This window comes from Mesoplodon densirostris, chromosome 10 (assembly GCF_025265405.1).
Source record: "Mesoplodon densirostris isolate mMesDen1 chromosome 10, mMesDen1 primary haplotype, whole genome shotgun sequence".
In the NCBI taxonomy this organism is placed as follows: Eukaryota; Metazoa; Chordata; class Mammalia; order Artiodactyla; family Ziphiidae; genus Mesoplodon; species Mesoplodon densirostris.
The window spans coordinates 103,802,798-104,091,155 of record NC_082670.1 but is presented as its reverse complement, the minus strand read 5'-3'; the positions used below and the strand labels follow the sequence as shown (position 1 = coordinate 104,091,155).

The window sequence follows — 288,358 nt, the reverse complement described above, 5'->3', positions numbered from 1 at the left end:
TCTCCCTCTATCTCTTGACTATTTGCTTTTTTTTTTTTTTTTTTTTTTTACTTTTTGCGGTACACGGGCCTCTCACTGTTGTGGCCTCTCCCATTGCGGAGCACAGGCTCAGCGGCCATGGCTCACGGGCCTAGCCGCTCCGCAGCATGTGGGATCTTCCCGGACCGGGGCACGAACCCATGTCCCCTGCATCGGCAGGCGGACTCTCAACCACTGCGCCACCAGGGAAGCCCACTATTTGCTTTTTTATCAGTTTTATTAGCAGGCTGGGTCTCTCCACAGGGACGCAGAAATGGCGAGTTAAGCAATCGCAAGCCAAGAGATCATTTCCTTCCCCAAACCTCCAGCAAAAATCCGAGGGTTGACTCCCATTGGCCTGGCTTGGGTCACATGCCCAGCCCTGAAACCATCATGATTGCTCTGATTGGCCAAACCTGAGTCACATGCTTACAACTGGAGGGGGGGTCAGCCCCTCCCAAGTCACAGGACTAGAAGTGGGTAAGGGATGGTTTTGTAAAAGAAAATCAGGGTGCTATTAGCAAAACAACAGGGCATCGGTGCTGTACAGGCACAGATGTCTACTTCCTCACAGAGCCATTGTGTGTTAAATACTCTTATGTGTGCAAAGTGTTTGGCTCTGGTGGGTGCTCAGGAACTGAGTCCCTCCATTCTTCCCTCTCCTCTAAGAACCAGGATACACATCCCACCAAATCTAGGCCAACTGCTTCCTTGTTCACGTGGGGAAATGAAGAAAGTCCAGAGAAGAGAGGGCACTTGCCCAAGGTGACCCAGCAACCAGCCACAGAACCCATCTGATCAGTCCTAGAATCTGTGTCTTTTGACCTGAAACAAGTCTCAGTTAAAGTCTTAGCTGAGAACATTGAGATCCCCTACTAACCAAGGGAGTTATCTTCTCATTTGCACAGGGGAGACTGGAAAACTGCAAAGCACTTAAGACCCAGAGGAAATGATGCCACTCACATTGGGCTCCAACAGTGCACTGAGCTGTGGACTGGCAGATCTGGCAGAGTGCCAGTCCAGCTCCCCACCCATCACATTATGAGCCTGGCCACTTCCTCAGGGGACTGCACTCTGGAGGCTGAGAGACCCAAGTGGGCATTTTTCATACGCCTGCCTGAAGTAGGCAAGATGGCCCTTCCCTTGTTTACTTTCCTGGGTAGTTTGTGAGAGCAGCTGTGCCCCCTTCAGGGCTAAAGTGGACCAAGTAGCAACCATGTGATTTAGAGTTGTCAAAATTGATCGTTTCAACTTGACCCTTGACTCAGTTCTAGAGTTTCTGGCCTTGGGCAGGTAGTCTAACTTCTCCACTCTAAATTAGACTGGCAAGCTGTGAAGCTCTCTGTGTCAAGGAAGGTGAGCAAGAATGGCACACATCAAGCTGGAATGACAAGACTGCTCCCTCCATCCCCCCTCAACTAAAGCACAACGGTTTTGTGTACACACTGCTGCAGGGAGTGTACCTTGCTACAGGCTTCCTGGAGGGTAATTTGGAGCCAGATGTTGAGAGCTTTAAAAATGTTCAGACTATTATTCCATAGTCTAAGCATTTTTCCTGAGAAAATAATCATGGCTATCACCAAGATATGCATAAAGATGTTCATCGCAGGATTGCATATAATAGTAAAAGACTGAAAAGAATCCAGATGTCTAACCATAGGGGATTGGTCAAATAAATTATGGTACATCGATAGAGTGAGCTATTATACAGATAAGATCACATTAGAGAATACAGAATTATGTGAAAAATGATTATAATATGAATGTTAAAGGAGCAAGTTATAAGTGACTAGGTATGCATAAACTCATTTTGTGAAAAAATATACATATTTATGTATTAAAGAGCTTAAAGCGGCTGTATCAGGGATAGATGGGAAGGAGAGAAAAACTTGTGGGTGCTTTCGGTTTTCACTTATCTGTATGTTTTCTAGCATTTCATTAATAAATTTGTATTACTTTGTTAATTAGGAAAAATGCCCAGTAATTTATAAAAGGGTTTGTGTTGGTTTCCTTTTTAAAAAGCACTTTCACTTATTAAAAGATCACAATCAGAAGTGAGGTTAAATTGATATCTCTCTCCCTCTCTCTCTCTGTTTCTCTATCTCTGGGTAGGATGTGTGGAGAGGAATGGGGAGCTGAAGGCTGGAAGAGCAGCAACAGCTACAGAGCGATACAGTGCAAGAAGGGGTTGCACCAGGAGGCTGTACCCATTTGCTGTATGACCCTGGGCAAGTCACTCAACATCTCTGGGCCTCAGTTGTTACCTCCACAAAATGAAGTGTTTGGTTACATTATCTCTGGAGTTCTTTCCAATGCAGAAATTCTAGTATGGATAAGTTCTATGACCTCCAGTGAATGTTCATATATGCTCCAGGGGAACAGAAATGTGTTCAGCATAAATTATTTTTGTCTCTCCAGCCCTGTGAAGACTGTGGAAAACTCTGCTTGGCCTCTCTGTGTCTTAGCATCTTCTTTCTGCTCAGTCTCTCCATCCAGCTACATTGAAATTGGCAAATTCATGGAAAAGCACCTAGAATATCGGGCTCACCTCCATGTGTTTCTCTTACTCTGGGATCTTGATCCCTCAAGTCCTGGCTTCCTGGATAGCTGTTTGAAGCCTTCTAACAGATTTTATTTTTCTTTTCAACAATTTTATCTAGGTTTTCTAGTTGCTTATTGAGAGGATTGATCTCTACAAGCTAGTTTGTCATGGACGTAAGCACAAATCACTTCATATGTTAGTAAGTGAAACAGCTGTTTATAGAATGGTATGTACAGTGGGTTCTATTTATATGCAAAGTATATATATGTGTTTATACAGAAGAATCAGAGAAAGGACAAAAGCTATAAACAGTACCTAACTGGCAAGGTTTTCATTTTTTAACATAAATATTTCCAATTTTATATAACAAACACTGAGTATGTCCAAACTGGGATTGACTTTTGAGGTCATTTATACCCATTTTGAAAATGAGGAAATTGAGGACAAGAACATTTAAATTTATTTCAATTTAACAATTACTGGAGGCTTGTTGTGGGCAGAGAACCATACAAGGGGAATCAGGACTTCCAAAGAAATGTAATACCAAGTTATCTATTCCTCCATTAGAAGTGTCTCCAATGTGTGCTAGACTTTGGGATATGAGGATGCAGATGACAAGAATCTGCCCTCAAGAAATTCTAGCTGTGGAGATAGATATTCAAATAAACCATCCCAGATATGATGTGATAAATGCTGAACTGATGATATGGCAGAGACTGATTTTCTTCTCAATAGCCATCCTCTCAACTTCCAACTAAAAGATTGTATTTCCCAGCCTCCCTTGTAGTGAGTTGTGGTCATGTGACAAAATTTTGGTCCACGAGATGTAAGGGGAAATGTTGTGGGGGTTTCTGGGAAGTCTTTTCAAAGGGATCAGCCAATCTCCTTTTCTATTCTCTGCTACTTGGAATGTAGATGCAATGGCTGGAGCTTTAGTAACCCTTTTGACCTATACTGTCACCTTGTGAAGGGATCACAATACTAGGATGATGGTACAGATAAAATAGCCTTAGTCACCAACACAATGGAGCTGCTCTATCAGCCCTGGATTATATCTTTATACTTATTTTACATAAGAAAGAAACAAACTTCTTATTTTTTATGCCACTATTATTTAGGATTTTCTCTTACATGCAGATAAACAAAATCCTTACTTATACAAATCCTAATTAAAGTGTTATGGGAGCAAAGGAGTAAAGGAGGGAAGAATGAATATTTCCATTCTTGAGCATCAAGGAAGTCAGAGTAGGTGTGGAGGTTGTGCAGAGTTCACCAGTGAGATGGGCAGGGATTAAAGAGGAAGAGTGGACCATGCAGGGAGCATGGGCACAGGGCTGGGAATGGGCACAGGGGTGTTGGAATCATGCAGCCTGGATTCAAATCCCATCACAATCATGTCAGTGCTCTATGCCTCAGTTTCCCCATCTGTAAAATGGGGGTAATAATAGTGTCAGTCTCATCGGCTTGTAGTGAGGATTACATGAGTTAGTATCTGTAAAGTGCCGGGTGCCTGGTGAGTGCTCAGTAAATTCTGGCTGTTAATGCGCTTATCTGCAAAATAGGATAATCATAGTCTGACCTCTTATGGCAGCCAATGTGGATAACATAGCACAGGGCTTTACCCATTGTAGGTGCTCAGCCGTGTAGCCCTCTTTCTTTCCCTGCCCTCAGGGAGCTTACAATCAATATTTAACAAATTTTCACCAAGCCCCTACTCTGGGCCAGGAGGTCGCTGATTCCAGGATGAATCAGACCTTATCCCTGACCTCCGGTTACAGTCTCAAGGAGGGGAAAGGAATATAAAGAGACAAGCATAATACCATGTGGAAAGTGCAACAGTGGTCCAAGTTCAGTCCATGAGCTCAGGTGAGCAAGAAAGTTAACTGTATTTTGGTTAAACGAGCTCAGTCTCTGCTATGATCTCCCATATTGGGTGGGAAACCTTAATCTCAGTTAAGTTGAGATTTTCCTGTTTCTCTGGGGGTGGTGTCTCAGTTCTCGGGATCTTGTGGGGAGCATCTGGGGTGCATCATCACTTACCCATGCTGATATCTGTTGAGACATCTTTATTCCTATCTGAGGAGGGGTCACCCACCTATGCAGGCCACTGCTAAGTTGTCCCTTGTTCTGAAGTCTCATCTCCTCTCTCAGCTGCTTCCAGGGCCCTTCCAAGTGCACGGGAACCATTGCTCAGCTCCCATGGCCCCCAGGGCACAGGGAACTCTGTTAGACATATGAGATTCTTCTGCCCAGCCACACACAGCCATTTTTCTACTAGACAGTCTGCCTAGGAGAAGAGCACAGGTCCTTTCCACACTTAATTTCCTTGAACTTATCTGGGGATTCTGTGGTCTCTCCAAGTTTAGGGCTGTGCCCCTAGAAGAGGCAGGTTCTACTCTTACTTTCCTCAGGGGTTACACCATCCATATCCCCCTTTGCTGATGCTCCAGCCCCCTCCTCACTCTTCTCTAGAAACTTTTGTCTAGTTTCAGGGAGGCAGAACTTACTCTTAAACCCCCTGCATTTTCCCATATCAATCATGTCATCAATGCACAAAAGCCTTTTCCTGTTGCCCTGAGACCCTAGATTTTTGAAACTCAAAAACCAGGAAAAGATTCTGGTTTCTCTTTTTCTGCAGGGCCAGAAAGGGACAGTAGCCTTGAAACAATAGCCTACTATTTTTTTTGTTGTAATGGTGGCGGCAGGGGGTTACATGTAAGACTTCTGGGTAACAGAAATTAGCAAGAATGAAAAACAACCCAATGAGCTCCCTCCATTTCCCCCTACCCCCAAAATAGCTAGAATTAAGAAGACTGACAACTTCAAGTGTTGGCCAAGATGTGGAGCCACTGGAACTCTGGGAATGCGAAATTGTATAGGCACTTTGGAACACCACTTGGCAACTTTAATAAACATAGATCTACCTTATGATCCAGAAATTCCACTCCTAGGTATATCTCCAAGAGAAATGAAAACATATGTCTACAAAAGACAGTGCATAAATCATAACAACTTTATTCGTAATAGCCCAAACTGGAAACCACCCAAATATCCATCAACAGGAGTTTGAAAAACCAAATTTTGGTAAATTCGTACTATGGGATACCACACAACCGTCAAAGTAGATCAACTATTGCTGTCCACAAAACACGAAAGTCAAAATCATCATTCTGAATAAAAGAAACCAAACATGAAAGAGTAAATATTATATAATTCTGTCAATACTTATATGAAGTTCAGTAACTGGCAGAACTAGTCTATAGTTTTAGAAGTGGTTACCTCTTGGGGAGAAGGAGGGTGGCTGTTATTGACCAAGGAGGGGCACTGGAAGTGAGTGCTGGAAAAGTTCTAAACTTTGATCTTTGGGCTGATAACACAGGTATATAGATAGGTAAAATTTTTAATATTTGTGCATTTTACCATATGTAAATTATATCTCAGTTTTAAAAAATCAAATTTTCCTTAAAAACACAGAGGCTAATATTTCAAAAATAATATGCTACGCTGGTGCCACAAGGAGGTAAGCCCACAGCACTCTTTGAAAGCCCAGGAGAGGCAGTAACCACACAAAGACATGTGTGTGCCTGATGATATTGCTTGGGTTCCTAGATCCAGCCACGCCTGAAGACTAACCTGGACTTTTCATCTATGTGAGCCAATGGATTCTACTCCTAGAATAATTGTTTGAGTTGGCTTTTTGCCACTTGTAACTGAAAGAGTTCTAATGAATATAGCCTCCACTAAAAAGCTTTTCTATGGATACAGAGCATCTATTTGGGATGATTTAAATTTATGGAAATGGATAGTGGGGATATGAATTGTGAATGTACTTAATGCCAGTGAATTGTGCACTTAAAAATGGATAAATGATAAATTTAATGTTATGTATATTTTACCATAATAAAAAAATGTTAATAAAAACCTTTAAAAATATGCAAATAGAGAGACAGGCAATGTCATTATGAAAGATATGCATTTTGAGATGGAGCTTGAAAGATAACTGAACAAGACCTGGTTCAGAGAGGCAAAGTATTTCAGGTAAAGGAACAGGGTGAACAAACCCTTGGAGGGAGGAAAGTAAAGAGAGCATTCAGGGATGGTGAGAAGTGGAGATGTCCTGAGCAAGCTGGAAATCATGGGAGATGGGTCTGGAAGGTAGATTGGGGCCCAGATTGGGAGGGCCTTGAATGCCAGCGTGAGGGAGTTTATGTTAACCCAACCAGAGGTCAATTCCCATTGTCTAGAAAAGGCACTGGAAGTTCCAAGGCTGTTTGGGAAAACTTCATGGAGAATATAAGGAATGGCTTCTGGGGCCCAAGCTCCAGGTTGCCTTTCCTGGCAACTGGCTCCCCTGGAGCCAACTTCCATGTCCCACTGGCCCTGCAATACAGATGGCTGGTGAGCTCAGGGACTGGTGATACAGGGTGTCCCTGCCTTCCACGTCCCAGTCTGGGCTGTCTGGAGGTCTTGGCCAAAAAGAACCCAGACCCTTGCCCTCTGCAACCCACTCCCCACACAACAGGCAGAGGGCTCTTTTGATACACAGCAAGCCGCTCTTATTGAAAACCCTCTAAAGGATTCCCAACCCACTTAGAATTCAGCCCACATACCTCCTACACCCCTCTGTCCTCATCTCTCACCCTGTGCCTGGACTTACTCCCTCCAACCACCTTGGCATCCCTGTTGTAAGCAGACACAGCAAACTTTTGTCCTGACTTGGGGCCTTTGCCTTCTGTACCCTCTGCCTGGGATGCTCGTACTCCCGTCTCCCCAGAGACACCTCATCATCATTCAGTCTGTGCTCAGTTGCTGCTCTGTTTTTTGTTTTTTGTTTTTTGTTTTTTTTTGCTGTACGCCGGCCTCTCACTGTTGTGGCCTCTCCTGTTGCGGAGCACAGGCTCCGGACGCGCAGGCTCAGCGGCCATGGCTCATGGGCCCAGCTGCTCCGCGGCATGTGGGATCTTCCCGGACCGGGGCACGAACCCGTGTCCCCTGAATCGGCAGGCGGACTTTCAACCACTGTGCCACAAGGGAAGCCCTTTTTTTTTTTTTTACAAAATGTGTTAGTTTACTAACTCTACTTTTGTCATACATTGGCAACCTCTTTAATATCTAGAGACTAGATATTATAAAATTGGGACCCATTGGTCCAGTATATACAAAATATATTCAGTAAAGTTAAACAAAATGCATGTAACATATAGAGCAATGGGTAAGTTGAAATGTTCTAGTACCTGCTAGCAAAACATCTTTTGCAATCTTTCCCTCCCACCTCCCTAAACCCAATGAACAAGCACAGAGTATACTGTTCAGAGAAGAGGTTTAACAATTCCATTTCCAAAGACAGTATTTCCCATCAGTTTTTAAAAGCTATTTACAAGAAGCATTATTCTACTAAAACTACTTTTAAATACATCAAGCACTTCTAAACATCTAGAAAGAATAGATATTTCATATAACAACTTACTTGTCCACTATGTACACAGCACTGTTAAATAAAATTGCACACATGTAACAATGGTTATAATCTGAGGTATCTTCTAAATATGACCATTTTGGCCTGAACCACTTCCTCCCTCACTTCCTTCTCTCCACCGCCAATCCAGTGGACAAGTACATGCATGTGTAATGCTTAGAGGTGGTTGAACAAATTCATAGCCAAAAGTCATCTACAGAAGACAAGCATTCCTATGAATTTCAATAAAGTATACAAAATGTGCTAATTTTACTACTTTGTCATACACTGGCAACCCCTTTAACATCTAGAGACTAGATGTTGCAAAACTAGGACTCAATTTGTCCATTATATACACTATATACACAGCAAAACAAAATGAACATACAAAAAATGGTTTTGTCTGAAAATGTCCAGGTATGAACACACTAGCATATTACCTTTTGCAATTCTTTCCCTCCCTCCTCCAAACCACTGAACAAGTATAAACAATAGGATACTGCTCAGAGAGGTGGTTTAACATTTAACATTCCCAAAGACTACTTCCTGTGAATTTTAGCAAAAAGATATTTACAAAGTGATATTTTACTACCTCTACATTTAACATACGTTGGGCACTTCTAAACATCTAGATGAACTAGATGTTTCAAATAAGGACTTAATTTGTCCACTATATACAGAGCAGTACTGAATGAACTGCACACATGTAACAGTTATAATCTGAGAGTGTCTTCAAAATACCAGCATTCTAGCCATTCTAAGACCAACCCCCTTCTCTCTCTCCCCCCTCCACCAACCCAGAGGGCTATCATGCTCAAATTTTCAGAAGACAATCTTTCCCAGAAATTTTAACACAAAATGTACAAAATGTATTATTTACTAACTCTATTTTTGTCATACACTGGCAACCTCTTTAACATCTAGAAAGACTAGGTGTTGTAAATTAGGACTCATTTGTCCATTATATACACTATATACACAGCAAAGTGGAACAAAATGCAGGAACATAAAAAAGACAATGGTTAATCTTGCCTCACTATAAACACACTGGCACGGAGCTCTCTGCACTTCCTTCTCCTCCCCCCGACCTTGAACCAGTGCACAAACACAGTGCATACTGCGTACTGTTCAAAAAGGTGGTTTGGCCACCCCTGCCCCCCCAAAACAACATTTCATACGAATTTTAACAAAAAGATATTTACAAAATGTCCTTTTACTACCTCTACTTTGAACATATATCAGGCACTTTAGAACATCTAGAAAGACTAGATATTTCAAAAAAGTACTTATTGTCAACTACATATACAGTAGTAAGGAGTCAAATGCACACACAAAACAATGGTTCTAATATGAAAATGTCTTCTAACTGTGACCAGGCTGGCACAGAACCTTCTTTTCTTCCTCCTCAACGTCTTCCATTCCATGTCCTCTAACCCACTGAACAAACGTGGACCTCTGTGGCTCCTGATGTCGCCTCTAGAGGTGGTCAAACAACTCCATTTCGAAAAGTCATTTCCAGAAGACATTTCTTTTCTACCGTTTTTTTTAAAGAAACAAATGGGCATTTACAAGACATGTGACTTTAACTCTATCATACGTCGGCAACCTCTTCACATCTAGGCCTATATGTAGCGAAAAGTTTTCTTTCGAAAGGTTGGGGGGAAAGTTGAGAGCAGCTTTTTCATATTATATACACAGGCCTTCTATAAACGGCCAGTAAATCTTCCCAAAGGGTGGCGGGCACTTCCTGTTGGCCGCATGTGGTACGTTATTCTACCATTTCTATCTTCCGACATCGAGGTCTTGGTAGAACGACGACCAACCACCCGATGACCCGCGAACGTTCCACCCGTCGTCGACCGGGGCTCCGCTCACCTTCCGGGCCTGTTAAGGCCTTTGTCCGTCGTTGTCCGGACGAGGTGAGGTCTCGTCCAACTGGGGCAGAGAGGTCACCTCAGGTCCCGGATCCGCGCGGGCTCCAAGGCCTAAGGGTGGCTGAGCTGGTGTCCACGTAGACCCCCCCTTCCCGGGCCCTCGAGGCTCTAACGGCCCTCCGCGGCGTTCCAGTGGCCGCCATTCTTCTCGCCCTGCCACGCCCGACGCCCAAAGGCGCCACGTCCTCGGTGGCCTGCCGGGGGCTTCGCCTAACCCCTGCAGCGTGGGGTCAAGAGACCCGGCGGTGGGCGGGATCTGGGCTCCAAGGGGCCGCCGCCATTAGGTCGCGGAGGTGGGGGTGGGGGAGCAGTTCGTTGCTGCTTCCAGGCTTGGGCCCTGCCAGTGGGCGGCTGCGGCGAGGGCTCTGGGGCTCGGCAAGACGCAGCCTGAGCCTGTCCCGGGGGCCCCCCAGTTCACCTGCCGACCAGAGGCCGGAGGGCCTGGAGGGCCCCGGGCTAGAAGGCCGCGATCCGCTTCTTACCACGCTCTCTGCTGGAACTGACTTCCATTGCTGCTCTTTGGAGAAGGCTTCCCTGGATAAAGTCATGCTCCACCAATCGCTTCACCCTTCATAGTTCACAGGCTGCCTGTAGTGGTCTTTTTCCTGGTTAGTTTATTGTCTCTCAGTTTCCATTTGGATGTGAACAGCTGGAAGGTAGGGATTCTGCCATGTTCTAGCTCTGTCTCCAGCACTTAGCACAGTGCCGGGTCCATAGTAGGTACTCAATAAATGATAACTGAATGAATGAACTATTCACACAGTCAAGGTCCTTACAGGTAATTCTGCAAATGGGGAAGTTGAGCCCAGAGAGGAAGAGGGACTTATCAAAGGCATTCTGCAAATCAGTGTCAGAGACAGATCTTGACCCAGGATTTCTGGCTGCAAGTTCAGTTCATTTTCTGTAATTCCCCTCCACCTCCTTTTGCTAAAAGGGTTGCCAAGCTTCAGTGATTTCCCCCTGTGATGCAAGCATCCCAGAACAGAAAAGGTAGTGAACTAGAAGCCAGGATGCTTCGGAGCTGGATCTAGCTCTGCCACCCACACACCTTCCAGACTGTGAGTCTCCTTGAGGGCAAAGGCATCACCAGCATCTAGCACACTCATAGCACAGTAGGTGCTTAGACAAGGGTTGCTGGATGAATAAGTGATTGCTTACATGGAGATCATGGGTGTGAGCACAGGGTAATGGTTAAGATCTCGGAGTCTGAGCTAGACACACTTGAATTCAAATCCTGGATGTGCCACTTTCTAGTGGCTGGACACTTGGTCTCCCATGAAGAATATACTGTGGTAGCTAGTCCCAAGATGGGCCTCAATGACCCTCACCTGCTGGTATTTACGTTCATGTATAGCCCACATTAAATTAGGGCTGACCTGTGTGACCAGCAGAATACTGCAGAAGTGACAGTGTGCAATTTCTGAATCTAGATCATAAAAAGTATTGCAGTTTTCCCCTTGGACTCGGATCGTTCGCTGGGTAAGCCAGAAGCCATGTTGTAAGGACACTCAAACAGCTCTGTGGAGAAGCCCACCTGGAGAGGAACCAAGCCTCCAGCACTAATTTCAGGACATGTGAGTGAGCCACGTGGAAATGAATCCTTCCACCAAGTCAAACCTTCAGATTGGACTTCCCTGGTGGTGCAGTCGTTAAGAATCCACCTGCCAATGCTGGGGACCCGGGTTTGAACCCTGGTCTGGGAAGATCCCACATGCCGCGGAGCAACGAAGCCTGTGTACCGCAACTACTGAGCCTGCGCTCTAAAGCCCACGTACCACAACTACTGAGCCCGCCTGCCACAACTACTGAAGCCTGTGCACGTAGAGCCCATGCTGCGCATCAAGAGAAGCCACCACAATGAGAAGCCCACGCACCACAATGAAGAGTAGCCCCCACTCACTGCAACTAGAGAAAGCCCGTGCACAGCAACGAAGAACCAATGCAGCCAAAAAATAAATTAATTAATAAATTAATTAAAAAATAAAAAGTGGCTGTACCATTAAAAAAAAAAAGCCTTCAGATGACTAAAACCCAGCCTCATGAGAGAACTTGGGATAGAACTGCCTAGCCCAGGTGCTCCTGAATTCTTCACCCACGAAAACCATGAGAGAGAAAAAGTGATTACTGACGTTTTGAGTAACTACGTGTCAGAGTGATTTGTTATGTAGCAAGAGACAACTAATTCATCATCTATATCTTTTTCTTTTTTCATCTTTATCTTCATCACCAACATTTATTGCGAGCTTACCATATCGTTTTTCATTTAACCCCTCCCCCCAATAATGCTATGAGATAGGTACTCTTATTATCCCCATTTATAGACAAGAAAACTGAGGTTTAGAACAGTGAAATCTCTCCCTGCAGAACCCCTGACCTTAAGGACTTTATGCTCAGGCCTGAGAGTCAGAAACTCAAATACCTATGATCCAAGGCAAAACACGGCTCTAGGATCCTAGGAGAGAGAGAATTTTGGATTCTGTCTTCTGGTAGTCGAGCCTCATAAGTTGAGAGAACACTCCAAAAGCAGCAGACACATCCCCTGCCCTTGAGCACCAGACTAGTAGAGGTCAGATGCTTGCAAAGACTATTTGGTATTTCCCTGAAGGGAAACATGTGCATGTCTATACATTAATGATGAAAAATAATAAGCCTTCATAGGGGTCTGGCACTTTGCACTTACAAAGCTTTACATATCCATAATTACATGGAATCCCATCTGGCAGATAAGCATAGCGTTATGGACTGAATGTTTGTGCCTCCCCCCTCCCAATTTTATATGTCAAAGTCCTGACCCCCAATATGATGGTATATGGATGTGGGGCCTTTGGGAGGCAATTAGGGTTAGATGAGGTCATGAGGGTGGGGCCTCATCATGGGATTAGTGGCCTTATAAGAGACAGCAGAGAGCTTGTTTTCTCTCTCTCCATGCACATACACAGAGAGAAGGCCATGTGAGGCCACAGTGGGAAGACAGCTATCTGCCACAAGCCCGGAAGAGAGTTCTCACCAGAACCCAACCATGCTGGCACCCTGATCTCAGATTCCAGCCTCCAGAACTGAGAAAAGATAAGTATATGTTGTTTAAGCCACCCAGGCTATGGTATTTTATGGCAGCACGAGCAGACTAAGACACAGGGCAATGTGCATTTTATAGATGAGGACACTGAGACCCAGAGAAGTTATATGATTCTCACAAAGTCACACAGGCTTTAAGTGGCAGAGCCCAGGGTAAAACCCGGCAATTGGGTGTTTTTACAAGTGCAAATGGTTGATGGGAGGTCAGTGGGTTTCCTCTAAGAGAGGTTCCCGGAAGAGGTGAGCAGGCAGCAGGGTTTTAAAATGGGGAGGTGGTTTAGTGGAGAGGGTGGGGTCATGGGAGGGTCTGAAGGGGCAGAGTGAGTCCCCGGGAGGCTCCCAGGGTGTGTGACGTCAGAAAAGGAGTGTAGCTGGAGTGACAAGAATGAGCAAGTCCGGGTGTGTGGAAGAGGCTTGCTTAGGGAATTTGTGTTGGTGGAATTCCAGCTGGAGGACTGTGCAGAGAGATCTCGGAGCTGGCGCCAAAGTCAACCATGTACCTAAAGGGGAAGAAGGGCTTCTTTTGCTCCTTGGGTGGCTTTAGTACAGTCACAGTTTTGTGCAACCATCTCCACTATCCATTTCCAGAACATTTCCATCACCTCCCCCAAATAACTCCATATCTCCCAATTCCCCTTTTCCCCCATTCCTTCACAACCGCTAATCTACTTTCTGTCTCTATAGATTTCCCTATTCTGCACTTTCATATAAATGGAATCAACTCCACAGTGTTGTCTGATGTGATGGTCTTCTTTCATTTAGCATAACATTTTCGAGGTTTATCTATGTTGCAGCATATATAGGCACCTCATTCCTTTTTATGGCTATATAATATTCCATTGTGTGGATATTCCACAATTTGTGTATTCATTCATCATTGAGGGACACACAGGTTGTTACCTCTTTTTGGCTGTCATGCAAAATGCTGCTATGAACATTCTTGTATGCTTGTATGAGTTTTTATATGAACCTATGTTTTTATTCTCTTAGATATATACCTGGGAAGGGAATTGCTGGATATGGTGATTCTCGGCTTAATTTTTTGAGAAATCACCAAACTGCTCTCCAGGGCAGCTGCACGATTCTACATTTCCATCAGCAATGTTCAAGGGTTCCAAAGTCTCCACATCTTTGCCAACTTATCTGTTTTTTGTTTTGTTTTGTTTTTCCTTTTACATATCCATCCTAGTGGGTATGAAGTGATATCTCATTGGTTTTGATTTGCATTTACCTAATGACTAATGATGCTGATCAACTTTGCAAGTGCTTATTGGCCGTTTGCATATCTTCTTTGGAGAAATGTCTATTCAGATCTTTTGTCCATTTTTTTTTAAGTTGGGTTGTTTGCTTTTTAGCATTAATTTTAAGAATTTTTAACTTATTCTAGATACTAGACCCATATCAGACACTTGATTTGCAAATATTTTCTCGCATTCTCTGGGGGTCACCTTTTTCTAATTCATACCAGGGTTCCTTTGGGTCTGATGGGGACTTTAACCCTGGTGCCACAGCCCTGGTCACTCTCCTGCCATGAAAACAGAAACAGTCTCTCCAAGGTCTCACCAAGAGGACATGGAAGCAGTTCAGCACCTTTACAACAGGTCTGCCACGTGCTTGGCACTAGGGGCTTAAATCTGGAGATAACATGGTCCCTTTCCTCCACTTTCCCATCTCCTCAAACACTGTCTACAATCAATCGCCCAGGCTCTCAAAGCCAGATACTCCGGTGCCCTTGACCCCGCCCCCTCGCGTCACCAGCCAATCAGCTACCGCAGCTGTCACCTCTCCTTCCTCCTCCTCCCCACACCCACTGCGCCACGGTTACGTGAATGGTCTCAGGCTTCACAGTCGTGTGCAGACCTCAAGGCTGGCTTCCTCCAGTCCATCCCCCCTCTATTGACACAGGAGCAGAGTGACTTTTCTTAAGTAAAAATCCGTCCTGGGGCTCCCCTGGCCGACAACTTCGCCACACCTATTGTCAGGACAAAAGACCACAGGAAACGACCTTTGGCTGGACTGCTCTCCCCACCCACTTCTTGAAGTGACTCAGCCAGGTCGAGTCTTCTCCCAGTTTGCCAACTCACCCCACCTGCATGCTGTGCAGAAACCATCCCCTCTGAAATAGGGGATAGTAAAGAGATGGCAGTGGAGATTTCCAAAAGAAATCACAGGATGGGCAACAAGTGGTCAGGGAGGAGCCAGGGTTTGTGTGGGGAAGGGGAAGGGCGCCTGTGAGGGGAGGGAACCTCCCTCAGCGTGTGCAGTGACACCCTTAGACACCCGGCCCACCGGGGACTCAATCCAGTCACCTGAGACGCTCGTGGGGGTGTGAGGGCCTAAGTCCGCCCCAAGCATGAGGAGGCAGAGCCCTCTGGCCCACTTGGGTCCGCTTAGACTCCTCAAACCAAGGACTGGAGAAGCTGTCGGGCCACCTCTTCATCCCTTTGCCTCCGTAAACCTCCATCTAGACTCTTGCACTAACTTTGATATCAAATGGCGAAACCGAGGCTCAAAGAGAGGAAGAGGCAGTTTCCAACCTTGGCTGTGTCTTAGGATCACCAGGGGAATTTGAGGGAAATAAGCTCTCTTAGATCCTACTACCAGCTCGGGGTAGGGGCCCCGTCATCTGCATTTTTTAACAGGTGATTCTGCTGGGAACCGGGGAGCAGCTGAGTGCTTGGCGGACACACAGAAAAGTGTGGGATCTTGGGGGGCCCGTCTCCTGATGGCGTCTGGCTCTCTTCCCAGAACCCCGAGGTGTGCTTCTGGAGAGGGGTCACTAAGCCTGGGGTGTGTGTGGCTGGACCGAATCTGCTGGGAATGCTTCTTGCCTCTGTGCTCTGGACTTTTGTTACGGATGTTCTGTGGAGAGAAGTCTCCTGGGAGGAAGCCCGGCTCCTCTGAGGAGCTTTCTCCTCAGAAACCTGAGAAGGGGAGATTTGGGGGCCTGAGGGAGAAGTGAGAGAGGAGGAGAAGCTCCACCCCAGGGCAAGTAGAACTGAAACGAAATTAAAAAGAGGCCTGTGTGTCACCTGGGGGGGTGCGGACGTGAGTGGTGGTGGTGCGGGCAGGCGAGTCAGCTCCCAGCACCCTCCTTGCTCCCTGCCCGCCCTTCCCATCACAACGTGTTCCCTGCGCAGGAGCTGAAACACACCCACACTTCAGTGCAATTGCCTAATAACGCTGATCCAAAACATGACCATATTCCCCTCTTTCTTTTCTTCTCTCTCTTCCCTTCTCCCCTCACTCCCCCTCCACACACTGCTTTCTCATTTTGTTCCTGGTCTTGAGCTTTTAATCCGAGTTGCATTTCCTCAGGTCTTTATGTCTTCATTGATTATCTGTGTTTTCCACACTCACTTGGTAAAACCACAACTCTGGTCACGTGCACTCTCAGCCACCCCTGCCCCACCCCTGCACAGCTACCGCTGGGTGAGGCTGAAGAAGAGCTCACAACCACCCTGGCTGCGCTCGCCGTAAACTTGTGCCCTCGAGTGTTAAGAGAGCCCTTGGTGCCGTCTGGCAATTGGACTCTACCTCCCTATTCATTCACTCTGCAGCTCTGCCCCACGGCTGTTTTCTCTCCTCCGCTCCCTAAACCCTTAGTGCCTCCTCCCCCGTCCTCACTCTTGGCTTCCTGTCCACTGAGAAAATCAAAGCAATCAGAACGGAAGACATAAATAGACATTTCTCCAAAGAAGATATACAGATGGCCAACAAACACATGAAAAGATGCTCCACATCACTAATTATTAGAGAAATGCAAATCAAAACTACAATGAGGTATCACCTCACACCTGTCAGAATGGCCATCATCAAAAAATCTACACACAATAAATGCTGGAGAGGGTGTGGAGAAAAGGAAACCCTCCTGCGCTGTTGGTGGGAATGTAAATTGATACAGCCACTATGGAGAACAGTATGGAGGTTCCTTAAGAAACTAAAAATAGAGCTATCATATGTCCCAGCAATCCCACTCCTGGGCATATACCCAGAGAAAACCATAATTCAAAAAGATATATGCACCCCAATGTTCATTGCAGCACTATTTACAACAGCGAGGACATGGAAGCAACCTAAGTGTCCAACAACAGAGGAATGGATAAAGAAGATGCAGTACATATATACGATGGAATATTACTCAACCAGAAAAAGGAACGAAATTGTGTCATTTGCAGAGATGTGGATGGACTTAGAGACTGTCATACAGAGTGAAGTAAGAAAGAGAAAAACAAATATTGTATATTAACGCATATATGTAGAATCTAGAAAAATGGTATAGATGATCTTATTTGCAAAGCAGAAATAGTGACACAGACATAGAGAACAAACATGGATACCAAGGGGGAAGGGGGGGTGGGATGAATTGGGAGATTGGGATTGACATATATACACTACTGTGTATAAAATAGCTAACTAATGAGAACTTACTGTATAGCACAGGCAACTCTACTCACTGCTCTGTGGTGACCTAAATGGAAAGGAAATCCCAAAAAGAGGGGGATATGTGTATTTGTATAGCTGATTCCCTTTGCTGTACAGCAGAAACTAACACAACACTGTAAAGCAATTATACTCCAATAAAAATTAATTAAAAACAAACAAACAAAAGAACCCAAAAGAATCGGATCATCCACAGACCATACACCAACCCTCTCACCAGCATCTCCACCCACTACTCAGCCTTCCTACCTGTTGCCACAGGTGAGCTATCACTGTCTTATGCATCTGTTTTGTGCACTGGACCCCGTCCCCCTTCCTCTGCTCAAGGACATCTCTCCAGCAACTCTCTCTCTTCTTCCCCAGCATCATTTTTAACCTCCTGTGGATCACTGTCATCAGCATACAAACACACCATTATTTTTCCCATCTTTAAAACAACAACAACAACATACCAATCTTCTTTACTGCTCTTTCCCTTCTAGCTACCCCTTTATGTCTCCCTGTTTGGGTTAGTTATTGCTGTGTAATGATCCACCCCAAACTTAGTGGCTTTCAAACAATCACCATTTTATTATCTCTTCAGTGCCATGAAATCCTATTGGATCTAACTTCAGAATATATCCAGACTCCAACCACTTCCCATCTCTTTGGCTGCCAACACCCCGGTGTGAGCTCCCATCCCCGCTTAGCTGGATGACTTCTCATTGCTCTTTCTATTTCCACCCTAACCTCCTAAAGCCTGCTGATTTATAACAGAGTGGCCAGAGGGATCCTTTTAAAATCTAAGCCAGATCACAGCCCTCCCCTGCCCAACACCCTACTAGGACTCCCTTGTTACTCAGCAAAAATGCCAAAAGCCTCACCATCACTTACAAGACCCTTTGTGGCCACCCCGTGACTTCTGACCCCCTTCTACTCTCCCCTTCACTCCCTCTGCTCCAGCTGCTTAGCCTCTGATACTATCCTTCAAACTCAGCTGGCACACTGTCACCCAGAGCCTTTGCACAGGCCCTTCCCCCAGCTTGGAGGCTCTCCCCCTAGATCTCTGCAGGGCTCCCTCCTTCGCCTCCTTCAACTCTTTGCTCAGAGGTCACCTCCTCCATGAGGCCTTCCTTGATCTCCCCATTTAGAACTGCATCCCAAGCCTGCCTCTCTGGCTTTTCCAGTCTCCCTTTCCTTGTGCTCTTTTCTCACCAATAGCTCTTAGCCTTCTAACATACTCTATAATTTACTCATTTATTATCTTTATTGTTTATTGTCTGTCTCATGCTGCTTATATGTAAGGTTCACAAGGGGACACACCTTTGCCTCTTGTTCATGGATGTGTTCTAATGCCTAGAGCAAAGCCAAGTACAGAGAGGGTGCTAAAATTTTGTTTTTTAATTTTACCATAAGTATCTCAAGTCCCTTTAAGTATGTCAAATCCTTTGTGACACAAGGCAGGGTGTAGACACATTTATTCTTGCATTCACTCATCCATCCATCCAACCATTCAATCGACTGCCCATCCATTCATTTGTATCCATTTATCTGCTTATCATCATCCATTTATGTCTGTCTCTCTGCGTATCCACCTATTCATTCGTCCTGTCTGGTATATATCTAAACAATCCTTCAACAAACATTTCTGAAGCATCGAATTTTGGCCAGCCCTGTGCTGGGCTCTGCACTCAAATCCATGACAATAACATTCTGACCCCTGAGATGGCTGCTGTAAATAACTGCTCCAAGACGTCTGCATATGTTAAAAACAAAACAGAACAAAACAGGCCCTCCAGCCTTAATGTAAAGAATGGCACCATAAGTGACAGCTGTGAATTGCTTGGGTGAGGTGGACTGTGGGAGGGAAAGGAAGCTTGTCTCCTCCTCTGTCTCTGCTCCAGGCTGCCCTTGCCCAGTACCAGACACAGACCTGGGACATCTGGGTTCTACTTTCTCCAGGTCCGTAAGCCCCAGGTTCCTCATTTGCAAAATAAAATGGTATTGCTCATCTGACCAAATTAACCAAAGCATGTGTGAAACTTCTTGTATCAGTGGCTCTTGACCCTAGCTGCACATTCTAATCCCACAGGAAGCAGACGCCCAGGCCCCCTTTTCAAACAATGAAATCTAAAAATCTTGGAATGGGGCCTGGGCTTTAGTGTTTTCATTATTCAGCTGTGGGGCCTGGGCATTGCTGCTTTTAGGAAGTTTCCAGGGGATTCTAATGTGCAGCCAGGCTTTTGTACCACCAGAGCTAGAGCTGTTTAATCAATGCCCTTTATCTATATAAGTGATCTTGAATATTGCAGCTGGAGAAAAGCAGATTTAATTAGAGGAGGCGTGACATTTGTGAAGATGCTGATGACAATGTTTGGACGTTTTCAGGGGCTTCACAAGTTGTATGTTGCTTGTTATTTTACTCTTAGTTGTTTTAGATTTAGGTTACATCACGGGAAAAACTCATGTTCAAAAGGCTGATTTTTGGAGGGTGCAGTTAGAGAAAGAGTTGGAAACCATCAATGGTTGAGCCCACGGGGAAGAAGAGAAAGTGAGAGGAACAGAGACAGAGACACAGAGAGAGAGGAGAGAAGTTGAGGAAGAAATTTTCCTGAGCTAACTGGGCAAGAGTAAGTAGAGAAATGGCAAAGAAAAATCTGTGAAAGCACAGGACAACGGGCCCAAGGTCATGCTCTCCGGCTGCTGACCACGAGCGACGGGAGAGCAGGCTGGGCTGGGGCTCCCCTCCTTCCAAGGGGAGGGGTGTGTCTTGGTGGGGACACAACACTGGACCCTGGTTCCCACCTCACAGTCTAACTGCGATGGAACACCTGTTCGGGTCCTCCAAGAAGCAGACCTCAAGATAAGAGGCATGCAAGGGATTTACTGGGGAGTTCCTCGTAAGGAATGAAGCAGGAAGAGAGCACAAAGCAGACAGGAGAGCCTCAGGTTGCAGTGGTGGTTGGACACCTGTGAAAGGAGAGAGGGAAGAAGAGGCTTGGCCAGAAGGAGCCTCAGGCTGCCGTGTGGCCTTGAGAAAACGCTGGCTGGGCCAACGAGGGTGGGGGCCCCGCAGAAAAGATTGGCTGTTAGAGGAGCCCCTACTGGGAGGGGAAGGCCCAGCTCTGGTACCCACCCCCCCACCATGCGCAGTCATTGTCTGGGAGCAGCTGGGGCAGGAGCTGGAGGCTGTCGGCCAAATACACTCTTCCCAGGAGGGAATCTTCAAGGGGCACCTCTACTGCCACCATAGACACTTACAAACTAATGAAAATATTCATTACCTAACCAATATTTGTTGAGCTCGCATTAAACATAAAGCACTGTGCCAGGCATTGTGGATTTAACAGTGCACTTGACGGGCATGTCCCTGCCCTCGGGAGCTTTTACACCACAGCTGGGAGACAGACATTATATGATGTCTTAGTCACAATTAAGAGACGCTCAGAGAATCTGTAATAGGTGGGATGAACATATGGTTTACCTTTGAAACCTGGACCCCTTTGAGATGAAAGTGAGTGCTACTAATAACGATGCCTGGACACATGGCATAAACTGGGACTATCCTGGGCAAACTGGGATATATGGTGATTCTGAAATAGAGAAACATGATCTAGTCCAGGAAATCAGGGAAGACTTCCTTGAGACAGGGATGTTGGAGCTTGGATCTGAAGGGTGTGTAGGAGTTAACTAGGTGCTCAGGTCCCATTCTATGTTATCAGAACCTGTTGATCGCTCCTAGATGGCTGTCACCACAGGTGTTCATAGACCATTTGATGGTTAATTTCTCACTGTCTCAGGGACTCCCATATTGGGGATATCACTGTTGTCTGAAAAAGCCCTGCCTGGGATTCTTCTGATGGCACCAAAAAGGAAATGCAGGCGCTGAGAGTCTGTCCATTGCTTTCCCTCTGCCTTGGACGATGTCATTCTGGACAGAGAATATGGGAACCTGATAACATGGATTATTACCCACTTTTACCTTTTTAGAGACATGGGTGGACCTGCTTCTCCCTAATGTCTTTTATTGTTGTAAAACACATAACATAAAATTTACCACCTTAGTCATTTTTAAGTGTACAGTTAAATGACATCAAATGCATTCACACTGTTGTGCAACCATCACCACCATCCACCTCCAGAGCATTTTCATCTTCCCCAACCTGAAACTCGGTACCCATTAAAGACTGCGTCTCCATTATACCTCTCCCAGCCCCCAGCACCCACCACTCTACTCTCTGTCTCTATGAATTTAACCACTCTAGGGACCTCACATAAGTGGAATCATATGATGTTTGTCCTATTGTGCCTGGCTTATTTCACTTAGCATATTTACCACATTTTATTTATCCATTCACCTGCCTGTGGACATTTGGATCATTTCCACCCTTTGGTTACTGTGAATAATGCTGCTATGAGCATGGGTGTACGAATACCTCTTTTTTTTTTTTTTTTTTGCGGTACGCGGGCCTCTCACTGCTGTGGCCTCTCCCGTTGCGGAGCACAGGCTCCGGACGCGCAGGCTCAGCGGCCATGGCTCACAGGCCTAGCCGCTCCACGGCATGTGGGATACTCCTGGACCGCGGCACGAACCCGTGTCCCCTGCATTGGCAGGCGGACCCCCAACCACTGCGCCACCAGGGAAGCCTGCCTTACAGTTTTTAACAGTGTCTTCACCATTTCTCATTCCCATCAACAATTCAAAAGGATTCCGATTTCTCCACATCCTTACCAACACTTATTTTCTCCTCTAATCTTTTACAGGGATTTGAATTTTTTTTAATTTTGAGATAATTATTGATTCACATGCAATTGTAACAAGTACTGTGGGGAGGTCCCACACACTCTTCACCCATTTCCCCCCCAGTGGTGACATCTTTCATAACTTTAGCATAATATCCTGACTAGGATATCAACATGGACACAACCCACTGATGTTATTCAGATGTCAGCACTTTTACATGTACTCGTTTGTGTGTGTGTGTGTGTGTGTAGAATCAGTTTTTTGCAAATGTATCCCATGCATTGATTCATGTGACCACTGCCACAGTCAAGACACAGAACAGTTCCATCACAAGGATCCACAAAAAGGATTTTAAAAATCTTTTATTTTGGAAAAACTAAAGCTACACCGGAGAAAAGAGTGGAGTGTGACGAACACCCATGTACCATCGCCCAACTCCAGCAACTCTCAATTTATGGCAGATTTTGTTTCCTCCATAGCCTCACCCACTCCCATGTTACTACGCAGTAAATCTCAGCCTTCTTACCGTTTCATTGTAACCAAGCATTTCAGACTGCGACTCTAAGAGACTCATCACTTCTAAGCAGAACCGTAACACTCTCATTATGCTCTATCCCCTCCCCGCAGCCAACAGTAATCCCCAGAGGCTTCACAGAGAATGTGCAGATCTCCTAGGTTCTCCTTAGCCAAGTGACCTCCTAGAAAGGGCGCTCATGGGCTGTAAATAAGTTGCTGAAGGATAATAGACAAGAGTAACAAGTTCTTTTTCTCCCACCTCTCACAGCCAATCCATCAGAAAACTCCATTCCAGCACCTGCAAAACAGAATCAGACCCCAGTCCTGTGCCACCGCCTCCGCTCCCATCATCCCCATCCCCGCAACCACGTCTCTGACCTGGGCTGCTGCCCAGCCTCCTCCCTGCTCTCCCTGCCTCCACCGCTGCTCCACTCCACCCGGGCTCTGCACTGAGCCAGAGGGATGCTGCCACAACCTAAGCCGGAGCACGCTCTCCCCTGCTCTGCACCCTCCAGGGCTGCTCATCACACTCGAGAGCCTAGACAATCAGCCTCTTCCCAGCACCCCTGCCATCTTGGGATTTCAGGCCCTCCCCTCTCTCTCTTTGCTGCCGCGTAGACATGCCAACCACTCTCCCACCACAGGGTCCTTGCCCACGCCCTGTCCTCTGCCTGGAATACTCTTCTCCAGATATCCATCTGACCTTGCTTCCTTCAGGTCTCTGCTCAAATGTCACTGTGCGAGTACCTTCTATTTGCACACCTGGATCTACTCAACACCTATTTCTACCCTGCTCCGCCCCCCAGGTGCTGACTATAGGGACTAAACCCACAGACTCCTTTGTCCTCTGGCTCGCACTGGGTTTGGCCTGTGGGGGGGACCGTGAGAAGGTTGATGAGGAGAGAATAGAGTGAGGTCAGGTATTTATTCCCCAGGCTCCCTTCCCAGATGACTGTTGCAGGCCGTGTGCACACAGCCTTCCTCCTCTTTGTCCTCTGTCCTGTCTCCTCTTCTCCCACCCTCAGTGGGACGGTAGCCCCACGCCACTACCCCCGTGGTTTTCCTCCATCCTGCCCGTATTGTTGTAAATAGTCCCTCTGCTACCTCTCCTCCTGTGACCCCCTTGTTGTGCCAGCTGTTCCCTGCTGGGATGCTGATTGATGTAGTCATTTCCTCAGTGAGCCTGTCCCTGGCTATGCCAGCCTCCAGGACCACACCCTCCCTGTATTCTCTGCCTTGTGTTCCTCGGCATTTCTCACCATCTAACGTGGTACATACTTTACTCACCTGTGTTTATTGTCTGTCTCCCCAAACTGGGTCAGCTGTGTCCTGTTGCACAGGCTGTGCACTGCACAGTTCCTGAGGTCACCATTTACACAGACTACAGTGTGATAGGTCAACGTCACCTCCTGGAGATGCACAACTGGGTGGCCCTGCTACCCACTGGAATATAAGCTCTGCCTTTTTCTTTTTTCCACTACTGTTTCTCAAGTGCTTAGAACAGTGCTTAGCACATATAGTAGTTCCCACAACATTGTCTTTAATGACAGTTCATCCTTTTTTACTTCCCATGAGGAGTGTAAGTATCCTTATAGGGTGGTGTCAGGAGGTCTTAGTGAGTTTTGGGAGGGTCTCCCTTGATATTTACCCCACGACTGTAAGGCCCGCACTGTTCTCACCTACCGTACACCTGCTGTAATGTGCGCTCTTACTGCCCTTCTCGGTTCTCCTGAGGAGCCCCCTTGCCTTCCACACCTGGGATAGCCCATGGCCAATGACGGACACAGGCACAAAATCCTGCCCGCTTGCCTCAAGGTGAGACCGACTCGGTGGTGCTGCCCTACAGGGCCAGGCGTCCTCACTTAGTACCCACCCCATGGGCATAAGCATCCTGACCCGGGCTCCCCTTCCCGGGAACCTGCCCTAAGACTCCTGTGCACCCTCCATGGCTGGCATACCGTGCAGTGCACAGCAGGGCTGGTAAACATTTCTGAGTGAATGAATAAAGCAGTATGGCTTGGCTTTCCAGCTCTATAACCGTCCTGAGTCATTCTTGATCCTGAGCCTCAGTTTCCCAAAAGGCCTGGTGGAGATAATCCTATTCACCGACATGACCCCACAGAACTGTGAGGGACCAACGCTTGTTGGGAGCATTTAGACACACCCAGCAGAGTGCCAAGAAAGTCACAGCCCCGAATTTCTCTGACAGCTTTGGGAGGTGGGTGCAGCAGGCTCCGTCACCCCGGCCTGCTCCGCGCGTCCCTCCTCTCTGAATGTTAAATCTCATCTGGCCCACTTACTTGTTAGCTCCTGGTAGGGTGGCTTTCTGTCTCATGGTCCCTTCCCCCCAGGGGCTAGGGCTCAGAAGCTCTGTGTGGATGCTCTTTGCCTGATTGAAAGTGCTTTGGGAACCAGGGGGGACTCAGGGAAAGACAGCAATTAGAATGTCCCATTAGGTATTAACGCCACCTGCCATCAGTGTGCCAGCCAGACTGGCTTCCCTTGAGTCTGCCGGGCTGACGTTAATTAGTTTTTGGATTTCTTAGCTGTGGGGTGTCTCTTTAATCATCGGCCACCTGGCCCCAGCTCAGCCCCAGAGGGAGAGAGGCCTCTAGAAGCATGAGCTGATGGGAGGCTATTCTTGCGGAGAGAGAGCCCCTCAGAGTTGAAGCCACGCTTCGCGGCCAGACTGCCCACCTGCTCACCCCACTTGAGGAAATGGAGGCCTCCGGAGGTGGGAGTGACCCTCAGCACACAGCAGAGCCGGATGAGAGCTCAGGCTTCCTGTGTTATGGTCTTGGGTCTTGTGCACTTCTGAGTCCCTCCATCCCCTTCCCCAAATTCTTGCCCAGCATCTTCGCAGGCTGGGACGCTGGGATTTCATGGCTGACTAAGCCAGAGTAGCCCTCCGGTCCCAGGCTTACACAGTAGTGGAAGCCCCCGCCAATCAACAGGCAAGCAAGCTAATACACTGATAATGGCAACTGGCGAAAAGGCCATGGAGGAGACAAGAGCGCAGTGAAAGAATCTACCGTGGATCGCCTTACACGGGGACATCGGGGAAGACCTCTCTGAGGGGCTGACTATTCACTTAAGAATCTTCGTTATAGAATGGCAGTGAATACGTAGATGAAACATTAGAACAAGAAGATCATAAGTTTGCAGCCCCTATTAGTGGATCCAGGCTTTGGGCACCAGTGGTTGCAAACGTCCCTAAAAGGGAGGCCAGCAGACGCTCGGTGCCTCGTGACGGAAGGACAACACAGGGCCCTGAAAGTGCCATAAAATTGCACGGAAATCTGATCAAGTCCCTAGCCCAGCACTCTCCAGTGAGATACACACAGAGGCAAATCAACTTATCACATATGTAAGTTAAAATTTTCTAGGAAGCCCACTGAAAAAGTAAAAAGAAGCAAGTGGACTTAATTTTAATAGTATGCCTTATTTAACCCAATCTATCCAAAATATGATCATTTCAATATATAATCAATATGAAAAAGGATCAGTGAAATAGTTCCCATGCTTTTTTCATGGTTAATCTTTGAAATCTGGTGTGTATTTGACACAGCACGTCTCAGTTTGGATGGGCCACATTTCAAGTGCTCAGTAGCCACAAGTGGCTGGTGACAGCTGTCCCGGACAGCACAGCTCTAAGTCAGCTATCAGTTTCCAGGAAATTCAGAGGACAAAGGAATATGTGAAAAAACACCATGCTGATGCAATCAGCAAAATCCAGATACTCCGGATTTTTGAAAAACTACAGAAAAAGCAACCCAGCTTTTTTTTTTTTCTTTAAAGAAATGCATTGTAAGTGGGAAAAATAACGGAGAGATAATCCATAAATTAACAGTCTTCAGAGACATACATATCAACCAATCACAATGTGTAACCAATTCCAAACAATACATAAAACATTTTATAGTGTTTATGAAATAATTGGATATCTGAACACTGAATGTTTGATGCTATTGAAGGGTATTTATTTGTTGTAGGTGCGATAATGATATTGTGGTTATTTATTTTTTTGAGAGAGTCATTGTCTTTTAGAGAGACATACTGAAATATTTATGGAGGCATACTGAAAATAATATGAAGCCTGGAATTTGCTTCAGAATAATACAGGACGAGGGAGAAGAACGGAGGTGGGGGTAAAATGAAACAAGCTTGATAATGGGTGATGCTAGGTGATGGATACATGGATTTTATTATACTATCCTGTCTACTTTTGTATGTGTTTAAAATTTTCCAGAGTAAAAAAATTTTAAGGAAACTGGGATGATACTGGAAAGGAATAGGGATAGTGGAGGCCACAAAACAACAAATTCCATGAGGGCAGGGATGTCTGCCTTATCCATCAGTGTTTCATAGCAACTCACACAGACATGACCTATGGTAGATACTTAGCACATATTTTTTCTTTTTTGCAGTTATTTTTGTCCTTAGGGCTCTTTGGGTATATCCCACCAGGGATGTACAAATTACTCTGTTTTTAAGAAATAATTCTTCTCTATGCGGTTATATCACCAATTTTTGCAAAGGTTTATTTGTTACATTTTATTTTTTACTTAGTGATTTTTTTAACTTTAATTTTGTTTCATAATTGCGTAAAATATTTGAATGTTTCCCAAGTCAAATCTACGAAGGAAGGCACAAAGGAGCTCAACTTCAATCCTGACAATTTCCTTTCGAGGGTTTATCTCTACTTTTTGGCTACAGCTAATGGGAGTGAAGTCACGGACTCCTAGCTAAAGGGGGTTGACCCATGGCCCCTCAACTAGCCCACTGGTCACACCCTTTTGGAATTTGAGACTCTAACAGAGGGACAAAGAGATGAAATTGGTTGGATTTTACTCATCGGGGATGGCATACTGACCAGAATGCCCTTGCTCTGGTCTCACTCCCAAGGTCCCAGCATCCAGCCCTCTGACATTGTTTTGAATCCTGCATGGGTCCCAGGCAGGTCCTCCAGCCTTCACGAAGTTCTGAGCCTCTGATATGAATTCACCAAATTCCCTCTGCCTTACGTTAGCCTGAGTCTGTTTCTGTTGCTTGCACCTTAAGAAACCAAACTCATGCCATTAGCCATTAGCACACTCTTGTACTGGGGTCCACGAGAGTCACACCCATCCCTATGCGGAGCTGCCAGATTCTGTTCTTGGAATAGTGCTTCTGAGCACTCACTCCGCCCTGGGTGAGGGACTGCATCCCTTGGTCCACAAAGCTTACTGTCTGGTTACTCAGGTCTGAGGGCCCAAGGGCTATGGCTTCCTGTGCTTTCCCGCTTTGCCTGGCCTCTGAGTATCTCTGTGCCCCCAGCCCCAGCAGGGAAGCAGCCTACCTGGCCCCCACCAGTCTCAGCCCAAGGAATGGAAGTCACAGCGGCTGGGCCAGGATGGGGCAGGGAGGGGGTCTTCCCTTGGTCTGCCCCCATTTGCTTCCTGCTGGCTTCCTTTGAGGAGCTTCTTCCTCCCCTGCTTCGCTGCCCACTTGGCTGTGAGGACACAAGAAGGCTCATCAGTTGCTATAACAACACCCACCACCTTCCTCTGCACTTAGCCAGGCTGTTTATTCCCTCTCAGATAATGGATCTGCCTGCAGTGACCAGTCTCCCTTCGGCCTCAGAGTTGGGTTTGAGCAATTATTATTATTACTGTCAGTCGTGTTATTACTGTTATTGCTGGTTTGGAGCTGCCGTTTACTGAGAGCTCACTGTGATGACTCAGCATGAACTCACTGTGATGACTCAGCATGAACTCACTATGATGAGCTCAGGATGATAACTAAGCCTTTACAAGCACTATCTCATTTAATCTTCACAGTGACACTATGAGTCGGGGAATACTGCTCCCAATTTATGGCTAAGGAGAAAGTCGGTATGGTCTAGTTTATAACAGCAGGGGCCCTGTACCCGACTGCCCAGGTTCAAATCCTGGCTCTGCTAGATGCTAGCTGTGAGGGCAAATTACATATCTGCTCCCTGCCTCAGTTAACCCATCTGCAAAATAGAGATAATAATGGTGCCTGGAGTAGTGGCTGTCATATAGCAAGGGCTATATGACAGGTTATCCCAGAAGCACTTCCTGAGACAAGGATACCAGCAGAAGTATAGTCTGGGGGAGGTCTGAGACCGGGAGTAGGGAATGAGGCAGGGAAAGGACGGCAGCCCAGAAAGTGTGCTTTATTAATTAAGTGACCGCTGTGGACAACTGGAGATGAAGCCTGCTGGGAGCAAGCGAAGACACACGTGGAGTTACAGCATCTCAAGAGTGATGGACTTGGGGTATTTATCCACCAGCTCCCATCAGCTATAGCTTGAGGATTGCTCCTGGGTGGGTATGAATTCCCCAGCACTTCTGCCCTCCTCTATGGGCTCTGCAAAGTTACTCTGACAGCTGGAGAAAGCCTCCACCCAGGTGGTGCAGGTGGTGGCAGCAGGAAGCTGGGGTGGGCATGTATTGAAGGCACCAATGGTGTCTGCTACAAAGCTAATAAACACTTGTCCAATGAATGAACAAAGGAAAGGAAACTGCGGGTCAGTCAGTCGCCAGAATGCACCACCCCAGCCCCATCCAAAGATGTCAATGGTCTAATCCCATTACGAATATGTGAATATGTTATGTTACATGGCAAAGGGACTTTGCAGATGTAATTAAATTTACAGACCCTAAAACAGGGAGATTATCCTGGTGGACTCAATCTAATTACATGAACCATTAAAAGCAGACTTTCCCTGGTTGGAGTAGGAAAGGAATCACAGGAGAAGCTGGAGAGTTTCATCAAAGCATGAGAAAGACTTGACCTGCATGAGAAGGAATGTGGGTGGCCCCAGGAGCAGAGACTAGCTCCCAGGTGACCACTGGCAAGGAAACAGGGCCTCAGTCCTACAGTTACAGGATCCGGATTCTGCCTACAACCTGACTCTACTTGGAAGCGTGTTCTTTCCCAGAGCCTCCAGGTAAGGGCCTGGGCTGGCCGACACCTCTATTTCAGCCTGTGAGACTCTAAGCAGAATAGCCAGCTGAGCCCCCTGGACTTCTGAGCTACAGACTGCGAGATAACAAATTTATGTTGTTTTAAGCCACCGAGTTTGTGGGAATTCGTTACAGCAGCCCTAGGAAACTAGCACAGAAACTAAGGCTCAAAATGCACCAGTGACTTGCTCGACGCCACACAGCCAATAAATGACAGAGCTGGGATGTGGACACAGACTTGCTTATCTTCAGTTCCTAGGTTCCTGACCTTTACGTAATGCTGCCTCCTGCTCCTTGAGGGGAAGGAGGGGAGAAGGGAACCCCCTGAGAAAGGGGAAAGGGGGAGAGTGAGGAGAGCCCAGGTGAACAATGTAGCATCAGCTAAGAGCACAAATTCTGAGCCGGACAGGTTTGTGTTTCAAGTCTGCTCTGTAACTAATTAGCTGGGTCACTTTGGGCAAAATCACGTTGCTTCCCTAAGCCTTCTTTTCCTCATCCATAAAATGGGGATGATACTCCCTGATGGAGTACATTGTGACGGTTAAATGAGATTGTGCTTATACAGAGCTGTGTGCAATGCCTGGCACACAGGAAGCGCTCAGTAAACTTTACCTATTATTAGAGTCATGTGTTCGGCATCTATTTTGTGTCAGGTGCCCCAATGCACACGACCACTCTCTGAGGTAAGTACTGTTGTGCTCCCTTTACAGATGAGGCAACAAGGCTCATGGAGATGAAGGGACTTGTCAAAAGTCACAAAAATGGTGTCAGAGCTGGACTGAAACCCAGCTCTGCTTGGGTCCCAGACCCTGTGTCTTTCTCCTGCACTTCCCCGCAGTCCTGACCTCTCTGTTCGGGGCCTGAGCAGTGAGCCTGGGGAACCATCAGGGCCTTCCTCTCCCTGCCCTGAGCGCAGCCATGTCAAGTCCAGAGGTTCACAGAAAGCTTTCCCCTCCCAAGTTCCTTTTGGTCTGCTGTCTGATTCATGGTCCCTACCTGGTGCCAGAACAGGGCCTCCTGGCTTCACGAAGCAAACACTCAGAGGGTCCTTGGCTGTGTCACACCCTGTCCTAGGCACTGGGGGGCACTTAGCTCGGACAGCCCTGGGCACACCCAGCCCTTGAAGAGCACCCAGTCTCATGAAGGAGACAGACATGGGGATAACGACAGCACCACGTGCCCAGGTTATAAACCAGGTCTGATCAGCGGGTGGTGATGATGACGGTAACAGTAACACACTGTACTGGGATTGTCTTCACAGCTGGCTAGTGAGATAATAGAAATGCAAGAGGAATAATGCAATTCCAGGGCATCGTATGTTTGTGAGAGGTGATACGGATTTAAGAAAAAAAGGAAGGAAATAGGAATGATTTGGAAAGGGTGTTGAAATTTAGACTGTTTCTAGAGGAGGCCTACAGATCAGATCCATCTAAATGAAGTCCAGAGGAAGTGATGGAGTGAGCTAGGAAGATACCTAGGAAGAGTTCCCCAAGGAGAGGCAAGAGCCAGCTCAAAGCTCCAAGACAGATGTTAAATCAGCATGTGAAAAGATGCTCCACATCATTTGTTATTAGGTAAATATAAGTTATTCAAAGTGTGGTATTGAAGTCTCTGACATTGAGTTTTCTGTTTCTTCCTTCAATTCCGTCAGTTTTTGCTTCATGTATTTTAGGACTCTTGTTAGGTACATATATGTTTATAATCGTTACATCTTCTTGATGCATTGACCCTTTTATTATTATAAAATGTCCTTCTTTGTCTCTACTAACAGGTTTTTTCTTTTCTTTTTTTTTTTTTTTGCGGTACGCGGGCCTCTCACTGTTGTGGCCTCTCCCGTTGCGGAGCACAGGCTCCGGACGTGCAGGCTCAGCGGCCACGGCTCACGGGCCTAGCCGCTCCACGGCATGTGGGATCTTCCCGGACCGGGGCATGAACCCGTGTCCCCTGCATCGGCAGGCGGACTCTCAACCACTGCGCCACCAGGGAAGCCCCCAGGTTTTTTCTTAAAGTCTATTTTTTTCTCATATTAGTATAGCCACTCAAGCTCTGTCATGATAGAGCCTTGCTCATCTTTTTATTTTCAACATATTTTTTCTTTGAATCTCAAAAAACAGCACAAAGTTGGACCATAGTAGGCCTTAAAACAAGTCTTTATACACTTTTAAAAGATTGAAAATCATATAAAACATGTCCTCTGACCACAGTGGAATAAAATTAGAAATCATCATAGCTGTAAATACCTACAAAAAAGGAGAAAGATCTCAAATCAATAATCTAACTTTACACCTTAAGAAACTAGAAAAAGAAGAGCCAACTGAACCAAAAGCAAGCAGAAGGAAAGAGGAAGGAAGGAAAGAAGGAAGGAATTATTTGAGCTAATAATTAAATTCAGGAGGGTTGCAGGACACAAGATCTGTATCTGAAAATCGGCTGTATTGCTATGGACTAGCAATGAATGGTCCAGAAGTGAAATTAAGAAAACAATTCCATTTACAACCAAAAGATTAAAATACTTAGAAATAAATTTAACAAAAGAGGTGAAAGACCTCTTTTACATTGAAAACTACAAAGCACCTTTGAAAGTGACCAAAGTCGTAAATAAATGGAAAGACATTTGTGTTCATGGACTGGAAGACTTAATACTCTTATGATGGCAATACTGCCCAAATTTATCTATAGATTCATTGCATTCCCTATCAAAATTATAGTTGCCTTTTTTTTTTTTTTTGCAGAAAATAACAAGCTGATCCTAAAATTCATATGGAGGGCTTCCCTGGTGGCGCAGTGGTTGAGAGTCCGCCTGCCGATGCAGGGGACACGGGCTTGTGCCCCGGTCCGGGAAGATCCCACATGTCGCGGAGCGGCTGGGCCCGTGAGCCATGGCCGCTGAGCCTGCGCATCCGGAGCCTGTGCTCCGCAACGGGAGAAGCCACAACAGTGAGAGGCCCGTGTACTGCAAAAAAAAAAAAAAAAAAAAAAAAAAAAAAAAAAAAATTCATATGGAAATTCAAGAGACCCAGAATAGTCAAAACAATCTTGAGGAAGAATAACAAAGTTGGGAAGAATCAAACTTCATAACTTCAAAACTTAATTCAAACCTATCAAGTAATCAAGACTGTGGTGCTGGCATAGGGTAGACATACATTTGGAATAGAATTGACAGTCCAAAAATAAACCTCTGTCTTTATGATCAATTGATTTCTGACAGGGTACCAAGACAATTCAACAGGAAAAGAATCGTCTTTTCAACAAAAGGTACTAGGAGAACTGGATATCCACATGCAAAATGAATCATAGACCCACATGTAAGAGCTAAAACTGGAAAACTCTTAGAGAGAACATAGGTGTTAATTTTAGTGACCTTGGATTAGACAACAGTTTCTTAGATATGATACAAAAAGCACAAGCAAAAAAAGAAATAAATAAATTGGATTTTATCAAAATTAAACACTTTTGTGCTTCAAAGGACACCATCAAGGAAGTGAAAAGATAATGCACAGAAAGGGACAAAATATCTGCAAATCGTATATCTAATAAAGGGTCTAATGTTCAAAATACATAAAAACTCTTAGAGCTCAACAATAAAAGACAAATAATCCAATTTAAAAATGGACAAAGGACTGAGTAGACATTTCTCCAAAGAAAATATAAAAACGACCAATAAGCACATGAAACAATGCTCAACATTTGGGAAATGCAAATCATGAGATACCATTCCACATCAATTATGATGACTATAATAAAAGAGGAAAAACCAGCAACAGCAAGTGTTGGCAAGGATGTGGGGAACCTGAAACTCTTATACATTTCTAGTTGGAATGGAAATGGTGCAGCTGCTATAGAAAACAGAGTGGCAATTCCTCCTAAAGTTAAACACAGAATTACCACAAAACCCAAAGATTTCACTCTTAGGTATATGCCCAAGACCTGAAAACATATGTTCACAAGAAAACCTTTATACAAATGTTCATAACAGCATTATTCAAAAAAGCCAAAGAGTAGAAACAACCCAAATGTTCAGCAACTGATGAACTGATAAACAAAATGTGGTATATCCATACAAAAGAATATTATTCAGTCATAAAAAGGAATGAAGTACTTACACATGCTCAACATGGATGAACCTTGAAAATATTATGCCAAGTAAAAGAAGCCAGATAGAAAATGTCACTTATTGTATGATTTTATATATATATATATATATATATATATACACACACACACACACATACATACATATATATGCCAGAATACGCAAATTCAGATTCTGAAAGTAGATTAATAGTTGCCAGGAGCTGTGGGGAGAGGGGAGTTTGGAATGACTGCTAATGGGTACAGGTTTCCTTCTGGATGATGAAAATGTTCTGGAATTAAATATTGGGGATAGTTGCACAACCTTGTGAATATACTGAAAACATTGATTTTTAAATGTTATATAGTTTAATAAAAACAGTTAAAAGAACAGCATGCATACCCAGCACTTGTATTAGGACCCTTTTAGCTGCGGGTAACAGAAATACAACCTCCACTAATTTAATCAGAAAGTTTACTGGCTCGTGAAACTTGGAGTCCAGAGGCAGAAGGAGCCTGCAGGATTCATTGATCCAGTAACTGAATGTTGGTATCATGAATCCTGACTTTTTAAACCTCTCTGCTCGTAGCCCTCAGTGTCAGATTTTCTTCAGGCTGGTAGTAAGATATCTCAAGTTACTCCGGGCCTCACCTCACAAAGCACCATCCAAGGCAAAAAAGAGAGCTCATCTTCTTAAAAGTTTTCTCTTAAGAAAGAGGAAACTTCCCCCAAAGCCCCCAACAGACATGCCCTCAGAGCTCACAGTCAGAACTGGCTCATGTGCTCATCCTAAGGCAATCAATGCAAACAGGAATAGGATTACTCTCAGACCACTGAGGTCCAGTCTGGATCTTGGGGTGCAGCAGTTGGCTGGGTGGGGAAGGGGTGGATACCGAACATAGTAAGAATTAGGAAGGAAGGGGAAAATGGATGCTTGATAGGAAACCAAGAGCTTAATTAAGTTATCTCAACAGAATATGACTGATTCAATTTTTATAAATTTGATTAACCTACTATTAATATATCCAATCAATGAGCTAGAAAGAAGTGCATGGACCATGTGGAATCCAGTATGCTCTACAGAGATTTAAGATGTAATAGTACCAACCAAGGATGCATCATAACCTCCATCCTCACTACAAGAGAATCTCCTGAGAGGTTCCATCTCCCAATAGCTGGAAATCCCCTAGCAAGAGACCTTGGCTACAGAACAAGAGGAACCCTTTGGAACTACCTACGTGTGTCTCAACAGCACAAATGAGTTAATTTCTAATCATTCCTCTCTAAGAAAGGGTGATTTGCAGAATATTTCTCTCCTATTTATAAATGGAAAAATAGTTAACAAAAATAAAAATAAACACATTTTTAAAAAGTAGGCAAGGGACTTCCCTGGTGGTGCAGTGGTTAATAATCTGCCTGTCAATGCAGGGGACACGGGTTCAAGTCCTGGTCCAGGAAGATCCCACATGCCGCGGAGCAACTAAGCCCATGAGCCACAACTACTGAGCCCACGTGCCACAACTACTGAAGCCTGCATACCTAGAGCCCATGCTCCACAACAAGAGAAGCCACCACAATAAGAAGCCTGCGCACCACAACGAAGAGTCGCCCCCGCTCGCTGCAACCAGAGAAAGCCCGCGAGCATGCAACGAAGACCCAACAACCCAACACAGCCAAAAATAAATAAATAAATTTATTTATTTATTTTAAAAATAAATAAATAAATTTATTTATTTATTTTAAAAATAAATAAATAAATTTATTTATTTATTTTAAAAATAAATAAATAAAAATGGGCAAAAGACTTGAATAGATGCTTCACAGAATAATATATACCAATGGCCAAGGAGCATGTGCAGAAGTGCTTGACTTCATAAGTCAACAGGGAAACGCCATTTCTAAAATTAAAAGCACTGAAAAGCCAAATGTTTGTGAGGCTATAAAGCAGCTCAAAATGTCAAACATTGCTGGTGGGAGTGTAGAATGATATGTCCACTTTCGAGAACAGTTTGTTAGTTTCCTATAAAGTTAGCAATACCACTTCCATGACCAACCAATTCTTCTCCTAGTTATTAATCCATGGGAAACGAAAACATATGTCCACAGAGTTATTCAAGAATATTCATAGCAGTCTTATTCATAATAGCCAAAAAGTAGAAATAACCCAAATATCCCTCAACAGGACAATGGAGGAATAATTGCAGTGTATTCACACAATGAAATACCACTCAGTAAAAGACAGGAGTCACGACTGCTGCCTGCCCAGCATGGACGAATTTCACGGATAAGATGTTGAGTGAAAGATGCCAGACCCCCAAAAATACATACTGTGTGGTTCCATTTATAAGATAGATGTTCAAGAACAGGTACATTGAATTCATGGTGATAGAAATCAGAATAGTGATTGCCTACAGGGGTTAATCAGAAAGGAACACGAAAAACCTTCTGGAGTGACGGAAATGTTCTATATGCTGAGAAGTGTGTTCCTTACACAGGTATACATTTATCCAAATTCACTTATTGGCACACCCAAGACTGGTACATTTCAGTGTATGTAAATTTGATTTCAATTAAAAGAAATGAAAAAGTGGAGAGCCAGAAGTTGTGACTGGAGGGAGGGTGTCTGGAGCCAAATCGGAAGAAGCAGGGATTCAGGGCTCAAGAGTTTGCCTCTGATGTTCTGGGCCCTGGGGACATGCAGGGATGTGTGGCTCAGCCTTTGCTGCATGTTCTGGGGACACTGTCTCCCGTTACCCTGCTGTGCAGCTTTGGTGGCTGAGTCAACCGAGCTCCTGGTATCTGGGCTTTGCCATTTGCCCCATCCTTCCTGAAACACCTTGGAGAGTTTGTCTCTGAGGAGAGGCTCAGGTGGAGGCAGAGAAGCCTCTGGGTCTCCCTGCCTCTGGTCCTGAAGCAACCAGGTGTGGGGAGGAACACCCTGCACAGCCCCCGCTTTCCTGAGCAGAGCTGGACGGAGGCTTCTGAGAAATCTCATTGCAAGTGCCTGCTGCCCGCCCAGTCCTGCTCCATGATTTCTCACTGCTCTGCATGGGTGATGACTCAGTGCGGGGGAGGGAAACAGGAACCGTGCTCTGCCCAAGGAAGCCTGGGCTGCAGCTGGGGGAGGAGAAGCTGCCCATCCCTGCCAGGACTTGGGGTTTCCCTTCCTGATCTCTCTGCTGTCCATTCTGTCCAGGCAGGATGAAGGAACAGAAAGGGCTTGAACTTTGGGGACAGACTAAGCTGGGAGGGGGAATACATCCTACTTAAGTCTCAGTTTCCTGTTCTGTAAAATAGGGTGGGAGTATCTTAGGACATTGGCTGATTTATTGAGGAAGAGCACTTAGGAAAAACCTTTAAGGGGTGAGGGAAACAGGATAGGGAAGCGGGGAGCCAAGCGGGGAAGCGGCCACAGGTAAGGTCCAGCCTTAGCCTGATCCACTGTGGGCTGAGGGATTGATCAGGTCACAAAGTTGTTACCTACTCCAGATGCATCCCCACGTCAGCACTGACTGTGGGGTGCTATTGAAAGGACATAACCACCTGGTGGGGTTCCTGGCAACAGATGGCAATGCTCTGGAGAAGGGGGGCGCTGTGAGCCCTTGGCAGCCAGCGTGCTGGAGAGTGGGCATGCCGGCCTGGCGACGGAGACCTGCTGGTGCTGGGACGCCAACAGCAACTACTCTAGGGGTAAAATACCCGTCGCCCAGGGCTTTGGTGAGTTCACACAATAGGCAGTGAAGAAACAGTAACTATTTCTTAGCTGTGTGAGAAAGTGTACCTAGTACCATAAATGTGTATGCTCTGCCTACTGCAGATTCAACATTTTTTAGGGATCAGGTCAGAGTGAGAACCCAATATCTATGTATCTAAGCATGAGCAGTATAAAGAAACACTTAGCAGATGCAAACTATTGTATATAGAATGGATAAACAACAAGGTCATACTGTACAGCACAGGGAACTATATTCAATATCTTCTGATAAACCATAATGGAAAAGAATATGAAAAAGAATATGTATATATATATAAATTACTTTGCTGTACAGCAGAAATTAACACAACATTGTAAATCAACTATACTTCAATACAATAAATTAAAAAAAAAAAAAAAGAAACACAACAGCCGGAAGTTGGCAGAGCAGCTGTGTGCTGAAGACCCCCTTTTATTCCTGGATCACAGGAAAGTTTGGGGTTCCCAAGGAAGGTAGGTGGAGCAGTGTGGGGGACCTTTTAGGGACCTGGGGCAGTGGCTGCCTACCATCTGGTCTTACTGCCTTGCCACAGAATTCTGCCTTCTTTCCATGTACCTGGAAGATCTTCATGCACACCTACCTGAGCCTCTGGTCATCTATATCAACTCCTCCCCTTAACATTTCTCTACTTTGTGCTTCTAAGAACTTGAGAATTGACCACTAGGTACCATCACCTGGTCCATCCAACCCAAGACTCTGCTTTTGATGGGACTTTCCAGAAACAGTGAGTTGGAAATGTTCCTGGGATGTCCACATTTCCTCTAATAATGTACGTCATGGGAGGAAAGAACACTGACTTTAGAGTCAGACACACCTGGGTTTCAATCCAGCTCTGCCATTTGACGGCTGTGTGCTCTTGATCAAGTTGCTTTACCTCTCTGAGCCTCAGGTTCTCCCTCTGTAAAAATGTATAAATTAATGTGCTTGCTCAGAACGGTGATTAGGAAGATTAAGAGCGTCATCACGTGAGGTGCTCAGCACATAGTAGGCCCTTGATAAATATTGACTCTTTGCCCCTTGTCTCCTCTGGAATGATGTTATGTGTTCGGTCCTGTCACCCCTGGGGGAGCAGCTTTCCTAGGTTAGCCACCTGCACTAGGGGGTGTGTCTTGTTTAGCCTAATGAACTTCTTTACCCTCTGGGACAGGCCCTCATCCTGTCGGTTTCTGGCCCCAGTTCCAGGAACTGCCCCACAAAGCCTCTCAGCTGTTTCTTGCATCTCCCAGGAGACTATCTCTTTTACAAGCATCCTGTTTGTTCCCTCATCCGCCCTTTCCTTGTAAAGATGGTTTGGCCAAGGTGGTGCCTTTGCCAGTAAGCTGTGTCTTTTGTTTGGAATCCTGGTAAGATGGTATGGAGCCCTAGTGGAATTTGCCATCACAGAGGAGGACCTGAAAGGGACCAGTGGTCGGGTGCCTGAGCACCTGTTTCCTCCCTGTATTAGAGGTACTTCTGCAGGTGAGGAGGGACTTCTAGGTCTAAAATGTCTGGGCACAGACAGCAATATCCCAGACTGACCTTGGGGTAGCTAACAACTAAAATGTGTCTTTTGACACAGTCTGGGGGTTCAGAGAAAGTGGGAGAGAGACCCAAGCATGGAGGGGCCCTGCCCTGAGTTCTGGCACTATCACATGCAGGGGGAGGGGATCTGGGTTCAAGTTCTGGCAGGGCCACTTACCAGCTATGTGATGTAGGGCATTTTACTGAACCACTTTGTGCCTCAGTTTCTACTCCTATAAAATGGGTATGATAATGACAATGAGTATTTTTCCCCAACACTGGGTTTTTAACTCCTTTACACATGTGCATCGTCACTTCTATAATAGCACCTGCTTTCCCTGGGGAAAAGCCCCTGCACACCCAGGCCCTGTGTTTGGGAAAGATTGGCCTTAACCTCCAGGCTTCAAGTTGGGCATGTATTTCAGCCCTAGCCTATGAGTATATTCCACCCTCACACCCTCCTTGATAGTTCAGATATGGATGCTAGACCCCTGGGGGCTCAGTGAGACTCCAGGGCTTCTGTTGGAAGTTGAAAAACGGAAGGTCTCTTTCCCCAGGGATTTCAGAGAGATTAGGGTTTCTGCTCAGAGCTGTTCATGGTCATTTTGCCTCCACAAAAGGAGAACATGATTGAGAAAGAAGCCAACACAAAGCCAGAAGATGAAGAGACAATGGTGGTTTTTTTTTTAAAGCATTACAAATTTTTTATTTATTTATTTTTGGCTGTGTTGGGTCTTCATTGCTGCACACGGGCTTTCTCTTGCTGCGGTGAGTGGGGGATACTCTTCGTTGCGGTGCGCAGGCTTCTCATTGTGGTGCTTCCCTTGTTGCGGAGCAGGGGCTTTAGGCATGCGGGCTTCCGTAGTTGTGGCACACGGGCTCAGTAGTTGTGGCCTGCGGGCTCTAGAGCACAGGCTCAGTAGTTGTGGTGCACGGGCTCAGCTGCTCTGCGGCATATGAGATCTTCCCAGACCAGGGCTCGAACCCGTGTCCCTTGCATTGGCAGGTGGATTCTTAACCACCGCGCCATCAGGGAAGTCCCGAGACAAAGGTTCTTGATAACATCCACTGAACGCCTGGATCCAGCTGGGCCTGAAGATCAACCTCAGGGTTTTTAATCACTGTTTTTTGCTAAAGCCAGTTTATGCTGGGTTTTCTGTCCCTTGCAACTGCAGAGTCCTTCAGCTGTATTATATATACAATAGTATTGTACATCCCTCTCTGGTTCTTTGGAGAATTAAGGGAGACAAGCCACGTGAGGCTCTTAGCACAGGGCCTCGCATGCAGTAGGCACTTAATAAATGCCCCTTTCTCCCAGAGCTTCAGTTTTCTCATCTGTCAGATGGGTGCATTAAACTATATCCTATCACTTGTTAGTGGAGGTGGAGACCCTGAAGGAGAAATCTGGGCAGTTCTTTTAAAGTAACAATGAAGCACTGTGGTAGGAAGAGCAATGGTCCCAGACAATGTCCACATCCTAAACCCTGTACCTGAGAGTAAGTTATGTTATGTGGCAAAAGGGCTTTTGTAGGGGCTTCCCTGGTGGCGCAGTGGTTGAGAGTCCGCCTGCCGATGCAGGGGACGCGGGTTCGTGCCTCAGTTGGGGAGGATCCCACATGCCGCGCGGAGCGGCTGGGCCCGTGAGCCATGGCCGCTGAGCCTGCGCGTCCGGAGCCTGTGCTCCGCAACGGGAGAGGCCACAACAGTGAGAGGCCCGCGTACTACAAAAAAAAAAAAAAAAAAAAAAGGGCTTTTGTAGATGTGATTTAATTAAGGATTTTGAGATGAAGAGATTTTTCTAGATTATCTAAGTGGGCCCAACCTAATGACATGAGTTCTTAAAAGACCTAATCACATGAGTTCTTAAAAGAGCGTAAGAATTAGGTCAGAGAGATGCAACATTGCTGCCCTTGAAGACGGAGGAAAGGGGCCTTGAACCAAGGAATGTGGGCAGCCTCTAGAAGCTGGAAAAGATAAGGGGATGAACTCCCCCTATATCCTCCAGGAAAAAATGCAGCCCTGCCAACACACTGATTTTAGTCCAGGGAGAATGGCGTCAGACTCCTAACCTCCAGAACTGTCAGATAATCCATTTGTGTTGTTTTCAGCCACTGAGTTTACAGTAATTTGTGTTAAAAAAGAGATAACAGGCCCAAAATGGAGTCACTTATACTAAGCTCCATGTCACCAAACTGAGACTTACTACCTAATTTAATTATAATTTCATGCGCTCCCAGGAATAGTATCTTAAACCAGTCAGGAATGACCTGGTCAGCACTACTGAACCTGCCTGATAGAAGCCTGTGCCCCCACTAGAGGAAGGTGGCCTTGCATATCCAATGGCTTTGTGCTAGTATAACTTCCTTGTCCTGCTCCCTTCATAAAAGCCTTTCATTTTGTACAGCTCCTCAGAGCCCCTTTCCGTCTGCTGGATGGGATACCACAGGGTTCATGAATCACTGAATAAAGGCAATAAGATCTTTAAAGTTTACTCGCGCTTTTTTTTTTTTTTTTTTTTTTTTTTTTTTTACGGTACGTGGGCCTCTCACTGCTGTGGCCTCTCCTGTTGCGGAGCACAGGCTCCGGACGCGCAGGCCCAGCGGCCATGGCCCACAGGCCCAGCCACTCCGCAGCATGGGGGATCCTCCCGGACTGGGGCACGAACCCGCGTCCCCTGCATCGGCAGGTGGACTCTCAACCACTGCGCCGCCAGGGAAGCCCCCCCACACACAAATGCTTTTAGTTCTCTGCCTTCCTTGCCATTTCCAATGGTTCTCCTTGGTTCAGAGCTATGTTCTCTTTGCATTGAGCCACTGATGTAATTGGCTTTCTAGCCCAGGGCAGGGCAGCTTGAGTTAGCAGAGACAGTTCTACTAGAATCCAAGTCCCAAGCTCTTGGCCCAGTCCCTGGTTCCACTTTGGGAAATGCTGGTGGTTTAGTCCACAGTGCCCCATTTGACCGGAATCCCAGTCCACTGTCCCCATTTGTTGGGGATGTGCTGGTTCAGTCCTTTCCCCAGTTCTACACTGGAATTGCTGGTGGTGCACACAAGGCCTTCTCTTGGCCAGTCCTCAGTAACAGCTCTTTGGTTACTGCTGGTGTGTTAACATGCACAGGAGGGAAAGGCTATTTCTAATGGGAATCTCAGAAGCCAAAAGCTGCAACACTGGTGGACATGGATTGAGTACTTCAAAGCTGTTAGAGCACTCACCACCTAACTCCAAGACTCCTGTGTTAGAATACGTTGATTACAGAATGGGTTAGATTAACACTAGGTCACTCAACATCCTGAAGAAAATTTCCATGCAGCGAGGTACACTGTAAAACACCACACAATCCCCGACCCAGTGGCACATGCTTCTTAGGTATTTATTTGGCTCCAAGAGACCCAAGGCTTAGCTGAAGAAATGGGATCCTGAAATTCCCAAGAACCGAGCACACCTTCTGGCACACCCGCATGTTTATGTCTAAGAACTGTGGTCCCAGGAGCTGTGGATATCCACAAAAATGGGAGAATCCTACCAAGACAACCTAGAATTATAATGGCCTTTATGAGGAATGTTCCTAGACAAGATCAATTAAGAAATGCACTTTAAAACAAGGGCTCCCAAATCAAACAAGCAGAATAGGTTACCTAATTTAGTTGTCATGCAGAAGCCTCCAGAGGGCTTCAAAACTACAAAATAGTTTCATTAGAAGAGTCATTGCCAAAAGTTAATGAAAAATTAAAGATATAAGATGCACATAAAATAAAAGACTATGACATAACTCATGCCACTCCCCTCCATCCCTCTTTATCTGTCGTCTTCACCAAGCACCCTGGCCAAGGCTGGCTGGCTGGAAGTAGCCAGACGCTGCCCTCTCCTCAGCTTCCTTTCACTTCTGCTGACTGTGGGCCCTGCCCAGGGCTGGAATGACTTAGACAGAATATTGTTGTGGGATGTAAAAGCTCTTACCCTCCACTAGGACCTCTATACCACTTCTCGTGGGTTGGCTCCAATCCCACAGTGAAATGTATTGGAGGCATAGCTGGATGGGATGCTTATACCCCCAAATTCATACAGTGTCAGAACAAAGGGTGGGATGGTTATGATGTACAGTGGGAAGGTAAGACTGATTTAGATATCAAGTACAAATTTGGAAAAACTGCCAGGCCGTAAAAGCTATGAATCCTCTGAAGGTATATACTAAGAGGCTCCTATAGCTTGGAGTATAACTTAGATCACATGGAACTTGGCCTGAAGAAACTGAGAGAGTCTAGGGAAAACCATGGCTTTAACTCTTTCTCTGATTATTATAATGAGCTGTACTCCCCAGATTCATGTGGCATCAGTGGAGTGATTACCATCGTGGTGCTACTTGCTATTGACTTTGGAGTTTATATATCGTTCCTTAGTGATGGTCAAGATTCTCCTCCACCATATTCTCCTCCACCACACTCCCATCATTATCAGAGATTCACCAACTCAGCAGGAGCCCCTCCTGTGGGCTTTAAGGCTGAGTTCACAGGTCAACATGGCGCAACCTCTGGTTTTGGCAGTGCTTGCATGGACAGCAAGGAAATGAACATTCAGGACCAGGGTTCTGGACTGGCGTGGGAACTGGAGGACTATTAGAATATTTGGCAGCAATAGAGCAGCAACACCCTTCTCAGACTCATGGTACCACCCATCTCACCCTCCTTCATACTCCAGCACGTGGAAGAGCGCTGCTTACCACTTCTTGGAGGCACAGGTAGCTCTTTGGCATATTCAAGCTCAGAGACCAGACTCAGAACAGCAGCAGGATATGGTGGTACTAGAAGATGATAAAGTAAAAAGTTGAAGTCAAACACTGGTTGCAAAATTTCTGATTTTTCATCACTTTCTTTTTAAAGCAGTGCTACCTGCTAACAACTGGGAAAAGGGAATATACAAAAGTTCTGTGGTGCTTTGTTCTGTATAGATTTTTGTTATTTGAGGCTAAGAGGTGATATATGACAAAATGCTTATGTAGAGAATTATATGTTTGTGTAACATGCAGATGTATATTACAGTTTTTGAAAGTGATGATTACTGTGGAATGCTAAAAATGTATTGTTTAATTTATAAAACCTGTGATCCCGTAAGAAGCATTAAGAATGAAGTCTTTATACCAATAGACACTGAGTACAGAAAATTTCAGACTTAGGTGGTTTTAGTTTATGAGTCATTACCTCATAGAAACAATGATAATATACTTGGTATTTATTAGTGGGTGTTTACTGTTCTTCACATATTTAAACCAAGCTTTGGACTACTAATTATACTTATCTGTGTGTTTTGATCACTTTTGAGCTCAGGAGCTTTGAATTCTTCAGTGGTGGGTGAGGTTCTAGTAAATGAGAACTACCTTTTTTTGGAAAAGTAGAAAGGAAGTATCTAGAAGGTTGTTGTGAATGTTTTGTGTGCTGAGAAAAACACTTGAAACTTCCATTTCATTTTAAAAATTGAAATATTTCAATTTCTACAATATTGATTTACAATATTATATTACTTCCAGATATACAAGATAGTGATTCAATATTTTTATATATTATACTCCATTTCAAGTTATTATAAATTATTGGCTATGTTCCTAGTGCTGTACAATATATCCTTTTAGCTTAATTAATTAATTAATTAATGGATCCTAGAGCCTCTTCATATGTGCAGGATTTTTATATTTTCTATATAGGGAAAAGAAAGATAAACCAGTCTTTTGTCTGGCATGGTGGTTGCAATTTGCTTTTATTAACAGTTAGAATGTAAATTGGTGCAGCCACTATGGAAAATAGTAGGCAGGTTCCTCAAAAAACTAAAAATAGAGTTTCCATATGATCCAGAAATCCCACTCCTGGGCATATATCCAGACAAAACCAGAATGCAAAAAGACACATGCACCCCTATGTTCATAATAGCAGCACTACTCACAATAGCCAAGACATGGAAGCAACCTAAATGTCCACTGACAGAGGAATGGGTAAAGAAGATGTGGTACATACATACAATGGAATACTACTCAGCCATAAAAAGAATGAAATCATGCCATTTGCAGCAACATGGATGGACCTACAGATTATCATACTAAGTGAAGTAAGTCAGAAAGAGAAAGACAAATACCATATGATATCCCTTATATGTGGAATCTAAAATATGACAGAAATGAACATATCTAATAGACTCACAGACAGAGAGAACAGACTTGTGGTTGCCAAGGGGGAGGAGGGGTGGGGGAGGGATGGGGGAGGGATGAAGTGGGAGACTGGTGTTAGCAGATGTAAGTTTTTGTAAATAGAATGGATGAACAACAAGGTCCTACTGTATAACACAGGGAACTATATTCAATATCCAGTGATAAACCATAATGGAAAAGAATTTTTAAAAAGAATATATACATAGTATAACTGAATCACTTTGCTGTATAGCAGAAACTAACACAACACTGTAAATCAACTATACCTCAATTTAAAAATTTTTTATAAAGAATTAGGATGCATAAAATAGGACTTTGTTCAGGTATTTGCTGCTTAGCGTGGCTTTTCATTTGGGCCCTACAGACACAGGGATTCTGATCAGCTTTATTTTGTATGTTTCCTATCACATACTTGGATGTGTACTTGGAGTGATATATGTTGCAGATTTGGGCATATGCTGCATTATCAAACATATGCCCCCCAAATTTTTGACTAGGTGTCAATGAGAACTGAATCCAACTATAATACTACCTGTCTGATGATTAGAAGAACCTTTCACTTCCATTTCCAAGACTAACTTCTGGCTCTGTACCTTTCCAACCTTGCTTCCTTTACCCACGTATTCCTGGCATGTGAGGCACCAGAGCACATACTGAGATAGCTCAGCCCAACCTCAGGCCTCACTCCTCCATGTCCTGATGCAGTGGGAGTTGGCACCGAGCAGCAGAGCGATTCCTGGAGGCCACTGCTATGCCAGGATGGCTAATGATAAACTGTCTATAGGGTAGACAACGAACCCCACACATACACCACACGGTCCCATGTACCCTCAACTCAGCTTCCCCCAAATGCTGCTGTCATGGCGGAAGTATGGCCGAGGGGAAGGCAGAGCAGTCTTAACCAGCTGTGGGATGTGTTACTTTTCCCGAATGTTCATCAACTGATGAATGCATAAAGAAAACGTGGTCTATCCATACAACGGGATATTATTCAGTCATAAAAAGAATGAAGAACTGATACATGCTCAACATGGATGAACCTTGAAAACATTATGCTCAGTGAAAGGAGCGCAACACAAAAACCCACATATTGCATAATTCCATTGATACAAAATGTCCAGAAGAGGCAAACCCATCGAGTCAGAAAGTAGATTAGTGGTTGCCAGGGGCTGGAAGGAGAGGAATGGAGAGTGACAGCTAATAGGTATGGGGTTTCTTTTGGGGTGATAAAAAAGTTCTGGAGTAAGATAGTAGTGATGGTTGTACAACTCTGAATATGCTAAAAAAATACTGAATTGTACACTTTAGCTGAGTCTAATGGTATGTGAATTTAATCTCAAGCTGTTATTTAAAAAAGAAGATTACTTTTTCAAACTTTATGAAACCATATCATCAGGTGAACACATTGCTAGGGTGCGCTCCAAGCTCTCTTAAAAGGCCAATGCACATCACCATAAATTCTCCTTTGGTATATATACGTATCCATTATCTACTGGTACAGTAATGCTGTGTAACAAACAACCTCAAAACTTCAGTGGCACCTAACAATAAATAGTTATTTGGCTCATGAGTCATCTGTGCTCTGCTGGGTGGTTCTGGTTTTAGCTAGTGTCCCACTTGTGATGGCTAGCCACGGGCTGGCTGATCTAGGTTGGATTCAGCTGGGACCATTGGGGTTACCCGGTTCTGCACCATGTGTCTTGTCTTCTAACATTCTAGGCATGTTTCCACAGTGAAGGCCAAGAGCAAGAGCAAGAAGAACCACACAAGCACTTTTTCAAGGGTCTACTTGAATTGTGTCTGCTACCACTCCATTGGCTAAAGCAAGCCCCACGGCTGAGCCCAAATTCAATGGGTAGGGAAATAGATCCCCCTCTTAGAGGAGAGGAACTCAAAGCCCCACGTGAGAAGAAGTGGATACATGAAGGGATGGTAACTCAGGACCATTAAGGCAATCAATTCTATGTGTGCTTCTATGTATATACAGGTATATGCCTGCTTATGCGTTTGCAGGTGTATGTCCATGTGAACCTGCTTCTGTATGTTACATTTTCTTTGACTGTGTATACATGTGCTACATGCATGCATGTATGGACACATTCTGGAAGCTTTTCTGCTTGTTGGTCTGTGCAAGTGTGAACTTTCCTAGATAAGTGCCAGGTATAGTGGGCCATAGGTACTGTCAAGTCAATGCACGTGCCCCCCAACCCCAATCCCCATGGCGATTCTGGAGTCTCCGTGTCCTTGCCTGTCAGTTCCCCAAGATTAGAGGAACAAGAGCACAGGCTTTGAAATCAAATACCAATCCTGCCACTCACTGACTGGCTTAGCAAGTGACTCCAGCCCCAGTTTTCTGATCTGTAAAATGGGGACACCACTTCCTAGCTTCCTTGTGAGTACCCCGTGAGGTAATGCTTGTGAAAGGGCTTTGTAACAGTCACTGTGCTATGGCTTTGTTAGTTACAAGGATGCCGGGGGAGTGACTTCCCTCCCTCCTCCATGTCCCAAAGGCTTGACCCTTTCCAGATGCTGCAACTGGAGGTGTTTCTGCATCTCCAAATGTGCAGCCATGGCAACCACTGCCTCCTGCTCGTATGTCAACAGTGCAGGATGGGGTGTGTCGCCCCATCACTGCTGGGCCTGCGCGTGGCAGAGGAGCAGGCTCACGGGAAGTCCTCCCTTCCTTCCCTTCCGAAGTGGTCAGGGAAGGATTCAGGGAGACTCGTATCTATCTCTGTCTGCTCTGCCCACTCCAACAGCAGCTCAGTTTGGCACTGGAGCATTATCTTCAAACTTTAGCACACCCCAAAATCAACTGGGCAGCTTTCAAAAATGCAGACTCCTGCGCCTCACTCCAGAAAGTCTGATTCAACAGGTCTGACAGGGTACTGGGCACCTGCACTCTCACTCTGCTCCCCTGGAGCCATACCTGCAAAAACCCTGCACAGTGGGGCAGCCCCACTGGCTTATACTGCTAGTCTCCACAACAGGGTCAGTCACTTCATTATTCATTCACTCTTTCATCCACTTATTCACTCATCAGTTTATTTGCTTAATCATTCAATTATTCATTCATCCACTCACATGTAAATAATCATTCCCTCATTTGTTTTCTTACTTATTTAAGGACATTTATTAATGTCTTAAGCTCTGGGAGATGAGGAGAGAATTAAGGTTGCAATCTCTGCAACCCTGCAGGAGGTTCCAGGCAGTGTTTTTCAGACTGTAGCAAAATGAATTTAGTGGATTCACTAGCATATTTTAAAAAGTGAAACAGAATAGGCTATAATATAAAATATTAGTGTGCATAGCAGTTAGCAAGGGAAAATAGTGTTTGGGAAACTTTTGCATCCAGTGTACATGTGGGTGTGGGTATTGGATTTTAGTGTGAAACGTATTTTCCGCTGGGGGGCTGGTGTCATGGAAATAAATGTCAATGCGGCATGCTGGTTGCTATGGGGGGTGTGCTGGGGGGCAGCACAATCCCTCTGCCAGGGTGGCACTGGGAGGCTTCACACATAAGGTGACATTTGAGCTGGGTCTTGAACCATGAGAGGAGTTTTTCCACTGAAGAAGGAGGAAGGGGGTTGCAGGTGGAGGGAACAGCATGTGCAAAAGCACAGAGTCATGGAAAAGCAGAGAGAAGAGCCAGGTGACCAGTGGGCCTGCAGTGTGGAAGGTGTAGGTGGAAATGGAGCGAGTGGAGGCTGGAGATTAAGAGAAGACTGGATCCCAAAGGGTCCGAATGCCAGGGAAAGTGCTTGGGTTTTAGTATGATACCATCAGACCCCCTGGGGAGAGAGCCAGGAAGTGACGTGGTCAGAGCAGAGATCTGGAGAGACCACGCCAGCAAGGCTGGGGCAGGGAGGCCAGCGGACAAATGAGGCTGTTAGGTGGTGTGAGGTGGTGATAATCAGAGCCAGGCAGTGGTCTGTGCTTGGGGTTGGGAGGTAAGGATACACGTGAGAAGGATGTGATGACTGGCCAGATTGGGAGAGCATTCGGAAGAGTCTGCAGTGATGCCTGGGTTCCTGTTGTGGGAAGCTGGGTAGATGGAGAAACCGCTGATTCTCCTCCTCTTAAGGATCCCCAGGTGACCTCAGCACAGACACTCTCCCCGGGAAATGGAGGTAGTCACTCAGTCCTCCAATCGGGAGAGGAGGTTTTATAGCCTTATAATTAAAAACATTAAGTTGGCAATAGAGGCTCATTATAGGAATCATAAGAGCAGTGTGGTGTCCATTGCTAACCCTACTTCCCCTATTCTGAGTATCTGGAGGATTACACTTCCTCTCACCCCTGGGATGGCTAATTTTATATATTAACTGGACTGGGCCATGGGGTACCCAGATATCTGGCCAAACATTATTTCTGGGTATGTTTGTAAGGGTGTTTCCAGAAGAGATTCATATTTGTGTTGGTGGGCTTCACCCAACCTGTGAAGGGCTTGAATAGAACAAAAAGTAAGAGAAAGGGAGTATTTTCTCCCTCTGCCTGATTGCTGGAGCTGGGGCCTTGTTATTCTCCTGCCTTCAGACTGGGGCTCACACCATTGGCTCTCCTGGTTTTTAGGACTTTGGACTCAGACTAGAAATATACCATCAGCTTTCCTGGGGCTCCAGCTTGCAGACAAAAAATTGTGAAACTTCTCAGCTTCCATAATAGCACAAGCCAATTATTATAATAAACCTCTTTAGACAGATAAATAGATATAGATGCAGATAGATATCTATGTATCTCCTATTGGTTCTGTTTCTCTAGAGAACCCTGACCAATGCACCCTTAAAGTGGGGCATGGGCCTATGACTCATTCTGATCAATGAATTAGGCAGTGAGAGGCAGTGCTGTGTCATTTCTATCCAGAAGCATCTAGTTGCTACTGCTGCTGCTCAGCTTTGCACTACTCACTTCCCCTGGCTCAGTAACCCTGAAGTCCTATGTTGAAACATCAGTGTCATAAATGGTTGGCCCCTCAATCAGTTGGATCCCTAAGTGAAGGGCCCCCCCACCCACCTGGGCCAACCCTTTGCTTGACATGTAGTGTGAGCAAGAAATAAATTTTTGTTGCTTTAAGCTGCTGAGATGTGGGGTTATTTGTTACCCAGCATAACACAGGCTGTCCTGACTGGTATAAAAAGTCACCATTTATTGAGTATCTACTATGTTCCAGGCTCTTTCCTTATCAAATAGTTAGAAGGACCCTGTTGCTATTTAAGTGTCCTAGCACTCCATGTTGAACGCCTTCTTGGCCTCCCATCTCATTCAGAGGGAAAGCCTGATCCTTTCCACCAGGACCTAGAAAGCCCTTCATCGTCTGGTGCCTGCTCTGCCCTCCCCTCCTCCTAGCCCTGCCCCGGCACCGCCAAGCACGCTCCCACCTCAGGCCTTTGCCTTTGCTATTCCTTCCACCTGGAATGCTGTTCCTTTGCATATCCTCACAGTTTGCCATCTCACCTCCTTTGCCCACCTCCTTTGTCACTTTCTCAGCAAGGTGTTCCTGGGCTAAATGCTTAACCCCCTGACTACGCACTTTGCATCTGCTTTCTCTGCCTTACTGTTTTTCCTTATCACCTTCCCCTGATTTAATACATACCTTATTTCTCTTGTTTACTCTCTCTCTCCCCACTGGAATGGCGTCTCCCTGGGGCAGGGATTTTTGTTGGTTTTGATGCCTGCTGAATCCCCAAGGCATGGCACATAGGAGGTTCTCAAGAAATTCATTTGAATGAATGAGCTCCTCACATCTTCCCAACAATCTGTGAGGAAGGGATTTTTAGTTCCATCTTCAGAGGAGGAAGCAGAGACATGGCATCTGCCCAAGGTCACTCGGCTGTATGACTCACAGGGCTGATGTTCTAAAACCGGCCTGTCTCACACAAAGGGTGACAGCAATACTGTGTGAGGATTCTCATCTTTATCTGGAGTGTCTGGAGGGCTGTCACTTCAGACTGGTCCCACTGCCCAGGTCCCCCTTCCCAGCTTGGCAAAGACTGATCTGTGGGGTGGAGGGCTCTGGACTGTCGCTTCTGGGGCTTCTGAGTCAGGCAGCAGTGCCACCTGCTGGAGATATGAATCCCTCTGCATCTCTTGCTGCCTGGTGGCGGGGAGGGAAGGGGCCGGGCAAGCTCTGGGACTTAGCCCTGAGGCCCTCAAAGATTTGAAGTATGTGCCTACAGGGCATGAGCAGAGAGACCCCATCATTCTCACATTTATTCACAGCATGGTTAAGAGCTCCAGACCTGGGCTCTGACAGACCGGGGTTCAGTTCCTCGCTGGACCGTTTTCTAGCTGTGGAACCTGAGCTACCCCCGAGCCTCAGGTGCCTCATCTGTAAAACGAGTGTGATCCTAACACCTACCTCATGGGTGTGGTGAGGGTCAACCTGGTAATGCCCACATAACATACCTCAAAAAGGCCTTCCCAGACTATGCCCTCCTGAGAGCTCCCCCATCTCCCTCCAAGCCATTTTTATCCTTTTACTCTGCCTTGTTTTTTTCATTTTATATATATATATATATATATATATATAGCACGTACCACCATCTGACATTTTAATATTCCTTGTTCACTATCTTTCCCACAAAATGGCACGTCTGTCATGGTAAAGACTTCGTTCACTGCTGTATCCCAAGAGCCTCCTGCAGGGCTGGGTACATCATACAGCTCAACAAAAATATTTATGTGTTGAAACACACTTTGTATTTTAACACTAAGTACTCAGTAAACGTTACTGTGATTATGCATTCATTTATGCATTTATTCATTTGCTCATCTCTTAGTTGATTCACTCATATTTTTTTTAATCGTAGTAAAACATATATAACACAAAACTTACCATTTTAACCATTATTTTCTATTTTTTTATTGGAGTATAATTGCTTTACATTGTTGTGTTAGTTTCTGCTATACAATGAAGTGAATGAGCTATATGTATACATATCTCCCCTCCCTCTTGGACCTCCCTCCATGCCCCCATCCCACCCATCTAGGTCATCACAGAGCACAGAGCTCAGCTCCCTGTGCTATACAGCAAGTTCCCACTAGCTATCTATTTTACACATGGTAGTGTATTTATGTTAAACCTAATCTCCCAATTCGTCCCACCTTCCCCTTCCCGGTGCTGTGTCCACATGTCCATACTCTACGTCTGTGTCTCTATTCCTGCCTGCAAATAGGTTCATCTGTACCATTTTTCTATATTCCACATATATGCGTTAATATAAGATATTTGTCCTTCTCTTTCTGACTTACTTCAGTCTGTATGACAGACTCTAGGTCCATCCGCATCTCTACAAATGACCCAATTTCGTTCCTTTTTATGGCTGAGTAATATTCCATTAAATATATGTACCACATCTTCTTTATCCATTCATCTGTCGATGGACATTTAGGCTGTTTCCATGTCCTGGCTATTGTAAATAGAGCTGCAGTGAACATTGTGGTACATGACTCTTTTTGAATTATGGTTTTCTCAGGGTATACGCCCAGTAGTGGGATTGCTGGGTCATATGGTAGTTCTATTTTTAGTTTTTTAAGGAACCTCCATACTGTCCTCCACAGTGGATTTAACAATTTACATTCTCACCAACAGTACAAGAGGGTTCCCTTTTCTCCACACCCTCTCCAGCATTCATTGTTTGTAGGTTTTTTGGTGATGGCCATTCTGACCTGTGACGTGATACCCCACTGTAGTTGTGATTTGCATTTCTCTAATAATTAGTGACGTTGAACATCTTTTCATGTGTCTCTTGGCCATGTGTATGTCTTCTTTGAAGAAATATCTATTTAGATCTTCTGCCCATTTTTTTGATTGGATTTTTTGTTGTTTTGATATTGAACTGCATAAGTTGTTTGTATATTTTGGAGATTAATCCTTTGTCCGTTGCTTTATTTGCAAATATTGGGGTGGCCAAAAAGTGCCTTTGGTTTTTAAGTAAAAATAAAAGACACATTATTTATTTATTTATTTATTTATTTATTATTATTATTTTTTTGCAGTACATGGGCCTCTCACTGTTGTGACCTCTCCCGTTGTGGAGCACAGGCTCCAGACGCACAGGCTCAGCGGCCATGGCTCACGGGCCCAGCCGCTCCACAGCATGTGGGATCTTCCCGGACCAGGGCATGAACCCGTGTCCCCTGCATCGGCAGGCAGACTCTCAACCACTGCACCACGAGGGAAGCCCAAAAGACACATTTTTAATTTTCACCAAGGAGTTTATTGAATAACGTGTTCATCCTTTTGTTCCACTTACCTTCTGTCATCTTTCAGGCAAATTCATAATTCCATCTTCCCAAAATTTTTATCTTTTTTTTTTTTTTTTTTTGCGGTATGCGGGCCTCTCACTGTTGTGGCCTCCCCCGTTGCGGAGCACAGGCTCCGGACGCGCAGGCTCCGGACGCGCAGGCTCAGCGGCCATGGCTCACGGGCCCAGCTGCTCCGCGGCATATGGGATCCTCCCAGACCGGGGCACGAACCCGTATCCCCTGCATCGGCAGGCGGACTCTCAACCACTTGCGCCACCAGGGAGGCCCAAAATTTTTATCTTTTTGATCAAACAACTGTTCCAGGTACCTTTTATACTCTTCCAGTGAATTGAAATTTGTTCCATTAAGAGAATATGGTAAAGACCAAAATAAATGGAAATCCAAAGGTGCAATGTCTGGTAAGATGGATGAATCAGAACTTCCCAGCTAAACTGTAACAGATTTTGCCCGGTCATCAAAGAAACACACGGTCTTGCGTTATCCTGATGGAAGATTATGTGTTTTCTGCTGATTAATTCCAGACACTTTTCGTCGAGTGCTGCTTTCATTTGGTCTAATTGGGAGCAGTACTTGTTGGAATTAATTGTTTGGTTTTACCGGAAGGAGCTCATAATAGAGGACTCCCTTCCAATCCCACCACTTACACAACATCACCTTCTTTGGATGAAGACCAGCATTTGGTGTGGTTGGTAGTGGTTCATTTCACTTGCCCCATGATCTCTTTTGTTCCTCATTATTGTACAGTATCCACTTTTCATCACCCGTCACAATTTGTCTTAAAAATGAAATGTTTTCATTATGTTTAAATAAAGAATCGCACATAGAAATACGGCCAAGAGGTTTTTTTCGCTTAACCTAAACATCAAAGCGATGAACATAACCAAGCTGGTGCAAATGCTTTTCAACACTTGATCTGTACATTTTGAGTATGTCAGCTATCTCCCGCGTGGTATAACGTTGATTGTTCTCAATGTCTCAATTTGATCACTATCGACTTCAACTGGTCTACCCGACTGTGGAGCATCATCCAGCGAGAAATCTCCAGCATGAAACTTTGCAGACCACTTTTTTTTTTTTTTTTTTTTTTTTGCGGTATGCGGGCCTCTCACTGTTGTGGCCTCTCCCGTTGCGGAGCACAGGCTCCGGATGCGCAGGCCCAGCGGCCATGGCTCACGGGCCCAGCCGCTCCGCGGCATATGGGATCCTCCCAGACCGGGGCACGAACCCGCATCCCCTGCATCGGCAGGCGGACTCTCAACCACTGCGCCACCAGGGAGGCCCCTGCAGACCACTTTTGACATGTCTGATCAGTCACAGAACCTTCTCCATACACTGCACAAATCTCGGTTGTGTTTTTACCTTTCCTGAAATAATCAAACATTAATACGCTGAAAATGTTGCTTTTTTTTTTCCATTTTCAATATTAAAATGGCTACACAAAAATTCACCAATTTTGATAAATCTTTGTTTAAATGCACGCTGATAGGACAGCTGTCACATACAATCTAACAAAACTGTTTCACATGAAGTTAAAGACAACTAAGTGCTACTAGAGCCATCTTATGGAAAAAACAAATGAAACTTTTGACCAACTCAATATTTTCTCCCATTCTGGGGGTTATCTTCTTGTCTTGTTTATGGTTTCCTTTGATGTGCAAAAGCTTTTAAGTTTCATTAGGCCCCATTTGCTTATTTTTGTTTTTATTTTCATTACTCTAGGAGGTGGGTCAAAAAAGATCTTCGTGTGATTAATGTCAGAGAGCATTTTTCCTATGTTTTCCTCTAAGAGTTTTACAGTGGCTGGTCTTACATTTAGGTCTTTAATCCATTTTGAGTTTATTTTTGTGTATGGTGTTAGGGAGTGCTCTAATTTCATTCTTTTACATGGAGCTGTCCAGTTTTCCCAGCACCACTTATTGAAGAGACTGTCTTTTCTCCATTGTATATCCTTGCCTCCTTTGTCATAGATTAGTTGACCACAAGTGTGTGGGTTTATCTCTGGGCTTTCTATCCTGTTCCATTGATCTGTATTTCTGTTTTTTGCACCAGTACCATACTGTCTTGATTACTGTAGCTTTGTAGTATAGTCTGAAGTCAGGGAGCATGATTCCTCCAGCTCCATTTTTTTCCCTCAAGATTGCTTTGGCTATTCAGGGTCTTTTGTGTTTCCATACAAATTGTAAAATTTTTTGTCTAATTCTCTGAAAAATGCCATTGGTAACTTGGTAGGGATTGCATTGAATCTGTAGATTGCTTTGGGTAGTATTGTCATTTTGACAATAATGATTCTTCTAATCCAAGAATATGGTATAGCTCTCCATCTGTCTGTGTCATCTTTGACTTCTTTCATCAGTGTTTTATAGTTTTCTGAGTACAGTTCTTTTGCCTCCTTAGGTAGGTTTATTCCTAGGTATTTTATTCTTTTTGGTGCAATGGTAAATGTGATTGTTTTCTTAATTTCTCTTTCTGATCTTTTGTTATTAGTGTATAGGAATGCAAGAGATTTCTGTGCATTAATTTCGTATCCTGCCACTTTACCAAGTTCACTGATTAGCTCTAGTAGTTTTCTGGAGGCATCTTTAGGATTTTCTATGTACAGTATCATGTCATCTGCAAACAGTGACAGTTTTACTTCTTCTTTTCCAATTTGGATTCCTTTTATTTCTTTTTCTTCTCTGATTGCCGTGGCTAGGACTTCTAAAACTATGTTGAATAAGAGTGGAGAGAGTGGACATCCTTGTCTTGTTCTTGACCTTAGAGGAAATGCTTTCAGTTTTTCACCATTGAGAGTGATGCTTGCTGTGGGGTTGTCATATACGGCCTTTATCGTGTTGAGGTAGGTTCTCTCTATGCCTACTTTCTGGAGAGTGGGTGCTGAGTTTTGTCAAAAGCTTTTTGTGCATCTGAGATGATCATATCGTTTTTATTCTTTAATTTTTTAAGTGTGCAGTTCAAGTGCATTAAGTATGTTCACACTGTTGTGCAACCATTACCACCATCCATCTCCAGAAATTTCTCATCTTCCCAAACTGAAACTCTGTCCCCATTAAACACCAACTCCCCATCCCCCACCCCCAGGCCCTGGAAACCACCATTTTACTTTCTGTCTCTACGATTTTAGATGCTCTAGGGACCTCATACAAGAGGAATCACCGTTTTATCTTTTTGTCACAAGTATTTCTGAGTCCCTACTACATACACAGGAAGTGGTTCTTGTAGTGTTACAGTAAGGGTTGGATGAGATCAATGCAGGTAAACCACCTGGAACAGGGCCCGTCACAGGAGCTGTGAGGTGCTGCAGCCTGGGCAGGGAATTAATTAATTCTCAGACTCCTGTCTCTATTTTTCTCTATGGCTGCTATACTCAGCACGGACACCATGTGGCAGCCTCTCGCCATGAAGAGGCCTTTGGTTGCTGCCTTTAGGGGAGCAGAGATGCTGGCAGAAGAGGGGGCCTGTCTGGGGCTCCAGGGGCAGCAGGAAGTGGTTAAGAAGAAGATTCCAGGGGGTGGGATACAGGGGCCTATGTCCTTCAGGGTTTGAATCCGGTGCAGATGGGTGGCAAGGCCCCAACAAGGAGCAGGCGGAGGAGAAGAGAGGAAGGGGCAGCATGTTGTAGGGGAAAGTGCACGGGCTGGCACGGGACACATGTGGGCTCAAGACCAGCTCAGCCACTTTTCTGCTGTGTGGTGTTGGGTGAGTCTCTTCACCTCTTTGAGCCTCCACTTCAGCATCTGTAAAATAGGTCTCCTGATAGGACCCTCTGAAGGGTGGTCAGGAAAAGTGAAAACACAGCAAGTGTTACTTGTTTATTGGCATTTATTTGTGTTTACTGATGTGGAGGAGAGAAAGTTTCTCTCTGTGACCATTGCAGAGCCAGGAGGTGAGGGGAATCTTTATTCCTCTTCCTGCCGTTCACACTAAAGGTCACCCTCATCCCTACTTACTAAGTTCTCACTGCCTGCCAGCCCCTGAGCCCGGTGTTTGGCCACCCTGAGAGGTCAGCAGTTCTCCAAACCACTTTATAGCCTGTGGCTCTGGAGGCTCTCCTGCCTGCTTCTCAGCCCCAGCTGCTTCCATAAGCTCTTTTTCTTTCCAAGCAAGAGTGACCAGGCAGGAGTGGTCATATCCCCATTTTACAGATTCCTTGCTAATCTCAGAAACTAGTTTTTATTGCCCACAAGAAGTCTGATTTAAGAACCAGACACAAGGGCTTCCCTGGTGGTGCAGTGGTTGAGAGTCCGCCTGCCGATGCAGGGGACACGGGTTCGTGCCCCGGTCCGAGAGGATCCCACATGCCGCGGAGCGGCTGGGCCTGTGAGCCACAGCCGTTGAGCCTGTGCGTCCGGAGCCTGTGCTCCATAACAGGAGAGGCCACAACAGTGAGAGGCCTGTGTACCGCAAAAAAAAAAAAAAAAAAAAAAAAAGAACCAGACACAAAAACTCACATATGGTATGATTCCATTTATATGAAATGTCCAGAGATGGTACATCCATAGAGACAGAAAGTAGGTTAGTGCTTACCAGGGCCTGGTGGAGGGGAGGATGAGGAGAAACTGTTTAGTGGGGTTTTATTTTGGAGTGATGAAATGTTTTGGAACAAGATAGAGGTGGTTGTATAACGCTGTGAATGGACTAAACATCACTGAATTGTTCTCTATAAAATGGTTGATTTTTTGGTAATTTCACATCAATTAAAAAAAAAGTCTGATTTAAGAATATGTTACTGTTATTTTGACTATCAAAGATAAGGCTGGTGGACAGGTGCAGTGGCCTTCCAAACCTTGAAATACAAGACTAGAGCTTTATTCCCTCTAATAATTGAGGAAGGACCAGCATCCATTCATCTGTCTATGTGTCCACTAGCCTTCCAATCATTCATGTATCCACCCACTCACCTACTCATCCACAATTTATGATTAATCTATCTATACTCTTATTATTCATCCACCAATATATCATTCCCTCTTGCCACTCAGCTACTTGTCTGTTCATCCACCTACCCAACTATCCATCCATCCATCCACGCATCAATCCATCCATCCACCCATTCATCCACTCAGCAACCCATCTACCCACTCATCCACCAACTGCCCATTCATCCATCCTTCCATCCATCCACTCATTCACCCATCCATCAGACCTTAAGCACCTTCTCAGTTCCAGGCACCATTATTTTAATGATAAGCAGCCCCAGTTAGTCCCTATCCTCAAGGAGTTCCCTAAGCCCAATGGATGAGACATATTTTTAAGCAATTACAACAGAGTAAGATAAATGCTCAAGGAGGGAAGCTGAGAAGTTGTGGAGACCCTTAGCAGGAGCAGCTAACTCAGCTTGGAGTTAGGGGAGTGCTAGGGAGGGCTTCCCCAAGTGCAGCAGTTTTCAGGTGGGGTGGGGTGGAGGAGGAGCAGGAAGGGAGCTTCTTGCAGAAGGAACCACACAGTCAAGTGTGGAGGTGAGACAGCGCGGCAAAGAACTGCTCAGTGAGCTCGGAGTTCATTAACAGTTGACGTGAGGGAGGGCAGTGAGCAGAAAGGACGGAAGAGGGACCCCAGCCCCAGACCAGGTGGACGTGGGCTTCCCGGGTCATGGCAAAGAGTCTGGGCTTCATACGGAAGGATGGAGGGGGATGGGGAGCCTTGGAAGGTTTTAGGCAAGAGAGTGACAAGATGAAATCAGATCTGCATCCTAGACAGATCCCTCTGCTGCAGCTGGAGGCTGGGATGGAGGGAGCGGGACTCGAGGAGGAAGGTGGGGAAGAGCCAGACGAGGGGGTCTTGGGCTGCCTAGTTGTCTGTGGAAGTGACAGGACTGCAGTGGCCAGTGTTGTGGGGTTCTCACTCACTGCCTCCCAGCCCCCGCTGCCCTCAGCAGGCCCCCCCTTCCCTCCTCTAAGCCCAGCTGACTGGGCCCCTGCTGAGATCTCAAGTGATGGGAGCCTCATGCTTCATCACTTTGCATGAAGTGGTGGTTATGGGGTCCAGGGTTTTGCCTCTGGCTGTTCTGTGGACTCAGGACCACTGAGAGGGGCAGAGGGTGGAGGAGGGAGGAGGATCCCCTTCCGGGGGCAAGGGTCCAGGATCCACAGGGGACAGGCCCTTCTTCTGATGGCCATACCCTCCCCACCCCATGTCACACCCTGCACAGGGGCTGTTCCTGCAATGCCTCTTACTCTATTGCCTCCTTGAGAAGGGCAGGGATCCCATTTCACCGACAAGGAAATGGAGGCACAGAGAGGCTGAGTGACTTGCCCAAAGGCACACACTGAGAAAGCAGCCCCATGGAGGCTTGAACACACCTGCCTGACCCCTGAGCCTCCGCCCTTTCAACTCTTATAGCCACTCCCTTAATATTTGTCATCTTAAAAAAACTGCTCCAAAGTACAATCCATGCCTACATTTCCACATCCACATGTCCACACTGAGAAGCAGAGTGAACTGAGGACCAAGCGTGCAGGCCAGGAGCCCCAGGGCCCGGCCCTGAATCCTGCTCCTCTCCTTACCAGAAGAGCTGTGTGACCTTGGGCAGGTTCCCTAGCCTCCCTGTGCCTCTGTGTTTTCATTTCCCAAACGGGATAATGAAAGTGACTACCAGGTGAGATATTGGGATGGACCAATGAATTAGCTTGTATAAATGTTTTAATAACAGTTAACATTTATTGAGTGCAGGTCTGGTACCAGGCACTGTCCTTACAGTTCACACATATTTATTAACTTAATTCTCACAACAGCCTTAAGAGACAGGACTCACTATTAACCCTATTTTACAGATGAGGAAACAGAGGCCCCGAGAGGTGGATGACGTTGCCCTTGGTCGTACAGCGAGGGACAGCAGAGGCTGAGCGCTTCAGCCCGTTCTCTCACTGGGGCACCCTGAGGGGCAACCATGTTCAATAACTGCTGGCCACAACGACTGCACCCATCACCACCACCAGCACCATCACCCGTACCATCACCTGAACTTCCAGCCTGCTGCCAGGCCTCTGGGGAGATGGCTCAAGAGAAGGGACAAACATGAGCAGGGAGGGTCTTTCCTCCCATTCATTTTGTCTGAGTGGACAACCCGGGAAGCCAGGCTGGCCAGCAAGGGGCAAGAGGGAGCAGGAGAAGGAGCAAGGAGGCCTGGAGACCCAGAGCCCCTGTTCGCCCATGTGGCCCACACCACATTCTCCCGCCTCCCCTACACTACTAACAGCTGGTAGTCACAGTAATCTCATCTCCGGGGAGGGAACCTCTCTGGGGGTCCTGGGTTCTGAGATCAGCCACCCTTCCTCACTGCAATTAGAAGACCCCAGTCCTGCAGGGGCCTCAGGAGGGAGCTGCAGGGATAGGAGGTGGCTCCCTCCCCACAGCCCTGCTCCCTCCGACCTCCACCCCTGCCTACCCTGCCCTCCCTGGCCAACGTCACTGGTCAGCAGACAGGGGTTTCAGAGCCACCCTGATCCTCACTTTAGTTAAAAGGAAATGTCCTCCCCGGAGTTGCTGGGCTGGTTTTTCTTTTCCTCCTTGGCACATTGGCTCAGCCTCTGAGCCGGAGCCTGGTGCCTGGTTAATTGAAAGTTACAGATGAGCAAGGACACAGCCCTCTTGGGAGGGAAGGAGGAGAGACACAAGCTGGTGTTGGCATTTTTCCTGCAGGGAGGAGCGACCAGGGGCTGGGGGGCAGAAGGCGAGCAGGGGGCTGGAGGCGCCAACCCCGCCCCCCCTCAGAGCAGGCCCCCTCCAGCTGCTGCAGACCCTGCGGAAGCCCCAGATACCAAACATATCCCAACTCTAAACAATGCCTGTGCTCACTTTCTACAGAAAAAATGACAAAACAGAGCAAGATAAAGAGACCAGAATGCTCTAGTCCTCCCACCAGCTGGAGATAATTGTTGCAAACACCTGGGTATGTACAGCCTTCCAGAACTTCTGGACACTTTGCCTAAACCAATCGTTTTATTGCCTTCCCCCTGTTGATTATATAAGTGATAAATGCTCATTGTAAACAGCTTAGAAAATAAGTTTTAAAAGCATACAAAAAGTTTTAACTACCTACCCATAAAGGCACACCAAGAGACTGTGTATAGAGAAGAGTGTAGAAAATGTGGGCTCTGGAGTCGGACAGTCTTGGCCTTGATGAAAAACTTAATTTCTGGTGCCTCAATGGTGCCATCTGTGGAACGGGAATCATAAAAGTGGCCATCTCAGGGGTTGTTATGAAGAGGAATGAGATCAATGCATATCCTGCCTTGCCCTGCTCAGTAAATTTAGCCAGTATTGCTGCATACATTGTTAACCTTTGGGGAGATTTCCTTCCAGGCATACAATACAATACAATAGAATACAACCCAACCCAACCCAACTGAATACAATGTGAATGACACTATGTATATATAATTTTGTATCCTACTTATTTTTACTCATCATTGAATTTTCAACACTTTCAGAAAAATGACACTGACTTTTCTTTTACCACATCACTTCTAATGGCTGGGTCATGTTCCATGGGCTGGGAGTGCCATCATTTATCCCACAAACCCTACTGCTGAACTTATGGGTAAATTCCTTTCTTTAGTTGTTGTTATATATAATACTGTAATGAAAAACTTTTAATACAAATTTTGCCCAGCATTGCTGAGTATTTTCTAAGAGATTCCTAGAAGTGGAATTGCTGAGTCAAAAAGAATGAGAATTCTTACTATATTGCCAAATTATGTTCAGAAAGTTTAAAAAAAATCAATTTAGGTATCTGTCCTACATCTATAAATGTGTTCATTTCCCTGCATCCTTGTTGATACTGCCATTTATGATTTTTTGTTTTCATTTTGCAGATTTAGTGGATGAGGAAGATTCCCTATAGAAGCCTTTTTAGTTACTAGGCGAAAAGATGAGTCTCTTGGTATTTGGTGTTGAGTGTTTGGTAGCTAATAGAGCAGGTGTCTCATCTCTCTGCGCTTCTGGTCCCTTAACTGTAAACTGGGGATAATAATAATGTCTATTTCATAGGGTTGTTGTGAAGATAAAATGGGTTAATACATATAAACCTGCTAGAGTTCTTCTTGATAAATGTCAAATAAACCCCAGCAAGTATCATTATCTTTGTTGCTGTTGCTGCCAAATTTCACAGGCATAATTCAGGGCCTGTCTGCTAAAGGAAAGAACACTGTGTGATTTTGTGTAGGTCTCATGTCCTCTCTGGTCCTCAGTTTCTCAATCTGTCAAGTGGGGCTGAGAATGCCTGCCTTGTCCATCTCGGAGGGTTGTTGGAAGAAATCAATGAGGGTTTCCCTCTCAGAGGGCTGGACACATGTGAGGGTTTATGGCCTCTCTTCTTGCTTTATGGGCCTCATATTCCAAAAAGAGGTGCAGACAGTCCAGGAAGTCTGCCTGGAGAAAGGGCACCAAAGCCAAGACTTGAAAGAGAAGTTGGAGTCAGCCAGCTGGACATAAGGAGGAGGGAGCTCCAAGCAGAGCAAACAGCATGTGCAAAGGCCAAAGGTTAGAAGAGCCTCAGGAGTTGGGGAAGCAGATGGTGAGAGAGGATGGGAGCCTGAAAATGCGACTTGTGACTGAACATTTGATCATTTCAGTCTTGGGCTGTTACAAACAGTGCTTCTATGAACATTCTTATACACACCTTTGAGTGAACGTGATCATGCATTTCTGTTCTACCTAGGATAAAAATGGTTGGGTCATAGAGTATGCATATATTCAGCTTTAGTTGATACTCAGGCTTCATTTTTTAAAACATTTTGCTGTGAAAATTTTCAAACATACAGAAAAGCTGAAAGAATAGTATAGTGAGCACCCATATACCACCACCTAGATTCTATCATCAACATTTTATTAGACTTCTTTTATCATATCTCCATCAATCCATCCATCTTCCATCCATTCATCCAACCTTTTGTTTTTTTTTTCCAGCATCTACATATTTTCAAGAACCAAAAAACTCCCCTACCTCTCTCACCGGCTGGCTTCTCACACCTCATTGGCCATAACTGCTCCCATGCCTATGACTCTACCAATCACTGTCCAGGAGAACAGAATCACATGATTGACATAGACCAATCAAGATTTACCCTCTGGAGCTGGGGAATAGGATCAGGGTTTGGTACTGAGGAAGAAGGGGGGAAATGGCTGTTGGTTCACTGTCTCCAGACACCACCTTTGCAGACAGAAAAATGGTCTGTGTGGAAGCTGAGCATCCCCCAAGGAAGGGAGCATCCCATATGGCTGAGAGCTGGGCGCTTCCAGTTGGCCGCCTTGCCTCATTTACTCCTAGTTGTGACCCCACTGGGTCTTGGCAGGCCTTGGGGGCCCTGGAAGCAGGGGATAGATCTGCCTCTTCCTTCAGGGTAGGGGAGAAGCAGAAATACTGGTCTAGCTGAGTTGGAGCTGAGCTGCCATCAGGGACCTCCCATCCCTAGGTTCTGTTGACTGGAAAAAAAAAAAAAAAAAAGCACAACCTAAAAGTTGAGAATTCTGTTTCATTTGGGGCCTTACTGAGGACTTAAGCCTGAGATAGCCTCTCAGATAGCTCTTGGGGACTGTTCTGAAGAGTTAAGTGAGAAGTCAGGATATATAGAAGTTTAAAAAAAAAAAACCCAGGTAGTTAAATATCAAAAGATGACTGCTAATTAAAGAAAAACCAGACATCTCAAGTTAATGAATTTAGCGCTTTTCTATCCATGGGAAGATGCAAGAGTCTGGGTCTATTGAAATTATTCCTTTGATATGAACCTTAACTAGATAGGCCCAGTATCCTGTTTTTCTCCATTCTGAATCCCATCAGGGTGCATCATCGGGGTGGCTGCAGTGGCTGAAGGCTTGATGGCCACAACACCCTTTGTTTACTGAAATGGCAGGTGACATTCTTTGTCCACAGTTCCAACCTTGGAGTGCTTGTGTCAACCTGGAAGAGGGCAGGTCTGAGTTAAGAGGCCTGCCCCCCAGTTCAGAACCAGGCCTGGCACATAGCAAGTGCTCAATAAACATGCCATTAAATCAATTTTTAAAAAGATTTGATTCTAGGCTTTGGGCAAGTTACTAATCCTCCCCAGGCCTCAGCTTCCTCATCATGAAAATGGGAAAGTAAAGAAAAAGGAGAAAAATTGATAGAGCAATCCCTGTCCCACCCTTATGTAGCTTCCTGCCCCAGGCCTGCATGCACTACTTGTCACCCCCTCCCATCCTTCTTTCTCTATAAAGGACTGGGGAGAAAGGGCTTCTAGAACCCTGGGCCTCCAAGGGTACCCCAGCCAGCAGCACCAGCAGCATCTGGGACCCACCCCAGGCTTCCAGAATCAGGTGATGACCATGCTCATGTTGGAGGAACACTGATTTCCCAGGTAAAGCGGATGTTGCTGGCCCAGGGACCGCATTCTGACAACCACTCAGCCCTGGCTGCATGTTAGAATCGCCAGGGGCTTTAAAAAGTCTGAAGCCTCAGCCTCCCCACTAGAGATTCTGAGTTAACTGATCCAAGATGGGGCCTGCCAGGTTATTTTAAAAGCTCCCCAGGTGATTCCAACATGTAGCCAGGGTTGAGAACCATTGCTTTAAACAATTTGGGGGAATGTTCTGTCACTTAGTTACTTACATTTATGTATTCACCTATTTAATCATTCATTTGTGTTTATATTTGCTGGTTTGTTTCTGCCAGGAATACTGTTTAATCTGTCTTCCTGTATTCTCACTGGTTCATCCATCCCCCCATTTCAATCACCACATGGTTACTGAACTTTACAACCTGACAGGCTTTACACTTTACAACCTGGTGCTGGGGAAACAGTAGCGGAACAGTTCCTGTCCTCGTGGGACTGACAGTGTATCTTGGGAATGAGAATGGGAGGGGACATATCAATACAGTGCATTTGTGCACAGCCAGGCAGGTCTGGAGGCCCCAGGACATGCATGCAAGGGGTCTGGCTCAGAAAAGGGTTCTGGGGGAAGAGGACGCCCCAGAGGGCTCTTGAAGTATAAGCAGGAGTTTACAAAGCAGAGCACAATGAGGCACAGGACGTACCTGGCAAAGGACAGGCACATGCAAGGCCATATGAGTGTGCAGAGAACCAGGAGCAGCTGGATGTGGCCAAAGGTGGGAGACCAGGTCAGACAGGGCCTTGCGGGGTACAGCCAGGAGCCTGAACTTAATTCTCAGCACGGCAGGAGGCTGTTGGAGGGTTTTCAGCAGGTGAGCCTCATGAGTTGTGTAAGCTTTAGAAAGAGCTACGTGTGGACAGTGGGTTAGAGAGTCAAGAGTGGAAGCCAGAGACCAATGAGGTAACCATTGCAGCCACCAGGTGAATGGTGAGATGGGGGAGAGGAGGGGTCTGAGCTGAGCTGTATTTGGAGGGGGGAACTCCCAGATCAAGGGCTGGTGGGGGTCTGGGGTGGGAGAGCTGGGTGGGGTGGAGGCTGAGAGCCCGATCCTGCCTGAGGCTCAGCAGATGCAATCTTGAATGTCCCAGTTGGCTCTCAAGCCCCAGATGGGACCAGCTGCGGGCCCCATGTGACCCTATTAGTCTCACTGGGGGTTGGCTCCCTTGCTTCAAACGAAGTCTAATGAGGCCATCGTTTTGTTAAAAAGCTTCAGCTTGAAAATATTCTAAGCGCAAGGGCCAATTTTTCAAATTAATGTTTTAATGGGCCAGGACTTGGCAACAAGCCCTTGGGGGAGTGTTATTCTTGGAGTGGGGGTAGCGGGATGAGGAAAGAGAGTACATGCTTATCTTCAGGTATCTGGTGTCCCAAGTCCCTTTGCCTACTGGACCATTTCAGAAATCATCTCTGCCGGGAGAATCGTAGAATCAGCCCCTCCCAGGGGTGCAGCCAACTCTCATCTTCCTTTCATCTCTAATCAAGTGGGGCCCTCTGCTTGCATACCTCCAGAGATGGGGAGCTCACTCACTACCAAGGCAGCTTGTTCTATTATTGGAGAGTCCTGACCAGGGGAATGTGCTTCCTTCAGTTGAAGTGGAGTCCATCACCCACCCACCCCTAATACACACACCTTTGGCCCCTCTGGGGTCACAGAACACTCTGACCTTCTACCTTATGTGCTTATTCATTTATTCCATAAACGTTTTTTTGAAGCACGTCAATTCATTTTTCTAAGCATTATGTTTTCATCTATCAAATGGGAGAGGTCAGGCCTACTGCCACCAGCAAAACCTGTGAACAATTTCTGGGGAATATAGATGGAACCTGGGTAAGGAAAAAGTCTAACTTTTTAAAAATTTTTCCTTTGCCCTTAGTCTAGTTTCACTTGCTCATAGGGTGTTGCATGCAGAGATCTTGCCCCCAGTTCCTCAGATCAGAGCTCCTAGTGTGACAAGGCTGCACCTGACACTTCTGCACACGACACTGCAATTCAAGATGGTGATGTCAGGCCGTGTGCAGAGATGCTACGCCTGGAACCTGGATCTGAAGCTGTGAGCAGCACAACTGCGCCCAACCAGTAAGAACTCCGCCCCCTCTCCGCTGGGGAGAACCCTATAAAGCAGCCCCACAGGTGGCCTTTTGGGGACAGCGTGTGCTCTAGATCCCGAGCTCACACCTCTCCATTCTTCGATCAAAGAATAAAACTTTCCTTTGCTCCTGAACCAAACTCAGTCTCGTTCTATTGACGCAAGTGACTCGGGGCAGGAGGACCCTTGTTGGGGCCTGACTCAGAAGGGCTGCTAATAAGTTCTGGTGACCCAGATGGGCTGGACCATGGCCTTTTGCCTGCACCTATCCACTAGGCTCTGGGCTTGCCCCGAGGTTCACATGGGAATGATCTCCTCTGCCTTGAGGACACTGATGGGGTAGGATGGCAGTAGCCTTCTGCTGAATACAGAGCAACTCTGCCCAGCAACCCAATACCCAGGTGTGGTGCACACACAGTACAGCCCCAGAGTCATCTGGACTGTGCCCCCTTAAGGGATCACACTGTGGCATTACTGGGATCAGAGAGTGAAAACTCAGGCACGTCTGTCTCCTGCTTCTGGATGGCCTTCCAGTGGCACCAAACACCCAGGGAAGGTGGGGACCTGTGGATGAGAGGGAGGTCTCTTACTGGCGCCACTTACTCGGTTCTGAACACCAGATCAGGCAAACTCGGTCACAAGAGTTGTAAAATTATTGGGTATCAGAAAAGGCCCAAGAACAGGCGTTCACAGAGCCATTAGAATGTAAAATAGATGAACACACTCTCATCCATTTCTTCCTATATGTCCCCAAATGCCCTATACCCCCGTGCTAGGAAGCGATATCTTACATAAATTGGGGGCTACTATCCACCTAATGGGAGACAAACTGGAGACTGTTGTCCCCTTAGACGAGGGGCACAAGATGATAATGTTCATGACTGAGGAAAAACCTTACCGGACAGAGCAAGTCAACCTCCCTGGAGTAAATCCTGAGGTCTGAGCCCAGGGATGGGTGGGATGAACTGCAGGAGCCAGTCCCATGATAGTCCATCTAAAACCTGGACATACATGGCCCAGTAGAAAACAGTACCCTCTCTGTTGGGAGGCCTTGTTGAGCATCGCCCCTGTGATACAGGGCCTAAATGACCAGGGCCTTTTTAGGCCAGGCCAATCAGCCTGTAATACCCTCAATCTCCCCATAAAGAAACCCAGGGGGGAATATCTGGTGGTCCAGGACCTCAGGGTAGTCAATGAAACCACTGAGAATACACATCCAGTAGTCTTTAATCCCTACACACTGCTGGTCACTCTACGGTCCACCAGGACCTGATATTCTGTATTAGATTTAAAAGATGCTGCCTTCTGTTACCCATCAGCCCCAGAGTCATGAGAAATTCTTGCGTGGCAGGACCCAAACACACAACAAAAACAATACTGCTGGACAGTCCTGCCCCAAGCGTTCGAAAACTCCCCCACCATCTTTGGGGAAACTTTAGATGAAGACCTAAAAGATACACTCCAACAAAAATACTGTAACCACCCTGAACCACCTAGCTGATAAAGGATATAATGTGTCCAAGAAAAAGGCTCAAATGTCACAAACTAGGGTGATCTACCTAGGCTTCATTCTCACAGAAGGTCAGAGGAGCCACCCCAGGAAAGAAAAGAAGCCATTTGCAGCCTCACCCCTCCTAAAACCAGAAGACAGCTTACAGGTTTCCTGGGGATGGCTGGGTTTTGCCGCATCTGGATCCCTAACTACGATCTAATAGCTAGGCCTGTATATGAAAAGTTGAAAGGAGAGGATGATGACTCTTTTGAATGGAATTCAGAAGGCAAAGGGACCTTTTAAGAATTGAAAAAGCAATTACATCAGGCCCTGGCCCTGGCCCTCCCAGATTTAACTAAACCCTTTGACCTTTACTTCCATGAGAGAAGGGGAAACCCCTTGGAGTGTTAACTCAAAAACTGGGATCTAGGGCCTCCCTGGTGGCGCAGTGGTTGAGAGTCCGCCTGCCGATGCAGGGGATACGGGTTCGTGCCCCGGTCTGGGAGGATCCCATGTGCCGCGGAGCGGCTGGGCCCGTGGGCCATGGCCGCTGAGCCTGCGCATCCGGAGCCTGTGCTCCGCAACGGGAGAGGCCACAACAGTGAGAGGCCCGCATACCGCAAAAAGAAAAAAAAAAAAAAAAAAAAACTGGGATCCCTTATTCAGGTGGTTGTTTTTTTCTCTAAACAATCAGATCAAACCACTAAGGGGTGGCCTCCTTGCCTATGGGCAGTAGCAGTTACTACAACCCTGCTAAAGGAGGCTTTAGTTAAAAGTTAATGTTTGGTCAGCCAGTCACTATATGGACCACACACCAAGTTCAGGCTTCAGTTAGTTCTAAGAGAACAGAATGGCTATCCCCCAGAAGGCCAGTTCAGATTCAGGCTATGCTTTTAGACGACCCAACAGCTACCACAAAAACCTGTCACATGCTAAATCCTGCCACCCTGCTACCCACAGAAATGGAGCCCCTGGAGGATGACTGTATAGAAACCATAGACACGACCTATTCCAGCCACCCCAACTTAGGAAGTGAGCCTCTCCCAAACCCCAAAGAGGAATGATTCACAGATGGGAGAAGCTTTATGAGCAGGGGAAAAGGCTGGTGGGACACGCAGTGACCTCCCAGACCCAAGTCATAGAAGCAAGAAGCTTACCTCCAGGGATTTTGCCCCAAAACTGGGCAAAATAGCCCTCACCAGAGCTTTAGAGCTCAGTGATCTTAAATGTTTACACAGATTCCCAGTACGCATATGCCAACCTACATACACACGGGGCTATTTGTAAGGAAAGAGGTATGCTTACCGCAGAGAATAAACAGTGAAACCTGGCTTAAGCCCACTGAAGCTCTTAGCACTAGTACAGTTTCCCAAAATCACGTGGCAGTGATTCATTGCAGGGGTCACCAACAGGGGGATGCAAAATTAATAAAGGGAAACAACAAGGTGGACAGAACTGCCAAAAGGGTGGCCCCAGAACCAGTAACTTGGCGACTGCTCCTCATACCCTGAAAGCCAGATCCATCCAATTATTCCCCAGTCTACACAAAGGAAGAATTAGACACAGCCCCAAATGGGACTTCAGTAGAGATCTAGGGGTGGCTAGTTAAAGAACATGGGCAATCCTTCTTTCCCCAAATTGCAGCTTGTCAAGCCATCAGGGAGGCTCATCAAGAAACTCACTACGGGAGGAAAGCCCATTATAATTGCTTAGTTGGTTGAGGTCGTGGTAACTCCTAGCATGAAAGGTAACATCCCCAACACAAGACCCCCAAGAAGCCCCCAGATAAGGCCCATTCAGACCAGAGGAACATATCCTGGAGAAGACTGGCAGATTGACTGCACCGTCAGGCCGAGGGCACCGGGCAATTTCAGGTATCTCTCGGTGCTAGTAGACACATTTTCTGGGTGGATAGAAGCATTCCCCATTAGAACTGAAACGGCAGCTGAAGTGGTTAAGGCATTATTAAAAGAAATAATCCCCAGGTTTGGGTTCCCAGGATCCCTACAAAGTGATAATGGTCCAGCATTTGTGTCTGAAGTGACAAAAGGGATGAGTGCCTTGGGCAAAGGATGGACCTTTCATTCAGTCACTGGGGAACGGCAAGAGATCCCATCAGACCCTGAAATGGGCCTTGGCCAAGCTATGTCAGGAAACTCAAGAAAACTGGATTAAGTTGCTTCTGATTACCCTGCTTCTTGTGCAATCAGCCCCACGGTACGAGTTAAAGTTAAGTGCATTCGAACTCATGTACGGCAGACCCATTCCCCAAGCCCGAGAGATGGGGCATCTTAACCTCCTTGAAATGGAACAACCCAAGTGTGCCCTCCAGGTAGAAGAAACCAGGAAGCTCTCACGGAATATGGTGACCAGGTGCTGCCCGCACCTACCCACCAGGCCCCCAGCCCATCCGGCCAGGAGACCAAGTGCACCTAAAACCCTGGAAAACCGGCGGCCCGCCAGCCCAGCTCGCCCCTAAGCAGATGGACCCCACTCGGTGACCCTAACAACCCATCACACCGGAAGTCACAGGGCTCACTCCATGGGTGCCTCACACTCGAGGGAAGAGACCCCCCCAACCTCCACAGAGACGACCTGGAGCAACGGCCCCTCGACTACCTGGGGGAACCTCTCTCTGAGCTGAAGCTTCTCTTCTGAAAAACGACCAAAGCGCGACCAGGGAGATTCAGCCCCAGCAGAGCCTCGACGTCAGGGCACGCTCGCCCACGGGCCGAAGACTGAGAGACCCGTATTTCCAGGAAAAACTTGACATGTGACCATTATTCTCTTGCTAATATTTGGGCCACGGATCTTAAATTGTCTGGCGTCCTTTGTCTCCAAAAGGTTAGACAAGCGGGGGTCGCTCAGGGATGCGAACAGTCAGGGCTGAGTCCTGGGGGCAACCAAACGTACCTAAAGGCAGCCGCGGAGCAGCTCCATGCCTCCGCCGGGACTATGATGATGCCCCAAACCAGCAGGAAGCAGCCACAGAAGACGAGCCAGGGCCCCTAAGCGCCCCTCGACAGTGAGGAGGAGGACACACGACACAGGGGGGATCTGTCACCAGCAAAGCCCATTATCAATTCCCGGGAAATAAAAATAGAATCTGGGTAATAAAATCAAGTCTAACCGTTTTTCTTTGTTTTTCCTTTGTGCTTTGTCTAGCTTCACTTGCTCAGAGGGCGCTGCATGTAGACGCTTCGCACCCGGCTCGTCAGAGCAGAGTTACTGGTACAAAATGGCGGCGCCGACACCTCCGCTTGCGGGCTGTGGGCAGAGGCGCTGCGCCCGGCACTGCGACCTGGAGCCAAAAGCCCGTGAGAACTCCGCCTCCTCCCCTCCCCCGCCCAGGAGATCCCTACTAAGCAGCCCCGCCCACGGTCTGTCGGGAAGAGCACGCGCAGTAGAGCGAGCTCGCACTTCTCCAGGCTTTGGTCAAAGAAGAAAGCTTTCTTCTGCTTATGAGCTGAACTGGGTCTTGTTCTATTGGCTTGAACAACACCAGGCATAAGGACCCTTGTTGGGGCCCGACTCGAAAGGGTCGGTACCTTATAGGTTTTGTGAGTATTAATGAGATAGAAGCTAGGCAGGGCTTAGTTAGCTAGTGTGTATTGTGAAATGCTGGATTTCAGGAATCAGAAACCAAAAGCGGATCTCTTTTGAGCACTGGCGTGTGATAAACTTCATGCCAGGACTAGGGACCCAAAGACCCATGAGACACAGCCACTCCCCTCCGGCCCCCAGAGGTTCGTGGGCCGGTGGGGAGACAGTGCGTGAGCAGCGAGGGGAGGACCCTGCCCCGCAGCTCTGACGGAAGCGAGGGGCCCCCCACGCAGCCTAGGAGGTGGTGAGCCTGATAGGATCCAAGGAGGTAACTTCTGGGCTGAGACCTGAAGCCTTTCCAGGAGAGGAGGGGCAATTACAACCGTGGGAGTGCATGAGTGAGGAGTGGTCCTGGTCCAAACCAAAGACTGTGTCCATTTCTCCACCCCCCTCACCCCGGCAGGAACCCCCATCCCCACAGCCCTGTACAGCGCTAATCAAATGAAGGTGACACCCAGGCCCTTCCTAGGTTGTTTGAATAATTTCACACTTAGAAGTTGCAAAACTAGTATAAAGGGTTTCTGTACAACCTTCACGCAGATTCCTCAGGTGTTATTTCTCCACATTTGCCTGTTTCGTCACTCTCCCACGTGACACATACAACACACGCATACACATACCACATATGTGTAAGTTATTTTTCCTCAATCATTTGAGAATAAATTGTAGACAAGATATTCCTTCACACCTGAATATTTCCTAAAAGCAAGGACATTCTCTTACGTATCCACAATGCATTGATCAAAATCAGGAAATTAACACTGATAAAATATTATTATCTAATTTACATATCTTATTCAAATCTCACCTAGTGTCCCACTAATGCCCTTTATAGCAAAAGAAAAAAAATTTTTTTTCCCTCTGGCCCAGTGTCTAATTCAGGATCAGGCTTTGCATTCAGTTGTCATATCTCCTTCATCTGAAACTCTTCCATTTTGTCTTTTATGACCTTGACATTTTTTAAGAGCATAGGTCGGTTGTTTTCTAAAATGTCCCTCAATTTGGGTTCCTAGATTCTTTTAAACAGTGTTTCTTGATGTGATTGGCTACCAACTTTCTCCATCAGAAAGGCTTGGAGTGCTTTTTAGAAGGCAATTCCTGAGCCCTGGCCCTATGGCTCCAGCACCTGTGGGCTTCCTGCATCAGAATGACTTCCTGCATCAGAATGTTTGAGATGGGGCCAGTGCCTTGTGCAGTTGTCTGCCCAAGTAGACTGCTGTGGTGTCCAGTCCTGTGACTTAGAGCTGTGTGGCCTTGGGGGAGTTGCTGTCCCTCTCTGAGCCTTAGCATACTCATCTATAAATGGAAATAATAGCCTGCACCTTTTTGCAGGTTGGTGGTGGGGAGTAAACAGCATTCCAGGAGAAAGTGCTGGGCAGGTAGAAGGCCTTCAGAAATGTGGACATCCTTTCCTTGTCCCTGCACTCCTGGAGAACTGCTGAGGGGAGTGCAGCTGGCTAGCGGTCTCCAGCTGCAGCTGTAGCATTTGCACAAGTCCACCTTCCCCTGACAGCCCAGTCAGGACCCAGCATGGTGGAGGTGCTGTGGCCTGGGCAGTTCTCCATGTGGGGCTCCTTTCATTACAGCTGTAGCACTGGGGCTGTCCTTTGGTCTGGCTGACACCATCCCAGCCCTGCCCCATAGCCTGAGGCTCTTCCTACTCAAGCCTCCTTCCTTCTCTCTCTCCTGGCACAGGTGCCCGAGTGCTTCCCTGCTGGCCCCTGCCCTTTCTCCCCTGTACCATTTAAAGACATTTACCTCCCCCCTCAAATCTCTTGCACTTCTAGCTCTGTCTTTGGTGTCTTCTTCTTTCAGACCTGAGCGGACCCAAACCTCAAGGAAAACACCAACAAATCCCCTTGAAAACATCAGGGGACACCTCCAGCGAGCAGGTCTCCGGAGCCCCTGATTTCTCCTTAGTCGGTGTTATGATGTTATTGTCTTCATCATGGCTGGGCTCCCCGCTCCATGTCCCCATTAGCATTTTTTTTTAGCACAAGAAGACTTTCCTTCAAGAGCAAACTATTCACAGTCCTTGAATGTATGTGCATCATGATGAGATGTTCTTGTCAGTAAATTGTCCGCCTCCACACTGGCAAGCCCACGTGGCTTTGTGTTGTTTTTTTTTAAATACCGTTTGTTACATATTTCCCATTATAAAAGGTAATAGCCACGTTTGTGGCACAGAGAGGAGGTGGTGGATATCGGAGCTGGTGCCCACAAAAAACGGAAACAGGAAGGGAGCCAGAGCAGGGGTGACCCAGGGCATGAGCGTGGAGCATCGACACGTCATGGGGGTGTCCTGAGGGTCAGCTGAGGAAATGCTTGGGAGGAGTTGGTGCAGGGCCTGTTGCTTAGTGGAACCCCAATGGATCTGGTATCATCACTGTTATGACCATCCCCACGGCCAACCGTCCACAGGGGACCTCCCCCAAGCAGCCCCACAACAGCTCAGTGAGCCTGAGGCGTGTCCCGGGGGAGGGATTATGGAGGACCATGAAAGGGATGGTTTGTCAGGACCGAGAGGGGAATAATCTGCTGGTGCTCTCGTGGGCACTCACAAAGCCGGTCACCAGAATGGCCCCATCTGAGCATTGATGTGTACCAAGCCCACTCCTACCTCTCCTGCTCACCTGGTTAGTGACTTTCCTCTGATCTCCCAACTCTCTCTTTCAGACCCTTACTTCCTACCTTCTCCCACAACTGTATAAGGCTTGTTCCTCTAATAAACACCTTATTCCATAATACTCATAGTGGTCCTGTTTCCCAGACTGAACCTTGACGGACAGACTTAAGGTGTCAACGTGTCAAAAACTGGTGAACCTGGGTGATTGTTGAACCTTTCTTACAACTTCTCTGTAGAATTCATATTTTAAATAAGATTTTAAAATTAAATATTCTGAGGAATGAATCACGAGGGAATGAATGTTGTTAACTCAATGTGCTCCTATTATCCTAGTTTTAGACCTTCATTTAGTTGACCACATTTAAGTTTCTTAGAACAGTGAAAGCACCTCCCTTCTGTGGCTCAGAATCATTTTCTATCCACTCATTCCAAGACTTCTGGGGAAGTCCAGTTCCAACTCCCTGGATTTTGAGCCCAAATCTCTCTCTGTTGGGGAAAAATATTTTGTGTGTATCTCTCGTTGTTTTGATGAAAGAGGCTATTGTGACCCCCACCCCAAAGAACTGAAGGTCTGACATTGTATATCATAGAACCTTTATTATTTTTCCTCTATATTCTTAGAAACGTACATAACTCCCGTGCTCTAGTTATAACACCATTTATAGACATTTAAAATGCATCTTCATGTATAAATATTTTACATTTGGTCCATAGAACAGATAATTTTACTAAATAATACTGTAATTTTTTTAAAACAGGCTCTGTATATAGTTTGAATATGTATATATTACATATATTTTTTTAATATAGAGATAGATTTACTTGGTGTTCTGAGAATAAATCCTTATTGCAAAAAAAAGCATATATGATAATACCATATCTTTCCCTCCCCAGGGCAAATACTAAAAAAAGTTACACATATTCACAGTTCTCACAGTAATTGTACGACACATAATATTGTGCTATATAAGTAGTTTGGATGGAAATCAGTTAAGGGATTTCTTGCCAAACATCTCACTTAGATTTGATTACAAACATTAAATACGCTGCATTTGTCTTCGAAAGACTTGTTCTTAGTTTCAGAATGAAGAACAAAGAGAAAGTTAAAGTCTTCCTGCCCTTATTCTAAAGGAATTCACACAAAGGATGGGGGGTGGGACCATGAGACACAGTGAAGGGTTCATTTTGTTCTAAACCCTATAATTTAACAATACATATGCATTTCGATCCTGGATTCACCAGTTGGCATTTGGGATGCCTTAGTAATGAGACTATTTTACAGATGACTTCAGGAAAAGCTTTTAGGTTTCCTACACAATATCAAATGAGACCCTATGTACCAAGCGTGAGGATGAATGTACATATGTGTGCATTTATATGTGTACACAGACTTTTTGTTTTTTCACAAGAATGTGCTTAATATTCTGAGGGTAATACCTTATTGCAAGAACTGGTATGCTGGTCACTTGTGGACGAGGATGACAGCTTAAAAAACCCACAGTCACAGTTATTTACCATAGTTATTAAGGATTAGTCGTAAAACACAACTCGTGAGTTAACTAGCTAAGGAGTACAGGGCACAACATACGATTTGCTACATGGGAACCCATGTTCCTGGCAAATGAGAAGCGCTGAGTTGCTGGAGCTTGCAAGAAACTGTCTTCACCCGATTTGCTGCCACTACTGTGGAGCCCAGTTCTGGAACGGAACAAATACTACTTCCCGACGAAGCAGCTTTAATCTCGGAAGCACTTGGCGGGGCAGGTCTGGATTAACACTAGCTCCTCAGTTACTGGGCTGGCAGGTTTTAGTGGCAGTGAGGAGATTCTCACTGGGGAACTTCAGAGAAGGGGACAGGGCAGCAGCCTTGACTGGGGTTGCAGTGAGGGAGACATTTTAAGAAGGAGACGGAAAGATCACTGGATCCACTTTGCCTCAAGGACAGAGCCTCGCTCTGATTTCCTCTGCAACTGCTCTGTGCTCTGCAAAGCCGGGCAGCCTAAGAGAAACTGGGGCTCCTGATTAGGGAATTTCCCCAGCGGGATCTGAGGTCCCCGGAATGGTGATTAAAAAATCAATTGTGCTTGTGGCCGTTTTCCGAGGAACAGCGCCCACCGGGAACGATCGCTGCTGGGCCAGGCGCAATCAGAATGGCGTGGTGAGAAGCGGGGCAGTAGGGGGGGCAGGAAAGCTTAGTGCAGAGATGCTCACTCCGCCCGGCGGCAGGGAAACAGGACACTGGGCGGAGTGCTTGAGAAAGCAGTTCTGGGAATACCGAAGGGGCTGGGGGTTGTCAAGCTGCCTCGGAAAGGAGAAAACCAAAAAATGAAAGAGCTCTGCGGGCTCTCTGCTCTTAAGAGTGAGCTCTCCCTGGAAATGTCCATTATACAAAATGCCCTTTTCATGTGCACAGAGCAGTGTTCCGACGGAACCGAACTCCTGCCAAGTCCGAGATAACAGTCATGGGTTTCGGCAGTAAGAGAACAGTCAGGAATACAACTAAAAGCCAGGAGTGTGCGGCCTCTCCGCATCACACTCGCTGGCAGGATAAAAATGATCTATCACAGCGGTCACACAGGCCGACTGCTTGATGCTGATGGGGCCCAGATTCAAAAGGTCACCAGCCCGCAGGTGCTGGAGCCATCGGGCATCTTCTTTGCCCACGGCGGGGCCCACGGGGGTGTGACTGTCCCCACCTCCCTCTCTTTGCATGGTGATGGTGTCTGGACTCGCCACTCGAGGTAGGTTGAGATAGACAGTATCTTCAGACATCAAGTGGTGGTCATGTGCAGCCAGGGTCGGGGTGAGAGTGTGGGTGGGCGAGCCGCCCTGCACCCCTAGATGTAGGCCTCTTTGCTGGCGGAGCCGCTGGCCTGGGGCTGCTCTGGACCATTCTCGGGGCGGACAATGTCTTCGCTGGGCTGGATCATGACCTGGATGCGCTGTGGACAGCGGGAGGATTCAGGTGGGGATGGAAGGGGGCTGGCCTCTCGTTGGCCCACCCTCTTCTCAAGTCTCCCCTGTTTGTTCTGCCTGCGAGGTGCTCCCAGGTGCCAGCCCCCTCCTGCACACCTTCCAAAGCTCCCCTGGGCCACGCCCACTCCCTCGCACTTGGGTCACTGCAGTCACTGCCCCCAGCCCTCCACTTCCACTCTTGCCCCTCATCCCCTTCATTCTATTCTCAACACCCCAGCCAGAGGGGTTATGTGAAAACAGAAGTCAGATCACATCCCTCTGGTCCTCAGGACCCCACAAGGGCTCCCATTTCACCAAAGTCCTACAAGGCCCCACAGGACCTGGCGCCCATCACCGCAGACCTCAGTGTTCTCCCCTCACCCCCTTGCTCACTACACTGAGCCACACTGGCCTCCTCACTGCTCCTCACAAGCACCAGGCAAGCACCTGTCCCAGGGCCTTTGCACTTGCCGTACCCTCCTCCAGGGACATCCCTTTCCGACAGTGACGCAGCTCGGTCTCTATCTCCTTAGGTCTTGGCTCCGCGTTATCTCCTCAGCGAGGCCTTGCCCAGCACCCCCTGCACCCTCCTTCTTCATATTCCTCATCCTCATCAAATGTGACTTTATTTTGTTAATTGCTGATCCTCCTCTCTCAGAATGTAAGGCCCATGAGGGTGGGATTTTGCTCATGGCTGTGTCCACAGCACTGACAACAGTGTCTGGCACATAGCAGGTGTTCAATGCATGTTTGCTGAAGGGGTGCAATCCCCCACCTTCTCTGCACACCCCCCGCCATCCTGCCCCATCAGTGCACTGTCCTCAGACGAGTCTTCCCTTTCCCACCGCTGGGCCTTTGCACAGGCTGTGCTCCCTTCCACAAATGCACCCCTTCTGCCTCTCTGCCACTCTAAGACCTGACTACCGTTTGAGACACAGCAGCGAATCATGGTAAACGAAAGTGTCGGACCTGGAGTTGGAAGAAAGGGCTGTAAGGCCCCAGCTCTGCTAATACCTGACCGCAAGGGATGGGGAAGCAGCTTCCCCACCCGGCGCCTCATGTGCTCTTTCTGCGAAGGGAGGAGGCTGGCCCAGCAACTCCGGGGGCTGTGCACAACACACCACCCCTATGATGCAGACCTTACAGGCCCTCCTTCTGGCTCTGAGCGTGTCTGGCAGGGACATCTTGGTGGGGAATAAGGCTGAGAGGCACAGATCTAGGTCCTCCCAGCTGTGGCCTTCCACATCCTCAGGGAAATCTCCCCAGGCTACACTTACTTCATCAATGTCTCAGCACCTGGACCTCCAGCACTGCGTTGTTTCACTCAAGAATTCAATATAATTTAACAAAGAGCTGACGTGGACCTCGCATGTGCCAGTGGGTCCCTGCTGGGGGCAGCGTGCCTTACATGAGGTCTAGAGTTAAGCTCTTAACACATCTGATCCCACCCTTCACCTGCTCTGAAACCTCAATGGCTCCCCATTTGCCACTGGATAAACTCAGGGTAAAGTCCAAAGTTCTTGTCCTGATTTTCAAAGCCCTTCATGATCTGGTCCAACCTTCTTACATTCCCAGCCTCATGTCTTATCACCTCCCTGCACCCCTCCCCACTCTACCCTCCAGCCTCACTGATCAGTTTATACCCCTGGGACTTTGCACACACTACCCATCCCCTTCCAGGAACATTCTCTCTGCTTCTACTTTTATTATTTATTTATTTATTTTTAAATTGAAGTAGAGTTGATTTTATGTTACTTTCATGTGTACAGCACAGTGATTCGGTTTTTTAATATATATATATGTGTATATATATATGTGTATATATATATATATACACACATATATATATATACACACACACATCCTTTTTCAAATTCTTCTCCCTTATAGGTTATTACAAAATATTGAGTATAGTTCCCTGTGCTATAGTATGTCCTTGTTGTTTATCTATTTTATATATAGTAGTGTGTATATGTTAATCTCAATCTCCTAATTGATCTCCCTTTGGTAACCATAAGTTTGTTTTCTATGTCTGTAAGTCTATTTCTGTTTTGTAAATAACTTCATTTGTATCTTTTTTTTCCCCCCCTGCTTCTACTTTTAAGTCTGCTAGTCCTTAGTCCTCTTCTTTGCTGTCCCCTCTTTAGGAAGCCTTCTCTAATCCTCCGAAATGCAGGAGGATATCTCCCTGGTTCACCCCAATCGTGACCTCTGACACTCTACCTTCACTGGCTATCAACTTGTCTGTCTCCCTAAATAGACTGTGCTCCACGAGCATAGGCGTGGTGCCCAACAGAGTGGGGAAGGGGCCCAGCGACAAGGAGGGTGGAGAAGGGACTTACCTGCTTCAGGGAGCCCTTTAAGGTGAGGAACATGTAGGCCATGTACCCCGGGATGAGGACCATGGAAGACAGGGCCATGAGCCAGCCCACACCCTGGCCCCACTTGGGAAAAACGTAGCTTCCCATGGTGAGAGGGGTCATCTGCACAGCACTGAAAATGAACACACCCTGGGGAGGGACAGGAGAGAGGAGGGGGGCAGGCAGTCACCCAGACTGGACTGCCCAGGCCCCTCCCTAGACCCTGCAGCTGATAGGTCCACTGCCTTCCCCCCCTGCCCTGGGGCTGACCCTCACAAGGGCCCAGCATCTTGGGAATCCTGCACCCAAGGCCACAGCTAGGACATAAGGTGCCTTTGTGTATAACAGAAGAAGCCACTGTTTCCGGGAGGACCATCAGAAAAAGGTGCCTTCTCTGTGGCAGCCAATAGAAAAGGGCATCCCTTCTGGGAGAGCCAATATGAAGAAGGTGCCCTCTCTGGAAGGACCAATAGCAAAAGGTAGCTTCTCCGGGAGGACCAATAGAAAAAGGCATCCCGTCCTCCAGGTTAACCGGTTTGTCAAGCAGAACAAGGGTGGGAGGTCGCCCCCAGTTGGCCATTGGCTGAGTGTCCCTGTGCAGGACACAACATATGCAGTGGCCCAGCCCCACTGCAAGGACCTGGGCAGCCCCTCCCAGGCCTGCTCATGCCTCGGTTTCCCCTTGCAGGAGGGAATGAGGGATGCTGAGGATAAGAGGCCTCCCCGTGTGACTGGTTTGGCTTCAGAATCAGGTTTGAGCGCAGCACCAGCCCACTGGGTGATGCCGGCTGGTGAGCCCCGGTACCGACAGCAGTAAAGTGGGGCAGTAACGCCTATTGTGCTGATGTTTGAGGACGCTGCGGCATGTCTGGTACCATGCAGGGCCCAGAGTAGACGCTCAGCACAAATGAGAGAATAGTATTCCTAGGGAACAGAGGTCTGTGGGCCTCTTCCACCTGCCTTTGGCTCCAGAAGTGTCCCTCTGGGCCTGAGTCACCCCAGGGCCCAGTCTGGCCCTGCCCTTACCGCTACAATGATGGGGGTGAAGAAGGACCAGCAGAGCTTCCACCAGATGCAGGGCCTGGAGCCAACCATCTCTTGGATGTTGTCATAGAATCGGTTGACACCTGTGAGAATTGGAGAAAGAGCAGGAGGGATGAGCGGGCCGTGGGGACCGCAGGCTCAAGGCCCCGACCTGTTGTTTTCTCACAGTGTGACCACGGGCAAGTCACCTAACATCTCTGAGCCTCAGTTTCCTCATCTGTAACATGTGGCTAATGCTGTGGGGTGGGGGTGGGGGTCCTTATTAGCTAAGTATTCAATAACCATATCCCCCAGCAAACGGGTTGTATGGGAAAGCAAGTCACCTGAATGTGAAAACATCCACCAACAAAAGGATGTACTTACAAAAAGCATCCCGGTCACTCTCAGTGTCCCTCCCACCCAACATCTCTCCCAGCCATTCCTTCAAAGCTTTGCTGGGCAGGGGCGGTTTTCCCTGCTGATCTGATGCATAAGCAACTGGTGATAGATTGCAAATTGCAAAGAAGAACTGCCAATCTTGCAAAAAAAAAAAACCCAAAAAACAAACCACTGCAGATGTCCTGAAGTTCATGAGAGTGACACTGGGCACTGGACACTGCTCAGATTATTAGCAAAGTCACTGACAGTGAGGACCTGACAGCGCTAGACCAGTTAGAAAGCAAGAAGAAAATGATGCGGAAGGGTGAGGTGGCAGGACTACAAAGAACATACACAGGACACCAAGGGCCCAGAGGGACCCTGGACAACACTGCTTCCAAAAACGTCAGCTTGCTGTGACAACCAAAGTGCCCGGAAGGACAGCCTTTTCACTGTTACGCAGTTGGGTCTGGAAACTTAGTCCACAAAATCAACAAATAAAAATCATCATGTCCTACGTTCTAAGATAGTGCATACTTTTAATTATGGCCTAGCTTTTAAAAAATATTTAACTCTAGAACTTTTTTATAGTTTCAGTTTCCTTTCTCTAGATAAAATCTCAAACAAGTCTTTTATGGCAAAATTTATGAAGAAGTGCTGACTCCCATTTATTATTTTTATTTTATTTTATTTTATTTTGCGGTAGGCGGGCCTCTCACTGTTGTGGCCTCTCGCCTTGCGGAGCACAGGCTCCGGACGCGCAGGCTCAGCGGCCATGGCTCACGGGCCCAGCCGCTCTGCGGCATGTGGGATCTTCCCAGACCGGGGCACGAACCCGTGTCCCCTGCATCGGCAGGCGGACTCTCAACCACTGCGCCACCAGGGAAGCCCTTGACTCCCATTTTATTTTATTTTATTTTATTTTATTTTTTTTATTTTTTATTTTTTTTTTTGCGGTATGCGGGCCTCTCACTGTTGTGGCCTCTCCCGTTGCGGAGCACAGGCTCCGGACGCGCAGGCTCAGCGGCCATGGCTCACGGGCCCAGCCGCTCCGCGGCATATGGGATCCTCCCAGACCGGGGCACGAACCCGTGTCCCCTGCATCGGCAGGCGGACTCCCAACCACTGCGCCACCAGGGAAGCCCTTGACTCCCATTTTAAATGAGTTTATTTAACTCTTCTTCTTATGGTATCTTCTAAACATGGGACGTCCTGTGCTAATTTCATCGAACTGCAATGAGGACCAAATAAATTAATGTATGGAGAGGGCCTGGTGTTCAAGTCGTATTTGCTGAATGATGACTGAAGAAAGGAATGAATGAATGAATGAACAAATGAACGAGGGAGGGAGGGAGGAGGGGTTGGTGCTTACCATAAAACCAGGAAATGGAGACACATTCAAAGAACACGAGGAACAGCAGGCTCATGCCGCTGGCGGAGTAGTAATCAAAGAGTTTGAAGACATAAATGCCCCCCTGCGAAAGCAAAAGAGGTGAGAGAGGGTCCACTTCCCCTGGGGACCAGTGCATTCAGTTCAAGGTCAACACAGGCTGTGTAGGTTGGGATTAGACTACACTGCAGCAAGAAGGCTTGAGGGTAGATTAGAGGAAGCACAGAGGTCTTTGCGACCCTGCAAGGATGTGGGCATGGACTCTGGGGACTGGGAAGAAAATGCCCAGGTGGCGGAGGGAAATGTCCCATTTCTGGGAGGGCTGGAGGGCAGAAAGAGGAGCTGGTCATTTGAGCCATCTGTTCACAATGTTAAACCAGTCATGTCTCTCTCTAGAAGCTCTTCCATAGCTTAAATAAGACTGTAATGTAATATATAAAATGTAAAGAGATATAAAGTAAAGTAAAATAAAATAAAATCCAAATGCCCGCCCTGGAAGGTCCTGCATGATCTGGTTCTGCATCCACTACCTACTCCCCCACTCCCTCTGTCGCTACCACGCTGGCCTTCTTTCTGTCCCTCAGCTTGCCAAGCCCATTCCCACCCCAGGGCCTTTGCATCTGCTGTGCTTTCCTCCCCTAGCTAGATCTTCCCCTGGCTGGCTCTTCCTCGCCATGTGAGTTTCAGCTGAAATGTCACTTCCTCAGAGGGACTGCCCTGACTACTCTGTCCAAGGCACCGTCCTACCTACCCCTGCTATTCATTCTCTGTCCCACTATCCTCTGTTCTTCATGGCATTTAATGATCTAATTCGCATGTCGGTCTTGTCCACCAAAAAATGATAGGTGGGATGGGACAAGACTGGGGCACAGAGGGCTTGGGAGTGGCCCCGGGAAGGCAGCAGCAGAGGTGTGCCACGTGCTGACACGCTCACCTGGGTGATGTTAGACAGACCGATCAGGTAGGAGACGATGCAGACGGCGGCGATGAAGAGCTCCCTGCGGTTGCGGAGCAGCCTGGGGTACTCATCCACCAGGGCAGTGATGAAGCCTTCCACGGTACAGAACTGCAGGGGGGGGAAGTCAGCCACCCCAGGCAGCCCCAGCCCCACCCACCCAAAGCCTCACCCTGTGGGGATGGCAGGGCCAGGGGAACCCTGGGTTCCAGGCCTGACTCTCCCTCTGCCTCCCTCTGTGACTGCAGGGAATCCCTACCCCCTGGGCATCAGTTTCCCCATCTGGAAAATGGGGAAGGTAGCTGAGCTGAATCCTGAAGTCTCATGTGGTAGAACATCCTAAGGGCTTGAAACCCTTGGCCAGCTTCTAGGGGGCCTAAGACCATGGGCTCCTCTTCCTGCTTGGTCCTGGACCAGTGAGGCTGGGTGGGGTCTCCTCAAGGTGCCAGCGAGGGCATCCTCACCTGGCTGTCAATGCCCAGCATAAGCAACATGGAGAAGAAGAGGATGGCCCAGAGGGGAGAGATGGGTAGCTGTGTCACCGCCTCCGGGTACGCCAGGAACGCCAGCCCAGGGCCTGTGGCAGGAAGCCAGAAGAGGAAGAAATACAAGGCGCTGAGCACCGGCGGCGCCCCCAGCGCACCCACTTCCTAAGCTTCATTTCATCTCGTCTTCAGAGAAAACGTTTCGGTGAGTGTTATCAGCCTCCTTTTCCAGACAAGGAAACAGTTGCAGGGAGGGGCTGAGGAAGGGGGAGGCAGGAGGCTACAGAGTTGGGTTCAGAGGCAAGAGAACCAGTGAGATAAGAGGAGGGGCTGCGGTGACCTGGCCAGCGGTGGGGACTGGGGACAGCGCAGGTGCAGACAGGGGGCCGGATGGAGAGATACTCAGGAGGCAGAGTGGGCAGGCCCTGGTTTTGGTTGGTTTGCGAGGGAAGGTGAGGGAAGACAAAGGAAGGGTCCAGGATGATGCTGGGGGCCTGGCCTGGGCAGTAGACACTGGAACCCTTTGCTACGATGGGAGAACAGGGTAGGAGAAGGCTTGAGGAATTTGGGACACTGTGAGTGTCTGGGGGTGGGTATTCAGGAGATCAGGGAAAACCGTGGAAGAAAGAAAGAGACGGTAACCTCTCTGGGGTCTGGCTCTGGAAAGGGGGTTGGCTGGGAAGTTCCAGAGAAATGAGATGCTGCGCTGCCCGTGCAGCGGAGAGCAAGCCCTTGGAGGGGAATGTTCCTTTCCACACGACACGCCCAGCTCCCCACGACAGAGAAGGGACAGGTCACATTGCCTCCCTGAGCCTCTGCTGAGCACACAGTGGGTCCCCCGCATTTGAGCAGGGAAGGGGGTGTGCCTGGGGCTGTCCTTGGACCCTGTGGCATGGATGACTGTGTGGAGAGCAGAGTGGGCACAGCCCACTCGGTGAGAAGCTTTTTGGAACTGGGACAAAAGCACCGATGTGGGTGCTTTCAGTCACAATGGTGAAGGTGTCTGGGTTGGACCAAAGTTGATATCCCAGGGGACAAGAGTAGGTCTGCTCCCCTCAGATGTCCAGGATCACGCTGGAGGTGCCAGTATGGCCTGGCTTTGCAACCAGCCAGGTCTGGGGTCAACTCCAGTCCTACCACCTTCGAGCTCTGTTAATTTGGGTAGGTGACCTTGGTGAGTCTCGGTTTCCTCACCTATGAGATGAGGATAACAAGAGCACTGACCCCATAGTGTTGGGAAGATTCAGGGACACTGTCCATGTAAATGCTCAGGGCACTGCTGGCAGGTAGGGACACTCAACGCCAGCGAGCCACGGTGGTGATGCCGGTGACAGCGATGAAGATCGCGAAGTCCGCGGGGTTAGCCCCTCCCCCCAGCCCTCCCCAGTGCGGTGCTGACCTGAGGCCGCCACATCAGCAATGGACCTCTTGGTGACATGTGCCATGAAGCCCACAATGGAGAAGATAACAAATCCTGCGAACATGCTGGTGCAGGAATTGATGCAGCAGACGATGATGGAGTCCCTGCAGAGGGGGGGGGTGGGGTCAGGAAGGGTGGGGCTGCCGGGAAGGTGAGCTACTGGGCTGTGGTTATCAAGCGGCCAGGCGGAGGAGGGTACCTGTGAGCCGAGCTACTGGTGTGCCCGCCCCGCCCCCCCCCACCCCGGGAAGGGGCGGAACCGGAAGGAGTGGCCAGAAGGTTTTGGCTCAGAGATGGGTGGAGTTGACAGGCCAAGGGAGGGGCGTGGTCTCGGAGGGGCGTGGCCGCGGGGAAGCACCTGTAGACGTTGTTGTGGAAAGAGTTGTAGCTGCCGAGAGCGATCAGGGATCCCAGGCCCAGCCCATAGGAGAAAAAGATCTGGGTAGCCGCATCCAGCCACACCTATAGGCAGAATGATTAAAAAAAAAAAAAGTCAAAGTCATAATCGTAGCCTGGAACGCCCCAGGGCCTTTTACACGTGCTAACCAGCTCTACCAGGCAGCAACCCCAGTTCACATAAGCGGGTCCGAGAGGTGCGATAACTTATCCTAAAGGTGGTAAACGATGGCTCAGGGCTCAGATGTGCTCTTAACCCAGCGGGGGGCGCTCCAGGACCAGGTCGGGAGGTCGCTCACCTCAGAGTCCGACAGCTTGCGGAAGTTGGGCGTGATGTAGAAGAGGATGCCCTCCTTGGCCCCGGGGAGCGTCACTCCGCGGAAGAACAGGATGATCAGCATGATGTAGGGATACGTGGCAGAGAAGTAGACCACCTGGGAGGAAAGGGGGCGAAGGGTTACGCCCCTTCCAGCGCACCCATGCTTTCCTTAACCACTTTACCTACATCCCTACCTGTTGTGGCTCTGGGCTTGGTTCCAATTCATCTTCCTCCAGGAAGCATTCCTGGATTCCTAACCTGCTCCTCTTGGCCACTTTTCTGAAGCTGCTCCTTGGTGCCTGAATCAACCAGCTCAGCACCCATTTTTTCCCCCTTTCCCTACCCTTCCTATTTTTTATTTTTATTTAAAGTATTCAAATAATATATGTGGTGACAAGGAAATTTTAAAATTACATCTGAATACACACACAAATTAGAGTTCTTTTCAACAGCCCGTAGAATACAAGTTACATGAGGGACAGGGCTTGTCGTGTTCACTTCTCTGTTTTCCCAGTGCCTAGAACAGTCCATGGTATATAGTAGACACTCAGTAACTGCCTGACAAATACATAAGTGCATGGATGTTAATATTTTAATATTCTCTTTTGAGACTTTCCTTTGCATATATGATTACATTTTCTTACAAATGAGGCGCAAAGTATATACTTGCCTTTTCATTTAACATGTTTGAAGTTAAAAAACACAGTACATACAGCTTTGTTTCTTGTTTCGTTTACTGAATGCTGTTTTACTGTCTCATAACACTGTGATTTTAATTATACAAAACAGTCCCTCAGGAGGTCCCACCACCCTTTTTAAAATTTCCCCCACTGTTATCCGTTCAGGTTATTTCCAATTTTATGTGAGACTCAATACTACTACACTGGACACCCTGCAGATAAAACTTTGTCTACAAAATTATTATACTATTCTCGAGAAAAATTCTTAGAAGTGGAATTACTGAGTAAAAAGGAATAAACTTCTCAAGGCTTTTTATCCACATTGCCTAATTACCTCCCAGAAACTGAACTTCGTCCAGTACTACAGACTGTGCCTTTCCCCCAAAGGGGCCAGCACTGAGGATAATCACCTTACAAATTATTTTAAATTGATAATCAAGAGACTGATGTCACTGTCTGAAATGGCATTTCTTTGCTCACCAGCGTGAAAGAGCAATTTTCAAGTTCAATAACCTCTGTACCTCCAAGTCTGATGTGCCCCTACTTCCCGGTCAGCATGAATTGTTCTCTGGGTTAGTCTCATCTCCCTGACGACTCTGAGACGCTTCAGGCTTAGGAAAGGCAGCCACGATCCAGCAGAAAAACCACTGTACTTGGAATTAGGAAAAGGGGATTTAAAACCATCTGTGTCACCTACAAGCTGTGTGACACTGGGTCAATTTCTTATCTTCTCTGAACCTAGCTTTTTCTTGTCTGGGTACAATCAACCTTTTTGCTCAGAAAGGTTGGGTGTATGAGGACATACAACATGCTTAATCCATGCTTGTCATCTATGTCTTGCTTGTCACTGGGTCTTTGGCATGGAGCCAGGTATACAGTAGGAGCTCAGTAAATGCTCATTGATAGACTGATTGACTCATTCAAAAGATGCAGTGAGAGGGGCTCTACTCTCTGTCCCCAAGAAGTAGTCAGTCTCCTGAGGTAGCAGGAACTTTAGGTACCACCCACAAATAATTATAATAGACATCATGTACTGAGTGCCGACTGTGTGCTAGGCATACGCTCTACATTCTATACAGACTGATTATCTCACTTAGTCTTTGAGACAACCCTGTAAGGCACTATTATTGTGACCATTTAGCAGATGAGGAAACTGAGGCTCAGAAAAGTGAAGTGACTTGCCCAAGTGCACACAGCTAGGGCCCAGGGGACTGACATTCAAGTTCAGCTCTGTCTCCTCCAAAGCCCTTGGGCCCTACATTCTTCTGCTACCTGAAGTTGGGCTGGGAGACACCTGTGCCCTCCTCCTGCTCACCTAGCCTAGGGACAAAGCAGAGATGTTTGACAGTGGCCTTGGTTCTGAGAACCCAGTGGGTCCAAAGGTCCCACCTGACTGCAACTGGGCAGCTTTTCGTTAGCTGGGTCCGTGCCCAAGTGTGTAATTCACTAAGGTTCTGTTTTGCTCGATTCAGCTTTTTGGGCAGTCTGGACCTCCCTGTCTGAGCCTGATTCAGTTCAGTTCCTTTCTTTCCCTGACTTGCTCTAAGACCTCAGACAATACCCTTGCCCTCTGAGTTTCCTTCCGGTCCAGGCCAGTGAGAGACTTGGCCATCTTCTGTCCCCAGACTCCTGGGGTGGGGCTTGAAAACACAAAGAGGCGGGGGTGAGGCCAGTCCCCACCTCACCCCTGACCTGATTGGCAATTTAATCCCCAGGTGTCCCCAGGCTGGACATCCCAGCTAGGCACGGCTCTGCCTTTGCCAAAAACAAAAACAATAACAACTCCTCTTGCTAGCTTCTGATTTCTTTACAAAATCAGCAGCTCATTTGATTCACATAACAAACCAATGGATAAGCAGTTATTGGTCCCATTTTACAGAAGAGGAAACTGAGTTTCAGAGAGGCAAAGTGATTTGTTCCAGGTCACACAGCCACATAAATGGCCAAGATGGGCCAGAACTGTTTGAACACAGGGCCTGAGTATTTAACCATTAACCAATCCATCTCTATTACCTCCTCAAAGGCCGGGATGTAACTGTGCTCACCTCTGGATCACCTGCACCTAGAACAAAGCTTGGAACAGAGTAGATCTCAGGGATGGTGTGTCAAATGGTCCAGGAGCCACATTTGCCCTCCGCTTTGCGATGGCTCTGCCCGGCCCAGGGGAATCTCGATCTCAAGGGACTCACCATGAGCCTGGCACTGCACTAAGAGCATGACTTGCAGTATTTCCTTTAATCCTTAAAACTGCCCAGAAGGTAGGTAATGATATTATTCCTATTTTACAGGAAAGGAAACCGAGGTACAGAGAGATGAAGGCAGCTGCTTAAGTCAAAGTTGGATGGGGTTCCTGGGAGCTATCGACTCCCCACCCAGAGCAGAGATCCCTCTGTAGACCCATCCCCCTTGGGTCCCCACTGTGCACACCTCTTACCTTTCCAGTCCAGCCAACACCCTTCCAGATACAGAAATACACAAGGATCCAGGCGATGGCCAGGGTGATGGCCAGAGGCCAGCGGATTTGACCTGGCTTATCCAGCCCGTCTGTCATCTGATGCATGTTGCGCCTGGTGGAACATCGGAGGGAGGACAAAGTTACGTGGGGCTGGCGGGGGCTGGGGTGACCCGGGGGTGCCCAGGGCGCGATGGGGCTGATGGCTGTGATCACTGGGCTCCCGGAGCTGGGCGGGGACCACGGGCCGTTACACTAATCGGGAGAAAATGCTGTTTGCTCAAGGGACCTGCCAGTGACTTAGTTTTGCCACCATGGCTGCTCACCTGGATGTCTGCAGCGGCCTCCCAGCAGGACCACCCCCCTTCACTTCTGCTCTGTCCCCACTCCAGCCCCTTCTAATGTCTGATCATGTCACTTTCCTGCTTAAAATCTTGCAGTGAATAGCTCGCTGTTGTTCTCACTGGCCCTCAGTGATACACCACCGCCCCTGGGGACGGCCCCGCACTCACTCCCAGAACTCCACCACGGCGCTGGTCATGGTGGTGGTGTTGATGATGCTGTAGTTGGAGAAGCAGCGGTCTGTGTTCCAGGGGTTGTCACACTGCTTCCACGGCAGTGTCTGCAAAGACACAGCGGCACAGATAAACCACATAAGCCCCCAAGAGCTGGCGACAGTGGCCCCAGCACATCCCGTGCGTCCTCACGGCCCTCTGAGCCTCCTCACAGCCATTACCTCAACCTCCCATTCCCAACAGCTCCAGATGCAGGTCATGTTGTCATCCCCATTTTAGAGATCAGAGAGGGACAGCAACTTGCTCAAGATCACACAGCTACGTGTCAGGGCTGAAAGTTGAACCTCAGCCTTTTCACTCTGAAAACCAGCTCTCCGAGCTGTACCCCAAGGTCTCCTGTGTCCACCCTGGGGCCACTTCCCAGCTACGTGACCTTGGGTAAGTAACCGTGCCCATCTGAGCCCGTGCACGATGAAGTTAACAGTGAACACTTACAGTGCTTGTTCTTTGCTGGGTATGGTTCTAAGCACTTTACACCTATTACTCCTTAGTCCTCACACAACCGTATGAGGTGAGGTGAGTTTTACCTTAAGCCACATTTTATAAATGAGGGCACTGTGGCTCAGAGAGGTTAGGTCTCTTTCCTGAAGCGGCACAGTTGGTACAGACTAGGGTCAGGATTTGAACCCAGGCTGTCTGGGTCCATATAATATGGGCGAATGGTGCTATGACGAGGACACAAGGGCTGCTGAAGACAAGCCGCGCCCGCCACCCGGAGGAATGGCCCTGTCGGCAGAACGGTGGTCCCAGTGGAGGGAGGGTGGGGTGTGGGTCTGGCTCCTTCTGGGGGGCAGGTGGTCCAAGGGGTCACTCACTGTGGTGAAGGAATTGTACAGGTAGTAGATGGCCCAAGAGATGATGACGATGTAGTAGATGTTCAGCCAGAAGGACAGCACAGCAGCGGCAAGGCCCACACCTGGGACCAGACACACCATCAGGACCTTCATTTCATACAGTAATAATCATAACCATCCCAGCTCCTGTCATTGTTGCCATTTTCCAGGACATCTACAGTGTCATTGGACCTTGGAGAGAAGCAGGGACTTGGCTAAGGTCACACACACATGGCAAGTGAGGGAGCCAGGACTTGCGTCTGGGGCCCAGCACAGGCTGGCTGCAGGGCGGACTGGGGCCTTGGCTTGCCAGGCAAGCACGACCCTGCATGCGTCCACCCGAGTGTCCATCAGGCACTGAGCAAGAAAGCAGAGAGTCGCGCCCAGCCCCTGCTGGGGAAATGCGCTCACAGGGCAGGGTGGGCTGACGTGCGTGCGGGGCCTCTCGACTGGGTCCTCCTCTGACCGGCATTGCCATGGGTCACCTGGCCCCTGAAAGGGCTCCCCGCTGCTGCTCAGACGTGACCCAACAGCTCCCTCTGTCCAGGGCCCGGAGCTGTGGGCAGGAGCACGACCACGATCCACAGCTCCACTCTGCACACTCACCCTTGAACATGGGGGCCAGCTTCCACACCCCCAGGCCCCCGATGGACGTGTACTGGCCCAGGGAGCACTCCAGCAGGAAGAGCGGGACCCCCGCAAAGATGAGCGTCAGGAAGTAGGGGATCAGGAAGGCCCCTGCGGGGTCGAGAAGAGAGATGCTCGTGGCCTTGAGCTTTGAGAAACCCGGTCGGTCAGAGAGAGCATCACAGCGGGGCGTTCTGGGGTCCCTGCCACGATTTCATTATATTCTGCCTTCAAAGCAGCACCCAAAGCCAAAGTGAGGACCGAGGACGTCCTTTGCTCAAGACCCATGCCCTGCACTTTGCAGAATGAAGACAGGAGCTTTTTGGCATCATTAACAGAAGACTACTGCCCTTTGGGAATCCTTTGGAAAAGGACAAGAAGCAGGAAGTGGGGCCTGGCACTCCCACTGGAGTCTTTAGGGGACCCATTTCCCCAAGGTCACCCCAGAAAATGCCTAAGCAGGACACTCTCCGTGTGTGTGTCGGGTGTGTGTGTGTGTGTGTCGGGTGTGTGTGTGTGTGTGTGTGTGCAGACCCAGCAGGAGGTCACCAGGCCACCACCTACCGCCACCGTTTTTTCCGCAGAGATATGGAAACCTCCAGACGTTGCCCAGCCCGATGGCGTAGCCCACGCAGGACATGAGGAAGTCGAAGCGGCCCTTCCATGTGTCCCGGTCTGGAAGGTCTGCCGCCTTTTTCTGCACCTTGACCACCAGTGTTTTGGGCTTGTCATTGGCCACGGGGACCTCGCTGACCTCCGTGGAGATCTGCCCATCGGCCACCTTGCTACCATTGGTCGCCATGTCTCGGAGTTTGGACGCAGGGGTCCTGGCAGACGGACGTGCGATGTCAGCCCTGGTCCACGTGGACAGCAGTTTTGCGGCTCAAGGTCACCCTAGGAGAACAGAGGGATAGGGTGACAGGCACTGAAGGTGTTAAGATCCTGGAGTCGCCCCAAAATAACAAAACAAAATAACCCACAAACCAAGGGACGAAGAGGGCTCTCCCTCTTTTTCCTGCCAGCTCCTGCCCCAGGAGAAAGGAAGATGCCTTTTGCTTCCAAGGTCGTCATGTGAGGATGTGGTCTCGACGTCTCCTGGGCTAGCCTCAACGCTGGCCATCCGTGTCACGTGCCCTCCGTTGTGTGTCCATGTCAGAGAGTAGCCCCAGGCAACCAAAATTCCAAACAGAAATATTATGTGCACTTCATCTTTGCCTTCCGGGATGCAGTTGGGAGATTTTCTATTCCCTGAGGCCATAATAGCCAAGGCAGGGTAAGCAATGCAGGATTTTCCTGTGAGGCTGAACAGGGAGGCGTCCTGGCCGCAGGGGTAGGTGAAGGCGGGATGTGAGCACAGACTCTGATCGTGATCAAAGTCCTCTTTGCCACTTTGGAGCTGTGTGACTTTGAGTAAGCTTCTTAACCTCTCTGGGCCTCACTCTCCCTACCTTTTAATTTGAGGACGATCGTAGTGGACCCCTTATCAGGCTGTTGTCCTTCACTTAGTGAGCACCCAGTGGCTGCAAACAGTGAGGACCTGCTACTAATTCACCAGCAGTCCCCAAGCCTGGCTGTGTTTCCAAGTCATTTAGGAAGCTCTACAAACACACAGGTCCCCAGGTCCCTCCCTAGATGTGCCACATCAGAATCTCTAGGAGACAGCCCCGGATCTATACTTTTTTTTTTTTTTAACATCTTTATTGGAGTATAATTGCTTTACAATGGTGTGTTCGTTTCTGCTTTATAACAAAGTGAATCAGTTATACATATACATATGTTCCCGTATCTTTTCCCTCTTGCGTCTCCCTCCCTCCCACCCTCCCCATCCCACCCCTCCAGGCGGTCACAAAGCACCGAGCTGATCTCCCTGTGCTCTGCGGCTGCTTCCCACTATCTATCTACCTTACGTTTGGTCGTGTATATATGTCCATGCCACTCTTTCACTTTGTCACAGCTTACCCTTCCCCCTCCCCATATCCTCAAGTCCATTCTCTAGTAGGTCTGTGTCTTTATTCCTGTCTTACCCCTAGGTTCTTCAGGACATTTTTTTCCCTAAATTCCATATGTATGTGTTAGCATACGGTATTTGTCTTTCTTTCTGACTTACTTCACTCTGTATGACAGACTCTAGGTCCATCCACCTCATTACAAGTAGCTCAATTTCGTTTCTTTTTATGGCTGAGTAATATTCCATTGTATATATGTGCCACAAATAGAACTACCATATGACCCAGTAATCCCACTACTGGGCATATACCCTGAGAAAACCATAATTCAAAAAGAGTCATGTACCAAAATGTTCATTGCAGCTCTATTTACAATAGCCAGGAGATGGAAACAACCTAAGTGTCCATCATCGGAAGAACGGATCTATACTTTTAACAAATCCCAATAAAGGAGATTCTTAGGCCGGGAGCCCAGCCCAGCCCTCAGGCAAGGAAGGACTACCAGCTTGGATGACCTCTCTGACCCTCGGTCTCCCTCAGATGTCCTACCTACATTCTGCACCCTTCTTACCTCTTTAGTTGCAGAGGCAGCATGGGGTAGAAGACAGCGTATGACACTGGATCAGACCTGTCCTGGATTCAAATCTCCAGTCCACCTTTTACCAGCAGAGTGACCCTAAGTACTATTCTTGATTTCTCTGGCCTCAGTTTTTCCACCTATAAAATGGGGGGAATCCTATCTGGCTTGTAGAATTATGGCCAAAATAAACTCTAATGGCTGTGAGGGTGCTTTTCACCCAAATGGTTCAGAAAAGAACTCCATAGATGGTTGTTTTGATTTTGGTTGTTGATGTTACCTGATGGTTTTCTGTGCTGGGTCAGCTCCAGAGCAGCTCCCTCTGCAACCCCTGGGTGAGAGCCTGCAAAGCAGAGGACAGGAGGGACGTTGAACAGACAGACGGGCTGATGGCAGCCCTGGGCAGAGAGCAGCAGGGGTGCAGGAAGCCTGACAGCATCTGAGCTGTAGATGGGCCCCATGGAGCAACCCAGCAAGGGTGACCACAGCATGTGCACACAGCAAGGTGCCAGTCCCTGGCGCTGGGAACATGCAGGAGTGGGCTTGCTGCCCTCGGGACAGTAGTGGGGGTGGGCATTAGGGTGACGTGAGGAAGACGTTCCATAATTTTACCAGAAGGAAAAGAGAAATCAAAAGAGGGGCTGGGGCTTCCCTGGTGGCACAGTGGGTGAGAGTCAGCCTGCCGATGCAGGGGACACGGGTTCGTGCCCCGGGCCGGGAAGATCCCACATGCTGCGGAGCGGCTGGGCCCGTGAGCCATGGCCGCTGAGCCTGCGCGTCCGGAGCCTGTGTTCCGCAACGGGAGAGGCCACAACGGTGAGAGGCCCGCGTAACGGAAAAAAAAAAAAAAAAAAAAGAGGCGCTGCAGCTCCTCAGGGCCCCGTGGGGAGCCGATGAATGCAGCCGATATTTTTCTCCATCCTCCATCCAAACTTGCAGAAGTGTGGTCAAAGACCATGTACGAATATGGGAGAGAGTGAAGTAGGTTTCAAAACAGTTCATTTAGTGTGACCCCATTTTTGCCCCATCCCCCCAAAACTGTTCATTAGAAAAAAAATCAAAAACCTAAAATACCAGAAGGATATACCCTAAGACATTCACAGTGAGTAGTTTCTAAGTGAGTTGTATTTTCTTCTTTGTGCTTTTCTGGATTTCTATAATGTTCCACATTTTTTAAAAAAAATTAAAATAACAGAATAAACTTATGGAACCCTCAGAGCAAACGGAGTACGTGAGCACTGGTCAGTGGGCTCTCAGGTATAGGAGCTGAGCCAAAGCAACGTGTGGCATGGGCCTGTCCCTGTCCCAGTGGCCCCTCCGCTCAGCTCTACCCAACCTGGGGGCACCCTGTTTGCTGTGCACTCATCCCCCACCACATGCAGTCCCCGTTACCAAACTCCACTGTCTCTTCCTAGAGTTCACAGAGAACCAGACCACCTTCGGATAATCCAAACTTTACCGCCAACCCCACTTCTTGTTCTCAAGGATGGTCTCAGATGCCCATCTAGATCCTGGCCTGAGCAGGGGAACATCAGAGGGAACTCCAGACTCGGGTAGGGTGACTGTCTCCTAACATCAGGAATGGCAGGAGGCAGCTGATTCTATGTCCACCAGGGAATCCTGGGGACAGAGCAGCCTCAGGAAAGCGGGGAGAGGCTAGAGCAGAACCTCTTTGGGGGAGGAAGGGTCAACCATTAACTGTTAAGAAAATGATGCCCTTAACTGTCTCCACGATTTAACCTTATGGGTACCAGCCTCCATATTTGTTCAAAATGATCCAACCACTTTGCACCAGGGCTGGTCACCTGACCCTGGCAAGTCAATCGAGCCTCCTTCCCTGGGAATCTGGCACGGGGCCAAGAAAGAAGGCAGTCTCTCCAGCGACTTGGGAACTCTGAGGCAGTCATCTTTTGCCCACCTTGTCCTCAGAGCAGCAGAGAGAGTTGGTGTGCTGAGGAGGGAGGAAATCAGAGATCAGACGACAAAGAGAGGGTCTTCAAGGCATTCCACTCTGCGGTTCCAGGCTTTCTTAAGACTGGTTACGTTCCTGCTCTCGGAGTTTACAAAGCACCCCCATGGTTGTAAAACAAATTCCCCATTTTTGCAGGTTGGGTCTGGGGTTCCTGTTACAATCCTGAATCTCTGCACACAGCCCTGTGTCCTGCAGGAACAGCAACTTCTGGCCTTCATTCTGGGTTTACTTGTCGATTCTCAGGGAGACTCAAATCAAACCAAACTCTAAAATCTACTGGGCTTTGGAGACCGGTGTGTGCACTGGGCCACAGGATCATCTGACACCATTCAGAGAGAGAGGCAGAAAGATGGCAGGGCATGTTGAGCCAGGTGGAATAGGGTGTGTATATCCTTTGAGGGAACCATTCAAGGCTGAGGGAGGAGAGCTCCGGTTCACCAGCAAGTTTATTCCGTCGTCTTCTCCATGAGTATATTGAAGACCTCCAAAGAGATCAAAGAGGGCGGCTGCTCCAAAGAACTCACAACGAGGAAGACATATGTGCAATTTCCAGAACTAGGGAAAGTATTCAGATTCAGCCAAATGTCTGTAACTTCCCTATGAAGAGCCACATAACCATATGTGGAGTTTTCCAGGATCAAGAATGTAAAGCCAGGAATTAATATAACTGATGCTTCTTTGAGGAATCAGACTGAGAAGACCCTTCTTGCAAGGACCAGCCCAGGCCTAAATCAGACAGAACTTCACTCCCTCCGACACTTATGTTGGGCGAGTTATGTCACCTTTTTGATCCTCATCTGTAAAATGGGGGGAAAATAATGCTTCCCTCCAAGGGTTGTGGGAAGATTAAATGAGACATGCCTGTAAAGCATGGGAAAGAGCACCCGGCTCACAGCGAGGGTGCAGGGAATTTCAGCTATTATCATCGTGATTACTGCCATCTGTGTACGGATCGTGGCTCTTAATCTCTTGTTCTCAGCTTCCCAGAAGGCCACAGAGATGATGATGATGTAACAACCAGAACTGTAATAAGAATAGCAGCTAACATTTATTGAGGGCTTATTATTCAGGCCCTGGAGCGACTTGCAGCATTTTCAGAAGGCAGATATAAATCAATCTTTTAGTCGTCATGGGGAATACGAGCTAATAAAAATGTCAAGCCCTTTGCTTTGGGCTGTCTTTATACCAGCTCAGAGTGGTCTAGCTGATCACCTTGGGCCAGTCAGAAGCCAGCAGTGGTACCTTTGTGTGTTTGGTTAATAAGAAAAAGTATTATTCTGTAGTAAATAAAATCTGGTAAGAAAAGAAATTCCAAAACATCTCAGCGATGGGAGGAAAATGATAAAAGGCCCCCAGTAGTGAAAAAGCCTGGGACCCAGTGCTAACCCAGAGCGGCTCCAGGAAGCGGCCTCATTCACGCACTGCTCAGGGAACTTTAATTCCTGACCCAGCTGGTTCACCTGTCGCCCCCTCCCCCATGAAGAACAGCACACAGAAAGCACAGGCACATGCACGTTCACGGCAAGGGAACCCACTGTCTTTCTAGAAAATTAATGATCTCTGAAGCAGAAGCAACCTTTTCACCAGTGTTACTCTCTTTCCTGAAACTGGCACCTGTACTCTGCAGTGCTGGTGCCGCTCGGGGTCAGAGGACGGCTCTGCAGGTCGGTGGCAGGGAGGCCCCACCTCTCTTTCCTCTTCCTCCTTTATCTGCTGGCGGAGCTGGTGGAAGGAGAGGCCTCACCACCTCATGATTTGAAACATGTTTCCAAGGACTTCTTCCAGAGTCTCCCCGTTCTTCCTCGTCAGGTGGCAATATTCTGCAGACCAAGAATCCAGTCGTTCACGTGTCACCATTCGATGAACTCCACCAAAGCAACGTTCTAAATGGTACAGTTAATGTGAGACCACAAGTGACAAGTCCTCTGTATTCACTCACCTTCACACCTTCAATCACTCAACAAGCATTTACTGAGCTCATTCCAAGAGCTGAACTGGCGATGGGACAGTTGTTCCAAGTGCTTTGCATTCTGAACTACACACTGGTCACCAGAGTTTGAACCAGTGATCTAACAGGTGCCAGCAGAAAGATTCTATTTTGTAACTACATACTGAGAGCCTAATGTGTGCACAGAGCTGGGCTGGATGGTCAGGTGGCAAGGATTAATAAGACAAGGTTCCTGACCTTGACAAGGTCACAGCCTTTAAAGAGAAATAGCTCTGCTACAGTTATTCATAATACACTGTGATAAGTGCTACAAGACTGTATGGACCAGACAGGCCTTGAAGGAATGATTTAATTCAGCCAGAGAAGGCATTCCAGATGAAGGGACATTTGAGCTGGGTTTTGAAGGTCGTATAGGTGTTCATAGGCTCAAAAAGAGGGAAAGGGCATCCCAAGTAGAGGGAAACACATGAACAAAGGTAGGGAGGTTTGAAGCTAGGAAGTTTAGTTTGTGAAGGGACTCAAAAGCCAGGCTAGGGAACTTAGGGACCAACTGCAGGGATGGGACAGGGGTCACAATGTGATCAAGTTCATATTATAGAAGAAGACTCACTCAGGGAGGCTCTGGGGAGGATGGAGTTAGAGAAGGAGATTCGAGACAGGAAGATGCTAAAGATGTTCCCATGATGCCCCATCCTTCCTCAATGAGCACCATCGATAAAAATGGGGCCAAACCAAACAGGAAGAATATGTCTGCCAAATCCCTGAATGAGGAAATGCTTTGTAAGGAAAAGAAAACATGTGGAGTTTGGAAGCTCTAGATCAGGAGTGGCAAAATGGGTCAAAATTGGCCCTTGGGCTTGTCTTATTTGGCCTGAACGAAATTTTTTTTCAGTTTGAATTAGGAGCCAGAAATGTGATGCTCTAGGATACAGCATTTTAACGAGAGGGAACAGCAAGTGCAAAGGCCCTGAGGCAGGAATAAGTTTGGCATGTTTGAGAGACGGCATGGAGGCCAGGGTCGTGGGAGTCCCAGGACAGGAGGGGACAGATCTAGTTAGAGGCAGGCAGGGGCTAGATCATGCAAAGTCTCAGAGACCACGGCAAGGAACTCAGATTTTATTCTAAAGGGGAACGGAGAAAGCGGAGGGTTTAAGTGGTGGTGGTGGCCTTACATTTATGAGTCTCACCCTGGCTGCCCAGAAGAGGCTGCCCAAGAGCAAAGGTGGAAGCAGGGAGGCTCCTTAAGGGCTGAGAGTCCACTCGAGGGATGATGGTGACCTGAACGGTGGCAGCTAGGCCGGAGATGGTGAGGGGTTGACGGGGATCTATTTTGGAGGTGGGGCCCCACAAGCCTTGCTGGAGGATTGGCTGTCAGCAGCCCAGCCCTAGGCCAGATGGCAGGCTGGGGGAGGGGAGCGTGTGGCAGCTGCCTTGGACAATCCCCCTCTGTCCTACTGCACCAGAAGGATGGGTGGCTGCGTGGGGTAGGGACCTGGGCAGAGGCAGAAAGGCCAAGGCCTAGTCTCAGGCTGTCATTGTCTATGGCCAGGGCTAGGCCCAGAACCCACTGGGAGCGAGTGGGGCACCGGGAAGAGCCAGAGGCCGGGAGGGGGAGCAGCGGGCAGGGAAGGGGCCGCTCCCTCCCGTGACGCTGTGCTCGCTCCTGCTTTGTTTTGCTCCCGTTCTGCAATTACAGAAATTACAGAGCCTTGCTTCAGACTGCAATCACTCGACTCCCCTTTATTTCTTTTTGAAACTCTGCGGTTCAAGAAAAAAATTAATATTGGGTTTGGCAGCATGCCAAGGGGAAACAATACAGTTTATTCTCTCCTTCAGGGAGAAACGCTAGGCTCAGTCCATTGGACAAGGCTTTATTGAGCGTCTGTTGTGCACCCAGACCCACGCCAGCTCCTACCAAGGGAGAAGAGCCAGCATTTATTGAGCGCCTGTTGTGTGCCAGGCATTTCACAGGTGCTACGTCATCCAGTCCTCCTCCCATCTCTAGAAGCCAAGGGCTACTTCACCCATCTGACAGATGAGGAAACTAAGGCTTGCCAGCCTGAGGCTACTGTAAAGGAGTCTCACATGGCTCAGTGATTCAGAGCCTTTTGCTACTCAAAGTGTGGCTCTCCGTGGGCAGCATCAGCATCACTGGCAGCCTGCTAGAAATGCAGAGTCCTAGGCCCCACTCCAGACCCACAGAATCAGAAGCTGCACTTTAACAAGGTCCCAGGGATTCAGGTGCACACGGCAGCTTCAGAGGCTGTAGGTTATGGGTGACCCTGATTATTTCATGGAGCTTGATTCAAACCCCTGCGTGACCAGGGGCTAGATATTTAGCTTGCTTGAGCCTCACCTTCCTTGTCTGCAAATACGGACCCTTATACTTCATAGGATTGTTGTGAAACTCTGAAGTGAGATAATGCATGGAATGAGACCAGGGAAAGCAGAGGGCCTGGCACACAGGAAGCACTCAGTAAATAGCAGCTTAGATTGCCATTCAAAGAGATGAATGGCCACGGAAGTGCTTTGTAATCGAAACACGCCATACAAATGTGAGGACCAATTAATAGCTGATGATCCGGTGCAGAAGGGTAGAGGGAGGGTGGATTGTGCAGGTGGAGGGCAGGTGCTATGGGCAGCCCTTGCCACAGATTGCCCTGGAGGTCAGTGACGGCTCCCTGGAGAAGGTGCTCTGGTGGAGAAGGGGCAGCTGGAGAGGATCTCCAAGGCCTCAGGGCTTAGGCCTCCGAGGCCTGAACCCAGTCTGGCGGTGAGGAGTCAGTCTTTGCCAGGGTGCAAGCTGCAGGCAAAACGGATGGCTGCAGGTCCAGGCGTTAGGCTCTCATCCTTGGACCAGTGGGGCTTGGGGCCAGGACCAAGGCAGCCTCCTTCCTGGTTCAAGTCTGTTCCATGCCACACGGGTACACCTGGCCTATAGCATCAGTCTACAGATGGAAAAAAAAGGCCCAGAAAGGGCTGGTGGCTGGTCCAAGGTCACAGAGCACATGAGTCATATGACCCTTACAGACCCCCACCACCCCAAATCTCAGCCCCCTGCACACTCTTACTTAAGACATGAAGGAAAGAAGCTTCACATCTAGGTGCAAACCCCTCGGCTGCTTCAACAAACCTGAGAGGTAATCTGCAGCCCCAGGTGCATTTCTCAGTATTAAGTGTTGAATGCCTCTTCTCTACAACATCTCAGTGTGACTTTCATGTAAGTTACATATTTTCTCAAACTGTTTGTTTTAACAGGAAAGGTGGCCAATGGTCACCACTTTACACAGGCCCAGGGCTAGATTTAGATTTTCTAGCCCTTGGCCTGGCCCAGCAAGTGCTAAATACAGTGAAGCTAAAATGATTATTCGTCCCATTTTGCAGATAGTGGTACTGGGGCTCAGAGAGGTCAAATAACCTGCCCAAGGTCACACAGGATTTAGCCCAGGCCCTCTGCTCACCTACCACCTGCCTCCCAGACACTGGCCTGGGTGAAACTCTCTGAAGCGTCTGCCTGCTGGATTCTGGGGAGGAAGAGAGGTGACAGCATGGAAAGGGGTTTGCCTGGTCCCACAGCCCTCGAAAGACGATGAAACCGAGGTGCAGGCCCTTCCCCTCGGCCTGCAGCCTTGGAGAGCCTGGAAGTCTGGTTTTCTAGGGTGCCCCCTAAACCAGAATGTACGAGAAGGTTACAGGGCACCCCACACCAACAACCAGAGTGAGAAAAAAAATCTGGTTTATAACAGCTGGAGGCTTTCCAGACTCATTCAAAGGTGAAATAAGTCATGCTGCTCTTTTCCCTGCGGCTGCACACAGGAAAAATTCCCCAACTTTTCATTAACAAAAAGGAAAGAGAAAGGAGAGCTCACAGTACGAGAAAGAAGTCAGCTGAGTGCTTAACTAACAATGCCAGGGCCTGCTCTAAATGCTTTATGGATAGTAAACGGCCGTGCTCACCCCTCTCCCACATTTTACTGATGGGTAAACCAAGGCAGAGGGAGGGAAAGGGAATTGCCAAAGGTCTCCCAGCTAGGAACATGGGGGGCCAGAACTGGAACCCAGGCAGCTGGGCCCCTGTGTCCACACTCAACCACTGTCTCTAGTGGGGTGCCTGCGGAACCCCTGAGCCCCACCTTTAGGGTGTGGGGGAATGGTAGTTCCCTCCAGGGCAAACCCCCAAGGACAAGGCCTGCTGCTCTTTATAGGAAACCCAAAAGAGGCTGCTGATACTACATCCTCTGAGGTCTGGCTTCATGAAAGGCTAACTTGTCCCCGTGGTCATACTGGGCAAACCCTGCAGGGGTCCTGGGAGCCAACAAGAGGTCATGTGGGATCCAGGCTGAGCTCTCACCAGGCCCCTGGGGCTGGGGCCCTAATGAGAGTCCCCCAGGAGACAGCCAGCCCCAGGGGTGGCGATCCCCTCTGGGAGTCCCCAGCTCTCCTCCACCTGCAGACACGGCCTGTGCTTGCAGCAGGGAGAGGGCCTTTCTAGGGCCCAGGAGAGGAGGAAGCACAGTTAGCTTGAGACTCTGGAGTCTGCAGACCCCGGTCTGAATCCTCACACCACACACTACCAGCTGTGTGACCTTGAGCCAGGCCCTTTCCCTCTCTGTGCCTGGCTTCCCTTCTGTGTGAGAGGAGAGGAGTCAGACTCTGGCCGGCAGCATCCTCCTGACTCCCATCCTCATTCTCATCTCAGCCCCCCTGCCTCGCTCACACAATCAGCGGTTTGCTAACATCTGTCTGGCCCCATTGTCCACAATGCCCGACCTCGCACCTCGCTTTGTCGAGGTAATTGTCAATCTAATCTGACCTGCATCAACCTCGCACCTCCAGGGAGCCAGGTCCCACGCTGGGTGCAGAGGGATCGTCTGAGTCTGCCGCCACTGAGCGCTGGGGACAGCTGGGTGACGGGCCGCGTGGATAACCAACATCCATGCGGTAAGTTCTTCCATGGCCCAGATAAAGGGGGCCTGGGTTCAGGCAAGAAACTGGGAGATGATGGCATTTGGGCTAGTGGAAAGGGGACAGAAATGGGGGCATTCTTGTTATCATCACAGCTACAGAAGCAGGACTAGAATCCTTGCTCCTAACCACAAGCCGAACTGCTTCTGGTCCGTCTCAGGCAGAGAGGACGGGGGAAAAGCATAATGTTTTTAGAGACAGTGAGGGGCCTGGCTTGGTTGGACAGAACCTGGGGTCATTTAGGGAGCCTGGCTGGGGAGGTGGCAGTAGTGGAATAGGGCTCTGAATGCAGGAGAAGGGGGGGCACTGTGTCCCGTAGTACGTACAGTGATCATGCCAAAGGCTTATTCAGTGCTTCCTCTGTTCAGTGCGTCTCACAGATGCTCGTATTTAATTCTCACAGATACGGAGACTGAGGCTCGAAGGAGGACAGCAACTTGCCCAGGTTCCCGGATCTGGAGATAACAGCTCAACTCCGAAGCCGATGCTTTTAATTGCCCCGCCCCACGGTGAGCGCTGGGAAGGCGGGAGCTTGGGGACCTTGGAGCCTTTGAAGGTGGAGAGATTTGACCTGATGGTGATTGGGCAAGAACCCGTCAGCTGTGTATGTGGTGGGGACAGGGATGGAAGGACAGTGCCTGAGCTGGGACTGTGGGAGGGGGTGGGGGCCACGGGGAAGGCCCAGTCACTCTACACAACTTGGCTCCTATCCTGACGCGTAACTAATTCTTCTGTCCTATCTCCCCAGCTCCCCTGTCCCCTCTGTACCAATGGGACCTGGGTCTTCAACGTGCTCTGCTTCCCCCACAGCAGCTCACACAGTACCAGACACACGTCCCGAGTCCCACCCTGGTGGCAGGGGACGTTGTTATTACAAGTCCTGGAGAAATGTCTGCTTCGGAGGAGGTGGCACCTGTCTCCAAAGCAGTGGTGTGCTGGTAAGCTTTAACAAAGGTCTCTCCGGAAAGCAAGCGACAGTCCTGATTGGGGGCGTCTACTGTTCCCACCAAAGCCTGGTCAGGGTCCACCATGAGGTCACAGGATCAGAAAGAGACGAGCATACTCAGCAAGCCTCATAGGCTCTTGATTGCTTCCTGTAAGGAAAGCCCTGGACATCAAAAATGAGAGACAGAAGGAGAGAGGGAGACTGGAGGAGAGCATCAGAGTGATGGGGAGAAGGGGCAGGAGGGAGAGGGGAGGAAGGCGAAAAAGGAAGAAAGGAAGAAAAGAAGGGAGGGAGGGAGGGAGGGAGGAGAGGAGGAAGGAGACGCAGGTGTGCTGTTGATTTCCTCTGTGCTGCACCAGGCTCTGCTCTGTGATCGCACAGAACCTGCCCAAGACCCCAAGGACAGAGGGAGCCTATGTTTCAGAACCACCCCCCACACACACACCGGCAGAGCCCAAGGTCGCAAGTGCTTGAAGAGCTGTGATTGGAAGCAGGCCGCCGGGCCTCCCCTCCCCCCAGCTCCCTCCAGCCTTCCTAACCGGCTGTGCCAGGGCAGGCTCCAGCACCCCTGAGAACCACCCAGGGGCACAAGGGGACCTGCCGTGGAACAGCCAAGGCTGCCGGCTTCCGTACCCCCGCAGTCCGCGAGGGAGTCTCTCTTCCTCCCTTCCTCTGCCTGGTGTGGGGAATTCTGGAGAATTCTGCTCCAGGGGACGCCTCTGAAAAGACCCTGCTCCACCAGCCAGAAAGCATTCATTCAGATCAGGAAATAAGAGGGACAGGATGCCCACCCAGCATTCTTTCACATTGCTCTTTGCCTTTTAAGACACACTTGTAAGAAAACCAGGGGGTTAAATAACCATTCTCTCCTGTTCAAGATGTTCTTCAAGGACTCTGAAGGGCGTTAGGATTAAGGCCCTTTAAGAACTCAGATTTGGGAAGAAGAAAAACATAATACTGCAGGGACTGGCTGAACTAAATGGCGATCCGTAACAAGTCATGGGCAGACGCGCAGCTGGAATGGAGAGCTGAGTCCGTGTCACAGAACGGTACTTTGGTGACGGTGGCCCTGGGCAGCTCCACGGTTCCTTACCAAGCGTCCACACCTGGGACTCCATGTTCTCCTCTCGACAGCTCCGCAGCCTTTATCGGCCCCATTCTGGAGATGCACACACCGAAGCCCCAAAGACAAACTGTCTGGACTAAGATCTCACAAAGTCACAATAAGAACCACCAGGGATGTCAAACTGATGGCCTGCGGGCCGAATGGGTCCCACACATGTGTTTGGTTGCGTGCTTTGGGGAGGGGGAGTAGGTACGTGTTTTCCAGTTTACTACAAGTCCCACTGTGACCGTCACCTTGTTCCTGACCTCTTTGCTCATTTCTTTGACCTGCATGGCCCTCCAACGCCTTTGAGTTTGCAATCCTGATATATAGGAGCAGTCTAGTCACTCCAGAGAGCTCTTTTCTCAAAGTGGTAGAAGAAGGGGTTACTGTTGCCGCTTCCCTAGGAAATATGCAAAATTTGGGGGTTGGTTAAAAAAGCGAGGTCAACAATATGAGTTTATATTTGGGAAACAACAAATCCTATTGTTCTTATAATACAGCTCAGTTAGATTTAAAAAAATGTTGAGAGACATTGCTTCAGAATATTTTGCAAGAATGAGGAGGGAGTGTATTTTCAGAGTTGAATAAGGGTCAGATTCCTGGGTCTCAAACATCTCCTACAAGAGAAAGCTAATTTTGTTTTTAAAAGACTCAAGCGAATGCTCACTTTAGCCAACACATCTGTTCTTGATTCATTCACCAAGCTTTCTAAAGGAATCTTTATAGCAGAATCCCCCCTTCTTTGTCAAGCGAAAAATCCCATGTGGTGAGAAGCACCTATCCACTTGGGAAAGTGAGATTTTTATTAAGTAAATGTTCTTAAGTCCCACGAACAATGAAGAAATTCATGAGTAACTTCCACTTGAGAAGTCAAGGGTACTCAGAGGTTTATTTGTCATGAGCCAAGACAGAATAGGGCGGGGTTAGCGGCACTGCCCCTGAGGTCAAGAAAACCTGGTTTTGAGTCTCAGTTCGCATGCTGCGTGACTACAAAACCTCTCTAAGACAGAGGTGATGATATCTACTTTCACGGCCACTGTGAGAATTACATAGGAGACTGTGTAAAGTGGTTCATACAGAGCCTGGTACATAGTAATTGCTTGTTACCTGGCAGAGATTATAATAAATCACCTGATTAGGGCCATTATTATTATTTTTTTAAGATAGCTATGGGGAAAAAGTCCTGGGCAGAATGCCACACTTATCTTTTTTTTTTTTTTTTTTTTTGTGCGGTACGCGGGCCTCTCACTGTTGTGGCCTCTCCCGTTGCGGAGCACAGGCTCCGGACGCGCAGGCTTAGCGGCCACGGCTCACGGGCCCAGCCGCTCCGCGGCATGTGGGATCTTCCCAGACCGGGGCACGAACCCGTGTCCCCTGAATTGGCAGGCGGACTCTCAACCACTGCGCCACCAGGGAAGCCCACCACACTTATCTTAACGCACAGGCAACCGATAAAAGGGAATGGTTGATCCACTGGCAGACGCCAATCACATCAAATTCTCAGAGCCAACTGCTCATTAAACACGGTCCCTGAAGTGGTCATGGGTACCTATCCCTGTAATTAGCACGTTTGCTCAAATCTCTTTAAATGTCAACCGTCTTCATCTGTCCACAGAATCAATCTCCCTGACTCTCTCCCGCCTGCCGACGATGGAGGGGTCAGAATCTGGGGGGCTTGGGCTCACTGCTTTCCATGCACCCTGCCATCCAGCCTCAGGAGCAGCAGCGAACAAACGACGCTCCCTCTCCAGGAATCCAGGAACAGGTTGCTACTCTGGGGGTGGATCTGCTCAGACAGGTTTGTGGTAACAAACAAAATGGTTGCTTGCCTCTAAGCAGGATCCCAGCTCTCACCACTGCTTTTGAAATAGCCAAAAACGCCTGAGTCCAGCACCCTCTTTCTGCTTCCAAACTGGAGTGGGGTTGTCTGCCAGCTTGCATCCCATCTTTGCCAGCATGCAAATGATGTACTTTGGGGTTTCTTGGGGTGTTAACCCCATGATCCCCACCCCCCAACTAGGGAAGTGAATATATTGATTGCACCAGCAGTTCGGGATAGAGAAATGAAGAGTGTGGGTGAGAGTATTTATTTTTCCACAGGGCTGCAGCGCAGGGTCATTTGGATAGCCAGCATAGAGCAAACACGGTTTCCCCCGACGTGGTTTGCAAATAGGCTTTTAGGGACAGTACATTTAAAGTGAGGTACACCAATCATGCCTTACAAAGACAAAATATTTATTTATATTTGTGGTGATGGGGACTGTTCATTTGTTCTGCTGATATTCACTAGCCTGGAATGAAGATCCCTGTTATTTATTGCTCTTGCACTTGTTTTAGCCAGTTTCACTCTTCCAACACCACACCTTACAAGCTGATACATGGTTGGGAGCAGACCCTTCTCCAAGCCTCTTCTGTTTGGTTAATAACAGTGACTGTTGGTGCTCAGCAGTGGGGCTTGATGCTCTTCCTACCTTACCTTATTTGGTCTCATAACAATCATAAGAAGTAGGTCTTTTATTACCCATTTTACAGATGAGGACACTGAGGCTCAGAGAGGTCAAGTGACTTGCCCTGGGTCACACAGCTAGGATACGGGAGGGCGGGCTTCGACTTTGGACTTACTGTTTCCCATTCCTCTTGGGCTGGAATTGTTGCTCCTGGCCCACCAGAATCTTCATGTTTGAGATTCTTCTCAAGTCTTTCGAGAGGTCCACGTGCTCCGAGTACACTGTGTCCCCAACTGCCCTCTCCCTCGCTGTGCCCCCTTGCGGGCCCTCCGTAGCCTAGACTCCCTGCAGCCATTGGAGGTTTGAACCCCAGCTCTATCTCTTGCCCAGGGAAGTGACCTGGCTGAAGTCACTTCCCCTCTCTGCACCTCAGTATGCACCTCTATGAAGTGAAGGAAATTATCCCTTTCTGCGAGGTTGTAACAAGGATGCTTCCGGACAAAGCAAGTTTCCCCACAGCTGCCCTCACTACCAGCCTCTTGCTTGGGGAAGCTCAAGCCCTAGACACAGTCACCTCCACTCACTCGCTCGCTCTAGCAGCTCCTGAATCAGCATTCAACACACATCACTCTGCCTTGTGCAACGCCATTATCTCCTGAGGACACAGGCTCCGTTGCCATGGCAACCAGAGTCCTTCCAACAACTCTATGTAATGATTTCTCAGCAGCAGAGCTGGGCTGGCTTGGGGCAGGGGAAAGAGCACAGGGTTAGGGGTTAGGAGCTCTGGGTCCCAGCACCTGCAGGCCTTAGACCCCCTCCTCTCTAGGCCTCAGTTTACCCATCTGTAACAGAGGTGTCTGAAATGGGTGGCTTTTGTGACTTTCTCTGGTCTAGAAAAACCTGAGAAACAGATTTCGAGGTCCAGGAAGCAGGAGGCAGGGAACCAGAGTTACTGAAGAAGACTGAAGGTTTGAGTGACATTTTAAATCCACAAGAAGAACCAGAAGCTGCCTTTGGTGACCACGCTCTCTCCTGATGAGTTGCCATCACAGCCCTCACTGCACCCAACTTGCAGATGTGCAAACTGAGGCTCAGGGAGGGCAAAGGGGTCTATGGGCACCAGCAAGTAAAAGGTCCAACTCCCGGAAAGGCAGGAAGGGTGGTGCCTAGGGAAGTGCGACAGTCCCCTGCCTGTCCCTCTGCTCCATTCAGCCCATGGCTGGCTTTGCTCTGGCCCCCACTTGTGTGGCCTCTGGCTCCCACTTAAGGAGCCACATAGACAGTCACAAGCAAGAGCTAAGCACCTGCTATGTGTCCCCAGCTATTCTGGGCACCAGAGACACCAGAAGACATGGCATTCCTGCTCCTGGCTTATCTCCATGACCCACAGTAGGGCCCAGCACACAGCAGGTGCTCAAAGTTTTATTTGGTCCAGTTGTTGGCCCACATCTGCCTCTGACCCCCCAGAGGCCTCTAAGAAAATCTCCCGGAGCAGATACTGATGTCCCAGCTCCAAGGAGCCGCTGTGGACCCCATGCTGGGGAGGGGGCCAGTGCGAACGAGGCTTTGTGACTCCTGGCTGGCTCCCGGGTTGGGGAGGGGGCGGTTCTGCCTTGGCGCAGGCTGATGGCACTGCTTTTAGGCACAGCAGTGGCCAGCCCAGTGGCACTATTTAACTCCTCCCGGGCTGGCGTCTTCGTTTAATACCCGCAGCATAATTAACAGTGCTGCATCTGCTCTATCATTAGTGGCATTCACTGCCATTTGGAGAAAGGGCTCTTCGTTTCCCAGTCATTAGTCTCAGGGACGCTATTATGGGGAAATGGAGGAGGAAGTGGGGCACGCAGCCCCCCTTTACCCGCTTGGAGAGCTGGCGCCGGGCACACGGAGCAGCCAATCGACGTGCCCAGTCCAAACCCCTTGGCTTTACAGACTGAGAAAGCGATGTCCAGATTAGGGAAGGACCCGGCCCACTGTCCCCCAGGCTAACGGGCAGCCCGTATAGGAGGCAGCTCTCCCACCACCTCCTGGGGTCTGCAAGCCCAGGCCTCGGGTCTCCCAGCACCTGTCAGTCAGGGGGGCAACCCGGGCAACCACAAGAGTGCCCTGGGCTCAATGTCCTACTGAGGATCCTGGGACATGGCTTGGAAAGTGCTGGGCTCAGGGCCTGCATCAAAGTCAGAGCTCAAAACTGGGGCTTGTACAGGTCTGATGACTTGGTGTCACAGTGCTGAAACAACCTGTTAGGAGCGTACGTGCAATACAATGAGTGCATTTAAATTCCTTCAGTAAAAAAATAAATAAATAAATAAAGTCCTTCAGTAAGACTGCTGCTTCTCCATCCCCAAGCCCACTTTAAAAAAAAAAAAAAATCATAGGTGGGTCCTTGACCTCAAGCTCTGGAAACAGCCAACATGAGCGCTGAGAGGCTCGGGCGGCGGCGAGGGCTGGACGCAGGTTGGAGAACGCACAGCGCGTGGGAAGTGGCGACATCTGGCTGTGGTCACTTTTGTTTTGTGTTGTTTATCCTCTGCCTCACTGAGTGAAAGCCCCATCTCCCCCTACTATCCTCTCACTCAGGTACTCTCCAGAGGCAGCGGGTGGCGTGGGAAGGCACAGGGGGCTGGCATCAGCAAGTCCTGGGTTTGAACTCTGCTGTGTACCCCAGGGGGAGTGATTCCACCTCCCTCAGCCTCAGGGCCCTCCTCCGGCCTATGGGGACAGCAACACTGATCCCCTAGCACTGTTCTCACCAGCCTCGGGCGGCCCACGACTGATGCTTGGGAGGTGCTCCTGCACCAGTGGTCAGGGCTGGGCTGGCCACGCAGCCAGGGGACATGTCAGACCCTCAAGTGTCCCTGCCACCCCCAGAAGGAAGCCCCCAGACCTCGTGATATTCCACAGTCTTCAGCATGGGCAGCAGTCCATGGGCAGACGGGAAGGGGGTACGGGCCAGGGTGAGTGGTTTGCATCCCATACCCCCAACCCTTCCCTTCCCTCTTGGGTGGGCAAGACTCCAAGTCACAAAGCGGGTCCCAAACCACCCGAGGCTCACATACAAACACTTGCCCACACCTTTCCTGGTTACCAAGGCCCTTGATCTTTCTAGATGATCTCACAGGACCCCTGGTGTTCATTTTCATCTAAATCCATCTAGATACGCACACGTGTGTGTGTGCCCAAGCATCTGAAAGCAACCATACTTCCTTTCCCCGGGCGCTGCCACCGCTGGGGAGTCCTGGCCAGATGAGCACACTTCAGACCCCAAACTGGATGTGACGGAGGACACGTCAGCTGCTGGACTGAGCTCAGGGGAGGCTAGAACAAGATCAGGGACCCTGTCCTTCAAACCTCAGGCTGTGCCTTTCCACGCTATCTGGCAGGCTTGACCCCGGTGCTGTGTTCTGCCTCCTACAAATCGAGGCTCCTCTGGGTTCCTTCCAAGGGGGCTACCTGGTGAATACGGATTCGGGCTTAGGAAAGGTGATTCTCCTCAACTGGGAAAACAGAGGTCAGGGGTGAGGGTGTTCAGGGCTTACAGAGCTCCTGTTTCCCCATCCAAAAGGTGGAGATAATAATAGTAGTAGTAATAATAATAATATTGCTTTCACCTGGAGCTCCCAGGGCTAATGCAAACTTCAATGGAAAGCATTTTGTGAAATTCTCCTTAAGCGTTAAGTGTGTGCGTATTTCACATGTGTGCAAAGAGGCCTCATCTGAGTCAAGGTCATTCTGATTTGGGCTTTTTGAGAAAAGTCCCTTACAGAAGATGTCTCTTTTTGTTTGACAGAGGACTCTTCTCCAGGATATCAGGGACCGTATTTTCTTCCCCTGGCATACTTCATGCAGGAGCAAAAGAAAGAACAGCCACAAGAGCTTTTTTTTTTTTTGTAAACTGTGTTGTTCTGATGACTGGCAGAATTGTTATCAGCACTAAGTTCCAGAAAACTGCAACACTGATACCAAATGTCATTTCTCACCTTCTTGTGACTGCTGCCTTCTCCCTGCACAGAATCTCCTTACCAAACAATAAGGCCATGAAAGCAACCTGCTGTCAATGTCTTTCGGGGCATCTTTGACCTTGAATGTCCCTCTGGTAAGAACTCAGTTATCTCCAGAGTTGGCATGTGACACCAATCTTGCAGACCCTGGGCAGCTGACAGGTGGGCAGAGCTGCAGGTCACTGTCCGAAGCAGCCACTAACTCCTGCATCCTCCAGGTTGACCTGCATGCCAGGATCCCATCCAGCCCCGGAAGCTGGGAGCCCTTTTTGTAGCCAAGAGGGCCCCTGGCACCCTAATGTGGCCCGTTCCACCTAGCTGCACACCCCTGCTTGCACAGGGCTCCAGCCAATCGCTCCGCAAGGCCTGGCCTCCTTGTAATTTCCAATTTGTGAGAAATGTAAAAATAGAAGGCCATTCGCTGCAGGCAGCTCTCATCAAATCGGATGCCACTTTCGTGTCACGTCAGATCATCGTACACAGAGCTGATGGCTTCCTCGGCTGCTCTCGATGGCTTCCAGAGCAGCAAGAGGGTGGTGACAAACTGGGGGGCACCAAGAGTTAGGGCAAGGTGGCTGGGTGCACAACATCAACAGCAGCTTTAAATGAATCTAAAGCATAGGTCATGCATGTGCTGTACAGGGGGGCACCTGAGTGCAAATCCAGCAGAGGGATTAGCAACTGAGGGGCACTGGGTACAAATTCATCTCTCTGCCTCAACCTCCCCAGCTAGCAAATAGCAGCTATCACGCTACTGGCCTCCTGAGCTGTGGCAAAGCTCAACTGATGGAACGAACTGGGAAGTGCTTTCTATTGCACAGCTCCTTAAACAGGGCATCGTGGTCCTTGCCAAGTGAGCAAGGCCGGGGCCTTTTCCGCGGCAGGGGTGTCAGCACAATGTGGCCGCCTCTGGGCTCCAGGGCCATTTCCTAGGCCAGCGATCTTGCAGCAGGTGCCTAAACCTCTCTCTTTCTCAGTTTCCTCATCTGTACAGGGACAACTCCACTACGTAGCTCACGGGGTTTTGTGAAAATTAAATGCAATTCTAGCAGGAAGGCACACAGCACACTCCCTGGCAGATCACCAACTTGCAAAAACTCTTAGTTATAACTGTTATTGATGATATTATCATTGGAACAACATTTAGTGGGTTTTTCTTTCCTGTTTATGACTGGATCCAAGTCTGTGCTGAAATATCACAGCTTGCATTCACAGCTACAGTCTATGCCAGGCAACCCTATCTCCGCTATTAGCCGGCTTGCCGCCGACTCTCACGCCCTTCCCCTGCGCCGGAGGCCCTCAGGTGAGCTCGGAGTGAAGATGCTGGACATTCGTAAAGCTCACAGAGGCACATTTTCTGGGAAGCCCTGTTTTAGGGTCCACATCCGGCCTCTCAGCCTTTCCCCCTCTCAAGTACCACCCTGTTTCCCACCACCTTCCAGCGACCTGCAGAGAATGGGGTAAAGGTGGCGGAAAGGCCCCTCGGTGCTGGGGCCACCTGGGGAGCCGGTGCCAAGGAATGCCACAGAGCAGTGGATGAACAGCTGATGATCTCCTCGCTGGGGGGGTGGGGGCCGGCGGTGGGCTGTGGCTGCAGCTCTTTGCAATTGTCGATTCAAGGTTGTTTTTATCGTGGCAGGTGTGCTCTCCCCACTGTCCAGGCAACTTGGCCCGGTTGAATGGAAGGGGCGGGTCTGACACGGGCCAACTCAGGCCAGTTGACACATCTCTGTTTCCGTCTGGGGGGCAGTGGGATTAAGAGTCTCTAACTGTGTTTGGCGTTGAGATGTGGCTGAGGGAGAGGGCTTAGGTGATCAAAGGGAAGGAAGCGCTAGGCACACCTCAGGCCAGGTGACAGGGAGGGACTCAGGCACCCCACCTGCTCCCAAGGACAAAGGGGATGGACTTTAGGATGCAGGGGGCTTGAGGCGACAGCAAGGCTTAATCAACCGGGGATGATGCTCAGCCTGTGATCCACACCCCACAAGAGAGGGACAAAATGACATCTCCAAATTCCAAGCGGCTTGGGATGTCTCTATCTCAGCTACTGAGCTCACAGCCAAGCGTAGGAACAGCGTCTTTATGTGAAGGCAAGAAGCCGCCTGACACTGTGCTTTATTTAAGGTTGCTCTTAGCATATGCTGGGAAGGCAAGGGAGCAGCCACTGCTCGGATGGCAGTCCGGAGGGGCCTCAATGTCAGTCATCAAATCCTGACCATCGCCCCACCACCTCACTTTATGGAGGTGAAAAACAAGGCCCAGAGACCCATCAAGGGGGCAAAGCGTTGGCCTGGAAGTCAGAAGAGTGGGGCTCAAATCTCAGCCCTGCCTCCTCCTGGCTGTGTGACCTTGGGCAAGTCACTTTCCCTCTCTGTATTGCAGTTTCCTCACCTCTGAAGGGAGGGGATTAGAATAGTACCTGCCACGCAAGGTTACTATAGGAATTATAAGCTGGATACATTGGCAGCTTTCAATACTGCATTCCTACCTTCCCATGGGGATGAGAACTTGCCCAAGGTCACCTGCAGAAAATGGCAGCAGCCCAGCTCCAAGCCAATCCTTCTAGGGCTCGTTCCTGGCCGAGGTCTCAGAGGCCGTATTTTGTAGCCTTCCAGCTCAATGACGCGGGGAGGTCCATGCTAGGCTGTCCTCACCTTCCATCTATGTAGGCTTTATTGTAAGACATTTACTGAGTGCCTGCTGGGTGCTGGGCCACGCGCAAACACATTCATAGCACTTGGAGCTCCTGGTGGCCATGCGTATGAAATCCAGGGAGAGACAGATCTATTGTGCTTCTTTCAGCTTTGAGGGACTTCCTCTTTCCTTTGCCCTCTGAGTTGCCTCCTCCTTGGCCTCTAGACGCCCCTCCCAGCCCCATCCTGAGTTCCTAGGGGACCCAGTTCTCACTGAGCCTCCAGCCTGGACTAAAGCGTAGAACACCAGCAGAGATGGTTCCCTCTTCTCTCCCAGAGCGGCCACCTCTCTACTGTAATTCTTAGGGATCGCCCCACTCTCTAGATGCTCTGGCAGACAAGCCGGGCTGCATCCCACTGCCTGGGACTCACTGTTTGTCCTCTGAGGACTGGCCACCGAGCCAGCGCCTGGCTAGAGAGAGAGCGCTTTCTTTGTTTGCCGCCTGCCTGACAATTTCTTTCTGAGGCTCAAGGGAGGCTCAGCCATTTTGCCCCATTGGTGGGGGGCGGGGGGGGCGGGGTCCCTCTCACTTCTCCAGGGTCTTGTATCATCCTCTGTGTGTGGGGAGGAGGGGGAGGGAGGGTCTGAGGCTGCTCTGACCAGGACCAGAGCAGGGGCTGGGTCAACCCTTCCCAGAGAGAGCATTCCAAGGAGAAGGAGAGAGTACAGATGCCTGTTGTTCCCACTGACCTCCTTTGTTCTGGAATTTGGGAGTTGGGGTACCTTTTCACACTCCCTTATGAATGCATTTCCCCCAAAGTTCCCAAAGAGAGAATCTAAGCAATACCCAGCACCCAACACCCCCTCTCTTGCCAAACACCCACCTTGCCTGTCACAGATAAAGGTTTACCCCAAAGTCCACTCACTTAGCCTGACACAGTCTCTGATTTGGGGGTGTCACCAAAGCTCAGGAGCCATTTTATTCAGAGCCCCCAGTTCTTCATGAAGATGAGGCTGAGCTTCCTGGGAGAGGGAGAGAGAGCTCAAGCCCCATATCGGGAAGACACTGAGCATCATCACTGAGGTTTTAAAAACCCAATCTTCTCCTTGGGGTTCACATCTATTTGGGGAGTAGATTAGCTCAGAGCCTCAGTGCTGGGCTGCCAGGTCTGAGTTCCTTGTCCAAAAAGCAAGCTACGCTAGAACACGGCATATGTGGGTGCCAGCCGTGGGGACGTGTGGGTACAAAGGGACCACGCATGAAGACCCGCTGATTATTTCCCCCGGGCAACCTCGGGGAGCAGGGTCGTCCCTTTTTCCAATCCTCGGAAAGTAAATGCCAGGATGTAAGACAAGAAACTGAGAATGGTCCCTGCGGTAGCAAGGAGACACAGTCCTCAAACCCTCTGAGGGACCCCCCTCACCCCACATTCCTCGGGGAAAGGAGTGGGGAGACCGCGTCGCGAGCTTCAGTGCGCTCAGCTCAAGCCCAAGCTGTGGTGTGCTTTCTAGCCAACATTTCTTGACAGCTTAAGCTGCCCTAGGACAGAAAGGAGGTGTCCCATTCTCAAGTCGCCTGGTCCCCAGAGCCTGGAGAGAACAGAAGAGGGGCACAGCTCGACCTCGGCGCAGCTGACCCCAGACGGAGAAGTGGCGCACGACTACGAAACGTTATCATTCTTTCCCGGGTCCCCTGCCATCCCCTGGGGATGAACGCGGCGCTTCGACGGCTCCAGCAGAATTCAACACCAGCTGGGGGTCCAAGGGGCCCGCGACCAGGAAAAGGCAGGAGATTCTAGCGACCCTCGTGCGAGTTCCCCCGGTCCCCTACGCGTCCCATGGGGATGGCCGGGGTGCGCCTCGACTGGCGGAGCGGCACCTCAGGCTCCTTCCTGTGGCCCGAGGCCGGGCGAGGCGCCGGGGCTGGAAACTCGGCGTGGCCGACCCCATCCCGCCCGGCCCGCGGCGGCGGCTCTGGGCGACCGTCCGCGCTGTCCAGCCGTCCCGGACTCTGCGCCCCGCGTCCCGACGCCGGCAGCCCCTTCCTACCTGCGGCCGGGGCTGCGCTGCCCGCGGCGGGCGCTGCGCGGGCAGCTCGGCCGCTCCGGTGCGCTCCGGACGCGGGGCCGCTCCCGCCTCGGGCCGCGCTGCGCTCCCCAGCTCCTCGGTGCCTCAGCTCCGCGTTTCTCGCCCGCAATCTCGCCGCTCGCTCAGTCTTTCGGGGGCGGGCGGAGAGACACGGGGAAGAGAGGGGCGGGGAGTGCGGGGGGCGGGGCGCGCGGGGGGCGGGGCGGAGGGCGCGCGGGCGGGGGCGGGGCCGGGGCTCCGGAGCCCGCCCAGCCCGGGGAGGCGGGCTGCCGCGACCCCCCGCCAGCCGCGCGCCCCGTTCCCGCGGCTTCTTTGGCGTCCCTTCACCCCACTCCCTTCCTTCCACTCCTGTCTTCCCTTCTTGTCTCTCCCGTTTCCCGCTTCCAGTTCTTCGCTCTCCATCTCCCCTCCCTCCCCCCTTTTCTCTCCTTTTCTTCTCTCTCTTCTCTTCCCCGCCCCATCCGCCTCGCCCGCTGCCCTCTCCCCCTTCTCCTCTCTCCCCTTCCTTCGCCTTTCGTCTGGTGGCCTCTTCCCTGCCTTGGCCCGTCTGTCTGGGTCTCTGTGTCCCAGTCCTTTTCAACATGGATTTCCCTCTTGGCTTTTCTCTCTCCAGCCTTGCCGATCTGCTTCTGATGGTCTTTTTCGTTTCTCTTTCTCTGTTTCACCCTCTTCTCTCTCTGTAGGTCACAAGGCCCCCTCAGTGGGGGTGGGGGGTGGGCTCCTGCCCCCTCTCTGCTCCCCTGCCTGTTACACAGGGAACAGTTTCTGAGCTGAAGCAACGAGGCTTTTGATCCCTGACAGGATGTGTGCATAAGGCGGGGAGGGGCGGGTTGGTGAGAACTCCCTCTCTGCTGCCAGGGGGTGGTGGTGGAGACACAAGTGGCTATGCGTGTGGATGGACAGATGGATAAACAGATGATTAAAAAGAGAAACATAGCCTGCAACAACACCCAGGGATGGCAGCAGAACACCCCTCCCCCCTCCCCCTCCCCCCCCCCGTCCCCCAGGTACCCTCCTCCTTCCAGTTCTTGAGATTTGAGGGACTGTCCCAGAGAAGGCTCTCTCCCAGCCAATGCTCACCCAGTACCAGAGGACTCCCTCCCTACCCCTTGCCAAGTCCTGACCCCTGACTCCTTTCACAAAGACTCCTGGTAATGGGGCCATGACTGCCCTTCCATCTGGGTTCCCCAAGGACTCACAGAAAGGATCCCTTCTCTCTACCCTTGACCTACTCTTTGCCTCCTCTCTCTGTCCCCAGGGCTGGCATTTGCTGATAGACTTGCCATCCCCCACCCCACATTGCCCGCCCATCATCCATCCTGGGTCCCACAACACACAGTGCTCCCCAAGGTGGCCCTGACTGCTCCTGGCTCTTTCCCACACTCTCACCCACAAGCATGGAATCTTGATATCTTCCTTGACCCATCCATTCCTCCCGTCTACTGGTCACCACCTGGAGACGCCATGGTGAACAAGACAGGCCACAGACCCCAAGGTGGTCCTGGTCCGGTGTGCTAGACAGGTTTCTGTCAAATAACCACACAGGCCCAGAGTGACAAGCTCTGCTGGGAGCACACATTTCAGGCAATCCAGTCCAGCTTGGGACGGTTGGGAAAGGTTTCCTCAAGGAAGTGCCATTTGAGCTGATGGCCAAAGGATGAATAGATGCTATCTGGATGGAGATGTGGGACACAGATTTGAGCAAGGGTATGAGAGTAGCAAATATGGAAGCTATTTTTTCTTGCCTGACCTTCATTTCAGCTTGTTCAGGCGATAGCACCTCAATTTTGATTTGAGGAACTTCCCCTTCTCCACTCATATTCATATGGTTGGGTGGAGTTCCCTCCTTTCAGGGGTGGACATGTGACCCAGGCACAGCCAGAGCACATCACCCTGATCTCAATGGAAAGAACGTGTGACATATACTGGTTTGATGAGAACTCCTCCTGGGACTTTTGCTAAAACTACTGTCCAACACAAGTTTGATCTCCACCACGGTTCCTAAGCCTGCAACTGCTGGCAGCCAGCTTTGTCACTCCTTGAACAGATCATATCTGAAAATGAAGCCAACACAGAGGAAGGCAGAACTGAGAGATGGACAATGGACAGAGTCCTGATGAGTATTATTTGAGTCTCTGGACTCAGCCATGGCTGAAGGCAGTTTCATTATTTAAATCACATTAAGTTCCTTTTTTGTCACTTACGCAAGTTTGAGTTCAGTTTATGTTGATTAAAACCAAAATAATGGGCTTCCCTGGTGGCGCAGTGGTTGAGAGTTTGCCTGCCGATGCAGGGGATGTGGGTTCGTGCCGCAGTCCGGGAGGATCCCACATGCCGCGGAGGGGCTGGGCCCGTGAGCCATGGCTGCTGAGCCTGCGCATCCAGAGCCTGTGCTCCGCAACACGAGAGGCCACAACAGTGAGAGGCCCGCATACCGCAAAAAAACAAAAACAAAAACAAAAAACCAAAATAGTGCTGATGAATCCAGTTCTGGATTGAGAAATAGGAAGCATTACTGATATAAACGAATTATAGTAACCATTTCCACTCCCTTTTCTTCCTTCAAGTCTCCTTGATAATCTCACAATCATCTCTCTTTTTTCTGTATTCCTATTCAGAAGTTAATTCCCCTCTATTTTCATTTCTCTAAATGTGTTTTGCAGGGGCTTCCCTGGTGGCGCAGTGGTTAAGAATCCACCTGCCAACGCAGGGGACACAGGTTCAAGCCCTGGTCTGGGAAGATCCCACATGTTGCGGAGCAACTAAGCCCATGTGCCGCAACTACTGAGCCAGCGCTCTAGAGCCCGCAAGCCACAACTGCTGAAGCCCATGCACCTAGAGCCCGTGCTCTGCAACAAGAGAGGCCGCCACAATCGGAAGCCTGCGCACCGCAATAAAGAGTAGACCTCGCTCACTGCAACCAGAGAAAGCCCGCGTGCAGCAATGAAGACCCAACGCACCCAAAAATAAATTAAATAAATAAGTTTTTTAAAAAATGTGTTTTGCCTACATACGAAAGCAAAGTCTAGCTGTCAGGTTAGTTTCATAGACCGACCATCTAATGCTTGAATTATCTCCATAACATCCCCTGCTCCCCGCTCCCCTCCCTCCCTGCCGGCCCATGACTGTCTAGCATCTGTCTGCACATCTCCAGTGATGGGAAACTCATTATTCCACCAGGCAGATGGTTTCAAACAGCAAACTCTTATCTCACTGGTGTTCCAAGGACTGTCTACTGTGCAGCGGGGAGCTTCAGATAAGGGACCCTATACTATAAAGTTGAGATGTCTGATGCACCGTCTCCATGTCCTTCCTAAAAGCCTGGTTAAAGTCTTCCAGAGAACTCACATGCATCCCTCGTGGACTAGAGGGATGGGTTCTGTTAGCAGAGTTCCTAAAATGTGGGCTGGCAACCATTGGTGGTAGCTAGGATAATTTTCAGTGAGGTGGAATAACTTGGTGCACAAAAGCTTTTCCATATTCATCTCCCTGTAACGTCCTTGTGATTTCTGTCCATGGGCAAGTCTCAGGTTGGGGTAATTTGTCTTTAACACCTCTCACAGTACTGAGCCATCCCATTTTAACTAAGAGAGATAAGCCCTAGGACTGTAGCCCTTGTAGACACCAATATCTAGTTAGAATTGAACACATTGCTCAACTGTCTTTGTATCTATTTTAGTGGAGACCTATTTCTGGCAAGTGATACTGATCTTCTAGTTACAGTGTGATGTACAGTTTCCTTTTCAGATACATTTATTTAATCTAAAAAAGGAAAACACTTAAGTAAATAAAAATAGACACAATGCACAGATTTTTGCAAAACTCTTGCGGCTGGTTTGCAAGTGACTAAAGTTTGCGTAGCCTAATTTAGAGAAACATTTCACCCATGTGTTTGTTCACTCAACAAATGTTCATTGAGCACCTCTGAGACGAGACACGGGGGAGGACTCGACAAAGAGACAACACAGCTGGTAGGAGATTCCATTAAAGAGGGCAAGGCCTGACCATGGAAGGTTCAATCAGCACATGGAAGAACTGGATTTGACCTTGTGGGGCACTGGGGAGCCTTTGAATGTGCTGGAGCAGAAACAGTAAGGTAGGATTTAAGACTGTTGAAACTGGCCAGGTATGCAAGGTGGATTGAAGGGGAGAAGATTGGAAGCCAGGAGACCAGTAGGGGGCTGCTGTAATATTGTAGGCATGACATGAGGGGGACTGGCACCTAACAGTGGGCACTCAATAAATGGTTGAAACTATTATTGTTAATATTATTGTGGTAGTCCCCTCCCTTCCCTTGACTTGGGGTAGTTCAATGAACCATAGACTTACAGGGCATCAGACTGGAGATGGCCCTGAGATATTACCTGGTCGAATATCTTTATTTTAGAAATGGGTAAACTGAGGCTTGGAGAGATACAGTGACTTGCCTGCAAGCACCTGGCTACCTGGTAGCAGAGCCAGGAAGGTGATGACTGCTAGCTGTATTCTGGAGCACTGCTGTGTGCTAATCACTGACCCATGGGGAAACAGAGAGTCACTGGCCCAAAGTCACACAGTAGAAGAGGAGAAGAGCTGGGATCCCAGATGCAGCCTGACCATCTCCAAAGGTGGTACCCTGGGCCCCTAAGTTCATTAACCTCGCCCCTGCACCCCCAGGCAACCTCTCATCAGGCCACAGGTGATGCTGTGGGAAGAGACCTGATTTTGGGGGGGCGGGGGGTTGGGATAGCCAGATCTGTCATCAGCCCTCTGTGTGTCCTTGGGCAAGTCCCTTTCCCTCCCTGAGGCCCAGTTTCCTCACTTTCAAATTAAAGAGATTTCACTTCCCTTCTGACATCCCAAGTCCTCAGGCTGCTGGGTGAGGGGCTCAGGAGGAAGACCATACCTGAGTCTGCTCCCCACACCTTGCCCAGGCCTCCTGTCCTGAATCCTTCAGCTGCTCGAAGCAGACTCTGTTTCCACAGACAACACAATTCCATCATCCAGCTTGTCCAAAATTCTAGTAACACTGACAAGCCTCCCTTTGACCTAAGAAAATATCCCCTGTAGGGAAACAGGGCTTTGTGTTTTGTTTTCAGAAGGGATGCTATTACCTTAACTACACCTCCTCCATACCAGAAATTCCCCCATTAGCAAAAGAGCCGCCACATTAATGTGTGTAACCACTTGAAAAACCACAATAAACCTCGCGGGGGATAATAGGACATAATATCATTTTGTTATCCTGTCCATGAGTCACGCTGGGGCAGATCCTTGGCAGCGGCCTTGTTGCTGAATGTTCAAATATTTGTGCATGTCATACCATGCTGGGCTCAATACTGCAACACCCTGACAGACGGCCACTTCCAACAAGGCAACCCCCCACAAGATGGGGAGCAGGCTGTTCTCTGTGCAGACAGGGCCTGTCCCAAGGAGATGGCCCGATAAACATTTCTCCACAGTGTACAGTTTGTGGGTAATGTGCAGGCTTTGGAGCTAGACAGACCTTAGCCAAGTGACCTCACCTTCCTGGGCCTCAGTTTCCTCATCTATAGGATGGGAATAATAATAACAGTTATAGCTTTTACCTAACAGCATTGCTGAGAGAAAGCCAGCTCATGTTCTGGTGTGTGGTAAATGCTCAAATATTCTTATTATTCAGGCGCCATTTGCAATCTGCTCTACCCCCGAGTCAGTAAGATTCTAACTGAGGGTTGAAGGCAATCTCAAATGCCACCACCTCCAAGAATCTTGTCTGGCTTTTGCCCAACTGCATATGATTTCTTCATGCCTCCAATTCCCACACAGATCTCCTTCCTGCTTCCCTTTAAAGGTACTCACCACTCTACCTTCAATGGGGGCACAGACTGCTGTTCCTTGGAGCCCTGCACACAATAGGGGCTCAGTATTCATTGACACTTTGTATCTGCTCCCAGGACAGAGAGCCCAGGGCTACTGGGTTCCTTCCACACTCATTGCCAACATCCAGATATATGAGACTACTTTCAGTGCTCCTCAAGGGTCCCAACCTCTGGGCCTTTACATATGCTGTTCCATCTGCCAGGAACACTGTTCCCTTATCCTCTTCTCTAGTGGACTTACCTTCACTCTGCAGGTGTTGGCTTGGATGCCAGTGGGATGACTCCTGCCCTCACGGCCCGGCCCCATTCCCTGGTTGGATTCACTCTGCACGTTTCCCCATCATAGAAATGCGCACACTGGGTTGTTTAACTCCTGGTTTCATCCTCTCTCTCTCTCTCTGGACTCTTAAGCTCTGCGAGGTCAGGAATGGGTACACAGCCCAGTGCTTGGCACACAGGGAGGGCTCACTAAATATCTGTTGAAGAGAGAAATGTACACATGAAAACCATGGGATCATGTCTCACTTATGTGGCAGGTTCTTGAGGACCTGCCTGTTGGCTCCTCGGATAGACAGGGTGTGAGAAGGGCTCAGAGTTCTGAGAATTCTGACTTTTTCTCCCCTGAGCACTGCCAGGCTCCTGGAAGTGAAAACCCTGCCTGCTGGCAAGCATCACAGTCACTCTCAGGACGGATCTGAATGTCACTGTCACCTGCGGGCATCTGACAACCAACCCAGGCTGGTTCCCATGTGTAGGGTACTGAGGACCCCCAGGAGGAGATGGGGGGAGTGTGGTGACTGTGCTGGAGGGAAACCAGAGGGCTGGAAGAAAGGCACAAAGAGGCAATTGGTGCTGTGAAAAGAACATGGGCCTCAGGGTGGGGAGACTAATTCACATCCCAGGAGCTGCATTACCATGGGCAAGTTCATGCCTTTAAAATTCTAAGTACTGTAACTACGTATTTATTGAGCTTCTACTTAGTGCCAAAGCCCTTCACATGAATCATAGCGATCGCCCTCCCAGTGACCCCACAGGATGGGAGGTGTTATACCAATTTTACAGCTTAAGCTAAGATACAGAGGGTGTCTGAGTCCTTTTTGGGTTCCCCGTAGGCCAAGCTGAGGACAAGGACTTGAGTGCAAGTGGGTTATTTGGGAGGCAGAGCCAACACAGTAGGGAAGTGGGATGCAAAAGGGCAGGCAGCCGGCATAGGGTGTTTGATCCAGCCAGCTACCAAGTGGGCAGCTGGCACTTAATTCCAGGGACAAAACTCTAGGTAACAGGGTAGCACATGCATCTCAGAGTTACCCCACCTGAGGGGAAAGGGAGCTGGGGTATTGATACACCAGTTCTTGCCAGCCTTTGGTTGAAGACTGCTCCAAGGGTGCTAATTTCCTGGCACTTCTGCGCTAGGAACCACTTGGCCGAGCAGCCTTCTTGGGGTGCGGGGGAGCCCCCAGGCACAGCATTACAGGTAAGAGAGTGGGAGGTTGGCCAGAGCCCCTGGGAAAGGTCAGGTGCAGGGTTATGGGTGATATACTGTGTATCCTCCGGTAGGGAAGGGGTGGACACTGCAAAGGTACTTGATGCCTGATGGGGCTGAGGCATGGAGCATTATCCAGAGTCTGCTCAACCTTATTCACTTTCTGGAATTTTCGCCTTCCAAGAGTGAGGGGCATCTGGGGTAGACGTGTGAATCCTGATCTTAGACTCAGGAGTTCCTGGCTCGTTCTAGGACCTCATAGCTGAGTGACATCCCTGGGCCACAGTTTCTTCCTCTGTTACACAGGCGCAGCCGTGATTACCTAGGAGAGCTGTTGAGAGGTAGAAGGAGTTCATGGCACTCAAACCCTGGCATGGAGTGGATGCCCCATCAGGGCTTTGGCATCCATACATCTATCTCTATCTTAGGAAATCCAGAAGCAGCAAATGCCTGCTCCACTTTCATTATCTGCCATCCAAATGGCAGCTAATCACAATATTGTTATTTATGAGAGAAATGGATTCAGCATTTTTATTCCAAGCAGAAGCTATTGACATTCCTAGAATAGTCCCGGGAGAGGGAAAGCCCATTGCAAAATGCTCCTTCAGAAACAATTTGCAATCTGTGGCCCAGGCATGGGTCCAGAGATGTGGTCCTTGCTGCTTCTCACTGACTGATAAGGAGAATAAAGCACTCCACCGGAGGCCAGGGCTAGGGGCGGGCAGCAGCCAAGAGAGAGCTGACATCTTAATGGGACACAATATGGCAGAGCCCTGGGATTGCAGCTTGCCTGCCCAGGCTGAGGTGGACCGGAGACATCTTGGCAGGTGGGTAAAGAGGGGGCCACAGGGCGTTTCTGTTCTCTTCTGCTTCCCCCCTTGCCCTCCCCCTCCCTCCCTTTCTCTCTGACCCTCTCTTACCTCTCTTTTTACCTTCCTTTTCTCTCCCTCCCTCTCTTCTTTCTTTCCTTATTTTGCTTTCCTTCATTTTTCCTCTTTAAAAAATAGTATTAATTAGCCGAGTACTTCTGGTATTTACACCCTGTAAACGATCACAATATTTAAGACAAAAGTTCCCTTTGATCTTCCCATTTAACCCTCATTTACTCCTCCTCCCCTTTGCAGATATAATAGGAATAGTTTGCTGCATCTCTTTCCAGACATTTTTTTCTTCCCATTTGGGTACATCTACAAATACCTAGTAAACATCTTTTTGTTTGTTTGTGTGTTTATACTATAAAAATAGCATTGTACTCTAGTTGTCATTCTGCCACTTGCTTTAAAACAACTAAACCTTTTTTAAAGAAAGTTTTCAGTTCATGCAAAATTAAGAGGAAGGGACAGACATTTCCCGTATACCTCCTGCCCCCGCACACGCACAGCTTCCCCCATGATCAACACCACCCCGCAACGTGGTACATTTGTTACGACTGATGAACTTACATTGACACAACGTTATCACCCTAAGTCCACAGTTTACCTTAGGGTTCACTCTTGGTGTTATTATATATGTTCCATGGGTTTGGACAAATGTATAATGACATGTACCATTATTATGGTACCCACTGCCCTAAAAATCCTCAGTGCTCCACCCGTTCATCCCTCCCCTAGCCCCACTCCTGGGCAACCAGTAATTTTTTACTGTCTCCATAGTTTTGCCTTTTCCACAATGTCATATAGTCAGAATCATACAATATGTAGCCTTTTCAGATTGTCTTCTTTCACTTAGTAATACGCATTTAATATGTCTTTTTATGGCTTGATAGCTTATTTCTTTTCAGTGCTGAATAATGTTCCATTGTCTGGATGTACCACAATTTATGTTTCCATTCACCTGCTGAATGGACATCTTGGTTGCTTCCAAGTTTTGGCAGTTATGAATAAAGCTGCTGTAAACATCTATGTTTGGTTTTTTTGTGGAGGTAAGTTTTCAACTCCTTTGGATAAATAACAATGAGTGGTATTGCTGCATAGCATTGTAAGGGTATGGTTTTGTAAGAAACCAACAAAACGTCTTCCAAAGTGGCTGCACCATTTTGCAATCCCACCATCAAGGAACGAGAGCTCCCATTGCTCTAAATCCTTACCAGCATTTGGTGTTGTCAGTGTTCCAGATTTTAGCCATTCTAATAGGTGTGTAGTGGTATCACATTGTTGTTTCAATTTGAATTTCCCTGATGACATATGATGTGGGACATCTTTTCGTATGCTTAGTTTTGATCTGCATATCTTCTTCTTCGGTGAGGTGTGTGTTAAGATCTTTTGAGTTTCAAATTGGGTTGTTTGTCTTCTTATTGTTGAGTTTTAAGAGTTCTTTGTGTATTGGGGATATGTCTTTTGCAAATATTTTCTCCCAGTCCGTGGCTTGCCTTCTCATTCTTTTGACATCATCTTCTGCAGAAGTTTTTAATTTTAATGAAGTCCAGTCTATCAATTATTTCTTTCTTGAATTGTTCCTTTGGTGTTATTTAAAAAGTCATCACCATACCTAAAGTTATTTAGATTTTCTCCTACGTTATCTTCTAGGAGTTTTCTCATTTTGCATTTTATATTTAGATATATTTAGGATCTATGATCCATTGTGAGTTAATTTTTGTGAAGGGTATAATGTCTGTGTCTGGATTCATTTTTTTGCATGTGGATGTATAGTTGTTCCAGCACCATTTGTTGAAGAGACTATCATTGCTACATTTCATTTCCTTTGCTCCTTTATCAAGGATCAGTTGATTCTATTTATCAGGATCTATTTCTGGGCTCTCCATTCTGTTCCATTGACCTATTTGTCTGTTCTTTCACCAATAGCACACTGTCTTGATTACTATAACTTTATAGGAAGTCTTGAAGTCAAGTAGTGTCTGTCCTCCAACTTTGTTCTTCTTCAACATTGAATTGTGTTCAAGGTCATACAGCTAGTGAACAGTGATGCCAACTCAAGTCTTGGACTCCTAGTCCAGCATAGAAGAGTGGAAGAGACAAGGCTGAGAAAAACAACCAAAGTGAGATCACAGGGGGCCTTGAGCACCAGACTGAGGCACGAGGACCTTGTCCTGATGGCATTGGGGAGCCAAGGAAAGTTCTTGAGCAGGAGACTTACTGGGAAGCCTTGGGAAGATTAATCTGGCGATGGTGTGTGGTGTGGGTTGGATGGACAGAGAGTCGGGGGGGACCAAGAGGCATTTAGGAGGTGGCTGCAGTTATCCAGGGAGGAATGATGATGCCATGAGGAGAAACCCTAAGGACAATCCCTGCACAAAGAACCCCCAACTGTCCACTGGGAGGGCCACATGGACGTCACTTGATGTCCACTCCCAAGGCCACTCCATATACTACAGTGCATGTCATATCATGGAGCTGGACTCACCTTTGGCTCTAGAGATGGGCACGTGACCCAGGCCTGGCCAATCAGGGTAAATTCATCATCCCCACTTGAGTGCTTGGTTCAGGGAGGAGCACATGACCAAAGCTGGCCCAATCAGAATGAATCCCAGACCTCTGTTGATGAAGACTGCCTGCCTAAAATCAAGGCCAAAATAGAGGCAGATGTAGTCAAGGAGTAGTGAGAGTGAAACTCAGTCATAATGAGTCCTATTGATATCATCTGAGCCCCTGGATCCAGCAACGCCTGAAGCCCCGCTGGGACTTTTTTTTTATATGACCCAACAAGCCCCCTCCCCTAGACGATGTTTAGTGTAAGCCAATATGCATTGGGATTCTTTTGCTTGCAACCTAAAGTGTCCTGACCAACACACCAGTAACCTAGATCAGGAGTCAGCAATCTATAGCCCATGGGCCAACGCCCGCCTACCACCTGTTTTTATAAATAAAGTTTTTTTGGGAACACAGCCATGTCCATTTACTTACATATTGTCTATGGCTGTTCTTGCACTGCAAGGCAAGTTGACTAGTTGTGACAGAGACCCTACAGCCCAGGGGCCTCCCTGGTGGCGCAAGTGGTTGAGAGTCCGCCTGCCGATGCAGGGGATACGGGTTCGTGCCCCGGTCTGGGAGGATCCCATATGCCGTGGAGCGGCTGGGCCCGTGAGCCATGGCCGCTGAGCCTGCGCGTCCGGAGCCTGTGCTCCGCAACGGGGGAGGCCACAACAGTGAGAGGCCCGCATACCGCAAAAAAAAAAAAAAAAAAAAAAAAAAAAAAAAAAAAAAGAGACCCTACAGCCCACAAAGCCTAATATGTTTTTTATATGGTCGTTTACAAAAACATACATCAATGCCTGACCTAGATCAGTCTCTCTCACCTCCTATTAAGGTGGAAACTGGGGCCCAGAGAAGGGCTGGCCTAACACTGGGGCAGAGCCAGGCCGAGAACCCAGGTTTTCTGATGCCCAGGCTAGAGTCCTTGTCCCCAGACACTGTCCCAAAGTGTTCTGTGTCCTTCTGGAGGGTGTTTGATTCACTTGACAGTTGAATCCCCCTCATAGGCCCAGACAAAATCCTTCTCTGCAGCCTCCCTGTGATGCTCCTGGGAGTTGCAGGGAGCATGGGGAATTGAATTCCATAAATAACTGAACCTGACAGTCCAGCCAGTCCAGCCCACCTCCCCTAGCGACCTGCTAACTGGAGCTGGAGCAGACATGGAGGACGATTGTCCTGACAGGGACCCCATCCAAATCTCGCAGATGCTCTCCTGGCCATGCGACCCAGGACCAGAGGAAGGTCCACTTGTAAAATGCTTGTACATCATCCAAATAAGACAAGGCAGGGGTTTGAGACTCACCCATCATAAGGGGGCTGAGAGGTGATTTGGGTCACACGGGGTAGGGTTGGCAGCGCTCAGAGGCACGAGGAATGTGCAGTCAGAGAATGTTCTCCGGAGTAGGCAGTCTGGAGCATTCAAGGACAAAATTAAAAACGTTCAGGAAACCCTTTGCTACCTCTGTGAACCCTTCCCCTCCCCCAGCTGTCTACACTCCAGCCACATGAGCATAACCCAAACATGCCAAACCCACTCCTGCCTCAGGGCCTTTGTACTTGCTGTTCCCTCAGCCAGGAGTTGCCGACTCTCAGACCTTCATGTTGCTGCTTTCTTCTCATCATTCGGGCCTCAGCATACTTGTCACCACCTCTGAGAAGCCTTCCCTCGCCGCCTATCTTAAAGCTGCTGGCCGAGCCTAGTGGGTCTCCCTCTCATCCTCCTTTCTTGTTTTCTTGTATCTCTGGCCTCTAGAACAGTCCCTGGCCTGGGGCAGGGGGAGATCAATAATATCTGTTAAGTGAGTGACCGGGGAAGCACCATGTGCCCCGGGTACTTACAGTTCAGTGTGGGAGACACAAACCTCCTGTGGTGTGAGAGGCTCCACGAAGGGAAGGGGAGGGGAGGGCAGCTTGGAGACGGGATCTGCCGTGGCCTTGGGGGGCAGGGAAGACTTCCGTGAGGAGGGCAGGGTGGGCAGGAGTGAGCTGGGAAAGTGTGAAGGAGACCGGTGGAGGGAAAGCAAAGCATCAGAGGTGAAGGAGCGTGGGTGAGGAACTCAACCCAAGAGCGGAGGGGAGGCGGGGCTGTGAGGCTGGAGTGAGTCGGTGGGGGCGAGGCCCAAGGCCAGGGCCAGCTGCCGCGTGTTAGGGAGGCTGGACTTCATTCCAAGCCAGGACGGTGGTTGAGCAGGGACATGACAAAAGCAGCCCTGGGCTTGAGAGGCTCATTTCAAGGAAGTGTTGGAATCAGAAGGCAGGACCAAGGGGGGAAGGTCTCTCTCCTGGGAAGGGGTAGGGTGATCACCAGAGAAGAAGATGGGGTGACCTGGACCCTCTGTTCCACCGCCTCCCCCAGCATCCACATCCAGGGCTGCTGTCCTGCCACAGCCCAGGCCTGGCCCCTCCAAGCTGCTAGTTGGGCAGCTTCCTGGAAGAGGTAACCTGGAGCAGCCCTGGACCCATTCGAACAGGGAGACCTTAGCCCAAGATTTTGCTACCAGTGGGTAGTGGGTAGTTTTGCTACCAGTGGGCTGTGTGAACGTGTGCACCTCTCTGTGCCTCAGTTTCCTTATCTGTCGAACAGGGAGAAGAGCAGCACCAACGTCTTGGTCTAAATGAGATCGTGCGTGTCAAGCGCTTAGCATGGAGCCTCACACAGGGTCAGCACCCGGAGAAGGTGACTATTAGGGGCTGGCTTGTTCTGGCTGGAGGTTCCCACAGGGGGAGGAGGGGCAAGCTGGGAGTAGGGGAGGGTTGCTGAAGGTTTGGGGGTGTCTAAGGCATTTTGGAGGCCCCCAAATCCCTTCTAGAAGAGACTTATCTTTGGGGATCACTCAGGGCTGGGTCTGTCCCGCCTGGGCCCCCATCCCCCAGGGCAGCTCTGAGAGCGTCAGTCCTGGGACTGGAAGCGGGCCTCAGTCTCTGGAGCTGGTAGCTGCGGACAGAATCCCTGCCTGCTGTCCTGCCACTGTTCCTCTGCAGCCACAGTGCGCAGGCCAGGTGAAGACAGCCCAGCTGCCATGTGGAAGGTGACAGATGGCCACAAATGAGGGGTGAATGAACCTGCTAAATCATCAGCTGGGAAATTGAGCATCTCACCTCCCATCTGTGAGAGCTTCTTCCCTGTGGAAGGGAGCGTATGTTCGGGTGTGAGTGTGGGGGGTGTTTGCTGTACATACAGATGGACTCAGTGCCATGGCTAGGGCGTGTGGCATACACGTGCACACATGTGTACACATGCTCACACACATGTGTGCACACTCACACACATGCTTACACCACCCTGACTCACATTCTTCCCATCACATGTGTACTCCCATTTGTCCATTCACCTACAGGCTCCTGCGCACACCACTTACACACTTGTTTTACATCCAGAAACACCTACCTACACCTGTCCACACCCAGAGCACAAGGTATCCCAAAATGTAGACTTGTGCACCTGCACTTTCTCACACTAACCAAGACCCACTGAGACACACAGTTTCTCACACCGCTGAATCAGAGTGGGGTAGGCTGGCTCCAGTTCAGGGGTGCCTCCTGGCTCTCCCTGAGGGAGGGGCCACTTCCCGTGAGGACAGATTCAGTCATGTGAGCAGGTCCAGCCCCTGAAATTGGAGGGGAAGAGCTGTGTGTCCCTCTGGGTGGGGGCCTCCAGAGCCAGCTTCCAGGTCCTCCAGGCTCTCTTTTTTTTTTTTTTGCAGTACGTGGGCCTCTCACTGTTGTGGCCTCTCCCCTTGCGGAGCACAGGCTCCGAATGCGCAGGCTCAGTGGCCATGGCTGACGGGCCCAGCCGCTCTGCGGCATGTGGGATCTTCCCGGACCGGGGCACGAACCCGTGTCCCCTGCATCAGCAGGCGGACTCCCAACCACTGCGCCACCAGGGAAGCTCCCAGGCTCTCTTTTCCCTCTGCTGTGGTGACCTGTGGCACTCCGGGTAGAGGCTGCCCATTTACTCTGGGTCCCAGGGTGTTGCTGACAGGGAGCAGCGCCATAGGTGACCCTCGAAGTAATGTAGATGCTGAGAAGTAACTCTACATTGTTGTGAGCTATTGTGCTCTGGGGACCACTTGTTACTGCAGCATGGCACGGCCTTGGCTGAGAGAGACAACACACACGCATACATACACACACACTGTGAGGTAATATAACAATTATATGTACTGATCTCTGCCCCCATTTCCTGGCACAGAGCTCCTGAAGCCCTTAGAATTTCCTGAATAATAGGAGTGATTTTTTTCTAACAACGTGACACTTGGTGGGCTCGTGGATGGCTTCGGGATAGGGGCTGGTCCCCAGAAAACCCAGCCATGATTAGAAGCTTGGAACTTTCAGCCTCGTCCCTCATCCTCCTGGAAGAGAAGAGGGGCTGGAGATTGAGTTAATGATTGGCCGTGCCTCTATGATGAAGGCTCCATAAAAACCTCAAAGTATGGGGCTCCTAGAGCTTCTGGGTTGGTGAACATATCCATGGTGGTGGTGCACTCCAACTCCACAGAGATAGAAGCTCCTCTACCTGAGACACTTCTGGACCATTCCATACATACTCCTTCATCTGGCTGTTCATCCGCATCCGTTATTATACAATAAACTGGTAACCTAAGTGTTTCCCTGAGTTCTATGAGGCATTCTAGCAAATTATCAAACCCAACGAGGGGGTTATGGGGACCGTGACTTATATCTGGTTGGTCAGAAGTGCAGGTGATAACTCCGGACATGTGACTGATGTCTGAAGTGGGGGAAATCTTATGGGACTGAGCCCTTAGCACGTGGAATCTGATGCTAACTCCAGGGAGACAGCGTCAGAGCTAAGTTGAATTGCAGGACACCCAGCTGGGGTCACAGAATTGCTTGATGTGTGGAAAACCCACGTGTCTGGTGTCAAAAGTGTTGTGAGTGTGGTCGTAGTGTGAGAGCAAAGGAGAAACACAAGGGGGAGCATGTTTTCTTATGTACACACACACTCACATTCCTGCAGGGTTCACACACACACACACACACACACACACACCACTCCCTGGGCTCACACACTCTCCACAGCACACTCCAGGCTAGTCTGACAAGCAGGGCATCCAACCTCTGGTCAGGAACAGGGAAAGCAGCGGGAACAGGGTGAGGTGGAAACAGATGTATGGTTCGGTGATGGAGCTGTGGTTGAATTATTTCCTTAGGGGATTTTCTGTTGTCAAAAGATGCAGAACTCAAGTGAGGCTGAGTGGGCAAGTTCCTGAGGGTCAGGGAGCACTTCCTGGGGAGTCTGGAGTCAGGAAACTTGGTTTTGGGCCTCGTGTGGCCATGTGACCTTCTCTGGTCTGCACCTCCCTGGGGACAGGAAGTGCTTTGAATCCAGGAATGGAGGCTGGTTGAATCCGAATAATAATAAACAGCCCAACAGCAGCCTTCCCCCAGCACTGAGCCAGCCTCTTCCTGAGTGTCCACTCGTGGAATCCTCACAGCAGCCCTCTGAGATCTCAGGTTCCATGGATTAAAGTCCCCTTGACAGACATCTGTGGGTGGCTCCCAGCCTGCAAAGCCCAGTGCTGGGTGTGGGTGTGGGTGATGCCATGATGATCCCCTGCCCATAGACACAGCTGATTGGAGCCCACGCCAGGAGAGGCAGGCATGATGTTGGGATGGAGTGATGTGGGGATCCCCAGGGGCGAGTGGTCACATCTTGGGGAGCTCTGGCAGGGCTACTTGAGCAGGGCCTTCAGATGCTGGTGAGAACATGAGTTTTGGTGACAGAAAGACCTGGTTTCAAGTCCCAACTCCTTTGCTTCCTGGCCGTGGAACCTTGGGTAAAGGACTTAGCCTGACTGGGCCTCAGTTTCCTCACCTGTGAAGTAGATATAATCATTGCTATAATCATCGCTGGGTTGTTATCGTGAGGATGAAATGAGAAGGTGCTCAGAGCAGCCCCAGGCAGGACCAGTCTGTGCCTCTTTGCATAAAGGCTCATTTCTGATGTTCCTTCCTCCAGGAAGCCTTCCTTGATCTCTTTTTCCTCCGAGCTCATGGAGCAGTTTGTACCTGATTAAAACACCTGTTCCCACTGGACATGAATTAGAGTTCACTGAGTCATGAATTTGTTCTACATTTTATCAAGCACGTCTCTGTATCAGGACCAGGGCTGGGGGTGAGGGTGTGGAGTTGAATAAGAGATCACTGCCCTCCCCAAATGCCCCACCCATGTGCCTGTAGTCAGGCTTAGGGCCGTGGCCCTGCTGTGTCATTTCCCACTGCTTGTGGGGCTCAGTGACTGGCACACAGGTCTGCATCAGGAGCTGGGAGACAGAAGAGTGGGGTGGGACGGGCTCAGGCCTGGAGTCAAATCCAAGCTCTGTTTCTTTCTTGCTCTGTGACCGTGGGCAAGTCCCTGCACCTCCCTGAGGCTTAGTGTCTTCCTCTGTGAAATGGCAGCTATTGGGCCTGATTGTCTCTAAGTGCCCCTGGGCGCTGGCCCTGCAGAGTTACTGAGCATGAGCTTGTCCTCGCATGGGAGGATGGTGGGTGGCCCAGAGCCAACCCCAGGCTCACCCCCTCCAGGCCCCAAGTGCATCCTGCAGGGGAAGCAAGGAAGGGTTAAGGCCGAGCTCTCAGGAGGCCACCCTTTACTTGGAGTGGCTTGAATTAACATCTGCAGGCCAATCAGAGTCCGGGTATTAATGAGCCATTGAGTCAGAGGCAGTTTTCCAGTGCACCATGTTGTTGATGAATTAATCACTTCTGACAGCTCCAAATGCCAACTCCATGCTTACCCCCAGCAAGCCTGGGGTGGCCACTGGCTGAGCCACCCAGGGCCTAGGTTGGCTGAGCTGCCCTTGGCACCCCCCTGCCCCCAGCGGCATTTCAGTAGTTCAGCTTGGGGTCTTGGCTTCTTTAATCTGAAGCCAGCCTCTTTCCTTTCCATCCATCACTTTTCCCTGATTCCTAATCCAGTCCCATCCAGGCCAAATCATTCAGCCTCCCCAGCTAGAACAGTGGGTGGCCTCTTCCACTCCTGTCCTCCCACTGCATGAAAAAACACTCTCTCATCTCTTGGGTAACAATGTGCTGAAAATCATATGCTCTCAGAAGCTCATTTTCTCCCTAGGAAGAGAGGTGTTTTATTTGGATGAATACTTGTATACTTTTGGGGGGATCAGGGGTGAGGTCTCCAACAGGAATGCAAATTGAGGGCAGAGCAGAATTGCTCCAGCAGTAAAGGGGATTTTTAGAGACTATGTGGGGAGAAGAGAAAGGAAGAGATGCAGACACGCTTTGGTTGCTCCTTCTGCCTTGACCTTTTGGCAATTCCCTGGCCACTCCATGACCTTTCGTATCCCTTGGCCTTTGCTTGAGCTGTTCTCTCCACTTGGAATGCCCAGGTCTCTCTTCTTGGTTCGACACAACTCCTAATCATGCTTCAAAGCCCTCTCTACCTTCTCCAGTCAACCCTTTATGGGTTTCCACTCAACTCTGAAAAGACTGCCTCACAGGTGAAATTAAGGAAACAATCCCATTTACCATTACATCAAAAAGAATAAAACACCTAGGAATAAACCTACCTATGGAGGTAAAAGACCTATACTCTGAAAACTATAAAACACTGATGAAAGAAATCAAAGATGACACAAACAGATGGAAAGACATACCATGTTCTTGGATGAAGAATCAATATTGTCAAGATGACTATACTACCCAAGGCAATCTACAGATTTAATGCAATCCCTATCAAATTACCAATGGCATTTTTCACAGAACTAGAATGAAAAATTTAAAAATTTGTATGGAAACACAAAAGACCCTGAGTAGCAAAAGCAATCCTGAGAAAGAAACACAGAGCTGGAGGAATCAGGCTCCCTGACTTCAGACTATGCTACAAAGCTACAGTAATCAAAACACTATGGTACTGGGGCAAAAACACAAATATAGATCAATGGAACAGGATAGAAAGCCCAGAGATAAACCCACGCACCTATGGTCAACTAATCTATGAAAAAGGAGGCAAGAATATACAATGGAGAAAAGACAGTCTCTTCAATAAGTGGTGCTGGGAAAACTGGACAGCTACATGTAAAAGAATGAAATTAGAACATTATCTAACACCATACACAAAAATAAACTCAAAATGGACCAAAGACCTAAATGTAAGGCTGGACAGTATAAAACTCTTAGAGGAGAACGTAGGCAGAACACTCTTTGACATAAATTGTAGCAATATCTTTTTTGATCCACCTCCTAGAGTAATGAAAATAAAAACAAAAATAAACAAATGGAACCTAAGTAAACTTAAAAGCATTTTCACAGCAAAGAAAACCATAAACAAGATGAAAAGACAACCCACAGAATGGAAGAAAATATTTGCAAACAAAGCGACTGACATGGGATTAATCTCCAAAATACACAAATAGCTCACACAGCTCTATGTCAAAAAACCAAACAATCAAATCAACAAATAGGCAGAAGATCTAAATAGGCATGTCTCCAAAGAAGACATACAGATGGCCAAAAAGTGCATGAAAAGATACTCAAAATCACTAATTATCAGAGAAATGCAAATTAAAATTACAATGAGGTATTCACCTCACATGGGTCAGAATGGCCATCCTCAAAAAGTCTACAAACAATAAATGCTAGTGAGGGTGTGGAGAAAAGGAAAACTTCCTACACTGTTGGTAAGAATGTAAATTGGTACAACCATTATGGAGAACAGCATGGAGGTTCTTTAAAAAACTAAAAACAGAACTACCATATGATCCAGTGATCACACTCCTGGGTATATATCTGGAGAAAACAAAATCCAAAAATATACATGACTCCAATGTTCATTGCAGCACTATTTACAGTAGCCAAGACATGGAAGCAACCTAAATGTCCATCGACAGAGGAATGGATAAAGAAGTTGTGGTACATATATACAATGGGATATTACTCAGCCATAAAAAAGAACAAAATAATGCCATTTGCAGCAACACGGATGGGCCTAGAGATTATCATACTAAGTGAAGTAAGTCAGACAGAGAAAAACAAATATGATATCACTCATATGTGGAATCTAATTAAAAAATGATACAAATGAATTTATTTATAAAACAGAAGCAGACTCACAGATTTCGAAAACAAACTTATGGTTACCAAAGGGGAAAGGTTGAGGGGAGGGATAAATTAGGAGCTTGGAATTAACATACACACACTACTATATATAAAATAGAGAACCAACAAGGACCTACTGTATAGCACAGGGAACTCTACTCAGTATTCTGTAATGATCTATATGGGTAAAGAATCTGAAAAAGAATGTATATATGTATATGTATAACTGAATCACTTCGCTGTACACCTGAAACTAACACAACTTTGTAAATCAACTATACTCTAATAAAATTTTTTTAAAAGATTGCCTCAGAGGCATTTATAATCCTGCTCTGGATGTATATTTGTGTACCCATCTTCCTCCCCTGGTAGCCTGGCTGAGAGCTCCTTGAGGGCAGGGACCTTGTCTCCTTCACCACTGTAGCCCCAGGGGCAGGCGTGGAGCGTGTCATAGGGAGGAGCTCAGGCCATGGTAGTGAACGGATAGAATTAGTCAAATCCCCATTGATGGGAGAAGGCCCTTTGGGAGGAGTTGAAAGCTTCTACCCTGGGTTTCGGTCGTGTGTGCCCCCTGGATTGGTAGCCCCATGAGGGCAGGGCTGAAGTTTGATTCCTCTCGGAGTCCCCAGCATGGCCTTGACCATGGGTGGTGGCCAAGTGGAAAAACAAGGGTGCTTGGAGCTGAATGAGGCCTGGTGGCTGGACGGTACTCCTCTACCCCGCATCCTTCCCTGTCCCTGGCTCCATGACTCACCTGGGCCTGGAGCCCGGGCGCCAGGGATCTCAGGCTGCCCAGTCCCGACCCTACACAAGGACCAGGCACAGAACATGCCACTCATCAGATTGTCGTACGCAGGTAGCATCAGCATTAGGATACAGAACCCCAGCTCTGCCACTTCCCCACTCTGTGTCCTTGGGCAGGTGAGTTAACCTCTCGGAGCCACATTTGCACCTCTGCGAAATGGGCACATTAATAGGCTCTGCTTCATAAGGCTGTTGTGTTGATTAAGTGAAATAGTGACTAGAAAGCCCATGGTTGATGTTCACACAGGGTCTTCCATTCCTTTTCCTCTTTCCTGTTCTTCCTCTCTGCCTTCCTTCTTGTTCCTCCCCTTTCAGTTCCATCTCTTCCCTCCTCTCTGTCAACTTTCCCAATTTATGGTCCAAAGGTCGAGAGAGAAAGAGGGAGAGAGAGCGAGAGAGAGAGCGAGAGAGAGAGAGAGAGAGAGAGAGAGAGAGAGAGAGAGAGGACACAGTGATGATTCAAAGGATGGATGCCCTGTGGGGGTCAGGCATCTGCGGCCACACTCTGACCAGCCTCACCTGCAGCTATGGGCCTCCTCCCTTCATCACAGTGTTAGTATTTCAGCAACTGTGGACTGTTTCTCCTGTTGGGTAGAAGTGTCATGGCCTTAGCCTGCTGCTTAGGGGGCCAGTAGGCAGCCCAGGGGGCTTGAGGAGGATGAAAAGGGCTGCCCAGATGGCCTGGGGCCTCTCCGAAGCCACGTTCTGAGGGAAAACAGTTGTCACAAGGCTTCTGATCATCCTCCCTGCGTGGGGCTCCCTTTAATGTCTAGGATCACACCAGTCCCCTGAGGCTCTGCTGGCGGTGGGAACACAGGGATGGTGGGGCAGCTGGACCACAGCAAAGACCGTCAGCCTCCTGCCAGGCCCAGCTGCCTGTCTGCCGGGCCTGAATTCCAGGCTCTGTGTGCGGTGTGGTTTCCACCAGCTGCTCCACCTCTCCTGCCTCCTCTCCTGTCTCTCCATAAAGGAAGTGGTTAATCTGTGAAGAGGTACAAGGATGCTCACTCACTCATTCATTCACTCATTACTAAATTCTCTTCTCAACCTGGTAGCCAGAGGGATTCTGTTAACTGACCAGACCCCTCCGCTGCTCGGAAGCCACCTCCCTCAGAGTAGAAATGAAGGTCCCTGCAATGGCCTTCGAGGCACGATCTCGAAGGGGCCCCCTCCTCTGGGAAGCCCACCCCTCGTCTCAGCCACACTGGCCTCCTGGCTGCTTCTGCTCACACACTGGCAGGCTCTTGCCTCCGCAGTTTATATTTACCTTTAGCTCTGCCTGGAACGTTGTTCCCTCACGCGAATCCTTCCTCCCCTCACCTCCTGTAAGTCCTTAAATGCTGCCGTCTCTGTAATCTTTCTCTGATCACTTTATTTCATTTCATACCCCTCCCCCAGCATGCCCAATCCCCTTTATTTTACATATATATATATATCTCAAGTTTTCTCCACAGCACTTGCTGCCTTTTAAAGCCCTACACATTTGCTTGTCTATCTACATCTCTGAGGATTTACGGGACATCAGGGCAGGAATTCTCATTGATTTTGTTCACTTTCTAGCTGTCCAACCTTACAAAAGTCATGTAATCTCTATGCCTAGGTTTCCTTGTCTGTCAAGTGCAGACCACTGTTCGCACAACCGCACAACCTCACAGGGCTGTGTGAGGACTCCGAGAGAGGATATGTAAGGAACAGATTGTGGCCCAGATGGTGGCCATGCAAACCCATGGACACAGTCATGACCAGGACCCACATCACAGGAGGCCCCGCCCTCTCGTGGGGGTAACTGAGGGTGCATTTCAGGTGGAGGGGGTGCAGGTAATTCCCACTGTGGGCCCTGTCACTCTCCACCTGACTGCTTTCTCTTGGCTCTGCAGGGCAGGCCGGGTGTGCTCCTGGAAGCAGCCCTGGCCAAAGATGGACAAGAGTGGGAGGATGGACCCCAGCTTCTTGCCCCTCCAGGGATGTCTCGAGGTGAACACTAAGCCCCAGCTGCCCACAGTGGGAACCTACTCAGCAGTGAGCTGTTTCTTTACTCCCTTCCCTCCTCAGCTTCCTTGACTAGGGCTCCCTGGGGCCACCACCTAATAAGCTGCTTCCATTCAGATCCTTGTCTCAAGGTCTCTTTTTGGGGAGTCCACCCTGAGACAGGTGGATTCTTGGGGAGGTCTTCCTGGGGCACCTCCATATCCCTCCTTTACCAGCCCAGCCAAGACTTTCCACCCCAACAGTTGTCTCTGTGGTTTTTCTCAGAGGGTCCTTGGGGATTTCCCTGGTGGTCCAGTGGTTAAGACTCCATGCTCCCAATGCAGGGGGTCTGGGTTTGATCCCTGGTCAGGGAATTAGATCCCTCATGCCACAACTAAGAGCCTGCATGCTACAACTAAAGATTCCACATGCTACAACTAAAAAAAAAAAAAAAAAAAAAGATCCCACATGCTGCAACGAAGATCTTGCACGTGGCAATGAAGATCCCACATGCTGCAACTAAGATCTGGTGCAGACAAAAAAAAAAAAAAGTGTCCTTGGCGTTTTCCTTTGAAATTCCACCTGCCCCTGCAAAGGGGCTCCTGGTCAGGACCTGGGCTGCATGGGAGAGGAAGAATTAATCAGAGTGGTGGAAGAAGAAATCCTCCCTCCAACTAGGATTGTCACAGGTCAGGGGAGTGTGTGTTCAGCTGAGTCAGAAGGTAACTGGGAGGAAGATGCCTTGTATGTGTGAGAGATTATTCCACCACATCGTCAGGCCAAACGTGTAGGGGAGACTTTGTCTGAAATAAAGTGGGTCTAAACTACAGGAAGAGCTCAGCTGGCTCTTGTACTAGCTTATGGACTCAAGTGTTCATTCATCTGTTCACCCATTTTATTCACTCAACACACATTTAAGGACTCCCTGCTCCATCTGTCAGGATCCAAGGATGCGGTGGAGAACAAGATAGATATGGCCCTAACCCCAACCCTAACTGAACCCTAACCCAACAAGGCCATCCCAAGTCTGTGATGGCTCCATGGCTTGAGGGGGTCTATGCAGTTGGGAATCAAGTGGATTTGGGCCCCAGTGAAGGGAGCAGAACCTGCTCTTGGAGGGTCCCTGCACTTCTGTGCAGTGGCAGTGATCAGTTGGCATCCTTGCTGATCGTGCTGGCTCCATCTTGGCTACACTGGTCTTTTTACACTCCCTGGCCTTCTGTGGTCTCCTGATTACACCTGGGAAGGGGCAGTAGAGCTGTGAGGTGGTTTGCTCACCCAAATAGAGAGTCAAACCAAGCCCTGGCTTCTCTTTTGACGTAAAGCCCATGTGTCCCAGAGGAGGATCAAGGCTGCAGACACCCAAGTCTTGGATGGTAGTGAGGCCTCCACAGGCCAGCTAGCTGGCTGGATCTTCTTAGAGGGAGGAGGGAAGAGAAAGGCAGAGAGACAGAGACAGAGACAGAGAGAGAAAGGGAGAGATTCCCAAAATGAGAATTAATGTGCGTTGGTGGTATAGTGGTGAGCACAGCTGCCTTCCAAGATGAGAATCAAAGAGCAGCCTAGAGCCCATGAGCTGGAAACAAGAGGTCCTTGGGAGCACTTTACATTCCAAACTTCACTCCCAAAGACGGAAACCTCTAGACACAGCTCTCTCTGGTTGTCTACACTCCACCAAATGAACTGTTTTCAGTAGAGTGGCTTGTGCATGTGCATGTGCGTGTGTGTGTGTGTTGGGAGGGTTGTGGCTGGGTAGGATAATGGCTAAGAGCTTTAGGCCTTTGGAGCTAGATAACCAATAGTAATTGTGAATTTTCGTTCAGTGTGTACTGTGTACCTGGACCGTGCTGAATATGTTACATATGGGGTTTTTCTTGGCTTTCCCAGTAACTCCATGGAACAGTGTATCAGGTGGGGTCCTGACAGGAAAGAGAAGGTACATACATAGGGAGAAATTCAGGAGAGTTTAACAAAAGGTTCAGGAAAACCAACAAAGGATGATGATGCATCTGAAGTCAGCAACTAGGGGCCTAAGTGGACCAAGGGAAGGAGATGTTACTGGAACACAGAGAGAGTGGCCGTAGCTTTAGGAGCAGGCTGCCTGCCAGGGGATGTGGCTTCAACAGAGGAACGCAGGCAAACTGCAGTGACCCAACAGGGAGGCAGCCAGGAAAAACACCCCACTGAGGGATGGGTAGCATGCCCTTGAAGCTGAGCACCCATTCTCCTCCTGCCCTCCCATCTCCTGCCAGGGTGTCCCATTGGCTTAACCCAACTGTTCATCAGAGGACAAGGGAGCCTGAGGGTTAGTCCTTAGAAGCCAACCTTCTGGGCCATAGGGCAGGGGGAGAAGGCTGGAGAGTAGGCCCAGAGTGGAAAACAGAGCGTGTCCAGTAGAGGGAGGTGCTATGATTATCATTCCCATGCAGGAATAAGGAGCTAAGTGAGTTTCAGGGCTCCGTGCAAAATGAAAATGCCGATGCCCCTGTTAAACAATTATTAAGAATTTCAAGACAGTGACAGAAGAAAATTAAACCACATGACATGCCCATGAAACCAACCTTGGTCTCTTGTTACAGATGAGGAGACGGAGGCGCAGAGATAAGCACCTTATCTAAGGCAGTTATACCTGGGCTTTGAGTCTGGCTCTGCCCTTCTAGCTACAGCGCTTCAGACAAACCACTTTACTGACCTACATACAGGAGGGCCTCAAGACATCTAACTACTGTGGCAGTGCTGCTAACAAGGAGGGGGAGGAAACCAGCTGAGGCAGGCCAAGCCTTTGGGAGCTGTCCGAGGTGCCGATATGGCATTGGGCTCCCTGGGCCCCGCACGGCCCTTGGATGCTTAGGTTAGCAACAACTTTTGAAATAACCCATTTCTACTCTCAGTCTGTCTCTGGGCTCCTCTAAGTGTCAGAGCACAGAGATCTGAAATGTTATTGTCTGGAGTTTGTGATGTGCTGAGCTGGAAAGAGCACAGGAATCGGAGTCAGGAAATGGGGATTTAACAAGGGCAGTGTTGGGACCATCTCATTTCATCCTCACGACCATCCCTCAGAATGACTGCTGTAGCCACATCACAGGCTTTCCTGGACACTTACTATTTGCCAGTCACAACCACTGCACAGTTACTCTGTCATGTAAGTGTTGTTATCATCCTCACTTACAGATCAGGAATCTTAGGGCAAGAGAGAGTCACCACTGCAGTAGATTCCATTAGGGCATCACCCATTATTCTTGCCCTGTGCACAGGGGAAGCTGAAAACACTGGAGTTGATGCCCATGGAAACATCTCTCAACCAATGATGGGCAAGGGTTGGATGGAGAAATACCCTTGAGTCTTCACCTCAAGGCTGGGATGACACTGAGGCATGTTCTACACTGTCTTCCAGAGTCCCCTGTGGGGTTAAGCTCTAGTTGCCCACAGTGGGATCTGGCTTGATAACACACCCTCTACTAGCTTCCTTTGCTTCCCCTGTTTCACTTGCTGTCACAGCCAACCTCTAAGATGACCCATATGATCCTCACCTCCTGGTATTCACACCCTTGTAGCCCCTCCCACACTGTATCAGGGTTGGTCTGTGTGACCAATAAAATATGACAAAAGTGATGGAATGTCACTTCTGATATTAGGTTATGAAGGACACTGTGGCTCCTGTCTGGAGATCTCTGTCTCTGTCTCTTTCTCTCTCCCCCATCACTCACTCTGGGGAGAGCCTGCTTCCATGTCATGGGAAACAGTATAGAGAGGTCCACACTGTGGGGCACTGAGGCCCCCAGCCAGCAGCCAACAAGGAATCTGGGCTGTCAACAACCATGACAGGCAGCTTTGGAGTGAATCCTTCAGCCTCAGTCAATCCTTCAAATCGTCAGCCCTGGCTGACAGCATGATTGAAACCTCGTGAGAGGCTCTGAGCCTGAACCACTCAGCTGAGCAACTTCCAGATTCCTGACTCTCAGAAACTATTAGATAATAGAAACTTGTTGTTTTATGCATCTAAGTTTGGGGTAATTTGTTATGGTGATAGTTAATTAATACACTTTCTTACTCCACCATCAAGGTTTCCTGGGTTCACCTCCCAAATGAACTATTTAAACTTGAATCTTCATTTCAGGCTCAGCTTCAAGAGGAATCCAGATTCAGACCTTTACCCAAGGGCGTGTGCCTGGTAAGTGGAGGAGCCAGGATTCAAACCCGCAGTGTATGAAGCGACTGCTCAAGAGTTCAGTGCTATATGTGTCGGTCACCCTTGGCTGCAGCCTGCAAGCACCTTGGTTATAGAGACCAGGTCTTGGCTCCCTTGGTGGTCTCCATACCCGGCTCAGTGCCTTCCACATACTAATGCTCAGTATATGTTACTTCCCTTCTGCTCCCTGCTCTGCCCTTTATTATGGATGTTTGACTTCAGAACATAACTTTCCAGTTTAGACTGATATTTAAGTACCCGAACCCTGGATTTAGGCTGTCTGTGTTCAAATTCTGACTCTGGAACTCACTAGCAGGGTAACTTTGGGCAGGTTATTTAATCATTTTGAGCCTCAGTTTCTTCCTCCATAAAATGGGGGTGATAACGCTACCTACCTCACTGATAGGACAGTACATACCTAAATAAATGTGTATATAGTATTGGTCAATGCCAAGCACTTGGGAACTGTTGTATAAGCGTTCGTGTAACTAGGATCATTTCATGCCTGTCCCCACTCTCTCACCTGAAGGGCACACAACTCAGGCAGCAATTCATTTGGGAAATGACTTTGACAGACATGAGAGCTGATTTCTTTCAATTCCCAGAGCCCCTTGGGGACCCTTACCAGACATGTATAACTTAGAACGAGCTCTCACCTTATCCTGACAACACAGAGAACAAAGCTCTTTGGGAGGGGGAGGGGAGACGAGGGGCTTGGGGGATGCGGAGCACACTCTGTGAACTTCAAAAAATTTTTTTTGCCAAGAATGAATCCTGCCTGCCTTCCCAGCAGGTGCTCAGTAAATACACATGAAAGGATGCATTGGAAAAATGCTAAGATGAACATCACCGCCTTGAAGACAGGGGTGCGTTTTACATAAAACAACATCTCCTGGGGACAGTCACATAGCACCTCTCCTAACCACACACTTGCCCTCTTCTCCTCTACCTTCTGAACTGGTGACCCCAGCCCCTGGCTGGTTTTGATAACTCTACCAGAGACCCTGAAGGCACCATAATTCATATTCATCTCCCATGTTGGGTTAGGAGTATTGGCCATTTATGCCCTGATTATGCTAATTAACTGGTTTTTTTTTTAAAGAAAGGAGACAGTTATTACCTTCAGTTTGACAGCTTCTAACTGCATTAGCAGTCACAGCTGCCAACATCATGGTGCTGATTAGTTACCTTGAATTGCTTGGAGACAGACAATTCTCAACAGGGTGCACCCCCAGCGTCTCCTGCATTAGGGGGGCACCGGGCTCAATGATTTCAACAGTCTAGGTAGGTGAGGCCATAGCCGGCTTGGTCACCAGCTCTGATCGCGGTTTAGGCAAAGGCAATGCGTTTGGAGCAGGTGGCCACTAGAGTGGAGGTCCAGACAGTTGTGGTGGCTGCCCTAGGATTAGAGGAGCCATGGTGACCGGAGATCCACTTTCCCCCAACAATGTCGCTTTCCATGGTCCTGAAACACTCTGCACTGGGGTTCATGGTTTCTCCTAACTCTTCACTCCTGATTCTGGAAACTCGTGGACTACTATTCCCACAGCTCATATACTTTCTTTTTAAAACTCTTTACCTCTTGATAAACATTTTTGTCATTTTTTTATACTGTCACCGATTAGTTAGGCCCGTGACTTATTAATAATTCACGGGAGTGATTTCATATACCTTTGACAGTTCCATAATGCTTCTGACAGTTACACACTTTATTTTTGTCTCTGAGAGGCTGGGAGGGGAGCTGGTGTGACCTTAGCTGCCTTCCCTGAGGTTCTGCTTTTGAGCAGTGGGTGCACCTGGGGGAGGGCGAGGAGGAGGCCTCTAGGAATGCTGACTTCCAAATTAGGGAGCCGAGGGCAAAAGTCTGACCAGTGCCACCAAAGGGACAGGAATGAGGGAGAAGGGGGCCTTCAGCAGAAAATAGCAGTCAAATCTGCAAGCATCTTCCAAGCAGTTGTCCGTCAGAACTGCGTCCTCCCCCTGGAGTTCCCTAGTGGTTAGGATTCTGGACTTTCACTGCTGTGTGTGGCCCAGGTTCAATCCCTGGTCAGGGAACTGAGATCCCGCAAGTTGCATGGCATGGCCAGAAAAAAAATAAAAGAACTGTGTCTTCCCAGAATTGCCCATTGACTCTGGTCCCCCATGTGTCAAGGGTTGCCTGGGATGGGGTGCTGATTCCCCAGAATCTCTGAGCTGTGTGTGCATGAGGTCCCTGTGAGCTCCATGGGCACCCCCTCATTTAGGCAAAGACTCTGGCATGTCCTTGAGCAAAGTGAAAAGGAGCCTGCACAGACAGCCACGGCTGAGATCGGGGCCAGGGTTGGGGGGCAGTGAGGGGTGGAGAGCGTGTGAGTCAGAATCATTCCAGGCACCAAAATGCATCTGCCATTTACACTGGCTTCCTTTAGGTAGGTCCTTGATAATTCCCTGTCTGTGCTCCCTTCCCTAGCAGGACTGCTCACTCTGACAATATACCAGATAACACTCACTAAGCTTTGCTCTGTGCAAGTCCTGTTCTCATTGCTTTACATCTGTGAACTCTTTTAAACTTCCCGACCATCCTGCAAGCTCACTACTATTATTGTTGTTGTTTCCATTTTACAGGTGAGAAAACTGAGGTCCGGGTAGTAAGTGGTGTAAGGTGGATATAAATTTGGCCCTGAAATCTGTCTCTAATTATTCTCCAATGATACCCCAAATTCCAAGTTGCCTGACCCACCAGGAGGATATTTGGGCTATTTCTACCTCAGCAGCACGTGGCTATCCGCTGGCTCAGGTCACTTCCTTGGGAGGGCTTTTGGGCAGAGCAAGTTCCCAGCACTGGGGTGCTGGGGAGAATGGGGCTCAAAGCCTGGAGGAGGGTATCTTTTTTTAACACCTGCAGGCCTCCCCTGGGATTGCTTTTGCAGACCTTGCCCAGCCCTTTCCTCTGTCTCTGGCCATTAACCTGGGCCTGGGTCTCAACAGAACCTCATCTCACATCCTGGAGGTGTCGGCACAGAGCTGCCAATAAATAGCCACCCAGATCCAGTGGCGCCCACAGCTTGGCTCCCAGCAGCTGTGGCAGGACAGTTGCTGGGTCATTGACAGCTGGGAATCTCTCCAAGCCACAGGTGCCTCCTGATTGCTTCTGAATGCACCGCGCAAGGCCAGCTCCCCTCTGCCCACCCGAGGAGGGGCCACAGCTTATCAAGGGGAGCAGGGGTGGTGTGGGAGGCAGTGTGGTGTCCTGGGTTACCTGGCCCCCCACCTTGGCTGGATGACTGACTTGGGGTCCATCATCCTCCCTTGGACCTCTCTGGAGAGAAAAGAGATTGGGCTGCGACAGGTCTCCCCGCTCGGGGTCACAGAGGATGGAGCAAGGTAATAACTTGCACTGGGATTGTTCATCCACTTGTCAGCAAGCTCTGTCTCTGGACCCAGAGCCAGATGCCTTCTTCCCTCCTAGATCCCAGTGCCGTGCATGCAGGTTTAAGTGCTCCATAAATGTGCAGTGAATAGATTCACATGCAGTTCCTGATTATCATTACTAATAGCTATTGCTGGCTGAGAGTTTACTCTGCACGAGGCTCTGTTACAGCATCACTGCACGTGATCCTCACAGATCTGGGAGGGGAGGGTCTCCATTTTACAGATAAAGAAATGGAGGGTGAGAGAAGTTTAAGTCACCTTTCTCAAGTCTCACACTGCTCCAAGGGCCAGAGCCATGATTCCAGCCTAGGTCTGGCCAGCTCCCAAGCCTGGTCCCCAGCCTCTGTTATACTAGAGTAAGAATCACAGCTGCTGTTTGTAAATCAGGCTTCTCAGCAAGTCCCCAAATAAGGATGTGTATAGATACAATCTCATTTAATCTTTGCAACAGCCCATTTTATGGATGAGGAAACAGAGGCTTGGAAAAAACAAAGCCAATTGCACAGGAGCACAGAGGGCCTGGAAGTGGGGGAATTGGGTTCGGAGCCCACATCTGGCTGCCCTAAATCCTATATTATTTTGACTACCTTACTGCCCCCCGTAACCCCCACTCCAAATAAAGTTGGGACACGTGGGTGACAAGCCCTTCTAGAATACCCAGCATAAACCATAAGGCCATCCCTGCAACCCCCATGGGCTATGCTTGAGTTGTTCAAACATGCGTCCCCCTCCACTGGCAAGAGGTAGAAAACGGGGTCAAAGTCTCTGGCAGAAGAGGAGCAAATGCAAGATGACAGCCCCATGGCCGGCGGGCCTGCGGGCAGGAGGGTGTGGAAATGGGTTAGTGTCCAGGGCAGCACTGACCCACTTTGGAGCTCATCTCCTCTCTCTAAAGCCTTGCTCGGGCCCCTCCTCCCCTGCCCATTGGGACTGGGTGAGTGGGCTGGCCCCTACCCACAGGGGAGCCAGGGACATTGGGAAGATCCTTCCCTCTTTGCCTCTGTTGGGGAGATCATCTGCCTGGTACCCTCAGTGCCAAGGAGACCTGCCTGAGAGATTTCAGCACGCCCATCTGAGCAGGAACAAGGGGCTGGCTCGGCGGGCCCTGGGAATCATTCGGGCAGCCATTACAAGCTAGTGGTTTCTCTCTAAACATCCACAAGAAGGACATACATCAAAGACAACGGTGAAAACTCCTCCCCTTGATTAAGCACCACTATGTGCCGGGAACTTGACATACCTCATACAGAATCTGCAGTGGGTAGAGGGACCAGAGTTAGATTCAATTTTCCCATTATAGATGAGGAAAGCAAGGCTCAGGCAGGTTCAGCAATGTGCCCAGGACCCCACAGTAGGTCTGCTAGGACGTATCCCCGGCTTTTCTGCCTCCAGGGCCCCCAGCTTTCCCCTCTGTCCTGAGAGTTGCCAGGTCTCTACCCCAGAGCAGTGGTTCCCAGTCACAAAGAAACTTGCTAAAAATACAGGATTCCCTAGAAAATTCTGAACTGTCAAGTCAGGGATGGGCCCTGGGAAGCTGGATTTTTTAGAAGTTTCTGGTGGGGTTGGGAGCCCCATTTTAAGGAGGCATTGATCTGAATGTGGAAGGTGAGTTCTAGGGGGTGGTCTCAGTAAGTGGGGACTAGGTTTCTGGCTGCCTTCACCCTGTTTGATTCAACCGGATTGGGGGTCCAGGGGACCAAATAGCGGAACTCGTGGAATGTGAGGGAATTTGTTGTCTGAACACCAGACCTCTAAAAAGCTCTTGTTTCAACCCCAGCAGGTGGGCCTCAGATGAGCGTCTCTGCCTAGGGCCTGCATGCCTGGAGCGGCTGAGGGTCAGGTGAAGGCAGCAAGGAGGGGATATTTTTGCAGCTGCTGCCCTGAACAGCTGCCTGGGGCCCCATTGGGCCTGTGGACACAGTCTCTCGGCTGGGGGGCAGCCATGGACCACCCCCCGACCGCCACCAACTTGATGAGGCATCTGGGTCTGGGGCACAGTAGACCCTCAACAAAACAAGGCAGTGGCCTCCACTTGTCCAAAGCAGAAATCGACTGGTCTCTGATTGCACTTTCTCCCCAGCACCCCTGGCTCCTGGCCGCCACACCTGTCCCCTCACCAGGGCCTGCCCACCTGTCCCGCCTACATCATGCCTCTTCACCTCACCTCCTCTCTGTAATTCACACACACTTGGGCATTTTGCTCTTTCCTTTCCCGATCGATCACGCGGTTCTCTCCACTCTGCCTGGCCAGCTCTTTCTCCCGCTGGTGTCTCCTTCAGAGCAGTATTTCCTGACCATCGTCACCAGCCTTAAGACTCACTGTCTCAGGCCACAGACCCCTCCTTTCTAGTGGACATCACTGTCATTGTTTTGTTTACTTACAGATGGATATATTAAGGTATACACTCCACGCAGCAAGAACAGGCATCTAGTGTGGTGGTTGGCTCATAGTAGGTGCTCAAGAAGGTTTTATTTAGTGAGTTAATGAATAATTAATGAATGATCTCCAACCCGTGCTTCTAGCTGACTGTCTTCACTCCTGTTCCTGGCTCCCTGTCACTTCTGGATCTTTTGAAAATGGAAGATGAAAGGCACTGACAAAATCATAGTGAAAAGATGACTTTAACAAAATGTAAAGAGAAATCTGGGCAAGGGTGGTGCTGGTGAGAGTCCCCAAGCTCAGCAAAACAGACACACCAAGGCTGTGACAAAGTCCCCTCCCTCTAAATGAGGAGTGATGAGAACCAGCGCAGTTGGAGCAAGAGGCTGGGCAGAGAGGCCAGCCAGACCACAGTCAGGGGAGCCCCTCCGTACCCCAGTAAGGACTTGGGTCCCTCCCTGCAGATGGGCCAAGCTCACCAAGCCCTGGGTCCGAGCAGAGCTGACCACCAGGGGCCCTAGTGCCCGCACCCCGTGGTCACTCACCTGCTCTCAGCCACCCCGCATCCACGGGACCTGTACTGCCAGCCTCAGCCCACTGCTGGAGGCCCTGGTGGTTGCTGCCCAATGTGGGAGCCGAGCCCCTGTGTTCCTTGGCCGAGTCAGAATGATCATATTCGAGATGAGACGATCAAGAAGACAATGGAAACATCTCAGGGGGAGAAAAAACCCAAAGAGCTCTGCAGGAGAAGTCAGCATGTGTGTGTGTGCATGAGGTGGTATGTGTGTGTGGTGTGGTGTCTGTGTGTGTGGTGTGGTGTGTGGTTTGTGTGTACACACTCACGTGCAGGCACATTTCTCCCAGACCTTCTCATTTCAAGTCCCCCCCTCCTGCTTAGAAAATCTTTACAAGAATCTCCTTCCAGCATGATTCTCCACTGAACACCTCTCTCAACGCTCAGCTCCTGGTCCACGGGGCAAACAATGCCACGACGTCCTTCCTGACTCAGGCAGAGGGCCTGTCCCTAGCAAAGGATGGACCAGGTGGACCCACACACCACGGCACTGGGGTGGGGTGACTCTCTCCCTCCCCTTCCCCACAGCAGCTGCGTCCTAATCCAGCTGCACGCAGAGGGCAGGTCTCGGGAGTTATAAATCACGTTCAAGGATGCTCTGAACTGCAGAACCCAAGCATCTATTCTGGATCCTTATTTGACAGATGAGAAACTGGGATCAGGGAGGGGAGGCACTTGCCCAAGGTCATATAGACAGCGACGGGCACACCCAGGGGCAGAACGCAGTCCCCTGACTGTCCGCTTAGTGCCTGAGCCGACACACAGCCCTGCTTTCAGGAAGGTTACAATCCAGCAGGCACAGAGCTGTGTGCGTTCATTCATCCATGTGTGTGTTCATTCGTGCATCTATTCATTCATTCACGCACGCGTGTGTACATTCAGCCCACACTCACTGAGCACTGCTACGTGCACTTACCGAAAGCACCGACTGTGTGCTTTGGGTGCATCGCGCTGGCTAAGCCAAGAGCTGCCTTCAGGGAGCCCTGCCTGGCTGTGGAGACAGGACCAACGGTGGGTCTGATGAGCACCCTCACCTTCCACGCTGAGGGCAGATGGGGGAGGGGCTCGCAGGCGGGTGGGAGTGGTGGTGTGCTGGTGTCCAGTGTGTCCTGCATGGATTAGAGGAGCCAAGATGGGGCGGTCCAGTGGAAGGTGCCTGGTTCTGGGGCCAGTGACTCTTCCTGTGTCATAGGGTTGAATAAGCTCATTTGAGATGTATGCACGTGGTGTGTGTGTGTGTGTGTGTGCGCAGTATGTGTATATGGTATGTGTATGTGGTGTGTGTGTGTTGTGGTGTGTCTGTATGGTGTGTATATATGCGTGTGTGTGTGTGTGTGTGTGTGTGTGAAGGGGGAGCCCTTGCTGGTTTCTCCCCCAGCAGCCATGATGAGGCAAAGCAGGGGTGGAGGCTGAGTCTGGGGGACAGAGAGAAAAAGAAGTTGAGGGAGGGAAGTTGCTGACTCCAAACCTGAGCAACCAGCCAGACGCTCAAGGACCCCAGCGGCCAGGCAACCTTCCCCCTCCCCAGCCGATACCTGTCCCCCAGCCCCATCTTTTCTTTCCTCCTCCAGGGACACCAAGACCCAGGCACTCAGTTCTGGCCCCTCCCTCTCTCCTCACACTTAACCCCACTTGCTGGGCAAACATCTGCCCCAGGAACGGAGCAGTTGGCAGAGCTGGGACTGAGGGACGTGTGTCCTGGGGAAGGGGATGCCTGGGTTCCAGCCTGGCTCCTGCCAAGCCCTGGAGGAGACAAACAAGAAAGGAAAGAAGGGGTCAAAAATTCCTCAAACACCACCTCCGTGCCCAGTGCCTGGGGAGTGCTTGCACCCACTCGCTGGTTTAATTTTCACAGGCGGGGACTTGCTATCATCAACCCATTCTACAACCGAGAGCCTGAGGTTCAGAGAGGTAAAGGGGCTTGCCCACAGTCACACAGCAAGACAGCACATGGCTTACACCTGAGCTTATGTGACTCCCAGGCCCCATGCACGTTTCAGTCTGCCACATTTCTCTGGTCCTCAGTTTATCCATCTGTAAATGAGGGGGTCGGAGCAGGTATGAGATAATAAATTGGTTTATCCTGGGCCTCCCTGGTGGCGCAGTGGTTGAGAGTCCGCCTGCCGATGCAGGGGATACGGGTTCGTGCCCCGGTCTGGGAGGATCCCATATGCCGCGGAGCGGCTGGGCCCGTGAGCCATGGCCGCTGGGCCTGCGCATCCGGAGCCTGTGCTCCGCAGCGGGAGAGGCCACAGCAGTGAGAGGCCCGCATACCGCAAAAAAAAAAAAAAAAAATTGGTTTATCCTTCATGCCAACTCTGGTCCACTGTTAGAACGGCCTGACCACTGTTTTGAGAATTCTGAGCTAAGGCTGGGCTCGGTGGGAAGGAGTACGGTCATCCACTAGCAATGTCTGCCCTGGCTCAGGAATTGAGGGTTATAGCAAGCATGTTCTTAAGAGCCGACTTTCTAAGGGTCCTGCCAGCTCTGGCGTTTTGGTGCTAGGATGAGTTAACCCTCATCTCTAGTGGTCTTGGGTAAGTCCCTGCACATCTCTGAGGCTCAGGTTCTCACTGGGTCTGGCCTGGGAATGGCTTCCACCAGCCCCTTTGTGAAGGACAGAGACAGCTGCTCAGCCTCCCTCTACTCAACCTCTGCTTGTACCCTCAGCCTTGAGCAGCTGTTGCCTAGCAACAGGGGGTGGGAAACTTGGAGGGGTTTGCAGAATCCTGGAATCTGAGCAAACTTTCTGCCTATCTCCCACATCCCAGGCATGGGCCTTGCAGACCCCAAAGTAGCCCCATGATGGTTCCCAGAGCTGGGGTCCAGGACCAGGTAATGGAGGGAGACAGTTCTCCAGGGGCCATGCAGCTGAGCTCAAGCCCTGGCCTTGCTAGACCAACTGTAGACCTGGGGCTTGCGGCCTCACCTTCCTGAGGTGGGTTTCTTCATGTATAACACTGGGGTGTCTCATCCCAACCCGGCCAAGGCACAGAGGGAGGGTTACAAAGATGATGGATGTGAAGGTGCCTTATGATTCTTGACCCTCCAGACCCTTCTGCCTCTGAGGACCTATTTAGAAACTCAGAGAGCAGCTCGGATGTTCATTCCCCTGCCCAGAGGTCAAGCCTGGGACCAAGGTCAGTCTCTAGCCATCTATTACAGTTCCCAAGCACCACTGTGTGTCAGGCGGGTGCTTAGGACATCAGGGGAAGACTTGGGACTTGTGTCTCCCTTCTCAGGTTTGTGATATTGGGGTCCAGCCTGGCCTGGCCTGGCACTTGCAGCACTCCCTAGGACCCTGGGCAGGATGGACAGAGGTCCTTGGTCTCATACACAGATGGGAGCAGGGTCGGGGGAGGGGACCTGCAGAGAGAGAGATAACCAGGGACGAGGTCTTCAGACAAAGAGCGGTGTAAAATGTTGGGGAGGGGGGAGGGGGCAGCAGGAGAGGCGAAAGCCTATGGGAGAGGGGGAGGGAGGAGAGATACCGAAGAGAAGAAGAAGAAGGGGGTAGGTGAAAGGCTGGGGGGTGCTGGAGAGAGAAGGGGCCTCAGGGTAGCAGAGAGGAGAGGGGCGAGCTGATCTGCATGCTCCTCGGAAACCTCTCAGGGCTGGAAGGGCTGCCTACCAGGGGTCGGAGTGGTCCACTCCCCAGAGCTGCCCAGGACCCAGGGACCAAGTGGGAAATAGAATGAGAACTCCAGTCTCTTTGCCAGAGGTCTGGAGCCCTCGCTGCTGCCAACAGGCCTTCGTTTAGGTTGCCTGGGATTCTGAGGACCAGGGCCGGGTCTCCACTGCCCCCTCACCCCCACACCCCAGGAGGGCAGGGCTCCCTTGTCCTAGAGGCCCACAGGCTCTCTCAGGTCGGGAGAGGGATCTAGGGCTCAGACCCAAAGCAGACATCCCCTCTGTGACCTCCTCCCAAGTGGATACTCAGAATCTTCTTGCACTCCTCCCTGCATGGGGAGTTTACTATCCCTGGGGTAGCCCAGTCTCTCCCAGGATAGTCCCGGGAAGTGAGGCTTAGTTCCATCTAATGAATGGGCAGGAGTTAACTGGAAAAAGAAGGGAGAGGAGGTGCTCTAAGAAGAAGAAACAGTGATGCAAAGGCCCTCTGGTGGACCTTTGACTCACACAGTGGGTCAAAGTCTGAAATCTGAAAGAAGACCCAGGCACTGCGGGGAGGGGCTGGGGGTGTAAAATGAGGCTGGAGGGGGAGCAGGTGCCAGTCCCTGCAGGGACGTGCAGACCAAAGCGGGGGTTTCAGTCTTTGTGCCTGGAGCAATGGGGAGCCATTGATGCTTTAGGCTAGGAGGTGGTGCTGGTGTTTGGATTTGCATTTTAAGAAGATCCTGCAACCTGCACTGTAGAAGATGTGTGAGAGGGGCCAGAGTGGCAGCAGGGAGTCCCGGGAGGAGGCTGCTGCAGTGCTTTGTGCACGTGGTGTTGGGAGCTTGGGCTGGGGGCAGGGAGCAGTGGGGGGCGCAGAGAACCAGATGGATTGGAGCCCCATTTGGGAGAACAGACAGGTCCTGTGGATGGATGGGGCTGGGGCGGGGGCCTGAGGAGTCTGGGGCAGAGTTGACTGCTGTCAGACAGAACAAACTGACCCACACCTGTAGTGTCTTAAAACACTGCTTCCTGGGCCCATCCAGGCCTACTGATTTCAGATCTCTAATGACTGGGTCCAGAATCTACATTTTTAAAAGGTACTTTCAGATTATTCCAAGAATCAGTCCATTCATCATGGGCAATGGCTAGAATTTGGGATGCCCTGAGTCGATTCCCCCTTTTAAGGAGGAAGAAACAGGCCCCTGAAGGGGAAAAATGCTTTTCCAGGATCACACAGGACTAGTATAGTAGAAACAACTAGCATTAGATGTCTGATCTATTCTTCTTCTTCATGGTTTCCCTTAACCCTGGCCAAGAGCCCTGGGCAGGCTCTGGGGTGCTGGGAGGCACAGGCTTCGCCCTCACAACGACCTTGGTTCAAATCCAGATTTCACCATTCCCTGGTTGGGTGGTATGGGCAAGCCACATCACCTCTGGGAGCCTCAGGAACCTCACCTGCACAGGACATGAAATAGGTGCCTCAAAAGATGACTGAGGCGGGCTTCCCTGGTGACACAGTGGTTGAGAGTCCGCCTGCCGATGCAGGGGACACGGGTTCGTGCCCCGGTCCGGGAAGATCCCACATGCCGCGGAGCGACTGGGTCCGTGAGCCATGGTCACTGGGCCTGCGCGTCCGGGGCCTGTGCTCCGCAACGGGAGAGGCCACAACAGTGAGACGTCCACATACCGCAAAAAAAAAAAAAAAAAAAAAAAGATGACTGAGGCGTTTGCACACGAGATAGTGTGCCCTAGGTGCCTAGCACGTGCTCAGTGAAGGGAAGCTCTGGTTATTAACGTTCATCCCACTGCACCAAGGGCAGCCTCAAGTACAGGTGGGAGTGTGTGTGTGTGTGTGTGTGTGTGTGTGTGAGTGAGAGAGAGAGAGACAGAAAGAGAGGCAGACAGAGACAGAGAGAGATGGGGTGCTTTGAAGTCTCCACCAGCCAAAACTATGTTCCTTCTACTCATGACAATCACAATGTCTGAAAGCCCACCGTTAAAGCCACACTTCCCCAGGCACTATTTTTTTCCTTGCTTTCTTGAGCACAGAATTTTGCCGTGGAGGGAATAGAGGCTGGAGAAGGGGGAGGTGACCTCCCCAAGTTCCACAGGCGGTGGAGGCAGAGTGAGGACCCCACCCTGGCTATGCTGCACCCCTCGCGGGTCCAGGGCCCCTGGGTGCCGCGGGGCCACGGTCGGAGGAGCATGGACTCCGCGCGGAGCCTGGGGAGGAGGTTGGGCTATGCGCTCGCCATAATCAAAGCGCAATCAGCGCTAATCAGCGTGTTCTTGAAATAGACCCAACTGGATGGGGGAAGCGAGCAGCCGCCTGGGTTTGTATAGCGGCAATCAGAGGGAGGCAATTTTAGATCTGCGGGAACAACAGCTCTTTGTCCGTGCGCAGGGACTCTGCCGAGCTCTGCGGAGCCCACTGCGGCTTGGGGATAAAAACACTCCAGTGGGGGCTGCAGCTGCCCCCGCCCAGGAAGGGGGGGGCATTCAGGCAGTGGGTCCAGCTGCCTCCAGGGTGAAATCCAAACACTCTAGCACTGTGGCTGGGCACCTACTATGTGCTGGGTGCACAGACAGCTGCTTTTTTGGTGAGAGGTGGGCTCCCTTTTGCAGGAGAGGGGGTGGAGGCTCAGAGAGGTGGTGGCTTCACTGTGGGTCACTGGGCTAGTAAGTGGCTGAGCTGGGATGGGAATCCAGTCTGTCTGACTCCAGAGCTTGAGCCTGTTCCTTTTATGGGGGACCATCAGACCCTAGGAGACCTTATCCTAAGTTAAGCGAACACCCTAATGGAACTCTCAGGTCTTGCAAAAATCACAAAGCCTGGGGATTATTGGTTCCAATTTGCAGATGAGGCAAATTGAGGCGCAGATGAGGCAAACTGAGGCTCAGAGAGGCAAAGAGACTTGCTTGAGGTCACCCAGATGGTGTAAGTGGTGGAGCCAGCATTCAAACCACATCTGTGAGATGCCAGAGCCCCCAGTTGAAATCACTAAGCTCTGGACTTCTTCAAGGGCCCAGTCCCCACCACTGCCTCCAGGAAGCCTTCCCTGCCAGCTCTGGGGCTGCCATTCTCTACCCCTCTGAACGACGCTTGGTTATGGAACTGGCCTGGTGGTTAGGTGTGGCTGGGGGATGCACTTTTGGGGCTTTAGGTGACCCAGCATCATTCCCCCCCTCTGTTGGTGCTGGCACCCCCTGATTTCCCTTTGGGGTAGTAACTCTCAGGCAGAAGGAAAGCTCCCTGACAGCCGGTACAGAGTGAGGTGGGAAATGCTCCAGTCAGTCAGGGGCACTAACAGGTGTGAAGGGCCTGATCACAAGGAGAGAATGCACCGGGGAGGGGCGGTGCAGCCCAGGCAGGAAGCCACAGCAGCGGCCCAGGTGAGGGCGGATAGTCCAGCAGTGGCTGGAGTGGAAGAGTGTGTGAATTTGAGAGGTACCAAGGAAGAGGAACGGGGAGACTGGCTGATTGGTGGAATGTGGGGAGAGAGGAGGATTCTCAGTTGACGAGCTGGCCCACATGCCGGGTACCCTTGATTCCCCTCACATCCACTTCCAACCCCCCAGGAAATCCTACCTTCAAAATATGGCCACAATCTGACAACATCTGCCCTCTCTCTCCAGTCCAACCCCCAAGATCTCTTGCCTGGATGACAACAGCCTCCTCACTGGTCTCCCTGCCTCCACCCAAGCCCCCCACAGCAGCCTATTAAAGCAGAAATCAGGTTATGTTCCTCTTCTGCTCAAAACCCTCCTGTAGCTCCTTATCTCACATCTACACCAGCCTCCCAGCTGGTGATCTGCCCACCACCTCTCTCACCTCCTTTCTACACGTTCCCCTTGTTCCCCTTGCTTCAGCCATCCTGGCCTCCTAGCTGCTCTGGGAACAGTGCAGATAAGCCCTCACCCCAGGGCCATTGCACATGCTGTTTCCTCTGCCTGGAATGCTCTTCCCCAGACAGCCATAGGCTCCCCCGCCCTTCTGCCTCCCCCGCTTCCCTGACCATCCTATTTAAAATTCCAACACAACTCCGTACTCCCTGGCCCTCCCTATACCTCTTCCCCACTTTATTTCTGGCCCCATTATTTATCATCTTCTATACTGTATATTTTTACTCTTTAAAATATTCAGTCATCTTGTAATAACCTATAATGGAAAAGAATCTGAAAAAAATGTATATATGTATCATATATATATATGATTCAGTTTTATAAATATATATAAAATTGAATCTCTTTGCTATACACTTGAAACATTGTAAATCAACCATACTTCAATTAAAAAATATTCATTGTCTTGTCCTCCCACTAGAATGTAAGCTCCGTGAGGGCAGAGTCATTGTGGGTCCTCAACCAATATTTGCTGAATGAAGGAAGTGGTTGGATAATGGTGTCATTTATTGAGACAGGAGGAACAGACTGGTGGGTGTGAGGTTAGAGGAGATGAATTCAACTGGGAAACTTGAGTTTGAGATGCCCCAGTGGACTCCCAAAAGGAGCTGTTCAGAAAGCAAATATACAAGCACGGACCTTAGTTTCTTCATCTGTAAATTGGGCTAATAATCCCAGCTCCCTCAGTGGGGGTGTGTGGGGAGGGCAGGTCTGCTGAGATAAAAGGGTGGCAGTAATTAGCACACAGTCAGCCCTCAACAAAGAGTGGCTTCCTTGCTTGTGTGTTTCCTTCTCCCCTCAAACAGCTGTGAGAAGCTCACTATAGACAAGTTCCCTGTGACAAGCTTGAAGCCGCTGGCACGTCCATAAATGTTTGGAGAATTATGTGGCTCAGAGGAGGGGTCCTGCCCCATTTGCTTCTCCCTCCTCCTGAGGCTTAGCTCACTGGGTGCCCAGAGGCCTCAGCAGAGGCTGGAGCCGAGGCTGAGGAACGTATGCAGTGGCAACATCCTCCCCTTCTCTCTCTTGCCATTTCTTCCAACCATATGAGAATCATTTTCCATTCCCTGCGGGCCTGCGTTTGTAACCAACCTCCCAGTGGTGAGGAGAAGATTTTTAAAAATAGCTTTATTGATTTTATTTTTTGGAATATAAAAGCAATAGATGCTCTTTGTTAAAGAAAAAATTAGATGGTATAGAAAAAAAAGGAGAAAATTAAAATCAGCCCAAACCATATCACCCAGAGATAATCATCATCTACATCTCAGTTTCTGGCCTTCTCATCTGTGTGCTATATTTTTGTGTCCAAATGGGTGTGGGGCAGGACACCAGGGCAGATGGAGCAAGGTAGGGACTAGGGGGAGGCTGGGCAGGTACCAAGGCAGGGCCTGGTGATGGGGCCTCTGTAATTGCTAATACATGGTCAGAGCAAACCCACAGTCTATCCCACGTCAGGTCCATCCCTGAGAAGCTTCCCTGTGCTACTCATATTTTATCATCATTTGCTTATTCACCTATCCACACTCCCCTGGAAATTTTCATATTTTTAATACCTTTCCTGTTTATTGGGAGCTCTATAAAACAAATGCCTTATAGCCGCTATCTCATTTAATCCTTAGAATAACCGAAAGAGAACATTCCTGTGATTAGCCCCATTTTACAGATGAGGAAACTGAGGCCCAGGGAGGCGAAATGACTTTGTCCAAGGCACAGAGCAAGTTCAGAACCAGGATGCAGGTCTCCTGACTCCAGCATCCTGAGCAGAGCTACATGTAACAAGAAGCACATTCTCTCCATGTGCCAGACACTTTAGGCACACACCATTGTCTCCTTTAAGCCCCTCAATGTCCCTGACAGAGGGGCTTATTCTGTCCAGTTGCACAGATGAGGAAACTGAGGAAACATCAGAGAGGTGAAGTCATTTGCCTAAGGCCACAGAGCCAGTGAGTGAGGCTGTTGAGAATTGAAGGCAGGGGCATCTCGGTGTTGCGGTAACACTGCAGACACAGCTCAGGATGGGGCGGAGTGAGAAGGGTGAATCGTGCCCTTTTGTCAAGGGCAGCCTCTTGGTCCCTCATCTGGAGCCTCTGGACCCTCTAGTCTCGAGTTCCAGTCTCTGCTCCAGTTCTGACCTCACTGGTCAGAGCCTGGATCCCAGGGACGGGGGTTGGGTTTAGCAGCAGCGCCACCTGGTGGCTGATTTGCTGCCACCAGAGCCCGTCTGAGCCCAGGACTCCGGGTAGGAGGGCAGTGATCAGGGGAGGGAGGTCCCCCAGCTCCTTCTTCCTTGTGGGAGCCCCAGGTCACCCAATAGCCTCCTGGTATAGAGAAAAAAACCAAGGATTCTGGGTTTGATAGACTTGGCTTTGAATTCCAGCTCAGTCTGTGTGATGCTGGGCAAGTTCCCCCACTTACTTCTCTTGAGTTTGTTTCCACAACTGTAAAGTCGGAATGAATCGCAGTTGCAGGGTAGTTTTGAGGCTAATGGAAAATACCTGACCCTATCCCAGGTGCATGGGAGGTGCTGAATAAATGAGACTCTCAGTGATCAGTAAATGACACTTGCCTTTGCTTTGCTGTCTCCTCTGACCCCTCTCCCCACTGTCTGCTCATGGGGACCCACAGATCAGGCCCAGACCCTCTGCTGGGCTTCTCCTAAGTCACCCTTCTTTGGTTGGGCCCAAGCTCCTGTTCAGACCAGGCTATGAGCGTCTCCTCACTCTAGAAATTGTTCGCTTTGGGAAGATACTCAAAAGAAAGGCAGAGAAGATTCCTGGGAGAACAAGAAAAGCCAAGTGTTGGCTAGAATTAGTCTGACACCCCTAGGTCGGGGGTGGGGGAGTCTCTCTGGAAGAGCAAAGCCTGCGCCACTCTCTCAAGATTAAGGTCGTGGAGTCCTTAGCCCAGGCCCTCCTTGCCCACCGCCTCCCGTGGTTTGCAGTTCAGGCTGGGCCTCCCCATCACTGCCGGGCTGCCCCCTGCCTTCATTCACATTCATGTCAGATTCACTGCCTTCCCCCGCCCCCCGGAAAGCATTTCTGAGCGCCCCTCCTCCCCTTTCCTCAAGGCTGCATCCTGCAGGGTGCTCTCCAGAAACACGCTTACCACAAGGTGACCCCAAGTGCCCCCTAGAACTCCGTATGGCTCCATAGCCCTGCAGTAATGACCAAGGGCCCTGATATTTTTACAACTCTTGATGGCCCTCAGTAACTCTGACATACTCTCCTATGATTCTCCATTTTCCCCAGTGGTCCCCTATATACGTGAGTACGGGTACCATCCAGTACCCTCAACCCCTCCTAACTCCCAAAGGGCTCCATCATTTACTGATGGTTCCACATAATTCTACTGGATTCCTAGTACCCCCTAACTAGTCTTTTAGGTCTCCAGGGGTCCCAATGGTCCCTTCCACTATCAACACCTCACTGGCCCCAAACGTTCCCTTGTCTCTCTCAGTGAACCCCAGTGGCAGGATATCATTTCTGGGAAACTATGGAGACTTCTAGAGGTCTCTAGTATCACCAGAGGTGTTTCAAGGCTCCTGAAGACCCTCAGATCTTTCCCACACTGCCTCCACCACCATCTGGTTCCCCATGGCCTTGAATGATCCATCAGTGCTCATGGTGGCACTCGGTGCCTTCCAAAGGTGGTCTATGGCACGTGCATGGGCCTTGGAGCCGGAGACCCCAGGCCTGTTACCATAGCTCTGCAGCTATCCAGTTCTGGGACCTGGGGCAGCCAAATTGACTCCTCTGAGCCCGTTTGCTCATTGGTAGAATGTGACCACCAAGCCAACCCACACGGGGAACGAGGGCCAGGTGCTACCTATGGGGGAGCCAGCATGGTTTCCAGCACCAGGTAGGTCTTCAGTGCCTATTCATTCCCTTTCCCATAGCTCCCCACTCTCAGGCAAGCTGGGTGTTTATTCATCGAAGCCCCTGCCCCAGGAAACATCTGCTCTGTGCCAGGACCTGCACTGATGTTGGTGCTACCCAAACCCCTTACTCTGAGATTAACTGGGGAGGGCTCACCGCAGCCACACAGCAGGTGAAGTTGCACGATGCGTTGTAAGAGTAAACCAGGGCTGGGGCAGGGGGGACTCTGGTTTTCACCATGTTTCCCCAAAGACATTTTTCTGCCTCTGCCTTTGCTCAGGCTGTTCCCCCATCTCAAATGCGCTTCCCTGCCTGGCAAAGCCTTCCCATCCCTCAAGGTGCAACTCAAGTCTCCAGTCCTTGGTTAAGTGCTTTGGTATGTGGGCTCTAGGCAGACCTGGCAAACCTCAGTCCTACTCAGCTCCTCCACTTTCCAGGAGGTGTATCTGGTATCATTTTTTGGCACATTATTTATGGTCTCTAAACATTAGTTCTTTTATATAAAAAAATGGGATGAATAACACTTACCTGTTCGGTTTGTTGTGAGGCTCTGAGGAGGTAATGCAGGCATGACCCCTGGAACATAGTAGGTGCTCAATAAACTGCTCTGATCTTGCCCTTGGCACTCCCTGAGCACTTGTCCCTGGCATGTTCTGCCCTGGAGTTTCTCGTGGGGGTGGTCCTGACAGTCCAGCTAGCCTGAAGCTCTGAGGGTGGTGCCTGTGTGGCTCCTCTCAGTATCCTTCGCGAAGTGGACCTTATTCAAAAGTGAGAGACAGAGAAGGCCAAGAGTTGGCAACAAAGGCTGACTCTGCTCCCTAGCGGGTCATGAGGTGCCCAGGCCAAGGGCTCATTTGATTTTTCACAGCCTGAGAGGGTGCAGGGGGCTGAGTATGAGACGGGAGGGCAGAGGACTTCCAGGGGCATCTTGAGCCACCTACATTTCCTCTGGGTCACATTTTCTTCACCTTTCTACTAATGGCCAATCCAAGGCCCAGAGAAGTGGGCACACTTGCCCGGGGCCACACTGCAGAGCTCAAACTGGCTGGAGAAGACTGGGGAAGACAGAGCAGCTTCTCCCCATGCACTTGCCCCTGTCCAGAGGAGTGTGGGCACCTCTCCTCTTGACTAGGAAGGGCAGGAACACTCAAGACAAGGGGCTGTTCCACTTTTCTCAATACCCCTAGTCCTGGGGGTCCAGGCAAGGAACACGGTGCATGCTCAGTAAAACCTACCGAATACATGACCCTATTTTCCAGAATCTGAAGTTCTCAACCAAAAGTGCCAGCTATTTGGTGCCTGATCCCCTCCCTCACCCCAGAGAAAAATATCTTAGGCCTCCCCTCTCCTCTGGTTAATTGCAGCACCTAATAGAGCTAGGCTGCAGAGTCACACTTGGCCAGCAGGGGTTGCTAGACACACTGCTGCCTGCAAGGTCTACTGGGTGAATTAATGCCACAAGTTACCAATTCTGTAAGCTCGAGAGTCTGCAAATCAGATTTCCTGGGAATGAGGGAGACCCACACTTCCATGACGCAGCCTCTTTGTGTCTGGCTGCTGACCACTGCCTAACACAATATACTTTCAGACACAAGGAGGGCACGTGGGTAGGGGACAGGTGACTGAACCGATCCCTGTGGCTCTGTGAAGTTATAAGGTACTCAGGGACCCTCTGGGGAGTCACAGGGATTTTCTGAATTCTGGATCTTTGTAGCATGCTTTCCCTGTGAGCAGATGTTACCACCTCACAGATGGCAAGAGGCCAAGACAGGTTCAGGTGGACCTGGATTTTAAGCAAAAGAGCCAACCAGATAGGAATGAGCAGACCCTGTGTGTAGACGACCTTGCTGTGCCATGTGCTAGCAGGACAAAGCACACTCCATGGTCCTGAGCCACTGTTTGGAAATCTCAGACACGGATTTAGAGATTTTTGTCTAAGTTCTGAGCAACAACACACTTTGAGAGCTTAGGCACAATTCTTTCAGGATAATGATAACCAGTGTGAACACAAAGCTTTACCATTCACACCCAGAGTTCATAGGCTCTCACAGTCATCCCAAGTTTGAAGCAGGAGGTATTATCCCCATTTTAGAGATGAGAAAACTGAGGCTGCCAAAGGTGGATCCCAGAGCCCAAAGCAGAGCTGCATGCTCCAAATCCTTGTCTCCTTCCACCCCCCGTTGCCTGCCTCAGACACGCAGGGCTGCCCCCTAGGACAGGTGCACGAGCTTTGTGGCAACCATTGCTGCCATCATGGGGTGGCTCTCGCCTTCTCTGGGTCTTGCAGCCTGAGGGGGAGTAAGGCATAGCGATAAGGGGACTGGGCTTTGGGTTCAGACAGAGCTGACTTCTCTTTCTGGTCCAGCTATTTACTAGCTGTGAGGCTCTGTCAAATGGCTTGACCTCTCTGTGCTTCAATTTCCCCTGTCTGTAAAGCAGGGGAAGTAATAGACAAATAAAGTGGGGTTGTGGTAGGACTAAAGAGAGAAATTTGTAAAGCACTTAGCACACAGTAGACATTCAGTGCATGGGGATCACATGAAAGGCAGCGTGTGCTCCTGAAACAGCCCTGGGTGTTTCTAACTTGTAATCCCCAGTTGAAACAGCAACCTCCAAATGCCAAGACGGTTTGGCAGGAATATCACGGAAGTAATAAAACAGGAAGAACCACCCGATGAATACCACTCTGCCAGGAACAGCCACAGAGAGTTTGTTCACTTCTTTAATTTTTAAAAATGAGTAAGCTGACAACCGTGTACCCTTTGAATACCCAATAAAAACGTTCATTATGCAAAACAGTACAACCTTTTTCATTTTTTAATAATACTGTAAATATTTCAGAAAGGATGTATTGTTTCTAATGAATATCAAAAAAGTCACTGCAATGACGTTTCGCCTGCCCCCGCATTTCCCTCCCCGCCCCCCTAAGTTACCCAAATACTAGTAGGAAATTACAAAAAGCAAAGAACAAAAACCCTCCCTCCGCCCTGCACCATGAGTCGCGTGAAGTAAGTGAAGTGTTAAGTGCCACAAGTACAATGCGGCATGTCCCCAGCTAGGCCGTGGGGCTGGGCACTGGTGACGGTGGTTGGTGGAGAACCGGTAGCAGCAGCAGTGGGGAGACCCCCTCCCCGACCTGTTGGGAGAAGAGCAGACGAGGATGGACACAGGTGGGGGCTCAGCCGGAGCCCCGGTCTTCCTGCATCCGTTTCCTGGGTCCACTGGAGCAGACAGCTCATCCCGACTTGCCTGGGGGGTGCTTGGCATCCCTCTTAGCAAATGCGGGCTTCAGATGGGGGCTGGCCGGGGCGGAGAAGCTGGGCATTTGGGCCAATCAAACACGCAGGTTTATTACAGGAAACTAAATCCTCTGTTTGGAGAAAACTCGCATTTCCACTGAATAAGATAGAGAACATAAAGGAAAAGGATAAAGAATGCACCTTCCCTGTCCCCAAATAACTCAGGATCCAAGGCAGAGGCTTGACGTCAAATCCAATTAAAGAAGAGAGGGGTCAGCCAGGGAGGCCTGGAGCAGCACCAGCCAGCTCCCCAGACCCCAGGGCTGTACCGAGGGAGGGGTGGGAGCCCCCATCTCCCCATCAGTGAGGCTGAGGCTTCTCAGCTCCCTGGCCAGGGAGGCAGATGGGTTGGCTCCTGGGAAAAAGGTAGGGAAGAAGCCTTGTGAAAATTCCAGGTTTCTGCTGGTGACAGGAAGGGATGGGGAGGGATTGGAGGTCACAGGATGGCAGGAGAGGGAGGAAGGCCGGGGCGACAGCGAGAGGGAGAAAACGAGGCAGGGGCACAAAGAAGGGGCTGGAGGAGGAAACCAGGCTCCAGGCCCAACCAGAGCGCCCTCCCTGGAGGCTGCTGGAAGGTCCTACAATGCAGATCCCGGCGGAGGCAGTGGCAGGACAGACAGCCGCAAGCAGACTAGAGGCCGCTGCCTGGGCCCGAGAACCAGCGCGCAGGCAACTCCAGCCAGCCCTGCTGAGGAGGACAGAGAGGCAGAGCGGAGGGTGTGAATGCTCACGGATGAAATCAAACCACATAGATTCCATGATAAACTCGATTTTAAATAAGGGGGTGAGGGGCGAGGGACTGCCCACCTGCAAGTCTTCAGAAGAACCCAAGATCAACAGCAGGTCTGCAAGCCAAGGAGGCAGGCAGAGCATCCCCAAGAGATGAAGCCAGGTGGGCAGATCCTCAGAGGTCACCTGATCCAGCCCTCCCCACCGGGGACACGCAGAAGCTGAGGCCCGAGAGGGGAGGGAAGTGCCCCAGATCACTCCATGGGACCAGGGAAGAGGAGGGTCTGCCACCCAGGAGTCCTGAGTCTGCTGGGACTTCTTCTTCTCTGACACAGCCTTGCTGTCTGCAAACCCACCTCTAGGAAGCTGGGGATGGGAAAGGGAGGGGCTGAAGGGGAAGCAGGGCAGCGCGGAGGAACGGCAGCTGCGCGGTCAGGGACAAAGGTGGGACACGAACGGGTCGGTTCAAAGGCTGACGGAGGGGGACAGGCATTGCTCCCGCCCACCTGCCCCACAGCCCGAGTATAAAAGTCTGACCCTATGATACAACTTCCTAACCCCTAGAAAATGCTGGTTAAAACTGTCCTAGCACAAGAGGATGAGATACTAGTCCCTGTACAGGATTATCTCTGCGTATCGTTACTCACATGGCAACTGGGGGGCGAGGAGGGGATGTGACTTGAAACCAGAGTGGGTGCGGCCACCTTAAAATTAACTTGTTAATAAATCCTGTGCAAAACGAGCAAGCCTCTACCATTAGAAGTACGTGGTTCAGGTATTCATTTGTACACAGGGCGGGGACGGCGGGGACGAGGAGCAGGAGAGGCATCAAGGTGGCAGGGGCGGTCAGAAGTGCGTCTCCTTCTCTGTGATAGCTGCAATGGTCCCATCACCCTGGAGTTTGGCGTCACAGTCATTAACCATCACCGTCCGTGGGCCTGCCCCAAGCTTGCCCCGCATGTTCAGATCGGCGCTGGGGGTCGTCAACTTCTGGAATTTCTACATGGTTGGAGAGGAAAAGAGCTGTCTGAGTGGCTGCCAGGGTCCTGGGCCTGCCTTGGCGCCTCCCAACGGCACGGCGGACACCTCGGGGCAGTGGAGCCACCAGCCCCGGCCCCGCCACTCAGAGCTCTATCCTGGACGATGCGTGGACCTCCGGGTCTCCGTTTCCCGCCCCCACCCCCGGACGTGGGGACACCAGGGTACCCACTGCTATCCCTGGATGAGTAAGGAGACAGTGAGCGGAAGTGCCCACCCTGTACCTGGCCCGCTGCAGGTGGCCAGGACGTGAGAGCTGTACCCAGGGCTGCCTGCTGCATCCCTCCTCCCGTGGAGACAGAGAAGCTGGGGTGTGAGCCGCTGCTCAGCCTCACTACATGTGGGGCACGTCACCTAACATCTCTGAGCTGTGTTTTCTCATCTGTGAAGTGGGAGAGGAGTACCTGCCCGAAGGGCTGCTGTGAGGATGAGCTACGGCACCTCCAGAGCCGTTCATATAATGATCGCTGGATAAACGGGTGCGTTCCCCACAAAAGGCTGTCATCACACTCCCCCATGCAGGAGAACAGGCCGTGTGTGTCTGAAGACGGAAACGTTATCCCTAAGGCCACAGCCTTACGCCGCCTGGCAGAGTGGCCGGCTCTGGGCTGGGCGCAGACAGGGTGGCCATCGTCTACTCTACCGATGAGGGAGTGGAGGCCACGGGCAGACCCTGGACACACGCTCCTGCCCCCTGGGCCCGGCCTCGGGTCCCACACCTCAGCCTCATGTGCGCCTCCAGAAGACATCAGGCCAGGATTTGGGAGGCCTTTCCCGGGCATAAACCTTCTCCCCAGGAAGGCTGGGAAGACTTTGGGGTGGCTGGTTTCTTATGATCAAGGTTCTGTTTTCTCTTTCAGATCCTGCCGTGCCTGAGAGAGGCGGGACCTATCCTGCCCGGGGTGGGGGGTGGATTAACAGGCGGATCCTGTACCCCCGCCCACCCCTCGGCAATGCCGAGCACCTCCTGGGTGCCAGGCACGGTGCTAGGCTCTTGACACAGGACAGGCGCTGGGAGCACGGGCTCTGGAACCAGACACCTGGGCTTGACTCCCAGTCCCACCACTTAACTGGGGCAAGAACTTAACCCTCTGTGCCTCGTTCCCTCATCTGTCAAAGGGGGTCACAGTGGCACATGCCTCTAGCGTTGTCATGAGGCGGCCTCAGATTTGTTGACCCATCCACAGCTCTTAGCACAGACTACCCACCCTCACAGCAATTCTCTGACCCCATTTTTCCTTCCAGATCCTTCCCATCAGTGGGCAGAACCTTCTGGAAATGGAGGGAGGTGAACTAACTGGCAGGGGCCTGCCATGGCCAAGGTGTTAGGGCTCCAGGGCTGCTCTCCTCTGGACACGTCTGGTCCCAAACCAGAATCAACAACTGCCCTTGACCTACATTCCCTGCAGGAGCGGAGGACCCTGACTTGCTCCGAGGGCACGAGCAGGCTGGAGAAAGGGACCTTCCCTCTCAGCCTGCCCCTCCTGGCTGGATGTTGGCTTTTCTGGAGCTCAGGGCCCTGGGTGCGCAGGAGAGCTGGCTCTTGCCTGTGCGTGTCTGCACACAGGCCGCATGCTTGTGAGACGCAGGTCAGCCCCGAGAGCCCTGGGGTGCTGCGTTGGGGCAGGAACGAGGCGGGGGCAGGGGGCACAGGGTACCTGCTCCATCACTCAGAGGCTGTGTGCCCTTGGGTAACTTGCTTCACTTCTCTGTGCTCAGCTTCCTCACCTGTGACATGGGGACAGGAAGCTCCTCCACCTCACAGGACTGCTGTGAGGATTCAGTGGCCTAGTGCTTGTAGATGGCTTAGAGCAGCGTCTGGCACACAGCAGACAGTTTGCAAAATGGGCGAGAAGCTGACTCAGACCTTCTGATCTGCCAGCGGGTGGGAAAGGAGAGTGAAGAGAGAGTGGGTGTGGGGGATATGACGCGTTGGGGTCCAAATTCACTCTGCTACCAAGAGACCACATACTGCAGGATTCCACTGGCAGGAAACACCCATAAGAGGCACACACACAGAGACAGATTTGTGCGTGTCTGGGCTTGGGAACAGGGCTTACTGGGAATGGGCACCAGGGATCTTAAAAAATAATAATAATAAAAATAAATAAATAAATAAATAAATACAAATATTTGCAAACTGATTTATGGTGATGACTGCACTACACAGAAAGTTACTAAAAAAAACCCCACTGAACTGTATACCTGAAATGGCTGAATGTTATGATATGATATAGAAAACATACCTCAATAAAATTGTTAAAAAATTTTGGTTTGCTAATTTTTGGCTGTGTGATCCTAGGCAAATGACTTAACTTCTGAGGACTAGAGGAGATGCAGCACAGAGAGAGCTTGGCACAGCGACGACACAGGATAGATGTTTCACAAATGTCAGACACTCTCCCTGTGCCCTGGGAATGGGGTCCTTAATGAACAGAACCAACAGAGCAGTAAGAGCTAACACTTGGTCTCTCTCTCTCTCCCAGGGCCTGGTCTAAGCGCTTTCCCTCTGCATACTCACTGAGTCCTCAAACAACCTTTGTAAGTGAGGGACTGCTGTTGACCCATTCTAAAGATGAGGAAACTGAGGCTGCGCTCAGGGAAAACATCTCAACCCCGAGGCTTCAGCACAGCAGTACTGACGAATACCCACTGGGGAGGAGCTGGCCAGGCTTCCCTGGGAGACACGTAGGGGCACGTTCTCATCACACCCATTGCCCAGATGAGGAAGTGGGGACCCAGACATGCCCATGGCTGTACCCACACTCACCAGCCCTCCCAGCACTGCCAGCCCCGTCCTGAGCCATACCCCCCACCTCTGAGCCGCCCTTGCTGACCCCTTCTCCCAGGCTGCTCACCTCCAGCAGCGTCCCCTCCGTCTTCCACACCTTGATGAAGACCCAGAGCGGGATGCAGAGCATGGAGGACAGGGCCATGAGCCAGCCAATGCCATAGCCCCAGGTGGGGTAGGTATAGATGTTGTTGTACTTCAGGGGCTTGTACTTGACCAGGAAGAAGATGAAGATGCCCTGTGGGGAGACATGGAAAGGTCCCTGGGGTGGCCCTCAGCCTGCGTGCGGGCAGCCAGCAGGGGAGACAGTCAACCCTGTGTGGCAGCCTTGGAGAGGTGACGCCCTGCTGGGTCCACAGCGAGAAACACGGGGAACTGACCCCCACAGATCCCAGGAGACCCTCCCCGAGCCCCAGGAGCCTCATTCCCAGCCTCTGCCCAGTCAGGAATTATTACTTTTTCCTAGCTACTTCTCAGGGCTGGTTTCAAAGCTGCCTTTCAGAACTAAGATGGTTTGTGAAGATGCTCTGAGATACTTCCAGTGCCAAGAGCTGGGTGAAGAGCAGGGGGGTTTGTTTTTTTAATTAAACATCCTCTCACAAAGGCCTCTCCCGGTCTGATGTGAGGGGCAGAGCGTGAGCCCCGCTTTACCCTCACACTGTTGCTTCCCTGTGAACAGCAGAGCTAAGTGCCTTTCCTGGGACCCTTGGCCCTCGCAGAGGCAGGTCCCAGCCGCCTTCTATACATATGCAGGCATAGAACCTGAGGTCCCAAGAAGGGAGGTGATTTGCTCACAATCACACAGCAAGCTGGTTGCAGGGCCGGGGTCCTAGTGAGGCCCCCTGGCCAAGCCCAGAGACTGTCCCCACAATGCTGGCTTTGAAAGGTGTCAGGTGCCTTGGACTTTCTGAGGGCACAGAGGGTCCCCAGGGGGACATCACCTCCTCAGTCTCGGCCTCAGCCAGGTCTGGGCTCTGGGGTGCAGAAGTACATGGGTGGGTGGGTGGGTGGGCTGCAGGCGGCTCCTGGCAGGGCCCTTACCGCACAGATCCCGGGGGTCACGACTTTCCAGCACCATTGGATGAGTGACAACGGCCGGTAGCCAATCATGTCTTCGATGTTATCATAGAAGCGGTTGCTTCCTGTCCAGAATAAAGAAGACGGGCACACACACCCCAGAAGATTTCTGTACAAGACTCAGAGGGAAGGCTATGAGTGTCTGGTTTCCCCAGCCCAAGACAAATTGCGGCAGGAACCCTATTTACCACTTAAAAACTACCAAGGTATTACATATGTGAGGTGTCAGGATAAACTGCAGTAGAAGGGACTCTGGTTCAATATTGGGAAGACCCCTTCTGACCTTGGGCAGTGAGGTCCAGGAAACGGGCAGGAGTTTCTGGGGGAAAGGAGGAAGGTGGTCCCTTAGAGGCAGGGTCAGGGGCTGGCTGACCTGCACGGGGGCGGGGGTCAGGGCTCTGAAGGTGAGGGCCAGACGGGTGGCCTGTGGGGCGTCTATTCCCGAACCACACTTGGGAGTGTGCATCATCATTCAGACCAGCAACCCTCACGCACTCATACGGTTTGGGGAACCAGAAGGCACGTGTTGACTGAGGGCCAGGCACTGGGCTGGCTGCTTTGCCTACACTACCTCCTGCTCGGAGACATGGTGATTGTTTATAGTACTCCATTTTGCAGATGGGAAAACTGAGCATCAGGGGCAGAAGGAGAGAATCAAGGTCACAGTGTCTGAGTCTGGAACCCCTCCCTCTGCTGCAGGGATATAAAAGCAGGAGGGTCTCCCGACAAGTGGGAAAGGACAAGAAGTCCCTGAGGGGAGACAAAGAGGTTGATGCAGATGGAGACCAGCCACAGGGAACCCAGGCCCAGCCGGGTCCCGGGTGGTGCCCATGTGCTGGGCACCATGGTGGCCTCTGGGGTGTGGAAGGGCTCAGCCTCTACTCACCGTATACCCAGCCGATGCAGATGCATTCAAAGATGGCCACAAAGAGAAGGCACATCCCACTGGCGGCGTAGGAGTCAAAGAGCTGGAAGATGTACATGCCACCCTGGGAAGTGAGAGGACAGAAATATGGACAGAGTGACAGACACACTGGACAGCAGGGTCAGCCAGCTGGCCCTGGGAAGGGCTCTCTGCCCTGCGGCTACCACCAGCCGGGACTCACTTCCACCAGGACAGACTGGTCTCCCCAGGGTCCTGGAACACTGCGCCCACCACACCTGGGCGCCCCCTAAGACCACCCTCTGGGGGTTGCTGGGATTGCGTTGGTTTGTCTTGTCCCTGCTCCTCAAACGTCAGAGACAACACAGAAGACCAGAGACTGGAGGTTGGGAAGGCTCAGCACCTCTCTCCAGGAGGCTGTGACAGCCTCCCCACTGGCCTCCCTGCCTCCAGCCTCCCTCTCCTACCCTTCCACACACCAGCTTTCACAGGGACCTTTCCAACCTGCAAATCCAACCATGTCACCCTACAGTTTACAATTACCCCTTGGCTTCCTTCAGCCTGCCAGCCAGGGCTGCCCTCCTCACTGGGCCTCAGCTCCCCCTCCCACAGTCCCCCTCAACATGCTCCCTCCTGGACACACCAAGGGACTGTCTCACTTCTGTGCCTTTGCACATGCTATTCCCTTTCACTGGGTAAGTTCCTTCAAAGCTCATCTCAAATGTCACCTCCTCCAAGCAGCCCTCCCTGACAGCCTCGTTCTGTCTTTGGGCCTCCATAGCACATTTTAAGGATTCATAGTTTAAAAAGAAAAAGTGTTCTGCCATCAGCTACTCTGTTAGCTCTGAGCTCCTGCTGGGAAGGCTCCCGCACTGGTCCTCTGTGTGTCTCCCACCCTCAGTGCAGGACCCGGCTTGCAGTATGTCCCCGTAAGTGCACAGTGAATCATATGGAGTGAGTGCCCCATTGGGGAGGGACTCTGAATGGCTTGTCCACAGCTGTGCCCCTGTTTCTGGCCAAAGACTTGGCACACAGTAGGTGCGCAATCGTTGTGGGATGCAGGAACAAAGTGGGCCAGCTCTGTGATGTGCAAATCTCTGAAGATTAAGTTCAGTGGAAGGCCAGGGAGGTGCAAGCTTGGCCAGCCAAGGTGATCTGGGAGGATCTCTGGGAGGCAGGGGAGGCATCTGGGCGGGCAGAGGAGGGGAGGCCAGATGCAGGGGTGGGAAGGGTTGGGATCCTAAAGAAAATCCTACAACACAATGAGAGTCCTCAGTGGGACAGTTAAAAGCAGCAGAAATAAAAGTACAAAAGGGAGGGAGGGAGGGTTGGGTTGGGGGAGGTGTTCCAAATGCCAGGAAAGGACGGGGTTTAAGAGGCCAGGATGAAGCCTAGACAGCCTCCTTATGTGTCTGCCACAGGGACCTCTTGGGACTAAGCTTCTTCTCTGTGTTCCCCAAGCCCCCGGGCCTCCTTGTGTCGTGAAAGACCACACACCCTGGGACTATTTGTTTCCTCATTCATCTCTTCAACTAGATCAGGGGCAACATCTCAGTGCTGAGTCCAAGTGGTCCTAGTGTGTGACAGCAGGGAGTGGTGGGGACTGTGGCTAACTGGAGAGCATAGGCCCCACGTGGCCACACAACTCCAGTCGATTGCTGCTGGGGGACAAAGGCCTGGGCAGCCAGGTCTGTAGATTTTCTGGAAGATGCCAAAAACCCAAATTTTCTTGAGAAATCTTTCTCTTTAATTTTGGTAACCTCTTTGTCTTCTTAAAAAAATCACAGTGAGGGGGAAACAACATGGATCGCTGGGCCGTATCTGGTCTGGGGCCTCCTGTCTGTGACAGATATGGCAGGCGTTCGGGTCTCTGAGGGTAAGGAGCTTTCTGAGTTAAACCCAGGACTGCCCTCCTAATTGCTCTCCCGAGGGTCTCCTTCCACAAACATCATACATTAAAAAAACCCAGAAGGAAGCCTTAACGCAGGGCTCTCCAAGTGCCAGCTCTGTTGTAACTGGTCCCAGGTCTCAGTCTAGCTGTTCCTGGCACAGTGTGATCACAGGGCAGGCGCTACAGTTATCCTCAGTGCTCACGCGGGGGAACCCGAGGCCCGGGCCAGTGACAATACGCACCACAGGTCACCCAGCTGCCCAGCCGTGGGGCTGAGGACTGAGCCCAAGTGTCCGGCTGCAGAGCCCGTGCCCTTCACCACCCACCACACTGCCTCAGTGGAAGATCAGATATTTGCGGACTAGTTTTTCCCTAGAGCAGAGCTTTAAATGTGTTTAAATGAGGGAGAAGATCCTGCCAGCAATTACTGAGGCTGACAGGACCCATTTGGCAGTTTGAACTTCCCGGTGTGATCACTCAAGGACACGCTGGTGCTGGGCAGATGCAGCGCTGGCTCCCTGATGGGCTGGGGCCCCAGGTGCCCCGGGGCAGACCCGAAGCCTGGAGGGCGGTGGGCTGGAAGGCTCTGTGAGCAGGGCACCCAGGGCCGGTGTCCAGGAGGGCCCTCCACCTGCCTGCTGCAAGCAGGGGACACCCGCCAATGCCTGCTCTTCTTGTAGCGCCACCAGCCTTTTTAACGCATCAGGTTAACCCCCCCAATTTGTGCGTGACAAAAGACTCTACTTTGCATAATTAATCAGTACTTAATGGGGCCCTACTCACTGCCTCCCTGGTTCTCCGTGTGGGGAGAACAGAGGAGGAAGCGGGAAGTGCTGCACCATTCATTTGCTCAAATGCTGATTATCACTCCCATTAATGTGACAATGACTAGGAGCAGTAATAACGCCAGCCACCGTGCCCCAGAGCCCACCCCATGCCAGGTCCCAAGGGTGCAGAGCAGGTCAAGGCCAGCTCCTGTTCTTGAGGACCTCGGGGCCTGGTGGGGGCAGCAGGTGAACAGACAGGTCATTGTCATGGCCAGAGGGAGGCTGAGCTGAGCTTAGAATGAAGTCCAGTGGGAAGGAAAGCAGAGGAGGCTTCCAGGAGGAGGTGGCATTTGAACTGAGAAGTGGAGGATGACGATCAACAGACCGACTTCAGTACCATATCAGCTGCTGTGACAGATTCTGAATTCCCTCATTTCTTTCCATGTTTCTCACAAAACCTCTTCTTGTCTCTAGACAACAGTTTTTAGGCTTTTTGGTGGGGGGTGGTTTGGCTTTTAAAATTAATTAATTTTCTGAGTGTGGATAAAAAGATATCTAATCTCACCTTCCCAAGGTACTTAAGAAAGTATTTATTAGACAGGATGGCTGCAGGAGGGAAGAGAATCATGGCTTTATGAGACAGTCTTAATTTAGGGTCATGATGAGCCCCTCCTGACCCCAGGCAGAGACAAGAAGAGGGTACACATGAAGGGCTGGCGCGGGCACACACAGTGCCTGAAGGTGCCAATTCCTCATGCCTATTCTCAGTGATGCCCCAGAAAAGCCTCCTCTGAACTTGAAGCCGTAATAGTAACTAGTTGAGGGTTCCGTAGCTGACACTGTCCCCTTCACCCAGAAGTTACTAAAAGGGGTGGCCCCGGCATCCAGACGTTCACGATGACCAGGTAAACCCAGCCTTTCCCTATGGGAGTTTTATTCCCTCTGGCGGTGAAGTGGACACCTTGAGCTGAGCACTTACACATGCAGGACACTGTGCTAAGGGCTTAATGAAAACTTCCATGGAGTCTCACAACAACCCATTACAAACATAAGAACACGGAGTCCCCGAGAAGTGCTGGACCTGGAGCCAGGGTCACACAGCTAGTCAATGTCAGATCCACTAAACCAAAGCCCAGGCGCTTAACCCTTGTGCTACCCTGTTCACATCACTTAACCTGTATCCTTATCACTCACCTCTGTTAACATCACGAGGCCCAGAAAATAGGAGGTGACCGACAGGGCCAGGATGAGCAGCTCCCGCCGATAGCCCCTCCGGAAGACCTTGGGGTACATGTCCACCACAGCGGTCACCAGGCTTTCCACACACACAAACTGGACAGGGTAGAAATGATGGTGTGAAACCCAAGAGAAAGGCCGTTCTTACTGGCCCTGCCTCCAGGCAAGCACAGCAGCCTTAAACCCTGGGCTTCCTTTCCACTGGGTCTCACTTTTATTCCCACACTTACCCTGATGGAGGACCCAAGAATAAAAACAATAATCCCGGCGTTTACAGAACTCCGGCAGGCCCATTTAACACATGAGGACCCTGAGGCTCAGAGAGGGAAAGCGACCTGCCCAAAGTCTCTCAGCAAGGAAGCGGCAGGGTCAGGACTTGAAATGAGGTCTCCTGACTCTAGAATTCCTTCTCCCCCAAAGCTGCCTATCACGTGCCTATGTGCGGGGCCCTGTTCTGGGGTCAACGACTTAAATGAGACGCAGCCTCTGCCTGGGAGGCAAGATGGGAGTCCCTGTAACTGTCCTGAGAGCTGAGGGCTCTGCTGCTGGCAGGCTCTGGTCTGTGGGTGGGACTTGACTTGCTTTGTCCTCCAGGCCTGTGACATTTCCCTTGCCCTTTGCTTCTGGTAGGCAAGTGACCCTCTGCTTGGAGGAGGGCAGTCAGGTGAGCTAACACCCAGCTCTTGCGTTTGGGCTGGGCAGGCTTCAGCGGCAGAGCCTGAGCCACTAGGCATCTGTGTCCCACCATGCTGAGACAGGGCTGGGTGTGGGATAAATTACACTCCTATTCACCCATCAACACCCAGCCCAAATATCCCAGCACACCCCTACCCCCCTGCCCGGGTTCTCCCAGCACTGTGGGCAGACCTCCTGCGTGAGCCTTTTCCTGACTGCTCCTCCTTGCCTCCTCCTTGGGCAGAACAGATCTCCCCTCTCTTCCATGCCTAGTCCATATCCTTCATCTCGTGGGGCCCGTGATTGCTCTTGATCTGTCTCCTAGCAAGAAGGTGAGACCCTGGAGGGCAGAGGCCACATCGTTTTCATCTATTTCCAGTGGCACAGAGGAGATGCTCAGAAAATGTTTAATAAATGAATAATAACAACAGTGGCAAACACATGGTGCTTGTCGTGTGCCAGGCTCAGTCCTAAGCAGTTAACAGATATTAATTTATTTAATCTCTAGGCGTTAGGTCCTATTATTACCTGTTTTGTACATGAAGACACGGAAGTATAGGGGTGTAAGCAACTTTCCCTGAGATCAGAGGTATAATATATTAGGGCCAGAATTTGAACCAGGCAATCTTGTCCCAGAGGCTGGCTGTCACCTCTGCGGGGCACTCCCCCCACTTCCCTGGAGCCATTCTTTGGCTCCAAATCCTTTCTGGTTCATGTCCACCTCCTTAGGGTACGGATTTCTATCCTTATTGTGCAAAGGGACTGTAGCACAGAGAGGTGAGGTGACTAGCCCAGAGTCACACAGCTGGCCAGAGTCGTGCAGCTGGGACTCAATCCCAGCCCTGTCTGGCTTCAACACCTGGACTCCTAGCCTCCAGGCTGCCCTGGCTCTGCAGCAAGGCTGGCCGTGCTCATCCTTTCTCCAGGGTCCCCAGGGAAGGAAGGAGATTCCAGGGAGCTTGTTGATCCAGCACCTAAACTGAAGTGACATCAGAGCAGGTGGGCTAAGAAGCACACAGACCTGGGTGCATGTCCCAGCAAGTCACTCAGCATTTCTGGGCCTCAGTTTCTTCCTCTGCAAAATGAGGATAACAAAAGGGGACCCCCAGCCCATGTCGTTATCATGACTGAGAACTGAGGACACAGCCCAGGCACAAAGCCCATTCCATTTACACCTGGGGGTGAGCAGAGCAGCCATCCAGGCCAGACCTCTGGGCCCCCCGTTCCCCTTTGCCAACCAAGTGTCTCTGTCCTAATGCTGGCCTGGCTCTGCCCAGGGATTCACAGAGCCGAGGCCCAGACCCCACACCCCGTGCGGAGGCAGGCCTGTCACTGTCACACAAGCTGCCAATCCCTCCTGTGGCCTCTGCCCGCAACAATGGATGGGATGATTATCAGCAAAAACACCCGGTGCTTCCGCAGCTCGGCTTAGCAGTTTCTGAGAAACCATCCAGGGGAAGAAATAGGACTTGGCTGAATAGACAGACGCACCAGCCACCAGGTTTGGGTGCTAAGTGACTCGCACAAGGTCACAGGTAGGGGGGTGGGCAGCACCTCGCCAAGGGACCCCTGTCTGAGAGCGGAGCACCAGGCTTTGGCTGGAAAATCTTCTCTGGGGCTCTTAGGAAACCCAGCCACGATGGAGCAGCAGGGCAAGGGGCAGATTCTGGGACAGAAGAGAGACTGGAGGCCACAGGTTTCTGGCAGGAAAACCAAGGAGAGGATTGGAGGAGGGTGGGAGGGCGGGCTGGGTGGGTTTTACAGTGTGAGAAGGTGTAAGTGCACGTGTTCGTGTGGAGAGAAAGGAAAACGTGCACAGATAAATTGCTAGTTCTAACTCTACAGCCTTCACGGAGGAAGGCGGGCTGCCAAGTGGAGGGTGGGTCGGGAGAAGCCCACAGTGAGAAGAGAGGCAGGCAGGTGGAATGTCGGGGCAGCGGTAGCTGGTGGTGGTACCGAGGACCCATGTGGCTGCCAGCGGCATGACATGGGGCCCCAATCCAGAGATAAAGGAAGGAAGAAGATGCTCTTCCACATCTCCGTGTCCTCCAGGGTCTGGGTGGTTCTGACGACAAGGACCAGGACGTGGTGTGTAGGTCTCAGAGCTGTTCTGGAGAGCAATATACCTGGCTCCCTGCCCCTTCCAGCCTGGACTCCCCTCTTACCTGGCTGTCCAGGCCCAGGAAGATGAGCATCATGAAGAACAAGGTGGCCCACAGTGGGGAGAGGGGAATCATGGTGACGGCCTTGGGGTAAGCGATAAAGGCCAGGCCGGGCCCTGGAGAGGAAGGAGAGAGAAAGGTGCTGAGTGGAGTCCAATGCCGCATTCAATTGTTATTTTAATCCAACATGTATTGAGTGCTTCCTCTGTGCCAGGTGCTGTGCCTAATTCTCACTCAAATCACATAAATCTCCCAGCCACCTCATGCTATTGGTACTATTATGATGCCCATTGTACAGATGAGCAAGCTGAGGCAGAGAGAGGGAAGCAAGGGTCTGGAAGGGTCAGATTCAAGCCCAGGTTGGTCTGACACCCAGACCTTCCTCTGCACAGACCTGTCTCTACTCTTCCTACTGGGGTAGGTGGGGCTAGGAGGGGGACATTCTTATTAAAATGCAGGCTCTCAGGCCCACCCCAGGGATTCTAATTCAGTCGGTCTAGGGTGAGGCAAGGACCAGGCACCCAATGATTCCTATGTAAGTATTTAGAAGTCCAGGCTTGGACAAATGCTGGTCCCCCCAGGCCACCTCTTCCTTTGGGCGTCTCCTCTCATTTCCCAGATCCACACTCACTTCTCTTAGCTGCTCCCAGTAGTGGGCTTGTTAGCACATCCTCAGGATAAGCTTTATTAATGTCAAGGGCGAGATTGTGATGTTCTAGCCCTGTAGCACAGTGGTCAAGGGTTCAGATCCTCATTTTTTACCGTAAGTTCTACCTCTGTCTCCTCAGCTAGAAAATGGGAACAATGTAGCCCTACCTAATAGGGTGGTTTGGGGGATTCAGTGGGACGATACAGAATATGGAAAGCATTTAAAAAGGTAAATGTTCAAAAAACATTCATTCTGATTGTTTTCTACCTTAGAAACAGCCTTGTTAAAGTCTAATTTACCTATAATAAGCATTCATTTTAAGTGTACAGTTCAATGAGTTTTGAAAAGTGGATACGCCCAGATACCCACCACTGCAATCAAGATATAGAATACTTCCATCATCCCCCGGGGCCCCTCTGCAGTCTCTCCACCCTCATTCCCTGTCTTTGCCCTGGTCAACCACTGATATGATATTTTTTCACTTAGATTAGCTTTATCCATTCTACCTGGAATTACCAGGTCAGATGGCAATTTTATGTTTAACTTTCTAAGAAATGCCCAACTGACTTCCGAAGTTAACTGTGCCATTTTACATTCCTACCAGCAATGTTTGAGAGTTCCAGTGGCTCCACATCCTTGTCAACACTTGATTTTATTTATTTATTTGTTTATTTATTTATTTATTTATTTATGAATGCACGCATGCAGTGCTGGGTCTTAGTTGTGGCACGCAGGACCTTCATTGCGGCATGTGGGATCTTTTAGTTGCAGCAATGCAGACTTCTTAGTTGCGGCATGTGGATGTCTTAGTTGCGGCATATGGGCTTCTTAGTTGTGGCATGCGAACTTTTAGTTGTGGCATGCACATGGGATCTGGTTCCCTGACCAGGGATCAAACCAGGCCCCCTGCATTGGGAATGTGGAGTCTTACCCACTAGACCACCAGGGAAGTCCCTGATGTTGGCTTGCCTTTTCATTTTTTTAATTGTGTCTTGTGAAAATCAGAAGTTTTAAATTTTCCAATTGTTTGTTGCTAGCATATACACGATACAGTAGATTTTTGTTTATTATCTTTTTATCCTTACTAAATATCCTTACTAAATATCCTTACTAAAAGACCTTACTAAATTCACTTAGTAATTTTTTTCTGTAGGTTTCTTAGGCCTTCTCTATGTGGTCAATCATGATGTTTATGAATGAAGACAGGTTTTATTCTTCCTTTCCAATCTTAATCTTTTTAATTTATTTTTCTTGCCTTATCACACTCTCTAGGAACTCCAGTATTATATGGAATAGAAGTGGAGACAGCATACATCTTTGCTTTGTTTCAGATTTTAGGGTAAAGCATTTAATATTTAATAGCTAGGAAATTAACATTGGTACAATACTATTAATTAAGCTACAGACTTTACTCATATTCCATCAGTTTTTTTCCTTATGTCCTTTATTCTGTCCCAGTATCCAATTCAGGATTCCACTTTGCACTTCATGGCTGTCTGTCTTTAGTCTCCTCCATCCTGTGACAGTTCCTCAGCCCTTTCCTGTCTTTCATGATCTTTTGATGAGTACTGGTCATTATTTTGCAGAATGCTCCTCAATGTGAGTTTGTCTGATGTTCATTATTAAACTGAGATTATGCATATTTCTGGCAAGAAAACTATAGAAGTGATACTGTGTCTTTCTCAGTTTATCATATAAGGGGACACAGGATGTCAGTAAAACTTAGTACAGGAGATGTATACCTTGATCATTTGGGTAAGTTGGTGAATGCCAGTTTTCTCCACTATAAAGTTACCATGTTTCCCTTTGTAATTGGTAACCATCTTGGGGAGGATACTTTGAGATCATGAAAATATCCTCTTTCAGGTCAAACCTTTACCCATTGATTTTATCATCCATTGGTGGATCTTGCCTGCAACAATTATCCCTATGGTGTTTGCCTAATGGGTTTATATTTTCTTCATTCCTTCTATATTTACTAATTAGAATTTTCCTGTAAGAAAGAGCTGCCCTGTCACACCCACTTATTTATTCAATTTTTATTAATCTCAGGTATGGACTCCTGGGTACTTAGTTTATTCTAGGGGTCATAATCCAATACTATCATTATATATTTTGCTATTCAAATTATCCCTGGTTTGGCCATTGGGAACTTCTTCAGATTGATTCCTGTGTCTTTTTGACATACCTCCAGTATTCTTCTGAGTACTTTCTTATTTTAGGGGCACCATAATATGTTCCAACTTCATCTTGTCCTTCCCCAGCACTCAAATCAATTGCTTCTCCAAGGGGCTCTGGTTCCTTTCTAAATGGCATTTAGAAACCAAGATCTGACCACTAGGTATGCTCATTGCTACTGGAGTATCATTGTTCACAGACCCTCTCAGCACACAAAGCTAGGAGACATGTATACATATATTTACCCACACAAACATACACGCTATGTGTCTATATCTACCTGTATAAATATTAAAACCATAAGTCCATACTTATACCTCCAATTCTAATACAGTTCATTCTAGCTTCTTTACTTTCCTTATTTGTAACTTCTTTTTCAGGCAGTGAAAAATCTGCCTCCAATTATCTATATTGACTCGTTTGTTCAATCCTAACATACCCATGTAATAGTTTAGAATTGCTAACCCATTTCCTTTTACCAACAAGGGTTCAGTAATTTTTTTTAGCCTTACAGTTTCCAGTCAACATGCTGCTTCCTGAAATTCACTTATGTTAGCTATTTTCTTCCCCATTCTCTTAAGTATGGTTGCATTGTTTGTTTGTAATATAGTTAAGTTCGTTGGTCACTATTTGTATTACATTTTGGTTCCACCCACAAAAGGCAACTATTTATTTTGGGTGGTATGTGAAATATTACTGTGACTCTAAGAGTCGGAACTAATAAGGATATATACTCAGGGAAGGGGTGCTTCCCTCTAATCCTTCCTTCTTATTTTTCCCCTTTTTCTATCCCTTTTCTACCCACCCCTTCAGGTAACCATGCTCTTTCTTTTCTAGTTTCTCCTATTTATTTTTAAATAAATAAACAAGTTTATTATTAATAATTAACATTTAATAATTAATTAAATATTAATAATTATATTAAAAGATTAATTAATATTAACAATTTTTAATTATTAATAAACAATTAATTATTGATAAACTTAATAAGTTTTCTCCGTTCTATGTATTTATTTTCTGTTTATTTTTACACAAACACACAGACATATTTTCTTTTATCTCCTTCTTTATTACATGATGGTGGAATATCATAGATACTTGCTTTTTAAACTTTGATATGCATACCTATTTAAAAAATATGCTTCAATTTCCATTTACTTGATTTTTTTATAGTGAATAAATGTTGAATTTTTCAAAGACTTTTTCAGTATCTATGGAGATAATTTTATGATTTATTTTATTTGGGCTATTAATATAGTGTGTGACATTAATGGCTTTCTTAGTGTTAAATCAACCTTACATTACTCCTGTAATAAATCCTACTTGGACATGGTATACTACCTTCTTAATGTGATTTTGGATTCTAATATTTTGGATTTGAGTTTGCTAATATTTTATTTAGTATTTCTGCATCACTACACATGAGTGATACTAATCTGTAGTTTTCTTTCTTTGCATTGTCTATTTGGTTTAGGTATCAATATTCTACTTTTCATATAATGAGTTAGGAAAGTTTCCTCCCCTTTCAATGCTCTGGAATAATTTATACAGCACTGGGCCTAGCTGGTTCCAAAGGTTTGGTAGAATTCTTCTGAGAAACCATCTGGGCCTGTTGTTTTTTTGTGGGGTAGTTCCTCAATAACTTTGTCTATCTCTTCTATGGAAATTGGCCTGTTTAAGCTTTCTAAATCAAATGGGGTCAATTTTAGCAATCTCTATCTCCCTAGGAAAATATTCATTTCATCTAGGTTTTCAAATTTATATGCAAAGAGGATTGCAAAATAATCTCTTATGATTTTTAAAAATGTCTTCTGCTTCAGTGGTTATTTCCCCTTTGTCATTTCTAATTTTTCTATTTGCATGTTCTCCCTCCACTGTTTTTTTCTTGATCATCTGGTGATTTGCCTATTTTTATTTCTAAAAACCTAGAATTTTAATTTATTATTATTTTAACTTTTATTAGAGTATAGTTGATTTACAATGTTGTGTTAGTTTCAGGTATACAGCAAAGTGAATCAGTTATACATATATTGATACATAAATCCACTCTTTTTTGATTCTTCTCTCAAATAGGCCATTACAGAGTATTGAGTAGAGTTCCCTGTGCTATACAGTAGGTCCTTATTAGGTATCTATTTTATATAATAGTGTGTATATGTCAATCCCAATATCCCAATTTATCCCTACCCCCTGATTCCCTGGTAACCATAAGTTTGTTTTGTATACCTGTAACTCAATTTCTGTTTTGTAGGTAAGTTCATTTGTACCCTTTTTTCAGATTCCACATATAAGCAGTATCATATGATATTTGTCTTTCTTCGTCTGACTTACTTCATTCAGTATGACAATCTCTAGGTCCATCCATGTTGCTGCAAATGGCATTATTTCATTCGTTTTTATGGCTGAGTAATATTCCATTGTATGTATGTACCACATCTTCTTTATCCATTCCTCTGTTGATGGACATTTAGGTTGCTTAATTTATTATTTTTAAAAAACCAGATCTACTATTTTTCTATTTTCTACTTCACTACTTTCTGCTTTTATCTTTATTATTTCCTTCCTTGTGCCTTCTTTTAGTTCATTTTGTCGTTGTTTTTCTTATTTTTCTAAACAGGGGATGTAATTAATTTATTTTCATTCTTTCACTTTTATTGATAAATGTGTTTAGTAAAGTTTTCTCTTCTTGTTAGTTTATTTCTGTCTCTGTCTTCTTTCATCTCCTGCAGTTTTTGCTTCATAAAGATTATTGCTGTGTTATTTAGTGCATACATTTTTGTGTGTGTTATATCTTCATTGTGAATTGTGGCTTTTAACATTAAAAAGCATCCCTTTGTCATGCTTAATGCATTTGGGCTTGAATGCTACTTTGTCTGGTATCAGACTTGTTATCATCATCTATCCCTTTATTTTTAGGCTTTGTGAATCATTTTGCTTTAGATGTGTCTCTTATGTACAGCACATACAGGCATACCTCAAGAGATGCTGCAGGCTCAGTTCCAGACCACCACAACAAAGTGAATATCACAATAGAGCGAGTCCCATGAATTTGTTTGGTTTCCCAGCAAATGTAAAAGTTATGTTTACACTACACTGTAGTCTACTAAGTGTACAATACCATTATGTCTAAAAAAACAATAACTTCATTAAAATATACGTGATTACTAAAAATGCTAACCATCATCTGAGCCTTCAGTGAGTCACAATTTTTTCGCTGGTGGAGGGTCTTGCCGCAATGTGGATGGCTGCTGACTGATCAGGTGGTGGATGCTGAAGGCTGGGGTCGCCGTGGCAATGTCTTAAAATAAGACGACAGTAAAGTTTGAGGCATCGGTTGACTCTTCTCTTCCAGAGCGATTTCTCTGTAGCATTCCGTGCTATTTGACAGCATTTTATCCGCAGTAAACGGGGTATGCAGGGTTGCCACAAAGCATTAATTTGTAAAAAATGCAGTATCTGCAAAGCACAATAAAACAAAGTATGCCTGTGCATAGGTCTTATTTTGTGAGCCAAATTGAAAATCTTTTTCTTTTAATAGTTAAGGTCATTCACATTTATTGATATGATTGATCTATTTGGTCTTAACTGATAATATGTTTTATAATTATGTATATTTTTATATGTATCTCTCTGAGTTGTGTATTCTTCGTTCTTTTTTTATACTTTTATTATTATTATTATTTTGGTATTTAGGAAGGTTTATGCTTTTATACTAGTGGTTACTTTTATACTTGTACCTTTTTAAAATGCTCTTAGGCCCTTGTTCTCTTATGTAAATCTTTACTATCCGGCTTTCCAGGTTTCACCCCCAGTATCCTTTACTATCACCTATTGCTCATACATCAGTGAGCTTTTCCTATTGATATTTTCTCTTGCCTCCTCTATTTTTTGGTTAATGATTTCTACTTTGTAACAGTATGTAGCATATTTCTACATTAGTCCTCTATCTTTTTCCCCACCTTTGTTTTGGTCTTATATGTATACTTATATATATTTTAAGTGCTTGCCATCAGTCCTTTTTCTGAAGTTTCCCCAGTCCTTAATGCGTTGGATGAAGTTCACCCTCTGGCAGATTCTTCCAAAGGGCTGAAGATTGTATAAGTCTCGAAGTTCTTGTATATTGAAAATGTTTTTTCTATAGCCTTCACATCTGAAGACATGGCCGGATATCAAATCTTTGGTTCACACTTCTTTGTGTGAATTTTTAAAAAATGCTGCCCCATAGCTGTCTTGTATGTTAGTTTTGAAAAGTATGATGCTAGTTTAATACTTTTGCTGTTATAAGTTATTTGATCTTTTTTTGCCTGGAAGGCTTGAGGATTTTATCTTTATCTTTGAAATCTAGTATCTTTACTAAGATGTCTTGGAGTTGATCACCCTGGGTTAATTTTTCCTAGTTCCCAAGGAGTCCTTTCAATGTGTATATTCAGCTCTTTTTCTGTTTCTAAAAAGTTTTCTTGGATTATAGTTTTAAATATTACCTCTGTTCCATTGTTTTATTTATTTATTTTTCTTTAGGGGGCTCTGATAATACGAATATTTCCTTCTTTGCTGGTCTTCCCTCTACTTTTTTGGAGGGATCATTTTTACTTCTTTATGTCATTTTCATTCACTTGGTTGTTTTCCTTCCTTTTAAAAATGCCTTTTATTGAGACTATTCTCCATTTGATACTTTGCAATTTATTCTTCATTTCTGAGATAACAATATCTTTCCTTTTTTCTCATTTTTTCCCTGATTTAAATCAACTCCCTTTTCATTCATTCCTGCTTTCCCCCTCATGCATTTGTTAAAATTTCTGGTTCAAAGAGTTTTTTCACATCCTCAGATGCTTGTTTAAGTATATTTAATTCTGTTTGGATTGTTGACTTAAAATTTTCTTCTACTTCATGGTTGGTTTTCAGAGGCACAGTGTGGTTCTTCATAGATACGTGGGAACTTTCTACTCCTGATCTTCTATAGTAGTTCTGCAGGGACTTGACTTTTCTCTTGTTCGTGTTCTTGGGTATTTTACAATAGTCCGAGCTTAATAGTGCCCTCTTCTGCCAGTATTGCAAAGTCCAGGCACATTAGCAGCCTTTTGTTCTGGTGATGGGGGAAGGGTGAGCTCCCATTTTCACACCCTGACTTTATGGTTCTGTTTTGTTTTGCAGGTATTTACATTTTATCCCCTTTTCTTGGTTTCCCTTCACCATATCATTGTAAAAGGGTGTTTTTCCTTTCTTTTTGCCTTTTTTCTCCCCAAGAAGCTTTGTGTTTTAAATGGTACCTCCTTTAAAATGTTCCTGTCCCTTTAAATGGCCCGTGCCCCTTGAAGTCACACCTACATTGAATCCCTTCTCTGTAGTCCCTGCTAAGGGATCTGTCTGGATCCTTTCCAGTATATTCAGGTTTAGAGTAGATTTAATCTTTCTGGTGGTTGCTCCAAATCACTCTTAGGGTCTTTCACTAGCCTCTATCTTCTGTCTGTCCCACGGTTTTTCTTGGTTTGCCTTTGCGGTGGAGATTGTGAACTGGGATTGGTGATTTTTCTTTCTGTTACAGTTATCTGCATCTTCAACATTTTCTGCTTCAGATTATGCAGGGGGCATAGTTTTCTGTAGAATATACTTTTCCCTTCTTGTTTTTTTCTTTTTTTGGGGAAAAAAATGGGGATATATGTAGCTATACAGCTGCCGTCCTCAGATACTCTTACTTCCTCTAATTTTTAAAAGAGTTTGTGTAAGAGTGATATTATTTCTTATTTAAGACTCCAGCAGGGCTTGGAGTCTTCTTGGTAGAAAGATTTTTGACAATGAATTCAATTTCTTTTCAAAATATAGAGCCATTTAGTTTTTCTATTTCTTCTTGACTCAGTTTAAGTAAATTATGGATTTTTAGGAATCTGTCCATTTAATTTACATTATCAAGTATATTTGCTTGAAGTTGTTCATGATATTTCCTTATTCTCATTTTTAATGTCTATAGTATCTGTAGCCATATCCCTGCTTTCATTCCTGATATCAGTAATTTGTGTTTTCTCCCATTTTTTTCCTTAATTAGTCTTGCCAGGGTGTTATAAATTTTGCTACCTTTTCTAATACCAAATTTTGGCTTTGAAAATTTTCTCTGTTGTTTTTATGTCTTAACTTTATTATTTATTTATTTTTAAAATATGGAACTCTTCACGAATTTGCGTGTCATCCTTGCGCAGGGGCCATGCTAATCTTCCCTGTATTGTTTCAATTTTAGTATATGTGTTGCCGAACCTAGCACACCTTTATTATCTCTTTGTTTCTATTTACTCTGGGTTTAATTTGTACTTTTTTTCCAGCTTCTTCCGATAAAAACTTTAATTTTTTACTTTAAACCCTTCTTTCTAGTGAGAGAGTGGCATTGACATATATACACTACCAAATGTAAAATAGATAGCTACTGGGAAGCAGCTGCAGAGCACAGGGAGATCAGCTCAGTGCTTTGTGACCACCTAGAGGGGTGGGATAGGGAGGGTGGGAGGGAGATGCAAGAGGGAGGGGATATGGGGATATATGTATGCATATAGTTGATTCACTTTGTTATACAGAAACTAACACAACTAACACAAGCAATTATACTCCAATAAAGATGTTAAAAAAAAAAAACCCTTCCTTCTAATTAGGTATTTAAAGTTGTAAGTTTCCTTGTAAGAACCTGCTGAGAAGGGTGATGGGGCTACATACTTGCAACATGCAATTTATCCAAATGGCGGGAACTCCTAAAGGGGATCTTGGTCTGATTCACACCCCTAACCATAGAGCAGGCTAACCTGCTTGGCACCAGGAGTGACACAGGAGGGTGAAGCAGAAGAGGCTAGAGGCAGGCTGTACCACCTATGGGCTGTGTGGCCTTAGGGGAACCACTTCCTGCTCAACGTTACAGAGTCCTCGTCTGTAATGGGCAGTATAAAGCCCAGGACTGCTGTCTATATGAATGACACCCCCTGGAGTTGTGCAGGGCACATTCTTCACAGCCACAAATGCAGGCCTTGATAAAGCATGCCTTGCAGAGGTGCTATGAGCATTTCATGAGGTAGTATATGAACAACCACCCCAGGGCCTGACAAGTGAGACACAGTAAATCAATTACGGTACATCCATTCAGTGGAATACCACACAGCCATTAAAACTCATAATTGAGATCTTTATTTACTGTGGCAGAAAGTTCTCATGCTTTATTGTGAATTGAAAAATGCAACCTAATATGATCTAGTTTTCATTAATATAGATATAGCTATGTATGTATGGAAAATCCTGGCAGGAGAACCCCAAAGTGTAGTGAGATTCAGATCAGAAACTTTCCTTTGTCAATATTTCAGTATTTTTCTACAGTGAATGTGCTTTCAATTTGAAATAAGAAAAAAAAAACAATATAATTTATTTTTAGTTGGCTCTTTTGCTTTCTATCCATGACTCTTCTCTGAGCTTCATCTGTAAAATGGAAATAACAATAAAAAGAATAACAATAGTGCTGTAGATATCCTATAGCACTCAACACCTGAGGTGGGAGTTAGTTCGTTCATTTTATAGAGGAGGAAGCAGATTCTCAGAGAGGGCAAAGGTCCCTCAGAGAAGGTAATGCTGCCTCCTCACAGGGCTGCCCCGTGGTTTAATGCGAGGGAGGAACATGAATATTTTGTGAAGTGCCAGGTGCCTGCCCCCAGTGGGCAACGGGATGGAGTAGTGAGAGCATGGCCTGGATTAAATCTAGCCCTGTTCTTTCCAGTCTGTGTGACCTTGGATAAGTGAGGGCACGTCTCTGAGCCTCAGCTTTCTCATCTGTAAAATGGGGGTAGCAAAACTGCCACCTCGGAGGGCTGAGTCGAGGATCATATGAGACAGTTCCTGCCCAGAGCAGGCGCTCGATGATTGAGAGCTTCGATCATATTAATATCCTCTGGTCCAGCTCTGGCCCCCTGATTTCAGCAGGGACTGCTTGTCCCTCTGACAGACACCCTGCAGAGGAAGGTAGAGCCCGAGTGGTCATGAAGCAGAGCTTGGCAACCAGCTTCCTGCTCCAGCGTCCACATCTACCACCCTGCCCAGCTTGGTGGGTCAGAGGGGTGTTTCCCTCTCTGTGCGCGCCAGGCAAAAGCAGCCACACCCTAGACTGGGGTACTCAGTGGAGGGAATGCAGCCCCAGGGGTGTGTCGTAAAAAATGGAGGGCATGACTAGCACTGAGTAGATGGAGGCCAGGGAGGCTGGGCCCCCTGTGACGCTCCTGACTAACTGTCCTACCAGACATTTTGCAGGTGAAAAACCTATTTAGATGTATTGGAGGTGAGAGGCTAACTCTGTTATGTAAGTGCAAACTATTTTTGTACTTTTAACTATACATTTAATTTTCTCAGAATTCAAAAAAATGTAAATCAAGGGGAGAGTTATTCACCATTTTGCACAATTACCTTAGCAGCAATAACCCTACCTGTGGTGTGTTTGATACAAACACATGTCATCTTACACTAAGAATGTCACACTCGTGGTGATTCTACATCTAGAACAAGGAAAGGGAAAGAGGTCCTCCAAGCAGAGGGAACAGCATGTGCAAAGGCCCTGGGGTGGCAGGGAGGGAGAGTGATGTGGCAGAAGTGAAAGCAGACCACAGTGTGGTGGGGCAGAGTGAGCACAGGGGAGTGAGCTGGAGGGTGAGACCGCAGGAGCTGGGCAGTGCAGGGCCTTGGGGGCCACACTCAGAGGTCAGCCCTAGGAGAAGCCAAAACAGGCTGTTCGTCAGGGAAGGACATGTCCAGGTTTGCGTTTTGAAAAAAAAAATCACTCTGCAGGGTCAGAGGTGCATGGAACAGAGTGGACAATAGGGGAGACAGGGAGGCCAGTGAAAGCTCCTGTGGTCGACCAGGTGACAGTTCTCTGGGCTGGTGGCTCCCTCCCAGGAGCCTGGTGTGTGGATAGACAGTGGGCCCCCTCCTGAGCCCTGAGCACAGGAGAAGAGCGAGTTGAGGAGGAAGATCATAGTTTCTCTTTGGCAAACTTACCTGACTCTGCTACCTCGGCGATGGGCACCCCTTGCTCATATGCCATGAAGCCCAGGACTGAGAAGATGGCAAACCCGGCCAGGAAGCTGGTGCCACTGTTCAGGCAACAGAGCATGATGCAGTCCCTGTGGGGAAGCAGCGAGAGAAGCTTGGGTCAGGGCGGGTGAAACCAGTGCAGTACTGGAACATTCTGTCTGAGCACCATGGCTGTCCTACTGCCTGAGGAAGCCCTCGTGGTTCAGAGAGGGTAGGTGGCTGGCCCACGGTCACACAGCTTCTCCTGCATTTCTAGAAGGTAAGGTAGGTCACAGACCAGAAGCATGGAGACGGGGTGGGAAGGAAGGGAAGGTGGTAAGTGGGAAAATGCACAACCGGTGAGGAAAGACTTGGAGACAAACCATTGCTCCTCCAAATTCCTGGTAGGAGAGAAAACCAAGGGAAGCAAGAGAGGATTGATTTTCTAGGAGCTCAAAACATGAGGATATAAGCCTCTGAGAGAAAGGACTGCTTCCCCGACAGCGGAGCAGCCTTGGGAGAGACACCCCTCCTGGCCCAGCTCTTTACCAGAGTGGCATCTTCCAGACCTCACTGCAAGCCTCTGCTCTTCTGCTGCGAGGGGCAGCCCCTCCCAGGCCAGACTCCTCATGGGGGCTTCACCAGAGCAGTGACTGCTCCCTGCTCTTGGGAAGGGCTCACAGCAAAGAAGCAGCAGCATAAAGCCGTGACCCAGGAGATTTCAGACTACAAATGACAGGGCTTTGCCAAGATGAAGAAGATGGAACCCTCACATCCAGGTCCCTTCAACCTCGGGCTGTGCATCCTCATGCAGATGGGTCAGGGAATCAGCCTCTCAGGATCTCAGCCGCCACAGAGCGTGCACATAGGAATCGGGCTTACAACACCTGTGATGCTCCACTTCAAAGGGAGGGGCTCTGGGTGTTCTGTCCAATCTCCTCCCTGAAGCATGACCAGCCTGGAGCATCCCTGCAATGGTGGCGAGCTGGCCTCTGCTCCCACCCTAGCAAGCAGGACCAGTCACCTCGCTCCGTGGTGCTTTGCTGCCCGGATCGCTCTTGCCGCTCACAGTGTAAGAACTTCCTCATGCTGTGTTCGACCCAAATCCACCTCCTCTGGGGAGGTTCAACCCTCACAAACAGCCTAAAGATCTGAAGATATCCCCTTCAGATCCCCTTGAGGTTTTAGCTCGCTCATTTAGACCTCCCAGTTCCCTTATCAGTGTTCCTCATCCTGCTTGTGATCTGAAATTCACTCCAGCTTGTCCAGACCCTTTTCCAATGTCACATCCAGGACTGAGCACTACACTCAAGAAGAGAGCAGGACTCTCACCTCCTCTTCTCCTGACACCATACTTTGTGTAATGCAACCAAAGGTTACACTGATGTTGGTGACTGTGACCCCCAGTTGCATTGCACTGACCCTGGGAATCAAGGGCATGGTGGAAAGAGCATTAGACTGGGGGTCAGGAGCCTTGGGTTCCAATTCCCCTTGCAATTCCTTCTCTCTGGGCCTGACCTTACCAGCTATATGACAAGGTGGCTTGGATAAGAGGGTCTCTTGGGGCTTGTGATTAAGTCATTTTTCAGCAAATGGTCACTTTCATACCTTCTTCCTTGGGGTAGAAGAGTATATTTCCCTGCCCCAATGACTTTGGGCTTTGCCATGTGACTTGCTGTGGCCAATGAGCTATCAGCAGGTGTGACACAAGCAGAGGCTTGAGATGTGCTTGTGCAATTGGTCTTGTCCTTTATCCTTTCTGTGATGTGCCATGAGAAGGACTTTTCCAGGGGAGCTGCTGTCCCTGCAGCCTGGACCCCAGAATGTACACATGGAGCAGGCTTGAGCCTGGCCTGGACCCTGGAGCCAAACCTGCCCAACCCACAGCCTGAAGGAGAGAGTCCCCAACTGACCAGCAGACTGGTGAGCAATAAAAGCAAATGCTTGTTGTGGTAAGCTACTGAGTTCTGGGGCTGCTTGTTACACAGCATTCTTGTGGCAGTGAGTGACTGATACAGGTCCCTTTACAGAACTCTTCAGGCACTGTGGACAGAGGCTGGGCTGGCAGGCCTGGAGACTTTATCTGCAAGACTGATCACCTCCTCTCTAAGGGAAATTCAGCTCAGCCCAGGAGGGCAAAGTTATTCCTAAGGCTGGGGTAAATCTGCCCTGCATGCCTGTTTCTGGCCCTTGACTTATCCAACAGTGCAAAACAAGGCAGCACTGGTGAGCAAAGTGTTTTCTCCACAGCCTCTCCATTCTGGAATTCTCCTGTGTTTTTTGGACCTGCAGTGTTGAATATTGTCACTGAATCCCGAGGCCCAGGGAGGATAGTCACACACTCAAACTCTTTTGTCATCTGCCGGGGAAGCTGGGATGTGAATCTAGTTGTCTCAAACACCAAAGCCCACTCTTTTTCTAGGAGCTACACAGTAACAATGCTCCCTAAGAATTCAGACTTCTAAATCCTGACTTTTGGAAAACAATCTTTGGGTGTCCATGTGGCTGTTGAAAACAGATGTCCCTTATTGCAAGGTTCCCCACCCCCGTCCCCAACCCTGAGTGATGTCCTCACATCACAGAGGGACAGAAGCTCTGAGCAGACCCGAGGTGCTTCCAGTCCTGTGCCCTGCACCCCCTTCCTCGGAGCACCCCAACCTCCAAGCAGAGAGAGCTTAGCGGCCTGTGTTCTGAAGTGAGGATTTTACCCGCCTGGTTTGCTCCATCTCCATCCTTCTAATTCCTTCCCCACAGGGCACTTTCTAGGTGAAAAGATACGTAAGAAGTGCTTTGAAGTTGGCAGGAGCTGAGCTGGGCTTTGAAGACCTCCAGAAGCTATTATGCTGTCGGAAGAGAGGGTATTAATCTACTCCCTCTGAGTTGGGAAGATCTGCTCAGGGAACAATTTGGAAACAGAAATAAAAGGAGCCCTCAGATTTTGCAATGTCACCTAGGGGATTTGCTTTCTGCTACTGACAGGAGGGGAAAAAAACTGCCTGTTGGAGAGGAAAGCAGAAGGGATCTGGGGCAGTCAGCATATTTCACCCACGTGCTTGGCGAGGAAGAAAGTTGCCATTGCCACTGCCCTGAGACACAGCCTGATAACGAGGCATTCTCGGCCAAATCCTTGTTGACTGTAGTAGTTGGGGAAGAACTGGCCAGGCCTGGGAGTGAGGGATAGGGGTGCAGGAGCCAGAAAGGCCAGGTTCAAAGCCACGTTCCATCGAGCAAGTGGCCTACCCCCGGCCTCAGTTTCCTCATCTGTATAATGGTGTGGCTCCTTCCTTGCTTCCTTACACTTCAGCCAGTGTTCTCCTAGGCTTGAGGAATGGTGGTGAACAAGAGGACCCAGACTGTGTCCTCATGGAGCTGGCGGCCGAGCTGGAGGTGATGGACAGTGACCTAGAGATTTCCGCAACGCCCAGCACAGAGCGCCCGCACTGGATGCTGGCTGCTGATGTGCTGACAGCTGTATGCAGACAGCATCCCTCTCCAGCATCCGGAGGGTGTCACACTCAACCTGGACCAGAGGTCTGCCCGCTGCTCTCCCTGTGCCTGCGCCCTTCTCTTCTTACCCGTGGTTCTATTTTGTATCGTGGCTGACAGTGTGCTACATCTCATCCCCCAGACCCACCTCCCGTGAATGCCTTGAAGGATGAAAGGCTCTTCTGGACAAACTGGTCTGACCTCCCACCTCTCTAACATCCCTCTGTCCAACAGCACCCAATGACTTCACTGCCTAACAGCCCAGGGACAGCAGAGCTCGCTGGCTTCCCCTGTGGCCTTTCCTCCAGCATGTTGGATCTGCCCCCTTTCATTGCCTTGGTTTCCCCAAGTGGCAGTCTCTATAGACTGGAGCTGTGTGTATCTCCAAAGGTAGCGATTTGGGCATCTCACACTTAGTGACACGTACAGCACACGGCTGACTTAACAAATGGGTTGGTAAAGCGATCACAAAGCCAGCTTCCAGGGAGGATGCAGTGGAGTGGTAGGATGGAGATTAGAAGACCGTGGCCAGAGTCCAGGTCTACCACACCTAGCTGGAGGAATGACATCCATGAGCCTCAATTTCCCTCCCTCGAAGATGGGGATAACACGGGAGGGACTTCATCACTGACAAAAGTTCTCTGAAATGATGCTCCCACTTGAGCCACACAACAACCAAGTGATGTGGCTGTCACGTCCAAGTTCCCATCCCACCAACAGACTGTGACATGGGCCCTCTCACTGTACCCTCACCTGCATCAAACAGGGGTCATTTTTAGACCACAGCTCATTTGCTAGTTAAGGAAAATAAGCTCATTATTTTAAGAGTGTGTTGCTGATTTTTCTCTTGGTGTTTTAGGGTTTTTCATAAGGGCCTGTTTGTAATCTTTACATATTAGGGGTGCCAACACTTTGAGTATCATATTATATGTTGTTAGTATGCCCTTTAATTTTGTAGATGATCTTCATAATGTTTTGTTTGGAGATGTAATGCAGAAGGTATACAGATAACATTTGTATTAATGTGGCTTTTTAAAAATTATAAAAGCAATATGTACTCAAGAGTAAAGACAAGGCAAAACAAAACATTTAAATTGTACAGGAAGGTATAGGTAGAAAAAGCCTGTCTCCCTATCTCTGACTTCTGTGTCTCTCTTCAGAGGTGGCTCTTTTTAATAGTTTCCTGTGTATCTTTCCAGAAATTTAGAAGTTCTAGATATTTATGTGAATGAATCTGTCACTTCCTTCCTGATTTAATTATTTTGATGTTTCCATACCTTTCCCATTATGAAAACAATATTTTATTCCTCATTTTAGGATGGTTTTCTTTTTAAAAATATTTAACTGTTGAATCAATCTGACACTTATTATAGTGCATATGTGGGGCAAGGTGAGGATCTATCCTAATTACTTCCACCAAAATACTTATCCTATCTCAGAATCGTTTGCTGAAAAACCCTTCCTTTTCCAATGAATCCGTGTTCAGGGACGGCTTCATTGCCATTAGTCCACAAGTTTCTACATTAGAATGAGGGGCTCTGGAACTCAGGGGCAGAGATGTGCTGTCCAGCCATCTCTGCATATTCACCGTCTGTGACCAGGCACTGATTCAGGGGTGCAGCGACCTCAGCAAACAGGCCACTGGCCTGGAGTTAGAGACCAGGGTGCAAAGTTCACTTCCGCCAGGCACTGCTGGGTGACCCTGGCCAAGTCCCTGGGCCTCTGTGGACTCAGCCTCAGGGTAGAAACCAGGCTGCAGGCATGAGGACCAGGCAGCCAGGGTCACACAGCCTCAGGCTCACCTCCCCATGGGGGCCCCTTCCCCACGATGGGTGCGGCCAGCTGCAGGAAGCCAGGGAGGGAAGGGGGCCTGTCAAGAGAGGGGCAGCAGGGCACTGGCCATTCCAAGTGGGACTGGACAGGACCCTACAGTCCAGTGTGAAGAAGCAGGAAAGAAATTCCTGAACAGAAGGCAGAACAAGGCCCTTCGTGTCAGAAGACCTGGGTTCAAGTCCCAGCATTGCCACTTACTAGCTGTGTAACCTTGGGCCAATCACTTATCCTGGGATAAAGCTTTGCTGTATAGGGTAGGATGGAGGCCTGAATACCATTCCCGGAGTAGACTCACTGTGCAGCCTGGAACGCACTCTGATCATGTTTGTTATTCTCCTGGCCCCTCTGTTGGGCCATTCTTTGACCCTGGGGTGGGGAGAGGCTGACAAATAGCCCAGGGTCCTCTCCAGTTCCACCTGGAATGGCTGGTGCCCTGCCGTCCCTCTCTTTATTTTTTATTTATTTATTTTTTTGCGGTACGCGGGCCTCTCACTGTTGTGGCCTCTCCCGTTGCGGAGCACAGGCTCCGGATGCGCAGGCTCAGCGGCCATGGCTCACGGGCCCAGCCGCTCCGCGGCATATGGGATCTTCCCAGACTGGGGCACGAACCCGTATCCCCTGCATCGGCAGGCGGACTCTCAACCACTGCGCCACCAGGGAAGCCCCGCCCCTCTCTTGACAGGCCTCTTTCCCTCACCCAGACCTGCAAGGTGGGAAGATGACCGCGAACTTGCCGGGCAGCATGGAGGGCTCTCCGGTTTGGTGGAGAGCTGGCAGGGCCTGGGGAAATGCTCACCTGTAGCAGTTGTTGTTATAATCGTTATAACTTCCCAGAGCAGTCAGACAACCCAGGCAGATGGCATAGGAGAAAAAGATCTGCGTCCCAGCATCTACCCAGACCTGTAGGAAGGCACAAAGAAGTTGGCAGAAAGAGAAGTCAGATGTGCGGTGAGGGGGTGGGTGGGTGGGATGGCCCTGTTCTCTGAAAGCCCCCACCCACACCCAACCTGCAAAAAGACTTCACAAAGGGACAATCAAATGTCTTCATCTCAGGAACGTGTTTTTTTTAGAAGTTCTATTCTTGGGGTGATTAAATATAAACGGCCTTAGTTAAAACCAGAATTTTCTGGACTTGATGGACAGTAGTTCACCCAATAGTAAGAATTTGGGTTTTAGGACTCTGCTTCAGCTGTGTGACCTTGGAAGAGTTACTTAACCTCTCTGAGGCTCAGTCTCCTGAACTGCAAAGTGGGAAATAAACTTCCCTCTCAGGACTGCTGAAGCCAAAACAAGTGATTTTTCTGCTTTGTGATTAAGACCACCACGAGAAAAGCTCTCTCGGGTGTTTCTGAACTCACAGAACTTATTTACCATGTAGACCAGGGGACCATTCACCATGGGGCCCAGTTACAATGAAACCCCATTTTTCCTACAGGTCTGGAGGCTTCTCTCACTCTGCCCCATGCGCTCGGCCAGAGGACAGGGAAGTGAGATGGGGGAGGCCCTCCCACCAAATCTTTACCACCTTTCCAAAGAGGTGCATTTGGGCTTCCTATGTAATACATGTGGAAACTACTTTCTTAGTCTCCAAGCTTCCCTCCAACAAAACCTGCCGTGGAAGGCCTGACATGCACAACAGGAATTATGGTGGTTTCTCTAACACTCCCCTGGGCTCTCTTTGAGCCCTGCTCCTAGAAGCTACCAAGGAAAATCCATAGCTAAAACCCAAATGCAGCTGATGAGACTGAAGCTTGAGAAGCAAGTGCCATCTAGAGAACGGGGCAACTTGATCAAGACCACACAGCTGGGAGTGGCAGATGCAAGTCCAAGGAAACACACCTCTAGAGAAACATGTGTAACCAACCCCAGAATTTCAAAAAACCTCTGGTGTAACCCCCTACCCAACACAGGACTCTCTTCTGAGTATTTTTGACAGAATAGTCTCTGCTTGACTACCACCAGTGATGGGGAGCTCCCTACCTTTTGACACAGCCCCTTTCTTTTTCCTTAGAGAACTCTGACCATTAGAGCATTTCTTAAAATAAGAGAAAATCTCCCTTCCTGTTTTCCTAGTTCTGGGGCCACCCAGGCCACATCTCCCTCTCCCATGCGGCAGCACTTTACAGATTTGAAGAACCCTCTAGAACACAGCCTTTTCCAGGCAAATTATCTTAACTTCCTCTCTCTTGGGGATTTGATTACACAGTACAGGTCACTCTACCCTGGATTTGCTTGCTTGTTAAATCATTCAAGAAATACTTATTAAAAGTGAAGATCACAGTGCTGGTTCTCAACCTAAAAAGTGGTACATTTTCTTCCTCTAACAAAGAGCCTTTGGGTTTAGTGTCTCAGCGCTAAATGAGGAACGCAGGGAAGGCTCTTTCATGAAGTGTGTGTATGTGTGTGTGTGGAGGGGGTGCCAGCAGATCAGAGCGGGCTGAGACACGGTGAGGAGGAAATGGGAAGAGGGAATGTTAAAAAACTTTTTCAAGAAAGGGGAGTTGGGAGACAGGGTGGTCGTGAGAGAGAAAATAATTTAGGGAGGATTTTTTAAAAAATAGCAGAAACTTGAGGATGCTTAAATGTTGATAGGAAGGGCCCAATGCAAAAAAAAAAAAATGTTGAAGATTTGGGAGAGAAATGGATGTAATTTAAAGTCCTCCTGCTCTGCCTCAGTCTCCCCATTTGCCACCTTAGTGCACTCCCTTTTCTCCTCGGTAAGGCCAGTAAACCATATGGAGAAGCAAAATACAGGTCAGCTCCTAACCTAGAAAGCAAAGCCAGATCCCAGCAGCAAGGTGCTGGGATGCTCAGCACTCGAACACGTGTGGTTTCTAAAGCCTCTGCAAACAGGGTGTCCCTCTCCCCAGAACCTTCACTGAGTGCACAGACCAGAGTGAGAGAAGCCTCCAGACCTGTGGGAAACCTGGGGGCTTCATCACAACTGGGCCCCATGGCAAATGGTCCCACCCTCCCCACATGGTAAATAAACCCCTCAGTGAGTTCAAAAACACCCAAGAGAGCTTTCCACCCACACGTCCCAAAGATGGGGCCTCAAACCACGCTTTCCACCTGCAGGGGATTTTTCTTGCAGTTTGCTCATCACACCCAGCACGAAAACAGGCATCTGCTGGTTTTGCCCACCTGGCACCTATCTCCCCTTTTCAGGTAACAGCACCCCAGTTTTACTTTGAGAAACCACCTCTTCCCCACCCAGGCCAATCAAAGCATTTCTCTTGGCCACAGTGACTGGTTCGGGGATGAGCATATGATGCAAACCAAGCCAATGAAACTCAATTCTGGGACTTGTAGTGGAGCTACTGCAAATGGGACACGTTCTTTTCTCTTAGAGATATTAAGCTTGTAACTGCTGGGGGTCATCGCTGACCATGAGTGAAGAGCCTGCCTGAGAATAAAGCCAATGCAGAGGAAAGCAGAGTTTAGAGCAAAGACAGACTAATACTGGAGATATGACTCAAGTCCCTGGATCCAGCCACACCTGAAACCAGGCCTACCTGAGAGTATTTCAGTTTCAGAGCCTGTAATTCCTTTTCCTTAAGCCAGTTTGAACAGGACTGTTGTCACTTCAAGCAGAAAAAATTCTGACTAATAGCAACAGTAAGATCTTAGAAGAACCCAGGGGCTCTAAGCCCAAATTCTTCAATCAATCCTGAACTACCAATGACCCAGCATTTATTGAGTGCCTTCTGTATGCAGAACCCTGTGCCAGGCTCTGAAAGAGGTACTGTACAATTATTTATAGCACTCCATCTCTGTCTGCAGGTGAGATAAAATGAAACATTCAGAGAACAAGATACCCAGTACCTGGGAGGGGCAGAGGAGGGGAAAGATTTACATGTGCTAGGGCAATCAGAGAAGGCTGCCTGGAGGAGGTACACCTTTAAAGACTAGAGAAGTGATGAAAGAGGACACATGGGGTATGGTTCACGTGAGAGAGGAATGTGTTCTCAATGATTTTTTTTTCTTGCTCCCTTACCTCTGTAGGAAAAAGGCTGTCATTTTTATTCAGATGATTACCATTAAATCAACACCTTTATACAATACCCTTAGCCCTCCCCCTGTTGGTTCCCTACTATGGGGAATATTGAAATTAGCCACATCTTCTCTTTCTTTCTTCCCTTTCCTCTAGAATCTAACTTGAAGAAATATTCATTTGTTTCCAGTTAATACCTAAAGGCATTATGTGAATTTACTTTACTTTTCATATACACACTCCCTTCTCTTCCAATTTTTAATACTTGTACTGTATCTGCATTATCAGAACATACAACCATTTCATATTATATTGTCCCCCTTTTGCCATTATTTAGTGTGAGTTCTACAGGTGACTATAAATTTAATGCTCACCCCCAGCCATTATGTTAATACCTCTCCAGTCAGTTTTGTTGTAGCTTGTTCTCTAGTAAATTCCTCAGGAAAGGCTTATGGGAAATATATTTCCTGGGTTCTTTCATGTTCCTAACAGTTGATCTGTGGCTTTTGTACCTGAAAGTTGGTTTGGCTGCATATAAAATCCTTGGTTCTTTTTCTCTTCCTCAGTACTTTGATGTTGCTTAGTTGTCTCCTGGCACAAAGTGAAGCTGTAGAAAAGTCTGACGCCACTCTCATTTGTTTCCTCTTACAAAAGCATTTACTCTTTTTGTCTGAATTATCAACAGGTTTGTTGCTTTCTCTTGGAAGTCTAATAATTCTAATATTATTCTAATAAAAACATGTCTTAATGTTGATTATTCTGGGTTATTTTTCCCAGGCATGTGATATACTTCTTCAAGATGCAAATTCAAGTCTCTTCTTTTATTTCAGGGGGAAAAATTTCCTGAATAATTGTTTTTAGTATGTGTTCTCTTCCATTACTTTGGATTTCTCCTTTGGGGACTTGTTTGTATGTTGGATCTTCTTTATTTCTATACCTATTACTTTTTCTTACATTCTTTAAAAACTTTCTTCATTTTTTTTCTTTCATAAGCTGTCCTTCCTGTCAGCTCTCCTTTCAAATATTCTTTTTGCCTAACAATTTCATTTATGCTAGCGCTTCATAGCATTTATTGTTTCTTCATTTCTTTTAGCTTGTTGTGAAATATTAAGTTGCTGGGTCTTTGTGGAATGCGTTCATTATCTATAGGAACACTATTCTGCTCCTAATTCTTTTTCTTATAATAGCTTTGTATGAGACTTGATCGCAATCCTTTTCTGGTGCTCACATGTAGGTGACATGCTTTTTTTTTTTTTCTTGGTACTTTTAGTAGGAGGTTTTCTTGTGTAGAGGATCCAGGGAGATTTTCTGGCCTCACAGGTCTAGAGTTGCCTCTTCCAACAGTACCAAAAAGTCTTTAAAACTATAGCCACGCAGAGAGTACTTTCTGAAATTACTGTTCTCCACTCTTATCCAGAATTTCTTTTTGTTTCCTCTACTGTCTTTGTCCTGCTCAATTTGGATTCTGCTTCCAGTGGTTTCTCCTCAATGTGGGGGTCCTGTCTGACCACAGAGCCTCAGCTGGTCAGTCTGTAGAGTTCCCAGGTCCCAGAGCCCTGCCTGAACTTCCCACAGTCCTCTCACACTCACCTGTGACTTGCAGCCTGAACACATCCCTCCTAGTTTCAGCTGACATTCTCAGATGGGTGCACCAACCTTGTATTCCCAGAGCCCTCTCCTTCTGTGGGTGAATACATGTTAGAGATTTATGGGTTTCCTGTCTCTCAGCCTTCTGTATCCCTTTGCCTTCCTCTTCCTCTTCCTCTTCCTCTCATCCCATAGAGTGGATACCATGCACATGTTACTGTTGTTGGTGTTTGACCCTACCTGTTCAGTTTACCTTTTGTGGTTCATGGAGCCACCTAGTTATGCTGAAGGTACCATCCATATGCTTTTTGGTTTACTATCCTAGTTTCTCTGTTTAGGTGTGGAGATTCTGGAAAATTAAAAAAAAATTTTTTCTGTTGCCATCTTGTCTCCTTGGTTCTCAAGACATTTTCAGAGGGCAGATTAAAGAAGATTGGTCTTGACTGGAGGTGAGAGACGGATCCCCAGAACTGAGGGATGTGGTGGATGGGGGTGTAACACTAGAGGATGAGCCAGTTTTTTAAAGGGAGTTTCGAGGTACAATGTGGGGGAAATGGGTACAAGTATAGTCTGAGCTGTTCAGGAGATAGGCAGAAAGTCTAGGGCTAAATATTGCAGTCTGGGCTGGAGACACAGATTTGCAAGTCATCAGGATTTTAGTACTAACTTACCGTCTCCTTGACTCCAGATCCAAAGCTTTCTCCACTGGCCTTTTCTATTTTCCACATTTGATAAACCAGTGTTGATCCAACTTTTCTGCTGAGCTACATGCTTATTGGGCCTACAGAGCCCGAGAAGCTTCAGGATTAGATTTCTTGAAAAAGTCTCACAAAGAAGCATGATATGTCTTCACGTGGACTCTACACCATCGGACGCCTTAGCAGACAGGCATACCTGATGCACGACTATATCCTTAAACACACCTGTGGCTGCGAAAATGCCACAGGGTTCCAACTGTCAGCCTCCCTACAACCTCTGTTTAGGAAGAAACGAATGAACTCACTGGGGGAGCTGTATTTGTTAAGGCTACGCTGAAATAAACAATAACCCCCCGAGTCTCAATGGCTTAGCACAACGGAAGTTTATTTCCCGCCTACACAAAGCACATGGCAGATTGCGGAGGGGCTGGCTCTCTTCCACCCAATGACAGCGAGCAAGCCCTCCTAATACCCCCAGGTCAGCACAGCTTCTGCGGAACAGACTACTAGAGCTTTGCTTGGAAAGGTTTTTTTTTTTTTTTAATGAATTCATTTATTTTTTGCTGCGTTGGGTCTTCGCTGCTGCGCGCCGGCTTTCTCTAGTTGTGGCGAGCGGGGGCTACTCTTCGTTGCGGTGTGTGGGCTTCTCATTGCAGTGGTTTCTCTTGTCGTGGAGCACCGGCTCTAGGCACGTGGGCTTCAGTAGTTGTGGCACGTGGGCTTCAGTAGTTGTGGCTCGCAGGGTCTAGAGCGCAGGCTCAGTAGTTGTGGCGCACGGGCTTAGTTGCTCCGCGGCATGTGGGATCTTCCCAGACCAGGGCTCGAACCCACGTTCCCTGCATTGGCAGGCGGATTCTTAACCACTGCGCCACCAGGGAAGTCCCATGTTTGGGAAGTTCTTAGAACCAGACTTGTAATTACTAACACCACTCTGCCCACACACCACTGACCAGAACCAAGTCCCGTGATCCCAACTTAAAGACAAGGAAGTCTGGGAAAGTCTCTTCCCATTTCACTCAGGAAGAGAAAAAATAGATGGTTAGTGAACACAAAGCATTGCCTCTGCTACAGGCATTATCCCAAGTCTTTTTCATCTAAGGCGATTTCTTTCTTCAACTAGGAATTCCACAAACACCCAGAGATCAAACTAGATCATGGTGGCCACTGGAATGATTTGACAGAATGATTTGCAAAGAGAGGCTAATAAAACAGGCCAACAGGACATTCATGAACCTCCTACCAGTTTGGTGATGCCTTAGGAAGTGGGAATCTTGGGTCACCGTTTGTTGAAAACCTGCTGTGTACGCAAGGCTTCCATGGAACCATCTCGTCATTTACAGAACCATCTCACTGGGCAGCACTGTCACCTCCATCTTTAGAGAAGAGGAAGCGGATGCATAGATGGCCAAACAGCTAATAAGGGACAGAGTCAGGTTTGAACCCCAGGCGTTCTGGCTCCACATTTTAAAGAGAAAAGCTGGGGCCTCCTGGTGCACCGAGCAGGCCTGGACTCTCGGCAGGGGTTTAAACAGCTCTGTGGCTGTGAGGTCAACAGGACAAAGGCAACCCCACCTCCATGAAAGGAAGACCAGGCAACTGAGCCCCACTGACCAGCATCTCCCAGGACGCCACAAAGCGGGGGCAGCTCAGTGGAGAAAGGGCTTCCTAGTTCTCAACAGAATTTGAGGAGAAAACAGTCTCCACAGAACAAACCCTAAGGAAGCTGGGTCAGTAGCCGAGAAACGGATCGCTCCCCATGTTCTGCAGCAATGAATGGGGGGCGTTCTGGCTGCGCGGCAGGGGCGGTCCACATTCAGAGGGTTGGAGGACAGCTTTGCATGGGAGCCAGGGAGCAGAACCCCTCTGGAAGAGCAGTGGCCCCGCCCTCCTAGCTCTGGGGCAACTTCACCTCTCTCAGAGCAACGTGTTCCCATGAGCCCTGGTGCCCAGCAGGTGCAGAAAGCAATGGATCAGCGTGAAACCCTCCTTCCCAACTGGATCAGTGGGGCCCAGCTCGGGGGAGCAAGGAAGGATGGACGGACCAGGACACACTCTTCCCTACCAAGCTCAGGAGCTACGCTGTCAAGATGGATGCTTAGTACCCGCTGCCCCTGTCCACACGGACAGCACTTTAGAGTGTACAAGACATCGTCCTACATCCTGTGACCTGCCCACTGCCCTGGGGTGGGCGTCATCACGCCCAGGTTAGAGACAGCTGTTGGCGGGCGGGGGGGGGGGACACGGAAAACGCCTGCCCTCTCTCCCTCTTCCCCCTTTGATCTTATATGTAGAATGTCTAATCTCCTAGAAGCTTGAGGGCAAAAGCGTCACGTCTTTTTCTCACCCCTTGTAGAGAAGAGACTACCCTGATTGCGGAGACCTGGGAGAGGGTCAGTGTGCATAGTGGTGACCCCCTCCCTCCTTCTCTTGCGCACAGAAGATTAAATAAGATGATGTGTGTGGAACAAATACTCAGCACAGAGCCCAGCTCTTGGAAAGCACTGAGGAAGTGCTCAGAAACCCAGCCGTGAGCTCCAACAGCAGGCACTTAGTCAACGTTAATCCCTTCTCAGGATCTACTGGTCTTCACAAATCCGGAGGAGAAGAAAAAAGCCTCTTTTCCCTTTTCTCCCCACAATGCACAAGCACCGAGTGTCCACTATGTGTCCAGGAGCTCCTGCCCTCAGGGAGCGTACTACCTTCTAGCAGGAGAGACAGACCACACACACGGGCAGATACGCTGGAACACGGCATCTGGTGGAGACGGGCAAGTGGGCGGATGGATGACGGTGAGAGGCAGGGGGGCCAGGGCCCTGCTCTGTGAAGGGGCAGTTGCAGACGTGACCTGCTGCAGTGTCTTACGGCAGCACGGGCTACAGAAAGAAGATCCCCCAGAGATGTGCTCTCATGTCTACGAACAGCCGCCAGTCAGAGCAGAAGGGCGGCAACCCTGCCAGGGATCAAAGCTGGCGCCGGCAGGTGGGCCTGGTCCGTCTGTCCCTGCGCCCTGGAGGAGACGGTGTTTGCTTCACTGAGGCTCTGAGGTCTCTGACAAACGCAGCGTTAACCCATCCTGCCAGGAAAGCACCAGTGAGAGGAGCCAGTCATCAGAGCACCTGCTCACCTCTGGAAGCACCGATGACACACCGGGGGCTGTTCTCTGCACAAATATTAGACTCACTGCTGAGATCGGTGCAATCATTATCTCCCTTTTATGGATAAAAAACTAACACCCAGAGAGGGGGAGTTTGTTGTCTATTTAGCTTTGGAGAGATGTACGCACTGGCCACTGTGTGAGGAGTCCCCTTGGGCTTAGGGACAAAACCTCCAGAACCTGGCCCGCCTTAGGGAGAAGGCCCTGGAGCATCATGTGAAGGGGACTAAATCAAACCTGGGCTTTTCCCCGGTGCCTGGTTCCGCACCTCTCTGGGGCTTAATGGAAAGGGCATGAGCTTCAGGGTCAGGGAGACCCAGGCTGGAGCCCCGCACTGCCATTTACCTGCTGTGCAACTCTGGGAAAGTTACTCCACTTCTCTGAGCCCCAGCTTCCTTGTTCACAAAAGAAAGATACAATGAATGTAAAGTACGTAATGGGGTACCTGGTACAGCTCCCTTAATCTGCTTCCTTTTGGTGGCTAATGCTTTTCCACTTCTAATGTGGCTAATGCTATACATAGCATGTACAGTAGCTTCTCCACTGAACATGTTATGAAAACAGGCTCCCAGGTCTTTCCCACCAACCCAGCCCCCTCCCTACCAGGTGAACTAATCAGACTTCTGAGCAGTACCAAATGCTGCCACCGTCCATCACTAAAGCAGAGTCACCTGCCCTTAGGGCCGTGAGCGAGGGTACAACAGGGAGGGGCGGAGGGAGCCAGCACCCCACTGCTCCCGTGCTCCTTGCCCTGCCAAGAAGATGCGAAAACCTCCAGACCCAACAGCACATGCGGCGTCTGGCTCTCGGATCCAAGTAGCCAGGACAGGGCTTGGTGGCCGTCCTGGGCTCATGACCCCCAACCTTCTCTTTCTTTAACATTTTCTTTTCAGACAGACAGCCACACACAGACACACAAACACACACACAACACCACTTCTGTAAGCAGAGCCTTCCACTGAGGTGAAAACATAACGTATATGGCCCGGCAGAAAATAGCTGAATTAAGCTCTTTCTTTTGGCCATTTATATTGGCAAATAGTCTCAGAAGATTAAAAGTAGGTTAGGAGAATAATACAACAGCTGTGTTTCCAGTGTGTACCTGACAACGGCTTTTGTAGAAGTGAATGATTACATGAACATCACTTCCTTCCCACCTCTTTCGCAGCCCCCTCTGGGTTGCTAGGCGCCCTCTCTTCTCCGCTCAGCTAATGCCACATACAGACACTGATGAATACAGTATGGCCATTATGAGGAAGGGAGTCGAGGCAGGAGGATTCAACTGCTCCCTCCCTGGTGCATTCAGTGAGGGGAGAGGGCTTTGGGGGAGATGATTCTGGATCTATTTAAATGCTAATGTGCTGGGCAGCCGGGCAGGGCCGGCGGGAACAGTGGTGGGAAGGGGCAGCAGCTCTTGGCCTGGAAGCTCCACTGGAAATATGTTCTGCAGCCTGTGGCTCCAGTACCAGCCCTTCCCCGGGCAGCCAGCCTTGCCCAGGGGCCCTGCCAGCAAAGTGTCACTGGGCTGAAGGGTTGCACCGTGGGCGGTGAGGGGAGCCTGGCTGTGTCGGCTGACCCTGGTGGCCCCTTTGTGTGGAGCAGGGAGCAGGGTCACTGTGCTGAGCCTTTGCCCGGAGGCTGGACAGCTGTGTCCTGGTCACACAGTGTAGAGGGAGTGGACGAGAAGTTGCTGGCACTGGGCTGATGGCAATGACCTCCGTGCCTTATGTGACAGAATCCTGGGGCCATGCACGTCTACCCCTTAAACCATCGCATGAGACAGTGGAGCCCCATTTTACTAAAGGGCTAAAGAGAGGAGGTTTGGAGCAATGGAGGGCACGAGCAAGGCCCGAAGACGGCACGTTCTTGGTCCTGCGCTGTTCCCGGGACTGTTCACACGGCCTTGGGGGCTACATTTTAGGGCAAGGTCTTCCCCCTGAAGTGTTCCTCTAAGAGGGTGCTACTGGCCTTCTGGACAGGACAGTCATTGGGCAGGACGGTCCTGTTCGTTGTAGGAGGTTTAGCATCACCCAGTCCCACTCCCTAAATGCCAGAGGTGCCCCCGTCATAGAGGAAACCAGAATTACTCCCCGACGTGTTACTAAATGACCCCTGGGCAGTGGTCCCACCTCTCTCCCTGGGAGAACCAGTGAGGCAGGGGATTCTGAGCTGGCATCAGCGGTGGGGCTGCAGAACCCAGCTGCCACTGCTGGGAACACAAGGCCAGGGTCTTCTGGGCCAAACCGAGCCCCAAGCAGGTGCGTTCTCCTGTGTCATCCAAGCAAGCACCGAGATGGAAATGAAACCTTGTCATCTCCCGCCTTAACCACTTCTCTCCTAAGAACCATGGAGCTGGTACAGAGGCAGAGAGCCAGGGAAAGAAAGGGCACACAAGGAGGCTCCAGGCCCTCGGAGAGCCAAGCAGTGGTGTATACTACAGTCTAGAGAAGGGACTTCCTCAAGAGGAAAACAAAACAGCAAGCAGCCACGGTTGGTGAAGGCAGCCGCCTCTGCGTCTGCCCAGAGACAGAGAAGTCAATACATTTAATGACATCATTATATTCGTTGATCTTTGTCTGTCTCCCCGCAACTAGAACAGAAGTGCCAGGAGAGCAGGAAGTTCTGTTTTTTTCACTGATGCATTCCCCAGCACTTTGCACATTGTCAGCACTCAAAAAATATATATTGAATGCCATAGCTGCTTAGAGTCTCCAGTACATAGGAATGGGGAATTCAAGGCTTATGCAGAATCCTAGCTACCAGGCCAAGTGGAGAGTGTGTTAGACTGAGAGGGTCAGGACACCTGGTTCCAATTCTAGGTTGTCCTGAAAGTTCCTATGTGTTTTCCCTAAAGTTCTTTCTTTCCTCCTGGCCTCAGTTTTCTAATCTTCAAAATAAGGAAACTGGAATGCAATGAGATGACAAATATATGGCATGCACATCCCATCCCTATTCCTGTCCATGGAAGACATTACTGATCAATCCCACCTATCATTCCTGCCCATGGCAGACATTGCTAATCAATCACACAGTTCTTTTGCCCCCAGCTATGGTGGAAAAAGTCCACCACCAGTCAGAGTTGGTAAGCGAGTTAAAACCTGACAGTGATGTACACCGCAGACCTACATAGCAAGGCTATGTCTGGGGGTCAGCTGTGACTCATTTTCCTTGGGGTTTTCTGCTGGGGTGTTTCAATCCTACAGTCTTGAAAGCCTAGGAAGACACTATAACACCACGGAGTTTAAGCTCCTACCCCACATTAGGAACAAACTTCAAGTCAAATGCACAGGGCAGAGAGTCTTTATAAAAGCAAGAAGGAGAACAACACCATGCTCATGGAGATTCACACTTTCAATGGATTTTTGGTACTTGTCCTGGCCTGGAAGGCTGGAGGTAAGTGGCATAAGCAAAGGCCTGGAGGTAGGGAAAAGAAAGGACTGTCTGGAGTTTCCTAGTGGGAATGCTAAGGACTGAGAGAGGGGATGGAATGCTCCTTCCTGAATCCCATGGATTCATAGAGCTGGTATTTCATTCATCACTTCGTCTTTGGCTGAGGTGGGAAAATACCTATGGTAGCCACAGGGTGGATGCAGAAGATGCTACTCAATTCCACATGAAAAGAATTCTGATGGGGCAAGGCAAAGTGCTCAAATTTCGGCCCTGAGCAGCCTCCCAGAGGGGATCCATGGTGGCGGCGGAGGGGTGGGGAGGTCAGTCAGAGTCAACAATGGAAGAGCTTCCTCCTTGGCTGAGACCCCCAGCCCTGGGATGAGTTCCCTGTTAGTAGAGGTAACCAAGCAGAGTTGGGGATGCAATTCTTGCATTGCCTTGAAAGTTAGGGCAGAAGATCTCTGAGGTTTTCTGCTGGTAAGAAACCTGATGGTCAGTGGGCCAATTCCCCTCAACAACGTTTTCTGAGCACCATATATATCTGCCAGGCATGGAGATAATTCAGAACGCCGAGCCCCTGCTCGGAGGCTAGCAATCTAGCAAGTGTATGTGAGGAAAGGAAGTCAGCCAAGTGCTTTCCCTAGTCACACAGATTCAGGCAGATCTGGCTGAGTGCCAGCTCTGCTGGGCAACTTCAAGGAGGTCACTCCTCGAGCCTCAGTCTCTTTGTGGGCACAATGGGAACAAGAACAGCTCCAGGGGGTTCTGGAGACATGAGTCAGCGTGTGTAGAGCGCGTGCTGGCACCTGGCTCACAGTAAATGCTCATCCAGTGGGAGGGGCTGAGTGGCCGAAGATGGCTCCTGACTTCCGGCTTGAGAAGAATCTTTGAAGGGTCTAGGGGCTGAGTAGGTGTGTCCCAGGAGGGTAAGCAGAAGAAAAGTCAGCTCTTCTCGGCACAGTCAGGGGCTGGTCCCAGAGCCCCGCCACCTCCCCACCTGGTATCATAGCTGCACCAGGGGCAGGACCCTGGCCCCCTTGCAGAGGCTCAGAACTGCCCCGACAGCTGCCCAACAAGCCTCCTTCTTAGTCACACCTCCTTCCTCCCCCAGGCCCACAGACAAACCCCAGGGAGCGGGGCTCTGAAGGCCTCAGGGCGCCTCTCTGTCTCCCTGGGGCCATCGCCTCCGGGTGTCATTAGGAGTGAGAACAAAGGGGAAACCCACTGAGGCTGTGGGGGCCTTCATGGCTGCCTGTGTGAGCATCGCCTGGGGATGCAAATACACCCTCTGCTCCTGAAAAAAGAAGGTGGGTGGGTTCTCTTAATCATCTCAGCCACAGACATCCAGGATCCCAAGCCCTTGCAGACTCCCTCTCTGCTGGGGCCTTACGAAGCTGACTGTTCATCTCGTGTGGTCCTCGCCACACCTCAAGTCAGATGCTGTTATTATCTCCACTTACAGACCAGGAAACAGAGGTCCAGAGAGGCTCTAGAAGTGGCCCTGGATCAGCCAGCCAGTAGGGAGAAGACCCAAACCCAGACTTGTTGATCCCAAAGCCCTCCCTTTAATCTCCCCAATAGACTTGCACCATCTCAACCAAGAGGAGAGAGCCCCGGGCGACCAGCCTATCACCCGAGTCTCTGCTCCTCCAGGCCCACATCCCAGTGGAGGCGGTGCTTGACATCCGCGGACCTGCCTGTGTCCGCTCACAAATTCTCCCTCCACCGCCCACCCCCACCTCACGTCCTTGCCAGCCTTCACGGTCACATAGCCATCTGCTCCACACCGCCTCTCCTCTGCTCATCCGAACGGAGAGGTGACAGCCTTCAACGACACCAGATGCTCGGGAGGCTGACTAACAGAGCAGCAAGCCCAGAGTGCCCAGGAAGAGGGCAGAAGAGGTCCAGAGACTGTGTGAGTGCACGACCGTCACAATATGGCAGGCTGCCCCCCACCCATAAGCTGCGAGGTCGTCTTCCTGACCACGCAAGTCAAGGTCGTGCAGGGTGAGAAAACAGGAGGGATGGCTAACCTCACGTGAGCACGCACAGGAGACAAGACAGGCCGCCACAACACTCCCTCCCAAGTGATGCTACAGGAGGGTGGCCTCGGCTCTGGGCAAAGCCAACTGACAGAGGGACTGTCCTCACTCCTCACGCCTCTCTCAGTGACGTCCCCGGGCATCTGCTTGAGCAACAAAACCAAGAATGACAGAATGACCAGTTTAAAAATAAATCAAGACATGAATGTTGAAGTCTTTGGGGAATGAAGTGTGCCAATGTCTGCAACTTACTCTGAAATGTATCCAAAGAAATAAAATGGATGGATGGATACAAGTCTTGGGAAGGTCTGTGATGAAGCCAACACAGCAAAATGTCGATGGCAGAATCTAGGTGGCGGGTAAGATGTGAGTGTTCCCTGGGCAGGTAGAACCAACAGGATGCTGGAGAGGATGCTCCCATGCAGCAGTGGGAACTGTGGACTCACTGGGGAGATGGGTCCGTAACTGCCAAGAGGGAGGGAAACGCTTCCCAGGGACATGTCCGGGAGAAGATGTGTGTTTTGTGGCCAGTACCTCACGAGCGCATCGGTGGGGACTAAACTGAGGAAATCCTAGCTCTGCCCAGGTGACAGTCAGGGGCCAAACCCAGCATTCAGTCAGCGACCAGAAATCTCAGAGTTTTCTGGGATTCACAAGTCTCCTTGACCTCAAAGATTAAAAACACATCTGAATTCTTTAAATCCTCCAACTGCGATTTGTGGATTTATCTGAGCAGGGCTTAAACCTCCCTGTCAGCCACAATTCCTTTTAGGCTGAGGTGGAACAACCTTCCAGGGTTCAAGAGAGGAGCAGGAGTGGTGACCAAGAAGGCACAAGGGCACACACCCTCCCCACCCCCACCGTCGCCCTCTGCATGGTTTCACAGATACAGGTGATGCTCTCTCTGAGGCATTCACTAAGATGTCCATGTCTGTAATGTGTTTTCCTCATCTGTCTCTCTTAGAGAACCTTTACTTTCTTCCTCCCTTTGTGTCTTCTCTACTCTGTCACCTATTTTGAGGTATAAACAATTATCATGGCAGCCCCGGGCAGGAGCCTAGCGCTGAGATGATGGCATTCTACAACAGGTGTTTAGTGAGCACGTACTGGGTGCTGGGCAGCATGGTAGCCCCCGTGGGGGAGGTGTGGTTGAAAGAGATGCTGTCTATGTTCTGGAAGGGTAGTCTTGGGTGGTGAGCCCGTGTAGTTTGGATTAAGCCCCCAAGGATGTTAATCACATATTTGCTTAGAATGGCATTCATGCAACCCTCTTCCCCCACTTACTCACATGGCCTTGAAAACTCTTAATGTGCTATCATTTATAACCTTGGAGACATGTGGGTGATTTATAACATAAAAATATTCACATGCTCATAGATAAATCATCTCCAATCTCTGGGTCTGACTTTCATAGAAGGACATTTTAAAGACTAATTCCTGGGCTCTGGCACAATTTTTTTTTTTTTTTTTTTTTTTGCGGTACGCAGGCCTCTCACTGTTGTGGCCTCTCCCGTTGCGGAGCACGGGCTCCAGACGCGCAGGCTCAGCGGCCATGGCTCACGGGCCCAGCCGCTCCGCGGCATGTGGGATCTTCCCGTCCTGGGGCATGAACCCGTGTCTCCTGCATCGGCAGGTGGACTCTCAACCACTGCGCCACCAGGGAAGCCCTGGCACCTTTATTAATCATACACATACAACCGCTAATAGGAACTTCCTGTCAGCATGAAATAGCCCAGAATGGGTCATAAGGGGAGAAAGAAAAGTCAAGGGTCATTGATCGTAAAAAGATTGAAAACCAGTGATTTTACTTGATGCCCTCATTATGGCTGAGGGAACTCAGCACAAGGGGGGACAACGACCCTTCAAGGTCAGTGATGGAGCTGGCCCCCTGCTCCTGAGCCTAGGAGTTTCCCACTGGGCAACAGTACCTCCTGCAGGCAGGAGAGGGTGGGAAGTGCACGGAGGGAGAGGCCGAGCCAAGTGGGGTATCTCTCGGCGCTAATCAAGGAGCCGGGGCAGCTTCCACCCTCTTTGTGAAGGTCATGCAGGACTCAGTACTGGCCCTGAGGGTCTTTTCAGCTCTCGCTTGCACACGAGAAGTGAGGCAGGCAGAACATGAGATTCACACACCAGTGAGTTTTCAGCATCAAAAGTCCCAATCCCCAGCAAACTCAGATGTATCAAAGCCCTGTCACCTTGCTGCTCGCAGGCAGAGGAAAGCCTTGCTCTCCTTGCTCCCATTTGTGCTGGGTCAGAAATCATCAGAGTATGTTGCCTTTGCAAAGCATGCGCCTTCCTCACTAAGGAGGTATCTCGGGAGGCAGTCTTAGCATCTTCCAGAAAAGAACGGCGTACACCTCTTGGCGGCCCTGTGTTCCTCAGAGCTCTGTTGTACAGGTCAGCCCCATTGGTACTCTCAGCAGTCACTTCAGGTGGAGAGGGTCGGGCTTATAAAGATAGAAGCCCAGAGAGGTTAAGTGACCTGCTCAAGGTTACAAAGCTCGTGAGTCAGGACCTTATTCCATGTCTGCTCTAACCTCTTGATTTCATAGCTGGGGAAACAGGCTCAAAGGGTGGAAAGATAATAGATGTTTCAAACTGCAGGTTCTATGTCCTCATCCTGTTCTCCCCCAGCTGTGGCTGTGGGTAAGTCATGTCCTCTCTCTGGGACTCAGCAACTTGTCCACAAAAGAAGAAGGTGAATCTAGAAACTGACTCTCAAATTTGTTAAAACAGCAAATAAATGGGGCCCATGGGGCTTTTTGTCAAAAACCTTGACAAATATGATTTTACTCCATGTGCTAGAGACAAATTCACTGTCAGAAAACATAATCATGGATAGTATGAAATATGAAGTCATCACCACAAACATATGACTTTATGAACAAAACTGAACTGTTGAATTAAGCCCTCAGGGCTACTTCCTTTAATATTAATTTCCTGCTTAAACGTTCAGTATGTCATGCTCAAGACCAGCAGATGAAGAAAAGCAAATACCAAGGGTCCAACATATTTTTATGAGAGATACAGAAAACAAATAAGTATGAAATATAACAGATATTGAAAATTCATAACCTGTCTGGAAAGGGAGATAGAAAATTCCTCCAGATGCCAGAAATGAGAGTCAAAGCTAAAAGATGAGGACTAGGAATAGACCCAGCAACCCATGGGGATATCCAAGTAGAGAGACACCTGAGGATCTAGAATTTAAATTCCTTCCCAAGGACAGAATTAAGATTTCAGGCCCTGGCAGGAATACACAAAGGAGAAAAGACAGTCTCCTGAATAACTTGTGCTGGGAAAACTGGACAGCTACACATAAAAGAATGAAATTAGTATATTCTCTAACACAATGTACAAAAATAAACTCAAAATGGATTAAGGATCTAAATTTAAGACTGGAAACCATAAAATTCCTAGAGGAAAACATAGGTAGATCATTGCTCGACATGAATCACAGCAATATTTTTTTTGGATCTGCCTCCTAAAGTAAAGGAAATAAAAGCAAAAATAAATAAATGGGACCTAATTAAATGTAAAAGCTTTAAAGCAAAGGAAACCATCGACAAAATGAAAAGACAACCTACTGAATGGGAGAATACATTTGAAACTTATATGACCAAGAAGGGCTTAGTATTCAACATACACAAACAGTTCATACAACTCAACATCAAAAAAACCAAACAACCCAATTAAAAAATGGGCAGAATAGACATTTTTCCAAAGAGGACATGCAGATGGCCAACATGCACATGAAAAGATGCTCAACACCACTAATCATCAGGGAAATGCAAATCAAAACCACAATGAGATATAACTTCACACCGGTTGGAATGGCTACCACCAAAAGAAACACAAATAACAAATGTTGGTGAGGATGTGGAGAAAAGAGAACCCTTGTACACTGTTGGTGGGAATTGGTAAATTGGTGCAGCCAGTGTGGAAAACGGTATGGAGGTTTCTCAAAAAACTAAAAATAGAACTACCATATGACCCAGCAATTCCACTCCTGAGTATATATCTGAAAAAGACAAAAACACTAATTCAAACAGATACATGCACCCCAATTTCATACCAGCATTATTTACAATTGCCAAGATATGGAAGCAACCTGTGTCCATCAACAGATGAATTGATAAAGAGGATGTTGTAGGTTTAAACAATGGAATAGTACTCAGCCATAAAGAGAACGAAATAATGCCATTTGCAGCAACATGGATGGACCTAGAGATGATCATACGAAGTGAAGTAAATCAGACAGAGAAAGACAATAATTCCATGATATCACTTATATGTGGAAACTAAAATATGATACAGAGACAAATATTGTATGATAGCACTTATATGTGGAATCTAAAAAATATAACAAACTAATGAATATGACAAAAAAGAAACAGTCTAACAGATATAGAGAACCAACTAGTGGTTACCAGTGGGGAGAGGGAAGGGAGGCAACATAGGGGTAGGAGATTAAGAGGTACAAATTATCATATATAAAATAAACTACAAGGATATATTATACATCACAGGAATATAGCCAGTATTTTATAAGTGGAGTATAAACTTTAAAAATCACTATATTGGAGCTTCCCTGGTGGCGCAGTGGTTGAGAGTCCGCCTGCTGATGCAAGGGACACGGGTTCATGCCCCGGTCTGGGAAGATCCCACATGCCGCAGAGCGGCTGGGCCCGTGGGCCACGGCCGCTGAGCCTGCGCATCCGGAGTCTGTGCTCCACAACGGGAGAGGCCACAACAGTGAGAGGCCCGCGTACCGCAAAAAAAAAAAAAAATCACTATATTGTGAATCACTATATTGTACACCTGTAACTTACTTAATACTGTACATCAACTATACTTCAATAAAACAAATTATTTAAAATAAAAGATTCCAGGCTCTGGGCATGACCAGAAACTGAGTGGGATTACTGCAAAAACCTAGGAGCCAGAAAGGGATTGTCTTATAGTGAATGAGGTGTCAGAAAACTCTGCCCCTCAGCCCAGGACTCAGTATGGAAATATCAGGTATAGGTATGATCACATGGTGCTCCTGCAAAGTGGGCATCCAAGTTTAAACTGACATTTTAAAACTACTGTCCTAGAATTGCATACCCAGCTAAACTTCCATTCCAGGGTGACAGTGAAATAAATACCTTTTCAGTTATGAACTAAGAGAGCTCAGTTCCCAAAGGCCTTTGCTGAAAGAACTACTAAAGGATGTACTCCAACAAGAAGTTTAATCTATTAGAAAAGAGTAAAAATAACAGGAAGCAAAGAAATCAGTAAACACATTGTAAAATCCAAATAAGTATCAACTCTATACAGTAATAAAGCAGAATTTAAAAAGGGGTGGAAAACAATAAGGATGGGGAGAGAGTGGAAGCTGGAGGGAAATTTGTGTCCTATGGTATTTCTTGCTCAGAAAGAGGAAAAGGCTAGTTAAGAGCCACTCTGACTAACTGGGCACCCGCATCTTCTGTCTTCCCACTGCTCTGGGCGGGGGGGGGAGACCCTTTCCTCCCGTCCTGGGGCCACTGCAAATGTAGCTAGCACAGCCTCCTCGGCATGTCACTGGGTGGAACTCCAGTGCAGTCCACTCTACCCAAGACAGCTGTGGCCACAGTTCTGGTCCTGATTCTTCAATGTGCATTCTTTGAACTCTTCTGGAAATAACCAGGCCCCTAAGGGGTAGAGGAAAGAAACCCACAATGCCAACAGCATGCCTTCAGAGAGCCAGGGCTCACTTGGCACCCGATGCAATTGGAGTTTGAGTTTCCACAGACTCTTCTGCTTCTTGAGGCTTTATCCCTCTAGAGCACAAAAGTTCAACAGAATGGTCTGCAATGATAGAAACATTCTATATCTGCTCTGTCTGATATGGGAGGAACCAGCCACATGTGGCTATTGAGCATCTGAAATCTGACTCTTGAACCTGAGGAATGGAATATTGACTTTAATTTCAATGACTTTAAATTTAAATGGTTAGGGCTTCCCTGGTGGCGCAGTGGCTGAGAGTCTGCCTGCCGATGCAGGGGACACGGGTTTGTGCCCCGGTCCAGGAGGATCCCACATGCCACAGAGCGGCTGGGCCCGTGAGCCATGGTTGCTGAGCCTGAGCGTCCGGAGCCTGTGCTCCGCAACGGGAGAGGCCACAACAGTGAGAGGCCCGTGTACCGCAAAAAAAAAAAAAAAAAAAAAAAAAAAAAAAAAAAATTAAATGGTTAGATATGGCTTGTGGCTCCTGTGATGGACAGTGTAGTTTTAGAGGGTGGGCGATCCCTGAAGGGATCCATTCCATTCTCAAATGATCCTGAGAGAGATGGGTACAGGAATTCCCAGAGTGATCTCTCCCACCCTCTGCCCTGGAACATGAGCGAGAGCAGGTAGGTGGCCCCAACACCCAGGAAAACCTTGCTCACCTTACTTGGCCCCAGGACCTCTTCCTCCCCGACCACAGCCTGCACTGATGTGTCTGATACGTCTCAGCCAGACCTGAATGCTCTTAGATCAGTGGTCCTCAAACTCCCACATTGTAAAACCAGTGAAGATGCTGCTGAGATGCAGACTCTGATGGGGCAGGTTGGGGATGGGGCCTGAGAATCGGCATTTCTAAAAACCTCCCAAATAAGGCTGATGCTACTGCTGGTCTGGGGACCACACTTGGAGTCATAAGGTTTTAGATTTCTTGAAATGTCAGTTAGCTCTGCCTACATGTACGATGACAGCTAGCATAATAGCTTACATTAACATCTGTATCTGTTCTCTAAAGGCGTTTAAAAGCATATTCTGTGAGAACAAGATGGGTTAACAAGTTCATACTAGGCAGCACCACAAAAATGCCTGAAGTTTTGGTCAAGAAAATAAAATTAAAGGCATGTTCATCTCTTAAAGAAAATAACAGCTAACATTTACTGAGCATTTACTAAGTGCTGGACACAATGCTATCCACACAATGAATGAGCATTGTCTCATTTAATCCTCACAACAACCCTTTTTACAGATGAGGAAATCAAGGCACAGAGAGGCTAAGTAATGTGGCTGCAGTTACAGTTAGTAAGCCGATAAGCCATGAAATCCAAGCAGTCTGATGGGACCCCACACTGTACCTGCAGCTCTGGTTGAAAGCCAAGAACAGGGATCTCTGTTGGGGGTGAATGGACTCTTTTTAAGAAAAAGATGCTAACGAAATACCTGCCCACAGATATTCATAGCAGCTTTATTCACAATGATCAAACTTGGAAGTACCCAAGATGTCCATCAATAGGTGAAAGGATAAACAAATTGTGCTTCAACCAGACAACAGAATATTATTCAGGGATAAAAAGAAAAGAGCTATCACGACACAAAAAGACATGCAGGAACCTTAAATGCATATTATTAAGTGAAAGAAGCCAATCTGAAAAGGTTACATAATGTATGGCATTCTGGAAAACGCAAAACTATGGAGACAGTAAAGATCAGTGGTTGGCAGGGGTTTGGTGAGGAAGGAGGAGGGATGCCTAGTGGAGCAATTTTAAGGCAGTGAAACTGTCCTTCCTGTATGACACCATAATGCTGGATACACGACATGATGCATTTGTCAAAACCCATAGCTTGCACCACACAAAGAGTGTGCCCTAATGTAAACAATGGACTTATGTAGTAAATACTGCAATAATAATGTATCAATACTGCCTCATCTTTTTTTTTTTTTTTTTTTTTTTTTTTTTTTTTTTTTTGTGGTACGCGGGCCTCTCACTGTTGTGGCCTCTCCCGTTGCGGAGCACTGGCTCCGGACACGCAGGCTCAGCGGCCATGGCTCACGGGCCCAGCTGCTCCGCGGCATGTGGGATCTTCCCGGACCGGGGCACGAACCCGTGTCCTCTGCATCGGCAGGCGGACTCTGAACCACTGCGCCACCAGGGAAGCCCACTGCCTCATCAATTTTAACAAATGTACCACAGAAATATAGGATGTTAATAATAGGGAAAAGTGGGACCAGGGGAGAGGAGTTATATGGGAACTCTATATTTTCTGCTTAATTTTTCTGTAAAGCTAAACCTGCTTTAAAAACGTTTATTAATTGAAAAAGAACATGCTTAATATACAATATTTTATGTCTAACTTTGGGGAGGGGTGGCCAAAGACCCTCCCCCAATGAAAAAACTCCTGTCCTAGAATATATCACTCATCCACCCCTCCACCCAACTCCCACAGAGCCCAGCAAATGTCTGGCAAGAGTGGATACTTTGTATATTTCTGTTGATTCATTTTCAAAGCAAAGACCAGGCGCAATACCTGGCATACAGTATGTGTTCAGTGATACTTGCCGGATGAATAAACATAAGACTGGAATTCTAAAACATTGGCCTAAGAACCCCTGGAGACGGGCTTGCAGCTGCTCCTCTCCTGTGCTGTAGAGCTGGAGTCCTCACTCTCTGTGGCTCTCACCAGCCCCAGCTGTGGCCACTCCCGGTGACATCTCAAGGGTAAAACCAGTGCCTGATTCATCCCTCATACGTCCACCCCATGGGCAGGACTTGCACACAGTAGGTGCATCCTGAATGTTTGCTGACATCGGTCTCTTTTCTCTGTAGCGCCTCTCGGGCTTCTGCAAGTAGCTAGACAAACTCACACAATGGCACTAACTCCAGCCACACCTGCCCATACACCTGTGACATCACAGCTGGAGCGCTGCTTCTCATATCCCCTATGACATGGCAAAGCTTCCCCTCTCCCCCAGATCAAGGTCATCTGGTACGTATCTCTGCTTCTTCCCTCTTCACCTCCAAACATACTCAATTTTCTCGCTCTTTCTACGCACCTGGAGAAGTTCCCCTGTGCTGTTTCATCTAACCTTACCATATCTACGAGGGGGCAGGAGGTGAGTAAAAGATGGGACCTTGCTGCTAGAGGCTTACAAGAGAGGAAACTGAGTCTCAGAGAGAGTGAGTCACCTGCTCAAGGTCACACACGTGGGTGAGGGAGAGGCAGGCACTCAAATGCAGCTCCTCGACTCTAAAGCTCTCTGATGGCAAGCTCTGCTGAGCCTCTCTTGTCTGCATAATCTTCTGACGTTACAGCTTTGTTCATGCCAGTCAACCTCTGGCCCCGAAATGCTCAACAGCTCCCTACCGAACACTGGATGAAATCTTCAGCTCTCCGGCCTTGACACAGGATGCTCTCAAATGGAGGGGTCTCAGTCTAATGTCTCAACCTCATTTCCTGTGATTCCCTGTCACAAAACCTATCCTGTAGCCACCCCGAACTTCTTACCATTTCCTTCGTATATGTAGACTTTCTGGTCTTTGCTTATCTCCAGATAGCCTTCCCTTCCCCATCCTTCAAGGATGAAATGAAAGGCTCCCTGTTTCATAAAATCTTCTCTGGGACATATAATTGGAAATGATTTGGCTCTCCTCTGTTAGCAGACCTTCATCTAAACCACCATATGACATCCACCCACCCACTCACCCATCCACCCACCTTCTCATCCAGTATTGACTGGGAGCCTAACATATGCTAGGCTCTGTGCCAGGTGCCAGGGAGTCCATATTCTAATTGAGGGAGGCGAACAGAGAGGCTTCAACAAATGAACACGCGATCGCTTCAGAGAGCCATCAGCCCCATGAATAAAATAAAACAGGGGCTTGGTTAAAGTCATGGGGTTTAGTGGGGATGTTTGAGCTCAGCTGATCAGAGATGACTTTGAAGCGGAGACCTGTAGGGTGAGAAGGAGCTGGACCTGGGAATATCTGATGGGGCAGTGGCCCAGACAGACAGGGTCTGTGGTAGGAAAGAGCCTGGGATGCCCAGGACCATGTGGGACCTGGGACCAGGCCACGGAGGGCTCCTCAGCCTCGGCCATGGTGAGTAGTCTGGATTTTTAATCCTAGTGCAGGGGGAAGCTGCTAGGGCTTGTAAGCAGGAGAGTCAGACTTCTGCTTCTGGTCCTGAGTGACTGGTAAGGAATGGCCCTCCTGCCATAAGCAACTATCAGAGCAGACAAAAATATAACCATTTTTAGGCAGTAGATAACATGCAGGGCAAGACTGCTACCCCTGAGAGATGGGAAGATCCAAGAGGGGTGTGCTGAGCCCTCTGCCTGGGGACAAGAACTAGAGCCAAGCAGAACACACAGTCCCATCAAGCTGAACAGGCAGGGCCAGAGAGTAGGGCAGCTGAAATAGCTGGAATCTGCAGTGCGGGGCACAGGAAAGGGGGAACTGTGCAGAGCGGATGCCCCAAATGTCCCTGTGGAGGTTCCCACGAGGCTGTGGCTGATGTAAACATCCAGGGTGAGACCACCAAGACTTCCCAGATAGCACCACTTGGGGTTGAAAATGCAACAGAGACACTAGAGGCCAGACGCTGCCAGGGAAAGAGCAGCGCCAGGGGATCGGGGCTCCCTCCCTGCCCGAGTAGACAGATCTGGTCAACACCAAGTATTCACCCTTGCTACCTGGCTGAGACACAGGAAGACCTTCCATTAGGGGGAAGAACCATGTCCTAAAGCAGGGTTTCTACACTGTGGCACTATGGACATTTGGGACCCATAATTCTTTGTTGCAGGGGCTGTCCTGTGCATTGTAGAATGTTTAACAGCCTCCCTGGCCTCTACTCACTAGATGCCAGTAACCCCCCAAGTTGTTAACAATCAATACTGTTTGCAGATATTTCCAAGTGTCTCCTGGGAGGCACAATTTCCCTGGTTGAGAACCATCACTCTAGAGTAATCACTACTCTAGCTCCATCCTAATAAAGCCTAAAGCCAAGCCCTGGCAAGATCTACAGGGGAGACAGAGTTCAGAATCCCATTAAGTCCTACCCAGTCCTATTAAATTAGAGGAGCTTGGGAAACAGCTTGGGATTTCCACAGATGCACACTAAAAAACAAAGTTGAACCTATATACGTTTAAGGTCATCAGCCAGTAACTGAACTACTTATTAAAATTAAAAAAAACAACACTCGGCAGAGGAAGATAACAAAATCCAGAGTGTGTACAACATATTACTCACAATATTCAGTCAAAAACTACCAGACATGCAAAAAAACAAAACAAAAAACCAGAAAAACATGACCTAAATCCTAAAAAATGTCAGATTTAGCAAAGACTGTAAAGTAGTTATTATAGATATATTCAAAGCATTAAAGGAAAATATATTTGAAGAACAACATCAGGAAGTTGCATGATCCAGGATTCCTTTTTCAGAGCTCCCTGGGTCTGCTGTGTGAGGAAGAGAGTGAGTAAGTAAGAGGCCCACCTTGGAGGACGGGGCCCATCTTGGAGGCTATTCTATTAGCCCAGAGGAGGCTGGCTTGTGCCTCAGTTGTTTAGGCTCCATTTAAATTAGTGTGTTCAACCCTGGTGGATACTCTCAAAGTGGGGGACTGCCAACTTAGAGCAGATGAGTGGAGAAAGAATAAGCAAGTGAAAGAATAAATGAATATCTCAACATGGGGACCCAGGTGAGTAGAAAGCTGTCCCAAAGTAGAGGTGAGGGGCTTCCATGTCACAGGAGGGGCCAATCAGTGGCTGACCAGGTTACTACAGAGGAGATTCCTGCACTGGGCACCTCGGGTGGGAACCTCACCCAATGATGAGATTCTAGGATTTCTGCAAAATAGTCACATAGGTCTGGGATGCTCAAAGACCCCAGAACCAGGACAGTCAGCCCAGTGCTGGGCAGAGAGAGAGTGAGCCCAGAAAAATCAGATATGACAGAAAGTTTCAGCGTTGAATCTTTTACACGGCCGAGTCAGACTCACCTGGGTTCAAGTGCTAGCTGTGTAAGCAAGATGCTAGTGCTTTAACCTCTTGGAGCCCTGACTCCTCATATGAAAACCTTTAGGTCATGGGTTTTAAGATTCTCAGGTCCTATAAGATAGGACTTTTCTCTCGGTCACAGAATCTAAGGACTTATTGGTCATCAGAATTTAAGGTACTTATATATAGCACTTAGCTCCTGAGTCTGGAACAGAATAATTTTCAACACCTGACTATTTGCTGATTGAGTGAATTGGATAAATTAAATGACAAGTTCATAAAGCACAGTAACTGACATAGAGTCAGCCATCAAGAAATGATAAGCAGGGCTTCCCCCATGGCGCAGTGGTTGAGAGTCCACCTGCCGATGCAGGGGACACAGGTTTGTGCCCCGGTCTGGGAAGATCCCACATGCTGCAGAGCGGCTGGGCCCGTGAGCCATGGCCGCTGAGCCTGCATGTCCGGAGCCTGTGCTCTGCAGCGGGAGAAGCCACAACAGTGAGAGGCCCGCGTACCGCAAAAAAAAAAAAAAAAAAGAAAAAGAAATGATAAGCAGTAACCAGTATCACTACTCTTACGGATACCTGAGCAGCTCTTCAACCATCAAGACTGCAGGTTAATAAGGTGCCACTAAAACTGCTGAAAACTAAAAAGCACAAACCTTCACCTTGAGTAAACCTGTGGTTGGAAGAATTTAGTGGGTGCCCAGCGATGTACAGAATCTCACTGGCATGTACAGGAATTCTGATTCTAACAGCAGGCAATTCTGAAGGAATTCCAAGCAGTAAAGAAAGAAACATTCACTGTCTTTAAGTGTACATGATGTCAGATCAATAACGCATCTCTCATTCCAGAGGAGTTTACCTAATGACTGGAAGGAGCACACTGTGTCAGGAGAATTCCGACCACTGCACAGCCCTTCATCACTGACTTTATTGTTATTGTGTGCCTTTCCTAAGAGGCTGTCATCTCCTTGAAGATAAGAACAACGTGTGATCTGATTCTGCACCCCCCCTGCTTGGTACTGAGAGGAAAACAAATCAGCATGGTGGAGCAGTGACCCTAACCCAGAATCAAACGTACCGAAAGGAGACCTTGGGGGATTTTCAGTCCCATGGCGTGAGGTTTGCAACCCCCATGTCAGTGAGGTTTGTAATCTTTTCCAAAACACATCCAATGTCTCTGAGTCGACATCAATTTTGTAAATATTGGTTTGAACATCCAACAGCCAAGAGGCTCATTTTCCCTTGGGTCCCTGCCTGGAAGCAGAGTACACTGCCAACAGGTGGAAGCAATTCCATGGTCCCATCCCTGAGGTTCATCAGGTAGGGTTTTCTTTTATTTATTTATTCATTTATTTATTTTTCACATCTTTATTGGAGTATAACTGCTTTACAATGGTGTGTTAGTTTCTGCTTTATAACATAGTGTATCAGCTATACATTTACATATGTCCCCATATCTCCTCCCTCTTGCGTCTCCCTCCCTCCCACCCTCCCTATCCCACCCCTCTCGGTGGTCACAAAGCACCAAGCTGATCTCCCTGTGCTATGCGGCTGCTTCCCACTAGCTATCTATTTTACATTTGGGAGTGTATATATGTCCATGCCACTCTCTCACTTCGTCCCAGCTGGGTAAGCAGGTAGGGATTTAACCCAGGGTCTTGTTTTCCCTGATGTGTCCTCCTTTGGGGTGGGGAGGGGGATAGATTTGGTGTTCTACGGGCTCTCACTGTTTGGGCATCCTTGGACCCCATCCCCAGGATCTGACACCTTAGCTGCAGGCTCCAGTTCCCTCCAGAGAGGAGGCTGACTTGGGGAACTTGTACACGCCCTGGGAAAGCAGACCCCACAACATGGATCTGTGACAGGTTTTTCTATTCTTACCCTGAAAACACACACTTGAAACACAATGAAGAGCGAGAGTGGCAGGAATCTGGGGCAGGGAAAATGTGATTTCCTGCAAGAGCCCCTTGGCTCCCCAAATACTGAAAAGGCAGAAAATAAAAATTTGAGGGAAAAAAAAATGGAGTGGAAGCACTTCACACTTCAGAGAGAACACAGGGCTGACAGAGAAGACAAATAGATGTTTAGAAAGTTATAACAGACCACGGAATGCAAATTGCCAGGGGACAAAGGCGGCGAGTTGCTGTGTAGCTTCAAGGGCTTGACGAGAAACTTAATTTACTGAAGTCATGATAAAAGCTCTCGGTTCTGAGTTCAAGGCCTCCGCTTTGGGCTGTGAGGCCTAGGCTTGCCCTGGCCAGTGCCAGTGGCGTGGACACAGAATGAGGAACACCGTCGACTTCCCGGCGCCCTCCTATGTGCCGGGCACCCAAACTGAAAACTAGAAGTGTGTTTGCATTCCCAGGCGCACTGGCTTCACGGCTACTCTATGCAGTAGATAGTCATACCTGGACGGACAGGTGAGCGCCTTGAGCCCAGAGAAGTAAAGGGATGGGCTGAAGGCCGTCCAGCAGCTCAAGGGCAGTAGTGTCTGAAATTTCTTTCCCTCGACACCAGGTTCCACTGCACTGAAAACCTCTCTGGAGAGCAGACCCCCAACCACAATGTATGCTATGTCACCGTAATGCAAAGTCACACAGGCTCTGGTGGGAATCATCCTTCCTTCACTCATTCAAAAACTATTTATCGAGTGTGTACTGTGGGGCAGGCACAGTTCTGGGGGCTGGAGTTCTTCAGCGAACGAAAGAGATCAGTCACCTGCGCTCGCTCATGGAGCCTACACTGTAGCGTGTGGAGGACAGTGACACACAATGAACAACATCTGAATGTTGTCAAGTGTCAGGGAGAAACCAAAGCCGGGAAGGTGGGCAGAATGCGTGGAGGGTGGAAAGGGGCTGCGGTTTTAAACCAGGTGGTCAGGAAGCCCTCACGGACACTACAGCCTTTTAGACCTGGAAACAACTGCCATGGCTCTCTCGACCCTGCGTTTTCCTGTGAGGAAAGTGTTCTCCCAGCTCCCAGGCTCCCACAACTTAGCTCTTTACCTACTTTTGCTTTCTGGGGTTCTCTCTCCTGCTTCACTAGCTGGGAGACAGGAAGAGGCGGCTGTTGTGAACACTCCCCGACCCGGACCGACAATCAGTTTTTTTTTTTTTTTTTTTTTTTTTTTTTTGCGGTACACGGGCCTCTCACTGTTGTGGCCTCTCCCGTTGCGGAGCACAGGTTCTGGATGCGCAGGCTCAGCGGCCATGGCTCACGGGCCCAGCCGCTCTGCGGCATATGGGATCCTCCCGGACCGGGGCACGAACCCGTATCCCCTGCATCAGCAGGCGGACTCTCAACCACTGCGCCACCAGGGAGGCCCCGGACAATCAGTTTTGATGGAGAATTCCTGCCACACAAGCCCAGAGGGGCCAGGAGGGTCCCTCAAAGGGAATTTTCCCTTGTCCAAGGCCCCGCGGAGCTGGGGTCCAGAGCTTTGCACCAGTCAGGCTCCCTGTGTCCCTTTGTAAATGTAAATGACACAGCAGATAGGCGTGTCTGAGCCCCTTGTAAGCAGGAGGGTAGGGGAGCTGGGCCCGGGCCTGGAGTTAATAGAGGTGCTGGATCCCGGGGAGGCTGCAGAGCTGCGTCTAAGCTCCTCCTCGGTCTGGTCCGGATGCCGGGAGAAGAGCGTCCTATGGGGCGGGAAGGCACCCTGGGGACCGTCTTTCTCCTGTGGGTCACTGCCTCCCCTCCCCCTGATGACCTGCATGGGCACCCCCCCACCCACCCCAGGCCCAAGACTTCCGGGAACCCCCAACATGTCTGCAGAGAAGTGAAGCTCTGATGGTAATGTGCAGCCCCCTCAGTTATCACTGGAGCCCCAGGACAGGGCCGGTGCCTCAGGCTGCAGGAGAGACCAGGAGATTTGGGGGTTCTAACGCGTGCAGCCTCAGCCATCAGCACCCCCCGCCCCTGAGGCCCCCACCAAGTAAGCCTCTGGAAGGCATGAGAGGAAAAGGCATGGCAAGAGGGCAGCCACTTCCCATCCCCTTGGATGTATGTACAAAAGGCTGAATCGTGCACTGGCTTTGGCGCAAGGACGGTTATCAGTAACAAGCTGCCACATTCTTCTCAACTGACTGGAAGGAAGCTGCGATCTCGCCCAGTCCCTCTTCCCTCTTCTTACAGGGACAAGAACTCAGGCGAGGAGGGGTGACTCTGCCCTCTTACGCTAGACTGTGGGTCCCCCTGCGGGGAAGGGGGCGGTCTTACTCATTCTGCACACTGATGTCTGGCACATAGGTTCACGCAACGAGCATGTGGAATAACGGAAGGTGCGGCTTTGCCAGGCTCTGGTGACAGATGAGTGGTACACAGGACCATCGGGATGCCTGTCCTCGTGCGGTCTGCAGATCAGGAAGGACCCCCCAACCAAGTGCTCGCTTCACCCCCTGCTGACCCCTCAGTGCACCTGAGATCACGGACCACCCCCTACTCCCCAGGGACCGGATGGAGCAGCCCAGGGGACCAATGACCTCCCTGTGGCTCACCTGTCCCCATCACCTCTCCTTCCCAGCTCTCCACCCAGGTGGCTCCAGAATCAACCCTTGAGTCTCTCACAGCCTGAACACTGCAACTTCTAGATCATCCCCACGAAACAAGCGTGTTCACACTCCGAGAGCAGCCAAACAACTAGACCGAGTGACACTTTCCAGGAACTTTCCTTCTCGGTGCAATTTGAAGTACAAATGGGAAACTAAGTTAAGATGATTATTCAGGAAAAAAAAATCTGGACTTGCTAAAAGGAGAACACTACCAAGAGACACAAGACCCAGGCTTTTACTGACCTCCTGATAAAATATTTCCAGCCAGCTGCTCTCCGACCCGCTTTCTCTAACTGTGAGAGCTGGCCTCTCGTGTTGAGCGGGAGCATGTGGCCACCTCAAGTCCTAACGCTACCCAGATGTCCCTCCAGCCCCGGCTGTGGCCCAAACTTCAGCCAACAACCTTTCACTTGCACTATTTTTGCCATGTCCATGTTTGTTCTAATATTTATTTAATACTGCCTTACTAACACAACACTGCAAAGCAATTATGCTCCAATAAAGACGTTAAAAAAAAGAATGTTATGACAAGATAATAAACATAATTTGCAAAATAAAAAAAATTAACTTTGTTTATTTTATCATGCATATATATACACACACACACACAAATATATATATATATTTTTACCACTCATTATTTGATGGATATTTATTTCCAATGTTTCCTATGATAAACTATTTCTTTTTTTTTTTTTAGCAAACCTCTATGTGCATGCCTCCTTATGCACACACATAAGGGATGTTCTGGGTGGCAGCCTATGCTCACTCCTGGTTTTCAAAGTTCTTGCCAAATTACCCTTCAGAGTATGTGTGTGAGGTTGTGGGGAGGGGTGTCAAATATATACATGTGAGTGTGTACATTGTTGGGCCTCTGTATTCACGGTTCCACATCCTTGGATTCAACCAATTGCAGATGGAAAATACTACATGGTCTGTGGTTTGTTCAATCTGCAGATGCAGAACCTGTGGATATGGAGGGCCAACAGTAAGGGACTTGAGGATTTGTGGATTTTAGTATCTTCAGAAGACTGGCTCCAGGACTTCACACAGAAACCAAAATCTACAGATGCTCAAGTCCTGTAGTCGGCCCTCTGTGTCTGGGGCTCTGCATCCGGAGATTCAACCAACCACACATCGTACTGTAGCATTTACTGAAAAAAAAAAAAAATCCATGTATAAGTGAACCCACACAGTTCAAACCTGTGTTGTTCAAGGGTCAACTCTGTGTGTGTGTGTGTGTGTATTTTGATTTGGTTGATATCCCAGATTTTTTCCTAATGCACATTAAAATAAGTACATAACTATAAAAGGAAAAGAATATTCCTCCACGGCTGGGCCATCATCCTAGACCTTCATGGTCATCTGATGGGGCTAGTACAGCCTGGGATCCTCATTCTAGAAAAGAGGGGACTCACCCCAGAGAGGTGAGGAATCTTGCTTGAGGCCACATCTCCAATAACGGGAGAGTAGGAATCAAAACCAGTGGCCTCTGCTTCTTCATGGTCTGGAATATGTACAAATGGGAACAGTTGTTACTGGATGGTGTGGATCTGTTTTCTTCTTAAGACAACTCCCTTCATTTAGGAGTTGTCCTTCCCAGAACCCAGGAGCCCTGGGCTCTAAGTCTTCACTGGATTGCTAAGCGGCTGTGTGGCCACAGGCAAGTGGCTCAGCCTCTCTGACCTGGATCTCTCTATCTGTCGAGTAGACATTCCAGCTGGGGCATTGTGATTCTACTGACCTGCTCAGATGCTGCCCTCCCTCTCCACAAGGAGACAAGCTTTGCAGGATACACCAGCCTCCAAAGTTTGAGGAGCCATCAAAACCCTTATGCAGACTCATCATGACTGTACACTCCACTGCCTGCCTTTCAGCCCCCAGAGCACAAGAGCAGGTTCAGGGCTGCTCCCACCTCCCTTTCCAGACATGGTGAGCTGTTTCTGCGACACACCCCAGCTTCCAAAAAACACTAGCTACCTGGAGTTTTGTTTTCCTTACCCTTTGGGGTCACTATCCGTATCTCTGTCCAGACAATCAGCTATGACTATTGCTTTTTGGTGGAGACACACACAAACATATCCATTTTCTGGCCATTACTGAGAGAGAAACAAAAAACATTACAGCTCACAGATCTGGTGAGCTGGAGGTTTTTAGACTTTTTGCTAAAGCAACAAAATCTTTCTTTAAAAACCACAATAGCTCTGGCTCTTACATTCATTCAGCAAACATTTACTGAGCTATTATGTACCAGGCACTGAGCTATCCAGGGCCTAGGGACACAGTGGTGGGCAAGGCAGATAAAGACCCAGCTTCCAAGGTGCCTTCTTAGAGAGGCCCTTCTTGGCCACCTGTTGGGAATCACAGCCCTTTTCCCCAGCACTCTTTCCCCACGTCCATACTTTGTCTCCATGGTTCTTGCCACCCTCTAATGGATGGCATCTTTTACTTGATTTTGTTTACTGCCTTCTTCCCCAGCCAGCATATAAATTCCATGGGGCGGCGATCACTCTTTTGTCCACTGTCTAATTCCATATGCCTAATACCCATAATAATCTCTGACACAAGAGTAGGCACTCAGTAAATATCTGTTGCAAATAAATGGAAAATAAATAAATCATACAGGTCATACATATATATGACATATGTATGTGATTATTTCACCACAAACATGATAAGTGCTTTGGAAAGTCAGTCCAGGGGTGCATGGTTGGCAGTTGGGACAGACTTGCCTGACCAAATAATGTTTAAACTGAATCCTAAAGGGTGACTGCGGGTTGTTCAGGCAAGGTGGGGAAGGAGGGTCTCGGGGAGAAAGAGTGTTCCCAGTGGAGAAACAGCATGTGCGAAGGTCCTGGGGCAGAAAGGAGCCCCAAATCTGGAATTCTAAGGTCTGGAATGATAGAGGAGGAGAGTGATGGGGGATGCAGCAAGGAGGCAGCTCACAGAGGACCTTAGAGGCCCCTCCACTTGGATCTTATTCCAAAGACCACAGGGAACCCCAGAATGGATTTAAACAAAGAGGTGCCCATCAGATTTATATTTCAAAAAGATCACTCTGCTGCTGGGTGGGAAGTAGCCTAGAAGGGTTAAGAGCCACTTCTGGAAGACCAGTTAGGAGGCTTCTGTAGTTGTCAAATGGGAGATGGTGGTGGTCTGAATGAGGCTGGTGGCAGTAGAGGCAGAGGGCAACAAGGATGGAGTGGGGGGGATCAGGTGGGGGTCAGAGCCCATCAACCTTCCCCTCACAGGTGTCTGAAGGTTCTTCAACTCAGGGGTCAGCAGACTTTCTCCAGAAGAGGCCAAACAGTAAATATTTAATGTTTTGCAGGTGTGCAGGAAAGCGTTACCATAGCAGGCCTGATGCTGCTCTCCAGGAGGCATGGCTTGCCCAGGTGTCTGGGAACTCCGCTACGACATTCCCTACGATGCCAAGTGATGTGGTTGTCCGCATGCCTGGGGCACTCAATTCTGCTGGACCAGCCTGCCTGGACTGTCCATACAAGCAATGCACTTTACAGCGAATGCCTGCTTTCCTGATGGGGGTGTGGAATCCAGAGAACTGTGATCGATCATGCACTTAATAAAATGCCCCCATTAAAAACCCGCACTCCAAGTCCAGAGCAGTCTCCTCTGGGCAGAAGTGCTGCCCACGTGCTGCCACATTTCGATACTGGAAGAAGGAGGACGTTCTGTGCAGCCTCTCCCGGCAGCAAGGGGAGAGACTGCTCTACGCCTGGTGTGGATTCCTCCAGACTCTGCCTGATGTGTCTTTTTCTGCCACTGATGATGGAAATAAACCAAATCCAAGAGAATAACTTCTTCTACGTCTTGAAAGCCCTTCTAATAAATCACTGAATGTGGGGTGGTGATGGGGGGAGGTCTTGGAACCCTTGATACAGGGGGTCATATGGTTTCTGCCTCAACCACCCAGTTCTGCCTTTGAAGAGCCACAGACAATATGTTAAAAAAATAATAATACCATGGCCATGTTCCAATAAGACCTTATTTATAAAAATGGGCAGAGGGTTGAATTTGGTGTGCAGGTCATAGTTTGCCGACTCATGCTCATGGAAAACTCAGGGCTCTCCAAATCTACTTTGAAAACCATTGACTGAATTCACCCTTTCATGTCATCAGCGGGGAATTGAGGCCCAGAAGGAGAAAGAGAGAAGGAACTTGTCGAAGGTCACTCAGGACCAGTGGCAGAACCAGAGGAAGAATCCATGTCCTGACTCCCAGCCCTGTGTGCTTTCCACCACTCCAAGCAGCCACTCCATAGAACAGCCTCGCCGATACGTGCTGGCCTGGGACCCAGAGGCCTAAAGGAAAGATCCGGTAGGAAACTGGGATGATCAGGGCAGGTGGTCTGAATGGGGAACCGCCTGGCCTCACTTCTATTCTGCGTGTGGAGGTGGGTGTGTCTGAGTGTGCACACGTGTCTATCTATGTGTAGGGCTCCAACGTTGTAGGTATCAGTTGGGTTTTTGCAAACTTTTCTGATCATCAGAATGGCCTCTGAAGCTTCTTAATGACACAGATGCCCAGGTGCCATCTCAGCCCCCTGAGAAAATGCATTTCAGCATGTGCCAAGGTGTTCTGAGGATCAGCCAGGTTTGGAAACTCTGGGAGATGTTCAGGACTGGCCAGCCCTGAGGACCAGGAGAAGGAAGCCGGTGGGCAGAGAGAACAGGACAGCCATCCTGGATCAAGGCAGAATTTGTGGACCTAACAAAAATGCACAGACCAGTGATTTTGGAAATCTGCTTTCCAAAACTGCTTCTTCAACTGAGCCTTTGGCATCAGACATTGGAGTTAGTGAAGCCAGCCATCAGGAGCTAATTTCCTTCTTCCTGGGATTCTGCTTGCAGCTCAGGCTGCTGCTGTTGGGGCCTGAGCCTCGGGGCCCTCACGGCGGGGCAAACTGAGACAGAAATGAGCACACGGGCCCAGCCGCCATCCACCTGAACCCACCGTAATGAGCTACAGCTGAGCTGCGCGAACCAGCACTCCTCACACCCCCATTCTCCTAATGGGGGTGGCCGCAAGCCAGAGACAGAAGACCTGACATCTCTTGCAAGCCTCGTGATCAGCTGAATGCAGATCCCACACTCTACTGCACGATCTGTGTTTATTTTCAAAGAAAAACGAGCGCCTCTTCACCCACTGAGATATCTGTTGAGTATGTTATTTCACACATTGGAATTGCCAGGGGGCCTTTAAAAGACACTGAGACCTGAGACCCACCCCCAGAGAGTTTGTTTTCAATGGTATGGGTTGCGCTCTGGGTGGGAATCAGGATTTTCAAAAGCTCCCCAGGAGTTTCTAACAAGTAGTGGAGGTTGAGAAGACCTGGGCCCCTAAGATGCTGCGTTCATCTGTTGTCTAACACACCCCCCAGGCACACCACCCCTACCCACCTGGAGAGGCTTCGGCATGAACAGTTCTACCCAGAATTCAGAACAGCTGATGCCTTTCCAAAGACAACTGACAGCTTAGCCAGGTCACCAGTTACTTTGTTTCTGTGACCTACCCCCGCAAAGAAAATCACCAACAAAGACCCAGTTTCTCTCAGAGAAGCACGCCTGCAGAGATCTGTGTTCTTAGGTGGAGAAAAAAGTGTATTTTTATTTTAAATGACCTCTAACTGAAATTTAGCATTTCCTTCAATTACAAAGGCAGGCAACAGTCCACAGTACTGTAATCGGTAGAAATCCCAGATATTTTCATATCACGGTACAGAGTTCTCCAAATATCATGTATGCTCATCACTACTTTGAAATCATGGAAATTATTCACCTCGTGCTGGATCTTGCTACATTACCATGTCACAAATCTGTCTATTTTTCATGTTTTGGTGATTGTATTTCAATGCATTTGATTCCCTGTGTATGTAATTTATGCATTGAAAAGTATTATTCTGAGAAGGGGCCACAGACTTCCCTCCAAGGGTCGTTGAGTCTCCGTGTAGAAGGCTTCCCAGAGGTGGAGGGCGGCTGTGCACGGAGCCAGCGACTCTTACCTGTGGGTCGGAGAGCCGGGAGAGGTCGGGGTACAGGTAGAACTTGATGCCCTCGGAGGCCCCGGGCAACGTGACCCCCCGGATCAGGAGTATCAGCAGCATGACATAGGGGAAGGTCGCGGTGACGTACACCACCTGCCAGGAGAGGAGAGGAAAGGATCAAGAAGGAGTGACGGTGGCGGGCAACGTGGCAGGCCCCTAACTTCTTGCCGGCAGCAAAGGGCCACCCAGCGCAGCGGTAAGAAGTGAGCCCTCACACAGCCTGTTCTCGCACCCACCCCCTCAAGGCTGGGTCTTGCAGTGAGCATCTCCTGAGAGCCCACAGTGGTGCTGGATCAGTGCTTTCCAATCTTTTTTTGACCAGAACGGAAGAAAGAAATATATACGATATCACAACTCATACACACATAGAGCTGAAACAGGAAGTTTCACCAACTCATGCTCATCTCACATGTGTGATGCACTCTAATATTTTCTATCATACTCTGTCATTTTTAAAAAACTGGTCATGGCCCTTTAAATTCATGTCACAATTCACTAATGGGTCAAGACCCACATTTTTTTTTTTTTTTTTGTGGTACGCGGGCCTCTCACTGCTGTGGCCTCTCCCGCTGTGGAGCACAGGCTCCGGACGCGCAGGCTCGGCGGCCATGGCTCACGGGCCCAGCCGCTCCGCGGCATGTGGGATCTTCCTGGACCAGGGCACGAACCCGTGTCCCCTGCATCGGCAGGCGGACTCTCAACCACTGCGCCACCAGGGAAGCCCCAAGACCCACATTTTTGAACATCACTGCTCTTAATGAAAATCAAGTTTTCACAGCCAAAGATGGAGAGGAGAGGAGAGGGGAGGATAAAACAGAGGAGGGAATGGGAGGGGGAGAGGAGGATGGGGAGCTGTTTAGGGTGGGAAAGACCCAGTGTTTTCCTGGAATCATTTCTGCTTGGTCTGCTTGGAAGCAAGTGATTGGACCCAATGAACCTGAGAGACCCTTGCAGCCCATGGATTCTGTGCAAGAATCAAGGCAGTGAAAGAAACGAAATCTTCCCTAAGCTTCCTTGAACAAGAGCTGCACAGAAGGAAACAGCAACACCTTGACAGACCACAGGAGTTCCTGTTCTACCTAAGGTGCCCTCAGGACTCAGTGTCCCCTCCTGGTCTTATTTTTTCTCCCTCGTCACATGCTCTCCTCCAATCACTTCATTCCTCCACCTATTTAGAGCATCAACTTGTTAATATTTGGGGGCCACAGACACTTCTGAGAATCTGATGACAGTTATGGACCCTCTCCCCCTTTTCCCCCAAATGTGCACTTTCACAGATATGGGCACCAGCTTTTGGATGGTCCAGAGGCTCAGATTCCTCAAGTACAGAAGCTGTGCTCGAGGACCTAAGATCTTAATCCCTCCATCACTCTGGAGCCTCTCACCCCTTTGCAATGCAGGGTTTCTTTCACTAGTGGCTCAGGCCTTCACTCCACTCATTTATTTATTTACTCACTCATTCACTCACACACCCTAGACACTCCCTTGTACCGAACACTGAGCTAGACTCCTGAATGAATGGGAGTCACAGGATGAAAGTTTCTGTTTCAAGAGGCTTCCCGCTGACAGAAAAGACAGGCGTGTATGTAGGTAGATAACTAATGCACTGTGTAATCAGGGGAATGCAAAGGATGGTGGAGCACAGAGAAGGGAGTAGCTAATCTCAGGGGTAGTCAAGAGAGGGCTTCTCCAAGGACGTGACCCAGGTGTCGTCCCGTAAAGGATGAATAGGAGTTCAGGACATGGGAAATGGAGACGGAAGGAAGAAGGAACGAATAAAATCCTACTATATGCTGCGCACTTTACACATGACGATAGAAACTGCTATGTTTATTCATCACTTCCACACACCAGACATTCATTCTTCAGATAGTTATGATTATCGTCTTTTTAGATATGAGGAATGTCAGAGAGGTCACTGCTCACTCACCTAGGATGGCCCAGCTAAGGAATGTCAGATGTCAGATTCACAATGAGGCCTGTCTGACTTCAAGGTCATGCAATCAACCATGAAGCTGTATATGTGACTCCCACGACAGCCATGCAAATTCAGTGTTATTTTCCCCATTTTTACAGATGTGACTCTCAGAGAAGTTAAGTCATTTGGTTGGTAAGTGACAATGCAGGGATTTAAACTCAGCCTGAACAATAGGAAATAAGAACCAGCAGGGGGTGGTGTCCATGGGTCCTGCCAGCACAACCTGGAAGGCTGGATGATCTCATCCAGACACTGTTCCTAACCTACCATGATGGCACCCACCTCAGGCCACCCACAACTCTGCCCCACAAATTTCTATGTCCATGTTCCCAGATCAACCACTGGCTCAATCGACAAGGCATATAATCAATACAAACAGTTTCTTGCTGTCACATATATGGTAATCCAAAGAAGTTGAAAGCAAGTCAAATATATAACTACAGACCAGTAGACAATACTAGTAATAATAATACTAATAATAATAAATTAGAGACCAGTAAACAGTAAATGTTGGTGGTTCCTGCCCAGAGAGCTAATTAAGATTGCTATAAAATCTCCACTTCCCTTAGCTTTGTAGGCACAATCTATCATAGATCTTCAGCATTTCACACAAATGCTTGATTCTCCTCCTTCAAAATGAACCCCCCTAATCAACCAGCTTATGTCTATGAAGCTGGGAAGGCGAAAATCTATTGCTTTCATGGTATAATTTCCATTTTTGTCTCTGTTGTATGGCAGAAGATTAATTATCCAAAATGCCCAGGACCTGATTAATGATATTTCTGGAGCTTAACCCCCAATGCTCACAAAATTTAGGGAAAAAGATGTTATCCTGTAGAACATAAGAACAAACGAAAATCATAGACATTTGGCCTTCATCTATGGGACCATCCTGATGTGACTAAATGTGCTGGTTGTGCTCTGTCTGGTCTGTGGTGAGAGGACTGGGCCACTGGTGTGTCATCAGGGGTCATCCATAACCTGGCCACACGCAGCCTGCCATGCCCCTGGTGGTACACAGAGCAGACTGCTCCTCAGTCAGCACATGGGCAGGATTTATTAAGTGGTGAGTTCTAAATGGATGCTCTGCTTCTAATATGACATTTAGGAGAACTCCACTCTCTCCACTGGCACCCACACCCTCCTTTTTATGCTCATTTTGTAAAACCATAAGGGAAATAAAATATTCAGGTAAATTGCCCGAAGACCACAGTGCGGACGAGTCAGGCTGCCAAAATGAAACCACTGGGTGTCAGGCGTTAGCTAGAACAATCCCCTTGTAAGCTGATGTTGGAGAGCCTGGAGCCAGGGTACAAAAGGTGGTTCGGGAGGATCGTTATGTAATGCACGCAAGTGGAGAGCAGTATGAAAACTGAGATGCATTGCTGGCCCAGCTCTCCTAAAAGCCCCTTGCAATCTGTCTCTACCCTCAGCCATCCTAGACACGTGCATATCACCTTTGATTTTTCCCAAGAGCAGCTGTAGACTGTCTAAACAGTACAGACCTTGTTATTGAGAACCTGCACGTAAATGGTACACATGATGCCACTTCCCTCCTGTGCCCATGCCAGACATCACTAGCTGATTATGATACCCTGCAGCTAAGCCTGGATGTGGCCCCAGAACCCTCCGCATGGGACTCCAGGCAGCCCCATTATCAGCTGGGAAGAACCCGCTACCTGCTCCCCTTGCTCTAGTCCATTTTTCACTCATGCCTTCACCATCCACTGCAGGTCCTTAGTCCCAGCCCTCAGAATGGTGAGACCAGGTGTTGTGCTCAAGCACTGCTGGATGTGTGCACACGGATGAGGTGTCTAGGGTCATGAACCCACCACAGTAGCATGAAACCGGGAAAGAAGGCTAGAGAGACAGGTTGGAGGGTCTCCAGGAAGGGCTCTGGCCTTCTCCTGGCCGTGACAGCGGGGTTGGAGCTGGGTCTCCAAGGCTAAGCAGGAACAGGAGAGCTGATTCAGGCGGGGAAGGTATGGAACCAGCCTGAAATGAGCACAGATCTGGTCCCCTGGGATGTCTAGGCACCTCCAGGTTGTCCTGCGGGTGCTCAGGCTGCAGTCAGCCTCACCGAGGCTGCCCTCACACCCCAGCAGGAGCATCCAGTCCTGCCAACTTGATCTCCAACTATACTCAGAAATGACACCCTGCCTTCATCCTCATCGTCAGGGCCCTTCATCACCTTTCTTCTCAGTCATGTGACAGCCCCATTCCGTAGCCCAAGTTTTTAAAATAAGAAGCTGGCCTGTGTCTTCCTGCTCCTGAGCCCACCTCCCAGTCTCTCACTCAGGGTCGTGGGATACAGAGCGAAGGGCTGGGCTTCACGTCAGGGACCCTGTGCTCCAACCCTGGCGCTGCCCCAACTTGCTGTGTGACTCCATCGGTCTCCACCCCTCCCCCAACCACTCCGCTCTCGCTGTGCCAGGTTCCTCGCTGCTGGGGCGCATGCCAGGCCTCCTTCAGACCTCCCTGCCTTTTCATGCCTCCCTTTGTCCAGAACGTCCATCCCCGGCTCCTGGGCCACCCAAGGCGTTAGTCCTGGGTACGCCTGAATCCCCACAGGGCTGAGGACTCCTCAAAGCCAGGGGCCCTGCCTTCCAGCTGCGATATCGTCCAATCTACTGTCCACATCAGGCAGGGAGGCCCCCGGTGGTGGGTTTGAAGTACCTCAGTCTTACGTCAGGAGCCGCCCTCTTCACTATAAACCACGCCTGTCTGCCACGTCCTCCCTGACCCTCACCCCACATCCATCCCCCAGTCACGCCAGCATCTGCCCAGCACCGTAGCTGTTCTCTGTCAGCTGTTTTACTGTCTTGCAAGTTTAACATTTCTAAAATGTAAGTTCCACAGAAAAAGGGAGTTGGGTCTTTTACATTCTCTGCTGTATCCACAGTGCCCAGGCTGGCATAAGGTACATACAATGTGCTCAATAAATATTTGTTAGAGAAACAAATCAGTAGTCTGATATCTGGACCCCGAGGTTAGAATGCAGGTCTTCAGAATAGCTCTTGTGCTTTGTCCATGTGAAATGTTAGAATCACATAAAATGGGGTTCAGAAAATTGCATCGGATTTTAGGGAGTGTTCATAAATAAGGAAACCACAGGAGATGTGGCTTTAAAAGACAGACCAGTCCAATGATGGAGGGCAAGGAAGTTCAGGTGCAAAGTTCAGTTTCAAGATGTCTGAGGCCCTAGGATCTGTCTGGAAGGGAGCCAAGCAGGGCTCAGGCATTATGCTAAATTATGCAGGGTCTGGTTACGGGCATAATAAGGTCACTGACAAGGTACCATCAAGCCTGGCTGTTCCTGGCCACTGCCAGTGGTGGTTAGGACCCAGAGAGGTGGGTGTGGGGGAAGGAGGGTCTCAGCTGTCAGACCTCTCAGGCCTCTGAAAGGAGACTCCTGACCAAAGCACACCCTTTGGTTCAGAAAGAGGTTGTGTTGGTTTTTTTTTTATTTTTTGTTTTACTATTGTTTAATTTCCTTTTAGCAGGTCAAGTCCTACTGAATATAAAGGTTAGCACAATTGGTGGTAATTATACTGTATCCTGTTTTAATTGACTCTAATTGCTCATTTGCATTCCAATACTGGAATTGTGGGGTGTTTTCTCCCTACTTCCAGGACAAAGCTATTTATTTCCTAGGGGGAGGGGACGGTCCGATCACTGAGAATGCCACGAAAGTTGAAGAAGGGCTGCCCCTCCCTAAGTTTTCTAGGATAATGGAGTCAATTGGAAAGCTGAGCATTGTTCAAAAGGCCCTGAGCTAGCAGGGTGGTGTTGGGGCAAGGACCCAAGACCGCAGGGTCAGAAGGTACAGTTTGCTGAGCAGTTTGGGCAAGTTCCATACTCTCCCTGGGCTGGCATTTTACCATCGACAATGAGGCGGGGGGGGGTGAACTAATCCAAACTGGAATCACTCTTACCATCTTCCCAATTTTTTTTGCCACATACATGTATCATCTCTGCATTATTTACTTAATATTTTCTATAAATCAATATGCTCTTTTACATTAAAAAATATTATGTAATAAGAAAACTGTAAACTGCCACAATAAACTGAAAACCATTATCTCTTACCACAAATAGAAGATAAATGCAAAAATAAATGCAATGAAGATAAAATGTGATTAAATTCTAGCTAAAGGTTCTGAGTCTGAGCAGTGTTCTCTCTTAGTTCAAAGGCAAGAGGAGCAAGTGTCAGAGAGGTGCTAAAAAATGAGCCAGCTTACTGCACCTTTTGCCTTCAGACACATGAAAAGGGAATACGGTCTCATTATGTGATGGGATGTTCTTTAATCTGGGCTCACATATTACTAAAATCACCCTGTGGACCGCCAGGAGAAAGAACACTTCCCCTATTTGTGAGAAGGACAGGATGGATGAAGCGGAGATCCATCCCAGCAACTGCAATGTTTCCTAGAGCATAGGTCCCCAACCTTTTTGGCACCAGAGACCGGTTTCATGGAAGACAATTTTTTCACAGATGGCCGGGGTGGAGGGGGGGCAGGTGGGGGGGGTTGGGGGTGTAGGGGGTGTGTGGAGATGGTTCAGGTGGTAAATGCAAGCGATGGGGAGCGGCAGATGAAGCTACGCTCGCTCGCTCGCCCACTGCTCACCTCCTGCGGTGCAGACCAGTTCCTAACAGGCCGCGTGGTCCGTGGGCCCCGGGTTTGGGGACCCCTGTCTAGAGCACAACCCTTTTCAAAGGACCAGGACTCCCTGGAGCTCTCCAGGGTCCTGATCCTGACTTCGGCTGAACCTTCCGCGAGCCAGCTACCTGGAGCTTGGAAGACACTGAGGTTAACTCAGCACCTACTGGGTGCCTGAGATGTGTCACAGAGTATCTTGAGCTGATCTTAATACCACTTGAATAAGTTCTATCCCCACTCTGCAGACAAAGAAAAAACTGAGGCTTGAGAGAGAAGTGGCTTGTTCCAGGTCACAGAGCTGTCAGTGATCAGGAGTTTGCCCTCTCCACCACATGTGCTGGGCTCTCTGCTGTAAACCTGGCGACACAATACCTTCCTGTTTTCAACTCCTGTTTGCTCCTCTGTCTGTCCTTAACCTCAGGGGCCCAGCTTGCCTGACTTCAGGCAGCAACTCATCATTGCCGGCTACCCCAGCCATGTTTGCCTCTGTGTCTGGGGTACCTCCGCCCATCCCATATGGTTGGAAAGCAGGGTACTGAACATCCAATCCTTAGAGAATCATTGTTTTGAACACCAACAGATTTTTCCCAGCTTCGGATTTTGACACAGCACTATCTGAACCCCTAGGAAAGAACGCTACAGCAGGCACCAAATAGTCTGGCGTAACTTCCATGCAGATGTTATTGATCTCTAGGAACAAGGTGCCAGGAGAATGAGAATCTGAAAAGGGAGGTCACCATGGACACATCTGGCCTCTTCATCATGTTTAGAGGCGTTCTTAGACCACTGTAGCAGAAACAGTAAACAAAGAAAAAACATTCTGTCTGTTTCAAGTAACCAAATTCTAAATAGGTGGAGGGAATCATGTTTTCAAAAGAAAATAGTGAAGGTATTCACTATTCAAGGAGGTAACAGTACTTTAGCAATGCAGCGACATTTCCATGAGGAGCTAAAGTTTTAATTTGACAGTGGTTTGTCATTAGCACCTGTGTGGAGCCTAAAAGAATATGCCAAAACACTGGCTTGCCTTGGGGTCCAGGTAACATGGCATCAGCCCTGAGCTGGGCTGAGGAGTAAGTGAGGGAAAGTGACAAGGGACAGGATTAGAACTGAGAGGCAACAAGGGAGGGAGGGATAACTGGATTCTAAGTCCCCAACCCACCACAACGGTAGAGACTCTGAGCTGTCCCCCACCAAAGATCCACTCTCCCTTCTTCAGCAGTAACAAACCCCCTAAGTTTCGACTGGATCCATAGCTGCCTAGAATAAAGACATTTCCCAGCCTCTCTTGCAGCTAGGTGTGACCAGGTGACTACGTTCTGGCCAATCAGATACAAACAAAGTCAAACACGTAACCTAAATATCTAACCCTTGAATCTAACCCCTGACTACCTCTGTGACTGTGGGTAGGGCCTGCTCCCAATCTTTTTTTTTTTGGTTTTTTTTTTTTTTTTTTTTTTTGCTGTACGCAGGCCCCTCACTGTTGTGGCCTCTCCCGTTGCGGAGCACAGGCTCCGGGAGCACAGGCTCAGCGGCCATGGCTCACGGGCCCAGCCGCTCCACAGCATGTGGGATCTTCCCAGACCAGGGCACGAACCCGCGTCCCCTGCATCGGCAGGCGGACTCCCAACCACTGCGCCACCAGGGAAGCCCCCCAATCTTAGTCTATGCCACCTTTCCTTAAGTGAATGCACCTGCCCAGATGATCCACACTATTCCTTTCCACTCAGAATGAAGCGAAGATGCTGAGGACAACCTGAGGATCTGAACATGGACTCTTGAGAGGGACCATCCTACACCTGGGGTCAACCAGGAATAGGAATAAGTAGAGTCAGGAAGCCTGCAGAAAGGTCCCGTCCATCATAGTAAAACAGAACTTAGAACAGACCTGCCAGAGATCACCATTTCTTGGTAATCCACAGTTCCAACCTTCTCTGTCACAGTTTAGACTGACCTGACAGTGTGGACCCCACCACCAAGTACAAAGGTGCGTGCCTGGGTTAGAAGGTCTCTGCAGCCTTCCAGGGCCTCCATCTTCCTCAGTGTAAAATGAGGATAACCCCTGTTTCCAAGGTCGATGTGAAGATTAGAGATCACCACGCCAAGCACATGACACAGACACCGACCGCTCAATAACTGAAGGATTCTGACTGCCTTTGCTGGTATCACTGGGTCAAGATGCAATGCCCTCCAGCCCAGTGGCCTTGACTGGCAAAGAACAACATATCTGGGGGCTCAAAAATGCAAACAGAGAGGCTGTCTTAGCTATATGGGGAGGGACAGAGTGGAGTCTCCCGAAAATCCCTATGGGATCCCCTTACTGACAAAGGGAGTGACTGGCAATGTGGTGGCAGTGGAAGGCTGGTGTTAAGAGGTGGTTATGCATGGCCTGGAAAATCTGGGTGAATCGGGTGAACAGGACTCAGAGATTAAAAACAAAAAATCATCAGGACAGAGAGAAGTGTACACAGCCATCCTGAGGAGTTGTAGCAGCCAGACTCCAGGAGAAAGGATGGAAGGCAGTGGGAGTGGGCCATGGTGGCCATTATGGACGGAATCCTCTGAAGTCCTAGCTCCAGCAGCAGCTGAGGGGCCAGGGTGCCGAGGGTGCTGAGATGGAATGGGAGACATTCTATCAGGCTGGACCAGTTAAGACAGAATTCCAATGTAAAAGAATAGAAGGGACTCAAAAGCTGAGTTGAAGGGAAGGACGGGTCCCAGATGTGTCATCACAGACATGTTTATGTCAGGGATGAAGCTTGCCCTGCAAAGGGGGAAGCCAGACTTTTGGAGAAGCTGAGGACAATGAGCATCACCAACCTCTGTGGGGCTCCAGGAACCCAGCGAGGAAGGGGCTCAGGGGCTCCCCGCTGAGGGGTACGTGGTTGCTGGGGGCTCACGTGCAGCTTATGGAGAGGAACTTGCAGAGACTTCTCAGACATTGACCCTAAAATGCCACTTCCAGCCCTGGTAGTTCAGGAGAGAAGGATTCACTCAACATCTAATCTCATCATCAGGGTTGGGGCATTGTGGGCAAGAAACCCAACATCTTAGGAGGCCAGGGAATGGTGTTACTCTTTCTTCTTGCTGATGGTTGGCACCAAAAAGATCATCCACACCCATGGCCTATTCCAACCTTGAGATCCCATGGCTTTACTATTTAGTAGTCAGGGACATCCTGGTTGAAAGCAGAGGGCTCAAGAGGGAAAGTGCTCAGTTTGGGAGAAATGGAAGATCAGGGGATACTTAGTAATGATATAATGATGGGACTAGTAGTTATTGCTGGCTCTACATGCTTTACTCTTATGCTATCGAATTCTAAAAGACAGAAAGTAGTATTATCATTCCCATTGCACAGAGGTGGAAATGGAGGCACCCAGAATTAGAGTATTTGGCCCACGGTTGCCCAGCTAGAAAAAGGTAGGATTCAAGCTCAGATCCATCCAACTCCAAGGCCGATACTCAACTACTACCTAGCACCACGGGGAATTCAAGGGCAGCTTCATCACACACCACATTTCCCTGTGTTCCCTGAACAAACCCTGCACTTTCCCACGTGCAAGCCTTTGCTTCTGTTCACCCAGAAGCTCCTTTCCACCTTCTCTACTTACCAAAATCTCGCCAATCTTCAAGACCAGTTCAGTTACTACATCTTCCAGGTCTCAGCATGAGGCCATCCAGGAAGGACAAAATGCTCCCTCCATAGCCTACAGCACACTGGGCAATACAGCACACAGATCCGGGATAGGCCTTGACTCCAGAAAATCCAAGTTCAAAACCCAGCCTCTGGTGCTTTCTATGCATGTGGCTGATTTTGGGCAAGTTGTCTTTCTAGGTCTTCATATTCTTTTCTGTAAAGTGCGGACAATAATGCAGCAGATTGACTCAATCCCTCTGAGCCGTGCGTTTTGTTTTGTTTTTCAATTAATTAATTTATTTTTGGCTGTGTTGGGTCTTCATTGCTACACGCAGGCTTTCTCTAGTTGCGACGAGCAGGGGCTACTCTTCGTTGCGGTGCGTGGGCTCCTCATTGCGGTGGCTTCTCTTGTTGCGGAGCACAGGCTCTAGGTGCGCGGGCTTCAGTAGTTGCGGCTCGCGGGCTCTAGAGCGCAGGCTCAGGTGTGGCGTACGGGCTTAGCTGCTCTGCGGCATGTGGGATCTTCCCAGGCCATGGCTCGAACCCGTGTCCTCTGCATTGGCAGGCGGATTCTTAACCACTGCACCAACAGGGAAGTCCCTGAGCCGTGGGTTCTTAAGTCCATGGAATGTGGATTACAGTTCCCACCTCTCACGGCAGGTGTGAATTACACGAGCCAGTGTCTACACAGCACCAGGCACAGCAGCCCTTACTCAACAGCTCTCCTTCCTCCTGAGCCCTTTTCCATTCCACACTCTCGTGCACCTGCCTCTCCCTTACTGAGGGTGAGGGCCTTATCTTTGCACGCTCTGCGCGCTTCTCGTTGAGGCCTAGGAAAGCTGTAAACACTTGGTGCATGAGCCCATTCTGACCCCAATAACCCAGTGAGAATGAATGGGACAAAACAGGACATAAACCCATGTGTCTACAACGGGCTTTCGGCACAAACAGTCTTCTCTCACTCGAGCCTCTCCATCTGAAAGTAAAGGACTTTCTGTCCAATTCAATTCACCAGCCATTTATTAAGCCCACTGGGTGCCAGGTCCTGTGCTGGTCTTAGACATCGTGCTGATGAATGAGCCGGACCCAGACAGTGACAGTCATGACGAAGGGCCATTCGGGAGACAGCAGCAGTGGGCGCTCAGGGACACAGAGGCAGCTCAGGTGGCAATGTGTCGCTAGCGAGGTCCTCCTGGAGCTGGGCTTCGAAGGGGAACAGGCTGTCCTGTTGCTCCAAGGAGTCCTGATCTAGAATGTGCTGTGTGAATACATTCTTTAGAACAAGAAGGGTCAGCACACAGGGTGCTTCAGCCTAGGAACCTCACCTCTAGGAAAGAAACAAGATCTGCATGGTGGCAGGGAAGCTGTGTCCGGAACCTAGGAACCTCACCTCTAGGAAAGAAACAAGATCTGCATGGTGGCAGGGAAGCTGTGTCCGGAGGGGACAAGAGACTTGAAGAACAACCACATGCACAAAGGTTGCTGAGCCCAATTCAAGTCCTTGTCCACTGGATACCTAAAAAAAAATCACTGGAAGGGGGAGTCTGGTGTTTAAGCCTATTTCATGGTGAATTAAGATTAGCGAGAGAGTCAATGCTATTGATTTTTACACATCTCCACCATGAAGACCACAAAAATGAAAACGAATCCCTAGAATAGCCCAAGCAACATAAATATTCCATGCAGTGCGCAGCCAAGCTTCCACCGGCATTAGGAGCTATTATTTACTGCCTGGAAAACACATTGGTACCTTGGCTTATAGTGATTTAAACACCATCCATCTCTCTTGGACTAGAAGGCTGCTGTCGCCATGGCAACCAAGGGCACCATAAAAGCACACCCTTAAATCCCGGGCAGGGGTTTACTGGTGCAGGGAGGCTGTCGAACAAGAAACACCACTCCATGTCCTCTTACTTTGGCCTTCAACACACTCTTAGTGATGGAGGGCAGAGGAGAGCGTCCATGCTGAGGGGCTGTGTCTGCAGCCAGAAAGGGCAAGATGCTGCCTGGATCCTGTAAGCATCACCTGTTCCCTAAGACAGACTGCCTTCCATCCATCCCACAGGGCAACGACTCGGGGGGCTCTCCTGGGCCCTTTCTCAGGCATCCTGAGCAACATGGGTCCTTCCCAGACCACCTGTGCTAGCTGCAACACACTCCTTCCAAAACAGCTTCATTGGTTGAAAGCAGAATCCATGCTTGCCTCCTGTTCTTGCCTCAGGTGATGGCCATCTGTCTTGTTTCCCAACTCTCCACTCAAGGGCCACTCCCCAAGGACACCAGGGCACCTCATTAAGGGACACCTTGTCTTTCTCCCAGCTCCCAGCTTAAACACTTTCCCCCATTAGATGCTCCTGCTTTCCTGCTTCCTTTCCTCATGTTGTTTTTAGTCTTTTACAAGTTCATTTTTTCACACATTCCTTCCATCAATTAATCAACCAGTCAGCCAACTCTGATTAGCATCTGTTATGTGCCAGATACTGCAGTAGGCATAGAGGATGCAAAGGTAGGTCAGGAGCGAGCCCTGCCCTCTGGCTGTCATGGTGGCTGCTTGCTGGGTCTGCAGATTTCTAAGCTGTTTCCCGGAAGTCCGGCCTCCTCCCACATCCGTTCTTTCTCTACACACTCCTGTGGCTTTTCTTACCTACTCCTACGGTTCTTGGGGCCACTGATGTGCTGATGATCTTCAATGTCTCTCACCAGCCCAGTGGTATCTCTTGAGTTTAAGACCCGTACTTTCAACACCCTTTTGTGTACATCCACCTGGATTTCCTACCTACAACCGCATGCTCAAAACACAAATTGTTACTTTCTCCCCCAATCTGTTCCTCCTTCTGTGTCTCTTTCTTGGATAATAGTGTCACCTACCCGACAACCTCACTGTGTCCTCTTTGAGTTCAACTTCTGAACTCAAATGAATAAGGCCTTTGAAAGGGAGAGACGCACGGTCGGGATCCACTGCCCTGCAGCCCCGATGCTGCCCTCCCCAGGCGTGGCCAGCTGCAGGGGGCCCTCCCTCTCCTGCTCTCCTCCAGGTCCCCCCACACCAGCCTTTCTCTACTTCCCAGAGGACTCAGCTTCCTCCACCGCTCATCTCTCCAAGTCCCATACCTTTACCCCTCCGTCCTTCTCCTGAATTCTCTCCCTGGGTATCCCACCCGTTCCCAGAGCTTTAATTCCATCAACTCTAAAATGCATTCTCTTAGCACTATTTATCTTGTTGTCTCTGAAATCAGGATGCCCCCCAGGTGGCATGTAGTTACCACTCTCTGAGTGTAAGGGACCTGGCTCAGAGCTGATCCTTTTATCATCACTTTGGCCGAGTTACGGGCTCTGTTGGTTAAAATATTTTTAAATCAATTTAATTTAAATCAATTGCTGTTTGATGTTTAGAACGTCTTTTTAAAAGATTACACTGTGTTTCACAGACAGAGGGTTAAAGTTGATACTGTAAAGCAAATATAAATCATCAGAGAAATGATCACAATCCTGTATTTTCTTGCAAAGAAACAACCAAGTACTTTATAGATCTGAGAAGGTACACACCAGTAGACGAAGCTGGATTATGCTGTTACTGCAGTACGTGCAAACTGATTGCTGTCTTCCCTCAAACAATACACCTGCAGACAGGAGAACCTGCCGGTTCCTTTGGGAGAGATAAATAATCTTCAAAGCAACAAGAGTCCGGTGTGGTTATTTCATGTGTCACAAAGGAATAACCAACGTTAAGGTAATGTAGAGCAGATTAACTAGCAGTATTTCTGCTTCTGATGTACATCCTTCTTAATTGGACGTATTATGTACCTTCTGGTATATAAAATAACAGTGTAACTTAGAACAGGTAAAATATGGCACGTCAGAGGTTTCTCATCTTTTGGGGGACACAGGCCCTTTTGAAAATCAGATGATAGCTATGGACTCATACCCTAGAAAAATGTACTTATTCACATGATCCCATCTTTTTTTTTGCGGTACGCAGGCCTCTCACTGTTGTGGCCCCTCCCGTTGTGGAGCACAGGCTCTGGACACGCAGGCTCAGCGGCCATGGCTCACGGGCCCAGCCGCTCCGCGGCATGTGGGATCCTCCCAGACCGGGGCACGAACCCACGTCCCCTGCATCGGCAGGCAGACTCTCAACCACTGTGCCACCAGGGAAGCCCCCATCATTTTTTTTTAAGATTTTTTTTTTTGTGGACCAATTTTAAAGTCTTTATTAAATTTGTTACAATATTGCTTCTGTTTTTTTTTTTTTTTTTTTTTTTTTTCTTTTTGCAGTATGCGGGCCTCTCACTGTTGTGGCCTCTCCCGTTGCGGAGCACAGGCTCCGGATGCGCAGGCCCAGCGGCCATGGCTCACGGGCCCAGCCGCTCCGCGGCATATGGGATCCTCCCAGACCGGGGCACGAACCCGTATCCCCTGCATCGGCAGGCGGACTCTTAACCACTGCGCCACCAGGGAGGCCCTTGCTTCTGTTTTTTTATGTTTTGGTTTTCTGGCCGCGAGGCATGTGGGATCTTAGCTCCCCGACCAGGGATTGAACCCACACCCCCTGCATTGGAAGACGAAGTCTTAACCACTGGACTGCCGGGGAAGTCCCCTGATCCCATCATTTTTATACAATTCCAAGGGGTTTCAGGGGCCCGCCTGAAGCACCCCTGGGCCCCAGGTAAAGAAATCCTAACACACAAACTGATGACTCCACTCCACATCCCTCTGTCCGAGCTCCAGGCTTCCTGTCCACCACCCGGACATCTCCACTTGCAGTCTCAGAGGCACTGCAAACGTAACGGGTCCCCAAAGAGAGGCACATCTCCCTCAGTTCTGGCCCAACCTCTCCCTCCCCTGACACCACCCCGTCTCACCCAACAGCTCCACCAAGCACGGGCACTCAAGCCAGGAAGCTGCGTGGACCTCTCTGCCCCCAACACCCTCTGCGTTCAGTCACCGAGGGTGGATTCTCACCCTTGTGTATTTCTCAAACCGTCCTCTTCTCTCCGAAAGCTGCCACCACCTCCTACCGAACGACTACTATGTAGAATGCAGCCTCAGGTCCCATGGAACCATTCCTCATGCCACAAGCACAGTGGCCTTTCTCTAAAGAAAGCCCGGTCACCACAGCCCTCCGCTTTAAGCCCTTTGTGGCTCTCCACCACCTTCATCTCACTAGGTGCCTTCCTAAGCCACCCCTGCCTACCACTCCAACCTGTCTCCCTCCGTTCCGTCTCAAGCACTGTGCACTGGCCACCCTGAACTTCTTTCTGTTCCTTTCCTGAGCCAAGACCCCCCACTCCACCCTCTCTCTGTACCAGCCCACACGTTGCACAGGGACCACATCTTAGATATTTGCCTCTGTGTCTCCAGGACTTACCAGGGTGCCTGTAATCCAGTAGGAGTTTAATAAATGCATGTTGAAGTAACCTTAAGGCACATGGTTCCATAAAACGCTAATGCAGTACTAAATGCTCTGGTGAGGCAGAAAAACAGAGAGGGTTCTGGTCCCAGCTCTGGGGCCTTGAGCAGGTTACGGCACCTCTCCAAGCCTCAGTGTGCACATCCAGAAAACGGGAATGAAAACATCTACTTCAAAGGGTTGTTGCAAAGGTTAAACGATTTGATATAAGTTGGCAGTTGCTGCAAAAGCAGTATTGTCATCTAAAGGGCAACCTGGAGACACATAGGGCTATTTTAGGTGACCACAAAGACTGAGGGTCAGCATGTAATGACTGAGGCCTAGGAAAGCTGGCAATCCTGCATGCACGGGGACAGCCCCGCACAACAGTACTGCCCTGTTTTTCATGATTTCTAAACGTGCCACCAGACACTCGTGTGTGTGGGTTGCTTCTAATTATTAAGCCTAGAATCTGATTCTGCTTTACATATAACCTCAAAGTATATTTCGCCTCATTTTAATATAAACTGAATTTTCCAGAAATGCAATTACCATATAAATTGAAGGTGGATGGTACTATCTTTTACTCAGTGCTTTACCAAACGTTATCCATCATTTCAGAAAATCATGTCACTACCGGCAATACCGCCAGTGGAACCTGAGTAGCCAGTGCCACTCCCTTGTATCAGTCCCTGTTTGTAGCCATGGCGTTCCTGGAGAGTCTATAAGAACGTAGGCGCTAGCTCTTATTTCAAGATGTAAAACGTAGAGGAAAAGTACAGACGACACTTGGCTCTCCCATCTCGCAGCCAAGTGCAATCACTCCAGGGTGGTGCTGGTACCTGTCGACTAGATTATGTTTGTGTCTGAACCTTTACATGTTGAAACACATGTTGTTCTGCGGACTTTTTGATTTGAGGCAGCCTCTCTGCTAATGGGTGGCGTTGTGTTCCTGTCTTGCTAGTTGTTTGGCGTAGGGTGTCCAGCACTGTAGCTTGCTGGTCGTTGAGTGAAGCTGGGTGCTGGTGTTGAGATGGAGATCTCTGGAAGATTTTCGCCGTTTGATATTATGTGGAGCTGGGAGGTCTCTTGTGGACCAGTGTCCTGAAGTTGGCTCTCCCACCTCAGAGGCACAGCACTGACTCCTGGCTCCTCAATTTGGGATGATTTGTTGTCTATTCATGTATTCCACAGATGCAGGGTACATGAAGTTGATTGTGGAGCTTTAATCCGCTGCTTCTGAGGCTGCTGGGAGAGGTTTCGCTTTCTCTTCTTTGTTCTCACAGCTCCTGGGTCTCAGCTTTGGATTTGGCCCCCCACATGTTGTTCTATTACAGGTTGCTTCCTTTCTGCTTTTCCCTTACAATACAGCTGGGGTATTATATAGATTTTCTCAGACTTACCTGTGCTGGTAGATTATTTATGACTTGCATTTCCAGGTGGCAAAGGCAGTGTTACAATCCTCACCATCAACAGGGGTGCTGGGTCTATAAATGGGGCTTGTAAAGGCTGTGTTGCCACTGGTGGCCCAGAGTCAGCACCGGTTTCCTGGTGTCAATACGATAATTGTCACAGCACTGGGCCAGTCATAACTGTGACACAACATACTTGTGACTCAGGACCACAGCAGTGTCTGGCTTCTGCAGAGTGAGTTACCATCTGCTCCAATGTTCTTACTGGGGGGGGGGTCTCGTTTATTACCCACGGGCGGCTGTCAGACAGGAAGGAAGGCAGCTGCTGCCCAGCACAGAGTGCAATGTGAGGCCTGTCGGGGACCCCTCCACTCTCCTCAAAAACACCCCTGCTCAAGAACTCTCAGTGGCTCCCCATTGCCCACTTGCCCACGGGACCTAGTCTAGCCCGACCCTGGAGTCTGGCCCAGCCTATCGCTTCCAACCTCCACAGCCATGCTTGATGGTCTCTTTCCTTACCCCTCCTCCTCCACATGGCCATCCTTCCGCGTGAAGCTCACATCCCACCTCTCCCAGGAGCACTTTCCAGACAGCTCTGGGCCACAGCAACTTCTTTATCCAAACTCTGTACCAGCACTGACCGAGCCATCATTTGACAGTTCATCTATACTACAAAATGCTGTTAATGATCTTCAAGTGAGCGAATCCAATCTTACTGCCCCACTAGACTGAAAACTCTTTTAAGCTGGAGAATGGGTTTATAGAAATGACAAGCCATAATATAAAAACAAGAGCGATTTGTGTGTTTACTGTGTGGTAAGCAGATAACTTAAAGGCATCACCTCACTTAAGCTTCACAGCAACCCAACGAGATGGGTGCTCTTACTGCCCCCAGTGAAGGCTGAGGAAACAGCTCAGAGGCAAAGAAAGGCTCAGCCCCAGGGTCATGCTGGAGGCAGAGATGTGATGCAAACCCCCGTCTGCCGGGCTCTGCTCTCTCCCACCCTCCCACCACCAGTGGGCCCGTGGTGAGCACTCGGGCCGGTGGGCGGCTGAAGGTTCACTTACTGAGGGCCCTGCATTCACCAGTGGGAAGAACAGTGGTTGGGGATCGGGATCCACCTTGGCAGACCTGGGTTCGAACCCTGCCTCTGCTAGCCATGTGACCCATGCCCATCACCTAAACCTCCGGGACTTCATTTATAAAGTGGGCGTGCTAACCCTCACCTGACCGTCTGCTGTAAAGTTAAATTAGACAATGAACAGAGAGTGCCGAGCCCAATGTCAGGCACACAGTAGGTGCTCTGTGAAAGGCATTTCCTTAGCTGGGGGGAGGACCCGAGCTTTGAACCTGGGCAGCCCGACCCCTTAGCTTCTGTGCCCCCTGCTCATCTCCCTGCACCCCCTCGACCTGCAGCCACCCTCCATTTGCTCCTCATCCCCAGAGAGGGTCTCGCACCTACAGCTGCATACAGATCACATGCAACTGCCATCCACCCTGCCTCATTTTCCACTTCTCTCCCCCGAGAAGGGTTTTCCTTCTGCTGTTTCTTTAGCCACAGGGAGGGCGGCGGGGGGAAGAGAGCTTAGTCGTGTGACTGCCAGGAAATGCTTTAGAACTTTCACCTCAATCAGTCAAACAGGTCCTAGCATGTGACAGGCATCACACACTTGTTGGCTGATTGAATCAGCAAGCCATAGTTCCCAGCACCTACCACGTGGGTTACCCTGGGGACAGAGAAATGCACAAGGGCCCCCGACAAGCCATGGATGCTCTGTCAACATATACAAAGAGGAAGAAAGAGGGAAGGAAAAAGAGAGAAGGGAGGAAAAAGGATGTAAGCTAGCTTTTTGGCCTTTGTACGTGGTTCTTTTTACCTGGAATCTCCTTTCTCCTCTGCCTGTGGGTAATTAATAACCATCTGTACCTCCCCAGCCAGCATGGATCCCACTGCTTCCTGGGGTCGCATTTATCCCCAGCACAGGGACATTTTGTAACTGCCTGTTTACTTGTCTTCTAAACTCTAGCCTCTAAACTTGTTTAGAGTTGATATCTGTGGCCCTGGGCACAGGACATGGTACACAGGACATGTTTAATAAATATTTGCCCTACAGGGTAAGAAATCACTCTGGGCCCACAAGCCCAGCAGTAATGAGACAACGAGAGGCAAACTCAGGACGGCTGAACGCTGCCGAGGCGAGAGCCATCAGGGGAGTGAAGAGAAGGCCGAGAAGGATGTGGGTGGGAGGGGCCCCTGAAGGCTTCCTGGAGGAGAAGAGACAGCAGGAGGGTGAGGAAGCAAGAGCTGGAAGGGGGCAAAGTGCCCCCGGTCACCCTGCTCATCTGGCGAGTGAACATGGAGAAGGGAGCGCTGGTGGAAAGTGGGGACAGGGAGGCGGGTCTGAGGGAACGGGTGTTTGGGGTGAAGGAGACTCACCTCTTTCATCCAATCCTAACATTTCCCAAATGCCAGGACCGGACTTGAGCTGGGCCTTCAACCATGAGCATCTGGGCATGAGGAGAGAGATGGTGGGGGGCCCAGCCTGGCTGGAAGCAGGGGGGTGGGAAGGGAAAGTAGACAAAGATTTTTGGGGCAGATAAGACTGGTGATTCTGGCAGAGGTTTCACACCCTGTCACCTTCCTAGCAAAATGATCTCCCATAGGGAAGGAAAGCCACATGAATCAAGCGCTTTCATTAGCATTTTCAATGACTGGAAAAACTGTAAATATCTTGAGTCCAGTAAGCCATGGAAGAGTTTACGATGTCATGAAAGATTTATTCAATGGAATTTAAAAATCGTCTTCTGGCAAGATGGGGGCAGCGGGAATGCTTTGTGATGAAAAAGGCAAAACATTCAATTCTATCATGTTATGATTAAATGAGGTATAAACTACGGTTATACGAAACGTGTGATTGGAGGGCAACAGGGAAGCGATTTGGGGGGCTACCATTTTTCACAGCTATTGTTACAATATTGTTTGGGCAATTTTAAAGACTCAGAGTAGGTGCTATAGATGCTGGGAAGCTATGGTAGAGTTCTGAGGGAACAGGTGCACAACGAAAGCCACGGTTAAGAAAGCAGAGTCGGGCTTCCCTGTTGGCACAGTGGTTGAGAGTCTGCCTGCTAGTGCAGGGGACACGGGTTTGGGCCCTGGTCTGGGAGGATCCCACATGCCGCGGAGCAACTAGGCCCGTGAGCCACAACAACTGAGCCTGCGCGTCTGGAGCCTGTGCTCCGCAACGGGAGAGGCCCATGCACCGCGATGAGGAGTGGCCCCTGCTTGCCACAACTAGAGAAAGCCCTCACACAGAAACGAAGACCCAACACAGCCAAAAATAAAATAAATAAATAAAATTTAAAAAGTTGTTTTAAAAAGAAAGCAGAGTCTGGCAGTGGTCAACACGCAGCCTGGGTCTGGGTGGCCTGCTGTGCCAACATCCAGGGGTGAGGTGGGGGGCACGTGGATGAAGGCGCTGGGAAGGCTCTGCTAGGTGGCTAGGCTACAGTCCCAGTTATTCAAGCAAACACTAATCTGGGTGTTGCTGTGAAGGTGTTTTATAGATGTAATTAAAGTCCATCATCAGTTGACTTTAAGTAAGGGAGATTGTTCTAGATGATCTGGGTAGGCTGATCCAATCGGTTCAAAGGCCTTAAGAGCAGAACCAAGGTTTCCCTAATGGAGAATGCCCACCTGTGGGCATCGTTTCCTGCCGAGAGCTGCAGCCCGCCCTCTGGACGCCAGACTTGCCCAGGCAGCCCTCACAACCGCCAATTCCTCAACGGAATCTCTGAATATGTATCTCTTGGCTCTGCTGCTCTGGTTGAATACTGACCGACAAAGATGGCCACAGGGGTGGGGAGCAGGGGGGATCTGCAGACACCCTGGTAGGAGACAAGTGCAGTGGAGTGACGGACGCCTCCACAACACGCCAGTCCCCTGCTCAGCCCCCGGCCTGCATTCTGCACAGGCTCATGCCATCCCTCACTGCTCCCCCAGATGCCCCTTTGGGCCTTTGCCTGTCACTGTTCCCATCACGTCTGTCAGAGCCAGCCCACCAGTCACCTGCCCGGAGTCTCCTGGACATGCTGACCCCTCCCACCCCACCCCCGGCATGCTCCAGCTGCCAGGCCCCCAGGACTCAAAGGTTCTCTCCCTAGTGACACCAGCATAGCCCCCCACCTGTCACTGCACCTGTCACGCTACCCTTGAAAGAAGGGGAAACTGAGGCCCAGGGAAATGGAGTAACGTGAACAGCCAGAGAGGGTGGTGGTGGCCGCACTAACTCACGCGGCTGGCGAGTTGCGGGGCAGGACACCAAACGTCGGCTCATTCCATTCTTCGTCACTAGCTCTGTCTTCGGCTTCTTTGCCCAATTCTGGAGGTCAGGGTGCACAGCTAGCAATTCTTTTAAACTCCCCCTTGCAGTGCTCAGCCTGGTGCTAATATTCAGGAGGCACAACAGAAACACTTCTGCCCGTTTCTGGTGCAGTCTACGACACCTCGCTTGGCCTCATGTGGAGTGCAAAGCTGACTTGACTCCTTGACGCTGCCATGCGGGAGAGCGGCTCGTTTCCCAGGGAGATGGCAGCACGTGGATGGGCTGCGGGCAGGGCCAGGTTCCCCGGGGCGCTCCGGAAGGGTTAACAGCGCCCACTCCCCTTGGGCCCCCCTGTGTGCTCTGAGGGCTTTCTCAGGAGGCGGCCAGCCCCGCGGGACCCCTCCCACCCAGAAACCACTCAGACTTTGGGGGGCCTTTGTGCTTTAATAAAGACGGTATTACTGAGTCGCAAAGCTTCCCTCCTTTCCAACCCTCCTCGCTGCCAGGGTTCCCGCTAAAGGTGAAGCGCTGTCATTCAAGGCCAAAGAAAGGGCTGAATCAAGACGCTAAACTCTTTTGACTTAATGTTAGAATCTATGGCTCTCCCCGGACCAGTTGTGTGAGAAGTGCTCCCAACTTCGCACAAAGGCCCCTCAGCAGTGGATTGGGGTGTCCTCGGGCTCTGGGGGCGGAAGGCAGGGGATCTCCCTGCGGGGCTCTCTGCATGCATCTCATGAACGCTCTAGTTTCCTCTCTGAATGTAGACAGCAGCCGGGTGCTGGAAGAGCCCCACCACCAACGCCGTCCCCGCTTGCTTCGGGCTGCAACAAAGGCCACTTGAGGGCCGAGAGACAGTACTGCCCAGTTCCTTTCCTGGGCCTGTTCTCTCCCCTTTCACACATCTTTCCCTTTTATTCCCCCCTGCCCCCTTTACTCCTGCTTTATGCCTCATTGAATCCATCAGCTACTTTTACAGGGCGCTCCTGAAGAATAAATTTTCTGTGGGGGGCTCCTGATGGTTTCCCTGCTGGCAGCTCCAAACCCCCTTGGTGGTAGTGGGAGGGAAGAGCCACTGATGGCCCCTCCAGGCTGCATCTCCGTCTGGCAAGTCTGGGAGAAGCTGGAGGCAGCAGGCACCCTCACCTGCCAAGAGGCCCCACCCTGCTCCTCCCTGCTCCTGAAGGGGTGTGATCCCTCATGATCTTAGGGCAAGCAGCTTAAGCCCTGTGAGCCTTTGTCTTCTCATCTGTAAAATGGGGACAGCCATCGTACCTTTCTCACAGGGTTGTTTTAAGGGCTCAGTGGGTTAATGTAGCAAGCGCCTTAGAACAGGGCCTGGATCAAAGTGCCACTGAAACATCTGCTTTACCATTACCATCACGCAGAGGACGCGGGCTGTTTAAGAGCCTTTGCCCAAATAGAACAGAAACAGACTGTGGTTATCAGTGGGAAGACAGGTGCAGGGGATTAAGAGGTACAAACTACTAGGTATAAAATAAGTAAGTTACAAGGATGATGTAAGTACAGCACAGGGAATATACCCAATATTTCCCAAAAACTTTATATGGAATATAATCTATAAAAACATTGAATCACTATGTTGTACACCTGAAACTAATATGGTAAGTCAACTACACTTTAATAAAAGAAAGAGTCCTTGTACTACCTCCAACTCCTCTACTTGTTTGTGAATGAAGGAAGGAAAAGAAAGAAAAATCAATTCAAGGCTATTTGCAGCTGTTTCTGTGTGAGTGTGTCTGTCTGTGTGTGTTTTCTTTTTTTCCTGCCTTGGTGTCCTGGAGCTCTGAAAAGAATAAAAACAGTGGCCTAAAGCAGTGAAAAGGCAGGATTCTTCTTAAAATCCCAGCTAATCCTGCAGCTTCCTTTAAAGTGGCACGAGGACGAGGCACGGAAGGGGCCAGAACTGTTTTTGTAGCACCCTCCCCTCCCCACCACTGCTCCTGGAGACCAGGAAATGAGGGGGAAAAATCCATAAATCATCCTCTGAGAGGAGGAGAGAAGAAGGAACCGCCAGGGGGACAGAGCAAAGAACAGGAGCCAGCTGGGCAGGGAGTGCGGGCGGCAGGAGGGGGCACCTGACTAGCTGGTGGGCAGGGAGGGCTGCCTGCAGAGGGCAGAGCATCTAGGCAAGAGCTGGGCAAGTCGCCCCATTCAAAACTCAGGAAAGAGAAAGGTCTTAAACTCCTGTGCAGCATCAGGTCCCACAGAAGGAGGATGCCACGCCAAAAGGTGTCTCTGATCGGACACTTCTCTCCATCCCGCGGCACCTTCACTATGGTCACCCGCTACTAGAGCTCCCCAGCCTCTCCGCTCCCACCCGTCCATTGTCAACGAGTAGCCAGAGCCAGCTTTTAAGGATGAAAGTCAGACCATGCTACCCCTGCTTAAAAGTTTTCAGGGGCTCTCCACTGCCCTTAGAATAAAATCCCTGACCCTTCACCGTGGCTGTTAGCCTGTCCTCCACCCCATCACATGCTAACATCGGCTCCATCTGGCCCCCACCTTTACTTTGCCTCTCAAATTCACCAAGTCCTTCCCACTTGAGAATTTCATCTGTGCCGCTCACCAGGCCAATCCCTTCCCATCCTTCCCATCCTTCCCATCACAGATGGGGGCCTCTCTCAGGGAGGCTTTCCTGACCCCCCCGAGGATGTCTCCTGCCCTAATTCTTCCCCCTCAAGGCCCCCGTCTGCCACCCACAGCGTTTCTATAGCTGCTCGTTCTCCATCTCCCCCACCAACAGTCAGCTTCACAGTCTGACTCGCTCACCACTGAAAAGAGCCCCCCAGCCTGGTACCTGGCACACAGTCAGTGAGCAGTAAACATTTAATGAATGAATAGAAGAATCAATGAGTAACATCCATAACAAGTGAGCATTTCGATACAAGAACCAGAACATTGGGCTTCCCTGGTGGCGCAGTGGTTGAGAGTCTGCCTGCCGATGCAGGGGACGCGGGTTCGTGCCCCGGTCCGGGAAGATCCCACATGCCGCGGAACGGCTGGGCCCGTGAGCCATGGCCATTGGGCCTGTGCGTCCGGAGCCTGTGCTCCGCAACGGGAGAGGCCACAACAGTGAGAGGCCCACATACTGCAAAAAAAAAAAAAAAAAAAAAAAAGAACCAGAACATTTAGGAGCTGGAAAGGCTGGGGTGAGATTTTAAGAATCCTTCAGAAAAGCTCTCCATTGCAAACCATCACTGTAGCTTTTCAGTATCTGAAGTGGTCCACGTTTTGGGTGACAGCAATTTAGGTGTTAGTTTCTTGTTACATGGCAAATAGTTTGCATTAATTAGTTTAATAGATGAGAGATCCATGAACTTGTTCTGTGAAAGGCCAGATAGTGAATATTTTAGCCTTTGTGGGTCACACAAACTCTGTTGCAACTACTCAGCTCTGCCACTGTAGTGGCACAAAAGCAGCTGAAGGCAACACAGAAAGATATGGATGTGGCTGTGTTCCAACAAAACTTTATTTACAAAAGCATGCCATAGGTGAAATCTGGCCAAAGGCCAATGCTGACCAATCCCTGGGTCAGACTAAGGCCTAGCAAAGCCATAAGAGAAGGACACGTAGTAAGGACTGGTTTTTTCAGTCTTCAAAGAATATGCATAGCAGGTACTAGGATATCACCATTCCCTAACGTTGCTTCCATGCTGTAGGATGACAACATAGAATAAAGACAGGAGCACCTTGAATTTATTTGAAATTATTGTTTCATAGAATATAAAGGATTTCAGTTGTGTCATTCTGCATGTCAGCAATATGTTTGTGCAAATGGGAAGTTCTAAGGGCAATTTTCACTCTGGAGGTCCTGGGGAGCTACTGTTGAATGTCTAGGTGGGTGGGTGAGTGGACGGATGGACAATAAAAATGGAGAAGACAGGATGTTTTCTAGGGTGATTACAAAGTAGACTTGGTCAACAACTGGGGAGGTTAGGTGAGAAGCTGTCAAAACAAGTTAGTGGTCTATGAGACCAGAGGGAGGACCTGGTGGCGGAGATGGGCAAGATGGATTTGGTGGACAAATGAAAAAAACAAGGAGAGAGCAAAGCCAGTCTTTTCAACAAATGGACATCCACATGCAAAAATGAATCGAGAGGGCCTCCCTGGTGGCGCAAGTGGTTGAGAGTCCGCCTGCCGATGCAGGGGATACGGGTTCGTGCCCCGGTCTGGGAGGATCCCATATGCCGCGGAGCGGCTGGGCCCGTGAGCCATGGCCGCTGAGCCTGCGCGTCCGGAGCCTGCGCGTCCAGAGCCTGTGCTCCGCAACGGGGGAGGCCACAACAGTGAGAGGCCCGCATACCGCAAAAAAAAAAAAAAAAAAAAAAAAAAAAATGAATCGAGACACACAACTTACACCCTTCACAAAAATTAACTCAGAACAGGTCATAGATCTAAATGCACAACCATTAAACTCCTAGAAGATAACATAAGGGAAAACCTAGATGACTTTGGGTATGGCAAAGACTTTTAGATAAAATACAACACCAAAAGCACAATCTATGAAAGAGCTAGCTGATAGGTTGGACTTCATTAAATTAAAAACTTCTGTTCTGCAAAAGACAATGCCAAAAAAATGTGAAAACAAGCCACAGACCAGGAGAAAATATTTTCAAAAGACCCATCTGATAAAGGACTGTTATCCAAAATACACAAAGCTCTTAAAACTCAACAATAAGAAAACAAACAATCGATTACAAAATGGGTCAAAGACCTTAACAGACACTTCACCAAAGAGATATACAGACAGTAAATAAGCATATGAAAAGATGCTCCACATCACCTGTCATCAGGGAAATGCAAATTAAAACAATAAAGAGATACCACTACATATCTATTAGGATGGCCCAAGTCCAAAACACCCACGATGCCAAATGCTGGCCAGGATGCAGATAACAGGCGTTCTCTCATACTGCTGGTGGGAATGCAAGATGGTACAGCCAATTTGGAAGATAGTTCAGTGGTTTCATACAAAACTAAGCATGCTCTTACCATAAGAACCGGCAGTCATGCTCCTTGGTATTAATACAAAGGAGTTGAAAACATATGCCCATACAAATGCTTGTACGTGAATGTTCACAGCAGCTTTACTCCTAATTGTCAAACCTGGAAGTACCCAAGATGGCCATCCATAGGTGAATGAATCAACAAACTGTGGTACATTCAGACAATGGAACATTACTCAGTGATAAAAAGAAATGAGCTATAAAGCTATGAAAAGACATGGAGGAAACTTAAATGCACATTACTAAGTGAAAGAAGTCAACCTAAAAAAGCTACATAGAGTATAATTCCAATGATATGGCATTCTGGAAAAGTCAAAACTATGGAGACAGCAAAAGACTTTTCTTTTTGTGGTTGCCAGGGATGGGGAAGGGGGGAGATGAACAGGTAGTGCACAGAGGATTTTTAGGGCAATGGGACTATTCTATATACTATAATGCTGGATCCATGTCATTGTACATTTGTCCAAATCCACAGAATGTACAATACCAAAAGTGACCCAACTTTGGGAGATTATGATGTGTTTAAGTAGGTTCATCAGTTGTAACAGATGTACCACTCTGGCGGGGGATATTGATAATGGGGGAGGTTATACAGTGTTGGGGGCAGGGAGTGCATGAGAAATCCCCGTACTTTCTGCTTCATTTTGCCGTGAACCTAAAACTGCTCTAAAAAATAAAGTCTTTAAAAAAAAACAAACAAGGGCACAGGAAAATCACAAAGATGTCTCCATGTCTTAGCCACTTGATTTCAATTCTCAATTGAAAATGATTATCACCCACAAGATGACCAGTTATAAATAGCCTGGAAGTTTCCTCCTAAAGAAAGCAAGTGTTTCAGAATCCTATATTTTCTCAGGACTTAACATACAATTGAGAAACGTTCTTATTTATTTTGTTAATCCAGACTTCTGAGAATTTCCAATATTGTCCAGAGAGAGAAGAAAAATAACCTTGTAGAACTAAAACCAGGGCAAGAAAATAAATGGCTTACTAAGCCCCTGCCACGTGCTCAGAAATCGGATCCATGTGTTCTCTTTGAACCTGGACATGAACCCACAGCTGGAGGTATTAGAACAGATGAGGACCAGGCCTAGGGAAGGCAGACAGATCTGGATTTGGATCCCAGCTCTGCTCTTTCCAAGCGGGGTGGTCTTAGGCACATCTTGTGGCCTCTCTGGGCCTCCACTTCCTTATTTGTATAATAGGGTTTGGACTTAAACCCTCCGAGCTCGGACAAGGTACATTCTAACATTCCAGAGCCAGTTCTCCGCCATTAGAACCCCCATGTTCATGGGGTTAGGACCTGATTCTCTAACTGTTCCCCAGTGTGTCCCAGCACCTCGCAGGGAGCCCCTGCCCAGGCAGGATTCATCCGTTCCTCAAATGTTTACTAAGCAACAGTCATGGGCCACTTGCTATGTACCGAAGCTGGAACCTAGCTACTATCTCTCCAGCCAGAGCCGCTTCTTCTGAGAGTTCATGTTGCTCGCCCTGACTCTGGGAGACCCTGCCTGCGGGCCTCTGTGATGTCAGAAGGATGAAAAGCACTGAGGAAGGCGCAGGAGGAGATGGAGTGAAGGTCACACACAGCGATTGTCCTTGGTGGGGGCAATGACGCCAACACCGCCTCGGAGCCCACACACCGCCCCTCGGGCCACTGGAGAGCACTGCTACCCCTTCACCTATCGCCTTGCCATGGCTTCATCCGTGATCTACTTATTTGTGACGTGATCCGAAATCCCCACTTCCAGAGCCACCTGCCAAGAGGTTGAGCCTGCAGCGTCTGCATGAACTCCTGAGCAGGGGATGGGCTCTCAATTGAGTTAAGGTTGGGGTTATAGTTTTTGCCTTGGAGACAGGATGGGGCCAGGAACTTTTTCTCAAGTTAATGAAATTTCAGAAATTTCTGGTGAAGCCCAGGTATGGAGAGCACGCTGGAACTTGGGATGAAGAGGAACAGCCAACTCAGGCATGGCCGGGACAATAGCAGGAAGATGGAGTTCCTGCTGCTTCCTTTAACTGGCTCTTGAGAGCGGCTCTGGCCAGGGTCCCGCAGGCAGGCGGCACGGGCAACCTCTGCCCACTCAGGAAGACTCTGATGACCCTGTGTTTATTTTTAGCTGTTTTTGTACAAAATCCGAAAAGCCTTTGGACACTGGGCTCATGTTCAAGGTGAGATGAATGATAAACAGTAACAAAAGCATCAGACCCTCACCTGAGGAGCCCACATGCTGATCCGGGCTCTCCTGGTCTCCCCAAACTGTCAGATGTGACCTACAGAACCTTGTGATTTATAAACAGCCAGGGAGCTGGGCCACCAGACCAGCTCCTAACCTGACACTTACTCACTGTGAGACCGTGGACAAGTCCCTTCTGCTCTCTAAGCCTCAGTTTCCTCATGCATAAAATACGGGTGCAGATGGACCAGATAATCTCTAAGGAACCTCGCAGATCCAGCAAACCACATCTCATCCTGGACACGTACCCTGGTCTTGGGCATGAAACATGGGGAAGAGCCCATGAAACCCAGTCTTGAGGAAAATACTTAATTGTTCACGTGACTTCAGCATTTCCCTTAATAGCACCATTTAGATCCAGCTGCAACCAACAATCATGGAGCACCTACTATGTTCTAGACAGTCTCATTAACCACCTCTTCATAACCAATCCGTAAGGAAATGGTCATTGTCCTCAGGTCACAGATGACAGGAATGACGGTACACTCACCCAGAGGCATGGGCTATGTGGTCACCGAGGCTTGGGGTTAATCCCAGCCCTCCCCTCCCTACCTGAGTCTCCTTGAGCAAGTTATGTAACCCCACGAAGCCTCAGTTTCCTCATCTGTAAGATGGAGATAATGCTAGCCCCTGTGTCTCATGGGGTTGTTTCAAGGTCTGAATGGAAGGGGCATGTGAAGCACTCAATAACCGTCCTCTTGCCTTCCCTAAATCTTTTCTGAAATCTCTCAGAATGTAGCCTGCCAGTTCTTCCTTGATACCTGGTCCCTGCCTTAGGATTCTCTGACAAACAGGCTCGATGTCCCAGCCAATGGCAAGTGGCCCCACTTGGGGACTGAGCTTCCTCCTGAGGGCTGAGTGGAATGAAATTCTGCCGTGGCCCAGGTCCAGGCCCGAGAGCTCAAAGCCACACATGCACGTGGACAGCCCATGCGTGCGCACGCACCAAAACCTCATCACTGCAGTCCTCACCGGCCCAGCATGGACTCCTGGAAAGGTGGTCATCACAGTAGGAGCAATAAGAGCACCACCCATGATACCCCCTCCCTTTTTTCTATGGTTCACAAAGCACGTTCACATATGTCACCTGGGCAGGGTAGAGGCTGTGCTTTATTCATCTTTACATACCCACTGAATAATGCTAGGTATTAAGCAGATACTCAGAAACTACTTTTTGAATGAATAAGTTTTATAACAAGATGTTTTTAAATCACCATCTACTCAGCACGTATGATCAGTTCCCCATTCTGCTAAGTGCTGAAATGTGCAGCCTTGCATTTCATTCCTACAACCATCCCTGAGACGAGCTCACTCATCAATCCCTGTTTTGCAGAAGAGGAAACAGGCTCAGAGAAGTTAAATGATGCACCCAAGGTCTCAGCCAGTGAGAGAGAGACCTGAGGTGTGGACCATGGTTCCAGACCCTGGTTCTTACCCCCTCCAGTCTTTCTCCTCTTCTTTAGCCAGAAGAGGCAGCAAGGGGGGCATGGGGGCAGGATGCATGTAGTCTGAAGTAGTAGATCGATAATACAATGAATTTTATGTTTGGAAAAACAAAAAATCCTATTGTCTTTAAGATACAAACCAGAGAAAGCAAAGATCAGCAAAATCACCTTGGCTGAGGGGACATGAGAGTCTCTGTTCTACTCTCTGGTCCCTGAGGCACATTTACGATGACTTTCTAGTCCATCCTTGGCCTCCTTATAGCCCACAGCACGGGGCTTGTTGGTATCTCTTCTGTGTTCTCCTAAGCCCCCTCCTGCAGGTCTGCCCACCTCCCACATTCTAGCAGTTTCCTCTTCATCTCACCTACCACTGTGAGATAGGTAGGGAGCCAAGGGGACCATCTCACCTACCACTGTGAGATAGGTAGGGAGCCAAGGGGACCATCTCACCTACCACTGTGAGATAGGTAGGGAGCCAAGGGGACCATCTTTTGCAAAAGGTCCCAGAGTTATTAAGTTCTATTTCCTTGGACATTTTGTCTTCACCCACTGCCCCAGCCAATAACTTAAAATAAAGTTTATGAGCAACTGCCTACCAGAAGCAGGCAGGCAGGGAGTGACACGGTCAGGGTGACACAGGCATTTAAAAAAAGCCTGATTTTCCTCTTTTCCACAAATGAGGAAACTAATGGCATTGACACTCAGCCACAGGACCAGGGGTGATGGAAGTGGTGGGGACTGGTCAACCTAGTATCCCTAGAAGCAGGCGGCTGCTGCTCAACTCAGCCCAATGCTACTGGGTAGGCGTGCAAGCCCAGCGTGGCCCAATCTTCCAACTCAGCCCAGTGCTACCGGGTAGGTGATCAATCCCAACATGGGCCAATCTTCCAACTTTCCGAGGGACGACAGAGCCCTATTTCTTTTTTCACATATTTCACATGAAACTTCCTGATTTCTGAATATCGGTAACTAATTCTCCCCCACCTCTTTTCTTTTTAATATGATACATGAGTGGGCTGGACTTGGCCATGAGCTACACATTTATAACCTCTCGTGAGCCTGGTGGCACAGAAGGCTGTACTCTTCAGACGGCCCTTTGCTCCCCTCACTCCTAAGCCTCCCTGGCGGTTGGTAAGCCTGTGCCTTAGGCTCAGGCCAGTGGCCTGTGAGTGGAAGAGCCGCAGTAACTTCCAGGCCAGGGCAGTTCGGAGCTGGCTGTCTCCCCCCATTTCTCCTCCCCTGTGAGGCCCTGGCCCTGGAGGCCACCTGCTGCAGCCAGCACAGCAAGGCTACAAGATGCAGGCGGGTGAGAACTCGGGATCCGTAGCAGCGGCACCCAGCACCACCGGCCCTAGCGCACACCTGGAGTGCAGGTCTTCATGACAAAACCCCATGGTAGTAGTTTAGCATTGCCTGGTTTCCAAAGCACCTTAACTCTACTTTCCTTCTATGACTCTCAACCCAGTTAGAAAACAGGACGAGGCTTTATTATTTCACAGGTGAGCAAACTGAGGCTCACAAGGTAGAACCGAACAGCCCCGAGGTGTGTGGCAAACAGGTGGTGGACTGGGATTCCAGCTCTGGACTCCTTGTCGAGCGCTCCTCCTAGCCCCCACCTCAGGAGCTGGCCTTTGCAACATGAGCCCCCTGGCTTTCTCTGGGCCACCTGTGGCTTGTACAAGGACGACCCGCCCCTCCCCTGCCCGCAGCTAGCTGAAGATCCACCTCTTACTTTTCCTGTGGACTTGGTCCCCTTCCAGATGCAGAAGTAACAGATGGTCCAGCCTGCCAGCAGACACAAGGCCAGCTCCCAGCGAAGGTTCCCGATGTGCTCGATCCCATCTGAGATGGCCAGGACCCGGCGCCTGCGGAAGGGAGGGCAGAGAGTCATGGGGGTTGGAGATGGCCCACACTGACCCCACCATAGTGGTGCAGAGGGCAAGGACAGCCCACGCACTCATTCGCCCACCATTCACCAAGCGTCTTCTCTGAGCCAAACTCAGGGCCGGGTGTGGGAGCCTCAGGAAGGAGTAAGACTCACCCGCAGCCTTCATGGATTCACTCCATGGGGGATAGGATGCGGGTTAGCAGATGGTTTATGGAAACAGTATGGTAAGAGCTGCAATGGGAAGAAGCACAGGGACTTTGGGAAGACCGAGAAGTACCCAGCCCACCTCAGGGGTGCTGGAAGACGGCAGCACGGTCCATAAACATTCCAGGTCCCTCCCTCAGGGTAGATGACACAATGCTGCTGAACTCAACGGTGGCCAGAGGACTTGCTTTGGCCAATGGCACACACTTTCCTTCAGATGGAGGCGTTCAGAGGCAGGCGGTGTGGTCTGCCATGTTCTCTTTGCCCTAGTGTTGCTCTCAGAACAGAAGCAGGTGTCAAGGTGGACCTCTAGAGGCCCAAGTTCCTAAGTGAGTACATGAGCCCTCCTGCCACCCCACATGAGCAGGGTGGCTTTTTTTAAATGCCTGTGTCACCCTGACCATGTCACTCTCTGCTGCCGCCCCACGTGAGAGCTGCTGTGTGAGCAAGAAGCAAACTCTGCTGAAAGACAAATGCTGGATGATATCACTCTATGTGGAATCTAAAAAATACAACCAACTAGTGAATAAAACAAAAAAGAAGCCCGCTTACAGATACAGAGAACAAACTAGTGGCTACCGTGGGGAGAGGGAAGCGAGGAGGGGCAAGACAGGGGTAGGTTTTTTTTTTTTTTAAGGGGTTACTATGGGATTATACAAAGTCATGGGTGTGAAAATTTTGAAAATTGTAAAGTACTGTAGAATTTAAATAACCTTTCATTCAAAAAAAATAAAAAGCCACAAAAACAAAAAGAAACCCAACTCTGTTGCTTCAAGCTACTAAGATCTTTGTTACTGCAGCATAACCCAAACTCTCCTGACTGCCACAGATGTCAGAGAAAGCTTTCTGGAAGAAATGATATTTGAGCCAGATTTTGAAGGATGATAGAGTTTAGCCAGGAGAAGGAGGGGGGTAAAGATTGTTTTAGGCCCAGGGACTAGCACAAGCAAAGGCCAGAAAATGGAGCATGGGATACTTGGGGAACGAGGAAGCCCAGAGACCAGAAGCGAAAAGCAGGACAGATAAACAGAGGAAGCATCCTTTGGAGGCTTGAATAGTGTGCCGAGGGGCAGGGGTGTCCCAGAGGGCCCAGGCCACAGGAGAGGGGGACCCTGGCTGCGCTGAGCCAACGTGACCAGCCGTGGCTCTCCCTCAGAACCCACCAGTCCTGCAGGGCTGACACAGGCCTGGCTCCTACAGCCCCGCCTGGGGTTTGTGTTTCTCTAAAGTCAGACTCGCCACGCTTCATATTGTGCAGAACCATGGCACCAACACAAACCCCCTCCACACTCGCTCCACGAACCCTGTGCCGGCTGCCAAGCCACCCCCACTGGACCACGCCAGTCGCCTGGGCGCTCTGGGAACGTCCTTTGAGAAAGCAGCTCCCATCCCACTAAGCATGAAAGCCTCCCTCAGTGTCTGTCTCCCTGGGAATCCACTCGGGGTCTGATTTTGCATTAATTACTCAATGACACCAATTAGCGCTGGTCTGCAGGCTCCCTCCAGCCCCAGCCCCTGTCGGAGAAATCAGGCAGGCCCCCAAATAAAATTGGGCTGTGTGCAGTAGGGAATTTACTCGAAAGGAAGCCAGCTCTCACACCTATAGGCAGAAGGGGGAACATCTATTAAATATACATTTATTGAGCATGTACTAGGTACCAGGCACTATATTAATACTGAGGATAAAAAGGCACGTGTGGTATGGTCCTTGCCCTGTACTGGGATAAGTTGGGCAAAAAAAAGTCCAAGTTATCTGAGAAAGAAAGGAGACAGCTGCTTAGCTATAACGGTTACTTCATTTGCTTCTTATGTCTTAGCAGTCTTTGGTTTTAATTTGTTTTAAAACGACAGGCTGTATTAAAGGAAACCTTTAAGAGTATCTATCATTAAAACAGAGCAGCAGGACCCAGAGCATGGTCTTTGTGGGTTGCTTGCCAAAAATACAAAAATTCAGGTCTTCCCTGGTGGCGCAGTGGTTGAGAGTCCGCTTGCTGATGCAAGGGACACGGGTTCATGCCCCAGTCCGGGAAGATCCCACATGCCGCGGAGCGGCTGGGCCCGTGAGCCATGGCCGCTGAGCCTGCGCATCCGGAGCCTGTGCTCCGCAACAGGAGAGGCCACAACAGTGAGAGGCAAAAAAAAAAAAAAAAAAAAAAAAAAAAAATTCCTGTGGGCCCATCCTGGACCCACTGAGTCTGAATCCTTACAAAATGGTTCCCGGGAAGCTGCATTTTCCTATGTTTCCCGAAGGATTGCTCATGCACAGCAAGGCTTGAGCAGCACCACAGAAGGAGAATTTCCTGGTGTTGGAGGAATGATGTACAGACTCCAAGGGTTTTGTTTTGTTTGTTTGTTTCTGACAGGACGTGGACAGGGAGTTAGGGATCCTCTGAGAGGGTACTGAAGGGATGTACTTTCTCCCCAGAGAAATACCCTGATATGCCCATTTACTCCCCAAATTCTGTAGGAACTTCAGGGTGCTCACAAACTCCCCTGTCTCCAGACTTAGAGCCGAGGACGCATAAGTCCCACCTTACAAACTGCCCCCCGAAGCTTCCCAAACACCCATCAGGTGGCGAATGGGAAAGGACAACCCAGAGCAGGAAAGAAAGCGGCTATGGCAGACGGAAATGCCCAGGGTACCCTCTGTGCCTGTCACTGCAGCTTCGAAATCTCCATTAAAGAAACACTGAGACAGGTCTAGCAGGGCTGCATGCACACCCATGCCCTCTTGCTGATGTTGGTGTTTCTTGAACAGAGAATCTGAAAACTGGAAACGGCACAGGGACAGAGGGAGAAAGAAGGGGGCAGACCCGCCAGGAGAGAGCTGGTGCAGGCCCCCCTCTTCCACATTTTGGATGCTGCAAACTTTTGAGTCATGCAGCTGGCTTCGGCGCCCTCTCGCTTAATTGAACAATCTAATTCCCAAAATGGGAAGCAGATTACTAAAAGCTATGCAGGATGAATTGCTCTTTTGTCCCACCAGACATTATTTGAAAACATCCTCAAACTATTTTCTTTAGGTTTTACCAGCACTGGCTCTAACTAGCAAGGGACATTGAGTTTCTAAAGAAAGGAGGCTCAGGGACCAGGTTCTCAGCCTGCAGGACTGCAGGGTTGTTTTCAAATCTACAAGGGCAGCCTTTGAGAGCATGGGGGCTGGGACACTCAACTCTGGAGACTTGGAGAAAGCACAGCTCTTCCTGGGAAAAAACTTTCTTAATGACCCTCCCCCGTGAAGCGCCGGGACTGAAGAAAGGTCTGAATAAGGAAGAGTCTGCTGCCAACACCCTGGCAAAAAAGGACCCAGGAACAGACCTCCCGACACCGTTCAGGGGGCGGGAAATGTGGAAGACTGGATGGGGCCCTTCGGAGTAATATCGTGCACCTACAACGAGCCAGGCATGAAAGCAGGTTCTTCATGAAGCATCTTTTTCAGGCCATAAGACTATTTCTGGAGATGTCCACCCAGCACTTGGAGGTGTAATGCCTCTGCTTCTCCAGCCCTGGGTACACACAGAGATGGCTGGGCTCAAAAGCCAGCTCTGCTCCTGACAAGCTGTGTGACCTTGGGGAAGGGACATCCCCTCCTTTCCATAGGTTTTCAAGCAGGAACTCATCTCACCCTCCCAACAATCGAGGTAGACGCAATTGTTATCATCATTTCAAAGATGGGGAAACCGAGGTGCCAGGCGGTTAGGTAACTTGCCCAAAGTCATGCCGAGAGCAAGTGACGGGCGGGATCCTGGCTCCAGGGCCCAGACTTCCAGCTGCAGTGCCAGCTCCTAGACTCCCCCATGACACTAAAAACACCCCTTCCTTCCTTCATTACAAATTAAAGCCATGTTGAATGCACCCCCCCAAAGCTACCTCACGTGGCTTTGTGCGCTGGGCAAAAGTAGTACACAGCACGCATCCTTCACGCATTTATTAATTTATTCAAGTGATACTTATTAAGGTGTTTTCAGTGTGTCAGGTACTGTGCTACACTTGGGGTCCTTCAACAGCTCCTGGTTCACAGGGGAAGACAGACAAGTGAACAGAGCAGAGTGTGGAGAGGGTCAGGACAGGGAAAAGCAGGGGACCCTTACTGCAGATCTGGCCAGTATCCGGACATGGGAGTGGGACTGTGGAGGCCCTGGAGGGTCAACAAAGAAGAGGGAGGCATTTGGGGCAGAAAGTCCACCAAAGGCAAAAGCCAGGAGGCTGGAACAAGGGCTCGGGAAGGAGAGACAAGGGCTCAATGTGCAGCAGTAAGCGGGGTAAGAAGTGGGGGCAAGGATGAGGCTGGAGTGATGAGCAAGAGCCAGATTCTGAGCCTTGCTGAGGAGCTGGGGCTTCATCCTGAGGGTGATGGAAGCTGAGAAGAATCTTAAAGAAGGGGAAGACTCCATCAGATGCATGTTTCCGAAAGCTCTCTTTGGCTGCACTGGAAAGATTGGATGGTAAGGGTGGAATGGAGCAAGGTGCCCAGTGTGGAGACTTTTGCCTTAATTTGGACAGTAAAGAGGGAGGGGCTGGACTAAGGTAGGGAAATGGCCCTGGAGGGGAACAGATGGGCTGGGGAGCAGCAAGGGTGCAAGGTGGCTGCCTGGGGGTGGCAGGTAGCAGGGAAGTTGGAGGTCCAGACTGACGCCATGTTTGTACCTTCATGGGTGGGGGTCATTAGCTGAGCAGCAATGAATTGTCAATCGGGGTAGAGGAGGAGGAGGTGGAGAGTCCATCTTTTAGATAAGGTGATTTTGAGATGCTTGTGGAACACCCAGTCGGCTGCAAGGCCCAGAGGCAGCTGGGTGTCTGGGTACAAAGCTCACAATAGAGATGCAGGGAGAAGATTCAGACCTGAGCCCTTGGCCATCAAGTGTCCTGGGAGAGCTGGAGAAATGGGAGGGAGAGGGCTGGCCACACAGCCCCCAGAACCCCATCATTTACAGGGCAGATGGAGGCTGGGAGGAGCCCTTTGAGGAGACAGAGAAGGGTTAGGCATCCCTGAAGAAGGTGGCATCCCCAGAGGTAGAGGGAGAGGGCGTTCCAGCAGGGGAAGCAAACCATCTACCAAGTGCCTCCAAGCAGCCTGGTGAGAGGGAGAGCGTTGTGGGATTCGGGGCCAGAGTGGCAGGTGAAGCAAGGATTGCTGCTCAGCCCTGGCGGGGAAGACTTCAGACAGCAGCACACAGGAAGCAGAGGGCAAGTGAGACCTGGTGAGGCGGCTCTTTGGGGAAGTTGCTCTGATGAGAATGCGAGCTAGGAGTTCTCGGCCACAGGGCACCAGAGCTGTCTTACCTACATTCGTTTTATTTTCAGGTTGGCATGACTGGGATTCTTAATGGGAAAGAGCCAGGAGGGAGGGAAGCTTCAAAGGCAGGAGGGAATGGGGGGCGAGGGAGGCAAGAAGCAGGTAGAAGTCTCTGAGATGGGCAACAGGGCAAGAATCCATGGGTGGAGACGTCATTTCTACAGGAAGAAGAGGGAAAGAATTGGGAATCCAAGAGGTGAGTTGAAAAGCAAACTATCCTCATTAAGAGACTCTCAGAGTAAGGAACAAGAAGGAGCTGGTAGCAGAGGGGACTGTGGCAGGCGCCACCCAAGAGCCCTCACATCTCACTGCATTCAGTCCTCACACCAACATAACTACCATGAGGGCATTCTTATACCCATTCTACAGGTGGGGAAACTGAGGCCCAGAATGGTGAAGCAACTGGCCCAGATTGGGACCTGAAACCAGGTTCTTCTGAGGGCCACACATCCTTCTGTCTCGGCAGAAGCTGATCCCAGAGAGAGGATGCCTCCCGCTCGAGGCTTCTGCTATGTCCTCCGCAGTCTGCGGGAAGTGGCTTGAATCCGATCCTGCAACACCCTCACTGTCCTCTCTGTGTCTCACATACACAGAGGGGCTGAGTCCAGAGGGAAGGAAACAGCCTCATACCTGGCACTTCGCTTCCAAACACTAGCTTCCAGAGCCGAGAGTGGTTTGACCAGAGAAAGCAGAGATGGAGTAGACCCTTCTCACCCACCACCACCGCAGAGGGCCTGGGAGGGGTGCTGTGGGAACAGGTCCCAAGCCGCCGGGGAGCCCTCATCTTAACGTCCAGCATGGAACCAGCAAACGCACCACCTTTCTTTAACCTGCCATGGAGGGGAGCACCGCCAGGGATGCAGAGACCGCCCTAAAAGCTGGCACTGAGGGACTGCGCTATAAATAGCCTTGCTCAGGCCTCCTTTCTGGTCTCCCAAAGCAACAAACAAACAAAAGACAGCCCATCACCCAAACAAATGTGCCTTCCCCGCCCCCTCCATAATCCCTCCACCTTCGGGGTCCTGCTCTCACTTCCCAGGACCAGTGCAGGCCCCCAAATCTCCCCGTGTATGGGGTCTGCTCCTGCAGAGCCCTCGTCCGAGGCCCTAAACTGAGCTGGGGACTCAGGGCAAGGGCCCTCCTAGACCTCTGCATCATGCATTCACTCAGGAGAGTCACTGGATGCTACCTGCATGTTGCTGAGGGCCTTAAGAGCAGGGCCTGCAGTGATGAGGAAGGCAGGTGAGTCCTGCCCTCAGGGAGGAGAAAGGTGATGACAAGGTCAGTGACAGTTTGCACTTCCTTCATGCTTACTGAGGCCAGTACAACCATGATTCCTACTTTACTGATGGGAAAACTGTAGCTTAGGGCAGCAACATGCCCAGAAAGGCAGAGGCAGAACCTGAAGCGACATCTATCCAACTTCAGAGACAGCGCTCGGACCCATGGCCCCATCTTGGGGAAGATGGACTAGAAATGTGTCACCCAAGGAAGACAACTAGGCAACAAAGCCGGTCTGTGGGGTCTGGAGCTCCCATGCCGACTTCTTCTATCACTGCAGAAATCCTCCTCCCAGGTCGCGAGGAAGTCCCCTCCAGTCCCCTCCACTTTCCAGGATTCATTCCACGGTTCTCTCTGCCAAGAATGTCCCTCTAAATTCTCACATGCCTTAAAAATTCTGCCTGTCCTTCAAACACCAGCTCAAATAATACAAAGCCTCACCAAGTGCTTCCTTGGTCCCCACCTGTACCCTGAGGATGGGTCCCTCCTTCCCCCTGAAGGTGCAGTGAGCATATACACGCACCAGGCACTCCTAGGTCAGGGGTCAACTAACTGTTTCTGTAAAAGGCCAGATAGTACAGATTTAGGTTTCGCAAGGCATATGGTCTCTGTCCCAACTTTTCAACTCTATCTTTGCAGTGTGAAAGCAGCCAGAGACAATATGTAAATGAACACTATGGCTGTCTTCCAATAAAACTTTATTTACAAAAACAGGCAGCAGATGGGATTTGGCCCATAGTTTCCTGACCTCTGTCCTAGGCTAATGCTTCCCAAAGAACACTAATCCTTTAAGACACCCTGAGGTCACACTGGGACCTCACTGAGAAATGGCTGCACATTAGAGCCCTCCTTAGAGAGTCCCAATGCTCATTAGACTATTAAAGGCTCTGAGAAGTCCTGCAATAAAGACATCTCTATAGATCTGTCTAACCCAATGTTTCCCAATCTTTTTTAGAACTATTCCCCATTAAAGTGAAAATTAAAACCACAATGAGATACCACTTCACACCCACTAGGGTGCACCCAAGAGGACGGCTGTAATCAAAAAGACAGAAAATAATAAGTGTCCTCAAGAATACAGAGAAATGGAACCCTCATATATTTCTGGTACGAATATAAAACGTTCTAGCCACATTGGAAAAGTCTGGCCGTTTGTTAAAAATTTAAACATAAAACTCAGCCATTCCACTCCTAGGTTATTCAAAAATAGCCAAAACCTGAAAACCACCCAAATGTCCATCAACCAATAAACAAATTGTGTTCTATCCATACAATGGAATATTATTCAGCCACAAAAAGGAATAAAGCAGTGATACATTCTAGAATATGGATGAACCCTGGAAATATTATGCTAAGTTTAATGAGGACAGTGACAAAGACCACACATTGTATGATTCCACAGAATATGCAATGTCCAGACTACACAAATCCACAGAAACAGATAGAAGGTGAATGGCTGCCTGGCAGTGAGAGTGAGATTAACTCTAAATGGCATGGGAGATCTTGCTATAGGGCCATGGAAATAGTCCAGACCTATCTTGCAGTGACAATTTCACACTTGGCAAGTTTGCTCGAAAATCACCTACTTGCACACCTAAACAGCATGCAGTTTATGGCATGTAAATTATACCACAAAGCTATTAAAAAGTTGTTAAGAAGGAAGTGCCCCGGGCTTCCCTGATGGCGCAGTGGTTGAGAGTCCGCCTGCCGATGCAGGGGACACGGGTTCGTGCCCCGGTCTGGGAGGATCCCACATGCCGTGGAGTGGCTGGGCCCATGAGTCATGGCCGCTGAGCCTGCGTGTCCGGAGCCTGTGCTCCGCGACGGGGAGGCCACAACAGTGAGAGGGCCACATACAGCAAGAAAAAGAAAAAAGAAGTAAGTGCCCCACCACGTTTCTGCCTTTCCAAAGCAACACCTCCTAACTTTGTATAGAACACACTTGGGCACAGAGCACTGGGCAGTCTCGCATATGTTATCTCGTTTTACACCCACTGCCCAGAGCAGACTGAGGCTCCAAGTAGATATGGACCTTGCCATAGATCACAAACTGGAAAGTGGCAGAGCCTGGCCTTGCACACCAGTCTCCTGACCCCAAGTTCAATGCCTGTTCTGGTCCTGCATGGCTGGAGGATAAGATCCAGCAAGATAGGAAGTAGTAAGGAGAGGTGTCTATAAGTAGGGATCCCACGCCACAGAAAGGGCCTCACTGCTCCGTGGCTGGAATCCCAGCGCCCTCAGGTTCCTGGCCTTCTCCTCCTTACCAGGACTCAGCACAGCCTTCCCAGACCCCTGGGTTCCCCTGGTACAGCAGCTCTGCGTTATGAGTGGCCGAAAGCTCGGGGAGGGTCTGACACCTGGCGGGGTCGGCCCCTCCAAGACACTCTGTGTTAAGCCTGGCAGAGAACCACTGTCTGCGACGGAGGGGCTGTGGGCAGGAGAGGCACACGTGACATCGGGAAAAGCCCTGGACGAGAGATCCAGAGTGGCAGCGGGCACCTGCCCCCAGGTCCAGGGTATCCCACCAGGAGGCCTCTGTTTTCTGAATGACACCTCATCCATCTGAGCTGTGGGGTGGGGGAGTGGGGACAGGCTGAGAAAGGGCAAGATGCAGGGGTGAGAGGAGCCACCATCGACTGGTTACTGCCCCTCTGGTTACTGCCCCCCTGCTTCCGTCACTTTATGCTGACTGCACCTGGAAGGGTGGTGAGGTGCACCCATTTGCCGGGGAGGAAACTGAAGTTCAGAATCACCTGCCCAGGGCCCCCATGAGTGAGTGGGAGAGTCAGGTCCCAGCTCTGGTGCTTTTTCCTCATCTTAGAGGTCTTCCAGGGAAAGCATGGAGCAGAGTGTGTGTGTGTGTGTGTGTGTGTGTGTGTGTGTGTGTGTGTGTGTGTGTGTGTGTGTGTGTGTGTGTGTGTGTGTGTGTGTGTGTGTGTAAATCTGGAGAGTTTCAGACACTTTATCCTGGTTTTATTAGAAATAATAAGGAATCGAGATAACACGCTAAAATTTCGGAACAACCCCTTCTGAGTTACTCTCTGCCTGAGCCTGAATTCAAGTCATTCATTAACCTCTTGTGCCACCAGCTGCACAGCCACAACCTACTCCAGGAGGCCAGCATCAATTTCCATGTGTCATCACAGCAGATCAGAGTCTGCTTGCCTCACACTCAATGCCTGGCTCAGCTGGAAACCACGGTATTCTGTTAAAAGCAAGGTTCAAGTCATTTCCTAAAGGTACCTCTTGAAATCCAACAAGACAAAAGCCAACAGGTTTTTTGTGTTTTGTTTGTGCCGGGCGCTGGACACAAGTCATTCCTCATTCGTTCCTCCCTCCCTCCACCAATTATACATCTCCACCTACAGCAAAACCCTCTCTTCAAGAACCTAGGGCCACAGGGCTGCAGAGAGAAGGGACACACCAGTTGGATTCTGCCCCGTGATAAAACAGGGAGCTGATGGCATTTCAGACATGGGCGGGAGGAGCATGTACGGAAGGGTGGAGGGATGCAGATGGGATCAGACAGGGCCGGCTCTCAGCCCAGCTCCAGCTCTTGCTAGCCAAGAGAGGCACTTTGGATAAGTCCCTTAACCTCTCCCTGCCTCAGAATCCCCTGAGTGAGATGGGAATCTGTTCAGTGATGCTGTACCATGTATCCCCTGGGTGGGTGGATTAAATGAAGCGATAGGCCTGGAGGGCCATGCTCAGGGCCAGGGTACACAGTAGCTGCTTAGCAACTAACTGCAACTTCCCTTCCTTTACTTCATCCGTCAGGATGTAAAAGGAACCTCAGTCAGAACTCTTGTGGTTCATTAAATCACTGCTTCCCATTACTCGGTGTGAGACATCCATTATTTATGAAAACAAATGCCCTCGTAGCTGATTTTATATACAAGTATCTTTAATGATCAAGATTGGATAATAATAGGAGTTCTATAAAAGGGAGCTGATCTAAGAGATGAATTACGTTTCTGAACCTGGGAACTTATACTCTTCAACAGACAGGGCAAAAGCAAAGTAAGAGGACACAACTCCACGAGGTTAAAAAACATTCATTCATTCAATCTTCCATCCATGTGTTTGAATCAATATTCTTTGAGCACTTAGAATGTGCTGGCAGGACAACAGGGAACAAAAGAGGACAGTCCTTGCTGGCATAGGGCTTATAGTCTAATGGAGGGAGAGAGAGACAATAAACTAGTAAAAAAGACACAAGGATTTCAGGTAAGTCCTATGCAGACAATAAAACAGACAGATGGGGTTGAGAGGGACTGGGGTGCCAATTCAGCTGATAAGTGGAAGCAACAGGATGGGCAGGGAGGGCTTCCCAAATGACATGTGAATTAAGACTCAATGATAAGAACGAGCCAGACACACAAGGACTTGGTGAGGAAACTTCTAAGCAAAGGGACTCTTCTATGCACAAGCTGGACACTGAGCCTAGGACAAGCCCAGAACATACGAAAGACAGAAAGAAGGCCGGTGTGGAGGAGGGCAGAGGGGAAGATGAAGGAAGCAGGGGCGGCCCTGGGCCCACAGCAAGAATTGGAGTTTCACTTCAGCAACGTGGAGCCCAAATTTTGTGTCCAAATTAAAATCAGTTCAACTGGCCACATGACTTAGAAATAAACAATTTTTTAAAACCTCCTCCAGGAAAGATAAACCAGAAAGACAAGACTGCATCCTTCTGAATAAAGATAGAGAACTGAATACCCTTAGAGCTTAATGCAGGCTCAGCACACAATATGCTCTCGACAAATGTGTGCTGAATGGATGCCACGCAAAAGCGATTTCAACTGTATACATGGCGAGCATGCAGTTGCTTGCAAAACCCTGGACAAGAGGGATGAGAGGACCGAGAAAGGGAAGTGAAAATAGACCAAAGCCCATCTGATGCTACAATGCCGGTTACACTCTTATAGCACTCAATCCCTCCAGAGGACGCAGGCTCAAAATGTAGAACCGCAAACATATTGAGATAAACTCACGGGTGCCAGATGCATAATGAGTTACTAAGGGAAACCAGGGTGGCCTGATTTTGAAATCTGACATGAGGAAGACAAGCCGTCCCTGCCCCACAGGCCCCCTGCCTGAGCCAGAACCCAGGACTGACCCAGAGCCTGAGCTGAGCCAGTAAGAACAGCTTTCCTGAAAAGGAAAATGAACTTTCAAGATGCCAGATGCCCAAGGTCAGGGTAAAGCCATGGGCAGCCCTGCTCAGGGAAACAGCACCTTGTAACTGACTTTATGGGAATCTACGGGCTTGTCTCGCCTCCGCTTCTAGAGGGCTAGAACCGCGTCTTACACTCCCACCACTCCCAATTACACCAAGCGTCCTTCTTATGTGCACCAGGAGCTCAGACATTTGTTGAATGAATGAACAAGCACACAACTGAGGCAGTCCATTCTGACCAAGCAATGTGGCCCTGAATAAGGTCCCTGGAGTTAGAGGCAGTGAGAGCAAGACAATAAGAGCACACTATAGACGGGAACCAGCCACACAAGGAAACAGCAAAGAGAACTAGGAAAGAAACAGTTTTAAGGACACTTGATCCAATACTTGAAGGGCTGTCACGTGGGAAAGGAATTAGGCACGTGCTATCCAAAGCCCCAGAAGCCAAACTATGACTGAATTTAAGGAAGAACTTTCTCCTAGCAGAGCGTTTGCCAGGCTGTGTTTAGTGGAATGCTAGCGTTCCGGGGTGGGGGATGGGTGGGGGATGAGGGGAAAGAGTCCAAATGATTGCACAGGAAAATAGTTTGGGAATTTGAGTTAATCAAAGGTAATGGATATTCTTACTGAAGGGCATGACTTTCAGCCCTTCTCAAATTTATGTGGCTCCAAATAGCTTTTCATAGGATGCTACAAACATCTCATAGAGTCTCTACATTCCAAGTTCAGCTCTGAGGAGAAGATGAATTAGAGCTGTCTGATAAAAACACCTTACGAAGGAAGGAGTGTCACACCAGCATTTGAGTACTTTTAGGATGCAGAATTCAACATTGCATAGATGATACAAATGCAATCAGAGTAGAAAACTAGAACGATGGGTTCATTCTCACATTGACTTTCATTTTGAATGACCAAGTAGCAGACAAAAAGGCCCAGTTACAAGTGAGGACACAGACTCGCCGTCCCCTCCCACCACTTGGTGTCCAAATGAGTGGGTGACATGGATATGACAAAGGGATCCTCAAAGCCGTCAGTGCTGTTCTGGGGAGCTTAGGGACAGGATGAGTCCTTGCCAGAGCCCACTTTGACTCTCCTCATGTAGTATTTTCTAGAAAATATTGCCTGCCACCTTCCTCCCATGTACCTGTACATTCTGTAAATATTCACTGGGGGCCTTCCATAGACCGGCAGTAGTGAGCAAAACCAGAAAAGGTACTGCTTCATGACTGCCTCCTGGGGAATTCAGACAATAAACAAACATATTGCACAAATAATAATTTAATCAAGGTTTTCCATACATGTTACAAAGGAAATGAATGGTACAAAGCAACGTAAGTTACGCAGAGAACTTATACAGTGTAGGATTTGAGGTTGCGTTCCCTAAGGGAGCACAGAGACCATGTTTTGCAGACACTCAAATGTGCAGGCCCTAAACATTCCACTGGAAAACCATAGCCTAGTGAGGCTGGAAAAGGTCACACAGCACCTCCTCCCGCCCCCCAAGAGCAGCCTCTGCTCTAGCATAATGTCATATGGATGTTCTATTTGGGACTAAGACTCGGTAGGTCTGGAGAGAGCTAGAGAGTTTGCATTTCTACCCAGGTGATTCCAATGCTGCTTCTCTGACAACCACATCAGGCAGCACTACTTCATCAGGCATTTTAAAAGACCTAAATAGGGGCTTCCTTGGTGGTGCAGTGGTTGAGAGTCTGCCTGCCAATGCAGGGGACACAAGTTCGTGCCCCAGTCCGGGAAGATCCCACATGCCACAGAGTGGCTAAGCCCGTGAGCCATGGTCGCTGAGCCTGCACGTCTGGAGCCTGTGCTCCACAATGGGAGAGACCACAGCAGTGAGAGGCCCGCACACCGCAAAAAAAAAAAGACCTAAATAAATGGAGGGCTATACCATGTGCATGGACAGAGAGGCTGAATCACAAAGATATCAGTTTTCCTCAAATTAACCTATAAGTTCAATATTCTCCCAACCAAAATCCTCACAGAGTTGTTCTGTTCTTTATTATTGTTTTTTAACTTGACAAGCTGATTCTAAAATTCATTTGGAAGACTAAAACAATTTTGGAAAAGAGCAAAGTGAGGGACTTGCCTTATGAGGTCAAGGCTTAAAATTAAACTATAGGTATAGTATTGACACACAGTTAGCAAAAGAGATGAGCAGAACAGAGAGCCCTAAACAGACATGTGCTTGTAGGAAAACTTTATATGGAAGATGGCATTACAAATCAGTAGGGATAGGATGAACAATTCATACATACATATATATATATATATAGCTGGATTCCTACCTTGTACCATATACAAAAAGAAAATTCCAGGTAGATTATATTCCTGAATGTGAAAAAACAAAACTTTAAAACTCTTAAAAGAAACCTGCCCCCCCCAAAAAAAGAAAACCCAGAAAAAAATTTTTTTTACAACTTTAGGGTAGGGAACTATATCTTAAATAAGACACCAAGTGTGCACACCAAAAAGAAAACTATTGGCAAATTTGAATTCAATACAATTTATGCCATACATAAACAAGAAAGAAAAGCCACACACTAAGAAAAGCTATTTGCAGCATGGGTACTAAAACCTACAAAGTATCAAGAACTCCTACCTATGAGAAAAGAGAAAAGGATATGAGCAGGAAGTTAATGGATGAGGAAACCCAAATGGAGCAAAAAAAAACATGAGAAGATGCTCAACTTCATAAAGTAATTAGAGAAATGCAAATTTAAAACAGTGGGATACAATTTCATACCCATTACACTGGCAGAACTTAAAAACTCTGACCAGAACAAGTGCCTAGGTCTAGAATGGGGAGCAGTAGAAATTCTCGTTCTACTCTTGTTTGGAGAGTAAATTAGAACAATTCCTTTAAAAGGCAATTTGACATAATCTGATAAAACTGACAATGCATGAACCCTACCTCCCAGTAATTCCACTCTTAGGTATATGGCCTAGAAAACTTCATTTGTGCAGAGAAGCACAAACAAGACATTCACTCAGCGTGCTTAATCATAGAGGGAAATGCGAGACAGTCTAAATGCCCATCAAGAGGAGCCAGGTAAACACAATGTAGACTCTTTAGATATGGAAATACTATACAGCAGGAACAGAATGAATGAACCGAAGCTACATGTATCAATATGGAGACCATCTCAAAACCAATATTGAGCAAAGAAACAAAGCTATAAGAAAAAAGTGAGTAATGGATACCATTAATATAAAATTTTAAAACATTCAAGAAAGACTTAGCTATTATTTGGGAGATATACATAATATGAATATATGTGTATATATGCACATGTGTGTATGTATAGAGGGAAGTATTTTATTTATATTAATATTTATATAAATAAGTTATATTTATAATTATAAACTCATGTTCTTTACATTCATTTTATAGAATGATAAATCTAAATTCAGCATAATGACCTCTAGAGAGGGAAGGAGAAGAATGGTATCTGGGAATGGAATAAAAATCACTCATAAAACCACTGTCCCTCTACATTATCATTAAAGTAGGGGAGGGTCTTGAATGAAGCCAGACCTTTCCAGATTAGAAAGCCTTTAGCCACCCTTCAACCCACAGAGGAAACTTCTCTTCAATTCCTGGGGCACTGCACAATTCTGCACTTTCACAATGTAAATCATGCCCTCTAGGGTTGTGCAGTGAACAACTTATACAACCGTACATGGCAGCTCTCGTAACTCCAGGGCCACAGACCCCTTTGGAATATTGATGAAAAATGCCCGTCTCTGGGAAAATGCCCACCCACACAACTACTGCCTATAACGTCTGTGGATTCAGGCACCTTCCCAACAACCATCAGCAGCCCTACATTGGTCAAACTCTTCCAGGAACAAGGGCTTACAACCTTCAGAAGTACTTGCAGACAACTCTGTGAGACTAAAGCTCTTCCTAAGTACGTTGAAAACCTGTCTCTTTACAACCTCTACCCGTTAATGTTGATGTACTTCCTTTCCGCATGACATTGCTGCTACTGAGAGAAAGCTAACCTGTCCCTCCGGAGACTTCTGCTTTCCAGGCTAAATACATTCTTGACTTAGTTTATTGCAAACATGCCAAATCCTCTCTTTTGTTAAAAATGAATTTTTAAACTGCCCATCATTTTACCAAGCACTTCTTGTCCCAGTAACTAAATAGGCATGCTGACATGTCATCAAAGAACAAGAAAGCATTTCTCTCAGCTGCCCCTTTGGGAAACCTCTCAAGATCTCCATTCTGGCTTCCAAAGCAGCCAGATGCCCACAGAAGCCAGGAAGTACAAGGCTGGAGGCAGGGTCAGGCTTTTTCCAAGGGTGGGGGCAACGTTAACTGAGCAGCACCAGGACAGAGCCCCCCACCGGGCCAAAGGAGACAAGGTGTTTCCACTTACTCCCAAAACTCCATGACGGGAGAGGTGGCATTCTGTAGGGACACGTGGCTGTGGTTGGTTGCGTTCAGTTTCTGGAACTCCACGCAGTTCTCTACAGTGGAAACAAGACAAGAAACACAGGAAAATTACCCTCCGTGAGGGCTGGATCTTGGAAAACCTTCAGGGCCAATGGTGCAACCAAGAGGTTTCACCCAGCCGCTCCAGGTAAACATGGCTCAGAGAGCACTGTGGGAAAGATCAATCACTTACAAACAGTTTAAGAGGGAGGCTTGGCTTGATTCAAACAGGAGGAGAAGTTTGGGGGGCAGGGTACCTCCTCTCTCCTATTCCCACGAACATGGCCTTTCCAATTCTTTCCTCTGGCCTGATTCTTGAATCTTTCACCTTTTCCACTTCCCTGCCTAAGGCCTGTCCATAGCATTTACCTGTTCTGCTCAGTGGCCCCGGCAGGAACAAGGGGGCTAAAGGGGGGCGTCAGCCATGGTGTCCCTGGGCCAGTAATGCAGGTGAGACTCAGTTTTTCTTCATGGAAGAAGAGGCTAATGTCACAGCGTCCTCATAAAGACCTGATGACTGGATGAAATAACATCCAAATGTGTAAAGGATCCCTAATTCCTGCATCATTCCCTCAATCCAGGAAAGGATTTATTGAATCTCTCTTCTCACTTCATGAAACTTGATGACCAAGAGAGATTTGAATCTCAAGTTAAAAACATCTGAGTGTTCATCCTTTAAGGCCCAGGTCAGCCCATTAACCTCTCCTCCAAGAAGCCTTCCGTGATCTCCATCTCCTGAATTCTAAGCAAGTTAGAATTTAAAGGTCCTCCAAGGAACCTCCTTCTCCACGCCCTTTATTTTGAAGAGGAGGAATCAGGGTTCAGAAGTAGTCAAGGGACCCCACCCACACCCATTCCCCCCTCACAAGTCACCAGCCAGTTAGGGGAAGAAAACGGGATCAACTCCAGCCAAGGCTCCACCTCCTTTGCCATGGTTATCGCCTGGTTCTGTCTGCCACCATGGGATCTGGGTTTCCTTCCTGCACCTCCCTGTTCACAGAGCTACCTCAGTCACCAGACGGTGAGCTCCCAGACGACAGGGCCTCCTGCACCCATGCGCTTCCAAGCCCATGCACCCAGCACAGTGGCCAGCACGGAGCCCGTATTCAGCCTCACTCTGGCCCTTCGCTCTCCTCAAGTGTGCACGAGCCCTCCAACTCCATCTATAATCTCCAGAACAGGAAGCCTTCCTATATGTGATGTTTCACACAAGTGTTCACACGCCTTCAGAGAAAAGGGAATGCAATCAGTGGAAGAAAGCTTTGCAGCCCACTGGGGAAAAGTTCCCCAAGTGTCTGCCCCCTTCCCACTTCTCTGGGCAACTGCTAACCATATTAGGAAAGGAGATGGTCTGTGGGGTCCACAGACAGTCCTAAGAGAAGTCTGGGAACCTAATATTATAGGCAAAATGCCTGAATGTACACTTGTGCCTTTTTCTGGAGAGGAGCCCTTAGCTTTGATCAGATTCTCTAAAACAGTGTTTCTCAAAATTTTTTTCTAGAGTAAAAAAATGTCTCAGACACCCAAGGTTGACATGGTATTTTTTATTAAAATGACATTTAATCTTTTACAAATAAGTAATGAATTATAAAGTCTTTGTGATTATAGTATTCAAACACCTATAAAACCAGAATTTACAAGTTAAATACCAACTATACTATGGAACCAACACAATTCAAATTGATAGCATAAAATGGATGTGTATGTAAAATTAAATCGATTTCCCAACAGAAAAACAGTACTGACAGGTAGGAGGCAGGGTCTATGGAATTAAGCTTGCGTTTTTTTTTTTTTTGTGGTACGCGGGCCTCTCACTGTTGTGGCCTCTCCCATTGTGGAGCACAGGCTCCAGATGCGCAGGCTCCGCGGCCATGGCTCACGGGCCCAGATGCTCCGCGGCACGTGGGATCCTCCCGGACCGGGGCACAAACCCGTGTCCCCTGCATCGGCAGGCGGACTCTCAACCACTGCGCCACCACGGAAGCCCAAGATTGCATATTTTTCCATGCACTATTTGAGATTCAATTCTACCACCATTTTTCTCCAGTCACAAATTTGCAAAACCTTCGTTCCTACAGTTTGTTGCATTCTTGGCTGGACTTAGCATCAATGACCATTTATGAATTAAATCTCTCTGCTCTTTTTCCCTTGGCCACCATCATCCTGTTCACCAAGAATGCACCTTAAATTGTAAACATGGACATAGTCAGGCACTGAGATCCCCCAACCGTCCTCATTTATAAGGTGGCTGTGCAGATGATCCAGAACATGCACATATTTTTAGAGTATCCTCAAAATAAAGATGCACAATTAAATGATCATGGAGGACTCACAGCCCTCCAAGAATATGTCCTTGAATTTTAGTTTGATAAACAAGGCCCCACAAAATGTGGTGGGTGGGGGGAAGCAAGGCAGAGTCATGCAGGGATAGAAGCTAGTTCACAGCGTTTTCTTGGTCTAATGCCCACTGTTGCTTCTGCTGGTGACCAACATCCTACCCAGTCTTATTGTGTCTCAGCTTTCAGGATGACTGGCCACTTCCAGGGACAACCTAACCACAGGTTACAACACAGACGGCGAATAGGTTAAAGCATGTGTGTTGATTCCAGTCAAAAGGTGGTGGCTGCCTAGACTACTGAGCAGAGTTCTGAGGCCAAGACTAGACTCAAAAGGAAAGCATTCTACAATCGACAAGTGATGTCTGCACTGAGCACAGCCTCCAAAGACAGGGGTTGAGAAGTATTTGCCTTCCCTAGATTGTAAGATTCAATCCTGACAGGATGACAAGTTGATAAGTAAACAGTATATTAGAATCCAAAGTAATGTAAAAAGTTACCCATTCAAGGCAGGAGGAGGGTGGTGAATTCAACTATCTACCTGGGTAGCACAGGTAGAATAAATGAGCAATGTGAGCTGGGTGGGGACTGTGGCCAGCTTGAGGACAGAAGCTTCAAGCAAAGGCAACAGACAGTTCTCAGCTGCAGCCATTGCTGCCAAGTAAGAATGTGGGAATGTGGCTCTGGTTTCGCCAGATCTTTTAAATTTTTCAAGAGAAGCTGAAAATCTGGATTTTCATGTCAAGCCTTCTTATTTTTCAATTTTGACAACCAAATAAATACATTTTTGAAATTCGCTGGTCACTGATCTAAAGCCTAACTGGCTGACAGGCCCCCTGTCTGCAACCCTTGATATAGTCTAACCCCTTCATTTTACAGAGGAAAATCTGACACTCAGAGGCAGGGCTACAACTGCAGCCCAAACCCCCGAATCTCAGTTTAGTACTTCTTCCTTGCATCCCTACTCTGTGCAGGAAGGGTTCAGTCTCTGTATTTGGCAAAGCAAGGAAAGAGCATCACAATTCTTCTCCCTGTGCCAATCCCTGGGCCAGTGCTCAGCTCAGGTTCAGAGCTGAAGAGTGTACAGAACAGGTACACTTTCAGTGGAATCTGGACTCATGGCAAGAGACATGACATACCACCAATCCCAGGTCCCCCAGCAGGACCATCAGAGAGACCCTCTCTGGAGGCCATACCTGTGTTCCATTCGTGCCCACAGGTGGCCCAGGGGAGCTCGGTGGTGAAGCAGTTGCTCAGGTAGAAAATGGCCCACGCCAGGATGATGATGTAGTACACGTTTAGATGGGCCTCAATCACCTGCGTTGCATAGCCAATGCCTGAAAGAACAAAGGAAAGGCAGTGATTTGTCTCTCTCCACCTTGTTAAAAGCGCCCTTCACAACCTGACATCACCCAGGAACCCTTTTACTTTCTTATTAACTCAGCACTTACCTTCAAATAAAGGGCACACTTTCCTCCAACACGTAATGCCACCTTCACTCGTAAATTGTCCCAGAGCTGTTTCCAGGAAAAAAACAGGAATCCCACAGCATATAAAAAACACCACATAGGGAATCAGGAATGCCCCTGCAAGGATGCAAAGTAAGCGAATGAGGTTAAAATTGCCTCCACCACTTCACGTTCAGCCCTTTAATAAGCACCTACTAGAGGCAATACATCATGTGCTCTGAGCTTGAGTTCAAGTTCCTGCTATGAGGACCAGAGTCAGAAAATGTGAGCCTGGGTTTCTGCTGTCTGCTGCCTACTCCCTTGAGTAAGTTTATGTCACATCTCCCAGCCTGAACTTCCTCAACTGTAAAAGAGGGCTTTAATACTTAATATCTGCACCAGTTATCTCACAGAACTGTTGTGCAGCTAAGATGATAATGTAAAAGAAATTGCGTTATATGCTTGATTCTTTTATTTATGCATTCTACCCTCCAGCGCAGGTCAAATTCATTCCCTCCCTGAACGCTACATCCTTCTTTTATATTCTAAAGTAAACTCAACAGGCCAGGGGAGGGGGACCTCTTCTTCTTACTTGGGAAGTGACCTGCAAAAAGTCTTCATAAAGAAAGGCATTCTCAAGGAGATATACAATGAGCAGTAACAGGCCCTTGTACATGAGCCCCAGGTATGAAGCTGAGTTATGAGCAGTTCGTAGCAAAAATCTGTCCAGAGAGGCTGGCTTTGAGTCAATCTGAGAAAAGACCACCGTTAAGCTTTAGTGCTCCCATCTTGAAACACAATACCCACTGCCTGGGCCTTTCTGTGAAACAAATTAAATAACTGAGGTGAACATGAGCCATTACAAGAAGAAAGGGATTTTTCCAAATCCCTCATTCTCTCGCTCTTGTCTAATAACACAGCATGAAAACACACGCTATTCCCCACCATCTGATCTCACAAATGAAGGCTTTCACTGAAATTGCTTTTTGCTAAATGAAGTCCCTTTAACCACAGGATTAATAGCAACGATTTTGATCAATCCTGATAAGAGGACAATATTTACCAGGTTTTGAAAAGGTCTTAGTTTTCTATTTTTACAAAGTTTCACATTGGGAAAGAAATATTAAACTATTGTTGCAATTTATGAGTAGAGCTGTGTAGATTTTTTTTAAGGTAAACAGTTGATAAGCAGATACCCCAACTATATTAGAAGGAAAAAAGTGTGTAAAAGAAGAGGGTCTGTTTGCTGAATATAAATCTAAGTGATTAAAACAAGCCACAGAAGTTTCCCGAATATGCTGTAATTTACCTGTGAATCCTCTAGAACCTAACAGATGACACTTTCTGAAAGCCTTGTGGCCTCTCTGTTCACAAAGCTAGTAATCCTTAAGATAACTAGCTCAATTAAACCAGGATATCTGTGCACCCAACGGAGACTCTTGTCTCATTAGAGTAAAAAGAAAATGACTCATTTTTAAACTTGACTCACTACAACCTTTTTTTCATCTGAGGCAGAGTTTGTAATTAATGCAACTTACACTATTTTCTGATTTTAGGAATGCATTTTTTGTTGTTGTTTTGGCATAAGAATTTCCCATATTTAAAAAAAAAAAGAAAAAAGATGTTAAAACAGCTCTTGCCTGGGACTATCCCAAAGGGTTTCCACAGACATCTAAGCGGACATGGCAGCTTACACAGGCTGAATGTGCAAAGAGAGGCGGATTCCCAGATGAGGGCACAGGGCACGTTCGGGGTCTCTGAGTCTGCTCCCTCTCTCCCCCTTGCCAAGCCACCAACACTGGCGGCCACTTCATTACCACTGCAGGGCAGGCTTGGAGCAGGCTGTGCCTTCAGGATGAATGTCTCCAAAGAAAGGGCCCTGGCCAAGCAGTACCCTTTTCACTCTCCATGCAGCTGCCCGCACAGGAAGTCCCGCTCCACGAAGCCTAACAGTGTGGTCCCTGCCAACCTCTGAGCCACCTTCATTGGGGTCTGGGGATCTGCTGGAGGGGCACAGCAAATAGAGAGAGGAAAACATAGACACAGACTTCTCCTTGCAGAAACTGTGCCACTCAAGGTTTCACAAAGTCCTTTGCCATGGAACTGCCAGCTGTCCTGCTGATATGACAGGTCGGGGGCTCCTAAAGTCTGGAGCCCCTTCCTTGGGCTGGGAGTTTTGAGGACTCACTGCTGCATCTCCACCAAACTGACTCGGACACGTTGTCTCTAGAAACAACTCTCTCATCACCTTCCTTTCCCTGACCCCTGCAAGCTTTAAGCATCTTCTAAACATCCAATTATTATTGTTGCTTTTTGTCATGAGTGACTCTGAGACCAGTAAAAGAAACTGAATGGTGCCCATTTCCCCACCAGACAGTCCTGAAAATAGGCCCTAGAAAAGGCCCTACGGGTAAATGAAAGGCATGGAATCAAACAGCAATGCCTCACCTAAAAGTTCTCCCTGTTGTCATCCAATCCCACTTTAAAACCAGGCCTTTGGTGTCAGAATCCCATCTTTACCCCTAAGTGAGTGACTTCTCTGGCCCTTAGCTTCCTCATCTGCAAAATGGGTATACCACTACCTACAAAGATGACTGTAGGATGAAATGAGATGATGTAAGCAAAGTTTAGTACGGAGGCTGGCTTTTCAACAAGCGCTCAAAACCCGAGCCTACTCAGATTAATGAGCCCCTTTCCTTCATGCAGGTTTCCAGTCAGGAAAGCTGAGGCTCAAACGGGCTGTCTCCTGCCCCAAACATGAAGGGCTCCTCCTCTCGGTCTGCACCTCACGCTGGGACAGAACACACCTGGCGGACAAGTCCCCGCGTGCTAGCAGGTGGTACACGCAGGTGCCAAGCGCGCATGCGCACTGGGACGGCGCGCCTTGCCCCGGGGTAAGCTCGCTCGCCAGGTGGCCCGGGCCGGCGTTCTCCGCGAGGGTTCCCCTACACGCAGGCGCGGGAGGGGTCTCGCGCTCACCCCTAGCTCCCCGCCCCCACAGGGCTGGCTTCCCCCAACGCATTCTCCTCAGGGCCGCGCGCCGCCTCACCTCCGCCGTTCTTGTAGCACAGGTAAGGGAAGCGCCACACGTTGCCCAGCCCGATGATTTCCCCTGCCACGCTCAGCACGAACTCCACCTTGTTATTCCAGTGGCCGCGCTCGTGGACTGCCTTGTCGCGCTTGTCGCGCGGGTCGCGGGCGGACGCCGCGCCCCTGCTGCCGCCGCCGCCGCCACCCAGCACCTCGGACTCCCGCGCCTCCTCGGCAGCCTTCCCGTTGCCCAGAGGCAGCGCCTTCTCCGCCGTCATGGCCGCGCTGGCTGCCTCGTGCGCCGGGCCGGCTCTGCGCCGCCGCCCCGGGCGGGCTGGCTTTTCAGGAGGCGCGAGCAGGCGGGAGGGGGAGGCAGGGGGTGGAGCTGAGGGGCCGGGCCGGGCCAGCGCACGGACGGGGACGCTGCGCGGCGGCCCGGCCCGCCCGGCGCCCGCGTCGCCTCAGCCCGGCTAGGCCGGGCCAGTGAGCACCTTGCGCGCGCCGAGCGCCTTGCGCGCGCCGAGCACCTTGCGCGCGCTACCCCTTCCTTCTCATGTCCTACCCACATGGCCTCTTAAGAGTGGAAGGGTCCATTCAGGCCTAGGCTGGGCTCCAGGCGCCAAGCCCCGAAGTTACGCCACTCTAACCTCCACCCTCCTGGGCCTCAGTTTCTCATCTCTAATAAGAGAAGTGGCTGTAGAACAGGCTTCTCCGACTTTAACGTACACACCAAACACCTGCGGATCTTGTTAAACTGCACATCCTGATCCAGTGAGTGGGGCTGGGCTGGAGCCTTGGCGTTTGGAACATGTGCCCAGGTGATGCAAATGCTGTTGGCAGGGACCACACCTGGAGGAAGAACGGAGTAAATGAACTCCGGGTTTCTTCCCAGTGCTCAGACTGTGAGCTCCCCTAGGGAAGGGTCACCTCCAGATCTTGTCCATCCTGGCGCCCACTGCTCTAAACACAGTGACTCAGGACAGTGTGGCAGTTAAGCGCTCCGGTCCAGACTGGCAAATCTAATTTGAATCTCATGCTCCACCTATCTTAGTCTTCTTAGTCTTGGGAAGAAGTCATCTGACCTCTCTGTGCCTCAGTTTACTGATTTGCAAAAAGGAATACCAACAGTGCTTTTCTTATAAGTTTGTGTGTGTGTGTGTGTGTGAGAGAGAGTTAATAAGAAAATGCTTATATTTAGTGTATTCGAAGTGGTCTATGAACATTAGCGATTATTAGTATTATCATACAATGTGTAGTCACTCACAAATATATTTGTGCAAATTCTTGTTTAATATCTGTCTTTCCACTCAATTGAAAGGATGATGTACATTGTCCTGTTCATTATAACAGGTACAGAAGCTAGCACAAAACCTAGCACATAGTAGATGCTTACTAAGTATTTGTGGAGAGGAGAAGGAAAGGCCAGAGGAAGGAAAAACAAAAGCAAAAGAAGATTAGGTCTGCAAGGGGCCACAGAGATCATCAGACCCACCTCTCATTTCACAGCCCTGAAGAAGCCCAGC

General features: G+C 48.9%; 2 protein-coding genes, 1 non-coding gene and 1 pseudogene across 3 annotated transcripts; 1 reads left to right on the top strand and 3 right to left on the bottom strand.

The window, feature by feature from the left end:
- The first annotated feature begins 42,776 nt into the window (after positions 1-42,776).
- LOC132497980 (store-operated calcium entry-associated regulatory factor-like) lies at positions 42,777-43,813 on the top strand (annotated as a pseudogene).
- Positions 43,814-77,477: 33,664 nt separating this feature from the next.
- On the bottom strand, positions 77,478-92,290 carry SLC6A1 (solute carrier family 6 member 1). The gene is made up of 14 exons (XM_060109881.1): positions 92,053-92,290; positions 91,468-91,599; positions 90,844-90,944; positions 89,966-90,075; positions 89,436-89,568; positions 86,302-86,436; positions 85,965-86,068; positions 85,586-85,710; positions 84,166-84,278; positions 83,681-83,812; positions 82,729-82,831; positions 80,982-81,082; positions 79,938-80,105; positions 77,478-77,582 (listed from the first exon to the last, which is right to left on the bottom strand). Exons 1-14 carry the CDS (start codon positions 92,288-92,290, stop codon positions 77,478-77,480), a joined length of 1,800 nt encoding a protein of 599 aa, XP_059965864.1.
- Positions 92,291-165,539: 73,249 nt separating this feature from the next.
- On the bottom strand, positions 165,540-287,403 carry SLC6A11 (solute carrier family 6 member 11). Its single transcript, XM_060109397.1, has 14 exons — positions 286,855-287,403; positions 283,809-283,943; positions 283,554-283,694; positions 279,966-280,056; positions 263,450-263,582; positions 231,567-231,701; positions 195,177-195,280; positions 189,047-189,171; positions 177,217-177,329; positions 174,335-174,472; positions 170,486-170,588; positions 169,564-169,664; positions 168,590-168,760; positions 165,540-165,692 (listed from the first exon to the last, which is right to left on the bottom strand). The coding sequence occupies exons 1-14, from the start codon at positions 287,111-287,113 to the stop codon at positions 165,540-165,542; spliced, it is 1,902 nt and encodes a 633-aa protein (XP_059965380.1). The 5' UTR covers positions 287,114-287,403.
- Positions 186,187-186,295, bottom strand: LOC132498095 (U6 spliceosomal RNA). The gene has a single exon (XR_009533707.1). It is a non-coding gene; the product is annotated as a U6 spliceosomal RNA (small nuclear RNA).
- Positions 287,404-288,358: the final 955 nt, after the last annotated feature.

What these genes read in the sequence shown, in the direction of transcription:
- SLC6A11 (XM_060109397.1), bottom strand. Translation starts at nt 287,113, where the DNA reads ATGACGGCGGAGAAGGCGCTGCCTCTGGGCAACGGGAAGGCTGCCGAG. An exon ending in CCCGTCATGGAGTTTTGGGA is followed by an intron (nt 263,583 to 279,965) that starts GTAAGTGGAAAC and finishes TCCCTTCCGCAG; the next exon opens with GCGCCGGGTCCTGGCCATCT. An exon ending in GGACCAAGTCCACAGGAAAA is followed by an intron (nt 231,702 to 263,449) that starts GTAAGAGGTGGA and finishes CTCTCCTGGCAG; the next exon opens with GTGGTGTACGTCACCGCGAC.
- SLC6A1 (XM_060109881.1), bottom strand. Translation starts at nt 92,290, where the DNA reads ATGGCGACCAATGGTAGCAAGGTGGCCGATGGGCAGATCTCCACGGAG. An exon ending in CTGCGGAAAAAACGGTGGCG is followed by an intron (nt 91,600 to 92,052) that starts GTAGGTGGTGGC and finishes TCGACCCCGCAG; the next exon opens with GGGCCTTCCTGATCCCCTAC. An exon ending in CTCCATTTCCTGGTTTTATG is followed by an intron (nt 81,083 to 82,728) that starts GTAAGCACCAAC and finishes CAATTCTCACAG; the next exon opens with GTGTCAACCGATTCTATGAC.